The 230460-nt window shown below is 53.5% G+C and overlaps 56 protein-coding genes across 56 annotated transcripts; 24 read left to right on the top strand and 32 right to left on the bottom strand.

The window, feature by feature from the left end:
• Nucleotides 1-1500: 1500 nt before the first annotated feature.
• Nucleotides 1501-4472, top strand: PG997_005171 (SET domain-containing protein; the record flags this gene model as incomplete). The annotated part of the gene is made up of 4 exons (XM_066809486.1): nt 1501-1927; nt 1995-2691; nt 2729-3626; nt 3684-4472. The coding sequence occupies 4 exons, from the start codon at nt 1501-1503 to the stop codon at nt 4470-4472; spliced, it is 2811 nt and encodes a 936-aa protein (XP_066673104.1).
• Nucleotides 4473-6003: 1531 nt separating this feature from the next.
• On the bottom strand, nt 6004-7624 carry PG997_005170 (uncharacterized protein; the record flags this gene model as incomplete). Its single annotated transcript, XM_066809485.1, has 4 exons — nt 6004-7077; nt 7113-7212; nt 7297-7573; nt 7603-7624. 4 exons carry the CDS (start codon nt 7622-7624, stop codon nt 6004-6006), a joined length of 1473 nt encoding a protein of 490 aa, XP_066673103.1.
• Nucleotides 7625-9467: 1843 nt separating this feature from the next.
• On the bottom strand, nt 9468-13293 carry PG997_005169 (uncharacterized protein; the record flags this gene model as incomplete). The annotated part of the gene is made up of 10 exons (XM_066809484.1): nt 9468-11258; nt 11335-11631; nt 11697-11747; nt 11857-12000; nt 12103-12372; nt 12428-12580; nt 12699-12840; nt 12916-12966; nt 13028-13158; nt 13213-13293. The coding sequence occupies 10 exons, from the start codon at nt 13291-13293 to the stop codon at nt 9468-9470; spliced, it is 3111 nt and encodes a 1036-aa protein (XP_066673102.1).
• Nucleotides 13294-20644: 7351 nt separating this feature from the next.
• PG997_005168 (uncharacterized protein) lies at nt 20645-22072 on the top strand (the record flags this gene model as incomplete). The annotated part of the gene is made up of 1 exon (XM_066809483.1): nt 20645-22072. The coding sequence occupies one exon, from the start codon at nt 20645-20647 to the stop codon at nt 22070-22072; it is 1428 nt and encodes a 475-aa protein (XP_066673101.1).
• A 1633-nt stretch (nt 22073-23705) lies between these two features.
• PG997_005167 (nucleotide excision repair protein RAD23) lies at nt 23706-25498 on the top strand (the record flags this gene model as incomplete). The annotated part of the gene is made up of 7 exons (XM_066809482.1): nt 23706-23723; nt 23842-23931; nt 24107-24179; nt 24245-24324; nt 24426-24746; nt 24807-25319; nt 25373-25498. 7 exons carry the CDS (start codon nt 23706-23708, stop codon nt 25496-25498), a joined length of 1221 nt encoding a protein of 406 aa, XP_066673100.1.
• Nucleotides 25499-26441: 943 nt separating this feature from the next.
• On the bottom strand, nt 26442-28112 carry PG997_005166 (myb-like dna-binding domain-containing protein; the record flags this gene model as incomplete). Its single annotated transcript, XM_066809481.1, has 2 exons — nt 26442-27848; nt 27975-28112. The coding sequence occupies 2 exons, from the start codon at nt 28110-28112 to the stop codon at nt 26442-26444; spliced, it is 1545 nt and encodes a 514-aa protein (XP_066673099.1).
• A 169-nt stretch (nt 28113-28281) lies between these two features.
• PG997_005165 (uncharacterized protein) lies at nt 28282-28747 on the top strand (the record flags this gene model as incomplete). Its single annotated transcript, XM_066809480.1, has 2 exons — nt 28282-28647; nt 28697-28747. 2 exons carry the CDS (start codon nt 28282-28284, stop codon nt 28745-28747), a joined length of 417 nt encoding a protein of 138 aa, XP_066673098.1.
• Nucleotides 28748-29724: 977 nt separating this feature from the next.
• Nucleotides 29725-32269, top strand: PG997_005164 (uncharacterized protein; the record flags this gene model as incomplete). Its single annotated transcript, XM_066809479.1, has 3 exons — nt 29725-29856; nt 30232-32043; nt 32096-32269. 3 exons carry the CDS (start codon nt 29725-29727, stop codon nt 32267-32269), a joined length of 2118 nt encoding a protein of 705 aa, XP_066673097.1.
• Nucleotides 32270-32930: 661 nt separating this feature from the next.
• PG997_005163 (uncharacterized protein) lies at nt 32931-33959 on the bottom strand (the record flags this gene model as incomplete). Its single annotated transcript, XM_066809478.1, has 1 exon — nt 32931-33959. One exon carries the CDS (start codon nt 33957-33959, stop codon nt 32931-32933), a length of 1029 nt encoding a protein of 342 aa, XP_066673096.1.
• Nucleotides 33960-36637: 2678 nt separating this feature from the next.
• PG997_005162 (leptomycin B resistance protein pmd1) lies at nt 36638-39394 on the top strand (the record flags this gene model as incomplete). The annotated part of the gene is made up of 1 exon (XM_066809477.1): nt 36638-39394. The coding sequence occupies one exon, from the start codon at nt 36638-36640 to the stop codon at nt 39392-39394; it is 2757 nt and encodes a 918-aa protein (XP_066673095.1).
• Nucleotides 39395-39443: 49 nt separating this feature from the next.
• On the top strand, nt 39444-40772 carry PG997_005161 (P-loop containing nucleoside triphosphate hydrolase protein; the record flags this gene model as incomplete). The annotated part of the gene is made up of 1 exon (XM_066809476.1): nt 39444-40772. One exon carries the CDS (start codon nt 39444-39446, stop codon nt 40770-40772), a length of 1329 nt encoding a protein of 442 aa, XP_066673094.1.
• A 4007-nt stretch (nt 40773-44779) lies between these two features.
• Nucleotides 44780-45860, top strand: PG997_005160 (uncharacterized protein; the record flags this gene model as incomplete). The annotated part of the gene is made up of 2 exons (XM_066809475.1): nt 44780-45226; nt 45264-45860. The coding sequence occupies 2 exons, from the start codon at nt 44780-44782 to the stop codon at nt 45858-45860; spliced, it is 1044 nt and encodes a 347-aa protein (XP_066673093.1).
• A 1665-nt stretch (nt 45861-47525) lies between these two features.
• Nucleotides 47526-50740, bottom strand: PG997_005159 (GPI ethanolamine phosphate transferase 3; the record flags this gene model as incomplete). Its single annotated transcript, XM_066809474.1, is given in 2 exon segments — nt 47526-48207; nt 48219-50740. 2 exon segments carry the CDS (start codon nt 50738-50740, stop codon nt 47526-47528), a joined length of 3204 nt encoding a protein of 1067 aa, XP_066673092.1.
• Nucleotides 50741-56608: 5868 nt separating this feature from the next.
• Nucleotides 56609-59703, top strand: PG997_005158 (uncharacterized protein; the record flags this gene model as incomplete). The annotated part of the gene is made up of 9 exons (XM_066809473.1): nt 56609-56739; nt 56808-56832; nt 56879-57032; nt 57092-57124; nt 57191-57437; nt 57488-58132; nt 58276-58720; nt 58842-59052; nt 59108-59703. Coding segments are annotated over 9 exons (2487 nt in total), but the record flags the coding sequence as incomplete, so codon positions are not given.
• Nucleotides 59704-62734: 3031 nt separating this feature from the next.
• PG997_005157 (uncharacterized protein) lies at nt 62735-63346 on the bottom strand (the record flags this gene model as incomplete). Its single annotated transcript, XM_066809472.1, has 1 exon — nt 62735-63346. The coding sequence occupies one exon, from the start codon at nt 63344-63346 to the stop codon at nt 62735-62737; it is 612 nt and encodes a 203-aa protein (XP_066673090.1).
• Nucleotides 63347-71273: 7927 nt separating this feature from the next.
• PG997_005156 (armadillo-type protein) lies at nt 71274-74220 on the top strand (the record flags this gene model as incomplete). Its single annotated transcript, XM_066809471.1, has 5 exons — nt 71274-71285; nt 71361-72866; nt 72924-73202; nt 73255-73810; nt 73865-74220. 5 exons carry the CDS (start codon nt 71274-71276, stop codon nt 74218-74220), a joined length of 2709 nt encoding a protein of 902 aa, XP_066673089.1.
• A 1575-nt stretch (nt 74221-75795) lies between these two features.
• PG997_005155 (pyruvate dehydrogenase) lies at nt 75796-77298 on the bottom strand (the record flags this gene model as incomplete). The annotated part of the gene is made up of 1 exon (XM_066809470.1): nt 75796-77298. One exon carries the CDS (start codon nt 77296-77298, stop codon nt 75796-75798), a length of 1503 nt encoding a protein of 500 aa, XP_066673088.1.
• A 3863-nt stretch (nt 77299-81161) lies between these two features.
• On the top strand, nt 81162-84796 carry PG997_005154 (uncharacterized protein; the record flags this gene model as incomplete). The annotated part of the gene is made up of 3 exons (XM_066809469.1): nt 81162-81168; nt 81268-81346; nt 81499-84796. The coding sequence occupies 3 exons, from the start codon at nt 81162-81164 to the stop codon at nt 84794-84796; spliced, it is 3384 nt and encodes a 1127-aa protein (XP_066673087.1).
• Nucleotides 84797-85464: 668 nt separating this feature from the next.
• PG997_005153 (uncharacterized protein) lies at nt 85465-85776 on the bottom strand (the record flags this gene model as incomplete). The annotated part of the gene is made up of 2 exons (XM_066809468.1): nt 85465-85649; nt 85716-85776. 2 exons carry the CDS (start codon nt 85774-85776, stop codon nt 85465-85467), a joined length of 246 nt encoding a protein of 81 aa, XP_066673086.1.
• A 993-nt stretch (nt 85777-86769) lies between these two features.
• Nucleotides 86770-89394, top strand: PG997_005152 (uncharacterized protein; the record flags this gene model as incomplete). Its single annotated transcript, XM_066809467.1, has 1 exon — nt 86770-89394. The coding sequence occupies one exon, from the start codon at nt 86770-86772 to the stop codon at nt 89392-89394; it is 2625 nt and encodes an 874-aa protein (XP_066673085.1).
• Nucleotides 89395-89800: 406 nt separating this feature from the next.
• Nucleotides 89801-91918, top strand: PG997_005151 (uncharacterized protein; the record flags this gene model as incomplete). Its single annotated transcript, XM_066809466.1, has 2 exons — nt 89801-89805; nt 90493-91918. The coding sequence occupies 2 exons, from the start codon at nt 89801-89803 to the stop codon at nt 91916-91918; spliced, it is 1431 nt and encodes a 476-aa protein (XP_066673084.1).
• A 451-nt stretch (nt 91919-92369) lies between these two features.
• On the bottom strand, nt 92370-94230 carry PG997_005150 (tRNA-dihydrouridine(16/17) synthase (NAD(P)(+)); the record flags this gene model as incomplete). The annotated part of the gene is made up of 2 exons (XM_066809465.1): nt 92370-93998; nt 94081-94230. 2 exons carry the CDS (start codon nt 94228-94230, stop codon nt 92370-92372), a joined length of 1779 nt encoding a protein of 592 aa, XP_066673083.1.
• A 5573-nt stretch (nt 94231-99803) lies between these two features.
• PG997_005149 (uncharacterized protein) lies at nt 99804-102187 on the bottom strand (the record flags this gene model as incomplete). Its single annotated transcript, XM_066809464.1, has 5 exons — nt 99804-100080; nt 100171-100553; nt 100615-100899; nt 100961-101633; nt 101753-102187. 5 exons carry the CDS (start codon nt 102185-102187, stop codon nt 100033-100035), a joined length of 1824 nt encoding a protein of 607 aa, XP_066673082.1. The 3' UTR covers nt 99804-100032.
• Nucleotides 102188-111746: 9559 nt separating this feature from the next.
• PG997_005148 (uncharacterized protein) lies at nt 111747-113730 on the top strand (the record flags this gene model as incomplete). Its single annotated transcript, XM_066809463.1, has 4 exons — nt 111747-111929; nt 112103-112615; nt 112679-112825; nt 112954-113730. The coding sequence occupies 4 exons, from the start codon at nt 111747-111749 to the stop codon at nt 113728-113730; spliced, it is 1620 nt and encodes a 539-aa protein (XP_066673081.1).
• A 1814-nt stretch (nt 113731-115544) lies between these two features.
• Nucleotides 115545-116384, bottom strand: PG997_005147 (uncharacterized protein; the record flags this gene model as incomplete). Its single annotated transcript, XM_066809462.1, has 2 exons — nt 115545-116058; nt 116257-116384. 2 exons carry the CDS (start codon nt 116382-116384, stop codon nt 115545-115547), a joined length of 642 nt encoding a protein of 213 aa, XP_066673080.1.
• An 823-nt stretch (nt 116385-117207) lies between these two features.
• PG997_005146 (uncharacterized protein) lies at nt 117208-117604 on the bottom strand (the record flags this gene model as incomplete). Its single annotated transcript, XM_066809461.1, has 2 exons — nt 117208-117414; nt 117494-117604. 2 exons carry the CDS (start codon nt 117602-117604, stop codon nt 117208-117210), a joined length of 318 nt encoding a protein of 105 aa, XP_066673079.1.
• Nucleotides 117605-120712: 3108 nt separating this feature from the next.
• Nucleotides 120713-125695, top strand: PG997_005145 (Tat-binding-like protein 7; the record flags this gene model as incomplete). The annotated part of the gene is made up of 4 exons (XM_066809460.1): nt 120713-121790; nt 121859-123579; nt 123643-123915; nt 123965-125695. 4 exons carry the CDS (start codon nt 120713-120715, stop codon nt 125693-125695), a joined length of 4803 nt encoding a protein of 1600 aa, XP_066673078.1.
• A 696-nt stretch (nt 125696-126391) lies between these two features.
• On the bottom strand, nt 126392-128269 carry PG997_005144 (uncharacterized protein; the record flags this gene model as incomplete). Its single annotated transcript, XM_066809459.1, has 3 exons — nt 126392-126766; nt 126816-127193; nt 127214-128269. 3 exons carry the CDS (start codon nt 128267-128269, stop codon nt 126392-126394), a joined length of 1809 nt encoding a protein of 602 aa, XP_066673077.1.
• Nucleotides 128270-130363: 2094 nt separating this feature from the next.
• On the top strand, nt 130364-133230 carry PG997_005143 (uncharacterized protein; the record flags this gene model as incomplete). Its single annotated transcript, XM_066809458.1, has 4 exons — nt 130364-130540; nt 130584-131653; nt 131759-132074; nt 132178-133230. 4 exons carry the CDS (start codon nt 130364-130366, stop codon nt 133228-133230), a joined length of 2616 nt encoding a protein of 871 aa, XP_066673076.1.
• A 708-nt stretch (nt 133231-133938) lies between these two features.
• On the bottom strand, nt 133939-135823 carry PG997_005142 (uncharacterized protein; the record flags this gene model as incomplete). Its single annotated transcript, XM_066809457.1, has 3 exons — nt 133939-135167; nt 135238-135523; nt 135599-135823. 3 exons carry the CDS (start codon nt 135821-135823, stop codon nt 133939-133941), a joined length of 1740 nt encoding a protein of 579 aa, XP_066673075.1.
• A 4022-nt stretch (nt 135824-139845) lies between these two features.
• On the bottom strand, nt 139846-141739 carry PG997_005141 (Cyrochrome P450 monooxygenase; the record flags this gene model as incomplete). Its single annotated transcript, XM_066809456.1, has 5 exons — nt 139846-140011; nt 140102-140425; nt 140495-141214; nt 141290-141410; nt 141472-141739. The coding sequence occupies 5 exons, from the start codon at nt 141737-141739 to the stop codon at nt 139846-139848; spliced, it is 1599 nt and encodes a 532-aa protein (XP_066673074.1).
• Nucleotides 141740-142816: 1077 nt separating this feature from the next.
• PG997_005140 (uncharacterized protein) lies at nt 142817-143418 on the bottom strand (the record flags this gene model as incomplete). The annotated part of the gene is given in 2 exon segments (XM_066809455.1): nt 142817-143170; nt 143182-143418. 2 exon segments carry the CDS (start codon nt 143416-143418, stop codon nt 142817-142819), a joined length of 591 nt encoding a protein of 196 aa, XP_066673073.1.
• A 1119-nt stretch (nt 143419-144537) lies between these two features.
• On the bottom strand, nt 144538-145530 carry PG997_005139 (uncharacterized protein; the record flags this gene model as incomplete). Its single annotated transcript, XM_066809454.1, has 1 exon — nt 144538-145530. The coding sequence occupies one exon, from the start codon at nt 145528-145530 to the stop codon at nt 144538-144540; it is 993 nt and encodes a 330-aa protein (XP_066673072.1).
• A 189-nt stretch (nt 145531-145719) lies between these two features.
• Nucleotides 145720-146106, bottom strand: PG997_005138 (uncharacterized protein; the record flags this gene model as incomplete). Its single annotated transcript, XM_066809453.1, has 1 exon — nt 145720-146106. One exon carries the CDS (start codon nt 146104-146106, stop codon nt 145720-145722), a length of 387 nt encoding a protein of 128 aa, XP_066673071.1.
• A 1169-nt stretch (nt 146107-147275) lies between these two features.
• PG997_005137 (uncharacterized protein) lies at nt 147276-148733 on the bottom strand (the record flags this gene model as incomplete). Its single annotated transcript, XM_066809452.1, has 3 exons — nt 147276-147898; nt 147974-148275; nt 148369-148733. The coding sequence occupies 3 exons, from the start codon at nt 148731-148733 to the stop codon at nt 147276-147278; spliced, it is 1290 nt and encodes a 429-aa protein (XP_066673070.1).
• A 6329-nt stretch (nt 148734-155062) lies between these two features.
• PG997_005136 (uncharacterized protein) lies at nt 155063-158017 on the top strand (the record flags this gene model as incomplete). The annotated part of the gene is made up of 6 exons (XM_066809451.1): nt 155063-155263; nt 155329-156177; nt 156227-156549; nt 156608-156952; nt 157011-157591; nt 157785-158017. 6 exons carry the CDS (start codon nt 155063-155065, stop codon nt 158015-158017), a joined length of 2532 nt encoding a protein of 843 aa, XP_066673069.1.
• Nucleotides 158018-159347: 1330 nt separating this feature from the next.
• Nucleotides 159348-160410, bottom strand: PG997_005135 (short-chain dehydrogenase; the record flags this gene model as incomplete). Its single annotated transcript, XM_066809450.1, has 3 exons — nt 159348-159455; nt 159521-159709; nt 159781-160410. The coding sequence occupies 3 exons, from the start codon at nt 160408-160410 to the stop codon at nt 159348-159350; spliced, it is 927 nt and encodes a 308-aa protein (XP_066673068.1).
• A 509-nt stretch (nt 160411-160919) lies between these two features.
• PG997_005134 (6-hydroxy-D-nicotine oxidase) lies at nt 160920-162779 on the top strand (the record flags this gene model as incomplete). Its single annotated transcript, XM_066809449.1, has 7 exons — nt 160920-161128; nt 161184-161521; nt 161568-161629; nt 161698-161884; nt 161940-162177; nt 162231-162435; nt 162489-162779. The coding sequence occupies 7 exons, from the start codon at nt 160920-160922 to the stop codon at nt 162777-162779; spliced, it is 1530 nt and encodes a 509-aa protein (XP_066673067.1).
• Nucleotides 162780-163587: 808 nt separating this feature from the next.
• On the bottom strand, nt 163588-167996 carry PG997_005133 (intron-binding protein aquarius; the record flags this gene model as incomplete). The annotated part of the gene is made up of 2 exons (XM_066809448.1): nt 163588-164096; nt 164156-167996. The coding sequence occupies 2 exons, from the start codon at nt 167994-167996 to the stop codon at nt 163588-163590; spliced, it is 4350 nt and encodes a 1449-aa protein (XP_066673066.1).
• A 778-nt stretch (nt 167997-168774) lies between these two features.
• On the top strand, nt 168775-171582 carry PG997_005132 (guanylate kinase; the record flags this gene model as incomplete). Its single annotated transcript, XM_066809447.1, has 3 exons — nt 168775-169899; nt 169952-170110; nt 170161-171582. 3 exons carry the CDS (start codon nt 168775-168777, stop codon nt 171580-171582), a joined length of 2706 nt encoding a protein of 901 aa, XP_066673065.1.
• Nucleotides 171583-173066: 1484 nt separating this feature from the next.
• PG997_005131 (p21-activated protein kinase-interacting protein 1-like protein) lies at nt 173067-177934 on the bottom strand (the record flags this gene model as incomplete). The annotated part of the gene is given in 4 exon segments (XM_066809446.1): nt 173067-173519; nt 173673-174497; nt 174514-174550; nt 177195-177934. 4 exon segments carry the CDS (start codon nt 177932-177934, stop codon nt 173067-173069), a joined length of 2055 nt encoding a protein of 684 aa, XP_066673064.1.
• Nucleotides 177935-177939: 5 nt separating this feature from the next.
• PG997_005130 (WD40-repeat-containing domain protein) lies at nt 177940-178605 on the bottom strand (the record flags this gene model as incomplete). Its single annotated transcript, XM_066809445.1, has 1 exon — nt 177940-178605. The coding sequence occupies one exon, from the start codon at nt 178603-178605 to the stop codon at nt 177940-177942; it is 666 nt and encodes a 221-aa protein (XP_066673063.1).
• Nucleotides 178606-179216: 611 nt separating this feature from the next.
• On the bottom strand, nt 179217-184154 carry PG997_005129 (uncharacterized protein; the record flags this gene model as incomplete). Its single annotated transcript, XM_066809444.1, has 3 exons — nt 179217-183673; nt 183846-184015; nt 184093-184154. 3 exons carry the CDS (start codon nt 184152-184154, stop codon nt 179217-179219), a joined length of 4689 nt encoding a protein of 1562 aa, XP_066673062.1.
• A 2337-nt stretch (nt 184155-186491) lies between these two features.
• On the top strand, nt 186492-187577 carry PG997_005128 (uncharacterized protein; the record flags this gene model as incomplete). The annotated part of the gene is made up of 1 exon (XM_066809443.1): nt 186492-187577. One exon carries the CDS (start codon nt 186492-186494, stop codon nt 187575-187577), a length of 1086 nt encoding a protein of 361 aa, XP_066673061.1.
• Nucleotides 187578-187990: 413 nt separating this feature from the next.
• PG997_005127 (Sugar porter family MFS transporter) lies at nt 187991-189910 on the bottom strand (the record flags this gene model as incomplete). Its single annotated transcript, XM_066809442.1, has 4 exons — nt 187991-188358; nt 188433-188562; nt 188617-189654; nt 189719-189910. 4 exons carry the CDS (start codon nt 189908-189910, stop codon nt 187991-187993), a joined length of 1728 nt encoding a protein of 575 aa, XP_066673060.1.
• A 3687-nt stretch (nt 189911-193597) lies between these two features.
• PG997_005126 (cyclopropane-fatty-acyl-phospholipid synthase) lies at nt 193598-195383 on the top strand (the record flags this gene model as incomplete). The annotated part of the gene is made up of 4 exons (XM_066809441.1): nt 193598-193635; nt 193778-194298; nt 194359-195110; nt 195165-195383. The coding sequence occupies 4 exons, from the start codon at nt 193598-193600 to the stop codon at nt 195381-195383; spliced, it is 1530 nt and encodes a 509-aa protein (XP_066673059.1).
• A 902-nt stretch (nt 195384-196285) lies between these two features.
• On the top strand, nt 196286-200569 carry PG997_005125 (uncharacterized protein; the record flags this gene model as incomplete). The annotated part of the gene is made up of 4 exons (XM_066809440.1): nt 196286-197034; nt 197096-198002; nt 198056-199626; nt 199678-200569. 4 exons carry the CDS (start codon nt 196286-196288, stop codon nt 200567-200569), a joined length of 4119 nt encoding a protein of 1372 aa, XP_066673058.1.
• A 43-nt stretch (nt 200570-200612) lies between these two features.
• PG997_005124 (uncharacterized protein) lies at nt 200613-200879 on the top strand (the record flags this gene model as incomplete). The annotated part of the gene is made up of 1 exon (XM_066809439.1): nt 200613-200879. The coding sequence occupies one exon, from the start codon at nt 200613-200615 to the stop codon at nt 200877-200879; it is 267 nt and encodes an 88-aa protein (XP_066673057.1).
• A 627-nt stretch (nt 200880-201506) lies between these two features.
• Nucleotides 201507-204242, bottom strand: PG997_005123 (uncharacterized protein; the record flags this gene model as incomplete). Its single annotated transcript, XM_066809438.1, has 1 exon — nt 201507-204242. The coding sequence occupies one exon, from the start codon at nt 204240-204242 to the stop codon at nt 201507-201509; it is 2736 nt and encodes a 911-aa protein (XP_066673056.1).
• Nucleotides 204243-205040: 798 nt separating this feature from the next.
• PG997_005122 (acid phosphatase) lies at nt 205041-206753 on the top strand (the record flags this gene model as incomplete). The annotated part of the gene is made up of 3 exons (XM_066809437.1): nt 205041-206399; nt 206435-206551; nt 206640-206753. The coding sequence occupies 3 exons, from the start codon at nt 205041-205043 to the stop codon at nt 206751-206753; spliced, it is 1590 nt and encodes a 529-aa protein (XP_066673055.1).
• A 1094-nt stretch (nt 206754-207847) lies between these two features.
• PG997_005121 (uncharacterized protein) lies at nt 207848-210241 on the bottom strand (the record flags this gene model as incomplete). The annotated part of the gene is made up of 1 exon (XM_066809436.1): nt 207848-210241. The coding sequence occupies one exon, from the start codon at nt 210239-210241 to the stop codon at nt 207848-207850; it is 2394 nt and encodes a 797-aa protein (XP_066673054.1).
• Nucleotides 210242-217082: 6841 nt separating this feature from the next.
• On the bottom strand, nt 217083-219711 carry PG997_005120 (GMP synthase; the record flags this gene model as incomplete). The annotated part of the gene is made up of 16 exons (XM_066809435.1): nt 217083-217119; nt 217185-217243; nt 217356-217787; nt 217856-217970; nt 218023-218230; nt 218272-218389; nt 218447-218475; nt 218542-218614; nt 218664-218788; nt 218844-218908; nt 218960-218968; nt 219028-219067; nt 219118-219150; nt 219203-219326; nt 219469-219492; nt 219664-219711. The coding sequence occupies 16 exons, from the start codon at nt 219709-219711 to the stop codon at nt 217083-217085; spliced, it is 1539 nt and encodes a 512-aa protein (XP_066673053.1).
• A 726-nt stretch (nt 219712-220437) lies between these two features.
• Nucleotides 220438-222261, bottom strand: PG997_005119 (asparaginyl-tRNA synthetase; the record flags this gene model as incomplete). Its single annotated transcript, XM_066809434.1, has 3 exons — nt 220438-220564; nt 220626-221275; nt 221323-222261. The coding sequence occupies 3 exons, from the start codon at nt 222259-222261 to the stop codon at nt 220438-220440; spliced, it is 1716 nt and encodes a 571-aa protein (XP_066673052.1).
• Nucleotides 222262-223222: 961 nt separating this feature from the next.
• Nucleotides 223223-223735, bottom strand: PG997_005118 (uncharacterized protein; the record flags this gene model as incomplete). Its single annotated transcript, XM_066809433.1, has 1 exon — nt 223223-223735. One exon carries the CDS (start codon nt 223733-223735, stop codon nt 223223-223225), a length of 513 nt encoding a protein of 170 aa, XP_066673051.1.
• A 129-nt stretch (nt 223736-223864) lies between these two features.
• Nucleotides 223865-226690, bottom strand: PG997_005117 (guanidinobutyrase; the record flags this gene model as incomplete). The annotated part of the gene is made up of 6 exons (XM_066809432.1): nt 223865-224107; nt 224183-224311; nt 225301-225754; nt 225813-226185; nt 226256-226382; nt 226550-226690. The coding sequence occupies 6 exons, from the start codon at nt 226688-226690 to the stop codon at nt 223865-223867; spliced, it is 1467 nt and encodes a 488-aa protein (XP_066673050.1).
• A 2328-nt stretch (nt 226691-229018) lies between these two features.
• On the bottom strand, nt 229019-230126 carry PG997_005116 (cell division control protein 42; the record flags this gene model as incomplete). The annotated part of the gene is given in 5 exon segments (XM_066809431.1): nt 229019-229137; nt 229199-229462; nt 229474-229576; nt 229686-229805; nt 230107-230126. The coding sequence occupies 5 exon segments, from the start codon at nt 230124-230126 to the stop codon at nt 229051-229053; spliced, it is 594 nt and encodes a 197-aa protein (XP_066673049.1). The 3' UTR covers nt 229019-229050.
• Nucleotides 230127-230460: the final 334 nt, after the last annotated feature.

The following is a 230460-nucleotide window of genomic DNA, read 5'->3' as shown; positions in this document are numbered from 1 at the left end:
GAGGAGGGCAGTAGGCGTAAAGATAAAAACTTGGATAACGAGAGGGGCATCGCTTCTTATGTCATTCCCATTATGAGTTACTAGAACATGCACCTAAACGTGGCTGCAACCAATGGCCCCCCAAAAGCCCACAATCACAGGTACCCTGCGAACTGCAACCCGAATAGGGTGCCCGAGGTGAATACCATGGAGAAGACATGGGGTATAGGCCTCGGATATCTCTCCATTTGTATGTGAGAGTCTGGGGATTAGCGACTCGACTTAGCGGGTGGATAGCAACTAAGGCAAGCGTCAGTCTAGCCGCCTGCCCATCTACGGACCTACAAATGATTGCAGGTACGAAAACTCATCTGCCAATGCGCCGGGTAATACAGCATGAGCCTATAATGTAAGCTATAGTGCTTTGGGACGGTGAGGATCTGCTACGGTCACATCAATATATTATCGGTATCTGACAATATGCACGCTGCCATATGGTTCTTCAATGGATTCACAGCGGCAGTCTGATGATAAGTAGGTACCTTCCTTCCTTGAAACCAATCGTAAGTTCCTAGTTGCACAGATCTGAGCAGATTTCTGACACCTTGAGAACAGTAGTTATATCAGTGGATTTCTAGCATACAGGACTGAGGCCTGTATAGTAGTATAACGAAGAAGGGGAGCTGGATACTAGTTCTGGTTTGACAGCTGCCATCATCCGAAGCGACTTACTACCACACCCTCAGTCAGAATCAGTCAGATAGAGAGGCCTTGATAATGGACCTTTATCATTTGACCCTCAAGCTGGAAGAGCACGCGCGAATGCTGGACCCCAAAATCGCGCACGGACCAAACGGCAAGACGGAGGCGGTATCCCCGACTAGATCAAATGGGCCTGTCCTCACCTTCTGAAAGCTGGGAGTACATGTCCACATGTAACCTACCAACCTGCCTAGCATCGTGAATTTGGAAAGGGCAGTCCTCCGCCGGTCCTGTTCACCATACCAGAGTGACCTCCTTGCGACAACGAGCTCATCCGGGGGGCCTTCTTCGCTCATTGTCCCAAGTAGTTGATCAGGAACCTTCACCGCACGCGACCGTGTTGTAGTATGTCGCATATGCCGTGCAATTGACATTGACCTGGGCGTATGTGTTGACAGGGCCATGTCACAAACAGCAGTGCAGAGCTAATGGTTCCTTTCCCATTGCCCTTTTTTCTTCTCCATATCCGCGCGCTCGCTCTGCTGCTGGCGCCCATTGAACTTTCCCATCTCTCTCGCCTCTCACCACGCTACCCTCTCCCTTCTTTTCTCCACAAAACCTTCTCGCGCATGTACGCCAGAACCTCAGCCGGCGTCGCGCTCTGCTGACTTTTTGACTACTTGTCGCCTCTCCTGCCCTCCGCCACTCCGGGATTATTTCGCGTACATCTTACCATCCACCGTCCCCAATCTGCACTGCAGCAGCGCAAAGCACCAGCCGCGAACTCCAGTACCCCCGTGGCGTTAGGTGCCCGACGCAATGATGGAGGACGAGGAGCGCGTCAAAGATGGCTTGGAGAACCTCAAGGTCGAGACAGGTGAACAAGGATCGGGGATTGACGGCGACGGCCTGGTGAAGCAGGAAAAAGGCAGTGCATTGCCCAGCCCAGATCGGAGTAAAGGTTCGAGGTCCAGGACAAGATCACGGTCGCCCAGCATGTCGCCCGACGAGCAGAAAGCACGCAGCGAAAGTGCGTCGACACCGGACGGCGTCGCACCTCCAAAACTCCAGCGAAAAGCATCCTCGAAAGCGGTCCCACGAAAGGCTCCCCTCTTCACCGAACTGCCTGATATGACGGAAGCATCCAAGGAGCATTTCCAGGTCATTCCGGACTGTCTGTACGGGTCTAAATCACTTGGCTCTACCGAACACGATGCATTGGATTGTGACTGCGATCAAGAATGGCGTACGTTGCATCATGATACCTCTGAATTCCGTTGCTTGGGGTGTTTTTGCTGACTTGAGGCTGTTAGGGGATGGCACGAACCACGCCTGCGGCGAAGATTCGGACTGCATCAACAGAGCCACTAAAATGGAATGTGTCGATCAAGAGTGCAATTGTGGTGAGAGCTGTCAAAACCAAAGATTCCAGCGAAAGCAGTATGCCGACGTTTCGGTCATCAAGACCGAGAAGAAGGGCTTCGGCCTGCGCGCAAACAGAGATTTGCAGGCGAACGATTTCATCTTCGAGTACATCGGTGAGGTGATTAACGAACCGACATTCCGACGCCGGATGGTGCAGTACGACAAGGAAGGTATCAAGCATTTTTATTTCATGTCACTGAGCAAGCACGAGTTTGTAGATGCGACCAAGAAGGGCAATCTCGGTCGTTTCTGCAATCATTCCTGCAATCCCAACTGCTACGTGGACAAGTGGGTGGTGGGCAACAAACTGCGCATGGGCATTTTTGCCTCGTGCAAAGTCCAGGCCGGTGAGGAGCTGGTCTTCAATTACAACGTTGACCGATATGGTGCCGACCCTCAACCCTGCTACTGCGCCGAGCCTAACTGCATCGGATTTATTGGTGGTAAGACCCAGACCGAGCGTGCTACTAAGCTGTCAGATGCGACTATCGAAGCCCTCGGCATTGATGATGGCGATAGCTGGGAGACAGCCGTCGCCGTGGTCAAGAAGCCCCGCAAGAAGAGAGCTGGCGAGGATGACGAGGAGTATGTTAACAGCATACCGGCCCGTGGCCTCGACGAGAGGGGGCGTGCAGAAGGTTATGGCCTCTCTTATGCAATGCAAGGAGAAATGGATCGCTGTCAAGCTCCTGGAACGCATCCAAGCATGCGAGGACCGCGTACTTCCCTACGTTCAGCGCATGCACGGATACGAGTTTCTCAAAACCACACTAAACACCTTTAGGGATGACCACAATGTCGTTCTCCAAATCCTCGACATATTGGATAAGTTCCCCCGTATGACCCGCAACAAAATCGACGCCTCCAAGATCGAGCTGGCCATCCAACCCTTAACCGACTCGGAGCATGAAGATGTGGCACGAGAGTCGAAAAAATTGTTGGAAGACTGGAGCGGTCTGGAGACTGGATATCGCATCCCGCGAAAGGCCCGAAATGCACAGGGGACACCGAATAATACGCAAACTGCCAACTCATTTGGAGAGCGTCGCAGCGCTCGTGCCGAAGAGCCTGTTAGCGCCAAACCCGCACCCGTCGTCCCATTGCCCGACAATGTCCCCAAGGGCCCTCGCAGCACTGTGCCTCAGCGGAATACCAACTTTCAAACTCAGCGACACCGCCGGCCCCCGGATGCTTCTACTCTTCCTGCTGGGTGGTTCATTGCGACTGACAAAACCAATGGCAGTTGGTATTACTACACCAAAAGTGGTCAAACCACTTGGCACAAGCCAACAGCACCAGCCCCTGAGATAGCCGCGCAACAAGGCTCATTCAAAGCCATCAAAGAACAGAAAACTTTACAGGATATCATTGACTCCCTCACTAAGCCCGACAGTACTGCGGCCTTGAGGAGATCTGCATCACAGACACCACAACACGTCACCACCCCTGCGCAGGAGCCCAAGAAGGACAAGTGGCGTACTCTACCAATCGACAAACAGATGAAGATCTACGAGAACACAGTAAGTCCTATTTTCTGCTGCACTTTTGAATGAACAGCTACTTACAGCCTGTCTTAGCTTTTCCCTCACGTGAAATATGTTATGGACAAATTCCGGCATAAGCTCCCAAAGGATGATCTGAAGAAGTTTGCCAAGGAGATCAACAAGAAGCTTGTCACTTCCGACTACAAAAACAAGCGCGTGGATGATCCAACATCTATCTCTGACAAGCAGGAAAAGAAGGTCAAGAAATACGTGAAGGAGTTCTTTGACAAGGCTGTTCAGAAGTATACAGCCCACGAGAAAAAGAAGGCCGACCGGACAGTGCAGAGTGGCAATGCCGAATCAATGGACCTCGGCTCCTCGTTCGATGCCTCAGCTCAGGATGCTGAGGTTGTACTGACTGACGACGAAGACGCTGCGCCGACTCCTGCCAGCTCCGAACGAAAGCGAAAGCGCGAGGAAGATGATGCCGGCTCTGCTACTGCGACGCCCTCGGAGATACCCATCATCAAGCGTCTCAAGGAAGACGAGGGTGGGTTGGCGAGCCCACCTCCCCCACCTCCGCCTCCGCCAGAGGGCGACGAGCCGATGGATGTCGAGGTGACTGAGCAAGACCGCATCATGCAGGAGCAGGAAGATGCTCAGACCAGTGCCGACTTCGCTGAACGCGAGAGGCTTCGTGAGCAAGAAGCTGCGCTCGAGAGAGAGAACGAGCTTAATATGCTTGATTTTGAGCAAGAGCAGCAGGGAAAGGATGGCGTTCACAGCAGCATTGGCACTGCTGATAGTAACTCTAATATGCAGGAGGGCAGTGACATGGAGCGAGCTAACGAAGCTACGAAGCAGGAGGTGATGAGCCATTAGGTCAACACCTCCTTCGCCTGTACGCCTGTACGGCTTTGTCTCGGCTTGTGTATCTGTCACCTCTGCCAGCTGCTATAGTGATCTAAAAGCTGGGTCGGAGATGAAGATGTGAATGACCGCGTGCTCTTTGCGAAGAGCAATGTTGCGGGGGAAAACTTCTCCTGGCCAACAGAAATGTATATTATTGCCCAGCTTATATGGCCTCCTCATGTGGAGCCTTCGGCATATTCTTCGTCTTTTTTTACACAACCGTCAGTGTTGCAATTCTTGTATCAAAAAAGGGAAGCAAAGGGTGTCTCTATCTGCATGGAGAGAAAGAATCTTGTTTTCTCTCCCGAACGAACGGTCTTACAACCTAGGATCATTGGTCTGCTGCATCATCTCCGAGCCTTGAGGTATAGGCGTTCCGCGTTTAGTCTTGTTTGTTACTTAATTCCCATATTATACGAAATCGTTTCTTGTTTTGGGGGAGCAAAGCAAAGCATCAGGAGTTCAGGGTGGGCTTCTCTCGTCTTCCGATATTATATATGGGCGTTACTTGTGGGGTGGGAAGCTATCCAGGCTGCTCAGAAACCTGCCTGCCAGTCAGTCAGGCGGTGGTGCTCATTGTTGCCGGTGGACGAGACCCGACCAAGCTCGGGCCCAGGCCGTGCAGAATGTGGGCATAAGACGGGCAACAGCATCTGTTTAAAAGGTTTGGGCACTCAATCGCCAACAAGCAGCCGGCGATCCAGCCAGATGAGGAAGAAAGCGGAAAAAGAATTGAAACGGTCCATGAGAATCATCAAAGGCCCAGGAGGCAAAAGGGAAATGTTCATATCTGCAGCAAAAGTGGGTGTGGTTTCTCACCACTGGGGGATGTTTTTGGTATATACCCATATCCTCCCCTGTATGACACCAGGGGATATATCTTTCTTTGAGACAAAGGGTTCATTGCATATAAGATCTTGAGGTGAACTCTACACCTTGACGGAGCAAGGGAGAACAGAAAGAAGAAGAGCGGGCCGGAAGCCCCATGTATCAATCAATATACCCTGCCGCATCACCAAATCTATCAGCCACCACCAACCAGGGCTGGGGGATTGGTCAAACAGGTGGCTTTTATCAAGCCAGAACCAAACATAATATACAAAGACAAAGCCATCCCACCAAGCACATAATTACCACCTTATTTGCATACACATGTCACTTGTTTCGAGGCCAAATCAGGTGAAGTTGTATCATTTTATTGATGATGATGACGCTGCTCTCATGAACGCTGGTATTGTGTGTAACTAAACCGACCAAACAACCGTTTTTGGTCGGTGGGTGTCTCGTCTTCGAAGAACACCAACCAATGCGCTTGGAAAATGAGTACTCTGTAAAAATTCAGAACCCAACAAAAATAACCCAATGCTGAACCAAAAGCAAGATAACCAACCCCTTCCAAATAACCATAACCCCAAATGACTTCTGAGTCTCATTCAATACCCAATTCTACAGTATCCCGGTACCCCCAGACGTCGCTCATTCATGCAATATTTGAATCAATCTAGGCACTGGTAACAGCCTTCTCCAGAGTCTCCAGGAGGATATCCGCGTGCTGCTTCTCGAAGATGAGCATGGGTCGGAGACGGACGGCGTTGGCACCGCTGCCACCGATGTTGACGCCCAGCTTCTTGACCTTGGCAATGAACTGGTCGCGGTTGGGGTTGTCGAAGGCGATGAAGGTGCCCCGGTTCTTGCCGCGGAGGTTCTTGAACTCCTCGGGGTACTTCTGCGCGAGGGCCTCGAGCTTGCCGTACAGGTAGTCGCCGACCTTGGCCGTGTTGGCCACGAGGTCGAGGCGCTGGACCTCGTCGATGATGGCACGGAAGAGCAGGCAACGAGCGGGGTCACCCATCCAGGTGTTGAACTGGCGGTAGGGCTTGTTGGGCCGCAGCTCCGGGTTGCCGAAGTAGTAGCCAGCCGTCTGCGCCTTCTTGGAGAAAGTCACCATGTCGGGCGGCGAAGGGAGGTCCCAGTGGTCGTGCGCCCAGAACTTGCCGGTAGCGCCGACACCGGTCTGGACCTCGTCAACAATCAGGAGAACATTGTGCTTGGCTGTGACCTCGCGCAGCTTGCGGAAAAAGGCAGGCGAGGCGTGGTTGTCACCACCCTCGGACTGGATGGGCTCGACAATAACGGCGCAAGGCGGGACGTGGTAGTTCTTGATGAGGTCCTCCACCTCGGCGATCGAATCAGCCTCGGCCTTTGCGTTCTCCTCGGCGTGCTCCTCAAGCGGGTACTTGAGCAGGGGGAAGGTGGCCTGAGGCCAGTCGAAGGCGGGGATGTCGAGCTTGTGGATGGGCTTGGAGCGCGTGGTGGAGAGCGAGCCAAAAAGACGGCCGTGGAAGGCGGTCTTGAAGGACATGATGGACAGCTGGGAAGCGCCGGGCGTCTGGTTGTTCATGGAGGATTGCATCTCCTCCTCGGTGAACTCGACGGTAGGGCCACCACGCTCCTTCATGCGGCGCCACATGAAAGCGGCCTTGTATGCGGTCTCGTTGGCGTCGGAGCCAGCCATGGCCGTGAAGACCTGGTCGAGACCCTTGGGCGCAACCTTGAGGATGCCGGTCTCGAGGATCTCGGCCCAGTTGTGGGAGGGAAGTTGCCCAGCGCGGGGCGGTTGATAATGGCATCGATCATCTCGGGGCTCTGAGCAGCCTTCTTGAGGGCCGGGTTGTTGTATCCAAGGGGGATCGAAGCAATCTGGGCATAGCTGGAGCGGCGTGTCAGTCAAGGCTCCCTCCTATCGCCACGATTGTCTCTCTCTCTGTTGGTGGGCGCGAGAATGGGTACTTACACATCAAGCAACTTGTTGCCATCGGGGTCGACAAAGTAATTGCCGAAGCTCTGGGTGTAGTCTGCCAGCATGTTCAAGCTTCGGGTGTCGAAGACCTTGTCCAGCTTGGCAATGTGCTCCTGGGACTTGGGGCCAGGAATGGCCGTCTTCAGCTCGGGGCCTCCGGCTCCCCGGGGTAGAAGCTGGAAGACATCTTGGATGAGGATACTGAGAATGGGCGTGTGATGGATTGGGTTAAGGACAGTCTGGGAGCAGCTGCTGAGGGGGCAGAGAGTCGCTTTCCGGCAAGGATGAGTGGTCGCATACCACTGTGACGAAGAGCAGCCATGGCGACGGGTTTATATATACGTGAGAAGGATGCTGGCTTGTGGCCGTTCCAGGTTCCCAAGCAAGGCAAACAAACGATAAGCCCGGACCGTACTACTGAGCAGCTAATAGCACGAGAGATGGGTTTCTCTAATCTGATCTGATGAATATGTTTGGGCCAAACGAGAAAGAATTATGAGAGAGAAATCCACACCAACTCAATTGGGATTGTCCAAGCGAGGAGGGAGGAGCAGGAGGAGCAAACTTTGGAGGGGGAGAAGAGATGAGAGGAGACTAATAGTTAAATGGGATCGGATTAGATTTCCACTGGGTTCGCTGGGGTTTTATGACTCTGCCTTAGGTACCGTCCCGACCGACGGATACATGATGGACTTGCCGAGAAGGGCCATTCGATGCAGGGCAGGCCGAGAGAGAGCGCGCGCCAGCGGCCAGAGCAACGGGCGAGACACCCTTATCGCTGCCCTCTCCAAATCCAGGTCCGTTAGAAGGAGGGAAGGACCCAAAAGAACGGAGGGGCAGCCGGCATACCAAGCTTTGCGGGGTTGAACGGCCAGCGCTCATTGGCGCATCCCCCTCGTTACGTCAAGGGTTTTCAGCAGTGTCCAAGGGTGTCCTTCCTCCCATCATTCCATCACACTCGCCGAAGCCCGATGCACGCTGCAATATTACCAACTATTATCGCATCAGATTGCCTCATTCGGTCCCTCAGCCTCGAGATTCCCTCAGGCCCCCTGAGTATACTGCCTCCTGTCAACCTGTCTCCTGCCTCCTGCGCAGCGCCTAGCAGCTCTAGACCCAGCGTGACCACGCATAGTACGGAATTCATCGTGGGCTCTATCTGTCGCCTCCAAGGCCACGCTACCCCACTCGCCCACCACATACCTGGGGCTCGCGACCAGCTAAGCTCAATAAGGCATGTCCATGCGAGAACATTACCGTTGATAAGACGGGACTGATACGATTGATATCACGATTCTGTGACCGACATCGCTGGGCGGGAGGCTTGGCGAGGCGGGCTTGATATCCTACTCTTGGTAGCTATGTGGCAATCAATTGATAAAAGCTCCAACAAACCTGTAAGGGGTTGTTTGTCGTCTGCATGCGGTTACACGGTTCCTATCAAGCTACCTGCCAACGCGCGTATCGATAAGCTAGACAAGACGGCTATTTACAGACAGACCCCTCGTTGCCGTTACACAGCTGACCACCACTAGTCAGTCTATCAACTTGGAGAGTATGTAAGTACACACGATCAGGCACATACTACCAGGCCGGCATCTCTAAGTACCTAGTAGAATAGGGGTCTCCTCTCATTCGAATCTAGTCGGACCTCTACCCGAGCAAGGCAGACTCTAGCAGTACTGCTAGATGCCGTGTAAACTGACCCATGGTGAGTGATAGACGTGCATGTGTCATGCATCATTACTACGCCTGATTCTGATTCGAGTTTTAAGATGATAACCTAACGGAAAGAGCTGGGAGGAAATTACTTGATTTCTGAGATGAATTGATTTCATTCGAAGAAAAAAGGTTTCTGCGGACTTCCGTCATTTACAGTTGCAATGTTTAAATGTCGATGCCGAGGCTAATTTGACAAACCACAAGGACAGCACAGCAGTCTGGCTATGACTGTTTGCTGGCCACAAGCCTGATGGCAACGACAACTCATTGACTCAGTCTGCTTCTAAGGCAACTCTGAGGCAAATCCGTGAGCTCACACCTGCAATTGGGGCAATCAAGATGAGGTTACAACAGGATATGTTGGGTTCAATCGAGCACATGTCGTGCCACGGGTTTTTGCTCTATAGACAGGGCGAGAGGCGTGGGACCTTCGCGGATGGCTGCTAGGCATAGCTGCTCCTATCCGCCCATCCCGGCTGCAAGTGGCTCCAATCTCGTGCGAACTTGAAGCTCGTCTGGTACTGCCCATAACTGACCAGCTTGACATCGTCCAGCTTGGCTCCCGCGCTGGTCTGCGCCCATAGGCTGACCGCCAATGTGTTGTTGCCTCGGTTGTTGACAACGCCTGGAGGGATGGGAAACACCGTCTGGGGGCCAATATGAGGCACATACTTTCCATACTGGTACCCGTTGACCCAGAACATGACCCGCGCCACTGTTCCAGCAGGTGCCGATAGCTCAACACCAAGGAGCGCGTCGAGATCCTCGTCGAGGTTCAGCTCGAAATCCGTCACATAGAATTGGATGCCTGATCCAGCGAGCTCCTGCGAAGGGCTGGAATCGTTGAAATTTGCAGTGTCGAACCCAGGGAGATGCCACCCGAGTCTCTCGGCGTACAGGCCTCCTTCGTTCATTGGACCGCGGACGGCGTCAATGTTCGCACTGCCACCGGCATTGCCTTGGATCTTCCACAGCTTAAACCCGGTGTTCTGCTTGGTCCCGACAGGCAAGAGGTATGCGCCGAGGAGACCGCGAGGGTTCAGGACGCCCTTGGCCGTCGACGCCTGGTCGTGACCATGGTAATCGACCACGACGGTCAGCACGTTGTTCTCGGCCTTCAGCGCAGCGCGAGGAAGCGCCAATGTAGCGCTGGTGCTCGTGAGGCTGCCATTTCCCGGGTGGCCCCCGACGAGCTCCCCGTTCAGCCAAGCGTTCCAGCCGAAACCGAGACCGCCGGACGCCGAGATATAGACGGAGGTCGTCGTGCTGTTGGTCCCGTCGAAGTAGCCCCGGTACACTTTCGCCCCGGCGTAGTAGCCGTAGTCGGACGAGAAGAGGACCGGCAGGGTCTCTGGGGCCGAGGGACTCAGCGTCGAAGTCTTATTGCACACGGTCCATCGCGAGTCATCGTACTCAGATTGGGCCTCGGGTAGCGAGTCTGCCGACCGCCAATTCGCTAGCTTTGGGAGGTTGGTCTCCTTAGACTCCGCGCCAGTGATGTTGATCTTGTAGGAACCGTAGTCCGTCTTGACGGCGGCCACGCTCTGGCCGTTCCAGACAATGGCGTCAATGGGTGTTCCCGTGTACGCTTCCACGGTTGTGGCGACGTCACTGTCGCCGTCGATCCGGAGCTCGTTCCCCTGGACGGATGCGCTTCTGGCCAGGTAGGGCCCGAGCACGAAGATCTGCTCATGGGGCATCACGGCCGGATTGGACGTCGTTGCCGGCGCCCAGAACCGCCACGCTGTAGGCTGGTCGAGCAAGTATACCAGGACCCCGTTGGAAAACCGGACGGCCGTCGTCCCGGCAGCTTGCGTGTACGTGAATGCATTCTTACCCGCTCCCGCTGTCTTCGTATCAGTGGAGAAGGCACTATTACTGTAGGCATCGTAGGTCAATGGTTCATCCTCTTTGAAAGCGAAATGGCCGGTCTGCCCTTCTTTGAGGTAGAGTACGAGGACATCGACATCGTCACCGAAGACGCCGTAGGCCGCGATATCTGCCGAGCAGTACAGCAGGGCATGGCGACCGAATGCGTAGTCGCTCACCAGGATCTTGCTCTGCCGTCCGCCGAGCTCGACCTTGGGAATAGTAATGGGCCCTGCGCTGGTGTCGAGGTCAACTGAGAACGAGATGTTCTCGCGCGAGGGCGTCTTGTTTTGCTGGACCACGTGGAATCCGGCGCCGGTGTCGGGGTTCTTCAAGACCCAGCTGTAGACTGAGGTCGAGGAGACCTGTCGGGTTATTTATTAGTCATGCCACACAAAAGAACACAGAAAAAGGGGGAAGGATCATAATGTTCCGTCCTACTCGATAGCCAGTTCCGTTCCCGATCATGTCGGTCTTCAGGAGATCAGGCGATACCCGCGTGAACAGCCCGATGAGCTTGGTCTGGAAGAGCTTGTCCCCCTGTTGCCGCGTCTCTCGTAGAGGGGCGCTGTAGTCGTAGCTGGTGTAGACTTGGGGTGCAGCGGCTTCATGTGTGCCCGGGTCAGTGTATATGCGCAGCACGAGAGAGAGAGAGAGAGCTGGACTCTTCTTACATTGGCCCCAGTTTGTACCGCCGTATGCCATGTATATGTTGTGCAGAGTGACTCTTTGGCCAATCTGTTACCATCGTGTCAGTCTTTCGTCTATATGACCAGGGCCAATAGGATTTGAGATATACATACGTTATTCTTGTAGTAAACGTCTGCGAACGCTGGGTCGTGTTCCGTTGCACACTATCATTAACCAAGTCCCCGATTGTCAGTTAAGAGCTCATAAACCCAAATCTCTCGTGCTACCTTGTACGCAGACAAGACAAAAAACAGATGTCTAGGGACTACAAACCTCATCATAGAATGTATCGCTCCCCCAGTTCGAGAACCAGCCGCCCTCGAACTCGGGCAGGTACTCGGGCTGCGTGAAGGAGTAGTTCTGGAACCACTGGTGGTAGGTCCGGACGACGTTGAAGCCCGTGTTCGGATTCGTGCACTTTGGTTGATCATATTAGCAGGACACTTCTCACAGTCTACCCAGAAAGCCTCGTTGCCCCCAGTTAAGTTACTGGAGGGAAAGGGGGATAAGAGAAAGAACCCACAGATAGCCCGCCCGGGTAGCTGTCGAGCCCGTAGACGTCGACGGCGCCGCCGACGTCCTGGTAGTCGCGCGACCACGACTGCGACCGCATCCCCTTTCGTTGTGCGTGAAGGGGACGACCACGCCCGCGGCCCGAAAGGCGGCCTCGATCTGCTGCATGTGGGTTACTTGGGTCGCGTCGGGGGTGTGCGGTGTGCCGGGCTGTTGGTATTCGTTCTCGATCTGGTTCAGGATTATGGGCTTTTGGGGGTTAGTCAGGGTTTCGGTCTGGTGTAAGTGAGACTAAAGGGCAACGATGGGATGCTAGGAAGAAGGAACGTACTCCGCCCTCGGTGATCTGGTTCGCTGCGATGATGCTCCCGATCTTGGTGATCCATGGCAGCCAGGCTTGGTGGTACGTCTCGTCGCCGGTGCGGATATTACCCAAGCTGCCGTCGCTACCCCAGAGCGCGAGGCCGCCGCCGTTTGTCTCGGCCTGCCCGCATAGATCAGTAATCACGTGAAGTACAAAAATGCTCGTGTAATCTGATATCGTTCCATTCAGAAAATCCGAGACAAGAGGGAGCAGGAAGAATAAGTTCAGCTCTCCTCACATTACAATACGGCCCAGCTCGGGCGATGACCCAGAGCCCTGCCTCTTTGGCGTCGTCAAAGAGGCGCTGTACGTCCTTGCCCGGGGCCTCGAAGTCGTAGACCCCCTCGGCGGCGCTGTGGTACGACCAGAAGAAGTAGACGCTGGGTGTTTATTGGTCAGTCGGGTCTTCAGCTGCTGCAGCTCTTGATTTCGGGTACGAGTAGGCGAGTGAGTACCTGATGGTGTTGAACCCATTCGCTTTGAACTTTTGGAAGATGTCCTGTGGGCTGGTTAAATATGATATCTGTGTGACAAGGGCCAGAGCGGTCTACTCAAGTATTTACTCACTGGCCATAGTTCCGGAACCGGAAGTCGTTGGTAGTGGAATTCAGCTGAGCTTTCGGTCCGGCATCGTCAGTATCACAGCGACACATCATGAACCACATTTTCATATGTAGTTCTAGGGCAGTGAGCACTGACTAGATGTAAGTTCGGTTACCATTGACACTCAGACTGTATCTATCCCACGTCACCCGGTCCGTCAAATTATTCGAGGTTGCCGCAGCTCCGAGGATGAGTCCGTATAGGAAGACGAAGGCCGAGAAGAGCCGCATGGTCAAGTCCAACGTAGACATTACAAGGCAATAATCTGCATCAGGCGCTATCACGTGTCTACTATTGCACTCACTATCCGAATGCCTTTATATACCATACTTATATATGACGAGCATCGCCCTGCCCGCTCAGGCGTGTACCGAGAGCCTTCACACGAGACCTGATGATCTACCCCGCATACTATATATTGGCCGCTGAGTGCGGAGGCGGATGTTGAAGTCTGGTTGAGCCTCTTGGGAGCGACGGAATTCCAGCAATCAGAGACCTTGGATTGGAATTGACATACCATTCTGGCTAAGATCCATGCATGTAAGTCGGCGAATGGGATTGATTACGAGCAAATCGGCAACACTCCACACATACATGCAGCTTTTGCTGTTCCGGATGCTTTCATCATACGGCTTTGACGGCCGACACAGTTTCTGCTATTCAATTGCTGCCAACTATTCTCGCCGATACCTGGCTGTTGTTCCATTGCTGCCACCCATTGCCGGAATGACTGCTCCAGATTCCTGCCCTAGGAACTTTTTAAGCTTACTCTACCAAGGACTATTGCTTGTAAATTTGGAGATGCCCCTCACAGGACTTTGGGGGAAAAGTCCCCGGTTGCAGTGCTACGATCCAAGATGACGTTGATTGCTCCTTGTAGGGTAGCGTAGCCTTCGGCATCCTGCAAGAATATTAGGCCGAGCGTGCGAAAAGACAGACTTACAACCAACATCCAGATCTACAGCCGCCTATCTGTTGACGTTACGCTTGCGCACGCCACCACAACTAGCCAGTAGCTGAGAGTAAGGGGCGAGGAGTAAAAGCAAGAGCAGAAAAACGAAGCCAATGAGATGCAGAAAGGCCAATATTCCCCTCCAGCTAGATGTGTGGTGCATATAGACTATTTACGATGCGGCTGTTGCTTCTTCTCAGCGTTGAAGGTAAACAAAATCTCCGAATCCAGGTGGCCAAGAGAGCCGTCATTGGCTGGGCGTCGTCCGAGACTTTGTGTAAGACAGAGACCAAGACTATCTATCTACAAGCAAGGGACGGGCAGCAGCATTCCATCGACAGGCCGACTGACCGAGCTGGCTGACGACATGATCAGACGGGCCTACTCTGTATAATCAATGTGGTCGTATGCAGCTGTGACATGACGACCGGCGCCATCGGTTCTTCTGGTACCTGCATGCATGCGCGTACTTGCATTTTACGATAGTGAAGACTTTATTGCTGCGTATGCAGGTTTTACTAATATCGGTGCAGTTGCATACGGAGCTGGCGTGTGATTGGCCAACGCAGGAGATTGACAGCCTTTTCAGACCTCAGCGTGCTTCTTCTTCTGCTTCTACGCTCGTGTCGGCCGGCTTTTGGTTAGGTATGTGGGCGAACGGGGGCCATCCATCCGTTGCTCCAAAGGCCGAAACCAGAACCAAAGTATTGTTGATGCCTACTTACTTACCTACCTATGTACCACACGCCGAGACGCGCAAAAAAGGGCAGTCGACTAGGGAACAGCATGAAACTGGCCCGGTCGGTGTGATGAGTTAGCCCTTTGCTAATAATAAGAAGAGAGGAGTCGCGAGCGGAGAATACCGACGGTGCCAAGGTTGGCTGTCCTGCCTGCTAGCCCGTTCTCGCCGTCTGGTCTCTGGCCAAAGGCCCGCTAGGAACGGTGACGGCTCACGGTTCTTTCTTGCAATTGCAAAAGATGGGGGCCGGTGGAGCCCATCGTCAAATCTCCGAGTCACAAACTGGCCCAAAGGAGACGGAGGCTCGAGAAAGTGCCTGAGCTTATGCAGGTACGCAAAAACCGCAGTGCGTGGCAGCGTGGCAGCGTGGGTTAGAGAGTGGGCAGTCAGTGGGCGGTGGACAGGAACGAACGCACACACACATACGCATGCTCGTGTCGAACTAACTCGCTCGCTCGTATGCGCACAGAGGTGGAGGCTGCATTAGATGGAGGGGACGTAGGGGACGAGGGCTTTGCTTTGGGCTACACATGCCAACCCCCCCCAAAAACTGGGAAGAACTTCATGACATTTGACAGGCAGTGAGGGGTCGGTCGGTGGGTGGCTGCATTTGGGGCGCCCATCAGCCTGCATCTTCCAAGGCATCGTGTGCACCTCGCCCTGGGATGGGCTGACCATGGCTGGACCTCGTCTACTCAACATGTCACAAGCGGCAGCAGATAGAGATGAAAAGAGAGTGAACCTCACCATGTGCTGAGATTGCGTTGCTTGATTTGCGTCTGATCTGCGCAGAATCGTATTATTAGATGGACGATTCACCTGTTCTTGCTCTTTCATCCCGAGATCCTTCTTTTTTGGTTTGTTTTTGCCGATACCACAACGGCAATCCGTCGTCGATGTGATCTACTGCTAGCTAACTCCGCCGAAACACCAGAGAAAGTTCAGAAGAAACGTCGAAACGCGGACTAGAGACCGAACGAGTAGTCTGCTCGCGGAAACGTGCTGGTGGAATGCAACGTCGACGGAGCCGTTGGGAATTTAGAGTTGCATTGGAATCAAGGCACATATGCGCAACTTGGCGACATATACCCCCCCCACGGACTCTCAATTTCCAAGGTAGAGCAAGGTAGAGCCTCAGTTAGACAGCCGCCCGCAAGGTCTAGGTCCTCTGGAAGGTCGAAGCTCGCTTCGCTGCAGGAATATCTCATCAACGGCCCAGCTGAGAGTGACAAGTGATTAGTCGTTCTGACCTGGCGGCCCGGCGCAAAAAGGGGAGGGAGGGGGAGGGCAGGAGGGGTATGAGGGGGGTTGTTCGGAAATGGCTGGTGCTGCGTATTGTAACCTGGAGCGCGCATAATCTGTGTGGCAGCTGTTTACCTGGGGGCTCGTTCATCTAAGACACCAGGAAAAGCAATGCGAGACCCCCCATGCCGCTGTCACCGACTGGGTCTGCGCGTGGCCTGGCAGCATCCGAGAGCATGAAAAAACGACACCCCCGGCCCCCCAGCTACCTTTCCAGGTGTTCGCCTCGTCGTGAGATGGTAGTAGTACGTTAACCTAGGAGGTACATTTTGATTTGACCCAGCAGCGCATTCGATTGCTCGCGATCTTCGGGAGCTTCGTAACGTGAGTGATCGATTCGATCATCTAGGTAGTCGGGGAGCAGCTACCATTTATTTGGGCCGTGATCAATCTTGTCGCCAGAGCAATACGGGTCTGCTTTCCATGCACGCATAGTGTATGCAATATCGACATATGATCGCCTCCAGTGCGCTACACGAGGCATCCCGCGCACATTGGCCATGCGCTATGAAGAAGTTCGACGTCAGTTGCCGGGAGTTGGCTGTCCTTTTTCTCCAGGATGGCCCTTGGTTTCAAGTTCAAGTTCAAGTTCAGAAAATCGTGGCCGATTCTATCTACCTTTAAGACTACGATTAAGTGTGCAGTAGGTACTGTAGGAGCTGAGACGAAATGAGGGCACTAGAAGCCAACTACTACTGCTGTGCTACCTACTGACTGGCGTCGTCGTTGGACGCTGGAATTTGATTTGAAGGATGGGGTTTTCTCGTCAGTTAAGGACAAGGGTGGCGGTGCTGCGTTGATCCAATTAGCAACGGCTTACGGTTATAGGAACCGAGGACCAGCATACTGGAAGGGGAAAAAAGAAAGGAAACAAATATTAGGAAAGGAGCCACACACACCTGGACAATAAGTGCCGATCAAAAATGGAATTGCAACTCTGACTTCGAATCTACTGCAAGCAATTCCTCCCGCACCGTTGTCTCAGACGACCAAAAACGTGCGCGGGCAGCTCGTCCGACCATGAGACAAAGAGAAGGTGTAAACGGGAGAACTATTGCGACTAGCCCTGCGCTGGACTGCAACGTCGTCCGGCCAGTCAGAATACAGAAGAACATTGAACAAGAAACCTAAAACATCCTATAGAACAGCTCGAAACCGTCCAATGAATCATGAGGAACGGCAGATCTCACCAAACTTTTTCCATCTTGGCTCTCGGCTGTGTTTCTGTTTACTACCAAGCACTGCTGCTCATGAAACTCCAACGATATCGTCGTCGAGATCGATCCAGGCAACGAAACTGCACATCTTGTCTCTCTCGGACTGGACTTTTCAGGGACCCCATGTCTCTCGCTAGGCTAAGACAGGAAAGGATGTGATGAAATCTCGGCCCAGGGCGATGAAGCAACCAGACCACCAAAAACTAAATTTATCTATCCAGGTACACACACATCCTCTTGCTGGGAGTAAAAGTACGGGGAACGAGGCGTCGACACCGTCGCACAACCGGCGCAATATGTTGAAACCCATCTCTGAGCCAATCTGAGCGTTCCGTCAGCTGCCATGTCGCCGTCTCCGAAGCCTCCGGCAAAATAGCTCCCTTCCCTAGGCTCCCAAGCTCGCAAACCCTTTTTTCCCCCTCGTCTCCCAGCAGGGAGCTATTTACGAACGAGTACGAAAGCGACTATGTTTGTACCGGGGGCAGCTCCACGCAGCGGGAAAAGCTTGCTCAGATGTGGCATATTCCCTTTCGAAATGATGCCATCATGCCTACCGTAAACAAAATCTTGGAAGAACCCGACCAAGAAGCAAGATCTCCCTGCGGGGCCGCAAGCCAATCGCCCGGAGATGAAGCCACATGGTGATTACGTGTGCGGGATAACTCTGTCCTGTACGCTTGACGGAAGGTGGAAGAAGGAAATATTAGAAAAAAAAAAGAAGGGCGGGTTTCTGGCCTTGTATACCCCAGGCGGGAGAGAGGCCAGGGGGGTACAACGTCGGTACTGGTCGACGCTTCATTGGCGAACCTTCAACGGCAGCTGCAAGGGGCAGAGATGCCACCCAGCTGCAAGGTACAGCTTCACTGGGCCCTTTCAGCCCTTGGCTTCTGCCTACATGATACACGCACAATTACAATTATCTTCAACAGGCCAGCTCGGGCTTGTCTGATCCCCTACATGGATGGATGGGTGGATGGCGATGCGTGTAGCTAGAGATCTAGGTGGTGCAGCTCCTATTACTGCCCAACTCTACAGACCTACTATCCCTACTTACTACAGCACCTCTTGCGGCGGCGCAATGACTCTCCAAGCCCCCCGTCCGTCATTTTCACCCTGCGACGACGAACAGCGCAGCGGCCAACGGGTATACCGTCCCCAGTTCCCTCCCGGTGCGCTTCTCGCTGCTCATTGGAACGGGTTGAGACTGGCCGGTCCAGATGGTGGGGCCCACTGGATCCCTATAATAATTTCTCGTGACACCAGGTACATCTACCGCGAGCTGAAAAAAAGCACGGGGCTCGAGAAGGTACTCGATAACCTTCTTCTTCTGGCCTGGACAGTGGACTCCAGCTGCAGAGCGACTTGGTCCCATATGTACCTGATATGACGGTGAAAGGAGGTTGTTTTTGTTTATAATAGGAGCCGAAGACTCCTCCCTCCGAAGCCCTAGTGGGCAGGATTGCGAGATTTTCTCTCTCTCTCTCTCTTGTTTCCTCAGTGCCGTGATCCCTCTCTCGCTCTCTGCCTACTATTGTTGACTTGCGTCATTCTGTCTCTCATTTTCAACATCGTCATTCTTTTTCTACCCGCGCTTTGCAGTGCTCAGCCGGTTCGGTAGCCCCGTTCTTGTGTGTTCTTCGGTATACCGGTATACAGCATTGAAGGCATAGCCAAAATCACACGACCCTGGTCAAACCGAGACAGAAGGGTCCAATTACCAATCCAGCAATCGACCGGCCAATCAACGAGCCGGACAATCCAGAGATCAACGGCGATAGTGTGTCGGAGCTGAGATTTGTTTTGTATTGCCGTCGAAAAGAAGTCCAAGCCTCGGTGTCTCACTTATATTCGATCGATCCCGGGCGTTGTCGTCGGCTCGATATTTGTCCACCGAAACAGCCCAGCATCACCGGCAGTCGCGACCTGGTTTTCTTCGGCGACCCAGAAAAGAACAAGTGAGGCAGGCAGGCAGGCCGATCGAAAGATCTGAACCCAGGAACACAACAACCTTGGACTTGGGTATCCACTGGACGAATTAGGCAAGAAGGGCCACATCCTAGCATCCTGGTATCCCGGCATCCCAGCATCCCAGCAACATCCCAGCATCCCTTCTCCTTCCCCTGCTCGTCGGGCTAGCCTCTCTCAGTGCTCACAGGCTTACAGGCAGAGGGCTCGAGGGCTCTCGCAAGAAGCAACCCAGCCCGTTAGACAAGCCTGGCCAGAATCCCTAGGAGCCTAGCCGACCCGAATCCAGGATTTGCTTCTGCTCCAGTGCGGCCTATCACGACCCTGGTCCGAGAAATCCTGGCAATCCTACTGGCTGCCGGGACCAGGATCTCTGGCCATCGCGTGGTGTTGTATTTGACCCCAATCCCAGGCCAGGAACAAGAGGAGGAACGCGTCGTCGTCGCACCTCATCAGCAAACAACACACATCCCAAAGCCCACCCAAAATTACCAGGCCGTGGCCGGGGAAGCAGAAGCAGGCAGTTTCCAACAGCCCCCTCCCTGTCTGCGACGAGCCTACCCACTTCCATAGCCTCGATTAAACCCACCCGGCCTTGACACGGACGGCCACACGCATTCTTTTATACACTCTCGCCCACCAACCCGCATTGCATTCTCTGCTCTCGTGGCAACCACCCGCTACTCTCGCTCTTTTCTTGCTCTTATATCCCAACGGGGCCTGTTCCTGCGGCCACTACTGGGCTTCTGTCATTCGTTTCCGAACAATCTGGTTGTTAACCCTTCCTATCCATTCGCTTATACATACCTCCCAACAACAACCCCCTGGCTTTGCTTTCGCTAGCAACGCCAACGGTTAATACACACACTGTCGGGACACCATCCGGAACCCCCACCCCCGACCACTGCCAGATCAACCGCGTCTCATATATACCAAACCTTGGTTAACGCTCACGGCTACCGACTGATCTCTGCAGTGTCGACTATCTACCAAGAGGAAGACGACCTAGATTAACTACTATCAAGGTCATCTCCATATAGTGCTGTCCTCGTCGACTCATCATCTGCTGTTTGGCCGAGTTTCGAAATTGCGCGCATCATACTTGGCTTCCTGATCCTGCATCAGACTCCCAAGTTGGCACCAAGTCTATATACCCACGGGCACCCTTCACTTCGCCACACAAGCAACCTGGATATCTCACCGTTGCCGCGTTCTCAAACGTGTTGGCGCCGCACACTACTTGCCAACCAAGCCCGAGCCTTTGCGCACTCTGTTGCATTTGTTTCTCATTTCTCAGACGACTTATAACAGACTCGACAAGTGCCCGGCACTGAGGTGCAACACTGGAAACAGCCCGTCGGCTTTTGCAGATAATTCCCTAACATACTAATCACCAACCTTTCAACATGAAGGTACCTCGGTTACTCCCAGCCGCGTTGGGCGTCTCGGCCATATTAGGAACAGCAGCGACCCTGTTCATGAACATCGCGAATGCTGATACCGACCGGAGAACACCGGCTGTGCGGATAGCAGCCAGCGTGGCATCGGCTCTCGAGGGGCTCCTTTTTCTCTCGCTCATTCCTCTCTTCTACAAGACTCTCCGCCAGTCCTGGGCAGCTGACTCGAGTAGACCGAGCCGTCTCGGCCTTACCTTGAGGCTGATGCTGATAAAGTCGGCTACCGCTGCTTCGATTGCCGTTTTGGTTATTCTGGGCAAAGACAGCGACAAGACCAACATCCTGGGCGGACCCGAGACCTCGTTCCTCACCGGCGGCTCTGTTGTGCTGGCATTTGCCTTCGCTGCTCAGCTTGTGTATGTTGTAGTTCATCACATCAACGGTAACCTGCGCGATGAGGAATCCAACTCCATGCATTCGGTTGAGGGAGGACATCTATCACTGTCGAAGCGAGTCAAGGCCATCCCCTACTCCCAGACTGTTCCGCGTGCCGCCGTGACCAAGGAGCGTCTATCAGCAGAGTTCCAAAGCCCACCCGGGTCCAGCGGCGGCAAGTCTACCGCCGAGACGATGAGCTCTATCCGCTCCTCCTTCTCGCAAGCAGTCCGACCGATCTCATCGAAAACCCGATTACTCTCGTCGGCTTCTAGGACTGGAAGACGCCCTCCTTCGCTGGACTCCATCGCCTACCAAAGTAGTATAGTCGAAGAGAGATCTGGCTTCGACTCATGGGACACTTCGGCAGTAGACGCCCAAGACCGCCAGACCGTCATTGACACCTCGCCGCCTCTGCCCCGATTCCTTGAAACGATCCCAGCCAGCCCCACGACAAGCCGCAGTCCCAGTCCGGGTACGCCTTTGGAGTTGGAACTGGAACCTCCGAAGCCCGCAGCTCGCCGCAGCCGTTCCTACAGTCCCATAGCTCGGCGCCAACCGATGCTGACCACCCACGCCTCGACAAGTGAGCTTCACATTCATCCCTTGTTCCGCACCGATAGCCCAGAACCACCGAGGGCAACCCCCGGGACAAGCATCCATGCGGCTGAGGATGCCGGCAAGGTTATATCGGAAAGCAAACTGGACCGGATGCGCAGCGGCAGTCTGATTTCTGCACGAAGTCCCCTCTCACGGACCAACAGCCGGGAAAGCTTTCAAAAGTCCCTGGCACCAAGCCTTGCATCCATTGCATCAAGCCTCACACCAAGCACCGAGCGGCTCGACGCCCCGCCTGCTGACTCGGAGCGCAAGATGACGCCCCCGCTACCGGAATGGATTCTGAACGCGGGCTCGCGGACAAGCCTGACCGAATATGAGGTTAGGAAGCTTCGCGATCGCGACCCGACAGACGAGCCAAACGGGCTGGGCATTACCCAGTAATGGGGGAGATGATGAGGCGGAAGCCTCTTTGATAATGAAGATTACGTACGACCTTTATGACTTATATACATGGCACGGGCTCCCCGCGGAGCATGGGGGGGAGCAAGACCGTGGCTTGTTTATACACACAACTGCCCTCCGGGTGCAACTCATCTTTTTCTTTTTGTCATCACTTCTATGTTGGGGAGGGCATCATCATGGATGGATGTTTTTTGGTTGGAGATACCACGGAATTTTTGCGATAGCGCGGCGTTACAACCTGGGAGGACAAAAGCCTGAAGACTTATCATCAGCCCACGTATTCTCTAGTGGTAAAAGCTAAATAAAGAAGTAAAATCATGAAACCCAAACAAACACTGCAACTCTCCGGACCGCCTTTTGCCATGCCGTGATGTGATGATGATAGTTGTGCTACCACTACACTGCACCACCAATGGTTGAAGTCGGCCAGGTGCCAATGTCGTCCGATGATGTACCTAGACGGCGGTTGGAGAGGATCATCTTACTCGTACACTTCTACATTATCCGATACAGTCCGATATATAGCAATGATATGGGATGGAGGGCTGAATACATGTGTTCACTGCTACCGGTTTGTCTCAAAACAGTCAGTAAGTATGGCGACGCTCATCAAGCGCAGCAGGTTGGTGCACCGCCAGAAACGACTGGAGGACAGCCGGGGTCACGACAGCTCGTGGAGACCATATGCCGACGTTGCCTCTGTGTCTCTCAATATATATGTCGTGCTTCGTGCTTCGTACTCTTAGAGAAGGTGTTTGCTGTGATGGTCTGCTGGTGTCCACCAGAACATTGACTGACTGACTGAGGCCGTTGATGGCTGCCTTACCTAATCAGACAGGGAGCGAATTAGGCGCCAGAGGCCTACGTTGATGATGCTCCATTCCCAAGGTCGTGCCCCACCTGAGCCCGCCATTGAAGCTTCCCGTATCGCCAGTAGCCCGTACTGGAGGCTGGCCGCCTTAGAAGGTACCGGGCCGGCGTAGAATATATGGGAGGGGTACTTGGTTTGCTTGCCTACCTGAGGTGCATCTACTAGCCTAATCGATTGCCCAAGCATTGAGCAGTCATTGATGATCAACACTGGCTCAGAAGAAGCCCCGCGAAAGGCAAAAAAAAACCGAGTAAACTGCTCCAAACATAACAAGCTTGGGCGTGTGTCTCTGTCTGCAAGGCAGCCTGCTCTCCTCAAGCTCTCTCGCTTTTTGTTGCTTTGCTTTGCCTTGCCTGCTGCATTCAATAATCTTGCCTCTGCCTCTGCCTCTGCTTCTGCCTCATCACACAATCCGTAACCTACATCGCCTACCAGACAGACGTAATAAGGTACATCCCTCTCGCCTCCTCCCTCTGCCCTCACTCAACTGGAGCTTAGGTTAAGTAAGTGCATAGGCAAAGCCGGTCCCTCTGTAGGTTTTGGAGAGCGGCCGCCGGGTTGCAAGCTCACTTATTCATCTCCCATCACTTTTCACCATTCCGAAGACTTTCCCATCTTCAACCACTCCCTCCGACTTAATTCCACCTCCCCCCACGAGCGACAAAACCACACCACCAACAACAACTCAACCCGCACGCACAAACACCACAACCTCTGCCGCCACCACTACTGTTGCCCAAAATGAAGGTCACTTTCAAGGTACGTACGCAACGAAAGCCCTGCAATTTAACCCCAACATCCCTTGCCCTAAAAGCTGTTTGCCTGCTTGTCGCGCGCCCTTTCGTCCCTCATCCGCGGGCCTGCTTGCTTTACTTAGTTGGTTCGTGCGGCTAATCGTCTTATTTGTGTGCTTTTGCAGGATCTCAAGCAGCAGAAGTTCGTGCTCGAAATTGAGCCGACAGATCTGGTATGTCGTCACAACCCACGTCACCGACCTCACCACTGGTGAACTGCCCCGTCAGCCCACCACCACCACAACCACCACCACTGTTCCCCAACATCGCACAAGATTCGAGTGCATTGCGCCAATCATCCCCCCGCGCTGCATGGTATCGGTCTGACATGGTGATAACCCCCAATAGGTCTCTGCCGTGAAGCAGCGCATCGCAGACGAGAAGGGATGGGATCCCAAATCCCAGAAGCTCATTTACTCTGGTACGTCGGGCCCGTGGAGTCGGGCTGTGGTGGCATCGCATGGAAAGAAGCTGATATCCCCCAAGGCAAGATCCTCAAGGATGAAGATACCGTCGAGACGTATAAGATCGAGGAGAAGGGCTTCGTTGTGTGCATGGTGAACAAGGTATGACTCCTCCCCCGCCACGCATTTCGCATCTTCGAGCCCCGCGTTTATCGCCACCTCTGCTATCGCGGATTACTGGCGTCAGTATACTAACCCCCGAGCTAGCCCAAGGCCGCACCGGCTGCCTCGTCGAGTGCCATCCCCGAGACCCCGGCTCGCGCTCCGGCTGCCACACCTGCTGCCCCGGCTGCTCCCTCGCATTCCAATGCTACCTCCGCCGCTCCGCCTGCGACCCCGACCCCGGCCGGCGCTATTGCTGCTGCCGGAGCCGCCCCCACGACCCCAATGCTATGGCTATGGGTGCTGAACGCGCGAACGCCATTGCGAACATGGAGGCCATGGGTTTCGAGCGCGCCCAGATCGATGCGGCCATGCGTGCTGCTTTCCACAACCCCGACCGGGCTGTCGAATACCTCTTGAACGTTAGTCTTGCCCGCAAACCGGTATCGCGAGTACAAGTTGGCTGACTGTAGGTGAAATAGGGAATCCCGGAGACCGCCCGACAGCAGCCTCCTGCCGAAGCCCAAGGTCAGGCGGCTGCCGCCCCTGGTGCCGACGCCGCTGCTATTGCCAGTGCCATTTCGGCCGACCCGTCCGGAGACGAGGGTGCTCCCGTCAACCTGTTCGATCTCGCTGCCCAGGCTCAGGGCGGTGGCCGTGGAGGCGCTGCCGCTGGTGCTGGCGCCCGTGGAGCCGCGGCCCCCGCCGCAGCTGCCGCTGGTGGTGATGCCAACCGTGATCTTGGCAACCTAGACTTCCTGCGAAACAACGCGCAGTTCCAGCAGCTCCGTCAGATTGTTCAACAACAACCCGGCATGCTTGAGCCTATTCTCCAGCAACTCGGTGCCGGCAACCCCCAGCTTGCGCAGCTCATCTCTCAAAATCCGAACCAGTTCCTGCAACTGCTCGGCGAGGATGCTGAGGATGATGCTGCATTGCCCCCTGGTGCTCAGGCTATTAGTGTAACGGAGGAGGAGCGTGATGCTATTGAGAGAGTAAGTCAGAACAACCTTGGGTTCATCTAATGTCAATGCTTACCAATCTACAGTTGACTCGTCTCGGATTCAGCCAAGAGGCTTGCATCCAGGCTTACTTCGCGTGCGACAAGAACGAGGAGCTTGCCGCAAACCTCCTATTCGACCAGCCCGAGGATGACGACCCGTCGCAAAACTAAGGCTTGAATACTCGTTCTATTGCTTTATGAATGTTCACGTCGATGTTTATGATATCCTCTCTTCTGGTCGATGCCCGGGTTCATGCAACATTGATGGGCTTATCACATAGCGGGTTTCTGCTCTGAAAGGGTCCATATCATCGTTGATGTGCTTTGTTTCTATTTGGGCTCGGCGTTGTCCTGAGCGCAAGCTATCTCATCCAGAAACAAAACAACTACAGGACTTGACAACAGCGGTCAAATTCTACCCGACATCCCAGCGATAAACTTGATAAAGGAGGATGAGTTGACGATGGAAAAACCATACTTTCTTCTTTGCTCAAGGCTTCGATTTTCACGGGTCTCTTCCGCATCAGGCGTACGGACACATACGAACAAGGGAATTTGCAGATGTTGCATTGAACCCTCTCATGGTAGTTCTTCATAGCGGAATCTACAAAACCTACCAAGATGGACAGCTTCTATTGTGCTTTTCATGTGATGTTCGGCGATATTTATAGAACAAGGTATGGCTATGCAAGGGAGGCATGAGCAGATCATGTCGATTCATTTAATCTATCCCTACATATTTCTCATCATGTTTGTTAAACATGGAACCGTTTCTATAAACGTAGTATCCCTCTGCGGTTGCATGGGTGGTCTGGGTCATAGGCTCGCTGTAAAAGTCCCTTTTTATCCCCTTTCTCTCCCATATTCTCTTACTTCGTCCGGTCTCCTAACTCCTTTCCCCGTGCTGTTTGCCGAAGAGAATAACAGCATTGGTTCTCGCCGAGCCACTGTAGCCTGCTTTATAAAAGTGAGAAGAGGAATATAAAGCGCAAGTGGGTATCAAAAAGTTGTTTTGCAGGCTTTTCTTTTCGTGGCCGGTGCTGTCTGTTCGTCTGTTCCGCAGAAAGGGGTGTATGTGCTCTGGTGGGATATACAGGCGGACGATATCTGTATTCTACGCTCCAGTAGCCACAGGAACGCTGGCAGGGGCAACACCCTCCTCCTCTCCCTGAGTGCCGTCATCAACAGCTCCCTCCTCTCCAGCCGCCGCCCCTTCTCCACCCTCTGCAGCAGCATCCTCTGCAGCAGCTGGCTCCTCATCATCCAGCAGACCCAGCTCCCGCCTCTGCTGCCGCAGCTCCTCGAGGTGCTCCTCGTACTCGGCCGCGACGCGCGCCTGGTCCGCGCGGATATTATCCGGCTCCTGCCACTCCTCGCCGCGCCACTGGGACTTGTAGTCCTCGAGGTCGATGGCCACTTTCTTGGCGCCGCGGGCCATGATGGCGGCGTTGACGCGCTTGGGCCGGGCCTTTTCCTCGCGGTTGAATTTGAGCTTGATGTGCCGCCGGGACTTGCCGGGGAAGACGTGCGAGATGGTCTCGAAGTCGGTGCCGAACATCTTGAGGTAGTGGTAGAACCGCTCCGTCTCCTCGTCGGACCAGTGGTTCGTGCCGCCCATAGCGGCCTTGTTGGCGCGGAGGTACGAGGCCGACGTCGTGAGGTTGGTGAATTCGTCCTCTTCGACCGTCTCGAGACTGGTGAAGTCCTGGCCGGCGTGCTGGTTCACCGTCAGGGAGCTCTGGTTCACGACGATCTGGCCATCGATGATGTCGTATTCGACGCCGCCGCCGTCCATGGGCGCCACGGCCTCGGCGGCTTCCGGGGCGGGTGTGCCGCCTTCGGCACCGTTGCCTCCGGCTGCAGCTTCGGCGCCGTCCTCACCGCCACCTTCAGGCACATCGGGAAGAAGGCCCTTGGCTCGCTGTTTCCGCTCCAGCCGTCGCATTTGCGCATTCCGTCGCGCCTCGCGCTGCCGTTCGAGGATAGCGTCGGCATGCTTGAACTTCTTCCCGATACCGAGATCCCGCGTGATATCTGCCATCTTGGTCACGGTATGATCGATCTGCTGGTTCTCGGCGTCTTCGGGCGTGGGCTCCCGCCGCTTCCGACGGAAGCCTTTAGGCGCTGCAGCACCGACTGGTCCTTCTGATGCAGCAGCATCTGCAGCTGCCGCATCCCCGTTTTCGGCCGCCGGAGCTGCATTGCTCTTGCGCTGTCGCCGCGGCTTCGGGGCTGCTGCTGCTGGGGTACCTTCGCCATTCTCCGCGCCTGCTTCCGGTGCGGCCTTCTTCTTTCGTTGCCTCTTTGGCTTCGGGGCGGCCGACGCAGCTTCGCCATTCTCTTCACCACCTTCCACGGGAGCCTTGCGCTTGTTATACTGTCGTTTCTTCTTGGGTTCTGCTGTGGACGGTCCAGCTTCGGCAGGTTGGGCTTCAGCAGGAGTTGCAGCGGCCGCGATGGTCTCTGTGATAGGCAGAGTAGGGGAGACGGAAGATTTCGTCGCGGGGCTGCCGGCTGAGAACTAGGACCAGCTTCTGCGGCTGCGGGGGTGCATTGGATTTTGTGGTCGCCTGAGGTTGTGTCGCAGCCGGTGTGATGAGTCCATCCGGTGCTGGAGTAGCTAGACCCGGCCTGTGATCCGGGGTACTCTGGGACAGTGTTGCAGCTGGCGTGGCGAGACCGTCCGGCGCAGGGGTAGCCAGAAGGCCACTTCGGGAAGTGACCGCAGGAGTAATCGGTGGTTGACTCGGCGCTGGCACTGGCACTGCCGATTGTACGGATCCATGCCGTTGCTTGTCAGCAGCATCAGACGCAGCCGACTTGGGGGGATGGATGCATTGGTTTTCGTCGCTGACTGTGTGTTTGTAGGCTCGGTAGGCTGATCTCTGGGAGCCGGAGGCGGGTTCGTTGTTGTTTCCGGTACTGCGGTGGGAGGTGGGTTCGTAGGCGCTGGAATGGCCGTTACTGGTCCCTGTGGCTTGGTGGACGTCGTACTTGGAGCAGTCGTGGCAGTATTGGATACGGACTCCTTCTCCTTAAGTGGTTGTATCGTGGGTGTAGCGTCACCATTGCTGGAAGCACTTGGGGTTGATGCCGTAGGGGCTGTAGCAGTCGCCGAAGGCGGGGCAGGCGTGGAAGCCTGGGACTGTGACTGGGACGGAGGCTCAGTGATTGCGGGCGTTTGCGACGCCGAAGTCGAAGGGGGATCTACGGCTCGAGGGGGCTTGGCTTTCGGTTTGAACTTGGATAGCCCGGACTTCTTCTTCAGCATGGAACTCATCTTGCTCGAAGTTCAATCGGATGTTGCTGGATCTGGTTGCGTCTGTGTGTGTAGGTCGCCAAGGCGATAAGTGCTACCACATCTTACAGAGGGAGACAGGCCGCAAGTGGGTAGTAGAGGTCATCGGAGACGTAACCTAGCTTTTGTTTTCTTCTCCAAGACTAGCAATGAGTAACAGAAAAGATGCAGGCAAAGAAAACCAAACCGACAGTGAATGCAGCGAGGATGGATGGTGGGATGAATTGGATTGATTGACAGTAAAAAGAATTGGTGGAGTAGGTTCAAGTTCGCAGCGGTCGTAGTCACCCTCTGGGCAGGCAGATAGCGGGCGATAAGGCCATGCCAAGCCAGCCTGCTGCAGCGTGCAGCCTATCGCCGCCTGTCGCTCTCTACTAAGTACAGGCCTTCAGTGGGCCCCCAGCACATAAAATCGCGTGGCACGGGCCCCCTCGACCTCCTTGGACGCGGCGTCGCCACTTACGGTTTAGCGGCACCATGGAAAGACGGGCTGCTTCTGCTGCTGCTGGGCTGGCCGAGTTTCTGGTCTGTTGGCTTGAATCAATCATTGCCTGCTGGCTGAATCCTCAACTCAATCTTTTTTCCCTGGAACATCTAATCAGCAGAGGCCCGGCTACTCTTGCTGCGAAAGACACTACGCCCTACCGCATCTTCCTCTCCTGTTTTTTCTCCTTCCCACCCAGTCTGCGCTGCCCAGCCCAACCGAATTGGCCAGCCCGATGCGGTCACGAATCATCCCTAAAGTCGATTAAGGATCATTCTTCTTCCTCTCCTGCTTTTACCGACTCCTTTGCCTGCCGTCTCGGTCGAATCGCGCTGACCAGCACTCCCGACCACCGCCTCGCATTTCCCTCGGTCACGGGGGCAATCCTGCCCTTTGGACACACTTCTTCTCCTTCTCCTCCGACTTCAACCTCAACACAACAACCAACACACAGCTCACTACTGCATCCATACATTCTGACATCGATCTTTCCACCCTCCCCGTCCCTTGTCTTCTTGACGCTCCCGTCTGGTTCTCCACTCGACCCTTCTCGCCGTTTTCTTTATGCCTCTGTCTTCTGCCAAATCCTCTCCACCTCTGTCTTCCCTGGCCAAGATGGAGGACAGAAAGAGACCCGCCATGAGCGGCGCCGACGACATTGGCCCTCCCAGCAAACGCCAAGCCGTCAACGGCAGCAGCAAGCACTCCAAGGACGATTCCGACATGAAGGAAGAGGCTTGGATCGAGGTATGTTGCCATCTTCCCTCTGCTCCTTCCATATCTATCCCTCGACCACCTACGTACACCTTTTGTGCCGCATTGTGATTGCCCAACACGTGAGCACTGCATCGTCTCCCCACCTGTTGGCTCTGATCTCATCGTTGGCACGGTATCGCAATAATGACGGCCTGTCACTTTCGCTCCCTGTCATGGTGGCCTGATTCATACTCACAATTTCAGACTTGATGCCCAGCCTTCGCTGTCATCTGTTCTGCCTCTGATGAAACACATCCTGCCATTCCTGATTGCCAAGATACCTCCGTTCACCCGACATACCACGACAATCGTCGCACCATTGGAACGATGGAAAGGAGGAAGCGCTGACAGAACCGGGACTATTAGGAATACACCAAGGATGCGATACTCCGTCAGATGCTGGAATACAAACGCAAATGTAGCACTCTAGAGACGCGGCTGGAAGAGGTGGAACAGCGCTCAGTCCACCATGATGACCATCTGCGAGCAGTTGACTCCTGGTGGCTACAACTTCTCCAAGAAGTGTCGGTGCTGGCTGAGAACAAGGTCCCTTTCCAGACTGGCGAAGACCACCCGTTCCCCACCCATACTTCTTTTAAGGATATCGAAACGCTTCAAGCGCACCTCGACGATAAAGCAGTTGCCATTAAGACCATAACGGACAGCTTGTTTTCCCGCCTTTCTGGTGCCCGTGGTCAAGTAGCGCCTAATATCACCAACCTGGAGTCACAGGTTAATACTTTGCTTGCCAACCAAAAAGAGTTTCTTGTCAAACTCGACCGTCTGGCTTCGGAAAAGGACGAAACGTCGGAGCAGCTTAACACGGCCACGCTCAGGTATCTTAAGGCTGAACGGAAGCTGGACAGGGTGAAGAGTACACAAGTGCAGAAACTCGAGCAACAAGCCATGGCCAGCGCAACAGCGCGCCCGTCAGGCGCAGATGCGGACAACGGGAATTCGGGCGAGTCGAATGGAAATGCTCAAGCTCTCCAGCTTGCTCTCGAAGAAGCTAAGATCGAGGCTACGAAGCAAAAGGAACAGCTGGATGCAGTTCAGGCGCAGAACAAGACTATCCAGGAGGAGCTCACCAACCTCCAAATCAGACTAACCAATCTGACGGATGAAGACTATTCCCGCACCGACCTGTACAAACTGCTGAAGAATCAGCATGAGGACTTGGTCAAGAAGGTCAACCACTTGGACACGGAAAACAAGAAGCTCCAGGAAGTCAGCCACAAGCTCAAGGTCGAGCGTGAAACGTACAAGAAGAAGCTGGAGGACGAGGCGCAAATGTTGACGACCGAGCTGGAGGACCAGCTACAGCAATCCGATACTGCACTCGCCCGAGTAAGGTCAGCACGAGATGAGCTGCACGGCGAGGTGACAATGCTCAAATCTCAGAGAGATCAGGAGCGCCAAGCCGTCAACCACTTTAAGGAGCTTGTAGCTGCCAACCAAGATCGTATTGCCGCACTGGAGTCAGAATTGCAACGCCTGCAGCCGAGCGAAGATGTGGATATGACGCCGCGTCCGGACCTTGAAGAGATGAGCCTCGAAGATCTTCGCGAGAAGTACAAGAAACTGGAGAAGGACTTCAAGTCGATCAATGATGAGCTCCCCGCTATGACAGCAGCCGTCAAGAAGTATCAGGGACTTGCGACTAAGAAAATCATGGATTTCGATACGCTGGAAGAACGCTTGGCTATGGCTATCGCCGAGAAGGCCAAGGCGAACCAGAAATATTTCGATGCTCGCAAGAATACGGATATCCACATGGAGGAGATCAAGCGCCTGCGAGCCCAGAACAATAAAAGCTCCGACATCATATCGCAGCTGAAGGAGAACGAGGCCCAGCACCGCACGCTGTTGGGTAACATGGAGAAGCAGCTTGTGGACCTGAAGCAGACCAACACAACCATCATGACAGAAAGTAAGCGACTCGAAACATCCAGTAACGAGGCTTTGCGTCGTTATGATGCCTTGAAGAACCAGGTCAACGAGCTGTCCTCCTTGGCGAAATCCAAAGACGCCACCGCCTCGCAGGTTAAGGACCGTGCGGCGGTGCTCGAGGCGGAGAATGAGAAGATGAAGTTGCGGGTCGATCACGTATCGAAGGACCGGGACAAGTGGAAGGTCAAGAGCATGAGCAATTCTTCCGAAGAAGAAGACATGCTACGAGTGAGTCAAACTACCCTGGCCGTGAAGCTTCCGAATACTAACAATCTTTTAGCAACTGGCCACTTGTTCGGTTTGCCAAAACCGCTTCAAGAATACGGTGCTCACGAAATGTGGTCATATATTCTGCAAAGAATGTACCGAGGACCGCTTAACGAACCGAATGCGCAAGTGTCCGAACTGCGCCAGGGCTTTCGACCGCAACGATATTATGACGGTGCATCTGTGAGCCCGGATACCACGGACCATGTCCGACCAAGAGACGATCGGGGAAACCTGTGCTGTATAGTATCTGCCGATGTGTATGAGTGTTTGTACATAATAATGAGCCTAGCGACCGTTTCTGTGTTGAGAAGGATGGGCAATTCACTGCCTGACACGGACGCATATGAGGATGCTTGTGTTGTGTCTTGGGAAAGATTTTGCACTATGCCAGATACCCACCCGGCTTGGGAGCGGAAGCGAAAGAGAGGGACCGCTGAGAGGAGACGAATATTCATGAGGCAGTCGAGCAAGAGCGCCCAGATATCTCGAGGGGTCCGCGCTGGTGGATAGCGGGCGAGATACCGCAATGACTCGTTTGAGACGCGGTAACACACCCCCCTTTTGCTCTTAATCGAAGCGATGAAGAATTACGGGCGCATAGGATAGAGAAGCAGTCTATACCTGCTTTGTAGGAATACAACAACCTGACAAACAACCATATATGTACGATGTAATTCGTTTGCATTGGTCCAGTGTGGTAATGTGATTATCTGGTGAAAGGAACACGCTTTGGAAATCCATCGGACTTATGATTTCGTCAAATAAATCGTTTGATTTGTTGGCAAACGTTCATCCACCTAAGCCCATCAATTTGTTGCTCAGTTTCTCTAAGATGTTCTACCGCACTACCTGCGACTTGTACCGCCGAATCCTGTACTTTCGTGTCGCTCGGATGAGGCCGAGCTCGAGCTAGAATATGACGGACCGGCGCCCCAACCGGAACTGCTGCCACTGCCACCATATCCCGAGCCATAGTTTCGCTGCGGCGGCGGCTGTTGTCGACTGCTGTTACCCCTGCTGCCAGCATAGTACCCTGCAGCGGCGCCCGACGCTGCACCTGTCCAGAAACCTGGCCTCCAGCCTTGCTGCTGCTGCTGCTGCGATGACGATGATCGCTTCGAGCTGTACGGCGGCGGAGGGTCGTCGTTGTCGTCGAATCGAGGTCCACCGCCACCACCGCCACCTGGTCCCCAACCGCCGCCGCCGCCGCCACCACCGCCGCTTCCTCGCGGACGTCGCTGGACAGTTCCGTTATTGTTGTTGCCGTACGCGTTAAGCCATGCGTGGTATATCATCGAGCCCACCACGCCGAGGAAGAGCATGCAGAAGATGAAGGTGCCCGCATTGATGCCGAAAATCTCCGGCGCCGAATTATTGCCGCCGCCGCCACCACCGCCTCTACGTCCTCCACCACCCGCCAACTCCGGATACCGCCTCTCGCCCTCCGCGGTCAGGATGAGTCGGTACTGCACGCCGCAGCTGCCCTTGAGGACGTAATCATCATCGGGGCTGCTGTAGCCTTCGCACATGACGTCGGTGCCGCCGAGCTTGAGCTCGGGCGGCAGGGAGGCGGTGCAGGACCACTGGATGTCTTCGGTCTCGTAGCCGGGCCCCTGGTTCGTGCAGCGCATGACGTCGATCTCGTGCAGGCGGCACAGGTTGGCCGGCTTCGAGACGCACTGGAGCTGGGGCATGGCGGGGACGCGGCGGTGGGTGGTTTGGGCGCCGGCGCCGCGGAGGGTGAGGGTTTGGACCTGGGAGAGGAGGATGGCGTTTTTTGGGGACTTGGGCCGCCGTGGTGGTCGGGGTGGTCGACGACGCCAGGACGACGAGGAGGAGGGGGCCCCAGAGGGCCGGGGGAGGTTGAGCTGCATCTTCCGATTTCGTCTGTGGTGGTTGTGTTGTGTTGCAGTACTGTGTGTGACCCGCGAGCCGGGAGCTGGGAAGTGGAAGTTGTTTAATTGAGTATTACGATGGCGGCGGGTAGGGCCGGGAGCGAGCCGCCGTTGTAGCTTTGTTCGTCAATTAACCACCCGGTGATTGTGGCAGGGTGGCTGGTTTCGCGGGGTACCAGGGGCGGTTGAGGGGTGCATATGGCACGTCTTGGAATAAAAGTGATATGTGACTGATTGGTGGCCCAATCTGAAACTGGCATGTAAGCCGTATGGTTCCCTCCTCACGATTAGTTGAAAAGTGAGTAGGAAAGAACTGGGAGTCAAACAAGTATCAGAGGCGAATTGTCCTAGGGTGTTAGCATAGTAGGTGAGGCGAAGTCGCGCTTGAGGACAAGCTGGCAGTCACTCATTCCAGTTGTTGGTTGGGTCACCACCGCCTGTCACTGCATGTCGAGCCGATGCTGCTGCCTTGATTCATAGGCAGTTTGTCGCCACGTCAATGCAAGGCTGAAGAAACAGCATCCACCTTCACGCCTTCAGCTCGAGACTTCAGCTCATCGTTGGCCAGCCTTGTATGCATGGAAGAATCGCTCTCACCTTCTCTCGATCAAGATCAGGCGGGTATGTAAGTTTAAACCCGGTCCATCTAGCAGATGGGATGTACATTGTACATATCTCCCGAGCGACTTCAGTAATACTGTTCACCACATGATGTTTCCTGCAAGAGAATACAACTAATCAGTTGATATGAAGGACTGGTTTCACTCAAAAGAATTGTTTCCTTCCGTTATTGCAAATGTTGATCTGTCGGTGCTGAGGCCGGTTTATGTATTTGTGCTGGGGTTGCGATGTATCGGGTCCGGGGCAAATGCCAGACTGTCATGATGAGCGGAGGGAATTTTCTTTTTTGTATCACCTGCATCCGACTGGCACATGCAACCAAGAGGTGTGCATTAGCTGAGTAGGGGGGAGAAGAAGGGGCCTGGCAAACGAATGCGATTGACGGGAAGCGCAAGCAATCCCGATCCCGAAGCCCGTCTTGATCGCTTACCTACACCCGACTGACTACCCCTGACTATTGGCTATGGACCCGAACCCCGAGATGGTCGTGTCGTAGGAGGAGGATTTTGGGGAGCGCCATATTTCGAGAGACGTGTGCTGAGGTGATCGCAGTCAGCCCACTCAGCCCTTCGGTGTCAAGTAGACCCCATCAGGGTATTGAGGCAGACGATCGCGGATGCCGGGTGAGTCAAGAATCCCATCGATGGTCGAATCTGACTACAAGCTACCGCCTAGCCTTACGGACTACACATACCAAGATGCCTAGTGAGGAATAAAGTCCCAAGGTAATTGTCGTTTCGGTCGTCGGTGAAGCTATCGCCTCTTAGCGTGGGCCTGTCTAGAAACCCGGAGAACCTAGAAGCTTAGATCAGAGCCCTGCATGTTTAGGCGAGTGAGGGCGTTTGATAGGAGGTTATTTGGCATGCACTAACACGCACGTCTTGGAAACAGACTTCTGTCATGTTCTTGGTATGCCCCTGCCTGACTTGCCTACCTTGTGTTTTGTTGTCGCGTTACGCATATGTCAATCAAGATCCGATCAGTTACAGGCGCAAGGTTGGCAAGCTTTGCCAAGTACATGGCAGGCACGGAGTAAAGGCCCGACGAGATCTCGCGGTGGATGGCATGGGAATGGATATCTCATTTACAGTGCACGACAGCCAGGACCTGCCGTAATCAAATTGCCAATCGCCTCCAGCGCTGTTACCAGGCGACTCGGCGAGCGGCTTGCCTACTTTGGGCAGGTACGGATACAGAGACCCAGCGGCCACGGACCAGCTCGGCTGTGAAAAAGCGCCTCCTCGCAGTCTAGCAACGCTGCTCAGGCCCTCTGATTCCAGTTCTGCAGCGCTACTGGCCCCATTCCCCAGACGCGACACGGCGGAACTCGTGAATCCCGTCCCTAGGTTACATAAAGTAATGCACATCGCCAGCGAAAAAGGGTGCTGCTACTCGTACATAATACGACGGCACGACGGCCAAAAGTGCCCTGCTGGAATTATAAACACTTTCGAGAGTCCGATCCCGAAACCAAAGGGGACCAAAAAAAGTGACCACAGGTCTACTGCTCACTCTCTCTCTACGCCACCGACGAGGCATTCCATTGGCACCCATCTCCTTTCTCTTCTTTCCTGTTCCTTACGGGTGCGGCTGCTTTTCCTGAGAGTTTCAACATCATATAGATTCCGCCCAATTCGCTCGTGACAATCCTGCCGCCAGAGGGTTCTTCGACCCTGCGATGATTCAGTCACGACTAACCTGATACTATTCTTTTGCCTATATTGTCTTTTTTAGAATAATCTTAATCGGATTTCTTTGCTTTTGAGGTAAGCCCCACCCCCACTTTCACAAGTGATCGCCGCGTGTGTCACGGTTCGGCTTCTCATCATCATGGAGAGTCTATTTGATGCTATTCATGGAGTCGCATGTCATTCTTGAGTTCGTCCAAGGGTTGGCCGATTCGTTCGCCATATTTCCCTTGGGCGGTTGCTCAAGTTGTCTCGAGCAACCTCTCTCATTCCTTTCCCGACTATTTCGAGGTCGCTCTGGCCTTTCCCGCAGCTATCATCATTCCTTAGGCGTGCAAGTCGTTGACCATGTCGCAGGAATACCTCACCAGGTTTGAACGGCCCTTGCCCGAGCCGCCGTCCAACAGGGCTTCCGAGATCTTTTACGACTCGTTTGAAGACTACAGGGCCTTTGAAAACGCTCACAGGATGATGACCCAAGAATCCCAAGAGCGGGTGCCGGAGGAGATCGCAACTGGGAATGAGAAGCAGTTGACGGATGGCACGCGTTCTAAACGAAACTCCAGTCGGGGCGACTCGGAGAAGACAGGACGGGGCCAGAACAAGACCATGTCCAAAACTGCCGAAGCTGCGAAAGAAGAGGAAAGCGATCCCTTCAAGGACCTTCCGCCTCACGAGGCTCAGATTCTACGGAGGCAAATCAACACCGATGAGGTCAAAGCCGGCGTCGGCATCCTGTATCGCTATGCCGACAAGTGGGATCTCACCATCATGTTTGTCAGTTCGATATGCGCCATTGGCGGTGGCGCTGCGCTGCCTCTCATGACCGTCATTTTTGGAAATCTACAGGGGACGTTCCAGGGCTACTTCCTTGGGCAGGTCACCTACGACGAATACATGGGTCAAATGACTTCACTGGTTCTCTACTTCATCTATCTGGCTATCGGAGAATTTGTCACCATCTATGTCGCCACGGTCGGTTTCATCTACACAGGCGAGCACGTTAGCGCAAAGATCCGGGAGCACTATCTCGAGAGCTGCATGAAGCAGAACATCGGCTACTTCGATAAGCTCGGTGCCGGCGAGGTCACTACTCGGATTACGGCAGACACCAACCTTATTCAGGATGGCATTTCCGAGAAAGTCGGGTTGACGTTAACGGCCGTGGCTACTTTCGTTTCGGCCTTCGTCATTGGCTTCATCGAGTACTGGAAGCTGACTTTGATCCTGTTGTCCACTGTTGTAGCCCTCATGCTCGTCATGGGTACCGGCTCTCAATTTATCATCAAATACAACAAGCACTCCATTCAAGCATATGCTCTTGGCGGTAGCGTGGCGGACGAGGTCCTTAGTTCGATTCGCAACGCCGTCGCTTTCGGCACACAAGATCGCCTGGCTAAGCAGTACGATGCTCACCTTATCCGAGCTGAGCGCTACGGCTTCAAGGTCAAGGCAACCATTGCTTGCATGGTGGCAGGTATGATGTGGGTTCTGTACATGAACTATGGTCTGTCCTTCTGGGTAGGAAGCCAGTTTCTGGTTGACGGTGCAGTACCCCTCTCGAAGATTCTCATCATCATGATGTCGGTTATGATTGGTGCTTTCAATCTCGGAAACGTTGCACCCAACATCCAGGCCTTTGGCACGGCTGTCGCGGCTGCTGTCAAGATCTACAACACCATCGATCGAATCTCTCCCCTGGACCCTACCGTCGAGACCGGCGAGAAGCTGGACCATGTTGTGGGCACTATCCGCCTGGAGAACGTCAAGCATATCTACCCGTCGCGTCCCGAGGTCGTCGTCATGGACAACGTGTCGCTAGAAATCCCCGCCGGCAAAACGACTGCCCTGGTTGGAGCTTCTGGATCCGGCAAGAGCACCATCGTTGGCCTCGTCGAGCGCTTCTATGATCCTGTCGGTGGCTCGGTATACCTCGACGGGCACGACATCAGCACATTGAACCTCAGGTGGCTCCGTCAGAACATCGCCCTGGTCAGTCAGGAACCCACACTATTCGGAACCACTATCTATGGCAACATTAAGCACGGCTTGATCGGCACCCAGCACGAGCATGAGAGCGACGAGGTCCAAAAGGAACTCATCATCGAAGCTGCGAAAAAGGCAAACGCTCACGATTTCATCTCCAATCTCCCTGAGGGTTACGAGACTAACGTAGGCGAACGCGGTTTCCTCCTTTCCGGTGGCCAAAAGCAACGTATTGCTATCGCCAGAGCCATCGTTTCCGATCCCAAGATTCTTCTGCTCGATGAAGCCACCAGTGCGCTTGATACGAAATCCGAAGGTGTCGTTCAAGCTGCCCTGGAAGTCGCTGCCGAGGGTCGTACAACTATCACCATTGCCCATCGCCTGTCTACAATTAGAGATGCGCATAACATTGTGGTTATGTCCCGCGGAATGATTATCGAGCAAGGTACACACGACACGCTTCTCGAGAAGCAAGGAGCCTACTATAGCCTGGTTAATGCCCAAAACATCGCTGCCGTGAACGAGATCACGGCCGAGGAACAGGAGGCTCTCGACGAAGAGGAAGCGGCTCTGATTCGTAAGGCGTCTGTTAAGCACGGTGATTACATTGAGGACCCAGATGACAACATTCGGGAGAAGCTGAACCGCTCAACCACTCAAGCCTCCGCTTCAAGTAGAGTTCTTAAGGGTCGCTCGACCGTCGAAGAGGAACACAAGTACAGCTTATGGACACTTATCAGCCTGATTGCATCCTTCAACCGAGAGGAATGGAAGCTCATGCTCTGGGGTTGTTTCTGGGCGATCATCTGCGGTGGTGGTAACCCAACTCAGGCCTACTTCTTCGCCAAGCAGATCATGGTTCTGGGTGTTCCTCTCAGCCCCGCGACTAACGGCCAGCTCAAAAAGGACAGTGATTTCTGGAGCGCCATGTACCTGATGCTAGCTTTCGTCCAACTTATTGCATTCATTGCTCAAGGTGTCGCTTTCGCCAGGTGTTCCGAGCGTCTCATTCACAGAGTTCGCGATCGTGCGTTCCGCACTCTGCTCCGACAAGACATCGCTTTCTTCGACAAAGATGCCAACACTGCAGGAGCTCTGACTTCCTTCCCTCTCGACTGAAACGACTCATGTTGCCGGTATCAGTGGTGTTACTCTGGGTACCCTGCTCATGGTTAGCACCACATTGGTTGCTGCCCTCGTTCTTGCCCTTGCCATTGGCTGGAAGCTATCTCTAGTTTGTATCGCGACCATTCCAGTGCTCCTGGGCTGTGGTTTCTTCCGATTCTACATGCTCGCCCACTTCCAACGACGCTCAAAGACTGCCTACGAACAATCTGCATCTTACGCTTCCGAGGCTATCTCTGCCATCCGAACAGTTGCTTCTCTGACCCGCGAACACGACGTTCTGGCTCAATACCAGAGATCTCTCGCTGCCCAGCAACGTGCCAGCTTGATCTCCATTCTCAAGTCCAGTATACTGTATGCGGCCTCCCAGTCGCTTCTGTTCTTGGCCTTTGCTCTTGGATTTTGGTACGGAGGAACCTTGATCGGCAAGCATGAGTACGACATGTTCCAGTTCTTCGTCTGTTTCTCGGCTATCATTTTCGGCGCCCAATCAGCTGGATCCGTGTTCTCCTTCGCCCCTGACATGGGCAAGGCCCACCAGGCCGCTGCTGAGCTCAAGACCCTGTTTGACAGGAAGCCTGTCGTCGACACCTGGTCCTCAGATGGCGAGCGTCTCGACTCTGTGGATGGTACTATTGAGTTCCGGGATGTTCACTTCCGATACCCTACGCGACCTGAGCAACCCGTTCTGCGAGGCTTGAACCTTACCGTCCGGCCCGGCCAATACGTGGCCCTGGTTGGTGCGTCTGGTTGCGGTAAGAGTACGACAATTGCTCTGCTCGAGCGCTTCTATGACCCGATCGTGGGCGGCGTCTACATCGACGGCAAGGAAATCAGCAGCCTAAACGTCAACGAATACCGTTCATACATTGCGCTCGTGTCTCAGGAACCCACTCTTTACCAAGGCAGCATCAAGGAGAACATCCTTCTTGGCGCTAACCACGAGGTCACGGACGAGGCGGTGGAGTTCGCCTGCAAAGAGGCCAACATCTACGACTTCATCCTATCATTGCCCGACGGCTTCAACACTGTGGTTGGTAGCAAGGGAACTCTCCTTTCCGGTGGACAGAAGCAGCGTATCGCCATCGCGCGCGCGTTGATCCGCGACCCCAAGATCCTCTTGCTTGACGAAGCCACATCGGCACTCGACTCCGAATCGGAACACGTCGTCCAGGCCGCGCTCGACAAGGCCGCCAAGGGCCGCACCACCATCGCCGTGGCCCACCGCCTCAGCACTATCCAACGCGCTGACATTATTTATGTCTTCGACCAGGGCCGCATTGTCGAGGAGGGCACGCACTCTGACCTCATGCGTAAGAACGGCCGCTATGCCGAGCTGGTGAACCTCCAGAGTCTGGAGAAGAACCGGTAATGCCATGACGGCTTATAGATTTTTCTAATCCGTTTCTGGATTCTGTTTTTCTTGTTTTAATGCTTTAGATGATGTTCCGCTTAGAGCGCACTGCACGCATGATTTCCCCCACCCCTTAGTATTGTTACACGAATAGATTCAGTCTCATGGCGACTATGGACGGAAACGAAGGAAAGGACTACATGATCCTCATCGATTTTTGGTATGAGGAAAAGGAGGGGAGATTGCATCATCGACGGCGTTGGCGGTATTGCTATAAGCACTTTTAGATTTTTATGTTGCTCTTGACGAGGGTCCGGCCAAGGAATACTTGGTGCCGTGATTTGCACAGTTGCAGTCGTACAGCCAGTCATGAAGGAGGAATGGTCATTCCCGATATTTCTTATGTGTTGTTTGTTGTTGCTCGCGCGCAAACACACTCACACCTACTTGCTGCTTGCCTGTCTGGCATGGCGAGGTCGTACTTTGTATATAGTTCTTGTAATTGAAAAAAAGACCATTCGCTCTCTGAACATCTCGCCCTCTGACTCGCTCTCGTATGTTTTTTGCGGATGATGACTACGATGTTAATTCACCTTACGGGAACTATCCGCAGTCGGGTTAAGGAAACCACGGCTCACTACCGAGATATTGTTATTATTTCGCCATTATTGGCTCAAGGTGGACAGGTTGTATCAAAGATCGGGTCATGTTTTGTGCAGCCTCCCCCGTCTATCCCAAATCATCATTACCCAGCGTACACTGTCCAGCAAATGCACTCATCAAGAACCAGATCCAACGACCAAGCTTCTTCCCGGTAACTGAATCTCGTTACTTCTAATGAGTGTTAAATTATATCTGTCAGGGGCTATGAGAATGTAAAACATACCATCCCTCTTGTTGCAACTCTGACCTTCGTATGCATGCAAGAGGATGAGTCGCGTGTTACCATGGCACGCCAACAGGAACATGCAGCAAGGATTTGGGCTATCCCGGCCTGTTTTATGTCCGTCGTGTTCATCCTCTGGCTTGGGGAATGGATCGGCGGCTTCTAGACTTTGGGATCGACACATTTCTTTTGAACCAGCCCTCTTGCACTTTTTACATCAAATACTACTACACATTGGTGAGAAGGAGCAACCTAGCTACTATCGACCACCTGCACTTCCAAGTTTTAATTAGAAGCACGGAAATTGACCAGCCCAGGCGGGATTTTGGTTGGTGACGATTCCGTGTTCCATGGCGATGACTCGAGCTGCATGCAGTGCAAACCCACCCAAACCGCCTATGCTGTGTTTTGCATGAGATCCTCGTCGGTCCCTCCACAGAAGCACTGCGCCCCAGAACTCTATTCGGCCTCGCTGCTACTTCCCCTGACCTTACCTCACTGTCGGGCCCGGCACGTCGTACCCGGCCGGGACGATTGTGTTTGTCTGTCTGCCTGTCTGCCTGTCTGCCTGTCTGCCTGTCTGCCTGTCTGCCTGTCTGCCTGTCTGCCTGTCTGCCTTGGAACATGTTTGTTTGTGTGTGTGTGTCAACCAAACAGACCCATCATCTCGAGATGGATGGACGGTGTGTGTTACATAACGACCATTTCCAACGGAACTAACCAATAATGCAACCATTGATCGCAAAACCCAGCCAATTTGGCTACCTGGGTATTTATTTGTTTACTGACCTACTACACAATTACAACAGTTACCGATCGGCTAGGTCGGCCGGCCCTAGAGGCTGTTTAGACACCGCCCCAGCTGCCCGAAAGAAGAAAGCCAAGCGAAGGTTGACAGCATCGGCTGGTCAATAGCATCCAAGAGGCAACCGCCCGCAGTGCGATGACTAGACCTTATCTGATCCTGTCGTCGTAGGCTTGTGCACCGCTCAAGTTAAGCCTCATTCAATTGTGAAGAGAGACACCGAAAAGCAGGGTAGGCAGGCAACAAGGGGGGAGAAGGGGAAATTTTGCTTATGCAGGCGCTCGAAGGAACCTGCCCATATCCGACTTGCCTGCCCACGTAAACCCACTTGGGGTGCGTTGCGTGCCCCTCAAAGCGACAAAAAGTCTCCGATGCGGTGTCCTGCCTCCCCAGTGCCCTGCTTTTGCACTGCAGCAGACTATCCAGCCAGCATCTTACTCTGATGCCTCCTTTTCGTGGTGGGATGGAATCTCGTCACTCCCTCCTGCAACACGAGAGGGGCCAAAGACCAAAGGAATACTCGCATCGCACCATCGTCTTCCGGCTTACACAAATGCGGTCGCTCGGGGCTTGGGGCTAGCTGGGTGCTACCGCATGCCCTAGTAGTCTCACGACATGTCGCACACCGGCGCCCAGCAGCCACTCGCGTGGTTTATTCGCACCAAGGCTAATGGTTAATTGCGCCTACTGCAAGGTACGGCGGCGATATGGGCGGCGTTGTGGGCCACCCAACGTAAGGGGACCCTGTTTAGTTCATCTCATTCGCATCGTTCTTGCGGAATCAGGCTTTCAGAACGGGCCTCTCTGCGCGCAACACCATGCGATTTGCCAGGAGGCTCTGGTTGCTGCTGCTGGGGCCACCAGTTGTTTTCCCCTCCCCTCTTATTGCCCGCTATTTTCATATTCATGCATCGGCCCAGATCTGGAGCACCGTACAGAAGCCTGGAGAAAAAATGGACATGAGATCGGTACATGTCTTGGTCACGCACTCGATCAAGTGAACGAGTTTCTTCGGGTCCGGCTCCCCCATTCCCAGTCAACCCGACGCCAGCGAACTGACGGGATCTCTCCGTGGCCAGGTCACGATTGTCAGAGACAAAAAACAACAGGGGTTGTGTGTGTTTTTGTAGGCCTACATACATATGCATGGCGCTCTTTCCCCGTCAGCCCTCAGAGACCAAGAGAGTCCTTCTGTCTCGAATCCCTACCGTATGCACGGGAGAGCAACGCTCGATTTTTCCGATTTAGGCGAAGTGCAGCAGTTTGCATATCTACCGTTTTGTCCTGGCGTTGCGCTGGATCCCATCCTTGTTTGGTTGTGCAGACACGTCCTGCCAACTGGTCTAGCCCCCATTGCCCTGCTCGCTCGTTCATGGTTGTTGGCGACGGGTGGGCGAGTGAAAGGACAGGCAGGGATGGGGGCAGTGCCTCTTTTCTCGCTTTATGTGGTGTGTGTGCCATGGGGAGGCGCGGCTAAGATTTTCTTTAATTAACATGCCGGTGTGCAGGCAGGCCTGACCTTGATTCTTTCCGGGAATGAGAGCCAATGGCGGTGACCAACTCCTCTCTGCCCACTGTCTCCCACTCCTCATCCAGTCATTCGTTCAGACCAATCCATTCTCTCGTTCGGTCTCCAGTCAGTCAATTGTTGTTGACCGTCTTCGCATCTGGTGCCATACACCTTCGTCGCTCGTTTCTCACCTACATTACAACACACCTACTTAATTCTACACTATTGATCATAATTGCTCCTCGCACTGGACCGACATCTTAATATTGCCCTTGCTTTGCTCTGCTTTGGTTTGCGAACTCGTGGGACTTCGACGATTCCGAGAAAGCTTGGCTCTGATCCTACTCGATCAGCTCAAGTGAGACATACATAGTCTCGTCGACTAGCCTCGCAGTCGCTTCGTCTGCATTACTTACTTATACGGCGAATTCATTCACGGAACTATTTTCGAATATCACCGTATCCAGCCGAGGATCGAACCAGTTCCAGTGTGCGGGTCAGGCCATCTCAAGTTCCTTCGCGGCTCGGGCCACCTGATACAGCGGCGTGGCGATTGTTGGAGGTGCTCGTTCCCATTGGTGTCTCGGTCCTCGCCTTGACGCACTCACGACAGACAGCGCTCGACAACACATCAATATTTGGGTCTTGTTCTTCTCCCTCCGGATAAGACCAGACGTTATGCTGGCAGGTGTCGCCGACGGTAGAAGTGCCGCTACGACTTGATGTTACTTTTTGTTTCCACCCATTCCGCAATATCTAGAGTGGTACCCTGTACCCTTGCTCGACGTTTCAGGCTATCCCGGTCTTGGGATCCATCCGGGGCAATGATTTTCGCAAACACTCTTTGCTGGGTCTCCCTGACCACAGCTATATCACTCCAGGCCTCCCGTCCGCCCATCGAGACGCCGGCCGTGGACCGCCTGCCATCATCGTCCGACAGCGAACAATGGCAGCAAATCATGTCCGAAGAGGAATCAGCCCGTCGTCTACCGCGTAGAAAAGTCGCTGCACGAGCGGCCGATCAAGGATCGACAACTGTCATCAGCATCGAAGTGCCCACTTCCACCACCTCCAAGCGATCGGCAGTGACGCCTGCCGCCGCTACAGGACCGTTACCAAGCCCGATGGACAGCCTGCCCACGACGTTCCCGGACGATGTGACGGGAAAATGCCCGGCCTTCATTCAGAGCTTTCTTGCCGACAACACTTTCAAGAGCTGCTACCCATTTTCTATGCTCTTACAGGTAAAGTTCAACCCTGAGTCAACAATGGTTCACCTGAACAACCCGAGACTAAGACATGACACAGGGTGGTTCAAATAGCTTCTTCGACGCTCAGAAGTCGCTAGTCAGCCTTACACAGGTCCTCGATGCTTCCTGCAAGGCCGATGTCAAAATGTGCACGTCGTGGCTCGCCGACCTGGCAGACCAATTCCAGCAGGATGGAAACTGTGGCGGCGAGCTTGCGAGTGGGAACACGGTCGTGACGAAAGCGTACGAGGGGCTCAAGGCTTACCAGCCTCTTTACAGCGCAACGTGTCTCAAAGAGCCCGAGAGTCAGGCATATTGCTACGCCACTGCCGCGACGGACACGAAGGACTTCTCGAGCGTCTATCTCTACTACCTACCCCTGAACAGGAGCATGCCGGACACGGCCACGCCTTCCTGCGATTGGTGCAACCAGCAGACCATGGGCATCTTCCAATCATTTTCTTCCAACCGGAAGTCGTCTATAGCTGCGACGTACACGGGCGGATCGGCTGTCATGAATAGGGTATGCGGCGCCGAGTACGTCAACAGCACACTTCCGGTAGCAACAGAGAGCGCCGCCATTCCCATGCAGCAAACCCCTCTTCTGGTCATGTTCTCGTTCCTGCTCATGGTCTTCACCCATCTCTTCCTCTAGGCCGGGCGGCAATAGAGAGCAATTGGCAGTTGGATCGACAGCGACAACAATAATACGGACGGAGTTCAACAGGATGGATATACGGGGCCGGACTAAACTGGCCGTAAGGACTCTGGGAAACGGGCGGCACTTTGGGTTACATAATTTTACGGTTCAAATATCTGATTTGGCGGGACTGGTTTTTGTTTGATGGTCACCTTTCTCCATCGAAGCGTTCGATACCCTCCCACGCGAGCAAAAAATGCTACCTTCTTACTTTCTTCACCCTGAAGCAACGACATTGCTTTAATTTCTATTATTTATTTTTCAACTGTACAAATGTACACACGCATATATAATATTTTCTTCCGTCGGACCTTGGGGGTACTTGGCAAGGATGGATGGATACATATCGGTGGAGGGGGAGAGAACCCGCCAGGGTAACGAGAACACGGGCAAATTGAGATGGGCCAAAGGCGCACATATGGATTCATGTGCCGACGCGAAGACGCCACGGAATGGCAAGGATAGAACTACGTAGGCCACATCACTAGGCCGAAGGGAAACGTATAACGAACACGCACCCCGGGTGACAAGACCGGGGATTAATAGACACTTACCTCCTTACTTTATTCCTCAAAGGTCGTGTGATAATGGATGGGTCCGGTGATTACCTCGACACTTGAGCTTCCTGATGTTGACCATGACTCCGCGCGATGTTTCGTTGCTCAATATACTTGAAGGGATCTCATCTCGGCGTGATGAATCTTCGTCGACGCAACACAATATGAACCATCATGCCTTGGCCTAATAAGACTTTTCCTTTTTCTTCTTATTACTACAAGAGCAAGCGAACTCAAAGTGGCACGTGAAACGTGAAAAGCAACTATACGTGATGTGACGTGACTTACAGTCAACGGGACAGAGAGAAAAAGGAAACAAGAAAAGTTCGAATGTTTTACATGGGAATCCGTGGGCCAGGCCGCGTGACGTGACGTATAGCAGAAAAGAGATTGTTTATATAAACATATTCTTCTCGGCTCCAATTTCTTTCTTGGTTTTCGTCATGGCTCCCTGGTCCTGACAGACGATGTTTCAGAAACACAAGTTACGGGAAACCGCTGTGGAATTGGGCAAAACGAAACAATTGAGACCCGTTATACGTCGCTTCGGATAACATGCTATGTATGCCCCTTCACGATCGCCTATGCAGACAGATTGGGGTAATTCATGTGTGATGAATGCTTGCACAGTAGACTCCTTGAATAATTCAACCATGCTGAAAGTGATTTCATAACATTCATCTGGTGTTCGCACGTAAATTCGTTTAATATAACATAGGAAGTATGTGTATTTACAAAATTGCAAGGTTAGGGGCCTACTATACAATGCTATCCCTCCTTAACTTTGTGGTAATATCCCCGTCTTCGAAGGGGCAATTTCTATAGGTGTCGAGGCATAATAGGGTGTATACAAACGAGGCAGCTACAGCCACACCAGTTTCCCATCGTAATATTCATGTCTCTGAGACTGTCTCGTGCGCCCAGCATTGCTGGGTCATCGTGCCCACTGCTTGTACAGAGACTATATGAGCGTATGAGAGGGGGTATATTCGTATTCTAATAAGGCCCGAAACCCACTCGCCCATCGTAGCTTAGCAGTTCTCGAACGATCTGTTTCGATCGATCAATCTGCCCAGCCAAAGACCTCGCTGACGGCCACCGTATTCGCCCTAACACCCGCAAGAGCAACCAGCATGCCGACGAGGTCGACGACCAGCAGCACGGCCGCCCCCATCATGAAGCGCGGGTTAAAGACGCGGAACAGCATGAGGTGGCGGCGCAAGTGGCCCGCCCAGACCATGGTGGCCAAGCTCTCGACGGCGTAGTAGGTCACAAAGATGCCGAGGCAGCGCGTGACCGTCTCGAGGCCGCCCTTGCGCTTGGGCGACGTCTTCCAGAGCGCCAGGAGCGGCACCGCCACGCAGGCCAGGATCTGGCCCGCGAAGGTGTTGAACATGACCACTAGCGGGGACCACGGGTAGCGCAGCGTAAACAGGGGGATGAAGGCCGAGTCCCACTGGATCGACGAAAGCACCGCCTGGTGACCCGTCTTGAAGTAGTAGAACTCACCAAGCAGCGCCAGCACGATAGGGCCGATGCTCTCCGTGGACAACCCGTTGAGATCGACCATGTCGACGAGCGACAGCACCTGCCACAGCATGAGAGCCAGAGCACCGCTGCCCATCGGCTTCGACAGGAGCATGCACGCTGCCGCGAAGTTGACCACGAGGAGCAGGTAGCGCGCTCCGTTGGCGTTACCGTATCCCAGGATGGTAACCTGGGCGGTCCGTCCGCCGCTTCCGGCTCTGGTAAGCACCGAGATACAGGGGGTGCCCATATGAAAGCGGTCGTGCCGGCAACGAAAGCGAGCGCGAGGACTCCCTGGGCGATGGCCACCTGGATCGTCTTCAAGGTTGTCTCGGCCAGGTAATCATTCAACCACTGGCCGTTGCCGGCTGCGTCTAGAGTCCAGTAGGTGGCAGCCAGACCAAGAGCCCCGCGGAAAACGTAGTCGATCCAGAACGGGGCCAGAGCTTCGTACGACCGAGACGAGATGAGATACCCCTTGATGATGGACGGAAGGCCGGCGAAGACGATAAATGGCAGCGCCAACTGCCAGGGTGCAGACGTAGACGAGTTGGCCGACGCGTAGTATGTAGATGTACAGTATGGCATCTGCTCCTCCCTGCAAAGCTTAGAAAAGGAGGCCAATCGGCCAAGCAGGATGAATACCACAGAGTGGTAGATACCCAAGATGCGGTCAGTGCGGGCCGGGAGACGCAACGCAGCGACAATGCTTACGAACCCAAAAGTCGACAAGAAGAACAGCGATATCGAGTCCTCCCAAATGGTGTACGAGTTCGAGGCAAATCCGATAGACTGGCTCACGGTGAAGATGACACCGAGCCATCCCCATATGGTGTTCGGTAACAGGTTAACCAAGCTCTTCCCCAGTCCAAACAGCGAGATAGTCACTGCTAGTGAACTGGTCAGCGCAGTGATGGCTGCAGCCATTGTCAAGTCCTTTTCCTCCGACATGGACACGAAACCTGCACCCAGAGCACCTCCCATTGCGCTACCAACCAACGCCGCCTTCACCAGGCTTTGGCTTAAAGTCTGGTAAGAAGGCAGCTCGGTTCGACCACCAGCATCCTGCAACTCCAGACTTTTCTCGGCCAGATCCAACTCGGCATCATCCAAGACAGCGAAATCATCGTCTTCATCCCTGGAAACATAGACGAGAAGGACCAGGACCCCGAGTGCCATGACAGCAATTCCCAGGGCCATCTTGGGGACGTCAAAACGTGCCCAAAGATCTTTGCATATCCGGAGCGTTTCTTCCTGGTATGCGGTGTAGGCTCTGTAAACGAGCTCCCGGGCTTTGAGATTGGTGTTGGTTGTGGCCGACTCGGTTGCGCTGTCCCACAGCTCGGCGGGTGATCCGGGCTTTGAGGTTTGCTCGATGCCTCTAGCAGCGAAGTATGAAGCTTGGTACCGACGGATACCCGCTGAGGCCAATCTGGACACGGCTGCCAGATTGTCCCAAGCACTGCCCTTGATTCCGGCGAAAGCTTCTTCGATAGGTCGGCCCAGATTGTTGAAAGGAATTGGCAAGCCAAGTAAAAGTGCCAGCGTAGGTACCAGATCGATCTGGTTCACGGGGCGTTCCTTCGCAGTGGCAGGGGGCGTTACGTATTCCGGCAGCGTACGGCCGAACACGGGTCTATTTGAGTACATCCACAGCGCAGCCTCTACTTCGTCGTCACTCTCACCTCCGTGGTCGCCCTTGCTGTCCATGCCATGGTCTCCCATGACGATCAGGACAGTGTCGTCATCGAGGGTCTTCACAAGATCCTGGACGAAAGTGTTCATTTGTTGAAGCTTGGCGGTCATAGCAGCATGGTTGGGGCCGTATCGGTGGCCAGCGTGATCAACCCCAAGGAAGTGACCGATCAAAACATCCCATTTCGTCTGGTTTTCTTTCTGCATAAGGGGGAAGATATGCTCAAGAACTCCATTATCCACCGTGTGCAGATCCCAGACATTGAAACTGTCGTAAGGCTTGCTGATGTTGGCCTCGAAATAGCCCGGGAAGAGGGAGGTCCAGGTATCGTCACCCAGGTGCACAATGCGTTTACCCAGAGTGTTGAGCTGCATCAGAAGGTTATCCTCCTCGATTGCCGTTCCGCCAAAACTGCTTCCCAGGTCGTTCAGTGTCGGCAAGGTACCGGTTGTCAGGCCCTTCAATCTCTGGAGGGTGGATGTCGGTGGGTCCGCGATGAATGGCAGAAGCACCGCATTGTTGGGCGACTGGACCGCCGTCTCGTAGAGAAAGGGGAAAGCATTGTGGTAGATTTCAGCTTCGCTCAGGTTCTTTACTGGTACGGTGAAATCGTATCGTAGCGCATCGACAAGGACGACAACGGCCTTGTCGAATGTCTTGGGGTGCCAGCAACCTCCCTCCATGCTGCCCTGTCCTTCCCAGGACGCCAATGGCTCGATGGGCGGCACGGAGCACTCGGATTTCTCGTCCAGGACCAAGCGCGTGAGCAAGAACCCGCCCGTGAACAGGACGATGCCGACCACATGTATGCACGTCATCCACACCCAGAAAGCAAAGGTCCAGCCGAACCGGCGCTGGTAGCCCATCTTGCGACGGGCCTCAAAGGCACCACGTTGCTTCTCGGCGGCGCCAGAGCGCTCTTGCTTGGCCTCGGCGCCTAGGAGCTTCTTATTGGCATCTTCGATCTCCTTTAACCGCTTGGCTCTGGCATATTGGGCGGCGATGGTCTGGTACTCGGAAGGAGCGTCCTTCGGCCGTTGGTTGCGCTGAGGCATCGTGAGGTGGTGTAGCTACGATAAGCAAAGGAATGTGGGAGGTTTGGTGGCTCAGGCCTAGCTGGCCATTGGTGTGGTATAGTCGATTGGGATTCGTCTCCAAGTATAGCGGCCGATGCTACCTCGACATGGCTGTTAGAAACGATTTCAAAAAGAGATAAGGTACAGTGTAGAGAGCGACACGGTCAGAGATTGGTCGCGCTTGGTGAGTTGGTGATACCGTGGTGGGTTCACTCTGGTAGAGCTTCAATTAGCTACTAAATCCTTAGTCCCACCTTAGGTAGTGACGGGAGCCAAGCACCCAGGCACAGAGCCCCAGCTGGGGGCGGCCTGCACGGGGCATCTGCCAGCTGTTCATACTACTGGGAATAAGTCGGTCTTTCTTACGAGATATACATCGTCGCCAGCGTTGCATACAGACACATAAATGCCGGATTCTGCATACACATGGAAGGGGAAACGTATACTTATCCAAGTCGGAAATCAACGGGCGGAGGCAACAGCTTTCTCGTTCCAACTTCAGTGGTCCCCCAATGAGCCTTGACGCGGATACATCGCCGCCGCCAATAGGTGCAGGTTAGATATGTAGGAAAGCATTCCTATTCCGAGACCGAAAAGGTGATTCAATCAAGTCAAATGATTGGAAAGCAGATTTCGTTTTCAGAAGAACCAAATCCATTTGGGAGCATTCTCTCGGGGATAACCCATCGAAATCCGCAGTATTTCCGGTTATCCGTCACCAACTTCTCGCGCTTCTCTGCCGACCACCCAATCAGACAGCCCCAGAGGACTTATAAATTGGTAGCGTAAGCATTGGCAATCAGTTGAAGCCAGGAAGCACCCGTGACTGCTGTGCCGCAATTGAAGAGATTGAGCCTTCCCCGATGATGATAGACGAGCCCCGAAGCCAGGTTCCATTGACACCGCACGCGATGGAGCCTACCCACTCCCCCTGCGGCTTACAACCAGCGGCAGAGCGGCATCGAGGCTCGCTGGTAGGTAGACACTTGCTGCAACATACGGAATCTTGACGTTTCATGCCGCTGGAACCTGAAATGGCGATGGTTTGATGGTTAGACGTCGGCGTATCTCGCTGCAACCATGTCCATGTGTATATATCACGGATATTTTATTGCTCGGAGGCGAGGGGACAATACTTCTGGACAATATAGCCCGTCCATATAAGCTTTATCCGCTCCTGTGGCCGAAGTGAAATTGAGTTCAGGAGACAGACACACACAGGGCCCGAGAGTGAGAGGCAGTCGGCGGATAGGGCTAATCATCTGGTATCCCCTTAAGTGCTAAACATCTAATTCCAGTACAGTATAACACTAAGAAATCGGTAGGCCCGTGCAAGTACTAATAAAGGTTTTTTAACTAATTAGTTTTATTTTTAATTAAATATATCGTTTTTTATATTAAATTAATTAATAAAAGTTATTTTAATAAATATTAAAAGTATAAATAACGTAATTTATTAATAAGCGGGATATATTATATACTAGGATATTTTTTCTACTTTTCGATACTTTTATATAGATTTATTTAATTATAACGCGCTTTATTAATTAAATTTACTCGTTATTTAATTTATTACTCGATTTTATATCCTTTTTATATATTCGCGTATTATAATTTATTTAACCGTAAATACTATAACGCTTGCCGCTTATCGTGCGTCGCTTTAATAAATTATTATTTTCGCCTTCGTCGGTCGTTAAACGCTTTCTTTTTACCTTCTCGTTTTATAGCCTTTAAGATTCTTTAATAATAAAGGCTCTTTTAAGTTAAACTTATAATTTTTTAACTCTTTAACGCTTTAAAAAGGTTAAATTAACCTCTTATAATATATATATTTAATCCTTTATAAAGGTTAACGTGGTTCACTATCGAGCGTATTATATTATTAAACGTATTACTTTTTTAATTACTTATATTAATTAAACTTTAACGCGTTTTATTTCTATAATTATAATGCTTAATTAATTACTAGAATATCGAATCGTTTTAACGATTTAAGCGATACGAAACCCTTTAAAACCTATTAGTTAAAAGGCTGCTACGAAAGCTTTTTAAGTTTTATAAGCCTTTATAAACTACCGACTCCACGGTCGAACTCCACGACGCGATACCCGACCGAACGAACTAAAATTAAATCTAATTAAAAAAAAGTTTTCGGAGTATATAATTAATATAAATACCCGAGGGATATCTTTTAACTTAATTAGTATAGTAAATATAGCCACTTTATTCACCGAGTCGCGCGGCGGCGACCCCGTCGGTAAGCACTAGGCTAAACGCTTTATTAATCGTAACCCGGATTTAAAAATTAAATTAAATCGTCGATACGATTATTAAAAAGCTTTTTACGAAGATTTTAAGGTTATTTTTACCTAGTTTACGTTAATTATAAATATAAAAACTAAATACGGCGTCCTCGATAAAAACCTTTAAAATTTCGACGAGACCGGCTTTATAATAAACATAATCGGGTTAACACTCGTCGTAATACGCGTCGATCGGCGTAAAAAAGCTAAATCGGTCTAGCTTAATAATCGAGAATAAGTAATAGTTATTAAATATATTAATTCGTAAAGTTACTATATCTCGCCGTTTTTAATTATTTAAAGTTAATATTACTTTACGAATTAATCCCGCGAAACCGATTTATCGGGCGATTAAATAATTAAACCGATCACGAATAATTAAACCGATAACGAAATAAGCTTAAACTAAATTAAATATTTCGATAAATATATTAAAGCGTTAAAGAAAAGTCGTTACCGCCTCTTAATTATTAATAATTATAAAAGCTATATTTCGGTTAAATTCGAGGTATATTATTAAAATAACAATATTATTACACTTAGTATACCTCTTTATTTATCGTATTTACTTTAATTATTTAATATAATACTTTATTCGCTTTTAAAGCGTACTTATTCGAAAGAAATCGAGTTATTTATTAAGGCCTTAATAAATTATATTATAAAGCTCGAGTTTTTTATCGCTTTTAAAGCCGCGCATTTCGTTATTTTTACGGAAAATAATATTAAATCCGGATTTAACGCCTCTAGTTTAATCCCTTATAATTTAAATAAAGTAATTAATAAATTAAATATACGTCTTCGTACGTTTACACTTACTTCGTTACGTTTAGGAACCTCTAGTAACTATAACCTTAAAACGCCGTTTAACCCTTAATAAATAACGAAACACTTTTTTTTTATTAAAAATAAAGTCTCTACTTATTAAAAACGCTCTCCGACGTTAATTTATAAAGCTATAAATTAAATAGCGAAAGGTATAAACTAAATAACTTATAAAATAACTATTATACGTAAACAGGTCCGTATTTTTTAAAATACTAATCTAGCTTTTTTTAAGCGCCGAAAAGCTAAAAAATCGCGAGTCTAGCTTAAAAAAACCCTTACTATTAAAGAATTTTAAAAGCTATAAAATAAGAAAGTAAAAAAAAAGCGTTTAGCGACTAATAAAGGCGATAATAAGGGTTTATCGAAAAGGCGCGCGAAGGGCGCTAAGCGCTGTAGCATTTACGGCGAAACTAGCTATAATGCGTAAACATATAAAAAAAAGTAAAATTAAATAGCGATTCGAATAACGAGTAATTTTAATTAATTTAATATATTATAGTTAAATTAATTTATATAAAAGTGTTAAAATATAGAAAAGTAATACGCTCGGTAATATAATACGCTCGGTGGTAAACTATGTTATTAAATATAATAATATTATTATTTTAATAATATATTTTAAATTCGGCCGAAATATAGCTCTCGTGGCTATCGATAATTAAAAAGCGGTGGGAACTTTTCGTTTACATTTTAATATATTTATTAAAATGCTTAATTTAATTTAAGCTTATTTCGTTATTAATTTAATTATTAAAAGTCGGCTTAATTACTTAATCACCCGGTAAATCGGTTTCGCGAGACTAGTTCACGAGGTAATATTAACTTTAAACGATTAAAAACGGCGAAATATACTAGCCTTATAAATTAATATATTTAATAACCGTTATTTATTTTTAATTATTAAGCTAGACCGATTTCGTTTTTCTACGCCGCTCGGCGCGTATTACGACGAGTATTAACCCGATTATACTTATTATAAAGCCGGTTTCGTCGAAATTTTAAATATCTTCGTTAACGATCTCGTATTTCGCTTTTATATTCACGATTAACGTAAATTAACCGGAAATAACTTTAAAATTTTCGTAAAAAGTTTTTTAATAATCGTACCGACGATTTATTTTAATCTTTAAGTCCGGGTTACGGTCGATAAAGCGCTTAACCCAGTGCTTGCCGACGCGGTCGCCGCCGCGCGACGCGGTAAAGAGATTAGCTATATTTTCTATATTAACGAGATCGGGAGGCATTTTTCGAATATTTAGATTAATTATATACTTACGAAGTATCTCCTTTTTAATTAAATTTAGTTTATATCGTTTCGGTCGAATTTTACGTTTTAAAATTCGGCCGTAAATTCGATAATATAAAGTCGATTCGAGTATATTATAAGCTTTTACTATTACTTTTTAGCTTATTTAATTCGATTCGTTTCGTGTCGCTTAAATTATTAAAACTATTCGATTTTCTTAAGATTAATTAAGCATTATAATTATAAAAGTATTACGCGTTAAAGTTTAATTATATTAAAATTAAATTTAAATACGTCGTTAAGTAATATACGTTACGTAGTAATAAACCACGTTATATTAAAATTAAATTTAAATACGTCGTTAAATAATATACGTCGCGTAGTAATAAACCACGTTAATTATCCTTTAATTATTATATTTTATTACGTTTTTAGTAATATTTTTAAAGTACCGAGATTATCGGTAAATACGCGCAATAAACCACCGCACGGACCAACCATCGGTGTTATACTATACCGGTTATTTAGCGTGGAATTAAATGTTCAGCACTTAAAGGGATAAGCGCAAAAATGACCCGAGGGTGTGGAAAGGTCTCAAATATCACAGAAGGTAACCTGCTCGGGATGTTCATCACTTCCTATATCTCCAAGCAAAAGCTGAGCTGAGACAAGGATGGATGCAGATGCCCACCGCAGTTGAGGTTTTCTGGGACCGATGAAAGGCTCGAGGTATGTAGAGGAAAATTGAGTGGTGATGGCATCGCGGATCTATTTCCCCGGTCATCGCTGCCGGTTTTAAGCAGTTTGCCCCTCGCGATAAGGAGATTGGTCTGCCTGTCGCCAGATTCAGATACAGATACAGGGGGTGTCGGGGTGCCGGGGTGTCAGGGTGTTTTGCTTGAAGGCGGGTGGGTGGAGGTGGAGCGAGCGACTGACCGGCCTGGGCGGCCTGGGCGGCCTGCATGCTGGACGCTGGACACTGGACACAGGATTCTGGGCCTGCCATCGTGTGCATCGGATCCAACGCCCAACACCCAAGCGACTCCTCTCTCGCTACTGGTGGCGGCCCTCACGCCGAACCCCTGTCCCTTTCCTCTTGGCCCTTGCCGGCCCTTGCAAGCTCGAGCGAGCTAACTGTGCACTGTGAGGCCTTAGGGCGTTCTGGTAGTCCCGCGAACCCCAGAATCTGGATACCGCGCGAGAGCCTGTCGGTTGTCGCTCCCCTTTACGAATTGCACCTGCTCCAACCTGACCTACCTAATTGTTATACTCCCTCTTTCCTAGTCTGCTACCTACGCACCGCTGCTGCTGCTGCTGCTGCTGCTGCTGCTACTACTGCTACTGCTACTACTTTTTACTCACTGGAACGAATCATGCTTCCAACAGGTTGCTAGTGTCGCTTTTCGAGTATATACACATACACACACATGTTATTAGGTTCTTTTCTTATAGACTTAGAGTTTCGCCATGAAACAAAACAGCAACGGACGACGTGCTTCGGGAAACCTAGACGCCTCAGCGCCCGCTCCAGAAACGTCCACTACTCAACTCTCGCCCGTCGCCCTCGGCAAAAGAAGGCGAAACAACCCAAACGAATGGTAAGAGTTCGCGCCTGTGTAAGCTGAAATACAATTGCCAGAAGCAAGCTGACTTGCGACTTGTCTAGTTGTGACATTTGCCGGTTGCGAAAGGTACGTAGGCGTCCTCGAAAGTAACATCGGATGATCCTGCTGACAGCCCGTTGGTGATAGGTCAAATGCGGCGGAAGAACAGGCGATGAACCATGCGACAACTGCTTCCGCCTCAAACTCGCCTGCGGATTTGCCCAGTCCACCAGCGGCAGTCGAGCGCAAGGTGAGATCTGTTGCTGTAGATATTCGAGAGGTTATGAGTGCTAATAACACGAAGCGGCCAAATTAGCCAGGATTACGCCTACTGGCACCGTCACAGAAGCCGGAACAATCCGCAAGCGCGCTCAGCGAGGTAAGCACATTTGCTACCCATACTCCTCGTCGTCTCATGTACGGCTCATCAACTAACATAATTAAGCCTGTGCAAACTGCCATCGTCACAAAGCAAAGTGCTCTGGTGACTTGCCGGCATGCTCACGATGTCGCTCGTCGTCTCTGACGTGCGAATATGCGCCGTCTAAGAGGCGCTTTGCCAACGTGGCCGTGTCGCCCGAGCAGGCCGAACCTGAGATGTCATCAACGTCTGCTTCTGTGAAGCAGCAAAGTCCCGAGGGCCAAACTCCGGTAAACATGGAGACTGCCTATGACCCGAGCCCGGATGCCCAGTACGTTCTCCATCATCTGCTTGCACAACAATGTATCTGACCGAAGGAAGGACAACCCTGCTCAAGCGGGACATAATACTGCAACATATGGACGTCTACTTCGAGGCGTTCTGGTACGTGCCCTGCCAGGGTATCCTTCACCCGGCGACGACATACCGCTTGATCGAGGAGAACCGTTTGCCTCCCTATCTGGCGGCAGCCGTGGTATCAGTCACATCCACCATGGTGACCAGCATATCGCAAGGGCGCCAACTCGCAGCCCAATGCAACGAACAGGTGGAGCAATACGTGATGCGGCAATTCGGCCATATGGATCCGGATCTGTTGGTACTGCAGGCCTTCGTCACGACCTACAACTGGATGTCGGGACCCCTGAGCAAGGTCTGGATGTGGACATCGACTGCTGCCCGGTTAGCCCGGTGTTTAGGTCTCACCCACGAGCCCGAATATAGGCCGGAAGAAGGCGGTTTCGCTCGGCAAGAGTCTCTGAGGCGAGCTGTCTGGCAGATATGGATCATCGACCGATACCTGTCTGGTGGGTTCGAAGAGCATGTGCTGCTCCCTTCCGACGCTATGCAACTGAAACTGCCTTGCAACGACGACGTCTTCAGGCAAGGACTTCCATCAACTGAAGCGACACTACATGAAGTACCCTTCAACCAAATCATGGCGACTTCAGTCTCAACGCCGCTCACGTAAGGTTATTAAACCTTCGTACTCAGATTCTCGGGTATGTGCCAATATCACGCCATTCGTCGATAGTTATGTTACCCCTTTCCAGAAGAGGCCACACACCCTTTCCAAGAAAAACAAACTTGTGTTGACCCTGATTTTACAGCTCCATGAAGGGCCTCTCTGAAGCCCTTCAGAACCCCCAGGTTCCTTCTCCCACTTCTGAGCATTTCATGGCCACGGTGAACCACCTCCAAGTCCTCATGGTCAGGTTCAAGGACTCCCTTCCGGACCGCGTAAGATTAAGCCCTCAGAGCATGCAAGACCACCTGAGTCGACCCGACCGGACGAGCTTCCTCACGCTGCACCTGTGGGTTGCACAGACGTACGTGGACCTGTATCGGTTCTCCCTTCCAAAGCTCGCGGACTCGTCGCCGCCAAGATACCCGGAGGACATACCCTGGGACTGGCTGGACATAGCTCAACGGCAAGCCACGGCCTATGCTATCCACCAGGCTCAGTTCTGGACCTTCCAGATGCACTTGATTCGACAAAACTCGGGAGTCAGCAAAAACCTGGTCACTGCAGATTGGATGATCGGGGCCTGTGCTGTAAGTTGTCTCACTGCACCCCAATTTCCCAGCCCATTGGCAATGGGCCCGAGCATTGTGTCAACCCGACATTGGGGTTTTTAATGTAAGTTCTATCTCTTGCTAATACTGTGTGTCATAGGTCGACTGTGCAACAGTTCTATTGATCGCCAGAAAGTACGAGATATGGAAGAGAGCACTGAAGGACGGCAGCACGGCACCGCTTTGTCTTGCGAAGCCCATTGATGACGACCTGCTGTCGTTTCTTGTCTCGTCTCTCGTCAGCATACTGGAGACTCTGAAACTCTTCTTACCAAGGGTCGAATCATACGTGAGCTTTTTCTGGCCCCGATGTAATACTGATTCTTCCGCGACTGACAGCCCTACTACAGCAACGGCACATCCTAGCCAAGGAGAAGATTTACCTCGAAAGTGGCACAGTGAAAGAAAGCGATAGCCAGCTGAAATCATGGGTTCCCAGTACCAGGCCAGAGGACATCTTTTCAAAACAATATGACGCCAACTCTACACAACCGAACGGAGTTGAGCATGACGCAGGAAGCATTCTCCAATCTAAGCCCTATCGAGACGGCGCAAGCAGGGGAAGTGTAAGCCATAACGGCAGCACCAGCGGTGTCGACCAGCCTGTCATGCCATATTGTCTCAAGAAGGCACTGGATGAGCCTCCAGTCCCGCCTCTGTCACCCCCAGGCAGCGACGAAACACGATCTCTGCAGGAAACGAGTAATGGTGCTCCTCCTCCTTCTGCTACGCAACAGCAGCAGCAGCAGCAACCCGACGATAGTATCCCTTCTCACCTCATCCGAGTAGACACCTCCAATTGGATGAAGACGGAGGTGCCGCTCATCACCAATCTAGATACCATTGCTATGGGAAACTATCCGGCTCTGGCGATCAACACGCAGTTCCAATTCCCCACCCCCTACCGTCACCGGCGGTCTGAGTGGGACCGGCGCCTCGTCAGACCATTATTCGATGCCTTACGTCATCCAGGATGAGGACTGGCGTGGGACGTGGCCGCAAAACTTGCAGCCCATGAGTTGATGAGTTTTGGACTGAATCTCTAGTACAAGTTGCCGGTGCTGGCCCGCACGATTATTACGCTGGGAAGCCCTACTGCAAATAGACGCCTCGCGCTCGGAACTGAATGCACTAATGAGCTGATGAGTCTGCACTGCATAGCTACAATCAACAGTGTAGGGCAAGGCAACGAGTTCACATGGTTACGATGATGCGATATGCTACTGCGAGAGCAAGCCTCATGTTGGAGATCGTAGGTGTCAGAATCCGGAGACACACTGGGTATAGACAACGTCTGTACCAAATGATCAAACACCGGACGACCCCCGTTATAGCAACGCCATGCCATGGCCGTGTTCAAGGGTTGGCGACTGTAAGCGCTCTCTAAAAAGTGCATCTTGACATCAGCCCAAGATATACGCAACACTTGAAGCCGCGAAACTCCATGGTATAGCGCCCCCTAGGGATCTGTGGGGGGAAGTGGGCGTCAAGGTTCATCGTCGTCATCATTGGAGAGAGGGTGTATACTATATATTACAATAATTGAGATGGGCAATCTTGTCAAATTTACAGAATACCGTACCTACTTCACCAAGGATATATAAGCATGCTCTATTCATACCTAAATAGCCTGGCTCTATCTATGACGCCTGCTGCGCATAATGAGACTTGTTCTAAGTCCCGGCATGCTTTTAAATCATGAAGCGGAGGATTACACCACAGCAAGAGAATGTATATGCCTTTCATCATGTGTCTGCAGCCTTGTATATATTAAAATTTATACCCGACCTGTCTAGACGATAGAATAAAAGCAAACGTACATAGACATCGTGTGGTATATATAGGGCTATACTTGGCGTCAGCTATATACAACTCTTAACCCATCGCCGGACGCGTAATCTTTGCGCGTGTTCATACATGTACGTACCCTTGACTGCGAAATATGGCATGTGAAGTGGAACGGCCATTTGTATTAAACACATACGTATCCCGACGATGGAGTTTGCGCCGTACGGAGCATCTGCTTTACCCATGTCACGATAGATATGATCCCAGGAATGTCATCCGTATCTTCTCCACATTACAAGTCCTTTTTTCCCCCTTCGCATTTCAACGGTTTACTGTCAATATGCATGCATGCGCATGAGATCGCCGCCCCATTCATCATCCATCTATCATCTGAAGAAATTTGAGAGGGAAAAGTGTACCATCATCTTGGACCGGGGACAAGCCCCCCATGCAAGACCGATGTCGAGTAGGGATAAAGTTTCCCAGATGTGTGAGGCTTGCCTGCATTCCAGTTAGTTAGACTCGATCGATCGCCCACCAGCCCAGCGAGTCCGTCCTTTCTTTCCCTCTCCCGGCCATGTGGTGTGTGTCTGTGGCCCGGGGTTTTTGAGTTCGAGGCTTACAGCCCAGCCCGTCTCGTCTATCTTGCACATGCGCGTGTTCGTCTCGTCCCTTTGTGCATGCATGTACAGTATTTTCGACTAATCTATGTATCTACCTAGCTAAGCTGAGGTAATCACTAAATCCAAAACGTCATATCCGTGGAGGATGAAGGATGGGCGATTTCGGGCTTGGCTTTGTTGTCGATACAGTAAAAAATCCAAAACTTGCCTGCCTCTCCGACTCCGACTCCGAAGGATGCAACGAACACCGGCGTTCTTTGCCTTGGCCAAGAACATCAAAAATGCACCCGTAATCAAGAAAAGGTGTTGTCCGTCCGCCAGTATCTGCAAATACGAGATGCAACGTCAGTCAGATCAATTCCTTGTACTGCACTAATAACACATGAAGTCGAGTTAGTCAAGTCAAGCCGTCGAGTCGTCGAATCAAATCTCGGACGCACTACTTCCCGCACGCGGACGCACGCACTGGCGCTGGCGGCGCAGGCGCAGCAAGCCCGAAAAAAAAAATCCTTTCCTTCCTTGCCCCTTCGATGGAGGCTCAAACCGAACCACCACCACCACCACCACCACCAATCCGATGAGGCTCGAACACCCGACACTTGAACACACAAGCACCGGCCGCAGTGGATCCGCACCATCTCTCTCCATACTGTACCTTCCTGGGATCCATCTGATCTTATTGAGCCGCGTAACTGCTCATGAACTCGGGAGCCACAGTTTTGCAGGGGGTTCCTGGCCTTTGCATTGAACGAATAAGAAGTGCTCTCCACTTCGCGAATCCGTTTCTTCCCCATCCCGTCAATGCTGCTGTTGTTGTTTCTCAGGCGACATTGCGATGCCGGCCTATATCAAAAGGCGTACTATTACGTACTGACCTTGGAAGTAAGAGGAACGAAAGCCGAAGATCGAGAAGGATCGAGGCTTACGAAAGCTTTGACGGCAGTGTACTGATCACAGTGGGCATGGTGTCTAAGTGCGAAGGAGAGTATAGAATTATTGATCTTGATAATTGTGTTTGTTTTTACTTCTAGCCCTGTACCGGACCGTTTCTGTGTGTGATTCTTTGGACTTGGTAAGTGTATTAATTATACAATATTGAATGTACGAGTGGTACTATATGTCCTGGTAATACTTCTGCCCAATTCTGCCTGCCCGCCGTCCGTCATACGGGACGACGTGTTCGGCAAGCGTCGATTGAGTGTGTCGTAGCCGAACAGAGAGGCCTGCTCGGCGCGCGTATGTTGGGCGAAGTTGCTCGAGAATATATATCCAGAAAGTTATCCTGTGCCGTATAACCCATAAACGCCGCGACTTGTAGTGTGTGTTGTGTCGTCGCTTGGTCGGTCCACCCCCTTCTTCGACCAAGCGAGGAAGAATGATAATTTCAGGTCAAAAGTATTTCGCTGCCAATCAAGACTCCGTAATTCATGCATGTAATGGTTGTCATCCAAGAAACCCCCCCTCTCTCCCCTCTTCCAGAATGTCAAGAGGTCGAGTAACAAGCCGCCTCCCTTCCCTTCGGAAGGCTCAACCTATACTCGAGAGGAAAACGGACGTGATTTGGTTGTGGTTGTGGTGAGGGCTAGAAGCAAACAACACCGCTGATCCGATTTACTGGAATTGCGAGCGGTCCTTCTCCTTTAGGCCGCCGATCTGGTCCATATCGATCGAGTAGAAGCCGTGTTTGCTCTCCTTCTCGTAGGCGGGGGAGCTGCTCGTCCCGGATAGGTTCCATACCGACGGTGGTCTCGCCGACTCGCACAACCATGACACGGCCCGACTTGTTGCGGCCCTGTTCGTCCTGCTCATCGGGGAAGGTGATGTGGATCTGAGGCACGTTGGTGGGAGAGTGAGGAGGAGCATTGGGGTCGGCCAGCATGGGGCGGTGGTCAACGACGAAAATGCTCGAGTGGCCGTTCGGCGTCTGGATCGTGAGGCGGCGGCTGTTCTGGCCGTCGATCTTGAGGTCGCTGTACTGGGGGAGGCCGTCGTCGCCTTCGAGCTCTTGGTGTCCGGCCTGTTGTTGGCGCTTCATCCGCCTCAGCAACAAAAGAAGGGCAGTAAGAAGCAGGGCGACAAAGGCGACGCCGAGAAGGGTAATTAAGAGGTCCATGGTCTGGTCGGAAGCGAAATCGGCATCCCGGCGGGTCAGGGCAGCAGTACCCTGCGCCAAAAAGTTGCTCATGGGGGCCATGGTGATGTATGATGGGGCTGGATCTTCGATGAGTTCACGATGAACGGTAACTAATGTTTCAAAGTCCTGCGTAAGGGAGAGTCGTCGTAGATGGAATGAGTGAATGGGGGCTACTCGATTGGGCAATGTCAGTAACCATTGAGAGATGACAGTAATTTAAAAGCAACCAAGGGACATATATCGAAGTGTTCGCTCGAGTCGACCCAGACATCCGGAGGGGAGGGGTCATGGTTTCGAGACACAAGGGTGATCAATTGAATCATGTATAAGTCAGGCAGGCAGGGACCGTGTTCACTTACAAGAATAACGTGAATGAGCGAGTCCTGTCGATGGCTTTGAAAAGAAAGGACGGAGAGACAGCCTCAAAGAGTGAAGACTGTAATCCTGGAACAACGAATGACTGGGGGCGAAGCGAAAGAGCGACGGCGACCCAACAGATTAGACGTTATTCTAGAGGGGGGTTGTGCAAAAGACCAACGACGACGGCAGCGACGATTAAATGACCGTGGTGGAAGAAAAGAAAAAGAAGGAAAGGGTAAGACGAAATGGGGCGGAGAGCACCTCATAATGGGATGGTTGAGATCGGCTGCTGCTGCGCTCCTCTCTTTCCAGAGTCTCCGTCTCCTCCTCTCCCCGTCTCCTCTCCTGCAGCTGCAGCACCGCGCGCGCGACAGGGACAAGGCACAAGGTCGCAAGGTCGCAAGGTCACTTTCGCCCACAGCTGCAGGGGAAGGGCCGCTGTCCTCGATTGGTCCATGAACCGCTAGGCGTGCAACTCAAATTGGATGCCCCATCTTCGCTATCACACCTCGTTTACCTTCTTGTTCGCATCGGGGGTGCCTCGTGCCCTTGGTGCAGCTTGGTGCCCTGCAAGTGCCTGGCGAGGGACTGGCGTGCCCTGGCGTTCCCTGGCGTGCCTTGGACGGGCTCCTCTGGGGCTCCTCTAGCCAGACCAGTCCAAGCCCCCGTTCAAGTCAGCAGCCAGCCAGGAACCGAAAACAGGCACCGGCCTCTGATTCGGCGCATGCGACGGTCGAAACGCTGCTAGCATGGCCAAGCTGGGGGGTAGCTAATCTCCTGCTCCGGCCAATAATCTTATTTGATGCTATGCAGAACAGTGGGGGCCGCGGCGGGTGCATCACCAATCGGTAACGCCTCAGGGGACGCTCCAGTCTCTCTCCCGTGCCATTTTGGCTCCCAGCTCCCGTGCTTGGGGGACCTTTAGGGCCGTGTGTCCATTCGCTCTGGATAGCCAGTGGCAACTTTCACTCGGGATAATACAGGCCATCTATGCCGTGACAGAGGAAGGCTGGCATTGCAGGGTTGACCCGCGCATCCCCTCCTGTCATGTAGGTAGGTGGTAGGCTTGGTAGGTAGGAGTATGTAAGAGAAAGGGGGAGGCAGAGAGTGTGCCGTGCTGCGGGTGGCTCCAACGGAACAGCAGAACCAACTAAAAATACCTACCCACCAAAGGAAGCTTCACACCAACTCTTCTACATCAGCAGCCCTCGGACATACGGTTCGCAAAAGTGCCGTTGCATCATCAACCAGCTGTGCGCAGGACGATCCAACGACAGATGCCGATAACAAAAGTCGATCGGCTACTGCGTTTACCCATATGTTTGTGCCGATTCCCAGAAAGCAAAATCGAAATCTCTCGTTGTAACTCTACGATCATAGCTTACATGAGCACTTGACCATAGCGACGCGCGCGATAACACGGAGGTTGTTGCTTACGTTATTTGGTATATCCGAGCCACTGACTGGGCACACATTTGGATCTGATTTGCGCTGCGTATCCTCCACTGTTCGGTTGTCCACCCACATGCACCCCATCACCGGCGTGCACAGAGACACGGCCGAATTCTGCCGACTCTGGGAGATGTCGAAGAAGACGAGTTCCAGTTTTGCTGATAAGGTGCAATCCGCGGTCCCGGCATTTGGTTCGACATGGTCTCCTAACATGAACTATCTCTGGACCCTGATGTCACTATTTGGTCGCTATGGGGTCTATTTATGGTCTGTATATCTCCCGAACCTAACTATTCTGTTAGCCACTGCCTCGGAATCACGAAGACACTCTAAACGAAAGAATTCAACTATCGGAAGAAAACCATGCATTGCCAGTCAGTGGAGGGGGCACTATAGGCACCATAGGCACCATCTTGTTTTCCACGACTGCGATCTATCGGTGCTGAGGCGGCGTATTCAATGGTAGGGGTGTCGCCGCTGCCAGCCTGCATTCCACGACACAGCTGCCCGCTTGCCTGTGATCGTCCCTAATGCGGGTAACCGAGACGTTAGGAGTTGGGTGAGTTCGCAACAGGCAAGGCATCAACAGGTGTCCCGGACTTGACATACCCAGAAGCTCTTATCTATTCGGCCAGCCCATGATGGAGGAATGCGATATACTGCAGGGCCTAGCAAGACACCACCAAAACAATGGAAGTACCTCCAACGGGACTATGGACCATCCTAACCAGATTCAGCATCAAAAGCTATACCTACGACCTACCCACATTCTAATAGCCTACCACCGGTCGTGTATTGTCAAAATTGTTCGAATAAACATGCACGCTTATAAAATTAAGAAAGGTGCTTCGTCTTTTTTCCTCTTCTATGGTCGTTCTCGCATATGTTGACGATCAGGTGAAGGTTGTACTGGCGGTGGATATCGGATCATTGTCAAAGTCCCTACCTGTTGAAGGCATGTAAGCTGGAGCCAGCTGCCTGCCCATTTTCGAGTAGGTATGCACGTATTACCGCTCCCAACGAAACAAGACCATCAGTCCCCATACTTTGTTGATTGGTCGACACACATGCAGACAATCTCCATTGTGTAGGAGACTGAGACTGGCGAAAGCATTCCATCTGCAGGTATGAGAACTAAGTCATGGAGGAGACGAAGGGAATGCAGGCTAACCTGATACCCCCTGCTAGTTGGATGGCAGGGGTAGGGAGAGATTGCGGGGTCGTGTCAATCAATAATGGCTTCGGTTTTGAAGCTATTTGCGAGCCTTAAAAAGCCACTCCGGACTCGCCACGGAGTGCCAACAAGAAAAAGCACGTCGACTCTTTTCAACGAATCGAGACAGATAGGGCCCATCTCAACCCCAACTCGCTGTGCGCGCTTTGTTGCGTGGCCATATTTCTCGTACGAAGAAGCGAGCATGACGCTGTGTAACTGAGTTGGGCAAGCAGGTATGCGCCCAGAGGCATTCTCTCTGGGCTTCCACGCTCACCCAACTCGTGCACAATCCAAGCAGGACCCAAACAGTTCATGGCCGTGTTACCGGCATACGAATATGGGAGGACAGATCAGGATTTCCAGCAAGGGGCATGATGACCTGTGTGCCGTGTTTCAGAGACGAGCACCAGCCAGTGGAAGGCAGACATTTGACTCGCATTCCATGTGTAGCCCTAGAGCATTCCAACTGCTGCCCATCCCTTGTTTGTTGCCCCGGCGCAACCCGCGATGCTAGGCATGTATGTATGATATGCATTCGAGGCTGGCGGGTGGTTTGGGTGTTTGACAAACTGTGTGGGCCTTCGCAGCAGCAAACCGCCTGGCCGCGAGTTTGGACGCGGCCAGGCTCCAAGACAGCAGGCAGGCGGGAAGCGAACGTTGGGCGCAGTATCCCATGGCTCCGACTGGCCACCGAACACTCGTACTGCTCGCTCACCTATCCTGTCACCGGGACCGTGCTGTCTTTCAGATAGGTGCTGCACACAAGCACAGGCAAACAGGCCGGAGTGAGAGACATTCAAGGGGTGCTTACACAGTGATCTGCTCTGTGATGCCGCCATCTCCCCTGTACCACCACAGCCGTACTGCAGCAGCCCAGGCTGGTGCCATGAGCATCGAACATGTCAAACTACTAGTATCAAGCCTTCGCCTTCTCCCTCCCCCTCAGGACTTTCTTCTTGCTATTGTGGGTACGAGATTGCTTTGCCCTTTGCCAGAAGGGAGATGCCAAGTCGTCCTCTCGAGAGGATATATTCATCTTTGCTCGCCATTCACTTCCATCGTACAATTGCCCCTTTTTGTACAGCCTCATCTCGTTCTTAATTTTGGTTTCCTGTGACTATACCGAGACTCGTTCATATTCTATCATAGCCCTACAAGCACCGCATCAGAATTGTCTAATATCATCCAACCGGAAGGATCTCGCTCGCAGCCGCGCACAGCCCCACCAAAACCTGACCGGTCCAACTATACAACTTCAGACCCCCAGACCCCCAGACCCCCAGACCCCCAAACCCCACACACCCCAGTAGGGGACGATATACGGCCATCACAAACCCAACAATAAATCATTTATAGAATCAGCTGGAAGAGTCGGCAGCCCCCATAGTCGGGTTGGTGTCTTCAAAGGAATAGGGAAAACCGGCTCCTTTCCAACACGATCTCTATCTGTGACACATACGACTTTGGTGAGTGGCATGCACCGCCCATCCCGTTGGTCCTGCATCTGCAATCCAAATATAAACAGCGCGGTGAGGCGTTGATCGATCAGGCAACACTGCCCACCCCCCAACTTGCCTGACGACCTGCATTCACCAAGCCTTGCCCTTGCCTTGCACCTCTGCAATCATACCAGCCTGTTCGTGCTGGGAGTTGTCACCAAGGGACTAACTCTGCGCGCATACCTCGCTTCCCTACACAATCCCGAACAAACAGTAGCGAGCGAGCCGAGCCATATGCATCGGGGTGTTTGCAAGCTCCCGTGTCATCCAACCAACTGCCTTACCAGAAACCCACTTCCAAAGCCATACATGCGTACTTATATATCTCCTATGGCCTGTCTAACGCAAGTAGTGCCCGCGGACAGAACATAGTAGATCGACATATACGGCGGCACAGAAGATCTATTGCAAATTCTCGTATGGTTTATTTACTTGCCGAGCAGCAGAAGAAAACCCGGTCGACTCCTCCTTTTCGAGCATCATCGCATCACACCAGACCGGACGCCACAAGTAGCCACACGTCTGGACACAGAGCAGCACTAATCGTTCGATTCCAAGCAACGCACAGACGGGACCTTGCTTCACAAGCACCGCTCAAGTCTCGCATGCTCTCAGTCAGTTCACCGCGACGATTGGAACTCCAGTCTTAGGAGGACCCCTGACGCCCAGCACCTGGAGAAACTTGGGGCTGCAACTAGGTTAAGCTCTTACATGTACCGAAAGATACACCACGCCCACGCGCGCAGCTACGGGATTTGGTATGCTACTCGAGGACGGGACATTCACGCGACACTGAACCACTAAGTCGCCTTGCTCTGGCCTGCCCTTGCCGCGATCTCCACTGTCCGGGCATCCTTTTTCTTTCCCCTTTCGGCATAAGAGACGAACTGCAGTTCCCAAGAAGCATTCCCTGTGGAGTGCTCGGCCAGGCCTGTTCGATTCTGGAGCGAGAGAACAGCTTATTGCCAAGCCGTGAAAGACCAACCGTCTGTTCTTTTTTGTATGCGTCAGCGCCGTCCAGGGAGACAGACGTATCGATCTAATTGCTGTCTCAAACGATCCACAAATCAGGTCCCTTGTTTGGGCCACTTAGACTACCCTTACCTTCCTTAGGTAACCCCCAAACACCCCCAAATCCGGGACCCGGTCCATTTGGCTTGTTAGAGAGAGAGCCCAGAACGCAGAACTCTCCCTCGCAGCAGCATAATCCCATCTATTAACAGCTCACACTCGTAGCGGGGCGGAGAATTAGGCTTGCTACTAAAAAGTCTGGCATCAGAACTCGGCGTCTGCTCTCGACTTACTACCATCTCAGATTTAGGTTGAGCCTCGGACGCAAAACTTCAGCTGACAGGCGGCTCCCTGCTGCTTCCCTTCCCCCATTCACACGCGATTCGACTGCAGGAACACGCTGTCGAGCTCGGAGTTTCTACGCAGGAGCAAAGACACAGTATCCTTGGTGGACGTGGCTGTCTTGCTTGTCTACAGAACCTAATTCGCGATACATCTTACTACCCCAAGCGCTCCACAAGGCTATCGTCCATCCCTGGGACCTAGCCTAAGCCGTCAATTCAACTCTGTTGTTAGTTCCGGCCACCCACTCCAATCCAACCCAATCACGGCAAAAAGGCGACGGCAGCCAACAGCAAGCGAGCCAACGCCCGCGAGAGAGAGAGACAGAAAGAGGGCTTGCAGCAATCAATTACCGCGTGTGCGACAGATACCTCCTGCCTCAGGTACTTGCGCACACAGTACAGTCCTGAGATTGAGATTCCAAACCAGCAGCCAAGCCAGGTCAGTCTCGTGCTCCTCTTTTTCTAGTCAGGCCCTTTCCGCCCCCAGCTCGGGTCTCCTCCACCCCGGTCTCAAAAAACCACCCGCCCAGTAAACTGCCTACTGGAGCCCCCTACTGACATATGTACATTGGATTGCATGCTACAGCTTGCGCAGCCCGTTCGTGTCGTGCGTCGTGGACTGGATCTGCGCTGCTGCTTCTCATTGATCTTGATCTCTTGGGTCGCTGCGAGCCGAGAGCTGCAACATCCGATCCGTGAGCCACTCTAGGCAAGTCAGGCGAGTTTGCAAGCGACGCACGCAGGCCGAACCAACAGGCCGGAAAGAGGAAGGGGTCGCAAATAATACCTGAAAGTCAAAAATAAAGGTAGGTACAGTACCCCGGCGTATACTTATACTTTTTTTTGGACGACGCTGGCTGCCAGGCTCCAGTCAAGTTCCTCCAGTCAGTCATGGTACGCATCGATCAGCATTTGATGTATTGCGCTACACTTGCACCATCTCCCTCCAAGCACACGAATCTGCCAGAAGTCTAGCAGTCTAGGTTAGTGAGCTGAGCAGCTCGACGACCCGCAAACGTCGTTTGTTACATACCCTTCGTCATCCTGCCCGCTTCCCTTCTTTCACCCTTCTGCCTTATCCGTCTTTCGTCATTCGCCCGGCACTCGTACATATTCTTTTGGCCATCCTTCGTTTTACACACTGGCACTTGTTAGTCCTTGTTGTTCTTGTATGTATCTATCCTCTTCCTCCTGCCACCTCCACCCTCTTTTCGTGAGGTCTGCACAACCCTGTCTGCTCTCTACTCAAGCCCTGCTTTTGCGTTTGTCGCTGCTGCTGTTCCGCCCGACTCGACTGCATGCCAACCATACCCTTCTAGCCGCTATCCGACTTTGCATCCGGCAGCCAGTAGAACGCGCAGCCGCATCGCTCGCTAGAATATCACAACTCGTTGCACGGCACGCCGCTCTACACCGCTGCTTACTGACGCCCGACTACGAAGGCCTTATCAGCACCGAAGGCATCGCATCGCATCGCATCGCATCGCACCGAACCGCATCGAAAAGACACCGATCCTGGCGTCTGGCACTGATTGCACCTTTTCGAGACAACTGAACGGCCGACAAAGCCCAAGACACCAGGCTTCCCACAAAAGGGTTACTTCATTCGCTGCGTACTTGTGTACTGTAGCTTCTCGTGTGGCCATACCCGGGGTATACAACAGTGTTGAGGCTTGGTACGTTATTTCCTCCAGTCTAAGTCGCCCACAGCCACTTGCCCATTGTTTTCAAGCAAAAGCAAGTCCTGGGCCCTAGTGCGGCTACTGAAGGACAATGAAACCGCTGGTTTTCTTGCCTATGCCCATCAAACCTGCTTTGCCAGCCTGGCCAAGACTCTCCCCAAGATAGCCTTCTGTTTGCCTTGGGGCTGACACATGCTAACGTATACCACTGCCTCCTGCAGACCGAAATACCTTGCACGAAGCCCATCGCACATATCCTCTGTATATATTCGCTTGACCCAAGGCAGCGCTCGCTGTGCATACATAAAGAACGCCCGACGATACGAACATTCGAGTCTTTTGCGGTAGACAACATCCAGGCCAGCCTTGGAGGTTAGCTGTACATATCAGCGTGAATATTTCTGTTTGGAGGGATCTAACATCATGGCGACTGCTGTAAGTACCTTTGTTCTTGTGTATTGTCTTGGAGATTTCATCTATCCTTTGTAATCAGTGCCTGACAAGTAACAGTCATTCCAGGCTCCCAGTCGATATAATACATTTGGCAGTGTGGGCGCCAAACCGCCGACTTCAGATAAGATGTCTCAAGGCGCTGGAAAGCCGTTCGCGGACACGACGTGGCGCTCTGACAGCATCTGGGCGAGCAAGTTTGGGAGCACATTTCCTACGCAAAGAGACGCAACTGGATCTCGAGGTAACCCAAAGCCCCTAGATCTTGTAGAAAATGGAATATCGGCTAAACGTCAGGTAACAGGCTCTGATGAAGTCTCGCCAACAGCACCTTCAGGTTCCGCCCAACTGAACCACCAATCCGAGGCCGAACCCCGGGTGCCCAGCAGCGGGCCGCGCGGTGGTTTCTGGAGCAGCCAAGATGCAGCTTCGGGGAACACATCGCCAAGCATATCCCGAGATAACATGGTGGACTCTCAATACTTTACATCGCGCTCTGTTGTTGGTCAGAACGGAAACTCGCTTTCAGGCCTGTCAAAGTCACAGACAAGACTCAATCCTTCGTCGGTACCGTTCAACAACTCGCCCATGTTTGGGGGAGATCTGGACAATATGCAATTCTCGCAACAAGCCAAATACTCGTTCGATCAATCTCCTGCTTCGTTCCATCGTGGGTCTCAGGATGTTGCGAACCCGCGCTTAGGTCGCGAAAGTGGCCTTCTCAACTCGCGGTCATCGGATCTCGGCCAACAAGCGCCTGGGGCAATGCCGCAGTATTCTTTTGATGCATCCATCGCCAACAATGCGGCTTTGAACTCGAACCGGCCATCAATAACGCACCAGTCAATTTCGTACCCGCTGAACGGTGTTTCCCAGAGAGGCCGCAACGGTGGCGACCAAGATATGGCCACTTTGTTCAAGAACTCGCTGTCTTTGGAGGATTCTTACGACACCGACCCTCACGGCTATGGCAATTCCGGCCTGCCCTTGAACCCCGGCTCTCAACCGTGGTCTCAGGAGTACGGGAATTCCGGACGCCCCTTTGGACCTGGCTACCAGCAAGATAGTTTTGCCGACCAGGTTCCTGGGGCATACTACGGTCCCAAGAGGGGCTCGGTGGACCGCAACTCTCCTGCAAACGTGCATCGGACCGGCTTCAATAGCCCTCGTTTTGCCCCTGGCCCGAACCCTCGATCGGATGCGTACTTGAGCAGACCTGGTTCATCTCGCAACTCGGTTCTCGGACAGGATATCGACCGTACCCAAGGCTCTTCGCAATATGTGTCCCAGAACCCGCCGTTCTACCCTGGCAACCAGTATTATAGCCCAAATGTCACTTCTCAGTATGGCCCTCAGCCTACTCACTACGACATATACGGCCAGAACGCGGGGTACCGCAACCCAATGACGATGCCACCGTACGGCATGCCGATGAACACATATCTGCCTGGTATGAACGCTCCAGTACGGTCCAGCAGAGATACAGACCCAGGAAGAGGTGTTCGCAGCCAAACTCTTGAGGAGTTCAGGGCCAACAACAAGTCAAGCAAGCGCTATGATCTCAAGGTAAGACTGGTTTGAAAAACTAATGTTAGTATTCATGGGGCTGATTGTGTGTACCAGGACATCTACGAACATATCGTTGAATTCAGCGGAGATCAACATGGATCACGCTTCATCCAGGAAAAGCTTCAGACGGCGAACAGCGACGAGAAGGACCAAGTTTTCCGGGAAATCGAGGCCAATGCGCTGCAGCTGATGAAAGATGTCTTCGGCAACTATGTCATCCAGAAGTTCTTTGAACATGGCAACCAGGTGCAGAAGAAGATCATTGCCGGCAAAATGAAGGGCAAGGTCGCCGAGTTGTCAACGCAAATGTACGCTTGCCGCGTCGTTCAAAAGGTTGGTTCATTCTTGTCGCCCCTAACGCTGAGTCGTTACTAACAGACCACAGGCATTGGAGCATGTGCTGGTTGAGCAGCAAGAAGAAATTGTGGAGGAGCTCAAGCCCGACATCATGCGAATCGTCAAGGACCAGAACGGCAACCACGTGGTGCAGAAGATCATCTCCATGGTGCCCCGGATGTGCGTACCATTCATGATGAACGCCTTCCGTGGCCATGTCCATTCTCTAGCCGCCCACAACTACGGATGCAGGGTGGTCCAGCGCATGCTTGAGCAGGGTACAGAGACAGAGAGAAGAGACCTCATGGACGAGGTTCACTCGTGCATACCTCATCTCATCTCCGACCAATTCGGCAACTATGTCGCTCAGCATATCGTCGTTCATGGATCCACCGAGGATAGATCGAGGATCATTGGTCTCGTCGTAGACGAACTGATCAGCCTATCCAAGCACAAGTTCGCGTCAAACGTTGTCGAAAAGTGCATTGAATACGGCACCCTCGAGGATCGAAAGGCCATCAGAATTAAACTTACGACCCCTTCATCCGACGGCACCAGCCCTTTGCAGGCAATGATGAGAGACCAGTTTGGTAACTACGTCATCCGTGAGTATATCCTGCCGAGAATCTGATATAAGCTTTTTACTAACACTACATTAGAAAAAATGCTCAAGACCCTGAAAGGAGAGGACCGGACTTCATTTGTCACACATTTGACCCCTGAGGTGGAGTCTGCGAAGAAGAACGCCCCCAGCCGTCAGGTTACTGCTGTCGAGGGCTTGATCAACAACCCCGACGAAATTGACCCTTCCGCGCCTGGCTTGCAACTTGATGTTAACTCAGCTTCACCAACGCCGGGTCTCACCACAGAGCACAACAGCCCCGACAGCAGCAGCCCGCCTAGCACTAACTCTGGCGCAGACGAAGATGCTGTACATGACCACTCCAACGCCAAGATCGCAGCGACTGAAGGCCAGCCTCATCTAGTCGTTCAAGTAGATGAAGCTGAGCGATAGAAAGGACGCTACTGGCTTCTGCTGTCCATGGTCGTTCACCACAGTCTGGACTGCATGAGCGCGGAAAGTATGTGGCCGTCAAGGCCTTGGCTCTTCGGGAAAGCTGCCCGACGTCGCCAAATACACCATTGAATTTTTTCACGCAGATTGGATGCAAGTACATCCGGTCTGGCTTTCCCAAAGATTTGATCCCATAATCACCAGCGTCTCTCATTTTCAGTTGGAACAGCTGCAGCTGCAGCTGCGCTGTCAAGAAACTGAGAGGCCCCCGTTCTACACCCTGGCACATAATGGCTAATTTTCGGTTCATACGGTCTATTCTTTACACACAAGGGTATTTACACATCTTCACATATTTGCCTGGACATTGCGCCATGTTCATCACGTCACATACATTTACGGTCTGTTAACGACGAGGCTCGGCCATGAGTTTCGTTTCTCGTTGAGAGGTCGTCTCAAGCAGGAGCATGGCGAAGGAAATTCATCTGGGCACAATGGCGCGAATGGGGTTTTTGTACTTCTCTTTTTCTTGCGTTGTATTTTGCTAGGATTTCACTTGGACACAAAGATTCGTGGAAAACATGACCATGCGCAAATACGGCAAAGGGTTTCGGAATGGACAAAAAAGGAACACAAGGCGCATATACTTTTCGGCCCAGGTTTGGGGTTTGGGTTCGCGGCGTTCAATGTTGCTGTCTTTTTTCTATCCGTGGGAGAGGGTGCACCAGCCAAACCCACAACGGCGAAACCACCAAGAGGAAGAAGCTTAGAATGCTTTCTTGCAGAAGAAGAGAAGAGAGGCGCTCTGGGGATTGTTCTATTCTCAGGCTGGCGGCATTTTAGAGACAGACAAATAGAGAGAGAGACGGCCAATGTCTAGTGTGCACCTTCTTGCTTCAACTCATATTAAATACGTCTGATAACTCCTTTGCAGTGGATCTTTATGGTGAAATGGCTTTGCTTCTGCATCTTGTATATACACATTGGACTGTAAGCTGGAACGATGTCTTTATCGATAATCTCTAAGCCATGATTTTTCCTCGAGTCAATGTTACAAATAGCCGACCCTCCGGCTTATTATACCAACCAGCGATGTTGATGAGTTAAACAAGATAATCGCTTATTTGTATTCCGTTAGTTGCTGCCTTCAGTTACGGAGTCCGGCTATCTTGTGTATTCACGGGAAGTCTACGAGAAGTCCAGTATGCCTGTCTCTGTTTTGTACAGGTAGACAGTACATACAGCTAGCTGGTGAGAGTTTTGATCTATGCTCTTACTTGCCTGGGTAATCTGAGACCAAGCCTGAGTATGCATGCTCATTTTGATAGGGTAAGCAAAGGTTCAATGTCTTGACAGAGCAAGGGTATAGCATTATCCACGAACTAGCCATCCCAGACCACTGATTCAATCGCACGGCTAAAGTACAATAATAATAGTCTTTCCTCAACTCCACTAGTAAACGTTTCCTCTTTTGGTTCTTCATCTCTTCATATAGGCTTTGATCTCTTGAACGAAATACACGTCCTTCTTCAAAGGCCTTGGCCGGTGCGGTGGCTGACCTGACTCTTTCCCTTCCTATTTGTTGTCCCCAAAGAACACGACTTGTACCGTCATGTCGTCCCGGATGTATCGGGCGGCAGGGCTGGTGAAAGCAAGCGCGGCTCGCAGGAGCTCGTCGCGATTGCCTCCGAGGCCATTGCGCATCAAGTGGACGGCCGCGTTGCGGTCCTGGAAAGTGCTGAAGTCGCTATCGTACCGGCAGGCGATGTCACCGAACACCGTGGGCGTCGATGTAGACGCATTTGAAACAGACCCGAGCTTGGGATCCTGCTTCTTGTCGCACCAGCGGCCGACCAGGTCGACGGCCTCCTCGCTCGACATGGTATCCCAGAGGCCGTCGGTTGCCAGGATCATGAAGCTGGGCGCCTGGGGAAGCTGGACGGTCGTCACGACGGGCAGGGCCGTCAGGTAGGGCCCCGTCTTGTACCCGCTGTACCTAACGGACGAGGGCAGGGCGGTGGCGTTGTACTCCCTCCTAAGGCGCGCGCGCAGGTCCTTGTCCCACTTCCAGCCGCCGTCGCCGAAGGTGCGGGCCGGCTGCATGCCCCAGATCCGGCCGCCGGCGAGGATCTGCGGCTCGTCGGGGAACTGCGCCTGGATCCGGGCCTTTTCGTCTTCGTTCGCGCCGGTCTGGTCGACGGTCTCGAACGTGGCGGTCCAGGTGTTGTTGTTTGCGTCCTTGCTGCCTACGACGGCGCGGCAGTCGCCGGTAGAGGCGATGTGTAGCGACTTAGTGGTGGGGTTATACAGCGCCAGCAGGGCACAGGAACCCGCGAATGCCGGCTCCAGTCTCCGAATCTTCTCGGGGAATGAGTGGTTTCCCTCGATCGTCTCTTTGGCGCTCGTGACGAGCATGTCATCCAGCTTCGTGAAAGCGGTCTGCAGAGCCTGCTGGATCTCGCCGTCGGTCGGGTTCTTGTTGCCGATATCCCGCAGCGCCTTCTGAACGAAGGGCATCAGCTGCTTGGTGAGCAGCTTCGACGTCTGCCACCCGCAATGGCCGTCGAAGACGGCCCAGGCCATCCAGTCCTCACCGCCCAGGGGACTCGCGAACCTGCCGTGCACGTAGGCGTCCTCGATCGGGCTGTTGCTGGCCAGCTGCGCAACGTCGTAGTTGGCCACGCCGCCGACGGCGCCGGCCGAGTACGAGAAGGCGCCCTCGTTGAGCATCACGGTGACGTCCTTGGACGACGGCGCGGGCGCGTACTTGATCTCATCGGCGCGCCATCCTTCCCGCGCCTGGTCGTCGCCTAGATTGGGGATGCGGCCTGCGGCGGCAGGTTTGGCAGAGGAAGCAGCACCACTGCTACGGCCATACCATTCGGTGTATGCCCAGCTCAGTCCGGCGCCGGCGGCTAGACCAAACGATGTGGGGATGGCGACAGAACTTCTCGGGCCGCCGCCGCCAGACGAGTTGAAGCGGAGGCCGTGAGGGGCTCGCGCGGCGGGTTTGGTTGTGGTGGTGGCAAGCAGTGGGCGCCAGTGGCCTCCGCGATTGAGGAGCCGACGTGACAGCATGGTGTATCCTTTTTGCTGATGAGAAGCCCAGGCGGCCGGGTAAGAATGAAAGTATATCCGGTGTCGTGGGTAGCAATTGGGTTATGTCAATACGTGACTTGATATTCAAAACGCGAAAGGCAGGTGGCTGGAGTTTGGGGGTGCGTTTGGATCATTGTGCAATCAAAACATAGACCGTGATCGAGTCGTATAGGCTAGAAAACGAAATACCTGCATTGCCACGAATCGGTTCTTTGCAACCATCCATATGGAGCCATTCATGATATTGAGTGTCGATACAGAAGGAATGACCAAAATTGCATTACCTGTTCTCAGCAGTAGGGGCAGTCACTGCTCGTAATACACATACACTCGCTATGTACATCATCATGCCTTCACTTGTTATTCAGGTCAGTCGCATTCTTCCCTCGCACCTACACACTAAAAGAAAGAAAGAAAAAAAAAACACGGCGGAGTATATAAAACAAACGTGAGTGCCTGGATCGATCATAATGCTTATCTCCCATCGTTGTTTCCCATCTCTTTATTCCTGCCGGACTTTTACCATGGTATTCTGTAATTGGGAGATCACCAGATGTCTCCCCTACCCTGGGCCTCGGCACCAATGGACCGGCATTACCATCGCAGATGAGGAAGGACCTTCGGACCCGAACAGTATCTTCCAGCATTGAAATGCCATTCATCATATTTTCCCACATTGTGCGCCTACCTGCTTGAGCTGGGGGTTCTTGATCACGGATTAGAGGTATCAATAAGGTTGTTTCGCGGGATGTAGTCACATTGAGATATCGTGCATGCGCCCGTTAGCCCACTCCACCGCTGCTAAATCAAGGGTCCTTGGTATCGGGTCCATACCCGTGGTATGTCGACGGACAGACACTGGCCGAGATCCAGACCGACTTCGCGACTCACGACTCACGAGGCCAATCTACACAATGACCAGCTAGAAACAAGGAAATCGAGATATCTTTCTACCATCTTCCATGTTCCCATCTTTCGCTTATTAGCGGAGCAATGAATATATATGGTAGATTGGCTCGTCCGACCTGCTAGCCTCGACCGTCGGCCAGAGATGGCCGGGAGGCTAGAACCGTCAGCTGACTCCGGTGCACCCCTCCATCTCGACGTCCCAGGTGTCCGGTGGGGGATGTCACGTTGAGGGGAGATACTGCGGCTAGGCCATGTCAGGCACGGGCAAGATGCCTGCATCAGGACCCAAGGCGTGAGTGATAAGTGGCGTGTGGTGTGTGGTGAGGTCGTCAGCCCATGGGTTCATGGGTTTTGGCGGCCTATGCAACGCGCGTGCTTGCTCAGGAGAATCAACAGAAAAGTTGTGCCCCCCATGCCTGCCTTGTACGAGGATAGGTTTGTTGTGCGAAGTATAAAACCCTTGAACAAAGGAACAAAGAGAGTTTCCCTGCAAAGCTCCCTCGAGCCTCGAGGGCTTGCGCGCCAGGCCGATGACGCAATGGCGTTTGGGGGTCACCTGCGAAGATGATTTCGGGGCGCTCGTTCTTGAAGGGCATTGGCATGGATTCCCAACGAGCCTACCACGGCTGCACGAAGGACACAGGCAGACAGGCTAACGAGGCCGTAGAGCTTCTTCTTTCTTGCTTCCAAACCTACTAAGAGGTAAGTCGTCATTTTAAGCCGGTACCTACATGCCTACATGTACTTTGTGCTTTGTCTTCCAAGTTCCCTGCCTCGATGCGATGGGTTGAAAGAGGGCCGGAAACATTAGTGGACGAATCTCGCTGTTTCACTGCCAGGCGCAGGTGTCTGGGGGGGAGGTAACGGAGGTTATCTGCCTGGGTCTTGGCGGTCCCCGCAAGCATGCATCACCTCAGCAGCCAACGCGCCCTACAGAATGCGAGGTCTCAGCTGCACCAGGCGCAAGGAGAACTAAGTAGGTACATGTACCTACATGCTATTATCAATACAATCCATCCAGTCATACGAAGCCGGTTGATTGGGTAGCATCATTCGATATTGGTAGAGTATGGCTACATTAGGTACATTATGTATATCTATCTCCTGTACGATGAAACAATGTAGATTTGGAAGAACGAACTATGTGCAAATTAATGTGATGTCCCTTGGTGATCCTCGTAATAAGGTAGAGACACATCCTAATCAATCCCAACACCCCGCGCTACAGGAAGGGAGATCTGCCTTTTTTAAACGTTCCATCGATTGAAATGCCGGGCCCTTTGGCAGGGTTGTTGTGCCTTGGGTACGGAGACATATCGCGCTGCAGCTGTTATCGTTATCAGCCTGTGTACGTACTTCACACTAATGTTATCTTGCATAAGTGGGTTGCATGTGTAGTGGTATGGAGGGTAGTACCTACAGCGTGTCTTCCCCCTCCTTCCTCAGCTCCGTTCCCAAGATGATGGAATCTTGAACATGCATTACAGTACCTACCTACTGTCTACGGACAAGCTTATTAGGCGCATGTGTAATGCCCATGAGCAAGACTATCGGAAAATGAAGGGCTCAGGTTTAGCGCATGGTCCCTGACAAAGCTCACACCGTGATCGCAACGCGTAATCTCCAATGATGAATGTCGGTCTGGTTGGTCCTCGGTCCAGCCAGGGCCCAGCAGCCCAGCAAGCCAGCTGGTAAAGGTAAACAACGCCCCAAGCCCAGCAGTAGCCAGCAGCCAGCAGCCAGCAGCCAGCAGCCAGCAGCCAGCAGCAGCAGCCCAGTCTGCTTGACCGTATGTCCTATCGAGGTATGTCCTCTATCTGCGTGTGGATGCATGTCTCTGCTGCTTGCTCTGCTCGCTCAACTCCCTCCGGCACCGGTTAGCAGGTTAGTAAGAACGAAACCCAGCCCGTCATGCTTGCAGTGCAGCCACCCTCTACGTGTTGGCTAGCAGCCAGGCACAGGGCAATTCATTAGACGATCCCACCAGCCCACCCCCTGTCCGTCTTGCCGTAAGGAGCACTGGAGGCACTCGAGGCCCCGGGTACATGCTAATAGTCTGACTCCCAGTCCCCATTATCAGCAATAACCCCCTCATGATCCCTGTGAGTCGTCCTGCCTCGCCTGCCCCGCCTCCACGAACGAACGCAGCACGCACCTCTCTCTGACTTGGCCGGCCTGCCTCCCTCTGGACTGACTGCCTGCCCTTACGTACTTGTCATCGGCCATCGTGGGGACCTCGTGCCGCCGGTCTGACTTACCTCCATCCACCCATCCATCATCCATCAAATCAATGATCCATCAGTTCCCCTGTTTTGGTTGCTTTGTTGTTGCTTCTCTCGGCCCTCTCTCTTGACGTCTTGGCCTCTCTCTTCTCTCCTTCTATCTCTATCTCTCTTTGTCTCCTGTCTCTCTCCACACCCATTTACATCATATCATTCAGCAAAGAACAAACCCCCCATAGTTTCCGGTTTCCTTTTACAATCCATCCATACTTCCGCTCTGTGTGAATACTTGCATCTGCCCGGCATCTCTTTCTTTGGCCTTGTTCTGCAACGCGTAGATAATACTATACTCTCGATTCGGCTGTGCTGGATTCTTCCACTCCTTTGTCTCTGTCCCCCCTGCTTGGACCTGGACCGAACCCCTCACCTCGGCCTGCCACCCATTCGAGCGCGTACCGTAGCTCTCGCGCCGACGTCGCATTGTCTCCTATCCCGGCCAACAGCCTATTAGACAGATACCCAACTACCACCACCACGACAACCCGAAAGTGTATATCCCTAGATACGATACGACCGACCCGCCTGAGCGTATAGTGTAATCGCGAAGTTCGTTGCCGAGGTTCTATATCTGTCCTTAGGACGGGGCTCTTTCAGGAGCTCCTTTGCTGGGCGAGCAGGCAACTGCCCCAGCAATCTGCCACAGGTCTTTGAATGCCTGGTTCGTCTCTCCGCGATCCTTCCCCGTCCTCTTCTTCCACGGGAAGAAAAGGAGGCCGTAAACAAAAGCAGAGGCTTACCCAAGCTGCCTCGGACGCAGGTTCAAAGAAGAAAGACAAGAATGTCAAAGACGGTGGTGGGGTTGTCGCCGCGGTGACAAGACAGGCTACCAAGTTCTCGTACGTCTCGACCCTATTCTACCTACCTACCTACATCTGTGCTGTCTATCTGCCTGGCTAGTGCAAGTGTTACTGTGCGCGCAGGCCAGGCCGCTCGGGGATGATGGTTGCTGTGAAGTGCCCTAGTCTGACCTATTGTTTGTTGCTTGCAGAAATGGCAGTACCCCGAAGGAGCCGGCTTCACTGCCTGAGTCTCCTCCCAGTCCTGCCCAGACCCCCGAGTTGAAACCCGCAGCACCCGAGACCATCCCGGCAAACAGGAGCTCGTCGGCGGCAGAAGTGTCTCCGCTTCTAGATGCTGTGTCCGGTACATCGATAGCTACGAGCACGGCGCCCAGCATGAGTGAGTGGGCAAGAAGTCACGGGGCACTGGCTGGGTCACCCAACCTCATCAGCATTATGGGCGAGTCACCACCGACTCAACCATCGTCATATGAGGATCCGCGAGGACTGCCACAACAATGGGTGCAGCAGAAAGCTTATGCTAATAACTTCACGCCTTCTTCCGCTTCTCCGCCTAATGCTGCAAGGCGCCCTTTGAGCTTTCAGCTGGACACTCAATATCCTGCCAACGACTTGCGATCTCAAACATCCTCACCTCCCGGCGGCCGGAGAAGCTCGATGCATTCGCCGTATCCTCAAGCCAGGGTGGGATCTCACCCACCCCTGCCTCACCAGCCTCAAGCCCATTTCTATGGTGTACCCGACCTCGACTTTGACCTGAACCCAAAGTCAGGTTTGAAGCCCGGAGACAGAGGCTACTATTTCGGTTTCGATACACTGTCAAGCCCCAACGTCAACTACTCATCCGGCAGTACCAACGTGGTCCTTGCCGGTTACGAAGGCGGAATCGACATATACGCTGTCTCCAAGCGTGGAATAGACCTTTTGACGAGCTTGAAAGGACTACGAGGCGGCGTCTATCAAGCAAAGATACTGCCATGGCATGGTACTGGCGACCAGCACAACATCTTTCCGCTCATTGCCGTGGCCATCCACGGCCCTGTTGTATCCAACAGCGTGCCCGATGCTTCATCTGAGGCACAGTACGATGCGGGAGCAAGTCCTCGTATGGACGGCGCAAGCCCTACGCCATCAGATGCCAATCAGCGTCAGGCCAACAGTGGCAAAACAGTGCCGACTATTGAAGCATACCAGACTACTGTCGAGATCTACTCGCTGCGGACAAATGCTCGGATCTGCACCCTTTTACAAACGCCAAGAATCCCAGTCAAGACTTCGGTACAGAACCCTATTCCCAAACGACCAAATCCGACTGGCGCCCTTCAGATCCATTCAGACGGAGGCAGCATCGTTGTTGCATCGGGTACAACTGGCGAATGCTGGATCTTCAAGCAAGCCAAAGGCCCATCGGATATGGGTGTGGAATTTCGATGCGTGGGCAAAGTGTGGACGTGCTTGCAGCATGCACAGAAGGACGACTCGACGCCAGAAGAGGAGACGGGCCGAAGTCCAAGCCCCTTACGGTCCAACCCGCAGTCGCCGATTCTGGCAATCCGCGGAAGGTGGCTTGCGTATTGTCCTCCGCCCTCGTCGTCTTCGATTGCACTTAATGCAACAATCGGAGTTCCCATTGATGGTAAGGTTCCGGGCCTGGTTTCACTGACCTCGCCTGTCGTGCCGCTGGAGACCTGCGGCGTTGATCAACCTCTGTCGGATGGTATGATGAATCGAATCATGCGAGAGACTACTCAAGAGGTCATCCAAGGGGCTAAATGGGTAAGCAAGCAGGGCATGCAGCTCTGGAACAACTACTGGAAGCAACCTAGCCCCCAGTCTCAAGCACGATCTGGTTCCGTCGGGTCGCCACCTTGGGGTCCGGCATATCCGAATAGAGCAGATTCGTCGGTATTTCCACCAACTTACGGGGTTTCCGGCCAGGCTGTCACCAAGGATCCTGGTTTGGTTTCCATTGTCGACTTGCAGGTGCTAGAGCACTCGACGACAGTTCACCATGCCGCCACCTTCAAGGCTCCGCTCGGCTGCAGTTTCCTGTCGTTCTCGCCAACTGGGTTATCCCTTTTCACCGCTAGCAGCAAAGGAGATGTTCAGACTGTCTGGGATCTCATGCGCATTCAGTACAGCAAAGCTTCTTCCCTCCAGAACTCGCAACCAGTTGGAGGCCACCATACACGTGTTAGACAAGTTGCCCAGTTCTCACGTATGACAGTTGCTCGCATTGTCGACGTAGCTTGGTCTAAGCCAAATGGAGAGCGAATCGCCATGGTTACAGAACGAGGTACTGTGCATCTTCTGGATATGCCGTCAAGTGTCTATACCTGGCCGCCCCCGCGAAGACGGACCAAGGAACCGGAACAAGGCACTGGCACGCCCGAGACAGCCCCTTCTGCTGTGTCTATGGCGTCCAATGCTCTCAGCAGTGCTTATGGCGCGGCACGGCCACTCATCGCTCGCCAGCGCCGAAGTAGCTCCAACACGCAGAATACCACCAGGTTGATGGACCACGCCAGTTATGGCGGCAAGGTCCTTGCTGCTGGCATCAGCCATTCGTTGGGCAATGCCGGAACCGCCATCAACCATTTACGTCAAAACGGAGAGAACCGTGTCAGTCTGCCAACCAGCGGCCAGATTCCAAGTCTGTCATGTGTCTCTTGGGTAGCATGCCGAAAACACCCTTCACTGGTAGTCATTGGGGATGGTCTGATCCGAGTATTTGCAACCAAGGGACGTAAAACAACTTCGAGCAAAGACAAGCCTCGATTTCCTCGTGGCAACATGTACAAGGACTTCCGACTCAAACCCCTTTCGGACGACGTGATTGCACCAACCATCAGGCAAGTACTTAGCGACTTGGAGGAGGACCTGGATATCACGCCTGGCGACTTTGAGGGCGGAAATACTCTGGTTCTAAAGCCGCGATCACGACCCAACGAATCGGAGCTCAGCCCTGAAGCATCGATCCCCCAGGCTGAGATAGAGTCCAGTGCTCCATACCAACCTTTCCACACTGATAGGCGGGTGGCCCTGTTTGAGTACAACGTCACTGATTCTGACCCTGCTGTTGCTGCTGTTGCTGCTGTTACACAACTACTGGACTCAGCATCTCTGGAGGACGCCCAGGTTCCTGCCCGTGGCAAGGGCAACAAGAAGAAACAGAAAGTTGCAACCAAGGCGCCCAGATCGACAGGCAAGTCGGAGGCTTGGGCGTTTGGACAAAGCATTAGTGCCGTCAGGATCGAGGTTGGACCGCCGATCCCTCTTGAAGATGACTTTAGCGACAGTACGGCTGATCATCGCGCGTTGCCCGCCTCGGCTATGGAGCGAGTCATGCAAGTGGGCGAGAACGATGAGCAGATTGTGGTGACGACCCGACGCCGAAGGGGCGGGAACCGGGTGTCAGATGCAGAGGAAGACGGATTCTTCGAGGACGACTGTGAAGTCCTCGACTTTGCGGACCAGAGAGTCTGAGAGAAGGAGAGCCTTGGATGACGGAGATGTTGACTATACACAGCCGATTTGGCGCGAGAGTTCACAGACTTTGACATAGATATGTTTCAGAGGCGGATTGGCTAGGAGTGGCTCGGCGTTGCACTGCATTTGAGAGTTGATCATGGCGAGTGTTGTTGATGCGGCCGACTTGGGGACGCATAGAATATTTGCTTGATGTCACCACTCGCTTGGCTTGAATCAGGATTGGATTTGTTGGAGTACAGAGTCTTGATTGCATGCATAGGACGGAACCCCCGACGGAAGACGTCTAGAGGCAGTAGTACATGCTCTCCACCAACTATGAGAGCCGCACACAGAAGTCAATAGAAATCATAAAGGCATGTTTGGCCGCCAATACTTGTGTAGATTGTGACGTTTTTTCTCATTTTCTATTCATTTGCATTTGTGCATTACTATAGTACCGTCAACTTGATTAAGGGTTTCCAGGCAAGCAGGGTACTTTTTTTTTGTCCTCGATATCCTCATATATGACCATCTGTCCGGCGTGTGTTCTATCCCTTGGCCGGCTATCGTTGCCGTCGTCCGCCACCATGGACCAGGAAAGTACTTCCTTGACAGCAGACGGCCCAGCTGCCGCCCTTCTATATTATTACAAAAGCTCTCTCTGCTCCCATGCTTCATTCGATTTAAGCCTTCTTCTTGGCAGCGGCCTTGGCCTTGGCGGCCTTCTTCTGGTTGCTGCGGATCATGACGACGCTCAAGAAGGAACCGACGACGGCGGAGCCGAGGAGGACCAAGACGACGGGTATGCGGATGGCCCAGACTCGTGGGGGAAGACGTTCTGCAGGGGGTGGTCCGCGTCGACGAAGGGCTGTTGTAGTGATAGGTGTCAGTTACATCGAGGGCAGTAGTCAAGTTGTGTGGACTGGGTTGTTACTTACCATAAGCAGAGTCCAGATGGAGTAGTAGATGAAAACGAAGGAGGCGGCCAAGAGCATGGCGAGGCCGACGAGTTTGTCGAGCTGCGGATAATGAGTCAGTCCATCATGGGTTATTCATTCGTTGTTCTACACACGTGCATGGCATGGCATGTCATGGTTGGGGATTTCAGGGGAATGGGGACGACGGGGGGACAGCATTTCGAAGTTTAGGACATACCATTGTCAATTAAAAGTCTAAAGGGTTATTCCTCCTTGAGAGGGGGTTTCTGGAATGAGTGTAGTGGAAGGTGAATCTGGTCGGTCGAACAATGTGGCAGTTGTGTCTTCTTCGTCGTCGTCCAAGAATTGAGAATTTGGAAGGACAGCAGGAAGGTGGGTAGTTGAGTACGGGTAGAGGACTAATCGCAATAGTAGCAATGGTGTCCCTGAATTGGACAGCAGCAGCTGAAGGTAAATTGGACGTCGCGACCACCACGCCCACGGGTACATCGATCAATCCACGTTGACGCACCCCTGGCTGGCCCAGTGTCCGGTGTCCGGTGTCCCGCCCAATCAGAGCTGTCTACGGACTGACCACTGTCTTCACTGTCACCATCAAAACAGCCAGTCTTCAGCCAATGACCTTAAAATCTGGTTACGACACATTAATCATTTATTCAATGTCTATCTGTTAGTTCTACGGTTGTTATTTCAGTGTCATGCAAACATTGGTGACAATATCAGACTGTATATCGTTGGGCCAGACCTGGTTAGTCTAGTGTCTTGTTAATGGGCATAGCTGCATACGACCCCAAAGTAAGCCCCATAATTATTACCTCAGCCTTCCTCAAAAAAGCTCGAGACAGAGCTTCTGGGAGGGAAGCCTCGTCGCAAAAGGTTGGCAGGCAGCTCTTTCTCCCATTAAAAAACATCAAACTTCGACGTCACTTCACCACAACAAAACAAAATAAAAGGACGGGCCTCTGCGCTCTATCCCCATTTCCGGTCTGTCCTCCAATATAGGGATTATTTAGATCCGATTCCTTGATCCCAGCGACAAGAGCCGTCAGGATGGCTTCGCGGTCGCGGTCGCCCTCGCCCCGACGCGATGAAGGAGAAAGGCGCGACGGAGGGGAAAGGCGACGACCTCGAAATGGTGGTGACAGCTATCGCCCCGGAGGCCGTCCTTCGGGAGATAACAATAATAATGAAGCGCCTCACCGTCGCTCACCGCCACGAAGGCGATCGCCCGTCCCTGAACCGACCGCCGAGGAGAAGCAAGCTGCTGCCAAAGCCGAGTACGAGAAGCTGCTCAACGCTCGCAGCGGAGGTCTCTACATCCCACCCGCGCGGCTGCGCGCCCTGCAGGCCCAGATCACCGACAAGACGAGCAAGGAGTACCAAAAGATGGCCTGGGAGGCCCTGAAGAAGTCCATCAACGGTCTGATCAACAAGGTCAACATTGGCAACATCAAGGCTATCGTCCCCGAGATTTTCAACGAGAACCTGATCCGTGGCCGTGGCCTGTTCTGCCGCTCCGTCATGAAGGCCCAGGCGTCCAGTCTGCCCTTCACGCCCATCTACGCCGCCTTCGCCGCCATCATCAACACGAAGCTGCCCCAGGTAGGCGAGCTGCTGATCAAGAGACTGATTATGCAGTTCCGAAAGGCGTTCAGGAGGAACGACAAAGCCGTGTGTCTGAGCTCGGCCATGTTTATCGCACATCTCGTCAACCAGCAGGTCGTCCACGAGATGCTGGCTGCCCAGATGCTGCTCCTTCTCCTGCAGAAGCCCACGGACGACAGTGTCGAGATTGCCGTCGGCCTGCTCAAGGAAGTCGGCGCCCATCTCGAAGACATGAACCCTGCCATCGCCAATGCCGTCTACGAGCAGGCACGCAATATCCTCCACACCGCCGAGATCGAGACCCGTACGCAGTATATGGTCGAAGTGCTATTTGAGGTCAGGAAAAACAAGTACAAGGACAACCCTGCCATCAAGGAGGAGCTCGACCTGCTGAATGAGGAGGACATGATCACGCACAGGTTCGATCTGGATGCCGAGATCGACGTGCAGGATACTCTGAACATCTTCAAGTTCGATCCAGACTGGGAGGAGAACGAGGCGGCCTATAAGAAACTACGAGCCGAGATTCTCGGTGAAGGCAGCGACTATTCGGATGACGAGGACGATGAAGACGAAAGCTCAGACGAAGAGGAGGACCAGGAGCAAAAGGCGGTGGAAATCAAGGATCAAAGCAATACCGATCTCGTCAACCTACGGAGAACTATCTACCTTACCATCATGTCTTCTATAGACCCCGAAGAAGGCGTTCACAAGCTCATGCGGGTAAACCTGCCTGCGGGGCAGGAACCCGAGCTCCCATCCATGATCGTGGAATGCTGTTCGCAGGAGAAGACCTATACAAAATACTTTGGTTTCTTGGCCGAACGCTTCAGCAAGATCAACCGGATGTGGCAGGGAATGTTTGAAGCGCTGTTCGCAGAAAAATATGCGACGATACATCGCTATGAGACGAACAGACTGCGCAATGTCGCTCGGGTATTCGGTCACCTTTTCGGTTCGGATGCTCTAGGATGGCATGCGCTGTCCTGCATTCACCTCAACGAGGACGAGACTACGTCGGCGTCGCGTATTTTCATCAAGATCATGTTCCAAGAGATGTCAGAAGAAATGGGAATGGTGAAGTTGCAGGCGCGCATGAAGGACGAGACTCTGCAGCCATATCTGGAGGGCCTTTTCCCGCACGACAACCCTCGAAACATCCGCTTCTCCATCAACTACTTCACCAGTATCGGTATGGGTGCTCTTACCGAGGAGATGCGCGAGTTCCTTGCCAACATGCCCAAGCCCGCGCTGCCCGCACCAGCTGCTGCCGACGATTCGGACTCGGACTCGGTTTCGAGCTACTCATCATACACCGGCTCTTCTTACTCTTCTCGGTCACGATCGCGTACGCCGCCTCGCCGGGCTCTGGATAGGGACCGTTCGCTCTCCCGCACACCTCCCAAACGGGGCCGAGCTGCGTCGTATAGCCATAGCCGGAGCTACACCCGGTCGGTTTCTTACTCACGCTCTCGGTCGAGGTCTGTATCGCGAAGCCCTCCTCGCAAGGCTGCACGCAGGGACTCTTACTCAGCAAGCCCCCCGCCGCGTCGTGGCCGCCGTGATGACAGTTACTCACGGTCACGGAGCCGGTCGCGCACCCCTGTCCGTGGGAAAGCGCCTGCAAGGGCTCGGTCCTACAGTAGCCGGTCCCGCAGTCTCTCCCGGTCCCGATCCCGATCCCGATCCTATACCCCATCTGTTTCACGCAGTCCGCCTCCGCGTAACGGCGCTCCTGCTCGTGGCCGACGCGATTCTTACTCGGCTAGCCCGCCTCCCCGCAGACAGCCGGTCCGTCGAGGCAGTAGCTACTCCCGCTCCCCTTCGCCACCACCACGCCGTGGACGTCCCGTGTCTCGGTCCGTTAGCCCCGTCCCGCGACGAAGGAGAAACACAAGCAGTGCGAGCAGCGGCGGCGGCGCCCCGCGTAAGCGTCGGCATAGCACCGTTAGCCGATCACCTAGTCCGGACGGTGGTGCACCTGTGGGCAAGCGCAGACGGTACAGCACCGTGAGTCATGATGGCGGTGCTCCCGTGGGTAGTAAACGTATGAAACAAGAGGAACGATGAGGATGAAGCGAATCGGATAATGGCGTTTATGCCATGAGACTGTATAAGTAATTACGACAGAAGAATCAGGGAGGGAGAGCAGACTGACTGAGCATTGTCCCACGATTCGGGTGGAGTTCTTTTTTTGCACATGCCTAGCGGTACGATATGATATCTTGGGGAGCCCAGATCGAGCATATGTTATTCCGTGAATATATCGATGATATCCTTAGCTGTTGTTGTCTTGTTTTGATTATTCTAGTGGTGAAAGTGACATGGACTAATGTTTAGAAATTGTACATAATTAGCAGATCATCAGTTCAATACAATCTTGGACAGACCTGCACACCGAAGTCAAATCCATCATGCTGTCCAAGGGATGGCTCTCGGTATAGGCATCATTGACAGAGTATGCAGCCACAACATCATGAGGTGTGCCCTGCGGGATGCAGCGAATTTGAAAACCCCTCTGTCCGGTGCTGCAGAGTTGGCAACTGTAGTGGTTGTCCATCACAACCCAAATGCACGTCTAACGGGTGTTACCCAAGAATATGTAGACCCTATCAACGAAGCAGTGTGGAATCGGAAAGCCATAGACGGTTTCCAGGACCGGTGCAGGCCTGTCCGAGATTGGCGTGAACTGGTCTTCGGGGCCTGTATACGATAACCTCCTACTGAGATACTGAAACTGACGGTTGTAGCCTTTGCCAGTAATGTGCACACCCATGAGAATTACCAATTGTCGTGTTCGGATGAACAAGACACAATATGCTGATATGCGGCCGTTGCTACTCTCCAGGAGCCCCGCGCATGAGCACCACATTTCCAGGCTCGTTTTATCTTAGCGCTCCAGGGTCGCGAAGGAGAGAGAAGCTGCGACGCCGCCACGCTGGACAGGGTTCATTTTCGTTTATTACCGGCCTGAAATTAGGAAGGGAGATAGCAGCAAACATTTTCAATTGCGAGCTCGCTTCCGTCGACCAAGAACTATATATACTATTAGACGTGAAGACCGTCCGCTCGTCTTATAACCCCGAGCTTGTCTCGATGATTTAGTTCCAAATCAACGAACGCTCAAAGTTTTTATCCTTTCTGGCAACAATGGTAAGCGGCCACAAGTGAACGAACAAAAATAACATTGCTCACCGCACTACCGTGTATCCAGGCATCCGGCACCAAATATGCCCTGGTCGCCGTCTTCGTCGCCTGCAGCGCCTTCGGCGGCTGGGCGACCATTGGCTCGCTGCAGAAGACGGGCCTGGGCGCGCTGATCGAGGCCGTCCTCGCCGGCAACCGAGCGGCGTTCCCGGGCGGACCGGAGCCCTTCAAGCGCCACTGGACCGGCCTGGCGCCCGTGGACGGGCTCCTCAGTGGGATCGTGGGCTTCTTCTCGGCCATCATCGACGGCAGCAACGCTCCTGACCGCAGTGGTAAGGTCGAGTGGGATGCGTACTTGTTCTACGTCTGGTTCGCGGCCCAGTTCATCGCCGTCTGGGCCATGCTGCTGCTCGAGTCCCTGCGCGTCGGCAACCGGGGCAGGCTGGTTAGTTATGTTGGCCTCGTGGGCATGCTGTTCCAGGTCGGGACGTGGACCGTCGTGGGGCCGCTGTACCTGGCGCTGCACCTGCTCACGAGCCCCGTGGCCTCGCTGAACCGCGGCGACGGCCCCCGGGCCCGCCGCGCCCTGTTCGTGCTGCTCTGGGACATGGCCCTGCTCCCCGCCGTCGTCACCTTGACCAACACCCTCCCCGCCGTCATCATGAGCGCCCCCGCCTCCGGGGGCGTGTTCCTGGGCGGCGGCCTGACCGCGTCGGCGTCGGCGCACTACAAGGCCATCGCCTTCTGGCAGTTCTTCCCGCTCTGGAGCGTCTGCCTGCAGGCCTTCCTGAACCCGCTCTGCGCCTTCCTCTTCGGCTCCCTCCTGCCCGTCGACTCCGCGGGCAAGCCCGCCCCGCTGGGCCGCGGCTACCTCACCGGCGTCTCGGGCGTCTACCAGTTCGCCCTGACCGTCTGCGTCGGCGTCCACGCGCCCCTCGTCGCCGTCTCCCTCGCCCCCGCCGCCGCGCGCGCCTGGCTCGCGGCCCACGCGACCTCGCTCTACATCCCCGCCGCGTACGCGGGCCTGTTCGAAACGGCCAGCTTCCGCGGCATCTTCGTCCCCGCCTCGCCCTGGACGCCCCCGACCATCGCCGTCGGCGCCGTCAACGGCGGCACCATCGCGTACACCGGCGTCGCGCAGGCCGTCGCCCACTTCCTCCGCTACGACATGCTCGTCGGCGCCGTCCCCTTCCTGCTCTGGGCCGCGTACCTGCACCAGACGACCGCGAAGCAGCCTTTGAGTCCCGCCGCGCTCGTGCGCAAAGTCGTCTTTTGGTCCGTCGTCGGCGGGGCCTACGCGCCCGCCGTCGCGCTGCTGTGGGGGCGGGATCAGGTCGTGCTCGAGGAGGACGAGCCGCTTCGGGTGGCGGCGGCGGTGCGGGCGGTTGCTGCTGGGGGTGGTGGTGGTGGTACTACGACTACGACTACCACCAAGAAGGCGCAGTAAGGGGGGAGGGAGGTGCCTGGCAGAAAGGAGGGTGGATTGTTAAAAAATTTTGGGTAGGTAAAGATCCGTGTGGCCAGGAAAGAGGATGGATCGCTGCAGCGTTGGATTTCTCGTAGGTAGGTAGGTAGGTGCGTTACGGTATGTGGGAATCGGGCGGAATGTAACTTGCGAAAGGGGGTGGTGTTGGCTATAGCTACATGAACACATATAAGCTAGTTTACGTTGCTATTAACATGGAAACGTTATTGTGTCCATAGCACTTGTGCCTTCCGGTATAACGACCTTGACCCTTCGAAAACAAAGCGAGCCCGTAAGACCAGGAGGATCATCTTGATAGTGTCATGATATTTTACTTGTTTCTTCTATTGTTGGATCTATAAGACTTTACAGCACGGTGTTTCTCAGCGATGCCGTTATATAATATACATATTTCTATATATACGAATTCCCTTTAGCCGCAGACGAGTTCCTCGCTCGTGAGCCCAGGAGCCTTCTCGTCCATGGCAGGCTCCTTGATAGCCTCCTTCCCATCGGGCTTGGGCAGTTCCTCCTCGGCGACCTTGCCGCTGTCGAGCGGCGCGGCGGCGGCGTTCTGCGCCTTTTGCTGCTGTTGTTTCGCCTCTTCCTCCATCTTCTTCTTGTCCTTCTTGCTCAGGCTCAGGGCGCCCTTGGCGAGCGCCTCTTTCGGCAGCGGCCGCACGATGGGCTGGACGACCCACCAGGGCCGCTTGCACTGTTTCACCGTCGCTACGGAGCTCTCGGGGTCGTAGTCGGGATCTTCTGTTTCTTGCGCTTGGGCAGTCTCGGCTTCCGTCTTCTTCTCCTCGGTTTTCTTGTCGCCGTTTGCGGCCGAGGGCGGCGCTTTCACGGCCGCCATATCCGCCTCGATACTCTGGCCGTCCGTCTTCTCGTACTCGATCAGGCCATCAGCGACCCGGCGCTCCACCTTGTCCAGGACATCCTCGAACGCCGCCATGTCGCCGGGCCGAGCCCTGGCCAGGGCGTCACGGATATCGGTGTGCTTCGACACAAAGTGCCGCAGCAGGTGGAACAGATGCGGTCGCATCGCCAGCAGGTTGGGGTCGGTGCACGACTTGGGTTTGCCACCGCCGCCGCCGCCCTCCTTCTTCCGCTTCTTCCTCGCCGGGCCTTCCTCCTCGGCATCGTCGCCCTCTTCCGCGGTGTTGTCGTTCTTTTGGAACCAGGCCTGTACATCATCACCGTTTACGAACAACTCCCGCCGTGACGGCGGTTCTTGCTGTAGCGCGTGCTTGTGAATAATGTTCATATAACGCCGGAACACCGCATCGACCCTATACCCGCCGCGGCCGTCCTTGCCCCTCCAGTACTCGCGCCCCTCCTGGCCAACGGGCGGCGCCGCGCCAAAGATGGCCGGGTCGCTGAGGTTGCCCTCGGCGCTCATGACGGCGTCGGCCCCCGTGGCCTCGAGGCACTTGTCCACATCGCCGGGCTGCAGTATATTGCCGTTGGCGAAGATGACGGTGTCCTTCGGCAGGTTCTCGCGCAGGTACCGGATGAACGACCAGTCGGCGACGCCCGTCAGGTGGCCCTTCTGCTCCCTCCTGCGGCCGTGGACCGTGATGATGCTCGCGCCCGCGTTGAGCACATTTTGGGCGTAGGCCAGGGTCTGCTCTTTCGTCTCGAGGACACGGATCTTGGCGGTCACGGGGATCGACAGATTGTTATGGAGGTTGTTGATGAGCCGGAAGATCAGGTCCTGGTCCTCCTGCAGGAAGGCGCCGTAGTGGCCCTTGCGGGCGATGCCCTGCGGACAGCCGAGGTTCAGGTCGATGGCGTCGCAGTAGGGCACGGCGTGTCGGGCGGCCGCGAGGAGGTGCTCGGGGTCGTTGGCGCAGAACTGCACGAACAGGGGGCGGTCGAAGGCCGGGTTGCCGTCGAGGTGCAAGGCCGTGTCTTCGGCGGAGACGGTGGACTGGAAGTGCGATTCGCGGTACTTGGGCGTCTCCTCGAACAGGCGGGCGTGGAACATGGGGGTGTAGGCGAGGAGTTTGGCGTTCTCGGCGGGGGTCATGAAGGAACGGGTGAGCATGCGCCAAGCCTGTAAATAGCAATTGTCGCATCGTTAGCATCGCTGGATCCTACATAAGGGTTGCGCTGGAGGAGAAGAACAGTGTACATACGAATTCGGACTGGTCCACCATGGGGGCCACGACGAACTTGGGACTGCCTATGCTCTCGTAGAAGGCCCTGCCATGGAGTTTGGGCTTGGCCGCAGTCGCAGTCGCAGTTGCTGCGACGGCAGGGTGGGCGGCATTAGCATTGGAGGCCATGCTGGCGAAGCCTCTGACAAGCAATCTCCAGTTTGGGGCGGCCCCTCGAACACAGAGCTTCCGAACGACCTCCAGATTGGCTTTTGTTGGCGTTGCTCGAGGCGTGGACGGACGCGGAGGTGAGGTTGTCCCGTTGTCGTTGTGTAGTCGCGATTCTTTCTTGTCTTCTTTTTCTTCTCGAACTTTTTTCTTGGGGACGAACCGTCGGCGCTTGATTTGGCAGGGGGTGGGATGGAACGGTGGGGGGGGGGGTCATCCCGCTGTGGGGTCCATCTTGATCCCCCATACTGGCCTATCGAGAAGTACCTCTTGCTGTATTAGTGAGCTACACTATTTGCCCCTTGACTGCCAAACCGAACAGTGGAGACCGCACCTTCTGTTATATATACATGTACATGTATGTAATTGGGGCCATAGATTACATTGATGGCAGTGCTTGCTGGAAGTTGCGCATGTACGCTGGTTTGCTGGTTGTACCAAATCCAAAAGAAGAAAGAGCCTCCTGGATAGCTTTTTAGCGAACCATGGCCGTTTATTCGATAGTCGCATAGCGCTATGCATGCTCTTTCCCTTGTCAACCAAATGGCCCTTCCTTACCTTACATGTAGAGACGATTGTCGTTGGGCATCTGTTCTCCGGTCACGCCATTCACAGGTGACGTCTATACCAGCACTACGTATAGAGAAGCCAGGCCCGTTTTGTGCGCGTTAATTGTCGTTCCTCACAGTGGCTCCCGCTACGCTGCCAAGTGTGCCCCTGGATTTCAAAGGCAATCGAGACAGGATTCTCGAGTCCATCAGAATCACCAAATCTAAGGATGCCACTGTACGTAATGGCCCCGAGGTATGTATTAGTAGCACCTTGTCTTCTTGGAAGGTAGTACAGTAGTAACCTCAGTGTTCCACAGCTCGAAATCCCCGGTCACGGTTGCCTAGATCACCATCCAGAGGGAGATACCTTTGCATACTCCTGGGAAGTCTTAGCCGAAATTATCAGCGATGAAGTATGCGGAGGCATCCCCGTTGATCTAGGCATGGGATGTCGCCCCAAAAATGTCAGATACAACTGGTGAGCCCTTCATCTGGTCCTGCTAAATAGATACGCGTATCTAGAGGTTGACTTCAAATAGCCGCATCCTCTGCCTACAAGAGATTACTATTCATTCGGTAGGGTTTCCGATATATTCCAGCCTGTCGCTTTATCATACTTCAAACTGACAAACGGTCACTCGCAAGCCCCAAGATGTTGTTAGCCAACGACGGTCTGTACCACGAGGTCAAACACTTCACTGTCTCGAAGTTGGTTCACACACGACACTGGGCGATCTAAGACGGGTTACTGATATGGCAGTACTGGTCCCGAACACACTAGAAGATATTGCTGGTCTCTTGCTGACCACATGTTACACGGGCACAGTCAATTCTTCCGAGGAGACGAGTTCTCGGGCTGAAAGGCTCGCCGGCAGGTTAGGACCGAAGCACTTGTCAGTTCCTATAGACGAAAAAGTTCAAGTCAGCCTGTCTATCGTCGAAAAAGCTCTACACTTTACCCCAAGATACATAGTCGAGGGTGGCACACGCTCTGAGAATCTTGCGCTTCAAGTAGGTCGTTCTCGTCTGCCCCAATTGATGCTTCGCTAATGATAGTTAAAGAACATTCAAGCACGTGCCCGTATGACGATAATCGACACGACCTTAGACCATTCTTATACGTTATGGATTTGCCCTTCCAGTTCGGCAAGATTCAGGGCACATGCTGAGCATTTGGAAGGGCTGATGAGCCAGAGAGAAGCCGACTGAGGATGGGGGACTATCGGTAGGAAGATAAGCCCTTGTTATACGGTGTGTGCTTCGAGCGAATACCGTCCTAAACGTAAGAATGCGCGGCGTTGATTGGCTGTGTCCGCTAGTGGACTACCGCATTCGGCATATGCGCTAGAACCCTAAAAGGGGGCCACCTACAGCAATAACAGCTTACTTTCAACCGACAGCTTCTGGGCCTTGACAAGACATGCAAACGAGTACCATTGTGCGTCCGTTCGGTCAGTTAGCAGGCCCGAAGCATCCCGTGAGAGGAAAGGCTGAGGTCTCCGGTCGGCCACGGTGCGACCCTGGGATTGAACTTGGGTACCACGTCAACGTGAGCCGTGTCAGCGCGGATTATTGGCGACACGATTGCTCTCTGATGTGGGCGCGCTATTGGGTTTGTCGTCTTACACTTCCGTCCCTTTATATTGTTGCAGAAGAAGGTCGTCATGTACACTCTACTTCATCAGGCGAGTGTAGCCCCCGATATACCAGAGTAGTATATCACGGCTTCTGACGCCCTGTACTTGCATGAACATGTAGCATGACTAACATTTGATAGTCGCGAGACCATTACTCTATTCTACAAGCATACGCCATCGCCTGATGGATAGTCGGCTGTTGAGCAAGGAGAATACGGGATGGAGAAATACCCCGGGATTTTGTTCAATGCGTGGCTCGTATAGGCGTCCTGGCACGTACGATGCCGGCTCAGGGGTAGCACGTATTGTCGTTGAAGGATCTGTCATCGCCAGGCAGCTCAATGTACTCATCGAGGGCGCCCTGCTTTTCTCTCAGTACAAATACATCGTGATATCCGCTACCATTGTGGCCCTTGGGGCCTACCCTTCGCTGGAAGCCGGGGACTGGTGGCGGATGCGCCTACCAAGACGACATTGCCATTATGTAGTTTTTACCGCAGTTACGGAGACAGCACTAAGCGGATCTGTCGTTGCTTTCCTTGCCATCACGACCATCTTTTGGCTCTGGCTCAGGGCTGACGTTTGTTGCCATTCGCAAAAGAGCAGTTCCTCACCACTGCTAAGTCCAGTTCAAATAAGCAGGTAGAAAGGATTAGCACTAGTGCGGTCCGAGGTATTTCGACTGGCCAGTAATCATATCAAGTGACCACATTCACGCTTCTATGTCCTAGATCTAGGCGTCGCAGTGTCCGCTTCCAAAGTCAATACATTTTATTGATAGGATAGCTTTATGCAGAACAGTCTCTTTCACCATGTGCACTGTACGAGAACTGAAGCCAGTTGCCTGGCCCGAAGAGTCTTGGGTGTCCCCGATTCTCCCCTCGGTCCTATCCAACGTGCGGGCCGTCCCTGTACTTTTCCATCGTGACGAATACGGTATCTAGCATCCTCGGTATCCCTTACCAGGTCACATACATGCCTTGTCTCCGCGACCCATTATATAAACGCAAATCCGGCAAAGGTGACGTGACGTGGGCCATCCTGGCCCATGGCCTTGGGACGTGGGTGTGTCATCGCCCGAGAAGGCCGAGGTGGGATGATTCGCTCACGCGCGGAGATGGCTTACATGTACGGCAACAACCGCCGACGAAAAGGTCTCCTTGCTCCAAGGCGCTTCGAGGCATTCCCGTGGGGGGCCTCTCGTATCGCTTCGACCGAGTCGGGGGAACCACGTCGTCGTCACCATCGGGGCCTCGGCCCCACCGCGCATCCCCGAAGGCTACTACTGCTACTGTTCGAGGGAGGCCCCGCCCCGGGATGATGACGCGTCGTCCTGGACTGGAGCTCCCCGAAAGCTACGGGGCGGGACAGGGTGGTGTGTGTCTTCTTCTGCTGCTGTTGCTGGAATGATGAATACCCGTGCTGTTTGTTGGTCGGGCAAGGCTACCTACTCCATTGCGGTAGGTGATGCGCATGCGCGCCCTCGGAGAATACGAAAGATCGACAACGCGATTGGGGGAGCTCCAAAGCTCGAAAAACCCGGCTTTTCAGGGAATACAACAAGATCCGAATGATGCTCTTGGGCCTCATGTTGACTTGACCGTTGCTAAATTGACGACGACTCAAGTCCGTGCTCATTCGTGATGGGGCTGCGGCTGCTGCATGCCAGACTGACATATGATGATCATGGTTATGATATCACAGGTTCATGTCTGAGCATCATAGTTCCTCGTGCGGCATGTTGAGTTACTCCTAGATTCCTCCAAGTCCATAAAGGTGCTTCACGTATAGATTCACATGAGTATAGTCTGAATACAGGTAATGCATAATAATATAGAACGTACGTACGTACGTAGCGCATTAAACATGACACTGTCACTCACTTATGTAAGCGAATGCTGCTAGTCAGTCCGTTTCCCAAGAAGGGCACGCACGATACGTATGTCTACCTATTATTATGGCTTCCAACTCAACTCCTCCCATCCATTCCATTCCATTCGACAGGCTAAACAAACCAATAAGTACCTACCTACGCACTAGATTCTTCGCGCTGGTCCCCTAGATAGTAGCCCCCGATCGATGACCGGTGTCACATACCCAATGGGGTAGATGATTTTCCCTTCTCTTTCACTCCCTTGCCTCGTATCTGGGTTGCTGGGTAAAATCCACACAGCTCACTCACACCCAGCCCTCTCGTCTCCTCTCTCTCTCCCCACGCACTCTACTTTAGCCGCAGGATTTAGCTCAGGTCAGTCAAAAGAATATGCAGTCTTGTCCCAAACCAAAGGGTTGTATCGAAACAAGCTCTCTCCCCTCCCCCGCTTGCCTGCCTCCTGCAAGAGGGAGGAGCCCTCCCCCTCTCTCCTCATAAGTGTTTGGATGTCACAGTGCACCAGACGGAAAGTACCCAAAACAGAAACACAGCGAGAGTTGCAGAAGCCATTTGCGGAAAGACCCTCACTCCATCATGTTTGTTTTCTCTCGGTGTGGGGGAGTCCCCATGAAGGTAGAGTAGCAGTAGGAGCAGTATAGTCGCCCAAATCTTGGAAACGTCGTCGCAAAACCTTGGCAATCCCTGTCCCCGGGAAACTATAAGACCCTGATTATATAAGGATGCCGAAATTGGTGACCCCAGCCCTGGCTTATGCGCTGTCGTTCTCAGGGCACGCTACGCCCTGTCCAACCTCCAAAGAAACCGGTTGCTCTTTTATTCTTCTTTCTTTTGCTGCGACGATCGATGGCTGTAGCCGACAGTACAACTGTAGATCTGTTGGTGCGGAGAACTGGACATGTCTGGGAATAACCGCGGTAGCCCTGGTAAATTTAGATACAAGCACACAATACTATGTAAAGACCAAAATCGGCCCAGACCCAAGTCCCAGTCCGTAAATTACGGGGCCAGATAAGGTCAGTCCTCCCGCCGGGAACGCGTTAGTTCCGGTACACCGCTGCTGTCGGGCAGGACAGGGCTGGTATAACGAGAAGCACATGTCTCAGATCGATTCATGGTCACTGCATCACGTTGCTCGAGTCTGCTATCAATCTGGCTTCGTTCTGGCAACTGCAGCTGCAACGCAACCGCCTGTCTGCGGACCATCTGTAGCATCTGTAACCCGCCCACAACCTGCACAAAGGGAATTCTCAGAAGGGATATGTGGTGCACCAATTGAGCCCGAAATATATTTTGCTGCTGAATCCTCTAATAGCACCCGCTAGCCGTGAATCTGGTCGTGCAACCACCACGTCAATGAGAGCTCTGCTATCCGTCCAAGTGAATGCTCCTCCGACATTACTATGATACTGCCGTAGCTGCCTGGAAAGCTGTAGACATTGGCTCTTTTTCTTTCTCTGCTCTTCTCAAGTCCAAAAAGGCATGGCTGAAATCATCCCATCACAAAAATTCGAAAGAAAGAACGCCGTGACACCTTACTATGCTGACCTAGTACAACGCCTTTTGAGGTGTAAGAGTCTGTCGAAATACAGGATCTGCAGGTCGTCTGTCCGACCACTGAATCGAGAAATGAAGAAACGGCTTGCTTGTCGAGCGAAATCACCATTTGAGATGCTTGTCGTTATTAAAAGAAGTGCGTGTAAATTTTGGAGGTCTCGTGAACTTCCATCTCCTGCAATCTCATAGTCAGCAGCTGTTCCATAATCAAAATAGTGTAGAGATAGAAGAAGAAAAAGTTTGAGAGAAAAAAACTTGAACATACCATCTTGAAGGTGTTGAGCTCTTCTTTGATTTGCTGGGCCAACATGGGTGTCAGGCGATTGCAAGTTGCAATTTCTCCCCTTCTATCGTATTCTTGACTCGGCCAGGTGTCGTAAAACACAATCCGTGGGCTGAACGTGGCGTTTCGCTTGCTCATTCCGCCCGAGGGTGTCCCGGGGGCGCTCTTAGTGTCTTGTCGCAGGCGCAGGGCAGACATGAAGTAATCCTCGCCGCCGATAGCGACAGTCGAGTTGGCGCGTTTCTGCTCGTCATTTGGTGTGCTCGGGGCACTGGAGTTCGGAGAGTCGCTAATATGAGGTATCATTGGGAGTTCGAAGTTGGGACCCTTAGATTCCTGGGCTGGACTTGGGGAGTTACTCCGAGCTAGTAAATGTTAGTCATACGTGTCAATGAAAATAACGGATATCAGAGCGGAATGACATACTCTTTAGGATGCCCTTTCGAATAGTCGCCAGAACCTCGGCCCGTTCTTTGTCGCCTCCAACAATGCTCTTCCTCGCCGTGGAATTATCGGTACCAGAACTTCCGAGACGATCTGATTTGAGGCTGTCGGAATGCGTTACGTCGAGGTGAGTGGCGTCAATCGAGTTCCTCTCCAGACGCGGGAATCCAGTGCCGCCAGCTGTTTGGTCAAGATCGCCATTGGAGTTGATATTGACTCTTTCGCGTTCAGCTTCAACGGTAATCATAGAGACAGCCGCCTGGCTTGCTTCGGGCGGTGCCAGTTCGCTGGTTGGTGATCCAATCATGGATTTCGGGCGGAAAAAGACCGACCAGAGAACGACCTCCCTTCTTCATGCCCTTACCCATCTTGCGTAGCATAATCGAAGCAGAGGAAGCAGTGGATGAGATCGAGAGGTTGTCGGTTGAACCTGCAAAGATTTTGGTGCCTGCATAGATGCTGTTTCCGAGACCGCTTGCCTCCTGTTTCTGTGCAATGCGTGCCTGCTCCTCCTCGAACGCATCATCGGTTGGGGCATCCTTGCGCAATTTACCGGGTTCTGACTGCCCAGGAATCTGTTTGCTATTGTCGAAGTCCCCTCCTGCACTGGCAGCTCTCAACTCGGCAGCACTTCCAAAAGAAAAGGCTCTCCGAAGACGCGATGTTTTACTCTTCGGCTTCCCCTTTTCATTGATAGCAGCTAGCTGCCTGGCGGCAGCACTGGGAGGCCCGTTTGAAGAGCCGGGAGCCTTGGCAGGCGTTGATGCATTGGCAGCCGCAGCAGAAGCATCATCCGCGTTTGATCCAGTGGCCATGTTGACCGGCTTTGATAGCGGTGATGGATTAAGAACGCGTTTACCTACATCAGATGAAGATCCGCGAGGAGGTATGTTCACAGACTTGGCTTGGTCAAAGCTGTTAGGCTTCTCATCGGTGCTGGTGATCGTCGAGGCGGGGCTGGAAGTTGTGGGGGCGGATGCATTCGAGTTTCGATTGGTAGACTGTTGTAGGGGTTTCCCATGTCAGTAAGAAGTCGGCAGAACAGCGAGCCAAGACGCGGGGGTTGACCGTCTAATTGGACAATGCCTCGGGTTTGGGGTTCAAATCAGAAATCACTCACCGATGAGGGTCGAGAATTGCTGCTCCGGCTCGACACTAGACTCTCCGAACTGTTATTCCTAGCATGGGATGGGGTTTTCTCAATAGTTGGCACAGTAAGATTGCGGACAATGGTCTTTTGTTGCTGCAGCTGCTGGCTCTTTTCAGCTTGTTTTCGGAGAGCAGCCTCATCTGCCCGCTTCTGCTGTTGTTTGAACTCCTGCGGAGTCATCGGACTGGGATAATCGGTGGCATCAAATGAAGCCATGCTCCGTCGTCGGAATCTCTTTGTCTCTTCTTCGGCTGTGTGGCGGTGAACCTGCATATCATCGGCTGCCACACCGGTCATTAATGACCCGTACGCACTTTGTGGGCGGCTAGCAGTGGTTCTGGGGAGTGTTGCCTGTTGCCCACTGGTGGCGGCACGAGGATTGTACAGGTGAACAACGGTCGCCATACCCGACCCTGAGGGCACGGCCGAGCCTTGGATTTGCTGCTGTTGAATCACGGGAGTGGACTCCGTGTGTCGCGGGGTGGGCCGTCTATATCTTTCAGGCGAGGCTTTGGCGGCTGCAACTTGTGCAAAAGTTGGACCTCCTGTCATATAAGTTGACTGAGTTCGAGCCCCCCGACGGAGAAGTGCGGTTCATTTGAGGTAATGACATGTCATCCCTTGATACGGGTTTAGTTGTCACCACAGGAACACTCGCACTGCTAGACAAGTTGTTCATGGCTGTGTTTGTTTGGTAACGAGCTCGCGGGTCCAGTGTCTGCATCGTCGGTGCATTTGGTGATGATGTTGTCCGACTGTACGCCTGTCGCTGGCCGCCGTTGTTGGCCAGGTTGGGCGTTGCTGTGAACGCATACGGCTGGACCGGCCCGGAGCTGCCTCGATAATTCGTCTGTCCCCCAACAACTCCCGCCATACCATGATAGTTATTCCTCTGTGCCTGTGACGTGTTCGCCCCGTACTGCTGCCCGGATTGAGATTGTGAGTGGGAGTGAGAATGAGTGTGTGCCGGCATGATTCCCGATGATGAACTGGGTCTGGTTTGAAGCACTGTAACTGTTCCGGTTTGTTGAGGATACGTCTGGACCATAGCAGCCATGATCAAGCGTCCAAACACAGGTGTTCAACGGTACGGCAGGTAGATTGTCGTCTGAAGGAATGATATTGAGTCAAAGGAATGGATGGCCACGGCGGACTTTTGAGAAACTCGAAACGAGGGTGTTTCCGAGTCGAAATGCTCAGATGACCTGTTGGCAACCAACAATCAGTAAAGAAGTTCGAAGCAATCGAGAGTAGGACAAAGCAGCTGTTTCCCCTCCGGTATTCAAGGTTGTGTGCAAAGGAACAGTTCGACGAGTACCGATGCTCCGACAATGCTCTTGGCCCACCCAGGGTTTGACTTGTTGTACACACCTCTTCGGAAACTCGTAGTATTATTGCCACGGGTGATTAAATCCCGTTGATTGCGTGAGGCTGGGCCCGTAGCAAAGGGAGAGCGGTGATATTGGGCGGGCGGGTGCCTCGGTCGGGTGGGAATTGAACTGGACGCCTGCGACCTGAGAAGGGTAGGAAACGAGTGATGCCTCCAACGAAGTGGTCCACTGCTACCGTAGACGACTTGGTTTGTCCGATGTCGAGTCTTCCTCACGACGGTCGGTCTCTGGTGGGATTACACAACAACGAGGCGTGTTTGGAGAAAAAGGTCGGGTTCGGGTGATTCAAGTGCCACGAGAGGGCACAAGTAATCGGTGAAAGGACGAGTGCTAGAAGGAGGACATGAGGCCGCAGATTTGACCGGAAGCTTTCAGCCAACCCAAAAGAGAAGATTTGACCAAAAAGAGGAGGAGGCCAGTTATGTGTTTTTTGAATTTTGTTTCGAAGGTTCAGCAGAAATAATTGCCGGGCCTTGGCTATTCCCGTCTACGAGTAGAATCTGAGACACGACAGCGAAGAATCCGGTTGAGAAAGGACAAGGAAAAGGGATGGGCGGCGGCAGAAGGGTCCTGTACAGGGGGTAAAATAAAAAGGAGCCCGTCGGAACAAACCACGCTCTAGCAAGAAAGGAAGGACTAGCTAGAATGAGGCACTGGCGAGAGGATAGAGGACGATGTTGTGCAGTGAGATATGTACTAGGGAATTGGGGGGCGAGGGGTCAGAACGAACGAGAAAGGTGTCGAATAGGTAAAAGGAAAGAGGAAACGAATACTGCAGCGGTGCAAATGCGTGATGGTATTCAAGAGGTGTGGAAAGGGAGAGAGGCAGGTGGGTTTGGAGGTTTCGGTTGCAAGAGTGAGATCGCTGGGTTGCAGAGTGGACACGCGGTCCCAGGTGCTAACCCGAACAGAACAGGCCAGAATTGGATGGGATGGGATGAATCGACTGGTGAAAATGAATGAATGAATTGAACGAATGCACCTCCAGCAGCAGCAGTAGCAGCAGCAGCAGCAGCCTGTCCCCTGGTCTGGGAGCCTGGTCGCCTGGTAGCCTACCCTACTTGCCTACCTGGTAGCAGCTACCTGCCTACAGTACAGTACCGGGCCTGGCTGCAAGTCCAGTCTCGAGCGATTCCCACGGAATACCGTCCGCGGCGTACTGTGCTGGGCGCTGGACGGGACGCAGCAGCCACGAGCGTGCTGCTGCATAAAACACAAGACAGGACATCCCATCCCCCCAGTGCGATGAGCGCATTGATCACTCTCCACGCACGGAGTACGTACAGCGCGGCGAGCGCAAGTAGCAGCTGCACCTGAAGTCGAAGTGGGTTCATTTGAGGGTTCATTTGCAGTGCATACTGTACTGGTGTTGTTGTTGTTGTTGTTGACCTGTGGGCTCGTGTTGGCACCCCTGCTAAGTTAGCACTGCACGTAACAGTGGATGCCAATGCACTTCCATGCTGTTTGGGGGCACGACCGGTGCATTGCCAATAGACGCTTGTCCTTGGGCAGATAGGCGTGTGTAGATGCAGCAGCGGCGGCATGTACCTCAATTGCTACATCCTCCGTCCTGTCCCGTCCTCTCCGTACCTAGGTATGCAGAGAGGCATGTACGTAGGTACATTGGAAGTATGTATGTACAGCCAGCAGCAGTTGGAACAGCAATCTTGATGGTATGTAGGTACCGGCGCCCATTTGACGTCTGTGTCTGACTTGCACTAATCAAACCACTGCATCCCATTGCGCGCTCCTGCGCTCATCAGCGCAGAAGACAGGCTCACATGCGTGTCTGTCTTTCAGGAGATCCCTTGCGCGGATTGGTCGAGCTGCATAAAGCAAGACAGTGGCAAGCAGCAGAGGACTCTCAAACTTGGGTTCGATAGAGTGCATAGTACATGGCAAACCAGCGTGTAGCATTCAATGGGCGGGTTAGATTGTGCGCCTACACATCATCACGCGTAGAGTGTTGCCAGGTGCCACGAACGGCTAGACCCTCCCAATGCGACTGAGTTCGGGATGGCAATCTTCAGATGCCATTGGCCCAGAGAGTCTGGACGGTGGCGTCGACAGGCATTCAGCAATATCGCGCTAACAGCAAGCATGGGATGGGATGGGATGGGATGGAGATGGGATGGGGACGGAGACGCGGGCATGCTTGACGAAATATTCTTCGTTTGCATTAGAAGAAATGGAGATACCCATCCAACCTACTGTCGTCCCCATACAGCCCCAGAACCACTGTACCTGGGATCTGGACCGTACTGTGCAGCTAGCATTGATGGACTTCGGGCACTCGGGCTAACCAAATTCAGCACCAGAAAGATATGTATGCGATCCGACTGACTTAAGATACGGTAGAACCGCTGGCCAAACACTGAAATAATTTTCGAATATAACGACTACGGCCAATAAATCATCAAAATACACTCCAAATAGGTACATTTAGTCACTGTGGCCGTCATTACGTCAAGTAGCTATTGGTAGGCTGGCTGCGATAGTGGTAGTGGTCAGTCCGGAATCATGTTGTCATCCCTACGGCAAGTACTCAGGTGCTGTGCAAAAGCGGTGGGTCGTGTCTTTTTTCGCTTTGCTTGTTATTTCCGTGTCAGGGGCCACAGTGCAATCTTCCACTTGACAATGTGCATTGATACGCCGTGATTGATCAAATGATTGACTGGCTCCCCCCAACCAGCAGAAGGCGGACAGTAACACACATCACTGAGTAGGTATCTGTGTGTTTCTTCGTGCAGCAAGTTTATATATCTATCATCCATCGGTTTGTGTCGGTCTGTTTGCTTGCGCGCTCGCTTGCTTGAGTAAGTGATGGGAGTGTCAAGGTTGGGAGGTGTTGACATGCAGATTGATTAATTTCTTTTTATCCCGATTATGCAACGGCAGCTGCTTTGCCTACAAACTTTGAACGGTTGTATCAGCCAAAGCAAAGTGCAATGCAAACAGATCCATTTCTGTCCGTCGGACTTGACTTTGTTGTGGCGAGACGCGGTCTCCCCCTGCACTCTCCGTTATGCATGTATCTATGGGCTGTCACTTAGGTAAGCAGGCTGCCTAGCGCCTGCGTATGGTGTCAGGCAGGGGCGATAGAGTAAAAATAAAAATACGTCAATGATCAATGAGATTGGTCAGTCAGCTAAGTAGGGTGTTAGGTGTTAAGGGGTGTGAGTGTTTGAGTGTGTTGGGTGTCTGTCTACATGTAAGTAGGCAGCGTCAGGTCCTGAGCTAGACGGGCTGCAATGTATGTAGGTAGGGTAGCGGAAAATTGATAATTGATCGAGGGGCCCCTTTTATTTAGACAGATATCTCCCACCCATTCGGGGGGCCGCGCAAGCCCTCCGTCTCCGTGACGTTTGGACGGTTGTATTCACACCAGCTCCCCTCCCCGGTATCTCTCCATCATTCTGCCGAAAGTCGGGTGATGATTTGGCTGCCCTCGTGCGTCATTTGGGAAAAGAAACGCGGAAAAAAAAAGTATGGAAACAGTGTCTCGCGCGGGAGCCGGATCAGAAGTGCCCTTGACAAGGCTCGGGAGACTAAACCAGATCTGAGCCCCAACCCCAACAAGCAGTACGTTCGCATGTCACTCGAAAAGAAGCATTGTATATCATTTGTATATAGAAACCCCGAATCAATACTCGAAGAAGCTGTACAAGTGTAATAGCAATCTGCTAACACCCTGGCGAGTTATTAGATAAGGCTTGCTGGTTTGGTTAGTCCGGTATCTTGTCCATCAATGAATAATATCCTGACTGAGCGGATGCCCATCGAGGTTTTCTAGAAGCAAATCTTGGCTCCGGCTTTGCCTGCCCGCTTTCAACCATCACCTATCTGACCACCCAGCTGTCACTGTCACTGCAGCGTCCCTTGTCTAGCCTCACCTTACTAAGGCCGCTCTACTGCCCTTTTAGGCATTCAGGTAGTACTTATAGAAAACCCACTGTGGGATGCTCCAGGGACGGGCTTTATTACTCCAACAGAACGGACAGGCCCTTTTGACATCGGTACGTACAGTACCAGTACGTACGGGGGGGCCATTGGGACTGGACTCGGGTATGATGTATTTTTATTACTGTACCTACATGCGGCCGGGCCTGCAGGTTGGACGTACATACACACGAAGATCAATTGTATTTAACTGCTTAACCTTAACTGTATCCTCGGTGTGTTTCAACTCCGGGCATGATCACCTTTGTCGCTGGGCTGGCATAATACGGCAGTTATCTTGCTTCTCGCTTCTCGCTCCTCGCTTCTCGCTACAGCGCAGACGGTGCGGGACATGTGGTCTCGCTGTTTTGTGATGTGTCGGCAGAGACAGATTGAGATTGCAATCAAATATAAAAAGCAGTCATCGTAGACCTCATTCGGCCTATCAAAACTGGCTGGCCGTCCACTGTTGTCTCCGATGCAAGGTGTCTGATGCAACTTCCTGCAGGTCTTGATGGATTGCAGCAGCACCGACTGGCCCAAATGCAATGAAGCACCACCAGGGCGATTCGACGAGACAGCGAATGGGCCAAATCTACCAACAACCCCTGGCCCTAGTCGCCCTAGGTAGTCGGAATGCTTAATTCGCTGAACGTGCTGATTGAGTTGAGATCATGCCCATGGTTCCTGAGAGGATTCACCACATTTATCATTTCCTAAGATTGCTCCGTATCTGACGAGTGTCCAACGATTCTTCTTATTTTATGTTATGATTTCGGATAGCTTTCTTGCCGCTTGAGAACAACTATCTTGGGGACGCTTCAGGCGTGTTGAGACGTACGTACAATAATATGGTGAAGTACCTACCTATACATAATGTAGCAGCAGGTGGTTGACACACTTGGCGCGGGCGGGTTGCTGCACTAGCACAACGTTGTCTGGGTTTTCGAGACCTACCTACGTGCGCGAGGGGAAGCCGATTGAACACTGTGAAGCAAAGACAATGCCAGCCTGAATCACGAATCGGTTCATGTGTTGCGTGTATGCATATTACCTACCGCCAATAACGTGCGCCCTCGCCATCTTTCTGGCCAGCCATGGCTCACACGCTGCCAGCCCTTCTCTGGACAACCGGCGAGAGTGGTGAGCATCCATCAGGGCATGTAAGAAGTTAGCGCTTGGATACGAAACAGACGGAAAATGCACTGCCCCCCCAACGTCCTGTCCCGAATCTCGGGTCCTGACAATTCATCATCCAACCTATCTTCCCCACGAAGCAACCCAGCACTGCTGGCCCAGGGACGCCCCCTATTCTCAATTTAGCTGCGGGCTTTACAGGGGGGCCGGGGGGCGGCTTGGACGCTCCACATGCAAATTGCATCAGTCGATTAGGGGTTCAGATCTGCATACTAGACTGCGGGCTGACCTCGTCAAATTCATCAATATGCAGCGAAAAGCAAAAAGGCGCATGGTCGGTCGGCGAGGGTGGTCGTGGTATTATTCACGCCCATTGGATTACTAAGTTGGAGGAGATGTTGCGGTCTGGTTGCTGCTGGACAGGCGCAAATACTGAACAGTGCTGCCGCAATATCAAGATCGTGAACGAGAGTTCGATTCGATTGATGTTTTGCCTCTCCACCGGCCGATCCATTGCGCGAGTTTAGGGATCAGCCTCCTTGAATCGTGGATCGTTCGCGGATCTTGGACACTCTCCGTTTTGGAGTTCTGATGGCTGAAGCGTGCTTTGTTGGTTACGCGTATCCAGCCACTCAGTGGTTATTAAACCGCAAGCCAAGTCACATTGCATCTGCACTCCAAAACAACTACTCGTTTCTGTCAAATAATTAGGCCCTCTTCTGTTGATGCCGACCTGCCTTCTGACACGGCGGGCAAATGGCTTTTTCATGCCAGTCATTGCCCGTTCCCCGTCTGATCGCGGTCTGTTGTTACACCGCCTTCCTGCGCATCTCGGCCTATCCTAACGGGTTTACCGGCCTCTTTCTCCATTGACGGTGTTGATCCCTTGACTGCAGTAAGGCAGGATGGTTTATCGGCATGGTCGTCTCAGTATACAGACCAGGTGTTTGCTGGAACAACTGCACTATAGCTAGCCAGAAATCTATAGCGTCCTCTTTTAACGTCGAGGCGATATTAGATTGGTCCAGGCAAGATTTCATTCGAGGAACCTTTCAGTCTCGGACTTTAACTCGTTATCAAAACTGTCAACACCATGTTCAGCCCAGCTAACGCACTAGCACACAACCTGGCTGCTAATATAAGGCGCCAGGGGAAACCCAGCCGATACGTCGAGGTTTCAGGATGTTGCGCAAGAGACGGATGAGCTATAGCGAATTGTTCCCGTTTACATAAGTGACTCGACAGCGGCGCAAAGGACAAGGCAATTTCACCTACTGGTATGCAAAGATAGAAGACTGCAATTACGTACACTCTTCCAGCCTTACCACTTCGGCGGTTGTGCATGCGGAGTGGTCACTATTACTTACCATGGATTTACTGGTGGATTGCAGATGGTATTCACCGACACTCTGGGAGAAATGCATGTTCAGCCACGCCACCACCACATAGAAAACAGGGCCAGAACAAGTCGCCCGCTGCGCTGATAATACCACAATCTGTCGATTCCAGGACTCGACCCCATTCTGCCATTTGTCCGATGCTGGTGTAGTGCACTATCACATTCCGCATATGTACAACCGCAGCCTTCGCCTGCTGACCTAGGACGTACGCTTCGCTGTGTGTGTATTGCCGGAAGTTGTGCTTTGCCCCAGCAGGGCTTGGCCCAGTCCAATACTCACGACATATACACTTTTTCTCGAGAGCTAGAGCGTCGGCGGGCTGGGCCCGACAGCCGCAAATGCAAAAGGCCATCCCGCGAGCAGACCGAGCAAGGAGCTAGTTGTGTTTCAGATATTGTCTAGTTATAGTAACGCAAACACGCGCGGCAGTTCCAACATGGCTAGATACGCAAGTGATTCCGGTGGCTTGATCAGGCCCGCGTGGCTCCATTTGATCTGCGAGATGGAAGACTCTAGTTCGACCAGGTCGGCACTAGAAAGGCTAAACAGCGAGAAAGGTAACCAGCCATGTTTACCCTGCTACCAGACCGCATCCTCTTCTCTTCCCCCTCTTCCTGTGGCCCCTCCTGATACGTCCGCTTCGGTAACATGGTTGTCAAGGACGGTCGATCTGACGGCTTTGCGTGTTATTCCTATCTCGCCATTGGCTAGTTTCCCCTTGCCCCAGCCGCTATATAACGATTCTTATGGCGCCGTGGCTTTCATGTCCAGCCGTCGTTTCTAAGGTGATGGTCATGCTAGTCCTGGTAATACTCCAAGATCCCTGAAGCAACCATGGCACAACTTTGCGGCGTGTCGAGAGCAGAGTTTACAGCCGCAGGCCATCCCATCGTCATCTCGATTTAGGACTCACCGGATGGGCCAACCCCCAAAGGCAAAATAAGGTGGTAGATGACGTATGGTCTGTACTCGGCCAGGAGGATTCAGCTGAAGGCTCGTCCGAGTCATGGGATGCTGCAGAGTTCGAAGCCAACCGATATACTAGATCAACTCAACTCAAAGACCAGACGCAGACGGGCAAAAGAATGCGTCCAGTGACTCCAGCCCGCACTGTCCGCCAGTCGGGGGCTTTCTTCGGGATCCCCACTCGGCAAGGTTGCACGGCTAAGATCCCAAGACTCCGGTACCCGAGTGGTGGGGCCTGCCGATCTCTCCTCTAACCTTCCAGTACCACCACCACCACCACCACTGCCAGGCAGTGCTACTGCTGCTTGGAGCATCCGCTAGACAGCCTAGACAGCCGCTTGACTGACACCCGACAACGTTCATCCTTACCTTTCAGCTTCCTGCAGTCGAATCGACGGAAACAAAAGCCTCATATCGAGTTACGATCAGAACACGGCCATCTTCGATTGCTATTACCTCATAGCCAAGTCCACAAGCTGACACGAACTAAGGAAGCTGGAGGGTGGGCTGAACGACGACGACCCGATCGATGGTTTTGGGGCGCTAAACTTGCTGCTCAACATCCTGTAGACCGACTCCCGTCGCCCTGCCTCGCATGCCTCGCAGCAACTGCTGCTTTGCTACCCAACAGTTCCTTGGCTGCAGCTTGATAGCTGGACCGGTATTACCTTACGTACGCCCAACACTTCCCTCGTTACACGGATGCCGGGTGCGCTTTGCAACAGCTGCGCGTATGCACATGCGACACATCTCTGATCCAAGCCAAGCTCGATGCAATCGAACCAAACACAAGCACATGCATACATACGCATAGCACAAACTCGCAAACGAGCTAATAACAAGGAGGAACAGCATCTGGCCTGTGCCGAAACCCCAGGAACTTACGTACTTACAGTAAGCAAGATTGGATCCAAGCCCTTGCCGACCGATCCCAGGAGCCCCGTCCCGTCACACTTGTAGGACAGACCAAAACAAAAACAAAAAAGCAAACGGACTAGAAGAAAGAACGAGAAATCCACTTAAACCTCAAGCCGCGGGCTCCATAACGTTTGCGCGTCCCTGGTCTAGACCCCGTATACGGTATACGGACGCGGCGCGCGGGGGGCAAGCAAGCAAGCCAAGTAAGTGGTCATGGTCGGCGTGCCCCGAAGTAACGCCTGTGCCCTATGTCTCAGCCGACGCGTGAAATGTGACGAGATCCGCCCCAGTTGCTCCAATTGTGTCAAGTACGGGGCGGACTGCCCAGGCTACGCCCGCGGCGTCAAGTTTGTGGCCGGCAAGCACGTTGTCAAGTCGCGTGCCAGACGTGGCACTGTTGCCTTTGCTGTTTCCTCCCGCACCTCTACCACTACTACCACTGACACGACACCATCTACGTCTACTTCGTCTTCCTCTTCTCCCTCTACTACTTCGTTTTCCCCTTCCAGGTCGTATGGCACAAGGCGACCGTCGTCCAGGCAAGTTCCCGATGCCGTGTCACCAACTAGGTCGAGGGGGCATCCCGCCGCCAAGACATGCTCCCGTCAGAGAAGACGATGCCGGCGAACTTTTTGGAAGAGGGGCAGGAAGTTGGCAGCGAGCAGATAGGCGGTCAGGCGCGGCCGCAGCAGCGCTATTTGACGTCGCACGAGAAGCTCCAGTCGGCATTAGCGCATGTGAACGCCGTGTCGGTGACGACTCCTCGAGATAATAGAGCCCAGTTCATAGGCACGTTGATGAAGAGCCTCGAGGAGTCGCAGCCCGAGAGCGAGATGGTGGTGCTGGGGACCTGGTTCCAGCAGACCACCGCCCATCTCGGGCAGAAGCCGTCGCTCGATCGAGCCAGCTGCGCGTTTGCATTGCAGTTGCTGGGAAGGAATCACCATGACGAGGGCCTGCTGGCACAGTCTCGCACCCTGTACGGCCAGTCGCTGGGGATGCTGCAACAGGCACTGAACCATCCAACCGAATGGAAGACACCGGAAACTTTGAATTCGGCCATGATACTCTGCCATTTCGAAGTAAGGGGTTGCAATCGTATGCTGGCCCAATCAAATCAAACATGTTTCTAATGCGACCTATAGTTATTTGCGGGTACGGCCACGACGAGTAGCTGGAGTACGTGGATGAAGCATGCACTGGGTGTCGGGCGGCTGATACAGCTTCGTGGCCCGGCCTCCTTCAACACTGAGTGGGAGCGGGCCGTTCTTCTGTCGTTCAGGCCCATAATGGTAGGTCGTAAACGCTTTCAACGTTATCTATAGACAAAACCGCAGAGCAGGGTGTTGATAGAAGCTACTAGATCATGAACGACCTCTTTAGTGGGCAAGACTGCTTCCTTGCCCATCCCCAATGGCAGTCTGTAATGAGACACCATGGCCACAATCCGTCGGATACAACGACCGTAGGCAGCGCGATCTACAAGGATCAAGTCGACCTGGTGGATGACTACATGCAACTCCTGGCCAGGGTCCCCTCCGCTGTCAAGAACCTGTATATGCTACGAGCCGCGAACCAGGATGCCGCCGCGGCCGCCAAGAAGGCAGCCACCCTGGGCGAGGCCGAAGTCGCTTGCATCCGGCACTCGATGAGGTATATTCGCGATGCGTTTGAGGCATGGTACCAGCGTATCTTGCCCTTCAACCCCACGCCCGCCGAAGTCCCTACGCAGGACCCGGCCTCGATCTATACGACGGTACTGCACTACGAGAGCCCCTGGAAGGGCGCGCTGCATATGGGCTACTGGGCTTCCCTGTGCATTGTGCATGCGACACTGATGGAGTGCCACCAATTTTCGCCGGCCGATGACGAAGATGATGATAGTGGAAAGGGTGGTGGGTATGGCGTGGGCGCTGCAGCCTTCGAGCCCCTGGCCGATCGCATCCTCAGATCGATCGAGACCGTTGGCGAGGGCATGATGGGTCCCTACCGCTGCGGCTACTCGATTCGCATCGCGTATGAGGTCGTTGACGAGCGCACTCAGGCTTGGATCCGCATGTGGGTCGCGCGCTTCGAGAAACGGTACGCGGCCACGGCGGTCGAGAGCTACCCGTCGCTTCGCGAGGTGTTCCTGCCTCCCGCCTCGGCAGTCAGAGGAGGTGGAGAGGGAGGGGATAGTGGTCTGATGGGTGGTTGATGTGCTGCACAGTGTCCCATACTCAGGCTCAATGCCACATTCTTATCCGAAGCAACAGCTCGAAGCCAGCGACGAAAGCCCTTCGTGGAATAATGTAATGGCGATATTTCACTGGATGGGTTCTACCGTCCCTACAGTTTCCGCCGCGCTGGTGTTTGATATAGACAGGGTATTGGATGCTTGTATGCATGATGTCGCAAGCCATTGTGGCTTGCTCTTACTTTCTTTTTGTGATCGGCTGTGATTTATGACCAAAAAAAAATAATAATCGCTGGCTGGGGAACTTGGCGTAAACAGACTGATACGAGATGGGCCACATTAATAATAATAAATGTGATATATCATCCAACCACCAACATCCCTCAACACACTCGGGCAAGATAGCGCCATCATGCATGGATCTCAACAAATGTCCGGCTGTCGATATAGGAATGGATGTCGCGACCTGATCCTGGCTTATATGATCTGCGCTCCCTGCATGCGTGCGTGCTTCGATATGTTTTCCTAAATTGGGAATGTTAGCGGACTTTCCAAACGTACTTATGTAGTATGAACAAACCGTGTAATTGGTCGTTCAGAGCTTTGGAGGGTTTCAATACACGGTTCTCGATATTGAGCAACCTCTACAATGGCTACTTCACCATGAGGCATATGACGAGGGCCATGACTCGAAGAAGGCGTAACAAAGAAAAGCCAGTTTGAGGGTGTCGTGTCAATGTATCGAGAGCAACTCATCAAGGTGTTGCAGCTGCCGTAGGCACGTATGGTCACAGAGATATCCCATCCCCGTTTCCGGCCATCGTGGTCGACGGCAGCCCCATCAGCTTGGAGCGCGTAGCCCTGTCGTTTCGACATAGAGGGCAGCATTCCCCGATCCGGCTATCCACAAGCGCCTGCGCCGGAGGGACCCGCGACTGCCCGGCCCGACCCGGCTGTACCATCGGCCTTTTGCGGCTGGTTCCAACTATCAGTTGCCGGGCGCGCCTAGCCCGGACGGATCCCCGGTGTCTTCCAGCCGTTGTTCCCGGTGCTTACTGGGCAGGTCCTGGCCCGGCTCTACTCGTACACACGGACGCTCCTGCTTCGCGGAAGCGAGTCTATGGTAGGTATGGGTGCTTGGTCTTTGTTCGCCCACCTGGATTGAATAACATTGAAGCATACCTTAGGCGTCAGGCGTGATCGGTTCGAGCGTCCCAAGATCAAATGGACACGCCTTAGAGACTTCCTATTTTGATAATTTGAGGACTACGCCCGAACTAGAAGAAATCAGTTCAGATCAGTTCAGGTTTATAAGACCAAATACAGAACATAATTCAGTTTTCGAATACAAAATAGAAAATGTAGAAGGTTGATTACATCATGCCTATCTAGAGATCTTAGGGGGCCTGAATGCCCATGTAGGAAGACCGTTTCGAGGTTCCGGGTCCATCTCACTAACACTGACATGGAATTCGGCGTGACTTCCCTTCATGCGGTACGCAACAGACTTCCATAGCCCCTTAAGTCGATAATTGCATGTGAATTCCAAACTATCAAGTTGTATGCTCTCAGCATTGTAAAGATATGCATCAGGGACGGTAGCTGGGTGTCCAAGCCGATACACTATTACTTGGGGAAGACCAATGGTACATTACCAAGGCGCGAGCCTGACTTGGTGATGCCGTTCTACACCATTTGATGTGGGCGAGGGCCGTACCAAAACCCCTTTGATTGACAAGTACCGCCAGCGACATGGAGAATGCAGAATTTGCCGGAATACGATGTGACTTAGGCCCTATGTATGGTCCACGCGGCGTGAGCTCTCAGACAACCATTCAAAATAATGGCGGTAGTTCGTAGTCAGATAAAGAACCATCACCATCGGCTTGACAAGTTAGAACTCTGGTTACGGCTTCCTTCAGACCTTCCGAAAGTCTGACGGGGTACTCCTCACCATTCTTCCACCACGGAACAATCTTCTCGAGTTTCCACAATCTACCGAGCTCGACGGGACTCATCTCCTGGCGACGCTCCTCGCCGCTTTTGATCGCCATGAGCCGCAGCGCATGTAACGTGTACTCCGCGTCATTGGCCGCGTTGTGGAAACGGTCCCGGGCGGGCCGGTATTCAAATCTGGCCAGGAGTCCAGCCAGCGAGAAGTCGTCCCCGTGAGCGAAGGGAAGCAGACGGTCGTAAGGATAGAACAGGCACCGCGACATACTGTGCGTATCGAGAACTGTCAGGACCGGCGCGATGCTCGTGATATCTATACCGAGCTTCCGGATGAAGCTCAGGTCGTATCCAGGGGAATGTCCAACTAGGACGATATTGCGCAAGGCGTGGCGGGACCTAGCGGCAGCTGACTCGTCACGTATGCGGAGATTCTTGGTGATGGTGGCCACCACGTCCCTTTGACGGATACTGACTGGTGTCAGGTCGCATTGGCTGTCTCTGCGGTTGCTTCCTATAACTTCATAAAAGCGAACAGAGATCAGAGTGCGTATATAAACATAGGGCTACGATCTTCGGGTTTCCCTCGTATCTAACGTGGCGAACCCGATCTGGCCGACCTTGGGCTCCCTGTTCAAGGCCCAGAGCTTCTTCCGCCATTCGTCAAATTCGAGGTCCAGAGAGACGAAGACGGCGTCTGTGGATATCACGTCGTCGGTCCGCATACCCAGCAGGCGATGGAGGTGATTGATACTACCACCTTTGGACGTTTTTCAGCCGGGAACCCATTGTTGAGATAAGACTGTGCCGTGTTCTTTCAAGGGCATCGTTTTGTTGAGTACCTACCCAGGAATTGGGGTGCCGAGTAGACCATAAGCCCCTTTTTCCAGTAAGTAAAGGCAGGTAGCTCATATCTTACTAGTTTCGTAAAAGGGAGTGTATGCTTTAGCCTGGGCGATGGCCCAGACAGAAAAGCCTAGCAGCCGACGTTACCCATGCATACCTAACATCTTTCTTCAGAGAGAAAATAAGAGTCGGGACTACACCCGAATTAACTCTATTTGAGCCAGAGCGAACACAATGTTAGCTGCGAATAAGTTATTTGATATCCTTCGTGGTCTAAATTGAGGTAATAGAGAGCGTGGCATGTGCGGTGATATACTCTAGGTTGTCCAGTTTCACGGAAGCATACGAACTTGCCAGGCTGTACACAGAGCTACTCGAAACTATATTTATGAGGACCCCTATCATTCTCTGTTACCTAATTATAAAGTAATTAACGCGCCTTTCCTGAGTATGCAATAACTGATTACATAGGTATGATTAGGGTGTTTTCTCAAAGAGACCCAACACGGTACTTTTGATGGTTGATCCTCCGCTATTACAGCCTGACCAAGCCCGGGGCCGTACCAGGGCAGTCTGAACTTGGACCTGTTGTACACTGTTCCAGCCAGAATCATAAATCAATACAATAGGTGTAAATAAGTTGAGTGGTGCCAAATGACCAAAAGAGAAAACGAAGCTCCAGCAGACGTATTATCCGGCCCGTTACTCCTTCTTGTTGCGACGGAAGAGGTTCAAGTCGCCGAAGAGCCATTGGTCCGAATGGCGTCCGCAGTGGGTGTAGACATTTGTGGGCGAAGTCGCTTTGGGCGACTTGAACGACTTGCTCCTCATTTGGGATGAAGAGGATGGCGCTGCTTCCTTGGCTTGGTGGTAGTTGGCCCAGCTATCTGAGAACGATCTCGGGACGTCCTAAGAAACACAAGAGGTATTCTGTTAGTGGGAATAGGGACCGGCGAAGGACAGGCGGCTCAGAAAGACTAAAGCTTACACGATCGTGGTCTGTGGAGCTGGATCCGAAGCTGTTTTGCCTGGAACTAGAACCACTAGTTCGGCTGGCGAGGTTCAGTGGAGCCGGCTTTGAAGCTCGACCGGAACTCATTTTAGACTGTATTAGTGTAGGGTGGATGGAAAGGTGGTGGTGGTGGTTTGTTGTCGGGATCGTGTGGGTTGGGTGAGCTCGACTTGACTCGGCCAATAGAGTTTGAATAGTAATGTTTCAAAGCTTCAAGCTTGCTATGTCGGTGATGATAGGAATGAACGCCCGCCAGGGTCAATGAATTGGCACGCCTGGTGCTGTGGTCTCAATCGGAGTGATGCAGGGTATCACGGGTGCAAGAGCAAGAGGGCATTGTGGGAGAAAGAGAGGGATATTGTGGCGGCCTGAGTAAGGATACTTATACACACGGCGGGCACCAGAGTTACTACGACCAGACGGACAAAGTGAGGGGCCACTTGGCCGATTTCATCTGGAGCGCCGTTTAGCCCGTATCATCCACGATTAAGCACCAAGAGCTTGAGCTACATGTTGATCTGCCGGTATATGGCCAATGACTAGCCTGCCTGGCTGCAAGGGGAAAATGGAGGGTCTCATGCCGCTGCGACCCAAATCCGACGCTACACGAGGCAGCTGAGAAGATGACTGTTCCGCCGTTTCTGCCGCCAACCAAGATCGACGAGGTGAGCCCTGCAGATGGGGGGCGGGCAATGGGGAAAGCTGGGAAACCGGTACATAGGATAGGACCACTTGCGTCAATGCTGTGGGAGGATGGTCTAGACCTGTCGCGAGCCGCCTCGTTCTTCCAACGTGTAAATCTGGAAGCCAATGGCTGAGGGGACATTAGATCACTGTCTCAATTCAAACCCTCCTCCACTGAAGCGAGATGGCGCAACCCAGACTCTCGGGATGGGAGGTTCGGCGGTGAAGAAACAATCTAATCTCGAAACATTGTGTGAGGGTACTGGGCATCAAACAAGAATGACATTACGGGCGGGCGGACGGACGGACTCGGGCTTCAATGCTGCTGCTGTTGTGATGCACAGTGTTAGTCATAATGCTTTGCTTCTGTCGATCATCGGTCAGCGGATCAGGCCATGCCTCGCAAGACGCGGACGCCCATATCAGACTGGTTCGCGAACCAAGATCTTTGGTGGCTACTTCCGAGAGGGCATCATGGCAACACACAACCCAGCAAAGCAAACAGCAAACAGACAGTTCAATAGAGCGGACAGACAGACAGTCGCTGGTGGGGTCAATCATCGGACCTAACCTACTGGAGTGTTAAACCTGGAGGGTGAAACGAAACGAGGCAGCAAAAGAGGCAAACAAACCTCCACTCGAGTCGTCGACCCTTTATATCGGGCCTATCAGTACGGGTATCCGTGCGGGGACGGATGGCTCAGTACAGTAGCAAATGGAGAGAAAATGGAGAGGATGGAGGGGGCTATTATGCAGCACCAAGGTTTTCGTCCTGCAGCTGCAGTCACGCCGCCCGTACGGATGACCCTTCTTGGCCTTAGGCAACAGCAACAGCAGCAGCAACAGATGGTGGGCTCCGATGGGTTGCAGACCCAAGTTTGGTTCGCATGTGGTGGCAGCTGCCAGTGCTTCCAGTCCCACCGGGATCGGCTGTAACGGCGTGGCTCCGACTGTCTCCTCCTTGGGCCTTCCCCTAGTCCGTCTTTTCTCCTGGGAGTCTTGGCAGGCCCCGACCACCAGGGTCGTAGGGCTGACCTTAACTTTTGAGCCGCATGGCATAGCGTCGACGATGACGATGAAAATCCGGGGTAAGCTATCGTGGGATATATCTCGAAGATGATGAGCTTCGAAGACACTGTACGTGCCCTGGCCGTTGGGTATCGGGGGTGGTGTGCATGAAAAATAGTCAATTCTTCTCTATCCATGCCTGCGACTCAGTATTTCTAATAAAAAACGGCAGTTTTCACCATGCCGAGGGTGCAGCGGGAAATATCCACGCTGCAAGCTCGCGATGTGATGCGCAAAAGAAGCTCGTTGCGCGTCGCAGTCGGTTGATAAAATTTGGTGTTGAATGGGCGGGTGCGGGCCAAAAGCTGGAACGGACGGTCGGAGGTAAAGCGAATTTGACTGGTCGCCAGGGTTTTTAAGTCATCTGATTGGCTGGAAGAGTCATGGTGAGAAAATTATGGGCCCACACCCCCTGCATGGGCCGGGCCTGTCGCGTCTGAGCTCTCTCTCGCTCGCTCGCTCGCTCGTTCTGCCTCTGCCTCTGCCTTGGTCTTTCTTCCTCTGCCTCTTTTGCTCGTCTCCCTCTCCTTCCCAATCACGGATCAGTCATCCACTCACTCACCGTACGCAGATTGGATCGGCCTATTGTTGCTCACCACCCACCAATACTGACGACCCGGCCATCCATCCTGATCATCCTGGTTATGGATCTCGGCTTCACCAAACATAATCCGTAACTCGTACCCGCGGCTGCCTCCTTCGAGATTGCTTCACAGCTGCCATTCAGCTCGCAAACCCCCAACATTCCTTGCATCCCACGCGCATTATCGACTAGCCAATATTATTTCTATACCGGACCAACTCGAGACAGCCAAAAATACTCCTTCGCGGCACATGGAGTGACCTGTTCTGTAAAACACATCCTGCTTGGACTAGTGCGCAGCAACACCCTCGAGATCTTCGACTTCTTTTTTCTGTCTGCTGCCACCGCGAGTCGGCACGTGGACTTGTATACCCGGACATCGAGGTATGTAGAATATATGCAAACCAGACAATAGATAGACTCGGCCCTTTTGGTGCACACCCAAGCTGCTTAGCCAAAGTTGGCTTTCATCTCAAGCTGGGAAGCTGAGGTGGGTTGGTGGCTAGGTCACTATGATCCGCACTATAGCCTTTCTCCGAATGCATCACTGTCACAACCCTACACGCACTTTTGCAGTGAAAGTTTGGGTGCGCAGGTTGGGTCGTGATAACAATATTTGATCCTTCCTTCGTATCTGTTATGAGGAATCCCATTGATCACGACAGCCGCCCTCCATCGTTGCTTTTTGCCTGTCAAGATCTGGGTTAGCCTTCTACTCACTGCTCGTTTCCACTTATCCTGGTCGTTTCCCTCTGCAATCCCAATAGCCTGGGCACTGCAGCGTTGGTCATCCTCATTTGCTAACGTGTCGCAGTCACTGTAGACCCGTCGATAAGCCTTGTCCTTCTCGATTGCCCATCATGGTTAGCAAAAGGAAGCGCGACAACAACCTTTTCTTCGACGTCAATAAGTCCGACTCGGAGGATGAGAATTTCGAACCGGGACAAGACCCAGCACCTCCACGATCCCGTAAGAAGCCGCGTGGTGGAAAATCCTCGAGGAGGGCCGGCCGTACCAGGAAGAATCGATACCATGGGTCCGACGTCGAAGACGACGATGAGGTGTCTGAAAGCGACTTGGACGTGTCCTTCGGCGAAACCAACGAAGATGAGGAGGATGACGACGAGCTTATGAATGAGAGTACCGGTCGCCGCAAACGAAAAGCTGCCATAGGAAAGCCGAACTACAAGGAAAGCTCAGAGGACGACAGTGTCGCCGCCGACTCAGACGGTAAGGACGAACTGATCGGCGAGACGCCAAAGAAGAGAACGCCGCGACAATCCAAAATTGTCATTCTCAAAGTCCCTCCATCGGACCGGAAGCCCACGCAGATCAAATTGACTGGTCCGCCTACTCGCCGAACAACTCGCGCTCGTACCGCCGAGGCCGAAGGCGAGCTTATAGAGCTCTCCAACTCGGGGAAGCATGCGTTGCCAGCCCGTGGCTCCAGGGAACCAAGTGAGGGACCTGCAACTCGGAGCGGCAGAGCCACCAGAGGTACCAAGAGCGTTGCCCAGCCAGCCATCCCACCGATCGAAGAAGCCACCCAAGAAAGCGGTTCTCATCAGAATGGCTCGAATGAGGCGGCGGAGGAGGAGGATGCTGAGCACGACGAACTCGAAGCCCCCATCAAGGAAGACGATGAGGATGCCGAAGGTGTTAATGAAGACGAAGCTCCCCAGGCCTACGAAGACCAGCCTATGGAAACAGTTGAACCTACTGCTGCTGATGAGGATGAAGATGACCAGCCCATCACCCGCAGGACACGCGGACGCAGAGGAAACCGACTGACTCGAGGCTCCAGAAAATCGGCACAAGAACCTAGTAGTGATTTTGAGCCGGATGGAAACGAGTCTGCTGACGAGAATCTATCCAATTCTGATAAGGAGCAGAATAATGACGAGAAAGAAGACGAATCATCCAGCTCAAATGCAAGGGGTAGGCGTGGTGCCAAAGCCAGAGGACGGGGCGCAAAAGGTCCAGGCAGCCTGAGGACTCTGGCGAAGGCGAAGACGAGATTGACCAGGAAGAACTTGCCGACGAATTAATGGAGCTTCGCGACGGCGGTCGACGACGCTCCCCCGCAATTACTTACGAGGCCGCGAGAAGTCGCCGGAAATCTCGCGGACGGCGTGTCAACTACGCAATTAAGCCACTCGACCAGGCCATCATTGAGCCAGAGGAAGAGGAAGAGCCCGCAGCTCCCACCACAGGCGGCCGTAAGCGTCGCGCGGGGGCTGGCGGAGGATGGGTACATAGCCTGCATACCATGGCAGGTCCCTTTGGAGGTGTCGAGGCTTCGGGCCCTGGCGCCTTGTTTGGAGGCCCCTGGGGTACTGGTGCCGCTGGTGGGGTTGATTCGGATAGCAGTGATGATGAGATGGGGACTCGGGCAGGGCTTGCTGGCAATGTTGGCATGACGCCAACGTCTGGTGCCCCCGCGCCCCTTGCACTTGCAGGAGGAAGCAAGAATCCTGGTCTTGACGGCCTAGGCGGAGCGGGTGCAGCAGCACCTAACGTCGGCAAGGTTAAAGACCAGAAGGCATATGCTGACGCCGACCCGCTCGGTGTCGACATGACGGTTGATTTCAGCAAAGTCGGCGGCCTCCAAGGACATATCGAGCAACTCAAGGAGATGGTACAGCTGCCGCTGCTGTACCCTGACCTTTACCTACATCTTCACGTTACCCCACCCAGAGGTGTCCTATTCCATGGCCCCCCCGGTACTGGTAAAACACTCGTGGCTAGAGCATTGGCGAACTCGGTTGGGTTTGGAGGCAGGAAGATCACCTTTTATATGAGAAAGGGTGCCGATGCTTTGAGCAAGTGGGTTGGTGAAGCCGAAAAGCAGTTGCGATTGCTTTTTGAGGAAGCTCGAAGAACGCAGCCAAGTATCATCTTCTTCGACGAGATTGACGGACTTGCGCCTGTTCGGTCTAGTAAGCAAGAACAGATCCATGCGTCGATCGTATCAACCCTGCTTGCCTTGATGGATGGTATGGATGGCCGAGGCCAGGTTATTGTCATCGGCGCCACGAACCGACCTGATAATATTGATCCAGCCCTGCGACGTCCAGGCCGATTTGACCGAGAGTTCTACTTCCCGCTTCCAGATGTGGATGGACGCCGGTCAATCATTGATATCCACACCCAGGACTGGGGCTTGCCTGATGACTTCAAGCATGCCTTGGCTCGTGATGCCAAGGGCTACGGAGGTGCAGATCTTCGAGCTCTTTGCACAGAGGCAGCACTCAATGCCATCCAGCGGACATACCCCCAGATCTATTACTCAAATGAGAAACTGCTAGTTGATGCCAAGCAAGTCAAAGTCAATATGACGGACTTCAGACTTTCCAAAAAGAAGATCATTCCGTCCTCCGAAAGATCTGCAACATCGGGAGCTAAGCCTCTGCCCGAGGCTATCAAGCCCTTACTTCAGAATCAACTGGACACGATTAAATGCGTATTGGACGATGTTTTACCACGCCAGAAGAAGGTCACAGCACTTGAAGAAGCCATGTTTGAGGCTTACGAGGACGAAGATTATGGGTTTGGCAGAGAAGCTCTGAATGATGAGTTTGAACGATCCAAAGTCTTCCGTCCGCGATTGCTCGTCAGCGGCAGTCCTGGTATGGGCCAACCGTATCTTGGTGCTGCTCTCTTGCATGATCTTGAAGGCGTCCATGTCCAGAACTTCGATCTCGGTACAATTCTGGGAGATCAACGTGTAAGTAATGTTGCTTTTCCCCGATAACCCAGTGCTTGTGGCTTACTAACATCCTATATATAGCCTGCTGAACAAGTAATTGTTTCACTCTTCACCGAAGTGAGACGCCACAAACCAAGCGTCATTTACATTCCCAACGTCGACACTTGGTATCACGCTATGGAAGGCCCTCCGATTACCGTATTCTTGGCCATGCTTCGGTCTATTCAACCCACGGAACCCATATTGGTCTTGGGGACAGCCGACTGTGACCTCAAGTCGCTTGATTCGGATCTGAAGAGAGACCTCTTTGGATTTTCTAAGAGCAATTGCCTAGAAATAGCAAGACCTAGCTCGGTAAGCATCCAATGAAAGACTGTCTCGAATTTCGCTAACAGCTAAACAGACTAAACGACATGAATACTTCTCATTGATGCTTTCGCATCTTCGAAGATTCCCCAAGGACTTCCCAGACCCCATGAACAGGAAGAAGAGAATACTCGAGAAACTTCCCTTGGCTCCTCCTCCCCCGCCCAAAGTCCTGAGCAAGGAGGAAGAAAAGGCCGAGTGGCTGCAGTATCGGCGCGTTCTGAACCTTATGAAGGTTCATTTGCAGCCGATCATGGACCAGATCAACCGAAAGTATCGGAAGTTCCGAGCTCCTGTCATCAACCCTCAGCTATACAGCTATCTGTTTGAGGAGATGGACCCCAATTACGTGCAGCCAGACGTAGAGCTCGCCGTTCCTCGCCCCTTTGTGGCCGCCAAGGATAAAGAGGGTCGCGACGGTATAAGAGAGGCCGCCACCGGCAAATTCTACTACAATATGGACATCCAAACGATCGAGGAGAGGCTTGCCAATGGATACTACTACAAACCCCAGAAGTTCCTTGAGGACGTCATCACCTTGGAGAAAGATGCAAAAACCAGCGGCGATCGGGAGCGAATCCTCAAGGCGTCCGAACTGGTCACTAATGTTGAGGTTGACGTGAATGATGTTGCCTCGAAGCTGATCAGCATCGAATGGGACAGACTGTACGAGGCGGAGCGACAGCGCCGCGCTGCCAAGGAAGAGAGACAGCGCAAGAAGAATGCCATGAAATCGGCCATCGATATGGTCAACTCAAGCATCACTGGCAGTGCTGGCAGCAATGGAGGGCTACACACCACGACCGCACAGTTCCAGGTGATGAGTCCCCTGTCCAACGGTCATGGCAAGAGCTCTTCCTCGCAACACGTGGTCAGCAACGGAACATCATTTCCATCCAAGGCCACCGGCGAGGATGTGCAGATGGAGGACGTTTCTGACATGGCTGATACAACAACATCTCCGACTCGGCCGGCGTCACAGTGGCCCGATATCCAGCAGAGACCGTTGAATCTGTCTACTCGAGCAACAACTGGTGGAACGACAGCACAGATTTCGCAAGTGTCAGCGGTACAGTCCTTGCCACCGGGCGTATCACCATCTGCTCTTGTGAACGATGCTGCAACTACCAAGACGACAGATCCATCCAACCGCTCCTCCAACTGGAGCACGCAAAGAACAAATGGGGTCCATCACGAGCCGCCGTCCAGCCCTATACACATGCCTGATACACAAGAGTGCACAGCTATGATGCCTGCCAGCCAAGCAACATCTAGTGATGAGCAGTGGCCTCATTCTCAGGCCCAAGGGCTTGCGCGCGGCATCATCCATGCTCCTGGCGCCTCTATGGATTCTCGGTCGCAGGCTTCACCTGAAAAGCCGAAGTCATCCCACGCCCCTAGTAGTATGGCCAATATACTGAACGATCCTGCGCCCTATAACGATTCGCAGTCGCAGCGGCAGTCGGGAGTCTCGGCTGCCTCTGCGCAGATCGAGCTCAATGAAGACTCGGCCCTCATTTTCTTGGAGGAACTCACCAAGCGCACGTCGGGGTGCACGATCGAGCAGCTGGAGCAGCTCACGCGCGAGATGATGGCGGAGGTCTGGAGAACGCGTGGCGAGAACAACCGGATGTACGTGCTGTCCTCGGTCACCCGAGTGTTCAATGATGCCATCAACGACATTGAGCAGACGCAGAAGGTGGAGCGCCCCAGTCAGGACACGACGGTGCAAGCGGCCTATTCAAAGAGCCGAAGCAGTTACATGTAATATTATAACAAGAGCACAGAGATATGGATATTATTATTACGAGCGAGAGAGTGTGCGTGTGCGTGTGCGCGATAGTCCTGGTCAATTTCTTTTGGTATGCCTTTTGATTTTAGGGGAAAGGAGGAGGGGAGGGCGTTGTTGGTCGGCATATGATGCAGCTGAATACCAGGAGCGAAATATTGTATAAAACAGAATCGCTTCACCATTTGCATTGCTCGATCGATCAAAGAAATCACGTTTTAGTTCTCCTATTTGTAGAAATGCCTGGCTCCGCAAATCGGTAGCTGATGACATCCAATACTTTTTCTTTTCCCCGATAAATTTTGCTTCGCGTGAGTGATGTTAGTCGGGGGTCTGTGGCAGGCCTTGCACGGTGTTCGTTACTGAATCGGTTCCTCCTATGGCCTTGAATCGTGCGAATCTAATGACTCAACACGCTGAGTATTCTTCCAGGCCGGGTGTGTAACAGGAATAGGGGCATCATTATTATTGGATTTATTGGCTGAGCTCCTAGGAGTTATTGCTTCCTCTCACAACAAGTAGCGTATAACCTACATTGCTCATGGTGGATTTTATTACTAATAACCAACACCTTGCTACCGACTTCGTTAACCCCAACATACTTGCCCCAGGAGTCGACAATGAAGTGGATTCAGTGATGGTCTACATATTCTACACGCCCTCCAGGTTATATATTCAGGCAGCGGCCTTGTACCTCAACCCGTGCCCAAACTTGAACACCGGATCCACGGTATCAAACGGCACATCCTCCATCTGCGCCTCGACCGCCTCCATGGAGCGGGGCATATCGAAGGGCAGCTTGCCCTCAGGCGCAGCCACCCCCAAAACAACATCCAGAAAGGCGTCGGGCCCGCTGCCGAAGTTGGCCAGCAGCGCAGCCGCGTTCTCGGCCACCTCAGGCACCGCCGCAGGCCGGTCCATGGTCATGTCGACGACGGTCGGGACCGCGGTGTAGATGGCGGCCTGGCGCTCCCGCTCTTGGGCCGAGTACTCGAGTGAGCCGGCGTGGTAGCGCGACTCGAAGCCGCCCGACCGGGGCTCGAAGGGTGCCTCGAGACGGAGGAGGGCGTAGTCCGCCTCCTGGGGGGGTCTTGACTACGGTCAGGTCCCGACGCTCGAGGCAGGTGGCGTTGAAGCCCTCGATGTAGAACTTCTTGTTGGCGGTATCCTTGAGGGGCAGCACGTCGTCGTGGTTGGTCAAGAGCGTGTAGGCCCGGCGCTGGGCCGCGGCGCCCTCGTCAACATATTCCTGGCGCCCGACAATCTGGTCGGCAGCATCGGCGTCGACGAAGGGGTTGTCGAAGAGGCCGAGGAGGAACTTCTCGCGCAGCAGACGGCGGATCGAGACGTCAAGGCGGGACTCGGCGACGATGCCTTCCTTGACGAGCTGCACGATGAGCTCGGGGCGGGTCTCGCCGCCGAACTGGTCGCATCCCGCCTCGATGACCATGGCGGCGCGCTCGAGCTCTGTGAGGTGCTCGACCCCCAGGCTCGCGCGGGCATGTCCTGTCCGAGGATGTTGGCGTCGGTGATGAGGCCCCAGTCCGTGACGACGACGCCGTCGAAGCCGAGCTCCTCGCGCAGCAGGCCGGTTACGATGCCCTTGTTGAAGCCGAAGCCGACGGGGTCGTACTCGGTGCCGATGGGCCGCGAGTAGTACGGCATCATCTGCCGGGCACCCACCGCGATGGCGGCCTTGAAGGGGATCAGGTGGTACTCGAGATTTTTGCCGGGATATGTCTGGTTCTTGCCGTACGCGAAGTGCGAGTCTTCGCCGTTCTCCATGGGACCACCACCGGGGAAATGCTTGGTGACGGTGGCGATCGAACCGGGACCAAAGGTCTCGCCCTGCAGACCGAGGATGTAGGCCGAGAGCATCTCGGCCGTAAGGTCCGCATCCTCGCCGAAGGTTCCGCTGATGCGCGCCCACCGCGGTTCCGTAGTCAAGTCGACTTGGGGGTGCAGCGCGGCACGGATGCCGACGGCGAGGTACTCGGCCCGGGCGACTTCGGCGAAGCGCCGGACCAACTTGGCGTCTCGCAGAGCCGCCAGACCCAGCGTCTCGGGCCACTGTGAGAAGCGGCCGGCGCGGAACCCTGTGCCAATGTTCTCGGTGAAGGCGTGGCGCGGGTCCGTCGACAGCGTCAGGGGAATACCCAAGCGCGTCGTATCCAGGATGTGCTGCTGCACCCGGTTGACGAACTCGGCCGTCTGACGGGCGTCCAGGATCTCGCCGACGAGGTTGAAATGCGTAAGCATCTGGGTGCCGAGCATAAAGTCGGTGTTGTTCCGCGTGCCGGGGACGCCCTGGTCTAGAGTTCCGTCCGGCCCCATATTGAGCTGCGAGTGGAACATCTGGCCGGCCTTCTCTTCGAGCGTCATACGCTGCAGCAGGTCATCGACGCGCTCGTCGACGCTCAGAGAAGCGTCGCGATAAGGTGGAGTTGCATCTTGACCATTGCCTGCACTCACGCCGAGGGGTCCCATGGTCAACAGAGTCGAAAGGGTGATGAGGCCAAGAATGGCACGAAGGGACTTGCGGTGGATAGCCATCCTGCTTCCTGGTACTGTGGAGTCTGCGCGCTAAAGGCTGGATGGATGACGATTCGGTCCGAGTCTTCTTCCCCAGAGAGAGAGCCGCGTCGCAGCTTCTTATATAGTCGGTCTTCTTGCATGCTTACCTACGACGAAGAACTCATCCTGTTCCTGTCACGACTATAGCCGCAAGCAACAGCCGAGCAACTACCGACACCGCAATGGCATCTGAACGCCAAGCCTCGTAAAATTCCAAAAAGCCGGGAAGCACAACTTGGTATAGCGGCCATGACCCGTTCAGTATGCCGCACTCGGCCTAGGATGACTTGGCTTTTGCGGAGAGGCCAGTCCTTCTCCTCGGATTGTGGGGAACTGTGGGGAGAACCCGGGACTGTGGGCTCGCAAGCCAAGACACGCGAAGAAGCCTGCCAGTCATCCGACCAAAAACGACGTCTGACGATGAGCCATTGGGCATGGCGAGATTAGTTGAACATGCCACTGGGACAAAAGCCGATGCACCGACACTGACCCAAATGGTATGTCGGTATATGTCTTGTCAGAACCAACTAGATTCTTGGGTGGAGGGTATATCGAAAATCGTTGATCCGAGGTTCAACCAGGGGAGAACACAAGTCCGTTGGCATCGTCAGTACGAGTCATCATGCCTGTATCCTCCTCGAGATGTAGTATTCACAGAATTGAGATGCTCGCGATCTTGTCGCCAGAGACGGTCCAGAGTGAAGAACACGAACTCATCCCGTGCAACTGGTGACCATACTCAGCATATGCCATCTCTACGGCGGATATTGGTCGTGTCGTAACCTCGGCCTTAAGCAACCATGCGTGCAACCGTGTCTGGTGCTATGGACATGGCAAAAGCAGATGATGGTCAACACATCTGTCGTATCGGTTTCCGCTAGCCTTGCGATCAAGCAGCATCAGGTTGCAGTATCCGGGCAATTGTCGGAACTTTGTTACCCATGACCAGCCAGAAAATGACAGCGAGGTTCCATCCCGTTCAACGATTGCCAGCATGGGCTGCTCAGAATGCTTGGCAACTAAAATCACTGGCCGGGGTCTTTCAGGTCTATACTGCCACTGTTTTCCCCCGTTAGCTTGAATCGTAGCAGACGGAGAGAAATAATAACATTCAGTGCATATACGGCCACGTATTTCCAGCTTTGTCTTAACTGATCGAAATGGCGTTGTCAGTACTTCTTAAGACCGGTTTATCTTGACGCCGCCAGGGTCGCAAACGTCGCACCACCATAACACGACGATGACCAAGGCCCTGCGCAAATGCTAGGCAGGCCCAGGGCTGGAGATGACTGCATGGATACAGCCATCAATCAAGTCCCAGCCCCGTCTTATCATTATTATTATTACCAAGCAACAACGTGGTTAATGCCAGCCTGCTGCCGTTTTCTTTTTCTCTTTGTTTTCCGGTGTGCAATCAATCATTTGAGGATTAATTTTAATCAGGGAGGAACGGAATGGCGGGGGAAGGAAGGAAGGAAGGAAGGAGTGTAAGATATGATATGCGGGGAGTTTAGCGCCCGTGCCACGACATCCCTGCCTCAAGTGTTCCCAACTTGCTGCTGCTGCCTGCTTACAAGTCAGATCCTTACTTCTTCATACTGCATCTTCGTACTTATCACAAGGCCTGCCCAGCCCGCCTCTGCTGACATGCAGCACAACTTCTGTCTGAGCTCATACGGAAAAGGTCAAGTACACCGCACCTGATTGGGCCACGGGTGCAACGGCATAGCCGCTCACTTGATGTTTGCGGCTGAACAGCCAACGGCTGGGCGTCGCTTGGGGGCCAGACTCCTGGAGGTGCAGAAGAGGCGTAGACCAACACCACGGATGAAAAGCCGTCTCTGACTGGAAGATGGAAGATGAGAGGTGGCAGGTCGGTATGCCAGCTTGCCTGGTGATACGTGATTGTAGCCCTCTCTGCTTATAAGTATAACCGTGAATGCCCTCGCTAGAACACCCACTTTTGCTGGTCTCATGGTCTTTGTTTGGGACGTTCCCTTATCACTGACAACCTCAGCACGCTCTATGTAAGCACTAAGTAGTAGCTAGCCAACCAGCATAAACATATATATCATGGACGTTTTCGGCGACAAACCGCCCGCCATCCCCGATGTGCCTGGCTCCAAGAAGAAGGCCAAGAAGACGCCGCAAGAGCTCATCGCCGCCTTCTGGGGCCGCTTCCACTCCAAGTACCCGGGCAAGGTCACCTCCATCTTCCCCAGGAGTCTGTACAGCAATGTGATGCCCCCCGTACACCCGCGCGGCGGCCCACTCGGCCCGCAACGCCGCCGAGAGCTACGAGGTGGCGGCGAGGGAGTGCCGCAAACAGGTGGCCCGCATCGTGCGCGAGTGTCGCCGCACCAACGAGAAGTACACCGACGCCGACTACGACATCGAGCGCGACCCGGAGGACAACTGCCTCAACGGGCTCGTGCGCGATGGCGGCGGCGCCGGCGACGATGCTGGAGGTGACGCCCCGCCCGTCAGCGCTTGGGACGTCAAGCAGAGCCTCACCACGTTGGCGCAGAGCCAGATGCTGGGAACCAACGGGACGGTGCCCGTCGACGTCAACGCCCTGAACCGCTTCGTCGGCTCCGACAGTTTCCCCTGGGGCGCGGGCGCAGGCAACGGCGTCTCGAGCGGCGAGTACTACAGCCCGGGCTCCGTGCACCGCGTCGACTGGATCTTCGAGTCGCCCCAGTTCACCGTGAACGGCTACTCGAGCTCCGACATCAAGCAGGGCGCCAACGGGGACTGCTGGTGGCTCGCGGCCGTGGCCACAATCGCGCACCGCAAGGACCTGATGGAGCGCGTCTGCGTCGCGCGCGACGAGGAGTGCGGCGTCTACGGCTTCGTCTTCCAGCGCGATGGCGAGTGGGTCCCCGTCGTCGTCGACGACAACCTGTACCTGACCTCGACCGACTTCGACCACTACGGCGACGTCTACGACAGCACCGGCCGCAAGTCGCGGCAGTACCGCAAGCGGAACCAGACCGGGTCCGAAGCGCTGTATTTCGCGCGCTGCGAGGACCCTAACGAGACCTGGCTCTCGCTCCTCGAGAAGGCCTACGCCAAGACCCACGGCGACTACGAGGCCATCTCGGGCGGCTGGCCCGGCGAGGCCGTCGAGGACATGACGGGCGGCGTCACCACCACGGTCGCTAGCAACCGCGTCCTCAGCAAGGACAAGCTCTGGAAGGAGCTCGTCAATACCGATAGCGAATTTGTGTTTGCCCTCGCCGCCATGGGCACCGGCTGGGATTGGCAGAAGAGCGGGCTGGCACTCGGCCACGCTTACTCCATCCTGCAGTGTAGGCAGGAGTCTGGCGAGGACGGCAATACCGTTCGACTCGTGCAGATCCGGTAAGTACAACCAACCCCTGGATTGGCTTAGCCGAATAACCGAGTGTTCCGCCGGATAAATTGCGATGGTGAAATATGGCACGCCTCGCTGACTCGTAACAACAGTAACCCCTGGGGCGAGCGCTCCTGGAGCGGCGTGGGTGAGTGGAACGGCCCCTGGTCTGACGGCTCCAAGGAGTGGACCCCGTACTGGCTCAAGAAGCTGGGCCACACCTTTGGCGACGACGGCGTCTTCTGGATGGCCTACAAGGACATGCTCGAGACCTTCATGTTCATCCACCGCACTCGGCTCTTCGACGAGAAGTGGACCATCGTGCAGCAGTGGACGAGCGCCAACGTCTCGTGGATCACGGGATACCTGCAGACCAAGTTCGAGATCACGGTGGCCAAGGATGGGGTTGTCGTGATTGTGCTGACCCAGGTAAGCATATCCCCCTTTCTTCCACACTTCCACGAGTACTCGACTCTAGAGTCCGCTCCTTACGTTATAGAAATGCCGAAAGAGACTAACCCTCTGGGCGTAGTTGGATGATCGTTACTTCCGCGGTTTCGAAGGCGAGTACTACTTCGAGCTCCACTTCCTGCTACAGGAAGTCGGCGCCGCGAGTGGGGAGCACCTCTGCCGGGTCCGCCCCGTGCACAAGTGGGAGAACCGGTCCGTGTCGTGCGAGGTCGAGCTCGAGGCCGGCAAGCGGTACGAGGTGCTGCCCAAGATCACGGCGACGCGCAACGCCGGCGGCACCGCCAAGCCGCCGCAGGACGTCGTGAGGGAATACGCCGAGAAGAACCCGCAGAAGCTGCGGCAGGTGGGCATGTCGTACGACCTCGCGCACGCCAAGGGCGGGGTCCCGGACGAGGACGAGATCCTCGAGAAGAAGAAGGCGGAACTTCGCAAGAGGAAGGAGGATAAGAAGAGGCGGAAGCAGAAGAAGAAGCAGCGCAAGGCTATTACCAAGGCTGCCAAGGCCATGGAGAAGGCGGCGGACGCCATGAAGGAGGTTGTCAAGGGGGACGAGGAGCAGAAGAAGGACTCGGACAAGGTAGACAAGGCAGTAAAGGACTGCATGGCGGATTCGAAGTCTGCACCACCGCCGCCGCCAGCGAGCCAAAAGCCCGATGCGCCCGGCGGTTCCAACCCTTCTTCAGGTGCCGCCACTGGAGGTCTCAAGGATGCACCTCTTACCCCTGTGGAGGAAGAGAAGAAAGCCGACGAAAACGATGAATTGAAGAAAGAGGAAGAACAAGCCGACAAGAACGAAGAGAAAACGTCCCGGGAAGAGGCGAGAGAAGATCAGGCGGAGGCGGCAGAAGCTGAAGCTGCTGACGAACCAGAGGAAGACAAGTCCGATGACAGTGACAGCGATAGCGAGAAAGAAGACAAAGACGGTGGCGATGAAGACGACGACGCAGACGATGACGGGGGAGCCATCACATCGCCATGGAACGCCGTCGCCGTGGTGGGGCTGCGCGTCTACGCCCAAGACCCGCAGGTGACTGTCGAGCTGGTGAAAGCCACGGGCGCGGACGAGGTCACGACCTTGACCGTCGACGGCAAGCCGGCGGGTGCTACGATGTGAAGGAGGAAGTAAGTAGCTTACGTAGATCCATTCACTCTACTCCGACTCCAATAGAAGAAGACTCGTCAATTTAGTCATCATCAATTAGAATACGTGCATGCAGTGATGAGTAGACGGGCAAGTAAGCAAGAAGATATATTCATTCTGTACATACATACATCCCAGTTCATGTGACTCCTTCCTTCTTTCTTTTTGGTAAGGCCTTCACCACGACTCTGCTAGATCAACTATATGAATGATACTATACAAAGTATGTACAAAGAAGATAGAAGGCATAAGTCAAATACGCGATCGCAAATCCATACCTTGGAATGAGAAGTTGCAAAGCGACCATGGAACGAATCGGACTGGGTTGCTATCGATAAACAAAATGCACGGAAGCCAAAGCACGCAATGATTCAAGTCATCTGAAGAAGCAGTAGCAGCAGCGGAAAAAAGGGCAATCAAAAGTCTGGTAATCCAACAAGCGTTTCATTTTTTCATTGACGTCGTGTCCCCTCACCCCCAACGCCATGGTTACTTCAATCAGCAACAACTAGATAGATGCCTTCATCGCTATCAGAATACAGTGAGACGAGGATTTAAAAAAGAATTCCCCATGAAGGCGCCAATAATCCCAGACGGCCCCTTGTGAAGAAAAAAGGACGACACGTAAACAGTCAACACGATATAAAAAACAGAAAGAAGTCATGATTAAGAAGACAGTTTTTAAGAAGTAGGAGGAAGAGGAGGGTATAGAGACTCCTTGGGCGGCGAATCCACGTCCATATCGTCTGAAGCAGACTTGGGCGAGCCGGTCTCGTACTCCTTGCGCTTGAGGCGGTCGATGACGTACTCTCGGAGGTACTCGATAACACGTACGTTCTCGAGCCACGCCTCGTATTCCTGGTCCTCGCGGTTCTCGCTTTCGGACTCGGCTGACGGCGAGCTGACGGAAGACACCGCGGACTCCGAAGCTCTGGGGGTTGTGGATTTCTCTCGCTCGCGTTCGCGCTCACGCTCATCGATGGCACGGTTCGAGCGCTGGAGCATACCACCAGAGTAGCGGCGGCGGGGATCAGAGTCGAAAGAGGGTCCCAGCGTGGAGGTCGCTGACTGTCCGGGGAAACCGGCAGAGACGGCGGGCAGCGTCGGGTACAAACCAGATGCCGTAGAGCTGTGTCGGGTCGTTGGCGAGAGACCAGACGACGAGGCACTAGGCGAGTGGCCTGATGTGTAGGACATGCTGCTGGAGGGCGGGGTCACGGCTGGTGTACCGTTAGAGTGAGTGGATGACACGGCAGTCAGAGGAGAAGCCATGCTACCTTGAGAGTAGGCGGGAGCGTGCGAGTGACCACCCGAATGAGGCGGCGAGTGGCTGGGGCGGTACAGAGGCACGTAGTGCGAGCCCGGCTGGTGGACACCGGCGGCAGCGGCGGTGTTGGAGCTCTCGTAGACGGTGCTCTGCATCTGCTCCAAGACCTGATCAATCTGAATCAGGTCGGCCTTGGTTCGGATGTGGGGCATGGGCGGCAGCGAGTAGTGCTGGGTATAGGGACCTCCGTGTTGGGAGGCATGGCCGCCATCGACGCCAACCATGGCAGGGGCCGGCATGTACTCGCCCATGTGTCCTCCGTGGATCGGGAGCGCGCCATGCAGGGGCATCAGTCGCTGACCAACTTGGGCATATGAGGCGGGATCGAGATGGCGACGCTTGGCATCACCGAAGAATTCGTTCAGGGCATCAAAGGTACGCTTGCGGCTGTCATAGGAGTCGGGCGCGGCGTGGTACATGTGTTCACCGCGGCCGCCCAGCGGCTGGTAGTACATACCACCACCAAAAGAAGGTGGCGCATGGTGCTGATAGTAGCTGCTAGGATGACTACCTGGGTGTGGCTGGCCGAAGGCGGCAGAGTTAGTGCGCATCTGGCCATTGTGGTCATAATAGCTAGAGGGAGCTGGAGGCGGAATTAGCCTCAATAGTCCTAAGACTTGAGAGTGGGATTTTCAAACGAGCCCAGGACTTACCTTTGGTCGGGCCTCTGTAGGCCGCGTTCATGCCGCCGTGACCCTCAGGGGATCGGACGAGCACCGAGTCATCGGCATGCGTCTTGACATGCTTCTTGAGATCCTGGGGTCTCTTGAAGGACTTGCCGCAGAAATCACACTTGTGCGGTTTCAGGGGCACGTGGACACGGATGTGCGAGGTGATGTGATCCCGCTTGACCGTGGTAGTTCGGCATGAGTTCCATTGGCAAGTGAGATTGAGGTTATTAGTGCTCTTACGGCCAACATGGCGCTCGCAGATGTGCTCCTATGCATTGAGTCAGTATTGAGACGAAGGAGTAGCAGCAAAGTGCCGGGTCAAACCGGCACAGCTTTGGCTTACATAGAGGTTCTCGGCGGTCGGGAATCTCTCCAGACACGAGTTCCAACGACATACTAGGGTGTCGTCGGCGGAAGGAGAAGCAGCAGCCGGGGCAGCGGCAGCAGCAGGGGCGCTTGACGTCGAGTTGGCGGTTGTGGTTGTGGTTGCCGACGAGGCCGTCGTGGATGGGGCAGGCGTGTTGCTTGAGCTCTCCCCGACGTGCTCGGGGGTTCTCTGTTGCTGCATTGGCCGACATGGTGTCTGCCGTGGGCTGCCTCTGATTGGTTGGGCGCGTGGAAGCCAAGTGTGCGTGTGTGCGCGTGCAGCGACGGAAGAATATTGGGCCGGCTTCGCTGTAAGTGGGTGGCCCAAGTTCGGTTGGCACGTGGCTGGCCAAGGGTTTGGGCAGTTAGTTCGTTGAAAGAGTTGTTGGATTGCTGGAGAGGAAGACGGTCCAGGAATGAACTGAGGAGATTTTAGAGGTATGACTCTCTCAACGGTAACGGATAATGATTATCAAGTTGAGAGAGAGTAAGTCGCAGGCAACGCGGACGGGCAATGCGTCTCCTTAAAATGGACTTGCAAGCACGCCCGTATCTTGGCCTGCTGGCGGAATGGCGACTTTGGGGGATGTTGCCAAGAGATGCCAAGACCTCTATGAAGCAGGCGACCGGCGGCTGATTGGCTGGCTGGGGAGGGGGTAAGACGACTTGTAGCGCTGCCGGTCGCTACCTCGACACAGGCCTGGACGGAGGCTGACAGCGCCGAGATTGGGTGCGAAGGGGCCAAGCCTGGGTACCCGCCGGCGTACCGCTCCAGCAGCAGTACTTGGTGCCAAGACCTTGGCAAATTATGCCAAGCCCGCCAAGCAGAGTCACGACCTAAGAGGAACAAGGCTTCTTGTCCCGTCTTTGCCGAGTACGCGGGAGCAAACAGTGTTGGGGATGGGTTTGATGTATTCTCGACCTGAGCGCCGTTTGCATGTCCGGACCTGTTCTATCGAGCTCGCGTTGTCGCCAACCGGCAGCAATGCCATTTGCGAGAATTGCTGCCGCCATTAGGGCTTTTCCTGTTTGCTCGCACAGAGAGGATGGGCCACCACCACAGCAGGGCGTGGTTTCCAACTAATCATTTTGAGTTTTGGCAGAGAGAAGGTAATCGCGCGCTGTTAGGTAAGGGTACACCACGCCTTCGAGAGTACCTACCTACCGAGAGTATGAGGTAGGTACCATGTCGGCCCCCAGACCAGACCAGATCAAAGGCAGATGCCACAGAGCCAGAGGGGACGGGAGGGAATCGAGTAAGGTTCTCCATCACCTCCAGTCGCTGGCTGCTCCAGAGTTCCCAGAGCTCCCAGAGTTCAGACGTCAATCTGACTCCGGGGGAGAGATTGAGAGAGAGCCAAGCCAACACTGCCACCGTCCTGCAACCAACTTGGCTTGCTTGGCCACTCCATCGTCCGCCCGACTTATCCATTCCTTGGGGAGCTTGGCTGCCCAGGCCCCTACGCGCTCTCTACTCGCACCTCTCTTGGCTGGGGACTCCCCAGCTTGGCGACTGTCCCTCCGCCCGGCCCAAGACTTTCCTCCCTTGGCAAATCAACGTTTTCTTGGCTGCGCTACGCGACACACGACTGGTCTCTTTTCACCAACCTGTGCATAGCCATAGCCACCTTCCCACATGCTGTCTGCTAGCTAGCACCACCACGCCGTTCCGGGGAATATCCCCAATTAATATTACAAATGCTGCTTTCTCTGGTTTCTCCTGCATCGATGCACGAGGGCGTGGTGGTGGGTTAGGCCGCTTCTGGGCGGCTGTCTGACATGAACGCTGCGAGCTGGATCAGCAGATAACCGTGTGACCCACAAACGGCCCCCAAAAAGAGGTTGTTTCTGGGACTGTCGAAGGAGTAGCATGCAGTCAGTACTACATACGCACAGAAGGGAAGAGGCTGATGCTGATCAGCCGCTTGCCGATTCTTCCCGCTGCCGTCTGTCTGCCTGCCTGCGTGTTCTTTTTTTTGGCTTTTTACTTACTTTTTTTTCTTTTTTTCAAAAAAAAATAATCGCGGCTGAAGATGAAGAAGAAGAAAAAGCTCGGCATCAGATCGGGGCAGTACATCGCTGCATCGAGCGCATGAGACTCGTTTCTGCCGTCAGCAGATTTCCGAAATGAATTCCCTCTTAAAGCTGCCACATTCCATTGTGAACAGAGGCACGTTCAACCGGGAGACGTCACAAGCATACCCCGAGTGTCTTGAAATTTGTCAAGCTCCAACTCAACGCGGAGTCATGTACTATTTGTTTTAATAACATGAAAGGTAGGTAGGTTAATATTGTAGGTTACTGGGTGCTGGGCTCTTTCGCAAACGCAGCGCAGTCAACCTAGCGAAACAGTCGATCAGAACGGTCCATGCTGAGAGTAGCAAACCTACATAGCTATTGCCCATGCAGTGATTGCTGCGTTTGGATGACACTTATCGAGATTCAACCCCGGGGTTTGCAAATGACTAGTATAGCATTGTACCACTTACTATTCAAAAGCCGTGGAAACATGCATCCAGCTTCTTTCTCATGGCGAGTAGTACATACCTCATAGTGTGTCTGCGCCGACACCCTCTAACACCACCCGAGAATGAGACTGAGAATGGCACATTGCATGCCTCGGTAGTTGGGGTTGGACAACCCAAACCTGATGAAGCCGCAGCGCAGCAAGATGACGACGACTGCGAATCCATCGGCTCATACCTACAGGTAATGATAACATAAAAAGGACACACCACGCCATATGGTGCCAAGAATGCCAAGGGTCCTTTGGGGGGAGGTTAAGCTATGTGACTCGGCTCGTGTTTTCCGGTCAGTCGGGTTTTGGCCGTTACTTGCCTGCGCACTCAAGTACTGTAGGATGGATGGATGGATGGATGGATGTACTTGACACATTGCGCATGCGCATGCGCTCGACGACTGATTCTTTCGGAGTCGTTGCGCAAAAGTCTTGTTGGCGTCTGTCGGTCGTCATTTCCGTGCGAGCCTTCCCAATCGGGCACATGGGCGACAGCTTCACCCCCATCGCATATTGCAAGCGAAATGAATATCAGTCGACTTAAGATTGATATCCGGACAGGTTGTGGCAGGCACTTCGGTTTGGGTCTGCCCTGTTTGCGGTATGCCAGGTGCCCAGCTGCCCGTCATTCCATGGCGTCGTTTGCGAGAAAAAGTCAATTACAACTATTGATTTTCCGATTCACAGAACTGAGCAAATCTTTTCAGTTTGGGGGCCACGCTACGTTTATTGGCAATTATTAAATCGGAGCAATACAACTACTTAATATAAACTTATCGCTACTAGTATAGACATAGTGTTGAGTATCGTTTGTCGGATGGGGCTACCTAAGACGCCGAGATACGGCACTGCTTTCCCGTACAACCCCATAGAGTGAGTACCTACGTAGTGTCCATTCCATCGCCGACCGACTGTGGGCTTCGTCCAGTAACCCGTTCTCTTTCCGAGCCGGTATCTCGGCGGCACCGCCGGACATGTCGCAAATCAGATGCAACCAGGGCTCGCCGGAGAAAGGGCGAGAACCCGTGTCTTGACTTTCAGAGAAGCGAAGCACCGGGCCCTTCCGTCGACAAGACCTGTAAGCAAGAAACGTTGGCATCGGCCGTTGCCACGATCATCATCGGCGTTTCACATCGCGTGTAGGAGGATGGATTTGCCGGATTGGTCCGCGTCAGATATAGATGGAACGCAGAAGAGCTTATTCATGGGGCTTCGCCTCTCCCGGCAAAGAACCTCGCTGGTGATCTCTAAACGCGTTCAATGATGATGGCAACGTTTAACTTCGCCAAACCCCTTCTCGGCATCCATATTGAAGCTTGACAGAATTGGCAAGAAAATTGGCAGGTTGGGGAAGGAATCAGAGTTTGGCTGGGTGGCCTGGCAGGACAGTAGGACAGGTGCAGGGGTCGTCGTAATCGCAATGCATGCATTGTGTTTCTAATTGGATGCGGAGAAGCGTCCGACCGACCCCTCATCTTGTCCTCTGTCCTCTCTGTGTTCTCTCCTTGGTAAGGCCAAGGCCTTGCATCCGGTGGATGCTTTCATCATGTATCTTTTGCCCTAAATAGAAACTCTCCCCCGCCTTCGACATTCTATGCGATTTGCATTTATGTCCAGAACAAGGCATAGCCCCGTCCTCAGTGCCAGCAATGGGGCAGACAGAATAATAAGCCTTGCACAGGGGTTGGTGACGCTTGCGAGATGACCTAGTCTATCGTCACGCGGACACCCTTGCTGCTCTTCTTGGTCATGGGCACCAGGATATCGTAGTCCCAAGTGACATCCTCTTCCGTCGTCTTGAACAGCCGCATCCGGGGAAGCACCCGCAGAGCCAAAGCCGCTAGCCCGAGATACAATTCGCAGTATGCCAGGCTGCGTAGGTAGCCAGGTCAGCAAGAGAAACAAAGTGCCAGGGCGCCTGCTTCTTACGACTATCAAGTGTGGTGTGCGGGGGAGACTTACTTTACTGCAATACACTGCCGGCTTCCCCTGGAGAAAGAGAACAGACCGCGCTCGACTTCCTTGCGACGCTGGTTCTGGCTATCGAGCCAGCGCTCGGGGATGAAAGCATGCGAGTCTGGAAATACTTTCTCGTCGTGGTGCATGATCGCAGCTGACATACCGATCGCGTATCCCCTGGGAATCGTGTACTCGATGGGCTTCTTGTTCCACTCTCCTCGGTACAGCAATGTCTCTCCAGGAGCTACACGAGCTGTCCGCGTCGCGACGCCGTACGAGAGGCGCAGGCCTTCTTGAATGACGGCACCCAAGAATGGTAGTTTCTCACTATAAAAGCCAGCAGGTCAGCAATACAAGTTCCCCCAAGCAGTTGGGATGACCACATAGACGGCGTACAGCTCGGTCCAGGCTGGTAACTGCCTCGACTCCTTCCCGGCCCCGGCCTCCAGGAGTTCCCGTCTTAATTTCTCGAGCAAGTGTGGCTTCTCCAGTAAGTGGTAGGTTATCACCGCCAGTGCCCAGCTAGTCGTCTCTGTGCCTGCACTCAGGACCGCAAACGCTTCTTTTGCTAGCCTGGATGTGCCTTTCTCCCGTTCCGGTAAACTGGACTCGAGCATGGATGCGAAAATCGTCGGGCGCTCGGGGACCTTGCCAGCGTTCAGATCTGCCTTCATCGCATCGATCTTCTTCGGCAGGTCAATCTGCAGATTGCGCACCACCAGCCCTACGTCTTCGGGGAGGTAGTCGACAACCCACGCCGCCGAGCTGGCGAGATGTTTCAGGAACGGGAGGAAGCGGAGTACGTAGACGGGCTTTAGCGCTGCGATCGTCGGGTTGCGGAAATTGGGATACCAGCCCTCCCGCGTCAGATACCCTAGGCTCTGGCCAAACGCATACCCGGAAATAGCATCCGTCGTAAAGCAGCTGTAGGCCACGGTTAGATCGAATGCCTCCTTGCCAGACTGGGCCAGCAGCTTGTCGCAGAGCGTCTGAGCCAGCGCCTGGATCTCTGGCTCGAGCCGGGCTATCATCGACCGGGAGAAGAACTTCGCCAGAGGTGCCCTTCGCAAGCGATGTAGGTCATGGTCAACCGTCCCGAACCCGGTGTGGATTAGTCTGGGCATACGATGGTGGGTGTCAGATACTTGTGGCTCTATGTGCTGTTGGAGAACGCCTCGGGCGCTCACTTACACTAGGCCATCCACTTGACGGGTAGGCTTGTCACGCTTCCGGCCCCCAACGGCATAGATTTCGTCGCTGAAATCGACGTCGTCACAATGGACTTCGTTGGGGTTGATACGTACGATAGGGCCTGTTCATTCTTCATGTTAGTGACATGGCAGAAGACTAGGAATCCTCCTGCGGTGGTGTACCATAGTTGCGGTGTATATCCCGAATTTGCCTGGTATAACGGCCACCGCATATGACATCCCAATATAGTTCCGGTAGATACGAAGCGGCCGCCAGTCGTGGGCCGGGGATATGGCTGAGCGGGTGGAGAGGGGACAAGTTGTAAGCGATTTGGAGTATCTTGTAGGCCACCCACGCCGCAGCAATCGACAGCAACGTGTTCCATGTCATCAACACATTGCAAAAGCCCCAGATAGTATCCTCCAGACTGTCGTTACCAGCACTCACCATGTCTTCTGGTCGTCGTGTTCCTTTGTTATATATAGACGTTTATGCAAAACTAAGGCTCTTGGCCAAGAAGGGTTGCCTACTTAAAGTCCACCAGACTCGATGCTTCGGCGGGATGAAACGATGCATTTAAGAATGTCTTCCATGTCTTCGCCTCCTCTTTGGAGGTTCAGTGGTAATGTCGCCCTGCTTGGGGCCCTGCGCTCACAAGGTTCCTCATTGGCGCACTTCGATGTAGGCGACATGCCGAAAGCAACCTCAACCTCAGATAGACCCAATCCGGCAATGTCACCATACCTCGCAGTTGGAGAGGCGCTTGGCGACCTTGGCATCACATATATCTGCCTGGGAAGCAGCCACTGAATAACGTCGATGGTAAACTGTGCCTACTTCTGGAACCAATGAGAATCTACCTAAGCTTTTGGTTGGTCCTCGCGACCGACTTCCCGCACACCCTCCCATATCTCCAGCATCTCATCCACATTGCCTGCCGGCCTGGTCGTGTAGGGCATATCCTCGGGCAATGTTACCGCACCGGAACGCGTCCGTGTGGCCGTACCGGAATGTCAAGTTGCCGCGTAGAGGAGCTTGACGGAAACAACTCAGCTGCGTGTACTCAGGCCCAGATGCGTTTTAAAGGCTACCATTTACTTGTCGCCACCCTCTGATCATCGCGAACCAAGTTCGATGTTTATCGTCTAAAGACAGTCTCAAGCACGAACATCCAGAGGGTTTCGTTGAGAGTATGAGGACTTCATTTTTCATTTCATATATCATTACAGAATTGAGACTCATTCAAGTTACTACACCACATCATGACGCCTCGTGAAAAACATGGACTATGTGAGGAAAGAGACAACAATTGAAAAAGTTCATATGCTTTAAAGCCAAATCTCGCTGTATTCTCCATCATGATAATATTACAAGTCCAATCTGTTGGTACCAAAGAGCGCATTACACCATAACATCCTTACACTCATAGCAATTTAGCTGTCCCGTCATTCCTTCTTCTCGCCCGCATCGTCGCCACCTTCCCCTCCACTCTCCTCCTCCTCCTCGTCGACCGCATCCTTCACCAGCTTAACCCAGGGCCCATGAATCGCCCCCGTCCCCGCCCCGATCAAGATCCCGAGCCCCGTCGTCGGGATCGACGCGATCCCCCGACCAGCGACCCCACGACCGTCCCCAGCCCGCCCGCGATGCCGGCCCCGATCCCCGCGCCCGCGGCGCCGCCCTGGAACGCGCCGTTCTGCAGGCGCCGCGCCCCTTGATCAGCTTCTTCGCCTTCTCCTCGAGCTCGCCGGCCTCGGCCCGCAGCTTGTCGGCCTCTTCCGGGTTCTCCTCGGCGAGCTGCTCGGCCCGCTCCCGCAAGGACCGCGACTGGGCCTCCAAGTCTTTCGACTCGGACAGCTTCTTGGTGATGTCCTCGATGAGCTTTCTTTGACGCCGTGCTTCTTCATCTCGTCCTTGACGGCCTCGACATTCTCGTCGGCGTCTTCTTCTGCCGGGTCTGTTTTTGGTGGTGGTGGCGGTGGTTGAGATTGTTTTGGCGCTTGCGTTTGCTCTGGTTGTTTCTGTTCCGGTTGCTTCTGCTCCGGCTTCTGCTCTTCTTTCTGTTGTGGCGTTTTCGACTCAGATTTAGAGGGAGGAGCGGGAGATGAAGTGGCAGCTGAGTCCGACATGGTGGGTGGTGGTGATGATGATGATGGCGGTGGCTAATGCTCGCTAGCTTGAGGTGTCACCTGAACAAGACAAACAAGGTTCAGGTCAGTAATATGATAGGGCTGAGACAGCGACGAAAAAAAACAAGTTGCTTTACAGTATTATTTTAGAGTTTTGTAGTGAATCAGCACCATTTCGAAAAGACAAACCAGAACATGGGGATTGAACTATGTATCCGTCTGGCAGGCAATCTTGTCTCACTAACCTATGACGCACCGTTGGCGAAATACTAGCAATATTACTGGATCTGGACAAACCGGCGCTGGTTGGTTGGTTGGCCTGCTTCAGAACCCTGTTTTTAGATCGTTCCGGGGAAACTGACGAACGCACTATATCGACAGTGGAGAGCGCCAAGCATGACATAGTTAGGATCGTTAGTAACCCACCTAGATTCTGTCAATGAAGTCAGAAAGTAAACGCATCGATCACAAAAGATGCCAGACAATGGGTATAGTCTTCGTACATATCACCTAAGGTCTGCACAATCAAGATTGGCATCGCATAGGGATTTCGCATTATGATTCTGCTCCCTCTAGCGACTTCATCTATCCATGTATGTCTGTAGCGCCTAAAGCAGCGCCATGTCTTATCAGCCCAACCAGAAAGCGCCAGCCAAAAAGTCAGGGGTCGAATTGTCTGTGGTCATTATTTGGCCAAGTCGCTGTCCATAATGCCAAACGTGTCAAAGAAGAAAACATGTACTAGAAGTGAAATGGGACTTTCACAGTCCACGGTGTGTATATGTGAATGCCGTCATCTGGGGCAGTCGCTGCTCGTACTGCCAAGTGCCACCTATGGATTCACAATGTTAGCATCTCCCTTTCAAAGGTTTTCAGGGAATGAACGGCACGTCTCAAAAGTGAGCGATATCGACTCTGTTATAAGCACGGCGTTCAATCTTCTTGGGCCGATTAGAACAAGAAGGAATGACCATCGGCACAAGAGGAAATGAATGTTGAACAGAAATGAACGAACACCGAAAGCTACTTACCAACATTAAGTCGTTGATGCTTTCGGGGGTCGCCGCGAAAAATGTCCGTGGCCAAAGCCTCTACGTATTGACCGTGTTCCTTCGTCCGCTACATCGCCGAGTCTTCCTCTTCCTTCCAGGGAAGGAGTCTAAGGCCTGGCTTCGTCGCACCAGGTATGAGCGTATAGACAACTGGGCCGAAGGTGTCCTCTTTCCAAGAGAAGCTGATGCCGTGGTTGACGAACAAAGGCTCCACTTCATCTCTGATATCGGCAACATGATCTGAGATACCATCGGGCCACTTCGTGACGCCAACAGTAACGCTAGTCAGCTCTGGGAACCTGTCAGGTGCAGCATCGGCAAGTTTGCTAAGAGACTTGGTCATGTCGTCCACCACATAGGAGATCCGAAGATGGCGGATCGACTTGGGCAAGAAGCTGACCAATAGATCGTCCGTGTCCTCGTCACTCTCGCGGCGAAGCGATCGGGAGTCAATGGTAATGTCCTCTAGCTTGGAAAACATGGCCAAGGACTCGATGCGGTCCATTTTGGCGTCGACAATGTCATACCAGAAATGGGGCTCCGGGCCCAACCGACTCTCATGAAATGGCAGAAAGGAGACACAGAGACGTTTCAGGGTATCCTTTGTTTGCAGAAGCACCCCAATCAGCTTAGTACTAAAGAGGGGAAAGACCTTCCAATAGTACTCGAGTTCCTCTAAGGCATCGATACTCCAGAGAAACTCCTCCAAGTGCGGCGGATACAAGTCGAAGATGACGAGCTTCTTGAGCCTGGCACAAGGAATAGGCCTGTATCCGATGTTGTGCCTTCTGTGAGGTTGAGGATGGCTATCCCAAACATTGACGTGACAGGAGTCGCACGCGAAGATCGTCTCCAGCTTAGGGGCTGATGCAAGCAAGCCACGCACGGCGGCTAGGCGGTATGGATTGCCTCGGCAGCTCATCATGCCGAGCTTCGTCAACGAGGGGAGTCGGCCCCTGGGCAATACCTCTTTCTCGAATGCTGGGAAAGCGACGTAGTTGTTGTCGACTGCGATGAGCACGTCCCGGGGATTGGTGCTCAGTACCATAGCCAGGCACATGATCCATCTGTGAGCTTCCTGCTTCCACAAGTCCAGTACGTCGCTGTCATTGAGCCACCCCTCAATGGTCTCAGAGAGTTCGCTGCACGGAAGCCAGTGCTTATCTTCGCTCTGACTGAGGAGAGCCCGTAGCACCTCAAGGTTCTTGTCCTCGCTATACTTCCTGTATGCTGCAGAGTGGTTCACGAGTTACATAGATACGACCTTGGAGGCGAGGTCCGGGCGTTCCACCAGCCTTGACACAAATGACAGGAGATAGTCATTGGATCCTTGCCACCGAGTACCGTTGATGTTAGGGTCGTTATCGTCGAGGAAATGCTTGCAATTTCCCGTTGCGTAGTAGTGGTACAAGATGGGCTCTGCTATGGCCCGGAAGCGCTTGGAAACCCGGCAGAGGCGGGCGAGAGTTGCCTTGCGTTGGCGAACGTCCTCCGTGTCTGCGTTGGGGAATGTGCCAGGGTTCTGGCAATGGAAGCACAGCTGCTCAAAGATCTTCACTACGATCTCATTCGGTAGGCGGGCGAAGGCGGTCGGCTCACGTGGACGCAGTGCGAGAGTCACCAGAAGTTGCCCCATGGTGTGCGGAGGGTGAAGACGCCGGAATGAGAGAGATGTGAAAGCGTAGAGAAGTGGGCAGTGAGAAAAGCCTAACTATTCAAGAAGACGGCGAAGCAATCGGCGCAAAAATGTGTAATCCCGGAGGGAAAATGCAGCGAGACTTGCTAAAGAAAAAAACAAAAACCGATGATGTAGGAAGCGAGATCTTGTGGGATGAGTGATGTGGTGGGAGGAGGAAGCAATAAAAACACCTTGAAACGAGGGACGTAATTATTTGGCATAAGTTAAGCCTGGAGGAAAAAGGACCAGTTCAATAAACCAGTACTAGCCCCACTTAGAAACTCGCATTGAATAGAAGGAAGAATCAGTAGAGCTGCCGTAGCAATAGGGCTCGAATGGCCCCGAATAGTTCCCAGCTGTACTGCCGCAGGAGCTGGTTGCCGGGCCCGGGTTTGCAGACTGAGGGTTGTGCGCTCACTCCGCCGAAACGGCACCAACCCACCACCGGGGAGCAACCAGAGTTGTTCTATGCAATGGACTAAACAATCTATATAATTAATGCCAAAACTAGACCCTGAATATCGTGGTAAATGCGGTGGTGTTCACCTTCACTAAACACCATGGTGTCGACCCCCTTTCAGGTATGGGCACCTACTGCGTATAAATACCAACTCACTATACATACGTGACCCTTTGACATGCTTCACACCCCAAATCATTGACTTTGATCTTCTAAGTCATCATTGCAAGTTTGATATGACTCCTTGATTTTAGTCATGAAGTGAGCGTCACGTTGGGCTTTTGGATGTTTGCGCACCCCTTGTGGGCCGGACTAAACCACAGCTCATCCATGGCAGACTGATTCTAACCTGCCAGTAGAGCTGCGCATACCTGAGTAAGTAAACGCACATGGATGCATACATGTTTACAAGTACAGTTTGGCCCATGGGATTGCTTGACGAAAAGCTGGAATTATGCAGCTCTGGTTCTCAGGGCCTCCCTTCTACGACGACGGCAATTGTGCTCAGCGCCATCTAGAATTCACGGCAAACTTGACATATGTATTGGGTCGAACACATCTGGCAAATCTCTAGAATAAGTCAATGCTATCTCAAGCTATCCAGTGGCTCGGATGCTATTCACAAGTGCCTCATCTCCTATACAAATACCCCTCTCCCCCTAAACAATCAACTCTGCCTCAACGCATCGTACTTCAGCACACTATGCATCAGCACCTCCGCCCCAATCGCGCAGTCCTCAGGACTGGTATACTCCGCCGGGTTATGACTAACGCCATCGCGACAGGGCACGAAGATCATCGTGGTAGGGCAGACGCGACTGGCGTAGACACTATCATGCCCAGCCCCCGAAACCACGTCCCTCACCATTCCGTCCGAACCAGCACCAAGCACATCCGCCGCCGCCTCCCGCACGCACCTGATGCAGTCCTCATGGAAGACGGTCGCCGTAGTCTCGCTGTCGGTGCGCCAGGAGACCGAGAAGTCGCTCTTGCCCAACGTGCCGCCCTCGTGTAGACCGCCGATGTCCTTCCCGGAAGCCAGGTCGGCGAAATCCTGCCTCAGTCGGGCTTCGACTTCTTCCACCGTCGCGTTCTGAGGTGCTCGGAGATCAAGGCTGAATCGGACGCTACCTGGAATCGTGTTCGTCGAACCCGGCGAGAGCGTAAGAATACCCGTAGACACGAGCGCGGAGTGCTTGGTTGCCGCCCGGTTTCCGTGAAGCATGAGCTTGCTGGCAAGGAGCAAAGCATCACTTCTGTTTGCCAAGGGAGTCGTACCAGTATGTGCGTCTTTACACGTAGATTTAGTCAGTCATCAGCCAACAACGCTCGAGAAGTTCCTTTCAATGGACATTGAGAACCTACCTCGGCCTTCTACCTCGATGGTGAACCACTTGTAAGCCTGGACTCCCTGGACAACCCCGATCTTCCTCCTCTCCGCCTCCAGAATAGGGCCCTGCTCAATGTGCAGCTCGAAGTGGGCTCCCATGGGCACACTGCGGTGGCTGGCCGGCACCTTTCCCAGATAGCCAATGCGTTCGAGCTCGGACTTCAGTGTGACATTGTCGCCCGTGACGGACCGGAGGCTGTAGGCCCTCTCGAGGGGCAGGGCTTCCGCCCATACCCCGGACCCCATCATGCTATACGGGAACCGCGCACCCTCCTCGCTACAAAGTGGTAGGTCAGCACCAAGTGTGGACGAGTGCTTCAGGAGGAAGAAAAGCAACCCTGTTAGAATAGATGGGGGCTTAAGTACGCACTTGGTCCAATTTACTACGCCGACAGGAAACTCGGTCTCAATGTCGTTCTCATGCAAGACCCGAAGCATCTCCACTCCCGCCATAATACCCAAGATCCCATCATACCGGCCCCCCGTAGGCTGCGTGTCCAAATGCGACCCCGCAAACGTTGCGGCGCCTTCTGAGCGTCCGGGCCGTACCGCGAAGATGTTGCCGATAGCATCGACGGTGACCCGACAGCCCAGCCCCTCGACCGTCTCCACGAACCAGTCACGGGCCTCCTTATCCGCATCCGAAAGCGTGAGGCGCGACATACCGGTCTCGGTGCGGGCTTCGCCCCACCGCTTACCGGTCCCCCAAGCACATGTCTCGTGGAGGGTCTCCATGAGCCGGCCTCGGTCCACCTTCAAGGAAGGCGCATCTCTTCGTCGAACACCACCATCGTGATTTACGCCAGACGACAGGGCTCGCCGAGATGCAGGAAAATACCTCGACGTAGTATGGTTGACTACCGGAGACGACACCGCTGCCGACAAAGAGATAAGGCGAGTGGTCCGGGAGAGGCCAGTCCAGCAGCGGCTCGGTCCAAGATAGGGGCGCCAAGCCCGTGAGTAAGTTACCAACACCATGACGTGTACAAAGATGGCGTGATGAGAAGATGTCCTGGAACGCCAAGATCACCCGTGGCACAGTGGACGACTCTCTCCCTTGCTTTCTCGGTGAAGGAACCAATAAGTAGACGAAACAAGGAGGAATTCTCGCTTAAAGGGGGTCTCGTCAAATAAGTCTCGCATACAATAGCCAACCCCTCTGCTCTCGTGGAACGAAAGAAAAATTGGCTTACCTCGATGTACATACGTAACTCGCTGTGTCTTGATAGGTCGGCCCTTCCGACCTCCAAGCGGTAACCACCTCGTAACGTGCAGCTCTTTCTTGTTCTTAGGTAGCCAGGAAGATTTCAAGATCGGTAAGGTGGGGTGGAGATTTAGAGGCGCCAGGGCGTTTACCCCTCAGCCCACGTATATTTACCTGCATTCGGAAACAGGCAACTGTCCAACTGCAATTGCTGCAAGGATGGATAAAAAAAGGGGAGCAAGGTATGCAGCCAGGCCATGCATCATGCACGAAGTTGATACGACGAGTTGCTCCGGAGCTTGCGCCGTTCTCGAACGGTGTTACACAGCCTAAAGCCACCAAATCATCGTGACGCCTGTGGTGACGGAAAATCTGGTCTCTTGCAGAGCGGATGCAGCAAATTCTGGTGTCTTTCCTTTGACAACTCTTGTGTTCTACTGATTCGTTCTCTGATAGAAATCACGCTCTTTCCAATCGTTGCTAGGCGATCACAGGGTCGGAGGCAGTGGCCGGAAATGTTCGCCGGGTAATATCGGTATATTGTCGAGCCCTCTTGTCAGCCTATAGCAAGCAACATCGCACATTGGCATTGTGCCGTGTAGCACTGTGCTTGGGAATAGGAGTTTGTTATTGTTGTTGTTGTTTTCGAGAGGCGACCCATCAGCCGTGGAGCGATTCGCAGCATAATACAGTCGCCCGTTTATATCCCAGTTTGGAGGGCCCGTCCCGTTCTGGCGATATCGACGGCCGGTTGGTAGCGATGGGATCGAAAAAGCGCCACCACCTCGGGACGGGCTGGCGGGATTGGCTCCGCGGATGGCTTGGTTTGTATTGAGGCGTGAGCTTTCTACGCGCCCGCAGGAAAGGATAAAGATTGGTATAGGTTCGATTCCTATCAGCGCTATTGGTATTCGCTTTTGATCGTTTTCTCCCGCTCGGTCTCATAGCATGTCAGTTGCTGTGTGTGTGTGCGTTTTACCGTAGCTGAAGTCTTTTCGGGATGAATAACGGCGGCCCCGAGGTATATCGAGGTCGGATTGACAATACACCAGCATCATTTCCTTGCTTGCGGCCCTGATGGCTGACAGGTCGTCGCGACTCCAGAATAGACTCCTGTCCCATTCTATGATCAGTTCCTCTTATCTGTCAACTACCCCCTATCCCTTATATCGACTGCGACTCCACCCTGGATCACACTGCCTTTGTGACAACTGATCGCACGCTTGGAATTGGTTCCGCAGCCGAACAATTAGGGAAGGGTGCCCGGAAGTCCGTGGAGGGCGAGAGACGTCTTGGAGCTTGCAACTTCCAAGGCGTACTCGCCCAGCTTGACAGGCTACACATAACTTGAGAGAAAGCATACCGGTTGGCTCGACTGGGCATCCACACGAAGAAACAAATCTCGGCTTGGTCCAATTGTTCCAAGGCGCTTATTCGGGTTGAGATTTTGCGATGGTATAAGACAAGTCCTCCTTTGGAGTTTTGGAATCCACCACTGGGTTGTATGAGCAACCTGGACGGCTCTAAGACTTATGCTCCTGGTGACAGTCCAGTCAAGCTAGAAACGTTCGGCCATGGCCCATGTAAAAGCAAGGGTAGCGGCAAGTCAGCACGGGTGGGAGGAGAGCCAGGCGATCAGTGGGAATAGAGACCGTGTAGATACCAAGAGACATGGCAAAGTCCGCAACCGTCACGCACGTGTCCAACATGTGGGTTGTCTCATAAAGAGGGCACCCAAGGCACGTTGATTGGGCATGCATCACGGTCCCCGAGCGTATTCTCAGGCGCTTATTACGCACTTGCCTTGGATCAATATACAGATTTGCCAACTCACACACGTGAGGTAATTCGGCTTGCGGCTGATCCCAGGTCCCACTATTGGGGGTTCAGGGTCTCACCAGGGTCCTTGGAATGATCCCGTCCTTGGATGTCGACATTTTCCCGGAGGAGAAAACATGACAAGTACCTACGAGTCTGGACTTCTCTTTCTCTCCTTCTCCCTGACCGCTTCCATGGCTCCACTGCCATTGACCATGTTGATTACGAGCCTTTCGTGTCTTTGTCAGCTCTGATTCACATATATCAGTACTGAAGATGCTGCCCGTGCTAGCGTTGCTTCCTCGCGGGGCTGAGCAATCCAAGGCCCTATGCCTTGGTTGATGGTATACTTGTGAGCGAGAATGCGACATGGAATGGTGATCAGTGTGCATATAGGAAGCTTTAGGCGACGAAGATAATATTGGCTTCTCCTAGCCAGTGAAGACATTGTTTGATGTATCATGCAGCAGACAACGCACATGATCTCTGTGTTCCACTTTGCACCCCCTGGAGTGTGCGGTGTCAGGTTTTCTAAGCAAAGTTACCTTGGAAGAGATTCCAGCCTCCACACCGCATACATATAGTATCAGATTGGAATCCACAGCAGTTTGATCCAAGTTTCCACAAAGATTGGACGATATCACCACATCTCGTAACACATGGCAATGCCATATGCTTGACTGGAACGACAGAGGGCGAGGTACGCAGAGCGCGCTAGAGCTGTGGTCTGTTGAGACAGAAATTCGCATAGACAGTTCTTCAATGCCTTCTGGGGGTTACGGGTTTTGATGATGAGGTTGGAATGATCTTCTGTCCGCGTTACAGCGCAATGTCTTGCTTTGGCAAAGGGGTTTCAGGGGCTCCACTAGGAGCTTATGGGGAGAACCTGGAACAAGATCATAGGATTGTCGACGAAAAGCAAGTAAAAAGGGCATGAGGTTATTGATAGAACTAGCAATTACGGCCCAGTCTGACGTGATGTGATCTGGTTGAAAAAAAAATCAGCGTTTCTTCAGCGGATACAGTGCTTACCTGCACTCTACGGTTGGAAGGATCTAGCCTCGGCATCCCGCAGCATCTAACCGAGTCTAGTTATAATGCTCGTCTTCTTCGAGTGGATTTTCTTTTTCTCCAGCCTGGTCTTCTTAAACGCACGTAAGCCGTGTCGGAGATAAGGTCCAGAGCCAAAGGTTCGCGTTCATGACCCATGTGAGGAATTAACGCTGGAAGATGAATCGGACCTATATCTCCATGACGCCCGGAGCAAATGGTGCGGAGGCACGATGCGATCTCGATGGAACTGGAGCGTCAAGTATTGTCGATGATCATCCAGGCTTCTCGATATATATAGTTTCCTGACGGGGTTGGGAGTCTTCGCTGTGTCCGATGGGCAGCTGCGCGGGCTGATCGGGTATATATCCCGGCCAAGTCGGCTCGTCGATGTCTAAGAAAACAATCAATTATTGGCTCTTAGCCAGTATCTATGACGCTCTGAGCAGTCCATAAAATGCGAGGTAGGTCCGCGTCGGGCATCGAACAGCGGAAAGCGGGCTGCACCTTTCGGGCAAGAAGACGCCAAACTTACGAGTGCATTCGCATGTCTCTGAGAGGAGGACTACGCCCGCCTGGCGTTCTCAGCTTCGCACTACTTGCCGGAGGAAAGATGGGAGATGGACCGGATGGCATGTCGAGCCACTGGCGACAAACCTGGATTGGAAAGTTTGTGGGATGAAGTCTCCCAAAAGTTGTGCCCGAACGCAGGAAGCAGAAACCGATGAAGTGACCGGGGAGGAGGGGCGTGCTCCAGGAATCTCCGCCAAGGTGAGACTCTATCTGACGGTATGGCATGTATGTAAGTACCCACACCACAAGACATCAAGATAGGAAAGATTAGGTAGATGGATCAGAAGCCCCGCACGTCCTCAACCAGCGCAGCGCCATGAAGGATGTTTGTCTTGCTTTTGGCGAAGAAACTGGCCCGTCAGCCTCCGCTTTTGGCGGCAATGACCAAGATGTTCGATCGCTCGAGCAACTGTACAGTGTACATGGAATTTGAAGGGCAAGCTGCCTGGATAGGTAATCTCAGACATTGTGATGGGCGACAGCGATATAATGCAGATCTATGCCCCATCCCATCCCATCTCAAGTGGAGGCCTAGTTAGGGCCTTGCTGGACCCTGGGAAACATGTAAAGGCGACCGATACGTGGTTGGTCGACAGATCTTGAAATAGGCACACGCATGTCGACGCCGTTGACGGCCCGAGGCTCTGGTGAGTGCCATACGTATTCACTTGCTGTATATGATGCCCAAGGCATGTAATGCTTGCCCATCTTGAGAAAAGAGGGTGCTCGTTGGATCGCGCATACGGATATAGCCGTGCTCTTTGGGATCCATTGATTTCATACAGACTACCCAAGATTGGCGCCTGATGAGCTAGATCAATACTCTGCAGCAAGGTCCGTAGTAGTGGGAATGTCGTTGATCCCTGCAGGCTCTCGAAAGTTCCGACACACCCTAGACAGCTGCTGCTGCGGTCAACCATTGGGCCAACTTGGCAGGAAAAGGGGAGCGACGCACACAGCATCTGGGCTGCAATGCAACCGGTAAGCCTCTGGCACTCTCGTCCAGGCTCCAGGTAGTTAGTTCCTTCACAGGCTGGGCGAATCGGAGGTAGTCCAGATACTCGGTAGCAGACCAGTCCACCAAGTACCAAGAAGTGCTCGTCGTCGAAATCGGTTTAGGTAGCCCATTTATATATGTAAGATCAGCCCGCCTGACAAGAAACCGTTTGGTTACCTCATATGCTATATCTTTCGTCAGATCCGGAGAAAGAGGACGAGTGGGAAATCCATATCCAAATGGCCTGGCGCAGACTATAACTTCTCTTACCTCCACCATCGGCCCAAGGGCGCATCTTCGACGACACAGCATAGAGCGAGCATCAGTTGTTCCCAACCTTAGGCGAGTAAGTGCCTACATACATGCCGTAGCCATGTACGCGACGTCATCGACTGCCCTGCTTTTTCTTCCCACATAAACGTCCGCCTGGAGTTTCAAATGGTACCTGCTGGGTTCCCACTCCGGCCTAGCATGGTTGCATTCGAGGTTGATTCGAGGTTGATTCGAGGCGATGCTGTTACCTCGTTGCGATTGGGGGTCGGTATACTTGAGGGACTAGCATCAAGTTCGGAGAGAACGAGCTAGGAAGAACATTGGCTAACCAGGATCTTGTGGTACAGTCAGCTGGACCAATCACCCGCAACCTAGGCCGGAGGACGCTCCGGACGCCAACAAAAAGTGAGAAGTGAGCAGTGCTGCCAGCCCTGGAGGATAGAGAGGCCTAGGGCCCATGCAAGAAAGAGCCGCACGACCGACATTCGAAGGCACGACCTAAACAGTCCGTCTTTAGCTGGTACTACTCCTGTCTTGGTCACGGCATCGTGTCTTGGCAGGGGTCTGTCTCATTGGAGGAAGAGCGCCGCCTTACGGGCTGCCACCTGACGGTCCAGTGCCCCAGGGCTATCGCACACCAGTACCTGGCCCCGAGGTCACATTTTGGTCACCTCTTGCTGGTTGCTGGTTTCTGGTTTCTGGTAGGTGCTGCTTCCTACTTATGTATCGATCGATGTTCGTTGTTTCCCCGTTACGGGCATTATCCCCTTGGATGCGAATTGCTGCTCAAACAGTGGGCCCGGCTGCTGGTCCAATTGGAATATCAGATATCTTCGGACCGCGAGAGTTTACGCCGCCGTGAACTTCGCTTTCTGTTGTTACCTCCGCGGGTTTATATGTCTCAAACGTTCTCCACTCAAGTTTGTTTGGGCAGTATTTCGCATTCAAGGGGGTATATCATACATCAATGATGTATCCTATCCCTCTGGCACCTTCCTGCGTTGCCTAAATGCCCGATGCTGGGCAGTTGGTAGGCGAAAGTCTAACTTATGGGACTTCCCTTTTCGCACTTGCCCTACCCACCTGCCTACATCACACCACATGGCAATCCACCAAACAAGCACCCGTTCATGGCCTTAATGGCCCATCATGACATCCCATTCATCTCAACCCCGACATCCAGACCCTACCGGCATTGCAGGCTTGCCGATGGACAGCCTGCCCTATGCTAGCCAGCATCATGCATTGGCCTCGAGCCGAAACCTTATGCCAGATAAAGGCGGTGATATAAATGGAGCTCTGACGTCGCTAGGCAGATCTATCGCGCACCCAGACTTCCCATTATTCAATGTTAGATGGAGCGCCGCTACGTACCCATCAGACCAGCCGCCGTTGCATCCCCTACTGAACGGCAGGGCCAAACGCCCGATGGCGAGCAAACCTCGGCCCCCAAACGGCGCCGCATCGGTGCTGCTTGCGAAGAGTGCCGCTCAAGAAAGGTTGCTTGCGATGGTAGCCGGCCTTCGTGTACGCCATGTGTTGATCGCAAAGCCGAGTGTATCTATAGGCTACGGAAAGATGGCCCGCGCGGTCCGTGGTTGGACCACATCGAGCTCATCGAGCGACTGTCGAGTGCCCCTGAGCCTGATGCTTTGGACCTGCTCCGTCGCTTGAGGGAGTCTACTGATCTGTCTGCTGTGCTCTCATCGCCCGGCGGTGGCAGCCAAGACAAAACCCGCTCTGCCAGCCTGGCTGCTAATCGGCCTCTGCCACCGCCGGCCTTTACTAAGCTTGAGTCGGAGCTGTCGTCGCTGCACCCCATAGCCTATCCACGTCTGAACCCAATTGATATCAGGGCTATATGCCGGGAAGCTCGGGGCGAGTTTGGATTCCGAACCGAATTCATGACAACAAAAAGTGACACGGCGAGTGTGGACAACGCATCGCGCCTTTCAGGCTTTATTGTTTCAGAGGCTCCAAATGCAGCCTTCACAAACTCACGCTCACCCTCGCTGACACCGTCAATGGATCACGTACGAAGCCCTTCACTGTGTGATAGTCGTCTTCATCAGCTACGCATGGATTATTGGACCAGAGTGCCCATCGGTGATGAGCTTGCCGCACGTGTCATATCCTCGTATCTGGTTAGGGAACATCCCATGCTGGGCCTTTTCGATGCTGAACTCTTCGTTACTGACCTAGTGGAGAGGCGTCTACGTTTCTGCACCCCATTTCTGCTGTCTGCGCTGATGTATTATGCATGTGTAAGTTGGTCGAACATGCTATGTTATTCCCCACTGACCGAACAAACAGCATCTATATGCTGCCAATGATCCCGGAACAGTGAGGATCGCCAACGCTTTCTACGCTGAAGCAGAGATGTTATGGACTTCGGAACGGGCTTCTGACAGCCTCGCAACTGTTGCTGGTACTCAGCTTCTTCGCATAATGGCCCTTCTTCAAAGTAGAGATCGGCAGTCCGTTGAGTTTGGCCATGAGGGAAAACTCATGGCTGTGAGATTGAAGTTGTTCGGCGTCGCTCATAGTGCCCAAACTGCATCGCACTTTGCTAAACTGTCTGCAATATGGAAGAAGGCAACAGCGCACACTGCTTGGGGCGTCTACAATTGGCTGACGTAGGCACTCCCGCTCCTATGATTTTCTTTACGGCGCTGACCACCCCTACACATCCAGACTCTACGGCATCTTTGAGTCCGACTATAACGCCATACCATACACCCCCATACTCCCGATACCTGGAGAAAGCATAACTGATGAGGTCGAAAGATACGGCGTCATCTGGCCAGCCCATCCGTTGCCCAGTTATGTTGGCTACATGTTTGGCCCATTGTGCAAACTGTGGACCATTGTACAGGAGGTTGCCGCTGTATACATCGTCAAGTCAGGCACTCTTGTAGCGGACAGGGTACCTATGTCCTTTGCCGAATCCAAATACCAGAAACTACTAGCATGGTCCGACACATTGGCAAGTACTTATGCCTACGGGCACCAAAGTCCAGCCAACACTTTGCTATTCCAGTGAGCTTTGCAACCCAGGTGTACTGCAATATCATCCAGCTAACCTTGAGGTATATAGCATGTTCTTTCACGGAGCCGTCTTGAACGTCTTTCGGCCCTTCCAGCGCCGTCCACATGGCTATAAAATGGAATCATTCGCCTCGCCCGACAGCTTTCCCACGACCGCCTTCGTGGCATCACTCAATCAGCTGAAACGTCTGCTGGTTCTGACTCACCTACACCATTCGCCGGTCGACCGGTCTCCTTTTCTTGCGAGTGCGCTCGTCCAACTTTTCTGTGGCATCTTAAAGAACGTCAACGATGCTGAGTGGAAACAGTACTTCGATCTGTGTATGATGATGGGCTCCCAGCTCTTCAAGTGGTACCATGTTCTCGGCCCCATACTTCAGGGCACTTTGGCTATGGGTCTGCGAGATGGTGCATTGACGAGTAAGGAGGCGCTCGATATGTTGCAGAGGTATGTCTCGGCCGACATGCACGACGAGCCGATGGAGGTTATCATGAGCGGAGCTGCGTTCACGCTCGATCTCGACTTGGTCATGACGGATCCTACGGACGCGATGACGCAATCGTTGGCACGGCAGTTTGATGAACTGGTGTTGTTCTCCGAGTTTGCCCATGTGGACGGCGACCATCAGGGTACACGGCCACACAGTAATGCGTCATGAAACTACATCTCCAGCAAATATTATCTCGTACTTTGGCGATATTCCTAGCTGCCAGTTGCCTTCGCAAAACCATTCTGCAAAAGATGAACGACAGCCAAGTGTTGTCTTGCAAGCTACTCACTTACTCACGTAACCAAAATGCTTCATCTTGACACAAGTCGAAGGCTGGAGGAATCCCCCGCGCCGGCTCCAAGCACCACGTCACGATCGAGGTGGTCGCCAGCTTCCCCATCCTGGTTTGCGACAATTTGCCGTCTCGTCTCCAGTGTCGTTGCTGGCTTCCAACGAACTCCTGCTCCGTAGTCTCGCTCATCTCCAAAATATTACCGTCGTTGTCCCAGTCATAGCGGAAGCGCAGTCCAAACCGACTCTGGCCCCCATCGAGCGAAACGGTTAGGGGGAACTCCCTCTCCTCTTAGACTCGCCGGCTAGATCCAGACACGGGGTATCTACCATCAATAAATAAGCATCGTGGTTGGTGGCCATAAATGTGTCGGCCAACGTCTCTCATTCTATCAAGGATATGGATATATGGTGCCCCACATGTCACGAATATTTCACATACGGCCATATCATGCTGAGTACTAGGGATCCCGTCTGCTCCCCGATATATAAGTAAGCAGCAGGTGATAGATTCAGCGTGGCTTGTTGATTCTGAGGGTGAGTTGGTGCACAATGCGGCGGCGGGCCTGATCGATGAGGTCAAAGCCTCTATCGAGCCCAATAGAATGCCATTCGAGCATAGTAACTGAATATTTGCAGCGCTTTCGGCCACAGGTTATCTGGAGAAATAAAAATAAAATACTCATGCTGATCAGTCCCTCATACGCCAAGAATGGAAACATGTCCTGATCCAGTCACTGTGTTACCACATTTTCCGCAACTGTCTATCTGAAATATCCCAGAAGAAGAGGAGTATGAGAGACACTGCTCATTGCCGCAGCGGGAGCTCGATTGATTGGTTCTGCGAGTGGCCTCGTAGTCCGATATGCGAGTCGCTCAACCGCTGGAAATTGCCGCCCTGGGGCTGTCTCTGCTCAGGCGTATATGATAGAGTGCGGGGATCGAGGTCCCGATCTAAGCGACGGTGGGCTCGACCTGGGTCGGGATCCAGAACGTCACCCCGTACTTGTCATAGTTGGCATAGCTCCTGCATATAGGGCTCATGAGAGGATTCCACCCTTGCCTGTCCTGTCGAGTATCACGACGTAGATGGGTCAAGGGGGCAAGCTATAATACAACGTTCGGGTGAGGTTGCATGTCTGCCTATGCATATAAGCGTCGCCATAAATGTAACCCGGGTACCATGCCAAGACCAACTCAAGTGGCTCAGCCTACAGACACTTCTATCACCAACACATAACCCCGCCCGTGTAATATGGCCGTTGGGATTCGGGGTCTAGAAAAACCACCCACCCTTTCCTGATACTCTGCTATAATGTTGTTTTAGTTGGCTTGGTGCTCTTCTTAGATAGCAGCCATTCTACCCAAAGTGGACTACGGATCGGGTATTAGCGTATGAAAAGATAGAAACATCGCTTCTTCCGAAACAAATCTGGAAAGGAAAGACGAGAATAGTAATACTTTCTAACTAAACCGTCTGAAAGAGCGTCACGAGATCGACGAAGAGCACAAGAAAGCATGCAGCGAAATTCGGGTGCTATTTAGGCGCTGGAGTCATTGCTCAGACCTTTCATCGCCAGCTAATATCAGCGGAAACCCGAAATTTAAATCTTCAAGGCTGTGCTGCCCGTGGTGACTTTCGTCCACTCGAGGGTCTTAGCCCATAGCTTCTCCTGCTTCCCCTCGTCCAAACTCTCGGGGAGCTCTTCTCCCTTTTCAAGTGAGTGAAAAAGCCTCGCTCGCCGGGGTGAGCTGTGCCCAGCGCGAGCTTCATTACGTCCTCGCCGGCCGGACGTGAAGTACGCATGGTCGGGTCAGAAAGCAGACGCAGAACAGGCATGAAGGGTTGAATCACGAAGCGCTGGGCCACTTTCAAAGCCCCTGGGGTGTTGGTGCGCAAGGCGCGGGAATTAGAAAGGTTACCAGGGTTGATGGCGACAGCGGTGATATGACTGAGGGCCGGATCCTGGGAAGCCCAAGAAGACAGTGTCAGAACAACTGATGGACATGGATGGGAATGGGGGCGCGGAGACCTACATGCAGCAGATGTCGATTCAGAGCATACGTCCAAGAGGTGATGGCCAGTTTGGAGTTGGCATACCTCTGGAAGCAGAGGGCGGCCTTTTTGTCGGCGGGATCCGGGGGCGGCTTGACCAGACGCTCCAGGTCGGAAGGGATCTCTGGTGGGATCTTCTCCATTGAGTTCTTGCCTGGCCAGTGGGCATCGCTAGAAAACAGCACAACGCGGCCGGCAGGTCCAAAGTGGCCCAGAAGCCTCAGGACGAGGCTGGCGTGGGCGACATGGTTCACCTGGAAGGTCTTCTCGTACCCATCGTCGGTGAAATCGGGGCCTTCAACGAGGTTCCAGTAGAAGGCATTGCAAACGATGGCCCTGAGAGGGGGGTATTGAGCGTTGGTGATGCCTTTGGCAATGTCCTCGGCAAAGCTCTGCACGGCAGAAAGATTGCCGAGGTCAAGCGCATGGACGGAAGTCTTGACGTTGGGGTGTCGCGCGAGAATCTGACGCAGATGGACAGTGTTTGCATCGGAATCCGAAGGATCCCGGACGGTGAAGATGGCAGTGATGTCGGGGTGTTCTTGAAGGAGGAACTCAGCAGCTGGAGTCGCCAGAGAGCCATTGGCTCCTGTGATAATGACAGTTCCCATGGCGTCACGAGATGGGATTCGGGTAGAGAAGTTCTGGTGGGATATCCGGATACCGGAAGTGAGAGATTGGATCAGTTCACGTCAATCAGTAGCAGGATGTTGATGTTGGTAGCTCCCGGGTACATATAGCACCGGAGGAATTACAGCAGGTACATAAGTACATATATATGCCCACACCATAAGCACACACTTCCCAGCCGTAAGCCTAATTATAACCGATGATCGACATATATTTACTCGTTACACGTCGTAGTGCCAACCATAATTCTCTTTGTATTTGCCAATGTGACATGCCGCCTCCTTACTTCTCGCTTCTGCCTTGCCAATATAACAAGTCTTTCCCCCTTGCATACGCAGCCCCTTCTGCTTCGAGCTATCAACCTCAACATAGCTATCGGCTGTTATGCTGTTGGCAATGCCTCCCACGTATTAATCTACAAAATCCGGACATTCTCGGTTTGGCCACGGTGCACTTGGCCACCGCCCATTCTTCCCGCCCGACAACAAGTATGGACGCCCGCTTCGACGCATTTTGTTCCAGCCTAGCCTTGTCGGCCCCACAGGTCAAGTGCCTCAAAGATGAAATTGCCGAGTCTGCCACCGGGCCGCACTCGCACGGGTCCGGTCTGGAGCTGGCCTGCCGCGCCGCCGAGATGGCCCTGGGCCCGGACCGCGTCGACACTTCGCCCCTGAACAACATCGTGGCCCACAAGACCTGGTCTATATACCCAGCATCACGTTCTAGATCACTATATACTAATAATTGAAAACAGGTCCCAAGCATGCACTGCCAGCCCTTATTGCATCATCCAACCGGCAAGCGCCGCCGACGTGACAAAAGCCATCCGGATTTTCCGGCACTTTGACGTCCACTTCGCCGTCCGCAGCGGGGGCCACTCGCCTAACCCCGGCGCGTCCAGTATCGATGCAAATGGCATCTTGCTGGACCTGCAGCATATGAATGCCATCAGTCTGAGCCAGGACAAGAGTATCGCCAGCCTCGGGCCCGGGGGTAGGTGGGGTGATGTCTTGGAAGCTCTCACTCCTCAAGGTGTTGATGTTGTGGGAGGCCGGATCCCTGTTGTGGGTGTTTCGGGGCTGATACTGGGTGGTAAGTCGCGAATCTTCGTAACTGTTTGGTAGCTAAACAGCTGTAGGCGGCCTACATCATCTCATGGCGGAGCTGGGAACCGCAGCAGACAATGTTGACAACTTTGAGGTGAGAGCTTGCAAAGAAGACGAAAGTCCAGACCTCGTCAATTGCCATTCGTATTGACTCTGTTATAGGTTGTTTTGGCTGATGGCACTGTGGTAAGTGCCAACGCAAAGGAAAACGACGACTTGTTCTGGGCCCTCAAGGGAGGCGGCCCAAACTTTGGCGTCGTGACACGATTCGATGTCCATGCAATTCCAGCTCGGAAGATATGGTACGAAATGAGAGTCTACGCGGTAGACGATCTTGCCGCTGTCTTGGGTAGGTTGTCGCATCCATATGACACCCGGATCCGTTTACTAATCTGCTGCGGTAGATGCCCATGCCACCTGGCAGAACAGTGGCGCAAGTGACACCAAGTCCACCGCAAGTCTGATCATGACTCCTGATGCCATCACCGCCGTCCTCCAGTACTCGGCACCTGTCGAAAGACCCGAAGCCTTCGCTCCATTCTACAACCTGGAGCCCCTCCAGCTCGCTGTGCCGTCGACCATTGGAACGTTTCAGTCATTGGCCACAATCCTCGGGAGCGTAACCCCCAACCAACCCATGCGGTAAGAACCCACCCTGTCTCTGTAGCCATGGATTACTCACATATCGCACATAGCCATGACTACCGTGCAACCAGTTCACGCATCGACGCACGGTTGTACGAGGACGTGTACCGGTTCTGGCGAACTAGGGCACTAGCAGTACGAGATGAGACAGGGGCAAACCAGACTTTCGTCATCCAGCCAGTCGTCCCCAACGTGGCTAAGCAGGGGATCGCCAGGGAGGCAACCCAATGGGTATCCCAACGGAGAATCATATTTGTGAGTTCCAACACCTTTCCGACCGGCCTTGGCCCACGACAACGCTAACGAAGATGGGTGTGCCTAAAGGGTGGACAACACTCATTGACTGGACTGACCCCAAAGACGACGAAAAAGTGCGTTCGGTCTCTATCGAGACCACAGAGCAGTGGAAGAAGCTTGGACAGGAGCGCAGCTTGCATATCCCGTTTCTGTTCATGAACGATGCCTCGCGGGATCAGAACTCGCTCGCTACCTATGGGGTTGGGAATATTGCGAGATTGAAGGAGATCTCGCTCAAGTATGACCCCACGCAGCTCTTCCAGAAACGCCAGAATGGCGGCTTTCTTTTGTCCAAAGTCTAGTGTAGCTCCTCAATCTGGCGAATCTGTCAGGTTTTAGAGATTTCTATTCTGTCTGTAGATGATTGTTACCTTCCAGCCATTATGAGAATCTGAGCTCAGACCGCGTTGTACCTCAGATTTCATCTCATCCTATATCCCCCCACCAATGTTTAGAAAGTGGGAGGCCCGTCGGCGCTGTGTCAGCCACCGTTATCGCATTGCATGCCTTCATTGACAACCCCAGTCAGCTGGTATTTTCTTCGCTGGCGGTCTCGTCTGGTATTGAATACCTCTGGATTCAGTCACCTGCATATGTCCCACGCAAGTCACCACACTGAAGAGAGTCTGTTAGACGCTAGTCATGGGATTGGCGGAAATGCGCAAACACTTTGGGGTCGTGTGCTCCGTGCTATACTTGCGCTTCCAGTAGATTGTGTCGAACCACATCATTGGGCTGAGGGTATCATAAGGCTGATCATCACGGTGTGTTTAAACTACCGCTATATTATCGTCGTGGCTGGGAAGGTCTATTTGGGGAAGTCATTACTCTGACCCCTTAGCGAGTCTTACCAAAATATTACGTCAGGATTGAGACGAGGGCTTGGTCTGTAGACTTCATTATGTTCGATCTATCCCCAGATCCATACGTGCGTCTAGAACACAAACCAGACCAGGACTTTAGCCTAGACCCCATCCCCCTTAACTTATACATGTTGCTTTCTGGTTCATTTTTCGTACACGACCCAATTCCTCTACCATTCTGGTATGATCCTAATCAAGCGTTTAAATATATTGGGTCATTTCATTGCCTCCTCGTTCCTCTCCAGTACTATCTTATCAGATCCCGTCTCCTACGGCCGTGCCGTCTTTCAGCTCCATATCCTCCTCCTCCCTCATCACCCGCGGCGGCAGCGGGCTGTTCGTAGCCCATCTCCTGCTCCTCATTAACCGGTTCGAGCACCTCGACGGCCTGGGCCGCCGGCAGGCCCCTCTCTGCGCGCAACTGCTCGACCTTGGCCTTGGTCATCTCAAACACGTACTGGCCCAAGTGCTCCACCCCTTCCATGACGGCCTCGCCCGGTACTGCGTCCGACTCTTCGGATCCGTCGGCCAGGAGGGGACGTTTCGAGGGCCACAGCTCGCCAGTCGCCAGGGTCAGCTTGTCCGGTCGCGAGAGCAGCAGTTCGAAGGCGGGCTTCAACTCGTAGCAAGACTCGAACACCTCGCGTCGGCCCAGGATATACAGGCCAAGTCGAGCACGCGATAGAGCCACCGTCAGGCGGCGGATGTCCCGCAGGTAGCCGACACGATTTGTCCGGGTAAGTGAAAGAATGATATCTATTCTTGTAGTCAGTCTTCTAATTCTTTCTTAAGCAAGCGGGGTGCTTTCAACTTACAGTCGTTCTGTTCGCCCTGATACTTGTCGACCGTGGTGACGATCTTGGGCAAACCGAAAATGGCATTCTTTCCACAGCGATGGCCCAGCACATCTTTGATGAGAGCGCGCTGCCCAGCGTACGTGGTGAGGATGCTGATCTTGGAAGCAGGGTATCCAAGTAGCCGCATGTACTGGTAGATGGCGACAGCGTACTCGGCCTCGCCGAGATTCTGGATGAAATGAGGCGTTGGCTCCATCTCGCCGCGGCCCTTGTAATCGGGCACGTTGATGAACTGATAGTCAAACTTGAAGCCGGCATTGGCCGCCTGGAACTCGGGAAGCGACTCGACGTGAGGCAGGTTGCCCAGGTTCGGGTATCTCCACGAGTAAAGGGCGGCAATGGACGAACGCGCACGGCCCTGCTGATCGAGGGTGATGACCGGGCTGCCAAGACGAACCAGACGGGAGAATAGGGACTGCTCGAGGTTGGCGTATTGCCGGAAAGCAAGATTCTGGATAACGGGTGAGTTTTGGTAGTGGTCACCGCATAGGACAACTCTTTGCAGCGCCGTTTGACCCTTCTTTAGCTTCTGCATCGCCAAGGGAATGAAGTTCTCAATCTCAGTGATTTGAGCCGCTTCTTCCATAACGACGTTGTCGTAATGGAACCCAAGGCTGGCGATCTCACTGCGTCGCATGGCCGCGTGCGTTGACGTCATGGCAACGATGCGGGCTTCATTGGTCAACAGGTAGTTGGCCTTGTCTCGGTCCCGTCGAAGGATCTCGAACGGCAAGGCATCTGCCAGCTCTATGAAGATCTTGGATATGTGGTGATAACAGCCGTTTGCAACCTTCAAGACTTCGTCTCGGGTCGCATCGGGCGAGAAAAGCGGCTGTGGTGCATCAGCAAAATAGGAATGGAATGGGAACGCCTGGACGATGTCGGTCGACGAGACGTCCTCTGACTTGGTTGCCTCGGTGAACTTTGCCCATGCAGGTAGAATATAGACAGAGTTGAAGTAACCAGCTGTTTCGGCTGAGTTGCCATGGGCGCCAGGCGCACCGATGCTTGCTGCCAAGCGGTTGACTTCATGTAGATAACGGTCCCGGTTCTCAAGGAACGACTCCACACGGCCATGCTTGCTGAAGTTGCTTTCTGTATCCAGCTCCTCCTCACCATGGCCCAGGCGGAGGAGATGACGTTCGTCAATGTCCAAAGCCACGATCTTGGCAAAAAGCTGGTTCAAGGCCTGGTTCGAATGTGCGATGAGGAGTGTCCGCTGCTCGGGGAAATTATGGTAGATGTTGTTGATGATTTGGGTAGCTACGTCCGTCTTGCCGGTTCCTGGAGGCCCAACAATGACCGTCAAGCCTGGCTGGGTTCCGGACATAATAGCATCAACCTGCGCAGCGGTGAATCGGACCGTATTAAGTTTAGGGGCATCAATTGGATAAGGGCCGGTATTGGGTGGCTCATAGGTGGAGACCTTGTATGTCTCGACCTCGTCCTTCAGCGCCGGCTCTGCGTCCCTTCTCCTCTTCTTGGATGGTTTGGTCTTAGGCTTCTCGGCTGCTTTACCGACGTAGTCAAGCACGTAGGGTGGCCCGAAGCTATCGGTCACGTCAAACCCTGGCTCAACAGCCTTTCCTGGCATGCTCTCTACGAGATGTTGCCAATTCAAGAAGGTATCGCGGTAGTCAACCTTGTTTAGGCGGTTGGGCAGATTCTTGTAGGTGGCACTGGCTGGATCTCCGTAGCCAAGGAAGACCTCGTGCAACCATGAGGCCAATGGCACTTCCGAAAGGGCCAGACTACGAATGGACTCCAAGACCGGCTTGAAGTTGTTTTCCCTGCCACTTCTTCGTATAACCAGGTTGATGCTTTCGTAGACGTCGGGCTTGCCGATCGATGCTCTATCCATATCCTTCTTGTAGGTTGCGGGATCCAATTTCAACTGGATTCTTCGTGAAGGGGACCTGCCGCCTTCCTGGAAATAAGCTGAGGGGTCTCGAATAAGCCGGCCTTTGTCGTCCATGATGTTAACCACCTCGGCTGTTCTGACCGCTACCAAGCCTAGCTTCTGGGCTTCTGATAGCTGCGCAGCACCTCCATTGAGGGTTGCTTCAGAACTAGATGCGTCCACAGACACAAGGAACACGACGTCGTCGGGCCTGAGTGAGTCCCACTCACGGCGGACTCGATCCCCGAGGCGCCTCACATCGATGGAAATCTCCACTTTGACAGCCGACGGCTTGTCATCTCCAACAAGTGCCGGAACAACTTCCAAAATTGAGGGTCTCGGTATTGGCAAGGCCATTTTGGAGAACCCTGAGAAGTTGGTTTCCCCGGCTCTTCTAGTCTCGGGCCGCAAGCGCTTCAGAGCATCTTCGATGTCTCTTCTGATACCGTAGAAAGCCTCATACCGATAAAGCGTCAACGACCTCCAAAGGAAGTCTCCAACGGAGAGATATTGCAGATTGAGTTTGGGAAGGGCAAGGGGTCGAGAACCATCGTAGCTTTCGGTGCCCTGCAGGTTGAACTCATACAGATCATATTCCGTAGGCACAGTGTTGGGAAGAGATTCTTGGAAGATGCCGCGCTTCTCGAATGTGGTGAGTAGGACTTCCATTATGAATACTCTAGTGACCGTTATCCCGGCCGATGCGGGGTACTCCGTTCGCAGTTCGAGAAGGCCAGCGAGCTGGAATATCTCCTCATCACTCAGAGGCTCAAGCAGACTCTTGAGTTCAGGTCGCTTGTCGATTGAGCCATAGTTCGAGAGGGCTAACACGGCTAATTTCTCTTTGAAATGCCTGAGGGCTACGCGTTGTAGCTTTGCTAACGAGGCGCAGTGGCGTTCGTACGTCTCCGACCGGCTCATTTGGACGCCGGTCTGGTCTTCGATGTTGAAGTAGGTATAGTGACGAAGTAGTCGTGATTGCTCACGCAACAACCGATTATCCTCATCCTGGTACATGGGCGAGAAGGCCAGCGCCACCAAAAGATGGAGGTCCTGGAGTAGGTGATTGACATAACGCCTGGTGGGCAATTGACTTTGCAGATCGGTAATTAATTCGAGGAAATGCTCAGCATACACAACATGCTCCGATTTCCTTTTCGGCTCGTGCAGCAAAGCTAGGAACTCCAGGGTAAGGGTGTAAAGCCATGCCCTTTCGAAGCGTAGGCGGGCCTTTGTCTCATCGTCGGCCGAGTCGTATCTTTTAGCCGCAGCCCTCCAAGCTTTCCTCAGGTGTGGCGTTTTCTCCAGGCCGTTGTCTCTCTTGGTCTCGGTGGACAGGTTGTGCCAGATGGAGATGGAGACCAGGGGCGCGCATTCCTTTCTGACAATACCGCAGTCCAAGCTCTGAAAGGCGTTGATGATGAAGGACAGTAGATGTGTCCGGAGAGGGAACGACAGGGTGCGGTCGAGGGTCATGGAAAGTATACGGCGGAAGAGGGTGGAGAAGTCGAGGGGCCGGTTTTCGAAGATGGACCAGGTCTCGAGGTGCTCGCGTGCCTTGACATTGGTGATCAGGGCGATCAGCAAGACGTGGAAGTTGGAGGCATCGTCCGAGTAGCCGGGCCAAAGATAGCTCTCGAGGATCTGCAGGCCTTCCAAGACCAAGAGGGACTTATACTGGAAGGCCTCCTTCTCCAGAGCATCCCAAATCTCGCGCTTCAACACATCGTCCTTGACCTTGACCTTGGTCGCCTTCTTGGTGCTCTTGAGCCAGTGCTGTTTCGCTAATTGGGCGAACTCGCTGCCGCCCTCGATGTCGGCGGCGGTTGGGCGAGCAGTGTCGGCTTTCTTCTGGGCCGCTTTGGAGTCGCCGGCCTTAAGCCGCTTCGCAGTCGGCATGATCGATGAGATGCTCGATCATGTATGCGAGGCCGGTGTTTTCGCACGTTCCGTCCGAGGAGAGTATGCGACGCGTTGACCCTTTTACTCCTACTCGGGTTGGGAAGAAATAAACAACACAGCAGCAACAGCAGCAGCAGCAGCAGGCTATTATGCAAGTTGCGTCGCGATGGACCTTTCTTCCAACCTAGGCTCTAGTCTACTTATCAATGCAAGCTCTCCGTCAATCAATTATTTTTTGTGGCGCTGCTTGAGCTGAGCTGACGTGCTGAGTGGTTGGATGGGAGTGTCTTGTTTGTCTGATGTGTGGCGCAAAGACTAAACTCAAGACCTGTTGTTGTTATCAGACCTGGCAGACCCCGTAAATCGTGTCGTTTAGCGCCCCACTCAGCAGGTACCTTGCTAAAGCCACACCTGCCTTAGGCGGTCAATCGCGGCAAGGCCTACACCCCAGCTCTTTCTTTGGCGACGATTGGGGCGTACCTTGCTTGTCCAGTAGTGTGCATCGATGGAGTTGTAGCTCGAGGTCTCGTACATAGAGAAAGGCGTTGCCCGAAAACACGCGAACAAAGAGCGACTCAACTGCATTGCGCATTGCATTGCAACCACATCGCATCGCCCACCACGGTGTCACGTTCTACATCCAAGCCCACTGTATCTACTGGCGGCCCAGGAACACCACTTAGTAACATGGTGCAACATCACCCGACCAACCGACATTCTACGATTTAGGTGATCTATCGCAACATCACCGCCGCCTCGTCAACGGCTGGTCAGGATGTCTTCTTCCCTTGACATTGGCGTGCCACAGGCCGCCGCTTTCTCACAGGCTTTGCAGGCGGCCCTCCTACATGCGCGCCAAATCAAGACGTCAAATACCATCGAGCCGGCCCTCACCCGAGCCGACTTCAATGATTTGTTCGCCCAGCTGCCGACCATCTTCCCTGTCGACGATGCCGAAGATGCGTCTGCGACCGAAGGCAAGGCGAACGATTCCAAGACGGTCGACCCGAAGAAGAAGCGCCAGTACGACGTAGTCGAGGTTGTCGCGCGCAACCAGCTCAACGCCCTGGTGGCCTCGACCTCAGTTGACCAGCCCGAATTCGTGGACATGTGGAACCTGCTCGACATCGTGACGGCCCTTACCGATAACGAGAACTGCGATGCCGCGCTTACGCTTTCCTTGGTTGAAGCGCTACTGGATAGCCAGACTATCAAAGACTGCCGTATAACATTCGATTACCTCGAGTCGCGGCGCGAACGCTTGTACGCCGTACCCAAACACTCGAGCTCTAAGAAGCTGGTTATGCTACGGTTTTGCAATGAATTACTTCGCAGGCTCTCACGCGCCGAAGATATTGGCTTCTGCGGTCGGGTCTTCATCTTCCTGTTCCAAGGGTCCCCTTTGGGCGACAAGAGTGGTGTCAATCTGCGCGGAGAGTTTCATACCGAGAATGTCACGACCTACGAAAAGATCCCTGCCAAGGCAGAGGGAGCAACGGACAAGATGGACGTGGACTCATCGGCAGAGTCATCCAAGGACGACAAAGATGGAAAAGGCACTGGGCCCAAGGCTGTTACGTTCGATTCGAGAAACAGAACAAGCTCGGAAAAGGAGAAGCCGCTCGACATGGATACCCTATATCCCATATTCTGGTCGTTGCAGGAGTATTTCAGCCAGCCTACAAAGCTTTTCGATACTCAAAACTTCACCAAGTTCAAGTCAGCACTGGAAGCGACAATTGTTGCGTTCGAATCAGTTACGCAGGGCCAAAAGGGCTTGAAGGCTACTGACGACACTAAGGATGCGTCTAAGAAGCGCAAGCGAATTGAGGCCAACTCTATTGACAATAGCAACTTCAACCCGAAATATTTGACTAGTAGGGATCTATTCGAGTTGGAGGTAAGTTGATTCTCCTGTGCGACCGGCAAACTTGTTTCTCACGGGAAATTAGATCAGCGATTTGTTCTTTAGGCGCCACATCCTTATCCAGGCCGTCATCGTCTTGGACTTTCTCCGGTCTTTGACCGCCCAGGCGAGGACAAAATATGCAAACATCGCCAACCCGAATCGATCGGTGATGTACAGCGACAAAATCGTTAGCGAAGAGGATGTAAGTAACTCGTGTTATGGCTCTGATTTCTCTAGCTAACATGACCATAGGACAAATGGGCAGAGTCGATAAAGAAGAGGATTAATGATTACATACTCAGTGGACCTGACGGTCAATATGTGCATAGGATCATCCAATCTGTCACGTCGCGAGATAAGGGTTGGACAAGATGGAAGATGGAGGGCTGTCCGCCGATTTCGAGGAGTCCCGTCTCCCCTGCCGAGTTCAACGAAGCCCGCGCCTCGGCCAAGCGCATGGCAACGAGTAAGCGGTTAAGGCCGCATCCAATGGGATCTCTGAACCTCGACTTCCTCAAAGAGGAGGACGGAGAGACGGCCATGGCCAAGTTCAAGGATCCGGCGCGGTATCAGCTACCCGACCTTGCTGTGTTTAAGGCTAAGATCGCTGAGGATGACCTGAACCTTGAATTTGCTAAGTCCGAAAAGGAAAAGAAGGATATCCTCGAGGCTAAAGCCAGCAAGACCTGGAGAGCGCTGCGACTCGCGAGGCGTACGAGACTTGCTGCCCTGGATAAGATTGACGACTGGCAGAACATCGATGCCGTCTTCGAAGATCCGAAGGCGGCGACGGAGGAGCCCGAAGAAGAGGAAGAGGGCGAGGTCGGACGCAAGCCTGATGACAAGCGTCCGATTGTTATCTCGGGACCCAGCGGAGTCGGGAAATCGGCCTTGGTCGCCAAGCTGTTGGAGCGGCAACCTCGCGTGTTCAAGAAGCTTGCAATACACACGACGAGGAAGCCGGCCGAAGGGGAAGTCAACGGCGACGACTTCCAGTTCGTGGAGTCCGGGCCGTTCAATGCCTTACTGGACGGGGACAAGTTCTTCTCCTTCGTGACGCGAGACGGCACGGACTATGGTGCGAGCCGGGGCGGCGTAGATACCATCGGGGAATCGGGAAAGACGCCCATCGTCCAGTTAGATCAAGAGGGCGTCTCCAGCGTGAGAGACAATCTGTACGACGCGCGCTTTGTTTTCATTGCGCCGCCGAGCGCCACCGAGGCTTTTGAGGCGCGGCTGAAGGCATCGGGCAATTACTCAGAGGACAAGATCCCGGGTCTACTTAAGGCCGCCGAGGAGGAAGTTGTGCAAGCCAAGGCTGAGGGGGATTTCTATCAGGTTCTGGTCAACGACGACCTGGAGGAGACTTGCAAGGCCCTCGAGGCATTCATCTACGGCGATAGTTATGATCCGGCACCCGAAGTCACAATGACAAATGGCGTTAACGGAGAAGAGGAAGAAGCTGCCCCAGAAGAGGAGCCTCCGGCGACGGAGGAACAGGGACCGGAACCGGAACCGGAACAGGGCGAGGGCGATATAGCTATGAAGGACAACGAAGAAGACCCTACGGCTGCTGCTGCCGCCGCTGTCGCCCCTCCTGCTGCTGCTGACGCTGGTGCAGACGCGACTGGCGAGGAGGCGCAGGCCAATGGTGCCACCCCGACCGAGGCGTAGAAGGCTACGGATCCGGATAACCAACATCATTATAGCGTGGACGAACGAGAGGCGGCTTTAATTCGTATGGAATCAGCCGTGGATCCGGATATCCTACGTCGGTATAGCGCGGACGAGCGAGAGGCGGCCTTAGGTCTTATGGCCTTAGCAACATTTGGTCACTTGACCCCCAGGTATCATTAAGGGAGAGAGGGTGGTGGCTTTTTCCCCTCTCTTTTTCGCCCACACAGGGCAAGTCAGCACCTAGTAACATAGCGAGAAATATAGAACGAAGCGGCCACTTTGTGTGGCATGCATTGTAAGATTGTTGTTCTGAGATGCGGCTGGTTTTAAGAAAGGAAAAGGACAAACAGTAGACTAGTCAATAAGATACCCAAATATGAATACCTAATGGAAAGAACAGCATTGCAGAATCCTTCCAAGCGTGCCAAGCCAATATGCTCCCATCCTGATTATCAACACAGCTGTCCAAGGCCAGCTGGTTGATAAGGAACGAGAGAGAGCGTGTTTTCGATCTAAACATGAAAAGGGGAAAGAAATTCAGCATCATACAACACGGACAGATACAGCGGCAAGCAGCAGCCATGGGGGGAAGATCAACATGTCGTGTCACAGCGGCGTAATCCGCACATGTGAGAATCATCCCGCTGCGGCTCTGTATGCAGTACGATAGGCAATCGATTCTGGAATAAAATATAACTATATTACCCAGGGAGCAAAAGGATATATAGCGGCGCAGTCGATTGATTCTCAAGCAAACTACGCTGAAGCCCAGCCACCGTCACATCCGAAGCAACACTGCCACACCGAAAGAGCCATCCCGTACTTTGAGGCCGTCACGTCATCAAAATTCATCAATCCAAAGTACCAGTCAGTTGCCCAAAGAAGAAATTTGCAAGTGCCAAAAAAGGGGGGTATCCGATGTTGTACCGTGTGTGAGCAGAAAAGCCTGCCACACAAACTCATCGCCGTTGATTCAATTTGCCAAATGACATAAAATCGACTGATCAGGATCGATAAATGTGATCCTTCCTTCCCTCTTCCCAAGGAGGTCCAAACCAAATCAATGCAACAGCACAAATAGCTACCAGGTAGCAGTTGTTCACCAGACCGAAACCCCGTATCCTTTTGGGAAAATGCTGATTGACCGACTACTGGCCGGGCCAGAAGACTCCCAAATCGATGGAAACCGAGAAAAGCCCCTGCACCCCAAGCTTGTGAAGAAACGTCCAACATACATACACACGCAAAAACCCCATGGCCTGGAATATTTATCCCCGTGTGAAAATCGGGGTTCCCTTCTCGACTCCGGAATAATAACACACATATGGTGGACCCATATGCACCTGACGATGATGCTTAGCAACGACGAAAAACGCCTTACCATATACCCTGTACAATGTGATGCCAAAACTAAAAACCAGATATTCAATATATGACAGGAAGATCAACCAGCACGGGCTGAGGGTAAGATCTCACCCCCTTCACCGGAGGGTCCCCTCAGCCCATCTCCCCTTGCCGCTCCGGCTTTTCCAGAGCGTCAAGCGGCGCCCGATGTTTCCAAAACAGACGCCGCAGCAGAAAAGCACGCTCAGCATCCAGATGGTCATCTCGACGCTCTCCTTGGTGGCCAGGCCGCCGAGCACGAGCGTGCCACCAGAAGGCTGCTGCTGCTGCTGCTGGCTCGCATGTGCGGAGCTCGACACGTTGAGGAGGCTGTACTCGGCGGCTCCGAGGCTGTTCCAGATTGACGCCGCGCTGGCGGGTGCGGGCACCATATCCGCTTTTAGGCCCGTCAGCACAAGGGATCCCGTGAGGCCTATCGCAGCCGAAAACAAGAATCCCGCCGGGGTACCGTCAATCAGGTACCACAGAAATGGGTTGACGAGGGCCAGCGTAAGCGACACCTGAAGCGTCGAGGTCCATGTTGATTTGCGCTATAGAGAAAGAGAGTGTTAGCAGCGGTTATATTAAACAAATCCGCAACGCACAGGACACACAAAGGCAGGGGATTTTGGTCAACCGTTAAACGGCCCTTTTGACCAACCAAGCCAAGCAAATATGGGGGCTTTTAGATGGGGTCAACATACGATGGCATACACGATTCCAATGAAAGCGCCGATGCCCCTGGCCACCAGCGCCCAGTCCGTGGAGGACGTCGTGCTCTTCAAAACCGCCTCGCCATCCTTGGTCGGATCTAGCAGGTCGTCATCTTCTACGGCGGAGTCCTGCCCGCACATGCCCTCCCACAGGCCATCGAACAACGGCAACAGCCCACCAAGTACGACGCCCGAAACGCCCCAGAAGGCCATGTACCGTAGGTCGTACGTCGGCTGTTGCGTTATTGGGTCCTCCATCTGGAATGTTGCGTACTTCCGTCTGTCCTGGAACCGAGCCACCAAAGCGCCGTAGAGGATTCCCAGGCCGAACAGGAGCGTTGCCCTCAGCGCCAGGTGGAATGCCATGACAGGTTTCGACAGCGGTTCCCTCAGGGGCGGCGGCGGGTGTTGTGAGGACCGCCACCTCTCCGTATGCATATGCGCCGGGTTCTTCTGTAATGCGTAGGCCAGGTCCTCCGCGCTGAGCTGCCCAGTTGGCGATTCCATGCCCCAAGGCGTGCTCGGCTCGTCCTGTGTAGTGATGCCCGTCGTCGAGGGCGAATATATGCCAAAGAGCGTCGAGCTGGTCAGGTTCTTAACCGACTGGGCGCGGCTGATGGTGCCGGAGCCGGATCCGGTGGCATACGAGTCGTCGCCGCGCACGACGTTGTGGAGGCGCGCATTGAGCAGTTTCGAGTTGAGGAAGTCGAGGTTCAGCATGGCCGGGGTGCTGCGCGGCTGGGGGCTCGGCGGCGGCGAGAGCTCTTCGTTCTGCGGCACGGTGAAGTTGACATTGAAAGGGCGGCGGGGATCGGCCTGAGTATGGGCGGACCGTCATGGTCTTGTGAGTTGGACATGGTGGGAGCTTCCTGTATATCGTTCGTTCTTTCGTTCTTTCTTTTACCAGGGATTTTGTTCTGACGCCGATTTTCTTCTTCTGCTCGTCAACAAAGCTAGCTTTGGGGAGGATGACGGTTGGCGAAACGAGTGCGTCGTCGTATAGTTATATAGCGGCGAGCCAAGCGGCTGGCTAGGTACTTTAGGTAGGCAGGTAGCGGAGCCAGGAATGAATGTCACTTCACCCCAGTTTTTCCTCTTTCGATGGAGCGAGGGCCGGCCGCGGCTGGATACAGGCAGTTGGCAGAGAGGGAGGTGAAGGGTTTTGGCAGGGTGGGTGCCGGGAGCGGAAGCAAAGGTGACTTTTTTAGGTCGCGTGGTCGTTCTTGGCGCTCAAGACGATGGTCGTTTCGGAGGAGGTAAGAGGTCAAGCCGCTTTGATGCTGGTCGAGTAGCAGCGAGCGTCGGCGAGGAGGTATTAAATGTTTCGTCTGTACCAACCTAGTAGTAGGGTCGAGAGTCGGGGGGGCGATTAAACCGGACCAGGTCCCTGGATATTGCCCGTTTGACGTGATGGGAAAGTAGCCCATTACCTAAGGTTTAATTATACAAAATCGTGGGAACTCTGTCGCCGGATGCAGCAAAGACCCAGTGTATGTGTGTAGAGAACGAATACGGCAGACACACAAGGCGGTGCAACGGATGGTTCGATAATAGTACCCAGCCAAAGTATGGGAAAGAGAAGAGAGTGAACAAAGATAAAAGAAGGGAAAGAAGGAGCGAGAGCTGCCGTATGTGTATTGCAGGCCTGGACGATGCATGTATGTATTGATGGATGGATGGGTGGATGGATACCACGAACGAGCTGCGTGCTGCGTTGTGTGTGAGTGGTCACGATTTCCGACGGCGACAACATTCAGCCGGCGAATAGAAGCATGCCAATTGATTGAGTGCATTAGTATAGGCAGGTAATTGATACATCTGCTATGAGGTGTCTGTACCACGCAAGCAACGTGTGCCCCGGATCCAGCCCGTCATGTTCTGTTTTCTCGTGTCTCGATCCGTTCGCAGCTGACCTGCCTGTATCACGTTTACGTAGTTTATATTCTGGCCTCTGTACTACATAAGGTATGTAGGTACTACTCCTAGACGCTACCTAATTGAGCCGCTATATTGAACATCCATCACTCAGCAACGAACTCTTTGCGCCTCAACCCTCTGGAAAGAAATACCCAAGACAAGACATTTAGTCCCTCCTCCTTCGAGCAACGGACGGCTCCGAATACGACGAGTGCAATTTGTTGAGAGCTTCCGAGCTTTCGTCTTTCGTCTTTCTGCTCGGGAGGCCAAGTACCGTTCTGCGATCGAATGCAGTGGTACCCACCACCCACCTACAAGTCGACCACCTACCACTACTAGCCAGGACAAGTGACAAGGGGGGTGGGGTAGCTGTTGATTCATGGGCAACACATATGGAATTATGGGCACGAGAAAGAGGGGATGGATGCAAGGAGAGGAGACACTTGGAGAGAGGGCATGTCGTCCGAAACCGATTCTCTCCAATGAGGAAATCAGGAATGGTAACGAGCAGCTGCAAAAGAGAGAGTCAGGCGCTAGCTAGTATGTAGCCGTAGACGGCTAACCCATTCTCGATCCCTGTGGCATCCTGGTTTGTCGTAGGCTCGTGTCTCCAGTGCTCCACCAGCATTGAGCAGAATCACATGCTTGACCCTCCGCCTCTCGACTCTTGTTTTTCCTTGGCGGCCTGCTTGGTCGGGCGGGTACAGCGTTTCCGCCCATGACTGGCCAGCGAGCTCGAAGCCGCGAAACCGCTCTGCAGGCCGGCCAAGTTGATCTGCGTCTTCGCTCGTTACCCCACGATCTGCGTGGTATGGTGAAGCAGCCTAGCTCTGTTCCGGGGAGGGGAAACCAGACAGGAGAGGGGCGGCAAGGCGGGCGGCGGCATGATGGGCAACGTTTTTCATTTGCCCTCTCAACCTTGAAAAACATGATTCTCTTTTCGGAAGGTCAGGCAGGCCAGCAAGCAGTTTGCTTGCTACACGCTACACAGGTACATAAGGTAGGGGCTCGATCCCGATGCGATGCGATGCAATGCGATGTGATGCGCAGGATTCAATCAATGCAGCTGTTATCAATCGTATGTCGTAAGGTGCGCGTACAAGACATGTTCCCCCCAACGCAATTGCACAACTCCCCGCTTGCTGGATCTCCCGGTCAGTCAGATTGAATTGCTGATACGTGCAGGTGTACATGACTGTATTGAAGAATGATGCCATCCGGTGAGGATGACTCTGGCCAAAGCTCGCTAATTGCCGGCTTACATCAATTTCAAATTGCTTTTTACGACGTCTAGCCTCATCGGCATTCATCCTCACACTATTCTCGAACGTTTGGCCCTTATCAAAAACTTCCAATCATCGTGTCGTTCTTTTCCCCTGGTTCGGCAGGACCCGCCAAGGCGAAATAGACTCCCGTCCGCAATATGAGAGGAACATACGTTTTTTTTGTTGGATGTACCATGGCACGTTGCCAATTCGCAATTTCGAGGCTGAGTGCCCCTAATATTAAGCTTAACCTGTACATACGATACGCCACCTCCCTCGAGCTTCCTATTCATCGTCATCCTCCTCATCCTCGTCGCCGCTCTCTCCGGACAGGTCGCCGTCTTCCTCTTCGTCATCATCGTCGCTCTCCTCCACGCCGTCCGGTCTAGGTATCATAACAAACGCCTCCATACATGTAATCCGGTTGTCGGTGTTGTAGGTTCCGAGCAGTTTTCCGACCTGCACTGGCTTGTCGCTCTTTTGGGATTTCACCAGCTCCTTCATCGTCACCTGGAAAAGCCGAAGCTTGCCATCGCTGCTACCGCAAGCGAAAAAGACCTCGTCCTTCCTCTGATCGGGTCGTAGAAGGCTAAAAGCCTTGATTCTACCAGAAACACCGCCCTCCTTGCCGCCTAATTGACCAAGTAACTTCGCTGTAGCTAATTGGCTGGTGGTCTTCTTGCTGTCTGTGGTCTCCTCCGGCTGCTTTAGGTCCTCATCATCGGTAGAGATGAACAGAACGCGTCCATCCTCAGTAGATACGGCCAAGATGCTCTTGTCTGCATCGTCCGTAGTTAAATAGCAAAAATCGTGGATCTTGGTCTTGGACTCTGCCATGACCTTGCACCTAGGCTGTCCATCGACGCCAAAAATGAGCAAGTTCCGGTCAAATCCTACACAAAACTCTTCGCTGTTGCTGTGCCAAATGATCTTCCTGCCCTCTCCCGTTGAGTGCCGCGGCTCGCCGATCTCCTGGAGGAGGTCGCGGCCAAAGTTCAACACACCCGCCTTCTTTCCAGTCAGAAGATTCCATAACCTCATGCTGCGCTCGCCCTTGCTAAGACTGATCATGACCTTCATGCTCGAGTGGACGGCAAAGTCGTTGACGCCCGAGGGGCGCCGCCCAGCGCTGCCGTGTCGCCGCTCGGCCGGCCCTGGGGTTTCGGTATGGGCACCTTGATGCTGGACAACATGGACATGTCTCGGATTCGGGTGATGGCGATGGTCGAGTCCTCGGACGCGGAGATGAGCTTCGACTTGGTGGGGAAGGCGAGCTTCGTGATGGTGGAGGAGTGGTGCAGCAGGGTGCCGAGCTCGCGGTTCTTGGAGTTCTCCAGGATCTTGCGCGGCGCGACGGCCGACAGGAAGTCCTTGTCCTTGCGCACGGGCGGGTGCGCCGAGATGTTGTAGATGTTGATGCGCTCGTCGGTGCCGCCAGTCGCTAGCATGACCTTCTGGCCCTTGCCGGACTCGGGCGCCGACGGTGGCGAGAGGGCGAGGCAGCGGATGGCCGAGGTGTGCGCATTGAACAGGAATGTGTCGGCGAACTCGACCTGGTCATCGGCCGAGATGGTAGCGGTAAGGCCATGTAGTACTCTATCATATGAGCCTGTGACGATTTGCAGAGTGACCGGCGCCGAGCTCTTGGAGGGCTTGGAGCTCTTTGCCTTCTTAGCGACGACCGGCTCCTCTGCTGCAGCAGGAGCATTGCCGGGCGCATTCGTTCTCTTTCTCTTGGCCATAATTGAGTTTGATCGCTGTTTTGCTTGGGGAATGGGAAGGAAAGACTTGTCTATGCCGTTCGGTTTCCGCCAAGATGACCCAAGAACAAAAAAAGTTACAGTGGGTCAACTGCCTTTTGCTTATCGATAACGACCTAGGTACATAACGTATTCTGGCTGCATGTAGCTGGGCAGCACAGCAGGGAGTGGAAGAAGCTGGACTAGCGGGGCAGTCAATTATTACGACATATCAACAGATGAACAACCAAAGAAATACCTGGCGGTGTTTGATAGAAATTGCATAACACTGCCTCTGGGATAAAGCAGCGAAGTTGCAAAGTGTTGTAAGTATAGGTACCTCGAACAACACTAGAGAGGCAACATTCACATCCGTCAGATAAGAGTAGAAGGAATTAAATTTGGTATCGTTTTCAATCATCATTAAAGTGTTATATTCATGAGTCGCGGACGTGTTCCCGTAGAACATCGCTTCTTTTGCGTCTGTCAGGTCAAAGCCCAAGTCCCACCACCAAGGTCGATCGATCCTGCAGACCTCCTGAAAAGGCTGCCACAAACCCGGCCCTTCCGGAGTACATACATAACCATCCATGCCAAGTATAGCCTCTTTCGCTCTACGACTTCGCCACAGCCGGCACAGGCGGAGTTGGACTCCCGGCACTAGCATTGCGTTGTTGTTGTTGTTGCTGCTGCTGCTGCTGCTGCTGATGCTGCTGCTGTTGATGCTGCTGGAGTTGAGGGCTAAGCTGGGATTTTTGACCATTCTGTCCTGAATGTTGCTGATGCTGCGGCTGCGGCTGCTGCTGCTGAGCATTGTGTGGGTGCTGAGCATGCGGAGTATTTTGCTGCTGCTGTGACGGCTGTTGCGGAAGTGGAGGGCTATGCTGTGACTGTTGTGACTGGGGAGAGTTGTGCTGCGGGTGTTGAGGGTGCTGTTGCTGCGCCTGAGCTGCTGCCGCCGCCTGAGCTTGTTGCTGGGCTCGGAGGAGCTGGGCGTATTGGTGAGGGCCATTGGCGACAGGTGTCTGGCCAGACCCGCCCGCTGCCGCATTCATAGCCTCTCTGGCCGACTGTGCAAGGTTATTATGCCGATTCTGGAGCAGTTGTCGCGCCATCTCCCGGACCATTTCCTGGGGAGTGTTGGGATGCGACTGCCGGATTTGATTCTCTATGTGCTGGAGTTGGGTGAGATATGTTTGATGGATCTGCGGAGGCATCTGTGGCCTTGGTGAACCAGCATGGCCAGCTGGCAGAGTAAGTCCCGACGCTGGAGGAGTCGATAGCCCTGACGAGTTTGATGCGTTGAAGAGCATTGCTTGAGCGTTGTTGTTCAAGTAACTCTTCTGGTTCACACCGTTGGCGATCGTAGCACGATTAGCAGGCGGAGATGTCTGCGGCATGCTGTTTGTCTGTTGCATCGGGTGTGGCTGCTGCTGCTGCTGCTGCTGTGCTTGACGCAACTGCACAGCATGCCGCTGCTCAGCGGAAATCTGCTGTGCTCGCATCACCGTAGCAAGATCTGGTGTTGCCGGCATCGACATCCTCGACTGACCATTTACCACAGGCACTTGCATCTGGCCATTGCCGTTCATCTGCATCGGTGCCACGAGATTACCACCGCCAACGTGGCCCTGAGCCCCGTTGCCATTAGGTGTTCCCGGCATCGGCATGCGTGGTCGAGCTTGGCCGTTGACCGCCATATGGTTGGCAGAGTTTGGCCGGGCCACAGCAGCATGTGGGTGTGTAGCTCCCAGTTGCGCCGTCGGGTTCGGAGACATTTGCGTATTCTGCTGTGCAGCTGCTGCCAACTGTGCCGCCTGTCCCTGTTGTGTCCTCGCTTGCAGTTGTTGAGCCTGTGTCTGTCGATTAGTGTTACTGTTCGATGTTGTACCAGCAACGGCGGCGTTTCGTACTCTGCGCTGTGCCTCGGCGGCACGTTGTTGCTGGTGCTGTGCCATTCGCTCTGCCAGCCTTTCTGCCATGGCCTGATCTCGTTCCCAGCGCATGATGCTGTACTCCCTAGGTGTCTTGATAGGACCAACCCTCGCTTGAGGCTGCTCTTGCGCTTTGCGCATGGCGGCGATGCCAGCAGCGTGTTGTTGCTTTTGGACCGTCGTCTCCCGTTTCTTGGCGAGCTTCCGCATCGCGTCGATCATGGTAAGATGCTTCTGGTTGCGCCTGCGTTCCACCTTGACCGGCAGCGAGAGGCGCCTCCTGACAATCGGCGTTACGGGACCGCTACCTCCATTGGGCGTTTGGGATTGCTGAGCAGGCTGCTGTTGCTGCTGCTGTTGCGCCTGCTGTGCAAGTGCGTTCTGATTCTGTTGTCGAATAGTCTGCTGCGCTGAATCAATGCGGCCCTGCCACAGCTTGAAGTACTGTGTCTTTTGCATATCATGAGGTAGCCCCTCGAGCATTACCCAGCGTTCAAAACACTCCCAAGGCGTCCGTCTTTCAGCACCCGAAGCAAATACCGACTTGGTAGATAGCATGTTGGATATGAGCGACCAGTTATATGAATACTCACGAACCAAAGATCGAAGTTCGTCGTCTTCGTTGATGGTCCACTGTGAACAGCTACGAGACTCATAGAAGCTCTGGAATGGCATCGTATGCTCGTTGGGCGGTCGAAATTGGTGGCCCGCATGTAAGCGATCCCTGATTGGCTTGTTTGCAGGTTGGAATAACGCAACGTGTGGGTTTTCGGGAGGCAGAGGAGACAAATCGCTCGCTTGGTGACAGAAAATGACCTCATCGTCATCTTCGTCTTCCTGCACGTACTGATAGCGGCTTCGCTTCCGAGGAGGCTCGCTCGCTTCCAGCTCTATACGCCCCTCGACATACTTGCTCAATGGCAATGCCTCCCGTTTCCACTGTGCATCAGGGTCTGTTTTTAGAGCAACCAGATCCGGTTCCGGGATCTTCAAAGGGGACCCATACATAGGGAGTTCGTCTAAGAGCCGGTCCGTGTTAGGAGAGTGGCTGAGACCAAACACCACATCATTGTCATCAAGGGCAAAGATGGCAGAAGGTGCCACAGTGTCCAAGAACATTTCGTTAGGGTCATCCACATCATCAGATGGCGAATCCGCATCACCAGATGCATCAAGGCCCGGAGTCGGGTGTTCGGAACTCGTCTCTTCGACGCCATCAGCCATATTCGTGTCTTCTCTCGGCAGTGCGGGTTCCCCATCTCTCATTTCCTTCCTCGTGGGCTCTTCAGGCGTCTTCGCGTTGACCTGTAGTGACTTTCGCTCAGCAGGCTTCGATACCCATTCCGCACAAGCGTTGGCTAGGTTACGCGCGACGGCATGTTTCCACTTTCTCTCCTCTCGGAAATCTGTCCGCATCCATTTCATTTCCTTAAGCATCACATCCCAGTGAGAGGTCGGGCGCGTGGGCTCTTGGCATCGTTTAGGTTGCCTCAGTGACCACTTGTCCTGTTGCTGAAGTTGGTAAACCCTCCTAAGTACTTTACAGGCCTGGTTGTCAAGTATCTGTGTATAAGAGTCCGGCGTAGAAACTGTCTTATGGGCATGGTGCAGTATCTGCTCCAGCGGCTTCATCCACTTGTTCCCATTGGAAAACCCTTGGACAAAGAGCGGAGTAAAGTAGTCGTCGGTTGGGATGTGACCAACCGACTTGGACCGAGTATGAACCAGTGACCTCGAAGAATCAGAAGCCTTGCGTGATTGCTTACCAAAGACAACTGTCGAGAGTTTGCTTTTTTCCTTGGCTCGGATTCGATCAACCAGACTACGTCCGCGGGGCCTTGGAGACTGGGACGTTGGTGTGATTGGTACCTGAGACTGAGCTCCTGAACTTGACGGGCGTGATGTAGTTGTAGATTTAGAGGGGTCACCAGCTAGGATTTCCAATACAGATCTCTGCTTCGCAGCTCCTGAAGCAATGCGCGTAACGGCTTTTTCGGGCTGTGGAGTGGATGAAATCGACTCGGAAGATTCTGCGGTCTTCGACGGCCCTGCAGCAGCCTGGTCAAGCCTGGGCTCTTCATTCGGAGGCCTGGTTTCTTTCCTTGCCTGGCTGTCGATACTTTGCTCTGAGGCGGGTGCATCGGCCATGACGATATCGCTATCGGTTTTCTGAGGAGGCTGACTCGTTGTCTTTGCCGGCGTCATTTGCACAGGCTTCCCGCCTTCAGGCCCTCGAGTATCAGCAACGTTTGCAGCCTCTTGTGGCGGGGGTGCTGCCGTCTCGGGCTCTTTCGGCTGATTGGATCGTGCCTCTACGGCTTCGGCCGAATCACGAAGTAATTGTGCTTCCACTTCTCGCGACGTCGCAATCACAGACCCTGGGGTTTCGGCGGGCATATGTCTCTCGGCGGTTGGTGTAACAAGGCCGTTTGACTTTATGGGTTCCGCTTCTATCTTCTCCATACCCTGCATCCCATCGTGGTCCGGACTAGTGTTGGTCGACGTGTCGGCGACTGCGGGTGTCGTGGCAGTTTGCGCAGTAGATCCCGGCGATGAGAGTGTGTCCATAGATCGAGAGTCATGCGGCGGTACGACATTGAGTGACAGATGAGCCTTCTCCGAAATAGGCGGCGTACCAGATGCTGCTGGAACCTCTTGCTTCAATTGTCCTCCATCTTGACTGTGGGTTTGGGCGTTCTGTGGTTTCTCCGGAAGGTTATTGTTTTGAGTTGCACTGGGAGCTTCCCGCGGCGCAGCGACGGTTTGGATACTCGATGGGTGTGCTGGCGGTGCTTGCTGGGCGGCGAGGCTGCTAGGATCGACCCATGTGCTCTTAACAGGCTTTCCTTGCTGCACTGGCTGGTTGTCGATAGGCTTGAGAACTGATCGCACGCCAGAACGTGCATTCTGATCCGTAGGGGTTGGAGGCGGATGGCTTTGTCGCGCGGGTGGTGCGGGAGTCGTTTTCGGTTGTGCGAGCGAGGGCGTCGTTTGGGTTCCAGGATGAACCGCTCCCTGAGGTCTTGGGACATCGGGAGTCCCAGGACTAGGTCTTGCAGCGACGGTTGGCCCATGGTGTGCAGGGCGCTGGCCTCCGTTTACTGGCGGTTTCTGTCCATGTGCGGTAGGCTGCTGGACTGGATTGGGAGGGCCATTGGTGACGGGTTGGCGAGGAGCATCCGGGCGTGGTATAGGTCTGGCTGGGATACTCGACTCGTTAAATCTGCGCCCTCTGTAGTAATTACTGGGTTAGTAGGAATGCGCAGAATGAGTGAAGACGCGGTCGCAATGTCGTGCAAATTGGCAAACCTATAGTTAAGACGTACCGTAAGATGTCTGACACTTCAAGAAACCGAGATTCGCCGAGGTTGGTGGGTGGCGCGTCCGGGTTTAGAAGACTGATATTGGGGAGGCCATCATCAACGGTCGCGACCGCATAGACTTCCCTCAACTTCCTCTTCCGCGATCGTACAGCCGCACTGCAAATGGTAAATATCACAAAAATGGTATGAAAAGAGTCGGCTAATTGAGCTCTATCATCTGATGCAGGACTTACTTGAGATGACCTCGCTTTTCGTGCAAGAGCGGCGTGTGGTCGGCTGGTACGACCTCAGTCATAGCATCAGCGGCGACGACATCCGCTTTGGAGGAAAAGCGGACGATTTCCCAAACTTAATGGAGCTGTGGGAGACGAACGCCGTGGTTTTCGAGGATAAAAGTGATGGCGTTGTGGTAGAGCAATTGAAAACGTGTTTGGTCAATGAGGCCGATTGATTTTTTCATCCACCGGGGTGTTCGTGATGGTGTTGCGTGGTGCCAATTGCTCGAAATGCTGATTTCCAGAGAGGAGCAGGCATCAGTCAGTTTAGCAGTATCAACGTGTCGTAGGCGGGCAGGCAAAGTGCTGTTAGCACCTTATTAGCTTCCGGCGGCTTTCCAATAGGCCCAGTACAAGGCTGGGCTGCCCAGTAACTTGCACCTACCAGGAGGGGATGAAATTGATTCATTGGAACCGTGCAGGCCCGGCAGGGAGGGGAGAGGGACATCAGGGAGCAGCAGTACAGTACAGTACATACCTACATTGATGCATGATGGATGGGTACGTAGAAGCATCAAAAAATATGGGCAATGCATGCATTTGTTGTCTATCACTTACATTGATCCAAAGGCACACACATTCTTCCAATAATTCATGGCTCTGCGAAAGCAAGCAAGCAATCAAAGGCGAATCCATCAACACGCAAAGAAAGGCAAGGTTGGCTTAAAAGTTATTTCTTTTCAGGCTCCTACAAAGGGAGAGGTATGATGCAGGCAGGATGTACCGATGCAAAGTGAAAGCATGCATGTAGCTTGCCGACTGTCCATTCTGCAATCTGCGTATGGTGGTTGGGAGAAGGACGTGATAGGCTGGGCAGTTTTCTGTCATTAGTCTTTGCTCAGCAAACATGGTTTGCATTGGACGCCTCTATCCACAATGACACCTACTCCGTCAGTTGCATCATCGCAACACCTTTTCGTAAACCATACAGGTATCACTTTGGTGTCCCAAAGGGGGAATATATATCATCGATCCTGAACAAATTTCGCACTGCATGCATTCAATGAAAGATGATGGACTGCGACGGTCAAGAGCTGGCGAGGCTCTGCGGGCTGGATTGCACCAGTGTGCTCATGTACTTCCTACAGGTAACTAATAATCTGAGCCTGCATGCCTCCATACTGGGCGGAGGTACTTGGTAAATAGCTGCATTCCCGGATGTTTCGAAACATCATGTCATGAGCCCAACGCTATTGGTGTAAAAAGACCGTATACATACCTATCCTTGAGTTATTCATAGCTGTGACGTTTCAAAGAGGGAGAAGAAAGCCATCCAGGGTTAGTCATGTAAGCCAATGGGATGTAAGTATATGACTCGGATAGTATATCTCGGGATGATCATCCAATTCCTGTCCGTAGTATGTAGGCTTGACGAGCCTTTCCATAAGTAGTAGTCAAGTGTCAAGCTGAATTCCAACGAGTCGTGGTTTTTCTGGCGAGTGAAAGTTTCCCTGCTCTGAATAGGATGCATAGATATATGTACAGTCACTCTACCAGGTAGGTACATACAAGTAGGTACATGACAGGTGACATTCGATATCCTTATTCAACATTTAAGAGGTAAAATATGGTCTACAATTCTTCTTATGAGCCTGAAACCGGCTCCTCCAGCTTTAACTGAGGTGCGGAAAAGAGTCCGGGGCGTGTGCTTTTCATTCTGAGAATCTCAGGTCAGCCACCCGTGGGATTCTTGGATTGATCCGCTGGCACGCATCGTCGTTTCAATAACCATCCATGGCAGGTAGTTCAAGGATGGTTAACGTCAACATACTGCAGGTATCCGTACGTCTTTGCAAGGCCCACCTATGGTTCATAAGTGAGCCTCTGGGTATGAAATCTGCATCTTTACACATCCATCCATACATACAGGCGTTCCGGAGCGATGGGTCCGGGCAGTATTTTGCCCAAGATTGTTAAACATTATACATCGGAGAAGGAGTTTCCGTCATAACCCAGATTTATTAAACGATCCAAGTGTATTGCATGAAAAAGAATTGCCAAAATCCCATCAGTCTCATGAAGACAACAATTAGAAGCAAATCCAAAAAGCCAGTGAGCCAGCTTGATTGAACGTGTTTGTGGCGGTTCCGACCAGTGTTCAGCCACATTTTGCATGTCCGAAAGCCACACTTTGGAACAGAACTCAACTCAAGCTCTCTAGCGCTGCTGGTAGGCCTGTTTCCACACCAAATGCACTATTGACAGGGTACCGAGGCTGGTACCTATTTGCGATTGAATGTTTCTATTACTTACGCCGACATCAGTCATACATATCTGATCTAACCAGCTTCCTCACTCAACACATTCGCTTTGTCGACCATACTCGCCGCAATCCGAACACACGGGCACGACTCACCATGTCGGGCTCCGAGAACCATGCACAAGCGCCCCGAATAGCGATCAAGTTTGGCTCTCCATCCGCTTCGTCATCAAGACCTACCAATAATAAGAAACCACAGCCTTCCTCGTCCCTGGGCAAGCGGCCTCGACCACATGCACTGGGCGGTGACTCAGAATCAGAGGACGACACATATTCAGGGAAGCACGAAGCCGTCACCTCCTTCGGCGCGAGAGGGGCTCAGAACGACAGGCAACCTCGAGATGCGAAATCTGCGCGCACATCTTCTCGTCCGCTGGTCATAGCCTGTCAGAACAATCGGGACTGGAAAGCAAGCGCAAAATCTAAGAGACCTGGAAGGGAAGTGCTACCACACGAGAAAGAGGCTCGTTTTAGCGGCCAATCAAAGGAAACAGAACCAGCAGACCAGGACAAGGAGATCAAATGGGGCCTTACGGTCACGAAAAAGTCGGCCGATACAGACAAGTCACCAGCTGAGGGTGATGGTCCGGAGCCTGCTCCGAGAAATCCTGAAAACTCCACACCCGAGGAAGATGGCCAGAGCAAAACAGAAGGCCGCGTTGATGCCGACCGGGATGCATTAAACGCCTTAATGGGGAAGGACGACGAGCGGAAAAAGAAAATTGTCATCCCTGCCGCATCCAATACGACGGAGGACGACGCCCTCAAAAGAGACTATCAAACTGCGGCAGATGTGTCCACCTTGGAAGAATATGACCAGATCCCAGATGGCGAATTTGGGCTTGCGATGCTTCGTGGTATGGGTTTCGACGGAAAGAGTCAAGGATCCCGGCCCAAAGAAGTCAAGCGTAGGCCAGCTCTGTTGGGCCTCGGAGCAAAGGAGGACGAGGAAATTAAAAAAGCCGAGCTGGCTCAGAAGCGCGGCCATCGCGAACGGCGCCCACGCCTTGACGAATATAGGAGGGAGAAGGAGAAGGAAAAAGAGCGGCGGCACCGGGATAGTTCGCACAGCTACAAAAGCGAGCGTGAGCGTGACAGAGGAAGTCATGGTGACTATAGTCGAAGACACGATGACCGGGATCGGGACAGTCGTCGACATCGTGATAGGGATTCCCGCCGTTAGAGTGCACACCGTTCTATACGCCTGACATCAATTTGATGCAAGTCAAGCAGCACTTTTCTCTACGCACGCAAAGTGCAGCAATCGAAGCATATGGAAGTTGCCCCATACAGTTAATCTCACACTCTGGAGAAGGCAGAAGGAAACAGTCGTTCAGCTTACGTTCTACATGTTCTTTCTGTGCTGGGTGCAGCCAACGAATCGAGAAGACCGCATACCAAATACAGATTGGGAGTGCACTAATACCATAATACCTACTAAGACACCGTATGTTTAAATATCTGTTTCTAGTGACAAATAACTAATTGTATAGAATTATACCTAAGATACGCCTGTCTACATCACAATTCATGATATTGTACAGTATTGTACAACAGAAGGGAGGTTAATGCCACATCTTGTCCTTCAAACCCTTTTCAGGCCTTGTGCTCTGCAACCACTCTCTCTTGGCCTCCTAAAGTCGATGGAATGGAAACGCCTCCAGTTTCTTTCTCTTGGCTTCCTGGAGTGGATGGGGTGGAAACACGCCCGTCTGGTTCTCCGACATCCAACACACAGGTGGTAAACGGGTTGACAACAGCCCTCTGGAAATTTCGTGCACTTGTCCCCTGATGGAACAAAAGGTCCAGCTCAGCAAAGCTTCGGCCTTTGGTCTCTGGCAGTCTGAAGTAAGTCCAGGCAAGGCACATGGCGCAGAGTGCTGTCCAGAAAATGGTCGATTTGGTACCCCAGCCCCAGCTGGTTGGGTTCAGCATCAGTGGGTTCATCACGACACTGAAGATGCCTATCATAAAGGTCAGCATCAAATAGCCTTGGACATGGACCCTCCAAATATTGCTGGGAGACAGATTTACTTACCACAAAGGTTGTAACATATCCTGGCTAGGGCGACTGTTGCCGCCCTGCGTTGCACAGAAGGCACCTCCGTTACAATACTGTAACAGCAAGGCCCAACTGTTGAATCGTATACGAAAATGTATACGGCGAGCTAGTTTCAAAGTGAGCAGGATTTGAGATGAGTGACAGACAGAACTTGACTTACAAGGGCTGCCACAGTCCACGGAACACCCACTTTATCCATGGCTGCGAAACTCAGTATTGCCATTAACAGCAGCAAAGCACAGAGAGCGCCAAGGCCCATGGTATAGATCCTCCTTCGCCCGATGTAGCTCATGAACACCCAAGCCAATAAGGTACCCATCACGCCGAGTCCCAGTCCACCCAACTGCAAGCTGAAAGCCGCCTCGGCCGATAGACCTGTGGCCTGGAAGAAATAAGGGGCAAACCCCATCAAGCTGGATCCACAGAGCGATTGGCTTATCCACGTACCACACGCAATCTCGGTACGGCGTCTATCCTGGCCTTCGAAGCAACGGGGAAACTCCATCAGGGCAGTCTTGATGTTCCCTTTGGGGCTCCCGGTTTGGCTGTCCCCTTGGCATTGCCGGTTGATCACCACGGTGTGCTTGATATTCTCGTAAGCATCCTGGATCTGCTGCTCGTTGTAGTTGGTGATGCGCCGGAGCGAAAGTTTGGCACGGTCGCCGAATCCTTTCTTCTCCAGATACCAAGGTGATTCGGGGGCGAAGGCCATGAACATGAGGATGAGTGGCGGCCAGACCCATTGCAGCCCGAATGGGAGCCTGTACGCCCATTCGTTCTCACCGCCCATGGTCAAGCAGGCCCGGAGGACGCCAGTCGCCAGCAGCTGGCCGAACACCCAGCACAGGTTGGAGTACGTGGTGATGTAGGGACGGATCGCCAGCGGGACGACCTCGGCCGCGTAGGAGGCTGGCATGGCCTCGAACACGCCCCAGGGAATGCCCTGCAAAACCTCGCCCACCAGCAGCACCTCGAGGGAGGGCGCGAAGAACGGGATGAAGACGAACACGGAGATGAACAGCAGGGCCGTTATCACGGTGCGCTTGTACCCGAACCTCTGGGCCGCCATGCCGGAAAGGCAGAGGCCCATGATCTGACCAATCTGGGCGCCGGCCGACAACGCGGTCTGCCATGCCGCCGGCACCTCGTAGTGTTTAGTGCCGTCGGTGTCAATTTTGTATAGGTTTCCAAATTTCATCTGTGCGTGCCAGATCAACCTCTCGTCCTTTAACATAAGGGAGTGAGGAGGGGGAAGGACTCACCTGGAAGGCTGGGTATGCGTAGAAGCCACCTAGCAGTGCTAGATCGAACCCTTCCATGACCGTGCTGGACGCGCAGACGATGGCCCACAGGATGCCCTTCTTGCCGACTCGCAAGGCTTCCTTGAGGGTCATGTTCTTCTCATTATCAGCGGCGCGGCTGGCGTCGCCTGTGGTGATTGGTACGTCACCCATCATGTCGCTGCTTGATGTCCTTTCCAATTGGACGTTAGAGACGTGTGGTACCCGATCCCGGCTCACGTCGTGCTCTTTAGACTCAGTGGAGGTAGTGGTAGGTTGGTTTTCTCTGTGGTGCATAACGGTTGACTATTGAAGCTTTAGATAAGATCCGGGGTAGAACAGAGGCATAATGGATGAGGAAATGTATAGTGCTCTGATCTACATACTGGAGAAAGTTTGCCAGATGGAGGCACTTTCTAATACTCCACCATACGTTTAAACCATATAGTATTATGCACTCGGCCAGACAAGGATCTGTCTGATCTGGTACACCCTTGAGCCTCACGCTACACGTAGCTAGATCAGGTGAAGATGGAAGAGTCGACGCCGATTTTAAGTTATGTAGCCCTAGATCGTCCTGGTTCGAGGCAATGCTAGAAGCCGCCACATGGTTCATAGACCAGAGACGTTCAGGTCTTGGCATTTAACATGGATGGCGGGCACCTGCCCACGGACTAAGCTCTGGAACGCTGAGGGCAACCACGGTTCATCCTTTCCCAAGACCCTGTCGAGCCTCAAGGCAAAGACATATCACGAGAACGGCAGAACGACAGGGTCGTCCGGCATGTGTGACCGGCTTGAGTAACATTAAGGGACATTGAGGCTCCGGTAACAAAGTGTACAAAGTGAACTATGTAGGGTTGAAGCTTTCCTCGGTTCAGGAGCACCTGTGCCCAGAGATTAGGATGCATGTTGTGTCACAATGTTGTGCGATTTGAGCTCCGTTTCGGGGCATATCTCACTGATCTAGCTTGGTATAGAGGTTCTGCAATATATGGAATGGGGAAACGAAGTAACAGCGAGACAGCAAAGACGCTGCTGGAAAAGTTGTTACACATGAGCATATATGATCTCAAGCTTGACAGACATGAACCTTGGAAGTCTCTGAGTTTATGCTCATTCTGGCTCGGGTGGCTGTGGGCGCAAAGTGAAAAAGAAAGAAAAAAAGACATAACGCAAGCCTATCTAACCTGGTGACATCCATCTCCGGACTCCAGTAATATCCCAAAGGGGTGGCGTCAGGAGATAGAAAATAGCAGGGAAACACACTTCAAGTCATACGATCCCCCACGGGTTCTCGCACATGGCACCAAACTGTATCTGGCAGGAATCTGGGGGTGAGGGGTTGCCGTATATGCGGCTGTCCGCCTTGAACCTTATCCGACTGCAAGTTGTGTGGGACGAGACAGCCCAGGCCGTTTGCATCCTTGCAGTGCCTGGTTTTTCTGCTGCCACTCTCGCGTCGAGCGGTGGCCAACAGACTGGCATTTATATATCACGGAGATAGTTGCTTTGCTATAGGGATGTGACGATGGTACCATTACGCACGGTTGGCAGGAAGGAGTGGGCAAGCAGGTTACTTACATTCGAGAGTGAGCAGATTTGATGAGGCGCGTTGCTGGGAGCTTCCGAATATAGCAAGAGATTTACTCCTTGCAAGATGGGTGGAAAAGTAGATGTGTCCTCCTGTCCTGTAACCCTGAGCTGTTCTAGTCAGTCAAGGGCGCCGATGAGTCTTTAAGTCACTCATCAAGTTTGACTACTCAAGTGCCCATTACCAAGAGATCAGGTAGACTATAAACTATATAAATATAATTACGGACTCCAGAAGGGCAAAAAGATGCAGAATATCATACACAGAAATATACGGCGGTCAACTGACTACACACTGCCAAATGTAAGCCCTTCGAGTACATTGTAGTCTTGAATCTAACACCAGGGGCACAGGGCTAGAAACAGCCTCTTCTTGTCTACATTACTTGGGTTCATCGGTTTGATCCAGCCAAGCCACGCTTGCCTATCGAGACCGAGCTTTTGAAGTTCCATGTGGAGCTTGCAGTACTATACTACAAACCACCCTGATGTCAGTCCTGGACCAGGCCAGTCTACTACCATCCATCCATGCAGTATGCAGGTATGATATTTTGAGCCACTGTTAGCATTAGCCAATAACGCTATTTGCGATGTAAGCCCTGCGTGTCGTAAACATCGGTCTTTCCATCGACCCTATCAGAACGAGCATGGAGTGGAGGACCGAGGAGTCTTCAACTACGAGCACACCAATCCTTTGAGGCAGATCGCCGCCCGGGCTTCAATTTCGAACCTCGTGAGCCACTACATCATCTTAAAGTAAATTTGTATGCCGCGAAATGGCGCAAAGCGACGCGATATGCGCACAATACTTGGATCTATGGGGTGGCTAGGTAGCCTTCCCTTTACCAGGCAACCCTGATGGCCAGCTCAGGCGCCCGAAGTGAGTTGGCTGGCTCCCACACAAGTGAAATTGACGGAGGCGGGTGATGAATAAATATTTTCCCTCAGTATTTTGGGAAGTACATTTCGCATTTGGGCATCGGTGCTCTGATAATCTTTAACCTTGTGGGAGGAACCGTCTATATGATGTATTTTACACTGATAATTTTTCAGCGATAATCAAATACTGAGGAAGGCTGTGTTAGCTCAGTGGTAGAATTCTAGCCTTCCAAGCTAGAAAAAAAAATGAAATAGGAAAGTGAAAGAATTACGTATACCCCTGCATCAGTGACTTACCGGGGGTTCGATTCCCTCACACAGCAACGCTTCACGATGTTATCTTTTGCAGTTTGTCCTTTTGGGGGCTTTGCGAGTTCTTATCATGCAGGGTCGCCGAGTTGCGGCGGCTGGAGGTGCTCCTAAGCTAGAGGGAGTAGGAGGTTCCATTTTACCTTTTTACCACCCATGCCTGGGTTCCTGGTGCGCGGTCTCTAGAGCGGACCTATCGTATTACATTATCGAGAATATATACCCCACCCGGAAACGTGGATTATGCTTAGGAGGAAATGTGCTCTTCCCGGCTACAACCGCACCCAATTCAACTACAAACAACCGACTATTGAGTACTTACCTTTCGATCAGAAACCAGATAAAATCAGGCCACGATTTCGAACCTCAGTTTACTTCAATATGTCAACCGACTTAGCCGGGTCTTGGTGCACACAGTGGCGGCATGCCCATATGTATGTTTCAGTTTGGTGATATCTGTTTGACAGAAGGGCTTAGCTTAAGTGTCACCAACACCAGCGACCCAAGAAGCTGGTAATGCTCCTGACAGCAACACCCCATTGGCCCAGAGGACAAGCTCAAGGTCTTCCCTTCCCCCACCAGCTCCTTTTGGAGGGGAGCGGGATGGAGGGGCATTTCGATTTGTTTGTGTCTGGCGGTCAAGATGAATATCGCTGTATTGACGGATTGCATGTGCACAGAAGTTTGCCCTGTACAATATGAAGAACATGAAGGAAGGTATCTTTATTTCTATCTCTATCTCTATTTCTTGATGAGAGAAGGGACGAACCTGGAACTAGGTTGAAAATAGAGCAGGTGCATGGACAGTGAGGTCCATACCGAATCTATTGATGCACGCCCATGCATGCCCTTTGATTTGACAGCACGACCCGTCTGCATGTGCTTGCATGACGTTCAAGGTTGGGTCGTAGTGAACCGCAAACGCCTACCTTCGTGACCAAGCACACAAACATCGGGGCTTTCCCCTCTGTCTTCCTGTTTGGACGCATCTAGAGACCTCTCAGTCTTCTGAACTGAAGGCCTCCAACCCAGCTCTTTTGCGGCCCTCGCAAGAGCTGAAGTCTATTGCCAGTCCCTACAATGTCCAAACCCTTGAGCACTACCGGGAGCGAGTCGGAGTTTGAGTTTATCGAAACTCCCAGAGCTCCCACTCCCCACTTTTGAGAAGCACGCGGATTGTGGTGTGCGAACTACTTCGGTGAGTAGTATTAGCCGGCCGTTTCTGTGATTGTACCGTCCACTACCTACACATGGCGCCAGCAGCGAGCTAACTATTGCAACTCCCGCTCGACAGTACCCGACTATCAAGAATGCTCCCCTGCCCGCCGATGCTGCTGGCAGCAACTCCTTCTCGACCCTCTTTCTGTTGTCCTTGATTGCCGGCGTGCCACTATGGATCTCATGGCAGGTCGGAGGTGGCACTAAGACGGCCATCTTCTTTGGCCTCTTCACGAGCATCCCGATCTTCGTGGGCTTCTGGATCGTTGCTTCCGCCATGTCTCCGCGCAAAAATGACAAGGCCAGATACCCCGGTCGCCCTATCGAGCACTACCTCAGCTTCAAGAAGCAGTCGGACCAGGTCATGTACCATGGCCGTAAAAAGATCCCTATGGAGACTTTCCATGAGATGTACTTTGACGGCGACGTCGATTTCAACGGCGACTGCCTCGAGGTCATGGAGTATAGACACGATTGGTCTAGCTTTCGCTTTACCCTGAGCCTCTGCAAGTTCTTCTTGTTTGGCATGCTACCCGAGGTTATCATGCACTCCCGCTCTCAAGGTAAGCATTTGTTGCTGGTAGCACAAAAGGGCCATTGGCGTATCTAACGATAGAAAACAGACGAGGAGCAGGTGCGTGACCACTACGACCGAGGCGACGACTTCTACGGCTGGTTCTTGGGCCCGCGAATGATTTATACTTCGGGCATAGTCAGCGATATTCACTCGGAGGAGACATTGGAGGAGCTCCAGGACAACAAAATGGCTGTGGTATGCGAAAAGATCGGCCTCAAGGAGGGAGAGACACTCCTCGATATCGGATGCGGATGGGGCACCCTGGCCCGCTTCGCCAGTGTCAACTTTGGTGCTCATGCTACCGGTATCACCCTGGGCCACAATCAGACCGCCTGGGGCAACAGGGCTCTCCGCAATGCTGACATACCCGAGGAGCAGAGCAAGATTCTCTGCATGGACTATCGTGACATTCCTGTCCCCAAAGGAGGCTACCAGAAGGTGACTTGCCTCGAGATGGCCGAGCACGTCGGTGTCCGCAAGTTTCAGAGTTTCCTTAAGCAGGTTTACGACATGACGGACGACGGCGGCGTGTTTTTCCTTCAGATTGCGGGCCTGCGAAAGCCGTGGCAGTATGAGGATCTGATCTGGGGCCTGTTCATGAACAAGTACATCTTCCCGGGCGCAGACGCTTCCACTCCTCTTGGCTTCTTTGTCGACAAGCTCGAGGCTTCCGGCTGGGAAATCAAGGGCATCGACACCATTGGCGTTCACTACTCGGCCACACTTTGGCGATGGTACAGAAACTGGATGGCCAACCGCGACAAAGTCGAGGCCAAGTACGGAAAGCGATGGTTCCGCGTAAGTCATTTGAGTCGAACCAAATTACAAGACTATAACTGACCTCCTAAATAGATCTGGGAGTATTTCCTCGCCTACTCTACCATTGTGTCCCGACAGGGCTCTGCTACTTGTTACCAGATCGTTCTGGTGAAGAACCTCAACTCGACACACCGCGTTGAGGGCATCGAAACCCAATACGGCCTCGCAGGAGCGCTGGGTGCGAGCAAAGTGGACTTCAAGGCATGGGCTAAGAAGAATGCCGACCAATTCCCGACCAGCAGTACCACCTAGTTGGGGTGTATGGACGCTGCTGCGTTTGAGAACGAGCCGGGCTGTACGGCGGACCTGTATGGATAGGATTTGTTGTATGGTTTTGCTACCACTGGCGTTCATTGAGCTACTCCTTGTTGTCAGGAGCGCATGCAGTATGCGCCTACTAGGTATTAGCCTACCTTATCCGACCTTACCTTAGATGCCTACACATGGCGCTAGTGGCCCTTGAAGGTTTATACTTCAGTATGCAACAGAGCCGCTGGGAATGTTTCAGATGAAGGTCTGAGACGCGGAGTATCAGAAGACAGCACTTGAATAGTACTACTAGGGAATAATCATCAGAGTTGGTTGTATCCGAGTTTTTTCCCCTGCGATCTACAGAGAAGAACACATGTGCCAGGGAGTGGCTAAAGCAAGAAAGAGTGAGTAGGTATGCAGATTACCATGATCTATTAGAAGTATTTATCTTAGTGTACCTGTCGATGATTAGGGGCCAAACGCGACAGCGGATGGTCTGTGCTCCTGTCCCCCGGGAACATTGAAGCTAGCTGCCCAAGCTGCCAATGGCCCCAAATGGCCCCCTGTCTCTGCCTGTACCGCAACGTAACCGTACAGAAATTCCGTCTTAAATTATCGACCAATTTGGACTGGAGCCGCCTGTTAGTTACATAGCGACTCTCCCCTTGGCAGCAGCGCCCCCCAACTCCAACCCAGCTTTCTGTTTCGCGCAACGCAGCCAGCCGAGCCCGAAAGCGAAAGGAGCTTCGTCATCCTTCCCTTCTTTTGCTACAACTCCAACATCCCGTCCCTTATTCTTCTCACCGCCCACCGAGGAGCCTCGCTGCTCTTCCTGTATTCAATTTTGACCTTTCTTCCTTAATCCCGTCTGGTCTCGGCCAGTGCATTTCCCCCGCCGCGCCATGTATTCTAATTCCAACTCCTTCATGGGCGGCGCCAACAGCCTGCGCCCTGGTCAGCAGCAACAGTATGGCAACAACCAATTCGGTATGGGCCAGCAGCAACAGCAGCAGCAGCAGCCAGGCCAACAGCCCAGTCCCTTCGCGCCCCAACCGACGGGCTTCGGTCAGGCGCCCATGACCCAGCAGTACACGGGCTTCCCCGGCCAGCAAGGTATGATGCAGCCGCAGGCGACCGGTATGCCGCAGCAACAGCAACAGCCGCAACAGGGGCTGCAACCACAGTACACTGGCTTCCCCGGCCAGCCTCAGCCCCAGCAGAGCTTCCAGACGGGGGCACCGCCTATGCCGCAGATGCCTCAGCAGTTCCAGCAACAGTATCAGCAGCAGCAGCAGCAACAGCCGCAGCCACCTCAGAACCTCGGCTCCTTCTCGACACCCACCGCGACCGGCGCCCCGAGCATTCCCGCGCCGCCGCCTAAGCCTATGACGGCCCAGCCGACCGGTTTCCAAGCCATGGCGAACTCGTTCAAGACGGGCGGGAACCAGAACCAGGGGCCGCCGGTCCCCGAGAAGCGACAGGCTAACAAGATCCCCAATATCCGCCTGTCCTTCATCACGGCTTCGGACCAGGCCAAGTTCGAAACCCTGTTCAAGTCAGCTGTAACCGAAGGAACGACCATGTCCGGCGACAAGGCAAGGGATCTTCTGCTACGATCGCGGCTGGACGGTGACTCGCTGTCACAGATTTGGTATGCCCCTTCGCGTATATTGGGATAAACAAAGTATGGCTTCGCTAACACTTTTGAACAGGACCTTGTCCGACACGACACGCTCCGGCGAGCTCTTCTTCCCCGAATTTGCGCTCGCAATGTATCTTTGCAACCTGAAGCTGGTTGGAAAGACGCTGCCACCGGCTCTCCCAGAGAATATCAAGAACGAGGTCTCGAGCATGGTTGACATTATTAGCTTCAGCATTCCCGAAGACACATCCTCGAACAACACTTCCGATTTCACTAGACAGAACACTGCGACGCCCCCGGTTATCCACCATCCCCAGCCGCAGCCCTCGAACGCGCAGATCCTGCAAGCCCAGATGACTGGTTTCCCCGGCCCGCAGATGCAACCTCAGCCAACTGGCTTCCTCGGTCAGAACCAAGGTATGCAGCCCCAGCCGACTGGCATGCAGCCTCAGCAGACTGGCTTCCCCGGCATGAACAACCCCCAGCCCACTGGATACAATGGGCCGCGACCTCCTATGCCCCCGATGCCTACTGGCTACGCTGGTGGCCTAGGAGTTCCCAGCGCTGCCCCCTTGAATGCGCAACCTACCGGTAGACCGGGACAATGGGGCCTGGTCAATGGTCCTGCTGGAGGACTCCCGAACATGGATGCGCTGCAAGCTCGAATGATGCCTCAGCAAGGCCGCGAGCAGCAAGACTACACGACGACTGGCCTCTCAGGCAATGCAGTTATTCCTTGGGCTATTACGAAGGATGAGAAGAGACGTTACGACGAGATTTTCCGGGCGTGGGATGGTCTGCATAAGGGATATGTTACCGGAGATCAGGCTATTGAGATCATGGGCCAAAGTGGACTGGAGAAGCCCGATCTCGAACGCATCTGGACCCTGGCTGATAATGGCAACAAGGGACGGCTTGATCTGGATGAGTTTGCGGTTGCCATGCATTTGATCTACAGAAAGCTGAACGGGTATCCCGTTCCTGCCCAGCTCCTCCGGAGCTCGTACCGCCTTCTACTCGTAACCTCAAGGAGTCACTGGGCGCCGTCAAGTCCATGTTGAATCAAGAAGCCGACTTCCGCAAGAACTCGGGCGCCTCTCTGCTCCCGCAGAAGACTGGAGTCAGCTATCTCAAGAACCACTCATTCCGGGGTGGCTCATCTCCTGGCGCGGGTGGCCGTAAGGATGCTACCGTTTTCAAGAACAATGATGAAGCTGTTGGTTATCGATCCAGCGCGCGTCGTCGGGTTGGTGGTGGATCCCCTAGACCTCAATCCCCTGGCTCCGTGGCTTCGAATGACGATCTCTCCGTCGAGCAGCTCAAGAAGAAGATCCGGGAGAAGCAAGTTCTGCTCGATGCTATGGACTTCAAGGATGAGGCAGCAGCTGAGGAAGATGATATCCTTGACAGGCGGGACCGCCGCGAAGCTGATGAGCTCTACCGAAGAATCAGACGCGTCCAAGAAGACATTGATAACCACCCTGATGCCGCGCTTATGAGCGGTGACTCGGAGGCCGAGAGGAGATCACTCAAGCGCCAACTGCAAAACCTTACCGACAAGATCCCAGAACTGGCCTCGCAAGTTCGCAAGACGGAGAAGGCTATTGCGGAAGCGAAGCTGGAGCTTTTCCGCCTGAAGGACGCCAAGGCTCACCCAGGCAGTGCCTCCACCATTATTGGAACTGGCCCCGGTGGTGCTATCACCGAGTCTGACCGACTGAAGGCCAGAGCCAAGGCGATGATGCAGCAGCGAACGGCCGCTCTTACTGGCAAGAAGATCGACGCGGGAGATGACGATGCCGACGCCCCTAAGCGATTGGAGGAAGAGAGCCTGAAGGCTCGAACAGAGAAGGAGAACAACGAGCGTATGGTGCGGGATGTGGAAGACAGCGTTCGTGATTTCGCCAAGGGTATCGAAGACAATCTCAAGGAAGGTGGCAAGACGTCAGCCAATGAGCACGAGACGCGCCGCTGGAATGATGCCTTGGGAGTTGAGGACGAGGTCCGCGACTTCATCTTCGATCTTCAACGAGATAGCCGGGCGGCGCGCGTCCGAGCCCAAGACCGCAGCGGTGGTCGCAAGGCCACTGCTGAGCCTGTCAAGGCGGAGGCTCCGCCGCGGGTCGAAAGCCCGTCAGCGGCTCGCACTGCTACCCCTCCTGCCAGTGGTGGTTCCTACTCTTCGTACAAGACACCTGAGGAGCGTGCTGCCTTCATCAAGCAGCAGGCTGAGCAACGCATGGCTGAGCGTCTTGCGGCTCTCGGTATCAAGGCTCCCAGCAAGCCAGGCGAGACGGCCGCGCAGCGCATGGAGCGTGAGCGTGCCGAACGCGCCGCCAAGCTGCGTCAAGCGGAGGAAGAGGATGCACGCCGTGAATCCGAACGGCAAGCTAGGATCGCCGAGGAACAGGGCGTGCCTCCTCCTGCCGCGGCTGAAGCACCGAAGGCGGCAGGCAAGAAGCCTCCCCCACCGCCCACAAGGAAGGGCGCCAAGGCCGACGACTCTGCCAAGCATGCTGAAGAAGAGGCTGCTAAGAAGGCCGAGGAAGAACGCCTCAACCGGGAGTCTCAGGAACAGCAGCGGGAGACGCAAGAACTTGAGTATGTATCTCATGACGGTAGCCTAATGATTCCGACGCTAACTATTTGCAGGGCACAAGCCGCGGAGGCGGAGACCGAACTGGAGAAGGAACGCGCAGCCGCGGACGCCCGCCTAAAGGCCCTGGAGGAGCAGGTCAAGGCAGGAAAGTTGAAGAAAGAGGAGGAGAAGAAAAAGAAGAAGGCAGCCATGGCCGAGGCTAAGGACAAGGAGGCCAAGCTTGCTGCTCAGCGGGCCGAGATTGAGGCTGCTCGCCAACGCGAACTGGAGCTTCAACGCCAACTCGAGGCCATGGATGGAGATGATTCCTCCTCTGACGAGGATGAAGGTCCTCAACAAATCACCCCTCAGGCGTCCACTCCCACTATTAGTGGTAGTCAGGAAATCGAGCGCCAGGCCACGCCGCCCCCGGCACCTTCGGCTCCGGCCCCGCCAACGGTTGTGACTAGTCCTCCTTCGGAGAGCGAGAGCCGCAACCCTTACCGTCGCATGATGTCGACGGATTCGGCGTCAGCACCTGCGGCACCCGCTGCACCCGCTGCTCCTGCGGCTCCTGCACCGCCTGCTCAGCCTGAGGTCTCGACAAACCCCTTCCACCGCATGACCCAGGCCGCCCCTATTGCGCCCCAACCGACTGGTAATATCTCTCGGAAGAGGCCCGACACGGATGACGAGTGGGGCTCTGGCAACGAGGAAGAATCTGATGACGATTCGGACGACGACCGTCCTCAGGCTGGTGCGGCTCAGCTGGCATCTCTGCTCTTTGGCTCCATGGGCCCGCCGCGACCTCTTTCGGCCGCCGGCAACCGATCGCAGACTGCATCGCCCGCTGTTGCGTCTCCAGCCGTCGCATCGCCCCCCGCCCCCACCAGCAGCTCCCGCTGCGGAGGAAGAGGCACCATCGAGTGCTCCCCCGCCTCCCCCAGCGCCTCCTGCCATGGATGAAGGTGCTCCCACAGGCGCTCCCCCGCCACCACCACCGCCCCCGATGCCCGAGTCATCACCCTCTGGTCCGCCACCCCCTCCTCCTATGCCCCCGGCTGGAGGAGCTCCCGCGGCACCACCGCCGCCTCCTCCGGGCGCAGGTGCACCCCCACCTCCCCCGCCGCCCCCTGCCGCGGGCGGTATGCCGGCCCCGCCAGCCGGTGGACGCCCTGCCGGTCTCCTGGGCGAGATTCAAGCCGGCAAGATGCTCAAGAAGGCGACTACCCGTGACGCCAGCGCGTCGAGTGTCGCTGGTCGGGTCCTTGATTAAATAGGAGAGAGTGAGTGGAGTGGATTGGGGTTTCAAAGTCAGTAGATAGTAGTAGTAACACAGACTTTTTATTTTCTTCTTGATAACCCATCGAAGCGAATTTTTGTCTGGTGTGTGTGCGCCACGAGGGAAGCGCGGACTGAATGGGATGTGGCTGGTTGGTTGGTGGGCATAGTGTGTGATGACGATGGTTGGTTTGATGATTCGGGACAGGACAGGGACAGACTGAGAAGAGTGTATGAATTGTTGTCGTTGTCGTGTACGCAGATATGGCGGTAGTAGTATCCTTTTGACTTCAGCCTTGCGAATGTTTTAATTAACTATTTACACTTATGCATGCATTGGGCCTTGACAATAGGTGCATTCGTATGTGCATATCAGGCCTTTCTCCAATGAATGGTATTTGCCAATACATGGCTTCTATAGAGTACTTCAGAGAAAAGTGAGATAGGGGTTTATGTTACGTCGGGTGAATGGGCGAACTGCTATCTCTTCAGGATCGAGTAGCTTGAATTAGGTAGGTGAAGAGGTTGTACACTGGTATCACATTGTAGTCTACAGGATTGGTTCTCTATATAGCCTCCCCCTTTCTCCGTTGCCCCAAGCTCTACACACCCCCGAGACATGCTAGACAGCAGCCATCTTGTCCGTAGTCACAGGCAGCTCCTGCAAGACGCCCGACCGCACCGCGAGGTGCCAGAACGCATGGCCCCAGAAGCGCGCATGCTGTGGCGACTGCCAGTCCTCGGCGTGGAGCTCCTTGAAGCGCGCCATGGTGCCCTCGACGAGCTGGCGAGCCTCGTGCTCGCCCTGGGCGGTGCCCGTGCGGACGAGGGCGCGGAGCAGGTCGAACTGGGTCTCGAGCTCGACCATGAAGCCGGCGGCGTGGAGCTTGCGGTAGATGTCGAGGGCGGTGCCGAGCTCGCCGACGTGGGCGTAGCCCTTGATGACGCGGTCGTAAAACACGCGGTCCATGTCGTCGTAGTCCAGGAGGCGGCGACGCAGCAGCAGGCCGTTGACGGCGTCGAGGTCCGGCGGCTGGCGCGCAAAGTAGTGCTCGACCAGCATGGTGTAGATGTGGGGGCTCAGCTCGTAGCCCTGGCTCCAGAGGTGGGAGAGGACGATCTTGACCGACTCCTGGGCGCGGTCGCCGGACCGGAGCAGCAGGTAGATCATCTTGCCGTAGGTGTGCAGGTTGGACCTGAGGCCGGCCCCTTCCATTGTCTCGAAGACGGACCGGACGACCTCGGCCTGGCTTTGGTAGTCGTTGAGCGGGACATTGGCCAGAGTGCCGTCGAGCACGACGGTGAAGGTAGCGGCATCGGCATTGATCCCCAGGGTCTTCATGGTCTCGAGAAGACCCTTGACTTCCTTCTCGCGGCCGTCGCGGATAAGTGGCCGGAGGAGGGTGTTGAACGTAACGATATCCGGACGTATGCCCTGTCTGCTGGACCACGAGAGCAGACTTTGGGCGGCTTTGAGCTTATCGAGGCGCACCAGACCGGCCATGGCAGCGTTGATTGGTTCGATGGCAAGCTTCAGGGCATCACTCTGCTGCCCCTTTTGGCCCAGGTGCCAACGCTTCACCAGCTCTTCCAGCGCTTCGATCGCACCCTTGGGGTCGCCACAATCAATCAGACCAGCAACGCGCGTCGTCCATATCGGGATATCGAGGGCTAACCCCGAAGCCTGGAGCCTCGACCATACTGTGTTCAATCCGTTCAGATTCCGGGCCTTCCTACAGCCATCAAGCATTACGTTCCACGTCTTCAGAGTCGGTTTCATCCCGAGTCTGGGCAGAGTGTTCCAGACGACAATGGCCTTGTCTGGGTCGTTCAAGGCCATGTACGTATTGATGAAGGAATTGAAGATATCCTGCTCTTCTCGAAGCGCGGCGGCTCGCTCCGGCGTGAAGTCGGCTGGTTTACCAATAAAGTCGTGCCAAATCCGGTCCACCTCAGCCAGGTGGCGCGTACCATAGGCACGACTCAAACGCTTCTCGATGGACACTCGATGGGGGCTGTATGGTTTTGCGTGGCCGGCCGCTGCGTTGCGGGAAGCCGGGCTCCGCGGGTGTGTATTTTCCTTGCCGCCGTCTAAAGACTCGGATATGTTGGGCCACTGTTCCATGATATACCTTGCTGTCGCTGGAGACGCTGCTGACGACTGGGACAAGTACTCGCCCAACTTTTCGCTGCGCAGACGCACTGTACTGATCATGTACGCGATCTTGGCCATAAACCTCGCAGCGCCTTGTCTCACGTTCGCGTTGCTCCTTTGGCGATCCAGGAGGAGTGCATACGTCGCAATCGCCAGAGTACTTACCCGAGGACCCAGCTTAGTTTGGTCGTATTGGGAAAACAAGCTACTGAAGGCCGAGACGAAATTGCCGGACCCGGGAAGTCTGTATGCGCTGGACTTTTCCAGCCGCGGAAACCAAAAACCGTCAATAATGTCGTTTTCCTTGTCCATAGGGTTGACCACAGCATGTTTGGGCAGAGAAAGCACCTTCCAGGACTCGACCAGATCCGTCAGCATTTCGTCTCTCGTGGCCAGATGCTTCTCGAAGGCCTCGATCGAGGGATAATCCGCAGGAGAGACGCTCATCTCACAGAGGCCTTCGACCAGCTTCTCCACCAGCTTGGACCAGAGACGGGGGTCTATTTCGCCCACGTCGAGGCAGACGCGGAAGATCTCGGCCACCGGCGGCAAGTCGTTGGCCGTCATGTTCTTGTTCTTCACGTTGATCATCTTCAGCATCAGCTTGGAGACTACAGGGAAGAAGATCTGCGGAATAGTGACGCCCTCCTGGCGGATGGCCGGATATAGTTTGGTCTTCAGCACGCTGTAGGCCCTCGAGACGGAGAGATCGCTGTCGACCATGGACTCAAGACGAGCAATGTCCGCGACCAAGCCCAGGTCGCGGCTGCGGGCGTGGTGGCCTTCGGCAGAAGCGGCGTTGTGGTTTTTCGACTGGCCGACTATCTGCTGGAAGAGGGCATTCATATCGGAGTCGGACTTGGGTTGGGAATGTCGTCGAGTCCGAGACTCTTGGACTATCGTGGCCGAGGGTTTGCTCTTCCGTTCGCCATTGACGAGAACATTTCGGTAACCTCTTCCTCCGTTACCGTGCGGGCCAACATCTTCATTCTGCCCGGGATTCGGTGGCGGCGCTGTTGTCGAGGCTTCTTTGCCGTCGGCGGCGGCTGGTGGGGGTACCGGGGCGCCTGTAGCTGTCGCTGTCGAGTAGGAGGAAGCCTGAGGGCTCCATGGTGCTGGTGCTGCTACTGCTGCCCGTCTCGCGGCTTTGGTGGCGAGTGCATGTCTACATAGCATGCAGATGGAATTGGGAGTCGCCTTCATACGGACAGAAGATGCGCGTTGCAGCGACGGAATGAGCTGGGCCCGGATTGTCTATCGTGGGATCAATCAATTATGATGCCTGCGGTCGCGGGACGCGCCCTGCCCTTTTTTCTTTGGCAGCTAAAAGCCCACCGGCGGTAGTCGGAGTTTAAGGCTGGACAATGGACAATTCCATCCCATCCCACCCCGGACTCTGGTTTAGTGGGAAAGCCAGCTGGTTAGTGGAAACCACAGTTCATCCATCGATAGCTCTGGGTACCTGCCAAGAGGTCGCAACAATCGCGAAGATTACTTTACTTCATTCTTTTATGTCAATTCGGCCCAACAGGAGATATCACCCTGCGTTCGTTTGAGTGACTGTAGCTTCGCTGGCGGTGCAGCCGGTGAGACGATAGTCGTGCTTGGGCCATGACGCACGATATCGGCATCAGCGCTTTCTTGGCAGCTCGGCCCAGTGTCCGGGATTGCGTAACAGGTATGTCGAAGCTAGGTTCAAGTGCATAAGAGAAGCTTTGTCTGAGGACTGGTTGAGGCGGAGAGTCCATGTTAGGAAATCCCGTAGGCCAAGCTTCTATATTGTCTTTGTTCACCTGTAATACCTCTTCGGCGGGAAATATTCAGTACATGTTTACTTAGCATATCATACGCAGCTCGAGTATAAGAAGCACCTGGAGCTCCCTTGACGCCCAGGATCTGGGTAGTTAGTTAACCTTGACACCGGCTGTTTGCTCATCTTCCCGCTCCCGACCAGCCAGGATAGGGCCCCTCCTACCACCTAACCGACCATAGCAAGCAACCATGACGACCCTCACCCCTCGCCCGCCCTACACCCAAGATGAGCTGCAGTCGCTCTACCCGCCCGGCCTGGACCTCCAGCTCGTGCAGATCCTCCTGCGCCACGGCGAGCGCTCCCCCGTCTCGGCCCGCTTCCAGAACGCCGGCCTGCCCGCCTTCTGGCCCTACTGCTCCGCCGTGACGCAGCTGAAAGCCGCCGTGCTCGACCGGTCCTCCAACCAGACGACCCCGCAACAGTTCTCGACGCTGGAGTGGAAGCGCCGGCTCGAGGCCTTCGGCGCCCACGACGAGCCCGTCATTGCCCGCGGGCCCGCCGGCGAGCTCGACGCCATCTGCGACATGGGCATGCTGACGGACACGGGCCGCGTCACCACCTACGACCTGGGCGCGCGCCTGCGCCACCTCTACGTCGACCAGCTCCGCTTCCTCCCGCCCGCGCTCGCCGACGCCGACGCCCTCTACCTCCGCGCCACGCCCATCCCGCGCGCCCTTGAGAGCCTCAAGCAGACCTTCACGGGCCTCTACCCGCCGCACACCCGCAGCCCCGACTTCCCCGCCCCGAGCATCCTGACCCGCGCCCCCGGCGACGAGACCCTCTTCCCCAACGACAGCAACTGCCGGCGCTTCGCGGCCCTGTCCCGCGCCTTTGCCCAGCGCGCCGCCGACCGCTGGAACGACTCGGCCGAGATGGCGTACCTGCAGAAGCTCTACGGCGCCTGGATGCCCGAGGACAGCCCGCGCGTCGCCGTCGACGGCAAGCCCCGCCTGAGCGGCATCATGGACACCATCAACTCGACCCTGGCGCACGGCCCCGAGACGCGGCTCCCGGCCAAGTTCTACGACAAGAAGGGCCGCGAGATCGTCGAGAAGATCGGCGTCGAGGAGTGGTTCGCCGGCTACAAGGAGAGCCGCGAGTACCGCGCCCTGGGCATCGGCGGCCTCATGGGCGACATTGTCAGCCGCATGGTCGGGTCCGCCGAGCGCAGCACCGCCGACGGCGAGTACGATAGCGCGCACGACCTGAGCGCCGCGCCCATCCGCAAGGGCACCGCCGCGACCCCGATCCGCTTCGGCCTGAGCGGCTGCCACGACACCACGCTCGCGGGCGTGCTAGCCAGTCTGGGAGCCTTCGAGGGCGACAAGTGGCCGCCGTATACCAGCCACATCGCCGTCGAGATGTTCCACAAGACCGACCACAAGCGGCCGTCGCCCAGCGCCCAAACCACCACGCCGGCTATCCCGCCCACCGAGGCCAGTGCTACGACCAATAGCAGCAGCAGCAGCAGCAGTTGGTTTGGCGGCCTGACCTCCTGGTTTGGCGGCTCCTCCTCCGTGAAACCCGGCGCCCCGCCCCCGGGATCGGTCGCAAAGCGACGACGGATCTCACAGCCGACGAGAAGCGCAAGCTCGAGGGCTACTACGTGCGCCTTCGGTACAACGACTCCGTCGTCAAGGTGCCCGGCTGCAGCAAGCCCGGGAACCATCTGGAAGGCGACGACAGCTTCTGCACTCTTGTAAGTTTACCTGCCCACCCTTACTTATCTCCTTACTCGGTCTTACTGCCTCCCTCCTCCCATTTGCTTACTTACCTTTCATAAACAGGAGGCTTTCAAATCCATCGTCGACAAATACGTCCCCAAGGACTGGAAGGCCGAATGCAAAGCCAACCTGGGTGCACCCGCCTTCCCTACCAAGCCGGAACCTGCGGGATACTAAGAGCCAGCCAGCCAGCCAGCCAAAGCCATCTATCCCACCGTTTCCGGTTGCCGCAGACGACGTCGTAGTCATTTTGTGCGCGCACCAACAACAGCCGAATCTGATCACACCTGAACTTCCACAGGTGGCCGGGCCAGGGACCTACGAGATCAACACTAGTTTACCCCTTTTCTTGCCCCCGTCCCCTACTATTCCATCGATGGCAACATTACTCACATCAATAGTTTTAGATTGCCTTTATTGTACATATTAAGTTTTCTATTACGTAGCATAGAGGCGTTTGAATTCCGGACTGGTTCGCATTCCGTGACCACCAATGGCTGACTATGAGAGTTGGAATTGGTTGCTGGAGTCCTACAGAACTTAAGAATATTATGATAATAGACAACCAAAGGTTACAGATAGCATGTATTCATGAGGATTTCTCGGGCAGATAACTAAGTTCTCTTCAAGCCGGTTGTGGCCAAGTTACCAACATCGTTTAAACTCCAAAGGTTGAATCCTTAGGGATGGCAAATGCATATTGACAACGTAAAATAGACAATAGAGCTATCATGCATGTTGGTTCTTCACAGCAGCGAGTTTGGACGACCTTTTTTTAGATCATCATTATATTTCCCTTAACCCTGCCATACACACCCGAGTAGATATGCCTATAGGATGATGTAGCTAGTAGGCACTCCATCAGGGGTTTAATCCTGAGGTATCTGTCTGTGTACTTTGGTCCGTTTCTTTCTCATGACTCCACATTCTCATCAGAAACTATGCACAAGGATAGCTGAGGTGGCATCTCATTCTCAGAGATCCCACATGGGATACAGTATCCATCCGTCTTCCATCACTGTACTCATACGACGTTTCCGTTTAAACGTCTGATAATGTCGTTCTTTCTTCCTTCTTCGTAAAGCATGGCTGTGTGACCAGAAAAGATTGATGCAAGGGCTCGTTACAAAGATCATACACAAAATGAAAACGTGATCAGTGAAATCGAAAAGAGAAACCCGGCAGAATAAACCCAGCGCAACAATTACAATGTATTAGTCTCTGCTGGTCACACACCCATCTCGAAAATTTATGTTTTGGGGAATCAGAGCCTAGTTGGCAACCTCTTCCTCGACCCAGCCATTGAGACCTCCCTGGATGGCAAGACCGAAGCCGGAGCCCATACCGCCGTAGCTGGCTTGGTACTGGTGACCTCGGCGCTCGCCATCGTTGCCAAGAGCGCTGACGGGGCTGTTTCCACCGTTCTCAAAACCGGGGGCAAACGCCGGCAGACTGACGGCCCTGCTGTGTTGGCCGCGAGAGTTGGGGGCCAGGAGCCCACCAATGGTGGTAGCACCGTTCGCTCCGTTGGGGCCGAGTCCGTTAGAGATGCTGGCAGACTGGCCGTGGCCCATGTGTCCCTGCTGGGGAACCTCGAGGGACAACTCATTGGGTGACGACGAGGCGGTACCGAAGAGAGCCTGCTGCTGAGAGACCAGCATGCTCTGCTGGTGGTGCTGTTGCTGCTGGGCCTGCTGCGAGACCTGGCTGAGGTACAGGGTCAACGGGTTGTTGCCGTTCGAGAACATGGCGGGGTTTCCGTTAGCAGACTGGGGCGACTGAGGTCCTCCAGTAGGCGAGTTGCCGTTCTGGCTGCCCTGCGGAGGCGGGGACGGGATACCGTTCTCACGGGGAGACTGGGACTGGTTCTGGTTTTGCTGCATCTGGCGGGGCTGGTTGCCGCAACGATCCTTACCGAAGTTCACCTTGAACTTCTTGTACTCGTCCTTGCTGCGAATGGCCTCGATCGCCTTGATGGCGTTGGCAATGTTGGTGAAGTTGACGAAAGCGCAGCTCTTCTCACGGAGGGTGTTGACCAATTCGATCTCGCCGAATTCGGAGAAGTCCTGTCGCAGGCGCTCCTCGGTCCAGGTGTCGTCGAGGTTTCCGATGTACACGTTTCGAGAAGCGCCGCCGCTGACAGCCAGGGCAATGGCCGGCGGCAGAGCTCCGGAGTGCTTACCCCAACCAATCTTGAGGCGGCGGTTGTGGATCATGAGTCCCTGGATGTTGCTCATCGCGTAGAAGGAAGCAGCAGCGGTGGGGTCGATGAACGTAACGAAGCAGATGTGCTTGTCGGGGATGTATCGGATGTGGTGAAGCAGACCACCTCGAACAACGTTGCAAATCTCCTCAATAGTAGTCTCAGGGTGGATGTTACCCAGGTAGATAGTACGGTTGCCCAGGTTGTTGATTCCTCCGGCAGTTGTCGCAACAGCAGCGGCCGCAACGGATTGCTGAGCAAGGGCGTTGGAAATAACCTCGCGATCAGCACCAGTGAGCATATGAGCATAGCCAGGAGCAATGCCAAGGTACTGGGCAGCGTTCTGCTGCTGGGTCTTGGAGACATAAGCGCATCGATCCTTGCCGTAGTACACGCGGCGGGGAGTCTGCCACTTGGGCTCCTGGGGCAGCTGCTGCACGGCCTTCATAGCATTGGCAATGGAAAGGAAGTGAATGAACGCAATGTTCTTCTCCCGGACAATCTTGATGGTGTCGACGGCACCAAACTTGCCAAGATCCTCGCGCAGCTCCTCATCGCTGATATCCTCGGGCAGGTTGCCCAGGTAGACATTGCGGGAAGCTCCAGACTGCTGAACCGCAAGGGCCACCGAAGTAGGAACCTGCGAAGGCTTGCCCCAGCCGATCTTAACGTCCTGGCCCTTGATGCACAGCTTCTTCAGGATGGCATCAGAGTGGAAGTGAGTGGCGGCATTCGCATCCAGGAAAGAGATGAAGGCGCAGTTCTTGTCGGGCAGAAGGCGAACCGACTCAATTTGACCGCTACGGACGTGACCAAGGATCTCCTCGGCAGTGGTGTCCGGGGGAATGTTGCCCAAGTAGACGGTTCTGCTGGTGCCGGTAACCATACCAGTGGGGCTCATGGGAACAGGCGAACCAGGAGACATCGGCATCTGTCCGCCCATCTGGCTGTAAGCTCCGGTGGGAGACTGGGGCTGGAAGAACTGAGGAGCGCCGTAGGTCGAGGGCGACACCATGGCCTGGTAGTTCTGGGGAGAGATGTTCTGCTGGACAGGGCTACCCATGCCGTTCTGGTGGTGCTGCTGCTGGCCGTTTTGCTGCTGGAACTGAGGCATGCTCTGGAACTGGGGGCTCTGGAAGGCACCAGGGCTGCCAGGCTGGAAGGGACTGCCGAGGAGTAACTGAGAGGGAAGCAGAGGAGTGAAGTTCATATCGTAGCCAGTGCCGGGGGTAGCCATATCGTTCTGGGTGGTCGGAGGAGCCAACTGCTGGTGGTGGGCGGGCTGGGTGTTGATCGAAGGAATGTTACCACGTCGTCGGTCCGCGAATCCGGAAATGTTGGAGGTGAAGGCCCCGTGAGAGAAACCCGTGTCGCTGGTGGACGGCTTGGACGTGTGGCCGAAGCGGTTAGGGCCGCCCTGGGCGGGCCCGGTGGGAATACCCGATCCTTGGAGGTCCTGCATCCCGAGCAGATGAGGGGGGACAAGGGAGTCCCGCTGGACGTGAGATAGAACCGCCGTTTTGGCTGATTAGCGAGTGCCCGAGAGATCAGGCACCGAGGTGGAGGGTTGGGAAGAGAATTGAGCGGCTCGTCTGGAATGCGCTGCAGGCTCACACAACGTAGCAAGCAAAGGGTTGGAACGAGATTAATAAAGCTGGTAGGCAAAATGGCGAAGTTGAACCACTCCGAGTCTGTTCAAGCAGAGGACCAGATCCGAAGATGACGGGGGTATCTCAAAGTATCGTGATTTAAAAGGGTGACGAAAAGCTGGCGTTCAGCAACAAGCACGGAGGGACTATGTGCAACAGGTCGGCGTCCGGTTTTCTATGGTTGGCGACGGGGTTCAGTATAGAGATGGGGGGCGACGAGAAAGAAGCCACTGCTGAAAAAGAGCTGAACAAGCGGATAATTATGTCGAACAGATAGGGTGCAACGGTAGAGTCTTCTTGGTAGAATGCACTGCTATACCCAGAGCTGGCCAGGGTAGAATCAGAGGAGAAATTGTCGTGACGGCTGACGGGCAGAACAGATATGGAGAGACTCGAGGTTCCTTTGACGTGGCGGTTCAGGACAAGTCAAGTGGATCTGGTTGTCGATACGGCTCCGTCGAACAAAGATTTGGGGCGACGATAAGATCCTCCAAAGAAAGCGAGCGAATGGAAGAAATTGCCTGAAACGAGCGTCGCGAAGGTCGACCAGGCGGCAGATTTCCTTTGTCCCGTTGTCTCGAAGCTGGACAGACACACACACAAAATAGTTTCGTCGGTTTCTTAAGATATTTGCCTTGGGCTGGGGGGAGAAAATATAGCAGCAAGCTGTGGGACTCTCTTCTCGAAAGGATCCTATGAGAATAGAGTGGGCTGGCCTGGGTTGGGATTTGGCGGTCTAGCTAGCCGGCTATTGCAAAGCAGCGGTATGGTTGTGGGCAAAGGTATAAGAATATTAAGAGAAACTATACGCGAATGAACGAGTGTAGGTAAATAGAAAGCTGTAGAGAGAAGATCCAAAGCTGGATACGAGGCTGACGAAGGTCGTCGTCGGGGTGAAAAGGACTGGAGGACCAGGGCAGGAGGGAGAGGGAGAGGAAGAGAGTGGGAGTAGAAAAGGGAAATGAGGAAAAAAGAGTAGGATCGCCAAAAGATAATGTACCTGCTACATAGGAGTCTAGGATTAGAGATGGATCAAAACGGGGTGGTCTTTTTTCTCCCAATCAATTGCAGCGCAATGCAGTGCTGTGTAGTGCTGTCAGTCAGTGAAGGGGAGTGAGTGAGTGACGGGTTAGACAGACAGGCAGACAGGCAGACGGGCTTGGTGCTTGGGGGGTCTTGGTGTCGAACGAACAGACGGAACGAACGAACCACGACTTCCTCGCTCGCCCGGTAAGGAGACAGGCATTGAACACTGTGAAAGAAGGGGACGGGTCCTTGTCACCCAATTACCCAAACGGGCCTGAATTGGCTGCTAGTTTAATGAGAGCTGTCAGGGATCATTGGTCCCTCTCTTTAGCAGCACGCTCTAGCGCTGATAAAACAGGGGGATTTCGGGGGCCATGGGCATGGTAGGGGCAGGTAGGGGCAGGTAGGGGAGGGACCGGAGGGTAGGGGGAGGGGGTGCAAGGTTTGGAGGAGGCATGGCAGCATGGCATGGCATGTAGGTATCTTGTCCCACTCCATCCGCTGCCAGGGTACCTGCATCGCCAACTCGCATCGATATTCATTTTCGGTCGGTACCTACATCCTCAACATCCCGTCCATCACGCGACTGCGGCCTGGCCAGGCTTTGGGAGGGGGAGCATATGCAGGTGCAGGTGCATCTGGGTAGGTGTAGGTAGCGGTAGCTATGCCATACCATGCCATTTGATGCCATGCTGCATGTGTAATGTGTAGGTACTGTGCTGTATCTAGGTCTGGTGGAAAAGGAAGAAACGCACGCAACTCACTTCAATGTTATTATCTGCTTGCTATCTTGGTCTGTCTGTGTGTCTGTTTCGACAGCGCTTGTGCTTGCCTGTTGTCACCTGTAAGTTCGAGACACATATGTCTGTAGGTACGTCTGTCTGTAGGCGATTGAGACCGATTTGCACGATGGGGATATGGTACCTACAGATGTCGCAGAGATGCGTGTGTGTGGCAGAAAAAAATAACCGTTCAATCGATGTATTGACTACTAGTCCGAGCAACTGGGTTTGATTTGATCGATACACGAAGGAGCTGACATAAGAACTAAAAAAACGGCAATTGAACTGTCAACTTAATTCAATGAATTGCTACTTGGCCCGTCAGTACGGATACAGGACAGAACAGACACCAATTGATCACTTCAATTACACTGTAGATGAGTCTGGCCGGCGGTAAGTTCAGCAAGTAGCGTCATGTCATGTTGCCTCAGTTCAATTGTGAGGGATACTGTATATCGAAAAGGTAAGTGCCGTTAAGCCGTTTATTCTCCATAAGCACGAAGAGATGGCTCCTAAATTCCTGGTCCAGACCCAGTAATCGGGACTGTTGGCGCTCCCAAAGCCTGAAGGGGGGCCCCGTTGCATCGGCGTAGGGGTTATCAACTGGTCTAGTGGGATGTTTTTCCCGCTCACTCGACTTTTGGGGTCAATTGATCAGGAAAACGACCCTGCAGCTCGGGAAACCAACCACGCTAAGCCTGTGGTCGGTCGACCCTTTCAATAGCTTCATCTTCAACCCGACTGACGACAGAGGGGGAGAGAGGTGAGAGAGGTGAGAGAATGCTTAGAGAAGGAGAGGCCGACCGACTATTCCATTGTAACCAACAATGACTCTCCTACGGATCGATGGATGGCCAGTGATGAACGTCATGTTGAGACTTACATGATCGTATAAATTGACAGATCCCGTCAGCCACTCCTTAGGACCCTCCCCATATATGCCTACTGACGCCTATATAGGCGCTTCGCATATACACGACCAATTACCTGGTCGTTGATCGTTTTTGACACGGAGGTAAGGGGAATGCACAAAGAAGGGGGTAGGACAGACTGTCACCCAACAAGATTGGTCCGATTCTTTCCTGGCTGGCTGGCTGGCTGGCTGGTGGTTCTCAGCCGCCCCGGATGTCTGTCCCAGGCGGAAGGACACAGGACACACGCACACACGCACACACACACTTGACAGCGGCTGCCCTTTTCTCTCCAGACACAAGTGCCCGTCCATCTACAAACCCAACCCAACCTAGTCGTAGACCCAAATCCAGGCACGGAGCGGTAACGCCAACTCAATTCAACTGAAAGGCCGGCGCGCGCCCCCAGCCCGCCGATGTAAGTTTTGGAGCCAGGCGCAACGCAATCTACGACCCGGCTCTCCCCCAAAAAGAAACAACAAAAGAAGCCAACACTAGCACATATACAAGCAATATATAGTTCCTGCCACATGCAGCGGATAGTTCAGTAGGTTGTTATTACGCCGACGGCACTTTTTTTTCGACAGCGAGTTCGATTCGAAAGCAGGTACCACGCGCCTCGTCCTACGTGCTCATCTCCATCAACGCAAGGGTCTTCGCTGCAGTGCTAGGTAGTACGGTGCGGTGTTAATTTTGTACGACTGGTTGTCATTGTGTGGGTTGGTGGTGATTCGTTAATCTATCAATGCCAGCCCGCCCAGTCAGCCAGCAAGCAAGCACGCGGAAGCGCTGGCTGACTGGCGTCAAATAACTTGATTGCAATGCGCGCACGATCTACATATGTATATGCGGCTTATCTGCAGGTTACTACTTACTCATTAGTTGCTTGCTCGTCAGGTACACAATCCCAACCGCCTCTTCTCATTCGGCCTCCTGAACACAGCGATTTCCGGCGCCCCGGCGACGAGTCATGTTTTCCAAGCAAAGCCTCGTTATATGACGGTGGCTTTTCCTTCCTTTTCCAAGTGATCCAACAATGATGCAGCCAGATCCCTCCTGCATATGGTATGGAATTCGCATACACAACACGTAGGTGGTACCTAGCTCCGAAAGGAAGATGCCACCAATGAAAAGTGCCGGCCTGCTTACGGTATTGTTATATGAACAAAAGGGGGATGGATGGATGGCATGGCATGGCATGGCTTTCGTGGGGTCGGTCGGTCCCTATTTCGTTCCTGCATATCAGAATCTGCATCTCTCAAGCCCAGTTACGAATTAACGCAGCCACACACGGTCCAGATTGAGTGCTCTCGTAATACTGTGTAAGTATACTGCCATTCAATCGATCGATGGACACTTGTAGATAGACAGGCAGGCAATGCTCGATCTCTCTCTCACTTCCCATCTCATCCATCGGGGCTCGGGGTGTTGCGTTCCATCCGATAGCATAGCATCGGTGTCCTTGCATTTTATTTTCCAACGTTGTTGCCGATCGCCACGCGCGGGCAGCGGGCTCCATCCAGAAGAAGACCCTTAATTCACTGACACAGAAGGTTCTTTCCACCCTGCCTGCCACCCATCCGTCATCTGCCTTTCGCATCTGCCATCGCATTTAGGGGGAAAGCTCCGAGCGAGAGGGCGAGAGTCCACTACCGCCCCCAAAGGTCGTGCGTGTCTGGCAATCGGGCACACGGGGCACGCGCCGCCCGCCGGGGGAGCAGCTGATCAATGCAGTGGGTTCTCTTCACGCGCTTCTCTAGGTATAATTCTCGCCTGTTACAGTCGAGAAAAAAATAGTTGAAACCCCCTCCCCGTACCTGAGGGAGGCCAATAATGCACAAGGCATTGTTACCGGACGTTTCAGTTGCCTACCTTTCGCAGCATTACATTTTTTTTCGCCTCCCTCGGTCGCTAGGTAAACGTCTAGACTCGTCAATCATCAGTTTCTATTTCGAGCCGTCGTCAGCTACTACTTACAGCCTATCACAGACCCGACGACGGCTTTCTAGGTTAGTCACAGTAGTTCTGGAAGCTAAGGAGCTCGATACTTAGGTAGTCTTGGGTACCTGCCTACACAACCCTTCCTTTTCCCCAGAACGTGTTCCGCGATACTCTATAGCGTAACCCCCGAAGAAAAAAGATCGCCTTTCTGGAGAACGAAGTGTCCATGCCACTATTACTTCTCTATCGAGGGGTCCAAAAAGGGGGGCCAACAACATGGACAAAAAAAGCGCTCTCAGACCACATCATCCTCTATCATCGTATATGCGTAACCCACTGTGACCGTACCCCTCCCAGACCAGACAGACCCGACTCCAGTTCGTTGCCAAGGGGGTGGGAGAGAGACACGGACATTTTATCCAGAAAGCCAACCACCTTTCTCCCCTTCCCCTCCCTTCGGGACAATACGATGATGGTAAGGCCAGCAAGTCAGCCCAACTAACTACCTACCTACCTAACAGAAACTCATAACCTCCAACTCCTACCTACTCTGCTACTTCCCCTCTCTCACCGTCTATGCAGGTTACAACCCCTATTCCCGTCTGCCATCCCCCAACCAATGGAACTGGCGGTTCGGGTTACGCACGCCCCCATCTCCACAATAAAAGACCCCTGCGCCAAGAGGGCACAAAAAAGAGCGAGACCTTCTTCTGGTCTGGACTACGGTAAGGTACCCGTCCATTCTTTGCGCGCCTGGCAACCTGGCTGGGAGGTCGCTAGCAGCTAACCCATGCATGAAAATGCATACCACCCTCCATCGCTCGCTCGCTCGCGGCGCATCTCATCAGGGGCACGCAGAGCGAAGCGAAGTAACTGCGCATGGCTGGCGGCTGTATGCATGTAAGGCCTGTCGGGCTTTTTTTCTTCTTCTTACTCTTGTAGGGAAGGGCATGGTATGCATCTGGCATTATATTTTTCGCAGGCATCTTCTTCTTTTGGTAAACCGTTGCTCTATCGAGAGAGGTTTAGCCGAGAGCAAGAGGATGATCCATCCATCTTCCCTTCCCCCTCGTCTCCCCTTCCTATTCCATCCCTGCCCAGCCAGCCATCCATCCATTGCCGCATCCATCATCCATGGATACTCCCACGTGCCATGTCGTATCATCGTCTCATCTGATAGAATAATGCTGAAAGTGGAAAAGAAGACGGCTAAACCTTCTCGACTGTGACTGCCACCCCCTCATCCACCATCATTGTTCTCGTCGGTTTCCCTTCTGGGCTGGGCTGCTGGGCCGCCGCCACTGTGACTTTATGCCCCTCCCCAAAAAATCCAATACCCAGTTTCGTCATGGGTGTGCCGATCGTGTCCCGCCCTTTTGACAGTTCGTCTCAGGACTATATTTACACACGCATATCCTCATGTCGTACGGTAGCACCGAACAACAGGAGATTCTCTTCAGAGCAGGTCAAAAACTTGATACACAAGGAAACACCTAGTGTTGATTACTGAGAACCGCAATTGCTTGCGTATGCCTAATTGTGACACGAGTAATGACACATGCGAACTACAACACCCAGCTTGGCTTGCCACGTCGTTAGAGAACAGGTGCCTTGGCTGTTCCTTTGCCCCTGTCCGTCTTTAAGGGGAGGTGGGATATGGTAACTGTCGTCATCGCCATCATCACTGCATCACTGCACTGTTGCTAGAAACTCAACTGAACCCGCCGCCGCAGCCGCGGACAGGCCGCGCTCATACAGGACAATAAAATTTTCATTGTATTCGATTCTTATCATACGTCGTAACGTGAACCTAACGTCTTCCCTTGGCGAAAGACCGCGGACATCGTAATGCGATTTTCTATGGTTCTTATCTATACGCCTTTTCAGAAGAGTCTCCAAACGCCTTAAAGTTCATTTTCTCTTCAATATCTTTCCTCCCAGCTCTGGGCTGGGAATGTGATCCATCAATCTTATGTTTACTTCCATCGCGAAGCCTATTCCAGCTCAATCGTGCCAGGGGGCTTCGAGGTCCTAGAAAAAGCGATGGTGTCAGCTTGAGGCTTGGGAACAATGACCAGACAAGAGTTTGTACTTACAGATCATAGGTAACACGGGACACTCCCTCTACCTCATTGCAGATTCTGCGAGAGACATTCTATAGTAGACAAATAAGTTAGCATACGAAATAATGGTATTGGGAGGCTGAGTCGAATGATATGGGACCCCCTTCGGGTAGCTCCAAGTAAAACCCAGACGTGAATACTCACCTCGAGGAAGTCAAGGTCGAATTTGAAGATCTCTGCGCTCATGAAATCCTTAGTACGAACAGCACGGAGAATTACGATGTAACCCCAGACTCGCTGATCACCGAAGACACCAACGCTACGGTTGGTATCAAGACCAGCAAAGGCTTGAGAGATTTGATCGTAGAGGCCAGCCTCCTTGATCATAGAGATGAAGATATGGTCGGCCTTGCGGGCAATCTCAACACGCTCCTGAGTGACGTCGCCGAGGATACGGATAGCAATGCCAGGGCCGGGGAAAGGGTGTCGGCCGACTAGAGATTCATGGATGCCGAGCTGGCGTCCGATAGCGCGGACTTCGTCCTTGAACAGAAGGCGCAGGGGCTCGATAAGACGTAAGCCCTGGCCGTTCATCATACGCTCGGGCAGACCGCCCACGTTGTGATGCGTCTTGATCTATTCGACTCTTGGCGTTAGTGTTGCTCGTTTGGGGAAATCAAATGTCTAGGAAGTGACAAACGTACCGTCGCCGAAGGTCCACGGAAGCTCAAAGATTCGATGACATCGGGGTAAAGAGTGCCTTGCAAGAACCATTCGACCTTTCCGGAGTTGGGGGTGTTCTCTGCTTCCTTTTCGATTCTGATAGCCTCCTTCTCGAACAGATCGATGAAAGTCGATCCAATGATCTTACGCTTCTTCTCCGGGATCAGAGACGCCCGCAAGGCGGCTCAGGAACAGCTCGCCGGCCTCGACAACGGTGAGGTCAATGCCAAGGTGCTCTCCGAGCGTCTTCTTGACCTCATCGCACTCGTTAAGACGCATGCATCCGTTATCGATGACAATAGCCTTGAAACGGTGACCGATGGCTTCGCGCATCAAAGCCGCACCGACAGTGCTGTCTACACCACCGCTGCAAGCTCCAAGGACGAGGCCCGGTCACCAACGAGTTCCCGGATGCGGGCGATTTCGAGCTGGACGAAGTCGCCCATTTTCCAGTTAGCCTGGGCTCCGCAGATATCGGTGCTGAAGTTGCGGAGGATGTCGACTCCGCAGGGTGTCTGAATACGAGTGTCAGTAAGGGGGGAACGCTAGTGTAATGCTTGGAGTTGACGAACGTGTTCGAGCTCAGGATGGAACTGGACACCTAATCAAATCGCGTTAATATCACTCCGTACTGTATCAGAGAGACCTTATATTGGGGAAGACAAACCGAAGATGGGCTTCTCCTTATGGGCAATACCGGCGAACTCCGAGTTCTTGGTATTGGCAATGACCACGAAGTCCTTTAAGAATCAGTAAGTTACCCTGATATATGAGTTCTATTACACTCACCGTGGGCAGGTTGATCAACTTGTCAAAATGGGACATGAACACGGAGACTTTGTCGCCCAGACCAGCGAAAAGGCGGTCGACATGGCTTCCGACCTTGGTGACGTTGACGTCGGCTTGGCCATATTCTGCGAGAAAAAGGTCAGAGAGAGATAGCTTTGAGTGGCTTTTCATATTACAAACCTCGCTTCTCTCCGCGGGCAACATTCTTAGAGTCACTTCGCCATGCGATCTCCTGGCAACCGTAGCTGGGCACTTATTAGTGTCATACCATATGTCGATTTGGGAGCAGGTCATACCAAATACCCCTATGCATCCGTGTTAGTCCAGGTTCAAGAATATTAAGGAATGGTAGAGAACTACTCACAGAATAGGAACATTCAAATCGAACACAGCAGGGTCAACATCTACACATATGAGTACAGGTCACAATAAGCTCGGGAGACGGAAGCCTTACGGGGCGAGCCCTCGTCGTAGACGGAAGAAGGGCCTAGTAACTCGGTCAGAAATCAATTCATACTATGCTTCAGGGGGCTTTGTACCTCCAGAGAAGATAATTCCCTTAGGCTTCCATGACAGCTCAGAGACCTTGGTGGTACACGGAAGCAGCTCCGTGAAGACACCAACAGATCGGAGCCGACGCAGGATGAGATGGCTCGTTTGGGACTTCAACATCGAGAGTCAGCATTTCCCAATCTCAAGGGGTCTCGTCTCAGGAGATAGGCAACGCAATGAAGCCCCGTTATCGACTCTTAGACTCCCGAGACGGGCCGAAAGAGGGGTGGAAGGGAATCTCAGAATTACATACACCAAAGTCAAGGACGAGAATGGTCTAGAAAGTCGAGTGTCAGCCAATGTACTATTCACGCATTCCTAAATCAAAATTCAATCACGTCTGCACGTCCCCTCTGGGGTGGTCGTTGGCAAGACGCGGGGGAGCGGGGACAGGCGAGTTTCCCAGGCTCGCCCATACAGTTTTGTGCAGGGGACTCATAGTACGTACGTCAAAGTTGTTGTGAGGCGATTCGGCCTCGATCTTTGTAGGAGCCATTGCGATGGCGTACGGGGATGCTTAGCAGAATGCGCAGAGTTGGCCTTTTGCAGAAGGAAAGAATTGTACCCGGCGAAGTTTGTTGCGGGCGTATGGCCAGGAAAATGAAGCAAAAAATTGTATACCCGGTGGTGCAGTAAAACTCTGGTACCCATCTGACTCACTACCTACCCATTACTCCAGTGGCAGCAACAGGCGCAGGCTTAGCTTAGCTTTAGTAGTACATATTTTTATCTGCCCCACCGGAGTAAACGCCGTTGAAAGGCGTTTAGTCTGCTGGGCTAGACTTTGCAGAGGCTTCTATTTGATTATTCTGCGCACATGTATGTAATGAAGGACAAACAAACCGGGCAATAACTGATCTTCTTATCTATCTCATTCATGCTCAAAGAAAACTCAACGCTCACACTCTCACGGTCTTACCTCAGGCCAGGATCATAGTTACCTAGTCAGTGCTGCAATGTATGAGATAGTCGTCGGAAACCGTCGTTTATTCGCCTCGCGGATTACGCTCCAAGATAGGACAGGTTGAAAAACTGCATGGTCTCTTTAAACCCCTTTTTTGTATTTGGATATAATGCACTGTCCCCAAGAGTGGCACATCTTTCTATCTGCACAGTGATCTAATTGTGACAGCTTCCATCTGTTGCGCCCGAGGCCCTCCGGTTGTGGCCAGCGACATACGATGCGATATTGTCAAAATATTTCCCCAAGACTCTGAGCCGTCTAAGGCTTGCAGCGACCCATGAAACGAGGGTAGAGGCAAGTGGTTCGGACAGTGTGCTGGTTGGCAATCCAGGCCAGGAATCGTTCAAGACCCAGACCGTAACCACCGTGAGGAGAGGTACCGTACCTGGGGAAAAGTTAGATAAGGGGTTCAGAACTCGGTTGTTTAGGGGGCTGGCATCACTTACTTGCGCTGGTCGGTGTACCAGTAGTAGTCCTTGGCATCAATGCCCTGCTTCTTGTACGCCTCCATCAGCTCCTCGTAGCCCTCCATTCTCATACTGCCACCCACGATCTCGCCCACACCAGGCATCAAAACGTCGACACTCTCGGTGACCCGTAGATCAGCAGGGTCCTTCTTCATGTAGAAAGCCTTGATCTCGACCGGGAAGTGTGTCAGGAAGATGGGGCGGTTGATGGCGTCGGTCATCTTACGCTCAGCGGCTTCAGCAATGTCGTCGCCGAATACGTGGGGGTTGCCGTCCTCGTTCAGGATAGGAGGGTCTTGCTTGTTGAGCCAGTCAATGGCATCCGTGTACTTCATGCGCATGAAGGGGCGTGTAGGCTTCTGGAAGTTGGGGTTGAGCTCCTTGAGGTAGCCAGCAATCTGCGGGTTCTCGAACACAATGTCGATAACGCGGCAGATGATCTCCTCGAGATGCTCGAGCAGGTCGGGGAACTGGATGAAGTCCAACTCGGCCTCGACGTGCGTGTACTCGGAAAGATGGCGACGGGTCAAGCTCTTCTCGGCACGGAAAGACTTCTCGATACAGTATACATCTCCCAAGCTAGGGATGACGGTCTCCAAATACAGCTGGGACGACTGAGTGAGGTACGCCTCCTCATCGTAATAGGGAAACCGAAGAGGGTGGCACCACCCTCGACCTGGGTCTGGACCAGGGCAGGCGGGGAAACCTTGGTGATCTCCATGTCGTCGTACACCTTTTGGAAGGCGCGCTCGACAGCAGCACGAATCTTCATCAGCGATGAGGCGTTGTCACCACGGAGGACCAGATGCCTCTGGTCCAACATCTGGCCATCCCATTGGTTCTGCTGGGCAGACACTCTGTTGGTGATAGCATCCTCATCCGAGGGAGATGCACCGAGGACCTCATAGTAGTCCACGTGCAGCTCGCGGCTGTCGGGGGCCGACTGACCCTCAAGAACCTTGCGCATCTCACCATAGAGCGCCAGCGATGTGCCCTGCGCGAAGGTCAAGGCATCGTAGGTCTTGGTCAGGTCGCCCGCAACCAAGACGCACTGCAGATGACCGTATCCGTCGACCAGGGTGATGAACGTAGCCTGCTTCTGGGCTCGCAGACGGTGAATGCGGCCCATGACCTTGACGCGCGTGCCCTTCTTGTCGCCCTCGCCAAGCTCAATGTCCTTGCGGTTGAGCTTGATCTTCAGGGCCTTGGGCAGCGAGGCATCCTCCTTCAGGACAATCTTCTTGGCGTCCTCGAGGTTCTGCATGCGCTGCTTCTTTTGCTTCTCCTCCTCGACAGCGGCCTGCGCCTGCTTCTGCATCTTCTTCTTGTGGGCGTCAAGGGCACCCTGGGCCTTCTTGACGGCGCTCTTGGCCGGGTCCTTCCATTGCAGTCGCACGGAGGGGTCCTCTTCGGGGCCAACCGGGCCTGTTACCGAGGCGCGGATCTGGTATTGAGGAGTGGGCTTCTCATAGTTCTGGATGTAGGCAAAGGGGAGGGACTTGAAGGGCTTGGATTCCGAGCCGTCGGCGGTCTCGTCGTCGGCGCCAGCATCGGTATCGATGTAGCACTTCTCGTCGTTCTTGATGCGCTCGGCGAGCTCCTGAACGGCCGCCATGGTGTGTGGTGGGGGTCGGTCGCTACGACAGGCTCGCGTGTTGTGCACGTAGGTGGTGACAAGAAATTGCCTGTTCGAACTCGAGATTGGGTGTTGCAGACAAACTCGCTATTCACAAGCAAGCAGATATGTACATAGACATAAACTGTGGCGGGGTTTGGTGGGATGAATCAATTGACCTTAGGCCTGAGGATGGTGGGGTTCACTCCCAGCGATTCTCGTTCTGAGCCAGGCCTTTTTGATAGCGACTTGATTGGCTAGCATGAGTCATCGCCAGCTGATTATCCCCCCTAGAAAGATACTGGAAGAGGGGCCGGCAACGGACAGCTCTGACAGCTCGGGCCCTCACCATCATCAATCACATACATGCAGCTAAAGTATGTCTCACCCAACGGCCAAAAGCGTCACATCTTGTCACGCCTGAAGCGGTGTAGAGTTTCAAGGAGTGCTATCCTATCAGCCGGTCCAGTCGTCAATGCCTTATCACCCAGCGAGTTACATGCTATAAAATGGTGTCTTTTGACGTCTGATAGCCCTTGGCCGATTGCTTCATATGAGCTGCAAGATAAGACCCTGATCTTTGTTTATTGATCGACTCCTGGTTGTTGTTTCGAGCAGTTGGCAACATGGATTTGTTAGTTAGCAGCGACTCTACTTACGTTTGAACAGCTTAACGATACATATGTATACTGGATGAATCAGACTATTAAGACGAATACCATCATAGTATCAATGTGATCATCATCTCCCGAAAAGTCAACCCGTGTATTTGTACGCTGTGTGAATATAGCCCCTGAAAACTGCTCGCTAATTACCTATACTTCCAAACCAAGCAACTCCACACGCACGCAGACTGTCCAGTGATATGTACATCCCTCAACGTCAACTTTGGTCGCGTTCTTGTCTGAGATGATGCCGCCACTGTTCTCTCAGCTCTCGCAGCACCTCGAAATCATGAGACTCATGATGCGCCATGATGCGGAGCCCGGGTACGGATACACAAGGCCTGATGTTGCTGTTGTTGTTTCCCTGTCGTGTCGGCGATAGGGTCCCGGATTTGTGCCTGTGGACTCATTGCCGGCTCTTCTTGTGCCTGCAGTCCGGCCGCTTGCGACTGCGCCCGACCCTGTTGCTGTAACGGAACGCCCGCAGGTTGATCTGGCAAAGCTACCTGGGGCGGCTCTGCTGCAGCAGAGGTAGCCGTCCAACGTCCCATCGATTCAGAAAATATTCTCATCCACTCGGTCAAGCCTCCATGTTGAGACGATGCGGACAGTTCGCTGAGCACATCATTGCATATCTCCCCAATCTCGCAAGTGCAGAAGTCGATGGGACAAAGGCCCAGACTGTCCGCCCAGGGCGTCATACATTTGCAGCGGCAGTGCAGACTCAAAGCTTCCGCCGCGAAGCACAGCCGCTCAGTAGCTTCGACCACAAGCTCGTCAGCGCAGAAGAAGTTGCCCACGGTGAGCATGTCCAAAGCAATCTCCAGGCTCTGGTTGAGCGCTGGGACGCAGGTAACCCGGCAATCCGGTGGCCATTCTTCTGGCCCGTTCAAGGCGATACGGCGGTTTGGTATCCACCGATGAGAACAGCCCGGCACCTAGCGTCTGATTGTTCCCTGGTAAGCCCTCAGGTCTTGCGAGTTTTCTGCCCAGATAGACACGCCGGGAATTCTTGAAAGTCGGTCGCAAGGCCCCATGAGCTCGCATAACGAGGGAGGGTATGTCGGGTTGCACTCTAGCTGCAAGCCGTCATCGTACTCGCCCGTGTACAAGTAACCGAAGAACTTTTCCAGAATGCCGACATCCATGGTATCGAGATTTACTTTGTTGTGGATCATCCCCTACCGTATGAATTTTCTTGTTAGTTTTCAAGACATCGCCTATGTCCAACAACATGTAATCCCATTCCCACTTACGTTGTGAGGGCAGCGGCAGCAAATCTCGAACCATTTGGCTCGGGAGCAGATGATGCTCTTGTGGAGAGGAAAAGCGCGGCCCTGGCATGAAACGGTGAAGTCCGACCATTTGTAATTGAGTAAGAGGTCCTTGAAGCCAATGTAAGTTGTTGGCCGAAGGACCAAATGGGGTTGGATAAGCTCGGGAGAATGGTATGGTGGCCTCCCATCCGGCGCGTGCAGTGGCGTTCGTGTCTTGTACCATTCCGGACGAGAAACCGGCGAACTATTCGGCGTACGATCCGGTGGACAAGCCGGCAGACTATATGGCAAACAGTCCGGCGAACAATCCGGTGTTGGGCGTGAAATTCGGCCTGGGAGACCCTCCATCCTCTGGCAAGTGTGCGACTGGACTGGGAGGAATCAGTGGACGTGCAAAATGACCCCTCAATAGGAACTGTGTGATAATGAAACCAAGCAAGTGTTCCCAGAGAAAGGGCATACTGATGGCCAAGTGGAAGCCGATTGCAGGGCTGAGAAACGTGTGTGCGGTGACTCTGCGAATAAGTATGATCCTGAAAGTAACGAAGCTCCATGGAAAAGGGGGAGAATGATGATGGTGGCCAAGATAAAAGTCGGTGTTGATGTTAAAAGAACTGGATAGTCCAGAGACAGATATCCTGAAGTCAGCACGTCAACTGTCCCTTCCCATCCGAGCTATCCCCTCACGCGCCGTTGTGGGATTTTATACAGAGTAAAGAAGGCGCGATAATGCTCAAGAAGGACCCGCAGAAGTAGCAGAAGCTGTAAAAAGATGAGGTATTTGGTTATCACCCTGACATCAACGCTGTTCGATGTTAAGTCCACAGGGACTGTACTACAGTGATTATTCGACGATGCCCAGCACTAAGTATGAAATATTGATGTATTTCCCAATAAGATGTGACGAGGTTCACGAATTCTCCATCTTCCTGGGTGAGTCTGAGACTGACCATTACGGCCATTCAAAGCAAGCCAAGTAACCCCTATGTCTCTATAAAGAGCCCCAATCCCAAACCCCTTTTCAAGACCTTCCTTTAATACACTCTCTCAGTCCCTCACAACTCATCCCGCCCCCCTTCCTCCCCCTTCGCCGGGACCTTCCCCAGCGTCTGGGCACCCTTCTTGACCATCGAACTCAAAACCTCATACACAACCTGCGCCGCCGCCAGCGCCGTCTCCTCCCCAGCCCCCTGATACGCCGGCGAGACCTCCACCACATCCGCGCCCACGAGGTTCAACCCCTCGATCCCGCGCAGCACCCGAATCAGCTCGCGCGTAGTCCAGCCGCCCGGCTCGGGCGTCCCCGTCCCCGGCGCGAACGCCGGGTCCAGCACGTCGATGTCCAGGGACAGGTAGACCGGGTCCTCGGTGCCCAGGGTGTCCATGATGCGGTCGATGACGCCGCGCGTGCCGAGGTCGTCCATGTCGTCGCTGACGATGCGGTGCCAGTTCTGGGCGTCGTCGTCGACGTAGTCGTCCAGGCCCGAGAGGCGCGTGCGCAGGCCCGCGTGCACGTTCGGCTTCGAGCTCGAGTTCGAGACGAGCCCCTCCCTGGCCCGCCAGCCAGAACATGGAGCCGTGGTTGAAGTGGGCCTGCGTGCTCGGCCACGCCGAGGGGTACTTCTCCGGGTGCCAGGTGTCGAGGTGAGCGTCAAAGTGCAGCACGCGCAGCCCCGGGCCGTAGTACTCGCGGAGGGCCCGCAGCGCGGGCAGCGCCAGGGAGTGATCGCCGCCCAGCGTGATGAGCTTGGGGCGGCTGAGATGCTGGGCCGAGACGGGCGCGCGGTTGCCCAGCTCGGCGAAGGCCTCGGTCATCTGGGTGAGGGCCAGCGCATTGTCGAACGGGCTGACGGGAATGTCGCCGCAGTCCAGGATGGTCGCCCAGTTGGCGTACGGGTTGATGTTAGCCCGCTGGTTGTAGCCCCGGAACGAGGTCTGGCGCGAAGAAGCTTGGCGGATGGCGCGAGGGCCAAAACGAGCTCCTATTTTCCATCGTTGTGTTAATAAGTGCATGCGGTCCGATATTCCAAAGCGGGGACTGGAGATGCGTACCTGGCCGGTAGCTTACAGCAGTATCGAAAGGGGCTCCGATAATGGCGATATCGTAGTGCTCACTTGGAGTAGTCAGGCACTTCGCGTGCTTCAAGTGAGCAAATGAACCGATGCCCGTATAACCAAACTAATGACCTGGTTAACACTGCAGTTCCCAAAGACACGCCAGGCAGACGATGAGTTCGTTGTGAGATTCAACATCCGATCTTATAAGACAGACGTCCGTAAATCTCACTTATCCCTTCTATATGGCGGCGGCGACGTGAAGGCCACCATTGGACGGCGATAGCTTACCTCGGTACCCCATTTCCGCTCCAGCTCATCGAGTTCTGCCTCTGTCCATTCGCGGTCGCCATGCTTATGACCGCCGCAGGCGAGGACGGACGCGGACTGGCAGCAGGCGAGTGCCAGACTGACTATCGACGCATACCTCATGGTGATGACGAGGATCGATGGTAGTGTTCGGTTCACCCGTACGTAGTGCAGGGAGATATAGACCGGAAAGGAGATAAGACCTAGAAGACTCGCCCAGCCGGGGAAGGAAGCGAAAGGGAAACAAGCAGTTGATAGATATAGATAGATATCGGCTATTTATTGGGCCGCCCCTTTTTATATCACCATAGATAGATACTTAGATAGATAGCGATAGAAGATGTTATGTAGTAACGTGTAGTCAAAAGCTATACTAGTCATGCCCGACGTTAGTCTTGGCAACAGAAGAGGTCGATACCGAACCCGGCAGGTCCAACCTGGGATGTCCCAAGCAAAAACCTCGCAGCAGCAGCTCTCCCCAACCGCTCCTCCGATTCCTAACTACGATGAATAATAGGTACTGCAAGTAGCAGGTCAGATGATCCCGAGTGCCGCTCTGGCTAGCTAGTGTAGTGTAGTGCAGGTAGTCTACATGGGGTAGATAGACAGGCAGCTTGATAGTAGCAGATGGATACACGTCAATAGGCAGATATGGATAGATGTAGCTGGGTGGAGGGCGAACTGGCGAGTAAGCAAGTGTCGGCATTAGCTCAGTGTGTTATTCGTCACTAAGGACCGACATCCGTCATCTGGCAGTCTTGTGGGTGGGTTGCGTCTTTACTCCGCGCACATTGAGGAGAGGCATGTAGTCAAGACTTAAGAGGAGTAGGAGGCACTGGAGGCCGGCGGGCAGACAGACAGGGAGAGAGGTGACATTATGGAATAGACAGCATTGATAGATAAGCCGCTCCTCGGCTTGGGGGTGCCATTGGCTGGGTCCTGTTTCCATGTGGGTTCTCCGCCTCCGTTCCGGAGCTGCACCCATGACTGTGGATTTCGTCCTCTTTTTTATCCCTCCGCAACGAATTTCGGCGCGTGGCCGACAGTGTCGAGAGGGCAGGCAGAGCGGACTGGGGATAAGTACTAGTAGGTATTTGCCTTGTATGTACCCAAGGAGTGGCGGCGGGGAGCAAGAAGGTGATTGCGGCGCTGCACTTACCTATCTTATGTATATCTATCTACTAGCAAAGATGACAGGTAACATGGGTTTCCGAATCCTTTAAGGGTGACGTCGCATCACGTGCTGCCTGCAGAGGACAAAAAAGAAACGCGTCAATAGGGAGGAGGTCCCCATGTTCATGCCAATCAATGGCATTGTCGGCGTCGTCGAACAATTGTACGGCGAGTCCCGATTTTCTTGCAATAAATCCGCCGTTTTCCCCATGCATTTTTGGGGTGGTCGGGTGTCAATGGTTCATGCCGGCTGCACTAGCGCTTGGATCAGACCCAACCGGCATCGGATTGTCGTCGAGGGCTTGTTACAGAAGCCTGTCAAATTCAAGCTTCGAAGACAAAAGGGTGGAGGATGTGTTTGAACCCGAGCCAAGCTGGGCTGCTGAGTGCGTACCTATTGTTCTTGCTTAGCAGGACAGCAAGTAATGGGAGAGCAACCACCAATTCGTAATGCTATAAAGGGGACTGCAAGCCCGACTGCAGTCAGCATATGTAGAGGTAAATAGCTACCGAGGTATATACTCTGCGTATGATAGCTTTGTGTTTGTATCAGGTATGAGGTAGGTATGTATACTCGGAAGTGTAACATCAGAAGAATGTCAAACCCACCTAATAAACAACCGCCCGTCTTTAGCTTTTGTAGACTTGCGCCGTGAGACGTCATATTCGTTTGTTTTGTTTTGTTTGTTTGTATGTTTGTGAGAGATCGCGTGAGCTCTGGCATTGACTTTTTTGAAAACACTCAATTTCAGATGCACTCCAAATCGCCAAACTGTCCTATCGAAACTGCGCTTTGCATCTGTGGAATCTCCTGCTGCTCTCTACTCCCTAGGTACATATTGTTGGGCCGCTCGAAAATCGAAGGCCCGGTGAATCTGACTTCACTCTGCCTGATGGGGAAGGGAGGAAGAGTAGACGGAGCATGGTTATCTGCTCCGTCAGAAGAATGCCCTTAGATTGCCGCTCTTTCTTGCGAATTCTCTCCTTCCTTAAGGGGCCGACTCTTTTCCCTTCTCGTGGCGAGGAACCCATCGCTGCCCCTACCTGTAGAGGCCACCCGCAAAGGTATGCAACGGCTGCGCCCCAAGAAGCACCTATCTTCCGTCGTAATGGTATCTCTGTTTTCTCCGGCAGGTTTACTCCTGAAAACCCTTCACAAAAAACCGCAGGTCTCCCTCCCAAGTCTAGATCGCTGTGATGGTGATAAAAAAATCAAAAGTGGCTTGGAAGACGCCAAGGTAAACAAGCCAGCGAACTCAGTCTCTGCACCGTTTTGTATTATCTCCTCGGTGCGAGAATAAATCGCATGCTCAAGAAACCATGCCATCCCTTACAGGATCAAGCACTTGTGTGATTTCTTCTTGGGTGCGGGCGGCTCCTAAAGCTGCAACAATGGCCTGCAGTCGTGTTAGCACAGACAAAGACGGTAGGCCGCCAGGGTGGGGGGGGTCTTCTTACCTCATCAAATACGTCCTTAAGCTTGTATTGAGTCAATGCCGAGCATTCGACGTACTTGACCGCACCCAGCTCCTTCGCCATGCGCTCGCCGTCCTCTTTCCGGACCGGTTGCATTTTTTGTTTCGACAGCTTCTCCCGCACGCTCGGGTCATCTCGCAAATCGGTTTGGGTACCGACGATGAGGCAGGGTACGCCGGGGCAGTGGTGGTGGACCTCGGGAACCACTTCTCTCGGACGTTTTCGAACGAGGCTGGTGATGTGACGCTGAAGCAGACGAGGAAGACGTCGGTCTGGGGATACGATAAGGGTCGCAGGCGGTCATAATCTTCCTGACCAGCGGTATCGAACAATCCTAGAGTGTATGGCTCGTCTCCGATCCTGGAGGCGCATGGCGTATTAGTCTCCCGTGCATATGCGGGGGAGCGAGGCCGTTTTGTCTGCTCAAGAGCGAACAGGGCAAGCAGGAACTGAACGGCGTGAGACTCACATAACGGTGACCGCATAGTTGTCAAAGACTGTCGGGACATATTCCGAGGGGAACTTGTTTGTCGTGTAGCTGATGAGAAGGCATGTTTTGCCGACAGCACCGTCACCAACAACGACGCACCTAGGTAGAAGAAACCGAGTTAGTGGGAGTGTAATCTGGGCAACGCGGCTTGGCTAAAAGGCATAGCGACAATGACGCCGGGTGCAGCGGCAACGCGTCATGCGTTTTCCGTGTGTACGCCGTCGAGCGGAAAATGACCGTCGCATGATGCGATGGGCAGATGCGCATAGTCGCAAAATGCGATGCCGTCTTGATTTTCTGAGGATTGGCAGGATGCCGCCCGCCCCTAAGGGGTAGGTAGGGATTCGAGGCGGACGGAGCAGAGGGAAGGGGGCCAAGCCGTCGAGGTCGTGTAACTCACTTGATCGTGGCAACCACCATATTGTCCGGCCGATGTGCTCCTGTACAGGAGCAGAAGAGGTATGCAGGAAGACCCTACTGGAAAAAGTATGGGTGATCGAACTCCTTATCGCGAGAGTTAATGGGGTGTCTCTGGGGAAGCGATAGTGGGAGCCGAGGAGCTTTTGGCTTGAAGAACGGGATGCAGTTGTTCCTGCGATGGCTGCTTTGAGGCTGACGTTCTGGGCGCAGTTAAATGGGTCCTTCCTTGCCAATGGCTGCGTTGTGCTTTTGGTATGGTTGGTGCTGGTGTGTTGGTGGGTGTGTGTGCTGGGGTACTGTACTGGGTGGTGCTGGTCTGGTGGTGCTCGTGCTG

This window comes from Apiospora hydei (genome assembly GCF_038363865.1).
Source record: "Apiospora hydei strain CBS 114990 chromosome Unknown utg000004l_segment0_segment0, whole genome shotgun sequence".
In the NCBI taxonomy this organism is placed as follows: domain Eukaryota; kingdom Fungi; phylum Ascomycota; class Sordariomycetes; order Amphisphaeriales; family Apiosporaceae; genus Apiospora; species Apiospora hydei.
The sequence above is the reverse complement of the archived record's forward strand: the minus strand, read 5'-3'. Positions and strand labels throughout refer to the sequence as shown.